Source organism: Caretta caretta, chromosome 3, assembly GCF_965140235.1.
Source record: "Caretta caretta isolate rCarCar2 chromosome 3, rCarCar1.hap1, whole genome shotgun sequence".
Taxonomy (NCBI): domain Eukaryota; kingdom Metazoa; phylum Chordata; order Testudines; family Cheloniidae; genus Caretta; species Caretta caretta.
In genome coordinates this window covers 208,186,125-208,424,214 of record NC_134208.1, presented here as the reverse complement: position 1 = coordinate 208,424,214, position 238,090 = coordinate 208,186,125, and the positions used below count along the sequence as shown (strand labels likewise).

General features: G+C 50.4%; 3 protein-coding genes across 9 annotated transcripts; 2 read left to right on the top strand and 1 right to left on the bottom strand.

Annotated features, from left to right (window-relative positions):
* Positions 1-24,592: 24,592 nt before the first annotated feature.
* TTBK1 (tau tubulin kinase 1) lies at positions 24,593-179,285 on the top strand. 5 transcript variants are annotated; one of them, XM_075127285.1, is made up of 17 exons: positions 44,762-44,834; positions 53,835-54,039; positions 54,174-54,332; positions 77,216-77,363; positions 90,606-90,679; positions 97,489-97,629; positions 99,676-99,780; positions 115,150-115,215; positions 118,404-118,493; positions 119,485-119,610; positions 123,194-123,348; positions 125,306-125,525; positions 130,359-130,534; positions 140,550-141,108; positions 152,920-153,174; positions 173,170-174,752; positions 177,066-179,285. In XM_075127285.1, exons 3-17 carry the CDS (start codon positions 54,225-54,227, stop codon positions 177,451-177,453), a joined length of 4,194 nt encoding a protein of 1,397 aa, XP_074983386.1. In that variant the 5' UTR covers positions 44,762-44,834; positions 53,835-54,039; positions 54,174-54,224; the 3' UTR covers positions 177,454-179,285. The 5 variants fall into 5 exon arrangements, with proteins under 5 accessions (XP_074983385.1, XP_074983386.1, XP_074983384.1 ...); XM_075127283.1 differs by having other exon boundaries at positions 118,401-118,493; XM_075127284.1 differs by lacking the exons at positions 44,762-44,834; positions 53,835-54,039 and adding an exon at positions 24,593-24,682 and having other exon boundaries at positions 118,401-118,493.
* Positions 179,286-192,413: 13,128 nt separating this feature from the next.
* Positions 192,414-224,074, bottom strand: DHX57 (DExH-box helicase 57). 3 transcript variants are annotated; one of them, XM_048842399.2, is made up of 25 exons: positions 223,937-224,012; positions 222,272-222,377; positions 221,459-221,667; positions 219,759-219,911; positions 218,603-218,770; positions 217,014-217,852; positions 215,258-215,439; positions 212,753-212,874; positions 212,269-212,464; positions 210,901-211,025; positions 209,386-209,519; positions 207,235-207,289; positions 206,495-206,700; positions 205,384-205,500; positions 204,845-204,941; positions 203,009-203,182; positions 202,459-202,659; positions 201,083-201,359; positions 199,235-199,330; positions 199,059-199,142; positions 198,291-198,425; positions 196,475-196,549; positions 195,679-195,813; positions 193,351-193,551; positions 192,414-193,212 (listed from the first exon to the last, which is right to left on the bottom strand). In XM_048842399.2, the coding sequence occupies exons 3-25, from the start codon at positions 221,656-221,658 to the stop codon at positions 193,069-193,071; spliced, it is 4,116 nt and encodes a 1,371-aa protein (XP_048698356.2). In that variant the 5' UTR covers positions 221,659-221,667; positions 222,272-222,377; positions 223,937-224,012; the 3' UTR covers positions 192,414-193,068. The 3 variants fall into 3 exon arrangements, with proteins under 3 accessions (XP_048698356.2, XP_048698353.2, XP_048698354.2); XM_048842396.2 differs by lacking the exon at positions 222,272-222,377 and having other exon boundaries at positions 221,459-221,664; positions 223,937-224,074; XM_048842397.2 differs by lacking the exon at positions 222,272-222,377 and having other exon boundaries at positions 223,937-224,062.
* On the top strand, positions 224,009-235,922 carry MORN2 (MORN repeat containing 2). Its single transcript, XM_048842400.2, has 5 exons — positions 224,009-224,067; positions 227,670-227,720; positions 229,819-229,925; positions 230,840-230,976; positions 235,660-235,922. Exons 1-5 carry the CDS (start codon positions 224,061-224,063, stop codon positions 235,760-235,762), a joined length of 405 nt encoding a protein of 134 aa, XP_048698357.1. The 5' UTR covers positions 224,009-224,060; the 3' UTR covers positions 235,763-235,922.
* The last annotated feature ends 2,168 nt before the right edge of the window (positions 235,923-238,090 follow it).

Here is a 238,090-nt window from a genome sequence, read left to right as displayed (position 1 = left end):
GGGCAATGCGGCTGTTGGTACGCAGCTGAGAGAGGTGGCTGCCTGGGAACGAGGCTAGTGTGGATACAGCCTTGTATCCCAACAATGCGCGAGCTTGCGTGCTTCTGACTCCGCCAGCTCGACACGACGCACTTCGGAATAACTACCTCACTCGGGTGTGAAAAATCCACCCCCCGGAGCAACGCAGTTAAACTGGCCTAGCCCCTAGTGTAGACAGTGGTGTGTCGCCGGGCGGGATAGCTGGATTAATTACACCGATGGGAGGAGCTCTCGTTAGTAAGGTCACTGAAGCGCTACGGCAGCTGCAGTGTTTTAGGCACAGGCCTGACCACCCTCGCCTCTGTAAGCAGCACGGGCCTCCATGGGCCACGGCTGGGCTGATTGGGGCAGAAGGCGCCCTGCCCTCGGTCAAGGCCATTGCAATTTCTCTTCCAGGTGGATGTTTGGCGCGCTCTGAGGTGCACGGGCAGAGTCTGGCTGGTTTCAAAAGTGCGGTGCCTGCGGCCGGGGCAGAGCGCGCCGGCCCCGGCAGCAGGTGGGTTGCAAAGGCATTCTGGTTCGCAGGCAGCCAGACGCAAGCTGGCTTTGAAAACTGGGGTGGGTGGACAGACCCAGTCGGCTATGTGAAGGGATGTGCTTTGTCCAGCGCCCCATCCCTTCCCCTGTAAGTGTGCTTGTTGATTTTTCCTGAAGCTCCCGCTCCTTCGCCCTGTGCCTCCATTTGTGACCTGTTGGCACACGCTCCTCTGACACGTCAGGGCCTAAAAAAACCCCAAACTGTCAACAAAAATCTTTGTTCCAGTTAGCTGTGGTGCCTTGTGCCCTTCTGAAACTGACCTGGCCAGCAAGCGGGCGCGCCCTGTAACCGAACACCATAAACCCCGGCAAAGCCCCCACTGCAGAATGGTAGCCCCCTCCCCGATTTTGCCCCCATCACCTTCATGCTCTCCTTGTGCCCTGGCTAGGATCTCACCCTGATTAGACAGAGTTGCGACACCCTTTCCCAACAACACACTAGCAACAGGCAAAATACAAGCACCCGAATTGTCTGGGCTCTGGGATTTTACATAGACCCTAACTGGATGCGACCTAGTTACCGGGCCATTCTCCCGAGCAGACCCAAACTTAGGACCCTTCCCTTCCTGGGCTTTAGCTGAATCCAGAACCAGCTCTGAGACAACTGCACGACCCTCAACCATCACAGGCTGAAAGGCCCCTTCTGTCTGCTCCACAGACAAAGAAGAGCCGGACACACTTTCTCCTTTCCCAGACACACAGGTTGGGATCTCATTCCCCTGGTCCCAGCGCACAAGGCTGGTCACAGACAACTGCTTGGAGATCAGGGTAGCTCCCTCCACAGACAAGTCAATACCCCTGGCAGACACAGGGACGTTTCCTTCCCTGTCGCAATTCTGTCTAATCAGGGTGAGATCCTAGCCAGGGCACAAGGAGAGCATGAAGGTGATGTGATTGTGTTACCTACTGAGGTTGTGGAAACCTGTAGCAAGAAGGAAAAGATTCCTGAACTTGTGTGTGGCAAAGGGAAGGAGAATGCTTCTGACCTTTTATCTAGGAAGTCTGTAAGTTTGCCTGAAAGGGGATTGTGTAGGAATCCATAGGATGGGCCAGAGGTGATTCTGGATGTAAGGGAGACCCAGAAAGAGTCTGTTGTTGCTCAGGAAAGTGTTCCTCTAGAGCAAGCCCTAGGTAAAGAGGGTAAGAGCAGAATTTCTGGGAGGGGTGAATTGTTGCATAGAAAAGCCCTCGGGAAAGGAATCCTCATGGAGTCTTTGCAAGAAGTTTACTGCAACTGAAGGGTGTGAAAGTGATTTAATCAAGAAAGTTTCAGTTCCTAACAGCCAGAAATTTTCTGTTGTGAATGGATCTACTGACTGTCCTGTTGAAAGATCCAGTGAGGATAGCTTTGAGAAGGTCTCAGATGAAGTGAAAGCTGTTAAGAAAGTTAAACAGTCCCACTTCGTCACACCCCCGTGTGACGCTAACCCTAAGACATCCCTCCCTAGGCTGTAGTGAGCGGCAGGGCAGGTGAAGCAGAGCCCCGGTAAGGAACTTGTGAATGGGGCCGGGGGCTGGGTCTGAGCAGGGCAGGGATTGCTGATATGAAAGGAAAAGAACTAGTTATTTCTGAGCTAGATTTGGAGTGTTTAATGGATGGGCTGGGAAGACACAGCTGAGTACGGGCAGGTTGTCTAACCTTTCCCTCCCGGTTCCCCAGCACAGCCCCACTCTCTCCTGTTGGATTGAGCTTAAGAGCCAACACGTGAAAGGCGTGTGAAGTGTTTTCACTGTCCACCATTAAAACAGAGCCGAGGTGGGTGAGGGAATATGAACGAAGACGTTCAGAGAAGGGCTCTGCAGGTCTCCCCACCACAAGTTAGTGCAATAAACCCTCCCTCACCGTCTTGCTCTGAGATCCTGGGACCAACACGGCTTCGTTGACACCACAGACAACGTTAAAACTGTCATACAAAAGGGGGTGGGGGTTCTACAGAACCCCCAGCTTACTTGGTTTCTTGGCAAACACCCAAAAACATTCGTTCTGAGGTTGCAAGTTTATTGAGCAAACACAAGGAAGAACAAGAAATCATTCTAAATAGCCCTGGGCTGGGTTGAGAGGGAAGGGCTGGCCTTGCAGTCTGTGGTGGAGCAGGCTGAGCCCCCTGGAAAAGCTAGGGGGTTAATGGGGGCGGGACGGGGGGGAGAGACAGGAAGTCTGGTATGACACCACCACCCGTACTAGGTCACATGGGACTGGGGGGCATGGGCTGGGATGTATTCCTCTAGGCCAGGATAAGCTCTGAGTTGCTGGGCATGGCCCTGAGGCTTTTAGGCCCTCCGAGTGAGGGACCCCGTCACTCCAGATGTCCCAGGCATTGGCGTAGCCATGATGGGAGAATCTGCAGCTGATGGTGTCCAGCCAGTTGGGAGGGACTGGGAGCCTCCAGCCTGGTGCTATCGTAGAGCAGGGGGGGACATGGGAAACTGCACTTCACTCAGGTGAACCCCTGAGCAGCCCTGTAGGCACATGGGACCGTTCTCTCCAGGGAGCCTGGCCCTGCACCGCTGGGCGAGTGGGGGTCACTCACCTGGGCTGCTCCCCTTCCCAGGGATGGTGGCGCTGGACCTCCGCTAGGAAGCTGAAGCCATGCTGTCTTTGGGAATGATCAGCCACTGTGCAGTGCAGGCTGGTCCCCAAACCCAACGGCCCCATTAGCTCTGCATGGGAGAGAGGCAGCTCTGTGCCCCCTAGAAACCCCAGGCCTCCTGCAGATGGAGGGCTGGACCCACCTCCTCGTCACTGTGGGCTCCTGCACTTGGCCTACCTGCGTGTTCACCACCGCCAGGAGCCAGCCTGCATTTCCTGTCCCCCTGGGGGGGCTCGGCCCAGGGCTGAGCGCGTTCTCCCGGGCCTGCCTCGTGGACGCGGTTGCCCCTTGCGCCAGGCTGACCGAGAGCAGAGACGCGGCCGGGGAGGGGTTAGTTTGGCAGCTGTGGGTAAAGGTGAGGGTGGAAGTATCTGGCCAGTGGCCTTGCTGCCCCGCTTGGTTGCCACTTTCCCTCCTCATTCCCCACCTCTCTTCCATGAGACTTCTGGTCCGAACCCACCCCTGCAGGGGGTTGGATTAAATGGCCTCCTGAGGTCCCTTCCCCCCCCCTAATCTTCTCTGGTTCTATGAATGGAGGCGGCGGAGGGGACCTTGGAGTTGGCTCTGACAGTCTTCAGCGCGGAGAGCTCAGAAGCATTAATGTGGAGTCCTGCTCTCCCGGCAGGCAGCGTGGGCTGCTGCTGGGAGCATGGAGACACTGCTCCAGCTGCCATCTGAACGTAAAGGGACAGCATGCTGATACACTCCCCACTCCCCCCCCCCGTTTCTGTGTCTCCCCCACCACACACACTCCCGTACCCCCCACCACATTTCAGGTGAAAAGCAGCTGGCAATCATAGAATATCAGGGTTGGAAGGGACCTCAGGAGGTCATCTAGTCCAACCCCCTGCTCAAAGCAGGACCAATCCCCAACTAAATCATCCCAGCCAGGGCTTTGTCAAGCCTGGTCTTAAAAACCTCTAAGGATGGAGATTCCACCACCTCCCCAGAACCCATTCCAGTGCTTCACCACCCTCCTTGTGAAATAGTGTTTCCTAATATCCAACCTAAACCTCCCCCACTGCAACTTGAGACCATTGCTCCTTGTTCTGTCATCTGCCACCACTGAGAACAGTTGAGCTCCATCCTCTTTGGAACCCCCCTTCAGGTAGTTGAAGGCTGCTATCAAATCCCCCCTCACTCTTCTCTTCTGCAGACTAAACAATCCCAGTTCCTTCAGCTTCTCCTCTTCAGCCATGAGCCCCAGCCCCCTAATAATTTTTGTTGCCCTCCACTGGATTCTGTAGTGGGGGGCCCAAAAGTGGATGCAATACTCCAGGTCTGGCCTCACCACTGCTGAATAGAGGGGAATAATCACTTCCCTCGTTCTGCTGTCAATGCTCCTACTAATACAGCCCAAAATGCCGTTGGCCTTCTTGGCAACAAGGGCACGCTGCTGACTCAGATCCAGCTTCTCGTCCACTGTATTCCCCAGGTCCTTTTCTGCAGAACTGCCGCTTAGCCAGTCAGTCCCCAGCCTGTAGCAGCGCATGGGATTCTTTCGTCCTAAGTGCAGGACTCTGCACTTGTCCTTGTTGAACCTCATCAGATTTCTTTTAGCTCAATCCTCTCATTTGTCTAGATCACTCTGGACCCTATCCCTACCCTCCAGCCTATCTCCCTCTCCCCTGAGCTTAGTGTCATCCACAAACTTGCTGAGGGTGCAATCTGTCCCATCATCCAGATCATTAATGAAGATGTTGAACAAAACTGGCCCCAGGACAGACCTCTGGGGCACTCTGCTTGCTATCAGCTGCCAACTAGACATCGAGCCGTTGATCACTACACATTGAGCCCGATGATCTAGCCAGTTTTCTATCCACCTCATAGTCCATTCATCTAATCCATACTTTTTTAACTTGCTGGCAAGAATACTATGGGAGACTGTATCAAAATCTTTGCTAAAGTCAAGGTATATCATGTCCACTGTTTTCCCCATATCCACAGAGCCAGTTATCTCATCAGAGAAGGCAATCAGGTTGGTCAGGCACGACTAATCTAATAGGATTCCCATGGAACAATGCGATTGAGAAACCTGCATCATGTGACGCTGTACCTGCCCCATGAGGCATTGCAAACCCTTCCGAAAGCACCCTGTGGCCAGTTGCACAGTGGGATAGTTACCCACTATGCACTGCTCTCTGGGTCGATGCAAGAGCTGCTCGTGTGGATGTGCTCTGCCGACACAAGGAGCGTAGTGTGGACACGCAACAGCAGTTTAATGAGACCAGCTTAACTTTTGTCGACAAAAATCTGTAGTGTAGACATAGCCTTGGTCATCAGCTCTGAAGTCATTAGCTGGCAAACAATGACCTATTAACACGTCACTGTAATTGAAAGCAACAGTCAACACCGTGCACTGGAGTTGATGAAACACTAGGGACGCCATATGAACTGCTGGAAGAGCGGCATGGTGGTGTTGCTATTAAGGAGAAGCTTTCTAGGAGAAGTGGTTGTGAACACTTCCCAGTGCTAAAGAGCATAGTACTGGCTTTTCAGGTGACCCAGCCAGGGCAGGCAAACGCATAGCACAGCCTGTCCCTGTTTCGGAAATGCAGTGCTAGGCCTACGCTATTGAGTGCTCCTAAGGGTGAGCTGGAATTGGGTTCCTTCGTACGTGTGGTAGATTCAGGAGGTGAGGAGGTGCTCTCAAGCCGAGGAGCTGGATGCCGGCCCTACCTGACCTCTTTGGGTTTGTTGGCTTTTTATTCCATTCTTTATGTGAGAACGAGATTCAGTCAGTCACTTGTAAAGTTGTTGGTTTTTGTTAAAGGAAATAAGTCCCTGCGCGTTTCTCCTGATCTTTGGGGCTTGCATAACGTGGGCTCAGTTTTAACATACAATTAAAATCCATGCGGGGCTGTGTCATGAGCTTCCCTCTTTTTCCCTTGCTCCTTCTCTCTCTTTCCTTCACCCGCCGTCGCCAACAGAGGGTGAAACGGATTGCAGAGCCCATGGGGGTCTGAACTCCTTCCGCCCTGTAGAGGGCAGCGCCTGCAAGTTCGAACAGGCAAAGCTGCTAACAGTAGCTGTTACTGGTGTGTAAACTGCAGGGCTGGCTGAAAAACGACAAGTCATGATGTTGGCAACATATTTGTGAAACCCGTATCCTCTTTGACGAATTCTAATGAGCGAGTGTGTATACACACGGCATCTAGTGTGTCACGCCGCTTCAAAAATCTTCAGTGCCTGCTGTGAAGCTGAATCATGGGCATGTGCTAAATATCAGAACCAACCTGTTTAGTCATGACAGACGCTAGGGGGGCGCTTGGGAAAAGAGGAGTTTCCTGTCTGGGGAGGAGAATGGCAGGCCCCATTTCTCTCCAACTGCGTGGCTATGCCGTTACCCCCCGAATGAGCCTGGTTTTCTTGAGGACAGAGCTGAGGTTCTCCCTGAGGAACGTGTTCGCGATGTCCCCAGGAAATAGTATCCCCAGTCAAATGTCGCTTGTCTTAAAAGCAGATGGTTTATGGTAAAAACAAGGAAACGATGAAATGACAGGAAATGCAAAAAAGGCTGTGAAATGTGTCCAGTGACCAGATCATGGGCCCTCCATCAATCTCTTCTTTGAGGACAGGACCAAAAAACGGCCATCAATATTATTCTATTTGATATAGGCTCTTATACTGTGCTCATCTCTGGAGTATCTGAACACCTTCCAGCAGTGCATGAGGCAACATCCATCACTGGTTGTCTGTTCTCCCCTCCCCTGTCCAGGGGTAGAAGCAAGTGCAGTGGAGTGACTTGTTTTGGTAGTGTGTGGATATTTTGTTATATGAATACACCGGCTCTGCACTTACATTAGAGAAGGCAGGTCACATAAACGTGCCTTGCACTTGGAGCAGGCAGTGGTGGGGTTTGTGCTGGCCCTTTGTTCTTGGGGGTGTTCATTCCACAGTCTCAGACCGCCCCGGAGAAGGGTCCGTACCCTGCACAGACGAACTTTGCTCCTCTTGCTGAGAGTTCCGTTGTGCCAGACGGGCAGAGCTGTCGACCATGGTCTTCGTCCCTGAGTATTCAATCGTCTTCTAGGTACCCTGGGCCCACGCCAGGGAGTGCTTTGGAAGATAAAGACGGAGACCTTGTATTTGACTTGCTATTCTCTGGGAAGCCAGTGTCGAGAGCAGAGGAGAGGTGAGATGTGTTCACAGCAGTCTGTAGCTGGGGTGATGGGCTGCAGCATTCTGCGCCCATTGGAGTTGCCTGAGGGCTGAAGGCTTCATGCCCAGGTATGTCATGTGGCTGTAGCCCAGCTGAGAGGTGATGATGGCATGAATAATTGAGGCCAGGTCTTTGTCCACCAGGACGGGGGAGAGTCTTCTAGCCAACCAGAGGTAGTAGAAAAAGTTACTCGCAGCTGCATGGGAGCTCAGCCTTGGCAAGGAATCCAAAAGTGCTCCTAGCTACAGACTGAATTGACCAATTGCGGATGTGTATCTTCAACCAGTGGAGACAGGCAGTTCTTCAAAATACCTCTCCCCACCATCATTGCCTCTGACTTGCTTAGCATCAGCTTCAGCCAGCTGTCCTTCATCCTTGAACTTAACACCTCCAAGGTCTGGGCCATCTTGGTGGTAGTGGTGTGGTTGTATGTGGTGAAAGACAGGTAGAGCCATGTGTCATCTGCATACAGCTGCATGTTGATGTTGAAAAGGATGGGAGAGAGAATTGAACCTTGTGGTGGAGGTGCAGTTTCCCATCAGTACTCATTGGGTGTGTCCCTCCAGGAAGGACTCAAGCCATTTTAGAAAATTAACCTGGACTCCTACCACCTCTCTCAGGCATGACAGCAGTATCGACAACATTGTTGAGTGTCGCAGACAAGTCCAGGAGAATAAGAATGGAGGCTATCATCCATCACCGCCACTAAGGTGGTTTCGATTCCATGCCCTGGCCTGAATCCAGGTTGTGCTGTGTCTAGAATGTTGGCTTCAGTTCGATGAGCTCATAGGTGGCCTTTGGCTAGCTTCTGTCTGAGCTTGCTCAGGAATGGGAGGTTTGACGCTGGGCAGCAGTTGGCAAGGACTGAAATGTCTAGGGTGGCTTTCTTCAGTGTTGCTTGAACTACTGTGTAGGAAAATGTTAAACTCACATGGAGAATTGGCGAAGCCAAAGGGCAGCTGGTTCCAAGTGTATTGTCTTCTCCTAAGGAGAAGACCAGCTTGTCCTGCTCCTGGGGTACCACTTCTAGGGTCCACAAGCCATTGGATACATCTAGGACTGTGAAGTACTTGGTTCTGGATATTGTGGCTAATCTTTGGTCTATGCAGACTATCAGCCACCTAGATGGGGTACTATTTTGTTCAACTTTCTGTAATTGATAAGGAGTCTCCATTTTCCTGTAGGCTTCAGGCCAGACCAGACAGGGGAGCTCTAAGTAGAGTTATATTCCCGGATAATGCTTCTTTTTAAGACAGAGTCTAGTATCTCTTGGATAGATTTATGGGCAGCTAAGGGTATGCAGTATTGTCTAACATGGACTGATGGCCAACCCTGGCGTGTGAGAACCTCTACAATGTGCAGCATAGTGCAGCCACACTCAAGGCTGTCTTTTGAGAAAAGATTGTGAAATTCTTGGAATATCTGGGCTAGATCTGACATTTCCTTGGGTAGGCGTGTACTCCACTTGGAGTTGGGTTTGTTCTTGGAATTCAGGATATGGTTCTTTCCTATCAACTCTAACCCTATCTCCTTAAGCGAGTATTAGTTCTGGTTGTCTCAGGGAGGGTGCACCAAGTGTTTTCCCCAGGTGTCATCCCTTCTGAGGGGATCAGGTGCCTTTCTCCCCAGTGTGGGGGTGTGTAGTGAGTGTGAATCTGGATCGGACAGGAAGGGAGAGAGACATACTCTGTATACTCATTCCCTTCTAGTGAGATCTCTAAGTAACCTCTCCAAGGAAAGGAATGTGGGTGTAGCATCTGTCAGGGTTATCCTCATGCTTGTAGCTCTGGAGAGCCTGGAGGTTCAGCGCTGCTATTGCTCTCAATGGAGTGTGTAGTTCCTATCTGGCTTTGAGGGAAGGAGGATGCTGTTTTCTCTGTCAAGAGGCGATTTTCTGGTGGTACGATGCTGGAGTCAATGGTCCTGTCAGTCTTGGCCTTGTTCTCTTCCTGAGGAATATCTGTTAGAACAGGCTCCTCCATCTCTCATCATCCTTACTTAACTGGTTTGTGTCAAGCAGTCTCATCCTGTGAGAAGAATGACTCTCCGTGGGCCCTGGATTTGTTTCTTGAGCAGATAGCTCAGCATTGAGAAAGGTTGCTGATGTTGTCCCAGAACATCTTTCAAAAGGCTGGATTCTGATTTCGCTTTCCCTGCTTTGGAGAATGTAATGCAATTCCAGCATAAGGAAGAGGATCTGAAACATATGACCAGAGGGTTGCTTGGCAGCTATGGCTCCACCAGATCTAAGGATTAAATCCATGCCAATAATCCTTTGCTTTGTTTTTCATAGATATATAGCGGATGTTTGCTCTTAGTTCCCACAAAGTCTAGGGTAAGGCAGGCCTATCCCAAAAGTCTAATAACACTATTATCACAGTTAGACATTCCCTCCCAACTCAATCGCACAGGGATAGCCAGTTTGGCTAAGTTCTTGGAAGAGTCCATTAGTCATGAGGCAAACCTCAGTCCCGGAGTCTAGTAATGCCCATGCTGGGACCTTACCTCTTAAGATTATCTGCACATATTGTCAAACATTCTTCTGCAGTTGGAAGAGTCTTCCCAAAGAAACCTTGTCCGAGTTGGAGTAAGTGACCCGTCTCTCCTTTGTTTTCACTGCACCAAGGGAGAATAGAGGACCAGCTGCATTCCTGAACGGTGTTGGGTATCGCTCTCGGGAAGACCCACTGCTCCAGTCCTTGGTTTGGACTCTGGGCAGGAGCGGAGGGTGCCCCGTTCAGTGTCCCATTCGTTCGTATTGCAGCTCCGGGAAGTGGGGAAGGGAGGTGCAGAGGGAATGCAGGGCGATGCAAGAGGCAGTGGCCGTTTGGAGGGCAGGAGAACAGGGGAGCTGGGGGATGCACTTGGGGTATGTCTCCTCTGCATTTAAGCCCCCACGGCTGGCCTAGCTCAGCTGACTTAGGCTGCGGGGCTGTAAAATTGCTGTGTAGATGTTCAGGCTCGAGCTGGAGCCTGAGCTTTGGGAAACCTCCACCCCAGGAGGTCCCAGAGCTTGGGCTTCAGCCAGAGGTACTGGAAGAGGGAGGGCCAGGGGGCCAAGGCTCCCCCACTTTTTACTGGCCTTAAGGGCAAGCGATGGGGGGAAGGGGTGGAGGGGGGCAGGGTCTTGGGGGGAAGAGGCAGCGTAGCCACTGACTTTCCAATGTGCCAAGGGGTGCTCGCCCCCTGGCTCTGCCCCAGGCCCCGCCCCCACTCCACCCCTTCCCCCAAGGCTCCACCCCTGCCCCGCCTCTTCCTGCCCTGTTCTGCCCCCCTCCCCCTGAGTGCATCGCATCCTCGCTCCTCCCTTCTCTCCCCCAGAGCCTCCTGCATGCCGCGAAACAGCTGATTGGGGTGGGCGGGAGACCGGAGTGGGAGGCGCTGATCGGCAGGGCCAGCTGGTGGGCAGGAGGTGCTGGGGGGAGGTTCTGATGGGGGGGCTCCAGCCCCAGAGCACCCACGGTGTCAGCACCTGTGAGAGGTGGTGCGGGACTAGGGCCTGGGGGAAGAAGCGGGGCGGGGTCTTGGGTGGAAGGGATGGCGCAGGAATGGTGCCGGGCCACGGTCTGGGTGCCTGTGGCCGTCCATTTTTAGGGTACTTCCACCACTCCTGTCTTCAGCCGGAGCCCGAATGTCCACACTGCAATTGTTAGCCGCCCAGCCCAAGCCCTGCGAGCCCAAGTCAGCTGAGCTGGGCCAGCCACAGCCGTGCCGTGGATCTCTCTTATTCCAGTGTATTTTGTGTGGCGGCTGCAAACCTTGTTCCATTGGCCGAGTCGCTCTGTCTGCTTTGTGCTGCTTCACAGTAGGGCAAAGCAGCAGGAATGTACCAGTGACTCTAGGAAGAAAGGCTAAAAATATACGTTTCATATCATGGCTTCGGGTCATTAGAAATATCGCCTGGTAAGATTCTCTTTGCGATACTTGCGTACAGTTCAGGGATGAAATACTGATTTGAAAAAAACAAACCGATGAAATGCCCAAAGCAAAGGGACGTTAAGATGTGGCTAAAGTTGAGAGAACCTGTCAGTAACTTAGAGCAAAGGACAGGACAGGAATGTTGCCATTTTCCAAACACAAAGCCTGTCCCCACTTCCCCTGAGAATCTCCTTCCATTTCCTTTTCCTCAGTACACCCATTATTCCCTGTTGTCATAATGACTCAGCCCCATCCCAGGAAATTCCTCTCCAACCCTGGGGAGAACATCTTCCTCCACAAAAGCCTCTGGCAGGGGCACAATCCCTATCACTTCCGTACAGCACACACAGACAAGGGGGAAGACATCTACGTACCAGTAAGCCTCACAAAGTCAGGGGGCTGCGACTCAGCACACTAAGTTACTCACGAAAGATCGTGGTGTTTCTCAGACTAACCCACGCCACAGCCACCCCTTTCCCGTGCAGCCCATGTCAGGAGGCGCAGGATCTGAGGGACCCCCGCCCAGGAGGGAGGTGACGCAGCAGTGGGAAAGGGAAGCGTCACATCCATTACAGACCGGTTATTTCTACTTCTTTTCCCATTTCTTCCATCCCCCTGGCCCATCTACGAGGACGCGTTCACATCACGGGGCCCATGCGGAGGCCAGCTCGGATTCCAAGAGCGTTATCTGCGTCCCAGCAGGGCAGGGCTTTGGTGTGAGCTTAGTGATATAGTGCAGCAGCAAACGGTCCGCGGCAGAGTGACTAATAGCAGACGCCTTTGCTCTGCCGAGCAGCTTGTGAGCTAGCCAGGCACGTTTTCTCATGGCAATACAGGAGAACATCCGAACGGCCATGCTGGGTCAGACCAAAGATCCATCTAGCCCGGTGTCCTGTCTTCCAATAGTGGCCAATGCCAGATGCTTCAGAGGGAATGAACAGAACAGGGCAATTATCGAGTGATCCATCCCATCATCCAGTCTCAGCTTCTGGCAGTCAGAGGTTGAGGGATACACAGAGCATGGGGTTGCATCCCTGACCACCTTGAGTAATAGCCACTGATGGACCTATCCTCCAGGAATGTGTCTAATTCTTGTATTTGTTTTAAACCTGCTGCCTATTAGGGTCATTGGGTGACCCCTTGTTCGTGTGTTACGTGAAGGGATAAATAGCACTTCCCCATTCACTTTCTCCACTCCCTTCCTGATTTTATAGACCTCTCTCCTATCCCCCTCTCTAGCTCTTTTCTAAAATGAACGACCCCACTCTTTTTAATCTCTCCTCATACAGAAGCTGTTCCATCCCCCTCATCATTTTTAATTGCCCTTCTCTGTAACTTTTCCAATTCTAATATTATTTTCTGAGATGGGATGACCAGAACTGCACATAATATTCAAGGTGCGGGCATAATATTCTGGGATGACCAGAACTGCACATAATATTTAAACTACGGCCCGGGGTCACATCCAGCCCTTCAGACGTTTTAATCCAGCCCTCGAGCTCCTGCTGGGAAGCAGGGTCCGGGGCTTGCCCAGCTCTGCGCGTGCTGTGGCTCTGTGTGGCTCCCGCAAGCAACAGCATGTTCCCCCTCCAGCTCCTATGCATAGGGGCAGCCAAGGGGCTCCGCAGCTCCCATTGGCCAGGAGCCATGACCAATGGGAGCTACAGGGGTGGCACCTGTGGACAGGGCAGCACGCAGAGCTACCTGGCCACGCCACTGTATAGGAGCCGTAGGGGGGACATGCCGCTGCTTCTGGGAGCTGCTTGAGGTAAGCGCCATCTGGTGCCTGCACCCCTGACACTCTCCCATGACCCAAGCCCCTACCCCTGCCCTGATCCCCCTCCCACCCTCCAAAGCAACCTCCTGCACCCCCAACCCCTCATCCCTAGCCCCACCCCCAGAGCCTGTACCCCCATCCAGAGCCCTCACCCCCCTCCGCACTCCAACCCCCTACCCCGGCCCAGAGCCCCCTCCCGCACCTTGAACTCCTCATTTCTGGCCCCACCCCAGAGCCTGCATCTCCAGCCAGAGCCCTCAGCCCCTCCCGCACCCCAACCCCCAATTCCATGAGCATTCATGGCCCGCCATGCAATTTCCATACCCAGATGTGACCCTCGGTCCAAAAAGTTTGCCGACCCCTGTCCTAGACCATAGGGAAGTGGCATCCCTTCAATTAAGCCTCACAAACGCAAGGGGCTGCAACTCCATGGAAACCGCAAAGAAAGCTAATCAGAAATGAGTTACCAATGAAACACTGGGTTGTGTCTCAAACTAACCAGCTGCTGCAGCCGCTCCTTTCCCAGCAAGACCACCCTCAGGAGCTCCAGGGGACCCCTCCCAGGGGGGAGGTGATGCAGCAGTGGGAAAGGGAAGCATCAAAAGCTGTTACAGAAAGGCAATTTCTACTTCTTCCCCCATTTCTTCCGTTAAGAACAATGGCCCCTGTCTGTTGTCACTTGCCTGTTATGACGTTCCCTTGCATACAAGCTGAATTGATCCTGCTTGCCCGGAGGCTGTTTTCAGCATTTCAGATTAGGGACGGGCCTCTGTCCAAATCCCCAACCCAAATACCCCCAAACCTTGGATGTGGCATTGCGTATTTCTAACAATACTTGAGGTACATTTTTGGGGCCATAAAGTTTGCCTAGGTCCTTTTTTCACAGCTAAACTGTCTTCCTAATGGCTTTAAAATCTCACATCTCCTTCGCCAATCGGATTTGCAGAGAACAAAGCACTGCAACAAATATTGTACTTTTAAAGTCATTATATTGATACAGTTAGCGGTAACTTGGTTCTCATCTCCCTTATTTAAAGCATCTGGATGTTAGGTGATGAACCCTAGCAGAGTGTTTTGTTAGTCCAGTCTTGTTTTTTATCTGAAAAATTAAAGCATTACTAATGCCATTTTTAATACATATGGTTCTCTACATAAACTAGCTGAACTGGTCTGTCTCTAAAGTAACGTTTACCGTGCCCAGTGCTTTGGCTTCTGGTTGTTCCACACTCCCAAGGTTAAGGGAGGTTGTGACACAGCATTTTAAGGGCTCTTTACTTGCCTTGAAACACTGCTAACTTTGGAACCGGGCAGTCTTTTATCAGGTCCAGGTGTTCATTAGCCAATTAGCTGCTAACCAACCACATACGCAGCTAGGTACTTCCAGGTGGGCCAAGATGAGCTCATTCTCCTTCAGGGAACCTGTCACAGGTAGAATGGACCCTCCCTCCCCTTACAGGGGCCAGCGCTCCTGGTGACAGTGTTTAAGGTTGCCAACTTTCTACTTGCACAAAACTGAACACCCTTGCCCCACCCCCTGCTCCACCCCTCCTCTGAGGCCCTGTCCCTCCTCCGAGTTCCTGCCCCCCACTCACTCCATCCCCCCTCCCTCTGTTGCTCACTCTCCCCACCCTCACTCACTCGCTCATTTTCACTGGGCTGGCTCAGGGGGTTGGGGTGCTGGAGGGGGTGTGGGCCCTGGGGATGAGGGGTTTGGGATGTAGGAGGGTGCTCTGGGCTGGGATCAAAGGGTTCAGAGGGTGGGAGGGGGACAAGACTGGGGCAGGGGTTTGGGGCACAGGAAGAGGTGCAGGCTCCGGGTGGCGCTTACCTCAGGCAGCTTCCGGAAGCAGCGGCATGTCCCCCCTACGGTTCCTATGCAGAGGCACGGCCAGGTAGCTCTGCGTGCTGCCCTGTCCACAGGTGCTGCCCCTGCAGCTCCCATTGGCCACGGTTCCTGGCCAATGGGAGCTGCGGAGCTGGTGCTTGGGGCGGGGGCAGCGTGCAAAGCCTCCTGGCTGCCCCTGTTCCTAGAAGCCAGAGGGGGGACATGCTGCCCTGACCGGAGCTGCCAGGGTCCCTTTTCGACCGGGTACCTGGGAACCCTTAGTGTCATACTGACCGTAAAACTGTACATTGTTAACCACTCTTGACTTTTCAGGATGGGTTCCTCAGATGTGCCAGAGCAGCGCGAAGGAGCCAGAGCATCCCAGCTAGCACAGCTGGATTTACAGCTGCTTTGAATTGCCAGAGTAGCAGGAAGCAGCCAGAGCGCACGGGAGAGTCTGGCCGCTTTACTCTGCAAGTGGCCGGCTGGTTTTTAGGGGGCTGTGCTAGGGAGACTGGAGCTATGTGCAAGCAGGAGTCGGGGGAGCCCAGGGCCTGGGTCCCAACGTCTCTGTGCTCATCCATGCTCCTGCCTCAGTTCCCCTGCCTGCGTGCCCTGGACCCAAGGCAGTAGTGCCAGGGGGAGGGCGGGGGAGCCACGGAAGAGTGAACGAGCACTGACAATTGGACCCCACGATCCACCAGTGGGAACTCTCGCAACCTGTGTCCACCCAGTCTCCCTTCCGCCCACTGATTCATGACAACCAATAGAATTGTTGCATACAAATTAGCTGTGGAGGAAGAGTGGTGATTGGCTGATTTTTTCCCGCTGAGGTCACAATGGTTCCTGAGCTGTTGATCTGATGCTCTTCGTCTCTGTAGCCTACATGTCCACAGTGATTAGACACAATTGTTAATAACTTAGGCTTTGTAGAAATTATTTTGTAAAAGCTATGTACACGACTGCAGTTAATTTTGACTACAGTATATGGAAAGTTGGACACGTCTGTCACTCCACTTTTAAGATTCTTTGAGACAGACTGATACAGAAGCTGCATTTCTTAATGGACCCAGTCTTTAATTAATTTTAATTCTAACTAACTGATTGACTTGTAAAGGCTCAGAAAATCCATTCTTTACCCAAAGAGTAAGTGCCGTAATTTTGGGGAGTACATGCTTGAATTTGTATAGAAAAACAGAGAGGTTGAATCCCAGCTTTCAATGCAAAACAAAACAGTCTAATCATATCAATTATTTTACTGTTTCTATGTTGTAATTTTTTTAGTAAAATGACCCCATTATGACATTGGGTAAGATATTTGCACAATGCTTTATTTATATAAGTGTAATGATGAACTTAATATTCAAGCAGAATTCTGTTTCATGACTTACATAATGTATTTATTTACTTATTTATACAAAATTACATTAATTTGTTTCCTTCTGTTAACTTGTCTAGATATTCCCAGTTGGGGTTTCTGATTCACAACCTTTCCCCTACGTAAAGGGCGAAGGGGCTGAAAATAAGACACATTTACAAAGCTGAAGAGGAAGTTCTGAGGAAGCTTGCAGGCAGGATTGTAAAGGCTTACACTGAGTGTCTTGACTGGGCAGGAGACAGGAAATCCCATGCAATGAAAGAGATGGGGAAAACTGGAGCCGTAGTTAGAGGCAGGATGAGATTAAGGGTTATTTTTTCCAGAGTAACAGCCGTGTTAGTCTGTATCCGCAAAAAGAACAGGAGGACTTGTGGCACCTTAGAGACTAACCAATTGATTTGAGCATGAGCTTTCGTGGGCTACAGCTCACTTCATGTGTGTGTGTGCACAAGGGCCACATGCACCTCTGCAGATGTATGAGGGTGCAAGGAGGTTGGTGTGGGGGAGCAGGGGCTGGGACTAGATGACCTCCAGAGGTCCCCTCCAACCCTGATATTTTATGATTCTATGACTGCACACACTCTGCAGGTGCATGGGAGTGTGGGGGCTGTGTACACAGCTGGGGGGGTGTATGGGGCAGGTGCACATCAGCTGCAGGTGGATGGAGTTGCTGGGGCTGTGTGCACAACTGTAGGTGCCTGGGGGATGTGCAAATCTGCAGTAGCAGGGGCTGTGCTAATCTGTAGGTGTCTGGAGTGTGTGTGTGTGGGGGCGGTGTACACATCTGCAGGTTCATGGTGGGGCTGCGGGGCTGAGTGCACATTTGGAGGTGTGGGGGGGGGACGGTGCAGCGCTGCAGGTGCGCGGGGGGGCTGCGGGGCTGGGTGCACATTAGGAGGTGTGTGGGGGGGATGGTGCAGCGCTGCAGGTGCGTGGGGGGGCTGCGGGGCTGGGTGCACATTTGGAGGTGGGGGTGGTGGCGGGGGGGGACGGTGCAGCGCTGCAGGTGCGTGGGGGGACTGCGGGGCTGAGTGCACATTAGGAGGTGTGGGGGGGGACGGTGCAGCGCTGCAGGTGCGTGGAGGGGCTGAGTGCACATTAGGAGGTGGGGGGTGGCGGTGGGGGGGGGACGGTGCAGCGCTGCAGGTGCGTGGGGGGACTGCGGGGCTGAGTGCACATTTGGAGGTGTGGGGGGGGGACGGTGCAGCGCTGCAGGTGCGTGGGGGGGCTGCGGGGCTGAGTGCACATTTGGAGGTGTGGGGGGGGACGGTGCAGCACTGCAGGTGCGCGGGGGGGCTGCGGGGCTGAGTGCACATTAGGAGGTGTGGGGGGGACGGTGCAGCGCTGCAGGTGCGTGGGGGGACTGCGGGGCTGAGTGCACATTTGGAGGTGTGGGGGGGGACGGTGCAGCGCTGCAGGTGCATGGGGGGGCTGCGGGGCTGAGTGCACATTTGGAGGTGCGGGGGGGACGGTGCAGCGCTGCAGGTGTGTGGGGGGGCTGCGGGGCTGGGTGCACATTTGGAGGTGGGGGTGGCGGCGGGGGGGGACGGTGCAGCGCTGCAGGTGCGTGGGGGGGCTGCGGGGCTGAGTGCACATTAGGAGGTGGGGGGGACGGTGCAGCGCTGCAGGTGCGTGGGGGGTCTGCGGGGCTGAGTGCACATTAGGAGGTGTGGGGGGGACGGTGCAGCGCTGCAGGTGCGTGGGGAGGCTGCAGGGGCTCAGTGCACATTAGGAGGTGTGGGGGGGACATGGTGCAGCGCTGCAGGTGCGTGGGGGGGCTGCGGGTTTGAGTGTACATTTGGAGGTGTGTGTGGGGGGGATGGTGCAGCGCTGGAGGTGCGTGGGGGGCCGCGGGGCTGAGTGCACATTAGGAGGTGTGGGGGGGGACATGGTGCAGCGCTGCAGGTGCGTGGGGGGGCTGCGGGGCTGAGTGCACATTAGGAGGTGTGGGGGGGGACGGTGCAGCGCTGCAGATGCGTGGGGGGGCTGCGGGGCTGAGTGCACATTAGGAGGTGTGGGGGGGGACGGTGCAGCGCTGCAGGTGCGTGGGGGGACTGCGGGGCTGAGTGCACATTAGGAGGTGTGGGGGGGACGGTGCAGCGCTGCAGGTGCGTGGGGGGACTGCGGGGCTGAGTGCACATTAGGAGGTGTGGGGGGGGACGGTGCAGCGCTGCAGGTGCGCGGGGGGGCTGCGGGGCTGGGTGCACATTAGGAGGTGTGGGGGGGATGGTGCAGCGCTGCAGGTGCGCGGGGGGGCTGCGGGGCTGAGTGCACATTAGGAGGTGTGGGGGGGGGACGGTGCAGCGCTGCAGGTGCGCGGGGGGGCTGCGGGGCTGGGTGCACATTTGGAGGTGTGGGGGGGGACGGTGCAGCGCTGCAGGTGCGTGGGGGGCTGCGGGGCTGGGTGCACATTAGGAGGTGTGGGGGGGGACGGTGCAGCGCTGCAGGTGGGTGGGGGGCTGCGGGGCTGGGTGCACATTAGGAGGTGTGGGGGGGGACGGTGCAGCGCTGCAGGTGCGTGGGGGGGCTGCGGGGCTGAGTGCACATTAGGAGGTGTGGGGGGGACGGTGCAGCGCTGCAGGTGCGTGGGGGGGCTGCGGGGCTGAGTGCACATTTGGAGGTGTGGGGGGGAACGGTGCAGCACTGCAGGTGCGCGGGGGGGGCTGCGGGGCTGGGTGCACATTTGGAGGTGGGGGTGGCGGCGGGGGGGGACGGTGCAGCGCTGCACGTGCGCGGGGAGGCTGCAGGGGCTGAGTGCACATTAGGAGGTGTGGGGGGGACATGGTGCAGCGCTGCAGGTGCGTGGGGGGGCTGCGGGGCTGAGTGCACATTAGGAGGTGTGGGGGGGGATGGTGCAGCGCTGCAGGTGCGTGGGGGGCTGCGGGGCTGAGTGCACATTTGGAGGTGTGGGGGGGGACATGGTGCAGCGCTGCAGGTGCGTGGGGGGGCTGCGGGGCTGAGTGCACATTAGGAGGTGTGGGGGGGGACGGTGCAGCGCTGCAGGTGCGTGGGGGGACTGCGGGGCTGAGTGCACATTAGGAGGTGTGGGGGGGACGGTGCAGCGCTGCAGGTGCGTGGGGGGACTGCGGGGCTGAGTGCACATTAGGAGGTGTGGGGGGGACGGTGCAGCGCTGCAGGTGCGTGGGGGGACTGCGGGGCTGAGTGCACATTAGGAGGTGTGGGGGGGGACGGTGCAGCGCTGCAGGTGCGCGGGGGGGCTGCGGGGCTGGGTGCACATTAGGAGGTGTGGGGGGGATGGTGCAGCGCTGCAGGTGCGCGGGGGGGCTGCGGGGCTGAGTGCACATTAGGAGGTGTGGGGGGGGGACGGTGCAGCGCTGCAGGTGCGTGGGGGGCTGCGGGGCTGAGTGCACATTAGGAGGTGTGGGGGGGGACGGTGCAGCGCTGCAGGTGCGCGGGGGGGCTGCGGGGCTGGGTGCACATTTGGAGGTGTGGGGGGGGACGGTGCAGCGCTGCAGGTGCGTGGGGGGCTGCGGGGCTGGGTGCACATTAGGAGGTGTGGGGGGGGACGGTGCAGCGCTGCAGGTGCGTGGGGGGGCTGCGGGGCTGGGTGCACATTAGGAGGTGTGGGGGGGACGGTGCAGTGCTGCAGGTGCGTGGTGGGGCTGCGGGGCTGGGTGCACATTAGGAGGTGTGGGGGGGACGGTGCAGCGCTGCAGGTGCGTGGGGGGCTGCGGGGCTGAGTGCACATTAGGAGGTGTGGGGGGGGACGGTGCAGCGCTGCAGGTGCGTGGGGGGGCTGCGGGGCTGAGTGCACATTAGGAGGTGTGGGGGGGACGGTGCAGCGCTGCAGGTGTGTGGGGGGGCTGCGGGGCTGAGTGCACATTTGGAGGTGTGGGGGGGGACGGTGCAGCACTGCAGGTGCGTGGGGGGGGCTGCGGGGCTGGGTGCACATTAGGAGGTGTGGGGGGGACATGGTGCAGCGCTGCAGGTGCGTGCGGGGGCTGCGGGGCTGAGTGCACATTAGGAGGTGTGGGGGGGGACATGGTGCAGCGCTGCAGGTGCGTGGGGGGCTGCGGGGCTGAGTGCACATTTGGAGGTGTGGGGGGGGATGGTGCAGCGCTTCATGTGCGTGGGGGGCTGTGGGGCTGAGTGCACATTAGGAGGTGGGGGGACATGGTGCAGCGCTGCAGGTGCGTGGGGGGGCTGCGGGGCTGAGTGCACATTAGGAGGTGTGGGGGGGACATGGTGCAGCGCTGCAGGTGCGTGGGGGGGCTGCGGGGCTGAGTGCACATTAGGAGGTGTGGGGGGGGACATGGTGCAGCGCTGCAGGTGCGTGGGGGGCTGCCGGGCTGAGTGCACATTTGGAGGTGTGGGGGGGGATGGTGCAGCGCTGCAGGTGCGTGGGGGGGCTGCGGGGCTGAGTGCACATTAGGAGGTGTGGGGGGGGGACGGTGCAGCGCTGCAGGTGCGTGGGGGGACTGCGGGGCTGAGTGCACATTTGGAGATGTGGGGGGGGATGGTGCAGCGCTGCAGGTGCATGGGGGGGCTGCGGGGCTGAGTGCACATTAGGAGGTGTGGGGGGGGACATGGTGCAGCGCTGCAGGTGCGTGGGGGGGCTGCGGGGCTGAGTGCACATTAGGAGGTGTGTGGGGGGGGATGGTGCAGCGCTGCAGATGCGTGGGGGGCTGCGGGGCTGAGTGCACATTAGGAGGTGTGGGGGGGACATGGTGCAGCACTGCAGGTGCGCGGGGGGGCTGCGGGGCTGGGTGCACATTTGGAGGTGTGGGGGGGGACGGTGCAGCGCTGTAGGTGCGCGGGGGGGCTGCGGGGCTGAGTGCACATTAGGAGGTGTGGGGGGGACGGTGCAGCGCTGCAGGTGCGCGGGGGGGCTGCGGGGCTGAGTGCACATTAGGAGGTGGGGGGGGACGGTGCAGCGCTGCAGGTGCGTGGGGAGGCTGCAGGGGCTCAGTGCACATTAGGAGGTGTGGGGGGGACATGGTGCAGCGCTGCAGGTGCGTGGGGGGGCTGCGGGTTTGAGTGCACATTTGGAGGTGTGTGTGGGGGGGATGGTGCAGCGCTGCAGGTGCGTGGGGGGGCTGCGGGGCTGAGTGCACATTAGGAGGTGTGGGGGGGGACGGTGCAGCGCTGCAGGTGCGTGGGGGGACTGCGGGGCTGAGTGCACATTTGGAGATGTGGGGGGGGGATGGTGCAGCGCTGCAGGTGCATGGGGGGGCTGCGGGGCTGAGTGCACATTAGGAGGTGTGGGGGGGGGACATGGTGCAGCGCTGCAGGTGCGTGGGGGGGCTGCGGGGCTGAGTGCACATTAGGAGGTGTGGGGGGGACATGGTGCAGCACTGCAGGTGCGCGGGGGGGCTGCGGGGCTGAGTGCACATTTGGAGGTGTGGGGGGGGACGGTGCAGCGCTGTAGGTGCGCGGGGGGGCTGCGGGGCTGAGTGCACATTAGGAGGTGTGGGGGGGGAATGGTGCAGCGCTGCAGGTGCGTGGGGGCGCTGCGGGGCTGAGTGCACATTAGGAGGTGTGGGGGGGACATGGTGCAGCGCTGCAGGTGCGCGGGGGGGCTGTGGGGCTGAGTGCACATTAGGAGGTGTGGGGGGGGGACATGGTGCAGCGCTGCAGGTGCGTGGGGGGCTGCGGGGCTGAGTGCACATTTGGAGGTGTGTGTGGGGGGGATGGTGCAGCGCTGCAGGTGCGCGGGGGGGGCTGCGGGGCTGAGTGCACATTAGGAGGTGTGGGGGGGGACGGTGCAGCGCTGCAGGTGCGCGGGGGGCTGCGGGGCTGGGTGCACATTAGGAGGTGTGTGGGGGGATGGTGCAGCGCTGCAGGTGCGCGGGGGGGCTGCGGGGCTGAGTGCACATTAGGAGGTGTGGGGGGGGGACGGTGCAGCGCTGCAGGTGCGTGGGGGGCTGCGGGGCTGGGTGCACATTAGGAGGTGTGGGGGGGGACGGTGCAGCGCTGCAGGTGCGCGGGGGGGCTGCGGGGCTGGGTGCACATTAGGAGGTGTGGGGGGGGATGGTGCAGCGCTGCAGGTGCGCGGGGGGGCTGCGGGGCTGAGTGCACATTAGGAGGTGTGGGGGGGGATGGTGCAGCGCTGCAGGTGCGTGCGGGGGCTGCGGGGCTGAGTGCACATTAGGAGGTGTGGGGGGGGACATGGTGCAGCGCTGCAGGTGCGTGGGGGGGCTGCGGGGCTGAGTGCACATTAGGAGGTGTGGGGGGGGGGGACATGGTGCAGCGCTGCAGGTGCGCGGGGGGGCTGCGGGGCTGAGTGCACATTAGGAGGTGTGTGGGGGGGGACGGTGCAGCGCTGCAGGTGCGTGGGGGGGCTGCGGGGCTGAGTGCACATTAGGAGGTGTGGGGGGGGCCGGTGCAGCGCTGCAGGTGCGCGGGGGGGCTGCGGTGCTGAGTGCACATTAGGAGGTGTGGGGGGGGGGGATGGTGCAGCGCTGCAGGTGCGCGGGGGGGCTGCGGGGCTGGGTGCACATTAGGAGGTGTGGGGGGGGGATGGTGCAGCGCTGCAGGTGCGCGGGGGGGCTGCGGGGGCTGGGTGCACATTAGGAGGTGTGGGGGGGGACGGTGCAGCGCTGCAGGTGCGCCGGGGGGCTGCGGGGCTGAGTGCACATTAGGAGGTGTGGGGGGGGGGACGGTGCAGCGCTGCAGGTGCGCGGGGGGGGCTGCGGGGCTGAGTGCACATTAGGAGGTGTGGGGGGGGGACGGTGCAGCGCTGCAGGTGCGCGGGGGGGCTGCGGGGCTGAGTGCACATTAGGAGGTGTGGGGGGGGACGGTGCAGCGCTGCCGGTGCGCGGGGGGGCTGCGGGGCTGAGTGCACATTAGGAGGTGTGGGGGGGGGACGGTGCAGCGCTGCAGGTGCGCGGGGGGGGCTGCGGGGCTGGGTGCACATTAGGAGGTGTGGGGGGGGGGATGGTGCAGCGCTGCAGGTGCGTGGGGGGGCTGCGGGGCTGGGTGCACATTAGGAGGTGTGGGGGGGGCCGGTGCAGCGCTGCAGGTGCGTGGGGGGGCTGCGGGGCTGGGTGCACATTAGGAGGTGTGGGGGGGACGGTGCAGCGCTGCAGGTGCGTGGGGGGGCTGCGGGGCTGGGTGCACATTAGGAGGTGTGGGGGGGACGGTGCAGCGCTGCAGGTGCGCGGGGGGGCTGCGGGGCTGAGTGCACATTAGGAGGTGTGGGGGGGGGACGGTGCAGCGCTGCAGGTGCGCGGGGGGGCTGCGGGGCTGGGTGCACATTAGGAGGTGTGGGGGGGGACGGTGCAGCGCTGCAGGTGCGTGGGGGGGCTGCGGGGCTGAGTGCACATTAGGAGGTGTGGGGGGGGACGGTGCAGCGCTGCAGGTGCGCGGGGGGGCTGCGGGGCTGGGTGCACATTAGGAGGTGTGGGGGGGGGGATGGTGCAGCGCTGCAGGTGCGTGGGGGGGCTGCGGGGCTGGGTACACATTAGGAGGTGTGGGGGGGGACATGGTGCAGCGCTGCAGGTGCGCGGGGGGGCTGCGGGGCTGAGTGCACATTAGGAGGTGTGGGGGGGGACATGGTGCAGCGCTGCAGGTGCGCGGGGGGGCTGCGGGGCTGGGTGCACATTAGGAGGTGTGGGGGGGGACGGTGCAGCGCTGCAGGTGCGTGGGGGGGCTGCGGGGCTGGGTGCACATTAGGAGGTGTGGGGGGGACATGGTGCAGCGCTGCAGGTGCGCGGGGGGGGCTGCGGGGCTGGGTGCACATTAGGAGGTGTGGGGGGGGGATGGTGCAGCGCTGCAGGTGCGTGGGGGGGCTGCGGGGCTGGGTGCACATTAGGAGGTGTGGGGGGGACATGGTGCAGCGCTGCAGGTGCGCGGGGGGGCTGCGGGGCTGGGTGCACATTAGGAGGTGTGGGGGGGGACGGTGCAGCGCTGCAGGGTGCGCGGGGGGGGCTGCGGGGCTGGGTGCACATTAGGAGGTGTGGGGGGGGACGGTGCAGCGCTGCAGGTGCGTGGGGGGGCTGCGGGGCTGGGTGCACATTAGGAGGTGTGGGGGGGACATGGTGCAGCGCTGCAGGTGCGCGGGGGGGCTGCGGGGCTGGGTGCACATTAGGAGGTGTGGGGGGGGGATGGTGCAGCGCTGCAGGTGCGTGGGGGGGCTGCGGGGCTGGGTGCACATTAGGAGGTGTGGGGGGGACATGGTGCAGCGCTGCAGGTGCGTGGGGGGGGGGGGAGCGGGCGGGGGCGGGGCCGGGCGGGGCGCGCGCGCGGGGGGCGGCGCCGCGGGTGATGTCAGGCCGATGCTGCTGGAGCCGCGCGCGGTGCATTGTGGGCGAATCCCGCTGCCTGCGCCGCCTCCTGCCGCCGCGGATCCCCAGGCCGGCGCGGGAGGATGCTCCCGGGGGGGGCCCCGCAGCAGCAGCGCCCGGGGCAGGCGGCGGCGCGGAGCCCGGCGGGGCCGCAGTGAGGGCCGCGGGGGGATGCGCCGGCCGGAGAGCGGGGCGGCGGCGGGGAGCAGGTGAGAGCCGGGGCCGGGCCGAGGCGGGGGAAGGGGGCGCGGCGAGCCTGAGGACCGGGGGGGGGGGGGCGCACTGCGGGCCGAGGCGCCTCAGCGCGGGGCGCCCGGGGCACGGCGGGAGTTGTAGTTTCGCCCTGCTCCCAGGCTGCACTCTGGGCGGGGCCGGCCCGGCGCGGGGACTCGCCCTCCCAGCAGGCCCCGGGGCAGGGCGGGACAAGGCGGAGTGAGGGGCGGCGCAGCCAATCAGGAGCGGGGACGGGACGACCGCTTGCTGGGCCCCTTCGGGAGCCTGAACGTGCCTGAAGCTGTTGGAGGGGGCGGGGCCAGCCGCGGAGGGGCGGGGCCTAGGGAGGCGGGACTCGGGCTTCGCACCTCGCCTGGCTGTCAGCACGAGGGGAGAGAACGTGGGGAGACGGGTCCCCGAGGCGGCAGCTGGGAGGGGGAGCAGGGACTCTTCAGGCTGCAGCAGGGAGGGGGTGCCCCCTTGGGGGAGCGGGGTTCCCTGGGGTGATGGTGGGAGGGGGTAACTGCAGGAGCGGGGTTCCCTGGGGGCGAAGCTGGGAGGGGGTAACCGCAGGAGCGGGGTTCCCTGGGGTGATGCTGGGAGGGGGTAACCGCAGGAGTAGGGTTCCCGGGGGGCAAAGCTGGGAGGGGGTAACCCCTGCACAGGAGCAAGGTTCCCTGGGGTGATGCTGGGAGGGGGCAACCCCTGCACAGGAGTGGTTCCCTGGGGTGATGCTGGGAGGGGGTAACCGCAGGAGCGGGGTTCCCTGGGGTGATGGTGGGAGGGGGTAACTGCAGGAGCGGGGTTCCCGGGGGGTGAGGCTGGGAAAGGGGAAACCGCAGGAGCGGGGTTCCTGGGGTGATGCTGGGAGGGGGTAACCGCAGGAGTAGGGTTCCCGGGGGGCGAAGCTGGGAGGGGGTAACCCCTGCACAGGAGCAAGGTTCCCTGGGGTGATGCTGGGAGGGGGCAACCCCTGCACAGGAGTGGTTCCCTGGGGTGATGCTGGGAGGGGGTAACCGCAGGAGCGGGGTTCCCTAGGGGTGAAGCTGAGAGGGGGCAACCCCTGCGCAGGAGCGGGGTTCCCGGGGGGCGAAGCTGGGAGGGGGCAACCCCTGCGCAGGAGTGGGGTTCCCTGGGGGGCAAAGCTGGGAGGGGGCAACCCCAGCGCAGGAGCGGGGTTCCCGGGGGGCGAAGCTGGGAGGGGGTAACCCCTGCGCATGAGCGGGGTTCCCGTGGGGCGAAGCTGGCAGGGGGTAACCCCTGCGCAGGAGCAGGGTTCCCTGGAGGTGAAGCTGGAATGGCATATTCTGGGGCAGGAGCCAGTTCCCCTGGTGGTGAAGCTGGGAGGGGGTGTCCCTTGTGCTGTAGCAAGGTTCCCTGGGAGGTTAAGGCTGGGAAGGGGTATCCCCGGTGGGTTCCTCTGGGCTCATAGCTGTAGGGCATATCCTGAGGCAGGAGCCAGTTTCCTTAGTGTTGTAGCTGTGCGGGGCAGTGGATTACACTGGGACATAGCTGGTTGTATCTGGGGGAGCATCACTGGGGTGGGACTCACAGGAGTGGGTTCCGTTGGAGCGTGTATCTCTAGGGAGGTGAACAGGTTCCCCAGGGCTTTAGGGAGAGGGGTATTTGTGGGGGAGGGAAGCTGGTCAGCATGCGATGTAGCTGGAAGAGAATATCCCCATGGGGTGGGGAGAGGGTTCCCATGGCGCATAGCTGGGAGGGGGGTATTCCCAAGAGTGGTAGTGGGTTCCTTTGGGCAGTAGCTGGAAGGGAGTCCCTGGGGAAAGTTGAGTGGGTTCCCTGGGTACTGTAACTGGGAGGGAATATTTATGGGAGAGGGCACCTTCCTGTGGAGACATAACTGAGAGGTTTTTCTCTTGGGGAGGAGAATGAGTTCCCCTGGAGTGGTAGATAGGGGTATTCTATGATGGTGGTAGGGAGGAGATCCAGGGGGAGTAGCTGGGATGGGGTATCCCAGGAAGGAGGAGGAGCAGATTTCTCTGGGATGTAGCTGAGCAGGGAATGGTTCGCTTATGGTATAGCTGGGAACCAGCTTCCTCTCTCTCTCTCTCCCCCACCAGCAGATTCCTGTAGGGTTAGCTGGAAGGGGTGTATCCCTGGGAGAGGTGGGGCGGCTTCTCCTAGGGTAGTAGCTGGTCGTGGGTATATCCCAGGGGGTGGTACGGCTGGTTCCCTTAGGGTAGTAGTTGGAAGGGGGTTAATTTGCTAGGTGAGGTGGGCGAGTTTAATGTCAGTTTGGGGTAGGGCGGTGTGTCCCACTTATGGTGAATATGGGAGGAGTTATCCCTGGAGGCAGGGGAGGAGGTGGTTCCCTTCAGGATGGCATCTGTGTGGATGGTAACCTTGAGGGCCCTATTGGGCGTGTGTTTGGGAGGGAGGAGTTCCCGCCACCAAGGAAGCTGCTGCTTCTTGGGGACCCCTAGGCTGGTGTCTCTCGTTGCGGGAGCACAGTGTCCTCTTTATAGACTTGCGCTTGACGCCCTTTCAGTGCGTGTTGACTGAGCCCAGTGCTGGCCTTTGAGCCTGTGTATGGCAGTATGGAAGGCTTGAGGTGTGTGGGACTCCACAGGTGAAGGCTGTCAATGTGGAGAAGCAGCTACTCTGTTCCCTCATCTTGGACTAGGCCCCGTGGGTCCTGCTGCGTTGTGCACGCAGGGGTTGGCGCTGTGACTGGCAGCACATGGATCACAGTAGGGAGCCTGGAAGCCTCGTCACTGAGCATAGCTATGAGGAGATCATCACCAGTCCAGCACGGCAGCCTCTGCCCTGTTGCTTGAGGCCCAGGACTCTGGGGGAAGTTGGATTCTGCTGGAGAAGGGTTGCCACTCCCTTCTCGGTGACCAGGAACAGTGTGAGAGGCTGGGTGTTTGCTAGGCAGGTGAGTGGAATGCCCTCAGTGTGTTTGTGGCATTTGGTCGGGCTCTGGCATGCTTCAGAGCCCAGGCATCATGGAGGGGCTTGCCCAGAGTTTTCAGCTAGCTTTTACCAGCTGGCAAGATCCCTCAGTCCTTTCAGAGGTTCCTTCTGTGTCATCAGTCTGATGCTAGATGGGGTGGCATGGGGCTTTGCGCTGTGCTGGTGAGGCCTCTTGGGGTTTTCTTTTCTCAGGGAAGTATAATTAGAGCGCTGCACAGCTTATGATGCTTGGGTCTGATGCTGGCAGTCTGGGTTAGCTAGCATTCTGAGGAGTGGGATTTTTTTCTTTTCTATGCTGTAATAGGCTTTCTGGTTCCTTTTCAGAGGTTTTGCATAGGTTTTTATGAATTATGTACATGAGCTCAGCTATCGAAGAAGGTCTTAGTCAAACAGAAAGAGAGGTGGTCTTTCACGTAACCTAGTTCAGCGAGAGCTCTGTTGATTAGCGCCATGACCTTGAATTGGACCAGTACTTAATGGGGAGCCAGTGTACTGATGGAAGCCTTGGGGCGATATGCTCCTGTCTGCCAATGTTTCTGAACAACTGTAAACCAGTTGAATTTTTTTCAGGGTTTGCTTACTCATTCCCAGTACAGTGTTTTGCAGTGATCCAGCCTGGCTGTAATTTATATGCTCCTTATTTATTAATTTCCTCAGGCATGAAATGGGAAGTATAGGCAATTTGGTAAATAGAAGGAAAGGTCATCTAGTTTCACTGCAGCACATGTGAGTACCTTTGCATTCTCTGTTAAAGTGCTACCTTTCTGTGTCTGGCTACAAACTCCTCATTGGATCACAATGGAGATTCTTGAGCCTCCTACAATAACACTGCATTAGGGAACTTGGTGTCTTTCCCCCCCTGCTTGAAACATGACAATGGGACGTGTTACACCTGGGGTAGGATGCACTGTCTTGTACTGTCGTCACGCTAACAGCTGTAGGTCCTGCACATAAAGAGCAGACCTACAATGTGCATTACTGCTGTCTTTGGTAGACTTCTTTAGATAAAAAAAAAGATAAATTCTAATCTCTTTTAGAGTGTCTATGTTAGGGTTGTTCTTTGAGTTTTATGTCCCCGTGGATCTCTTCCTTGGTGCACCGGTCCAATGCATGAGAGACCGGAATTTTTTGGGCAAAAGTGTCTGTTGGGACCGACTGTGCCCTGCATGTCCCTGTGCAACACCCCTCACCCCCAACTCAAGAGCATGAAGGGCCGAGTGGCTGCAGCTGTCCATCAGCTGCAGCTGGCCATAGCAATGAGATGGAGTGTGGTGGTACACACCTGCTCCCCAGTACTGTCTCTCTTTAGTGAGGTAGCAGTTTGGGGCTTCCATTCAATTAGCAGACCCCCTTTAGTTCTTAAATTTTCTTTAATAAAATAAAATCCTTCTTTTATCCTTTTTTTTCCCCCTTGTTAGGCACCTAGTGCCATTATTCTTTCCTCAGCCTGGTGGTGGAATCAACCTCTTCAGGTTTTAAGTCATGTCCGTTGTGTGATGGTTTCATTCTTCTTATGGATGGGCATAGTTGGTGTCTCTTCTGCTTGGGTGAGAGCCGTCTCTGAGTGATGTTTGGTTTGTCGGTCGTTTCCCACCAGGTGTTGTCCCAGGGACACTTGGCTAAATTCTTCCTCTTGGAACACTCCGTGAGAGGAGCACTGGATCCCATAGGATGGCTTTCTGACTCATAATTGACTCTCTTGCCAGAGGTCCCATTCAGTTAGTGCCCCTGGCAGTAGGGACCGTTCTCCTAAACTCCCATGAGTGATGAAGGGCGCATAGCCCTCCCTGCTGACCAGCCTCAGTCCCCTAAACCAAGTTTGGCACCAGCCAGGAGCTTGGCACTAAAGCATGGTATCACCTCTGCACTGAGGAGGGCAGACTGGACCTCCACTGCAAGGGAGACTCGGTGCCAACTGACCTTCCCGGAACGGGAGAGGCCAGAGCAACCCAAGAAGAGCCATAGTTCTTCTGTCTCTTTCAGGTATTCAGCCCTTGGGCCAAGCCACGCCAAGCAGGCTAAAGAGGCTGAAACCTTGAGTTACCCAGCTCTGTTAGGAACCAGGTTTACCCTAGCTCTGAAGCCTGGTACTGAGGAACTCTCCCTGGTGCTGAAGCTGCTGGTACCAGAGTTGGCTCAGGTAAAGGAATCCTTCACAGTCCCAGGAGAGTTGCTGCTGTGTGCTGCTGCATCAGATTATCGCACAGAGCCCTTGGCACTGACTCCAGCACAAATGCTGAAGGTGCTGCAGGCCCCTGCACTGGTCCTGACAACTTCCCACCCTCCCTTAAAGAGCTCAGTTCCAGCTTTAGAGCATGAGTACTCCTCCTCCTTGTCCCCTGCCCATCCTTGTTCGCTTGAACGAAACCCTCTCCAGTTCCTCTGGACTCTCTTCTCCTCGACCTAGGTCAACCTCCTGATCTCCAACCCCTGACAGAGGCCCCCCCACACTACCTGTTACATAGAGCACTACTCCACGGCAGTCCTCTCTGTGGGTCCACCTCCTCATGTTGTCGAATCTTATTGTTAACCTCCCCAAGGGCTTCTATTACTTTGTATGGCTCTTGCCATCTGGCTCAGAGCTTGCTTTCTGCTGTAGGCACCTGCACCATTGCTTGATCCCCTGCCTGGAATTTCCAAACCTTTGCTCGACAATTGCAATAGGTCTGATGGCTCTCTTGTGCTTTTTCCATGTGTTCTTGCTCTAGGGGGGTAATTTGGGCTACTCTGTCCCGCATCCGCATTGCGTATTCAATGATCTTACTTCCCTGAGTAGGCTGTTCTTCTCAGCCCTCCTTGGCAGTGTCTAATATGCCATGGGGGTGATGACCATATAGCAGCTCGAAGGGGGGAAACCTGGTGGAAGCCTGGGGAACCTCCCTTATAGCAAATATCAGGTAGGTTAGCAAAGTATCCAGATTTCTACTGTCTTTGACTCACTACTTTCCATATCATCCTCTTCAGTGTTCTGTTAAAGCGTCTGATGAGCCTATCAGTCTGTGGATGGTTACTGAGGTTTGTAGGGCCTGTGTTTAGAGCATTGCACATGAAGGGGATCCTGTGATCTGTCAGAATCTCCTTGGGTATTATTCCTACCTCGAAAAAAATGGGATGAACTCCTTTGCTATCGTCTTGGACACTGTGTGTCAGAGAGTGTGGCCTCCAGGTACCATGTAGCGTAGTCCGGAACCACAAACGCACATTGAGCTCAGGCCCACTTCTCCAGTGGGCCTCTCAGGTCCATCACTATCCTCTCAAATGGACTTCAGTAATCAGTAGGGGTACTGAAGGGGTCCTTACGTGAGGTTTGGGCCATGCAGTTGGCATTTCGGGCAGGAGGCCAAATAGCATCAGACCTCCAGATAGACTCCTGGCCTAAAGAACCTCCATAGGACTCTATCTAGAGTTTTATCCATCCCTCAGTGTCCCCCGAACAAATGATTACGGGCTAGGTCTAATATTGCCCTTTGGTGTCCTGTCTGGCTTTCAAGATATCAAGAGAGGGAGATTCCACCACTTCCCTTGGGAGTTTGTTCCAGTGATTAATTACTTTCACTGTTAAAATTTGTTCCTACTTTCTAATGTGTTTTGTCTGGCTTCATCTTTCAGCCATTGGTTCATTACACCTTCCTCTGTTTAGATTAAATACCCATTTAGTACCTAGTATTTTCTCCCCATGAAGGTATTAATACACTGTAATTAAGTCACTCTTTGATCTTTTTGATGAACTTAACAGACTGAACTCTTTAAGCCTGTCACTTCAGCCCTGGAATAATTTTTGTGGCTCTTTGCTGCACCCTCTCCAGTTGTTCAACATCCTTTTCAAAATGTGGTACCAGAACTATGCTCAGTATTCCAGTATCAATCTCACCAATGCCATATACAGAGGTTAAATCTCTTACTCACTCCAATCTCCAATCTCTTGCTCACTATTCCCCTGTTTATTTTGCCTCAGCATCACACTGGGAGCTAATAGTGAGTTGCTTATTCATAATGACCCCTAAATCCTTTTCAGAAACACTGCTTTCCAGGATACAGTTCCCTATTCTGAATGTATGCCACACATTCCTTGTTCCTAGATGTATGACTTTGCATTTGGCTGTGTTAAAACACAGTTTGTTTGAACGGTCCTTTGTCTCTTCTGTATCTGAAAAGAAGCAGGCTGATGTACTTATATCATATGTGGAGAATTTTACAGTCTGTTAGGACCCCAGGAGGATGTCAACATCTACTAGGGATGAACATTTTTAAATTGGCAGGTCTGGTGAACTTGCATTGAGGAGTCCTAAAAGAGCTGGCTGAGGAGATTTGATGCCCACTAATGTTAATTTTAATAAATCTTGGAATACTGGGCATATTCCAGAAGACTCGAAGAGTGCTAATGTTGTCCCAATATTCAAAAGGGGCAAGTGGGATGACCCAGGTAACTATAGGCTGGTTAGTCTGATGTCAGTCCCAGGCAAAATAATGGGAACGCTGATATGGAATTAATTCAACGAAGAATTAAAGGATGGGAATATAAATAGTGCCAGTCAATATGGTTTTATGGAAAATAGGTCTTGTCAAACGAACTTGATTTAATTCGATGATGAGATTATAAGGTTGGTTGATAAAGGTAACTCCACAGTGGTAATATATTGAGACTTTTGTAAGGCGTTTGACTTAGTTCTGCGTGACATTCTGACTAAACTCGTAGTGCCATAATACCAATAAAGCACACGATAAATGGATTGAGAACTGGCTAGCTGACAGGTTTCAAAAAGTGGGGATCGTCACTGAATGGGGGCGGTGACACCCCCACCTGTGTTCTTGTTACGCACGATGCATACCATTGGCAGGGGCACCAACTCATCAGCACTGCGCCCTCCCAGTGGCCGTGGTGAGGAGGAGCAGCAAGGGCCACGCCACAGCTCACTTAGGCGTGGCTCTGCAGCCCCTCTGTCATGATGGGGGGTGGCGGGGCCAAAATTGAGTGAGTGGTGTTGCAACGCGGTGCATGGAGGTCTCAATAGCATTTTAGGTTTGGTCTTGTCACCCTCCCCATAATGCAGGAAAGGCGGTGGGGTTATGCCTTGAGCCATCTGTGTTATCTGCACACTCTAGGGCACCCCACCATGGGGCCCATGCTGAGTGGCCTGTGGGGTGGCCGTCACTGCTCCTCCTCACTGCTGCTGCATGGTAGCTCCTGTGGCAGAGCTGTCCCTGGCAGCCTGCCCGGCATCACCCTTACCAGCAGCTCACTGTCATGGCCAGGATGTGGGCAGACTGACCTAATGGTCTGAGTATGACTCGGGAGCCAGGAGCCAGGCCAGGTTGGATACAAGGTGGACAGAGTCTGAGACGAGCCAGAGAGCAGACCGAGAGTGAGATGTCAGGAGACAGGAAGGGTTGGATACCAGGAGATCAGAGTCAGGCAGCAGTAGCAGGTAGCACAGTAGAGGCCAGACTAAGCAGGGGAAACTCAGCTACATTGAAAATTTCCTGTTCCTTTGATTGGCTTAAATAAAAGCAGGGAATCAGTCTGGATCCTGGAGCTCTGCCAGTCAGAGTCCAGCACTGGCAGCTGTCAGCAGGTCATTGGGTGGCAGGTTGCAACTTACTAGTGCCGAAGACCCCTGTAGACCAGGGTTTGAGACCTGTGGTTCCTGAGATCCACGTTCCTTCTGCACTGCCCACAGGACTCACTCAGCACTAGCCTCAAGAGCTGCAGTGAGTGCCTGCCCTGCATAATGGAGTGGGCTGGTGGGGAGGCCTGGGGCATACCATGTGAAAAATCTCTTGCGGGGGGGACACACACACCCTGAATTGGATGTTTCTAGTGGGGTTTTGCAGGGATCAGTTCTAGTGCTGATGCTATTCCACATTTTCCTCAGTGATCTGGCAGTAAACACACTGCTGAGAAAGTCTGCGGGTGACCCAAAGATGGGCAGAGTGGTGAATAATGCTGAGAATAGGGCAGTCATACCGAGCGGCCTGGATCAGCTGGTAAGGTGGGCCTATTCCAACCCAATGTGTTTTAACACAGCCACGGGGAAAGTCGCCCATCTAGGGACATGGAATGCAGGTCGTCCCTACAGCATGGGGGACGGTGTTCTCGAGAGCAGCGACTCTGAAAAGAATGTAGTGGTCAGAGCAGAGAGACAATTGAACGTGAGCTCCCAGTGCAATCATATGGCCAAAAGGGCTAATGTGATCCTTGGGCATACCAACATGGGAGTAGTGAGAAAGCTAACGAGCCCCATCAGTACAAAGGAGACTGAAAGGCGACGTGATTCAGCATATAAATATCTTCCCAGGGAGAAACAACAGCGATAGTGTGGATTCTAGTATCCCGCAGGTGAGAGCCGCTGGAGAGGAACTTCTGGAGCCATGGTAGTGCTGGGCCATCTACAGCCGTGATGTAGCCAGTCCAGCAGCACGGAGAGCTTACCTGTGCCTGTGGCCCCGAAGAGGCCTCTTTTAGTGCCTCTAGCGCTGACTCCGTGCTGTGCCGTGATTGTGGGGCAAGCTTGATGCTGGCTGATTTCATAGGTTGTTGGAACTTGGTGGTTACTCGGGTGAGTTGAAAGCCCAAGGAGTCTTCAAGGGCAGGCCAGCTTTGGTTGCATGCTGCCCTGGTGGGTTGGTGGGATGACTCTAACCTCTGCTTGGACGAGGTGGCGATCATACCAGGAGAGTGGCGGGTTGGTAACCTCTCCAGTGTCCATGTGTAGGCTGAAGATCCGATCCAGCAGAGGTGCCGACTTTCTAATGTGCTGGGTGGTGCTTGACCTTTGCTCTGTCCCAGGCCCCGGCCCCACTGCACCCCTTCCCCCAAGGCCCCGCCCCACCTCTTCCTGCCCTGTTCTGTCCCCTCCCCCAAGTGCCCCTGCCCTCTCTCCTCCCCCCCACCCAGCGCTTCCTGCACATTGCTGAACTGCTGATCCGTGGCGCGCAGGAGGTAGTGGGAGGGAGGGGGAGGATCTGATCTGGAGGGCTGCTGATGGGTGCTTAGCACCCACCATTTTTTTCCTGTGGGTGCTCCAACCCCGGAGAACCCATGGAGTCGGTACCTATGGTATCCAGCATGTGCCTGGCTGCATGTGTGGGTCCAGGAACTGTCTGGAGAATCCAGTGGTTTCTGTGTGGACTGTGAGAACGTGTGTGCTGCTATACCGTTTGTATTCTCTGTGTGGGGCTGAGCTCATCGAGGGCCAGAAACCTGGGGGATTCTAGGACCATCGTGGGCAGCAGCTCCGTCACTTCCGCCAGGAAGTTGACAGAATTTCCATCTGGACGTCTCTTCACCACAAAGAGTCCTAGATTTCACCTGTCCTTCGACTCACAGATCATATATGGATGCACTTGAATGTTTTACTTTCTGGGGTTGTCTTCTGCCTCAGAGGCTGGAAGGGAACAGTGTGGCTACTCAGCTGCCTCTTTGATTTTTCTGGTTCATTCCAAGGTCTGTCTGGGCTTGTGGCATACAGAGCATCCTGTGGGGCTAGAGGTACTAGGGAGGTGGCATTGGACCACATTTCAGGGATGCAAGCAAGAAGTGAGGACAGGTGCTTCATCCAAAATGAAATTGTGGAAGGTGCAGGCTTGGTGAGGACTGGTCTTGCATTCGGCAGCAGAAGCTTCAGTCTGTTGTCATCTTCTTGATTTTGCTGATCAAGGGACTAGCTTTGAGTGTGTTTAAATTTATCCTAGTGTGCAGTGCTCTTGGAGGATGTCTCTTCAACCCAGTGATAGTCAGGAGTTGGGAGAGTGGGAGGTATTTGGGTCACAGGCCTTGTGGTTAATCTCTCTGTTGCTGTACTATCTGCTGTCTATCTACGTTCTTTCAAGTTAGTCGCCAGCCAGTTTTCACCTATAAGGCCCCATTTGAGGTCTTTCTAAGGGTAACTGAAGATTTGTTAAATTTCAGGAAGTCAAAGCTGATCTGGAATCTGGATTTCTTCTCTGCAGCTTGAAGCTTTTAGGGAGCTGTCTGGTGATTGATTTCTGATTTCTTTCAGAGTATTGACATTTTAGGTGGAAGCACAGCTATTCAGCAGAGTGAGAGTGTCTTTTTGGTTCTGACAGGTTTCAGAGGAACAGCCGTGTTAGTCTGTATTCGCAAAAAGAAAAGGAGTACTTGTGGCACCTTAAGGCACCTTAAGGTGCCACAAGTACTCCTTTTCTTTTTGCGAATACAGACTAACACGGCTGTTCCTCTGAAACCTGTCATTATGCAAGGCACTGCATTTAGCCGTATGGAGTGGATAAATTGGTTAGTCTCTAAGGTGCCACAAGTATTCCTTTTCTTTTTAGTTCTGCTGTTTATTTTTATGAACGAGATGAGAAGATTATTTCTCCATTGGGTAAACTAGGCTGGACCTGAGGAAGCAATTCTGCTTGCAGAAAGATATTCAAAATGCTATTGTGTAACAAACTTACTCTGGCACTATTAGACAGAATGAGGCTATGCTCTGGATAATTAGTGAAGTTTGGGTTAAATCATCTTGCAAAATTATCGTGAACATTTGCTAACCCGGGTACAAAATCTCTTTTTTATTACTTTACTACAATTACGATTAAAATGAAAAACCTTAAATCCTATTTCTCTGGCAAATAAAAATCTGTAGAGAGATAGTAACATGACACGCTTTATTGGAGGCTTTTCCACCCAGTTGAATTTTGTGCATCTCTGCTCTTTAATAGGGGGACTTTGAGGGTTGTGTCACCCACTAGAGCTGCCACAGATAAAGTGCCAAAATACATCTGCAAGATGAAACAGTGAATCGCCCCTCAGCAGCAAACTGCATGAAAACTAAATGAAGTGAAATTATATTCAAGGGGCTTTTCTGTCAGCGGAGGGGTAAATGAAAAGGTCCTGTGTGGTGCTTTGAAAGATTTGATGGCATAATTAGAAGATACATGCTTGAGTCATAGAGCCTTCTGAACTTCTTTTAATGTGTTTTTGTGTCTGGTGAGTTTTTCATAGATTTAGGGATGAAAAATAGACTTACCTAAGTACGGTCTTATATCATACTTATTGCAATCTGCCAAGTTTTCGGTTGTACTCAGATCTGTTTTGTATCAGCTACAGACTGGATGTCCAAACTTTGCAACACAGGGATCTGCACATAATTTGATAATGCATATAGGTATTTACTATTAACAAATGTACGCAAACAGCTATAATGTTTACTCCTACTTCTAGATCAGTGGTTCCCAAACTTTACAACCTGTGAACCCTTTTCACTAAAATGTCAAGTCTCGCAAACCCCCTCCTAAAAATGAATATTTCCAGGGATTTTCTCCTTTACCTGAGTATAAATTATAAAAGCAGTGATCTTGGAAACATAAAATTTGTTTTTATGACATGCTTATTACACACTATTTATTATTATTATTTATCATTACAGTATTTTTATTACATTATGAAAATGGCAACACTCTTCCAAGATCTCACTTTTGTAGCTTGTATCACTTTGAATAAGCCTGTTATAAGACAAAGCTCCTACGTTTCATCAAGGAGTATCCGATGTGAAACAGCATGAAAGTATTTAAGAAGCCACTCAAAGAGTTCCTCCTACACAAACACTCAGGTCTTGAGCAGTCCAGTACAACAAAGCTTAAACTTGTTCTTCATAATAATTTTAAAAACAATACTAACTGCCAATTTAATTTTAAAAACAGCAAAAAATATCCACCTCCCTTTCCATTTCTTATAAGGAGTCTTGAAGATTAAGTCTCCTCAGTGTGATAGATATGATTGCTTTGATCTGCTAAGCTCTTGGAAGTCCAGGGGCTCCATGCTGCTGGCCCCATGCTGCCTGGGGTCCCTACAGACAGCTCTGTCCGCCATTAGGGAATTTTTCCCTGAGAACCCCCTATAACATTTCGTGAACCCCCAGGGGTTCACGAACCCCGTTTGGGAACCACTGTTCTAGATTAATAGAAGTTGTTTGTAGCTGACGTGTGAGGATACGTGTGCACAGCAAAAGGTGGATTTAAGCTAGCGTAGGCAAGCTAGCTTGAATCCACCTAGCAGAAGTAACTGTAGCAGGGAAAGCGGCAAAGAGTCCTGTGGCACCTTATAGACTAACATTCGTCGGATGCCGACGAAGTGGGTATTCACCCACGAAAGCTCATGCTCCCATATGTCTGTTAGTCTTTAAGGTGCCACAGGACTCTTTGCCGCTTTTACAGATCCAGACTAACACGGCCGCCCCTCTGATACTATAGCAGGGAAGACACCACAGTGTGGGTTTCAGTGCAGGTAGGGACCCTGGGTACATACTCAGCTCCCTAGCACACGCACACCCTGAAGCCCACACTGGGCTGTCTTCACTGCGGTTGTTACCTACAGTAACAGCCCTTTCTGGGTAGAGACACCCTGAAAAAGAAGTAGATCTCCTGAGGCCTGATTCTGATCTCTCTTACTCTGGTGGAAATCAGGAGTAACTCTGACGAAGCCATTCAGCCTGGTCTTCCCTGGGTTTTCCCCCTGAAATTCCCCATCCTTTTTGCTATGGATTCAGTTCCGCTTCTGGTGGCAGCAATGGGAGGAGAGGGGGCAGTGGTTCAGACAAGGTGCCATCAATACTCGCATTTTAAGCACTGTATTGTTCAGATCTGCTCCGAGCATGGTTAGACAAGGTGGTGGTTAAAACGCCAGTGGGTGCCTGACACCCATCTACAGCAGTGCTCCTTCCATTGCTTCAACTGATGGAGCTGCACTGGTGATAGCAATGGTAGGAGAATAAGGCTACAGCAGCCACAGCTGTCTAGGCTCACTTGACTTGTGTCTCCATTGCTTGTACCTTCTAGGGTCATCTCCAGCTGTGCCAGGGGTGTCCAGGGCCACTGCCTGTGTAAGCCAATGGAGAATTCTGCTTTGCTGGTGTTTACACCACTCCCTTTGCACAGGTGTAAAGCACCCTCAGACTGCACCTGGAACATCAGTTAACTCTTGGATCTACTCTCAGTTTTGAACTAAACCGTTTGGGTTTCTGCTCATACCAATGCTTTTCAGAAAAAGTAAATTGCAGATAATTCCCCAAGTGTGGATCTGCTTTGGGGTCTTGCCACAAGCTAACTTCTGGTTAACAAATGGTACAAGACTCAATCCATAAAGAACTAAAGGATGGTAGATGCCAATCAATATGGCTGTGTGGAAAATAGGTCTAGTCCCGCAAACTTGATATTGTTTTTTTGATGAGATCACAAGTTTGGTTGATACAGATAGCTGTATTGATGTAATATAGGTAGAATTCTATAAGGTGATTGGCTTAGTACCTCACAGAATTCCGATTAAAAAATTAGCACTAGACAAAATCAATGTAGCACATATTAAATAGATTAAAAACTGTAACTAATTGATCTCAAAACATCAGTGTTGGTGAGGAATCATTTAGTAGGATGTTTCTGGTGGGGTCTGGGAGAGATCAATTCCCAGGTGTAATAGGGCGGCCTGCCCCTTTAAAGGTCAAGAGGTCTTTCAGTTAGCCGGTGATGGGGTGTACTGACCCCACACTGGGCCTGAAGGGGTTAAAGAGCAGTACTGGGCCCAGGTATCCCCACCCCTCCAGCCCTGCAGGGCATGCTCCAACTGAAGAAGGGGTTGAAAAGGGAGCAACCCAACTCAGAAGGGGGAAGGCTGGGGAGGAGGTCAGACCTACCCTGAAGGCTTCTGAAGTGGAGAAGCCTCCTTGAGGGGAGAAGGCTGCATGCTGAGTGTGGTTGGTGTTGCTGGTTTGGTTGCTGTTTCTTTTTGCCTTATATCAGACTGGAAGCTGGTGGAGAAAGGCAGACGATAGGAAGTGACCTGGGGAGGGTAACTTGGAAGGCACTTTTGGGGGCCAGACACTGTTGCCCCTCCTAGGGCCCTGAGTTGGAGCCAGTGGAGTACATGGGCCCGGGCTCCCCTGCCAACTGCCCTACTAGAAGAGGGACATAGGCCTGCCTGCCTGCCCCGCCACACCTCTGATTAAGAGAGAAACTGGTCTGCAAACCCTACTCACAGGGAGCTGGCATCAAGGACACTAAGCAGTTAGGCCACGTGACTCACTGAGGACTCTGGTACATAGCCCCAGCCCACAACATCTGCACTGGGTGTGGAAGTGGGACTTAAAAGGAGCTCATGTGGGATCCAGTAAAGGCTTCAGTTAGGTAGGGCTGGGACTGCCAGGAAGGACAGAGATGAGGGAAGCTGCAGCAGGCTTGAGGGAGCAGCTACAGGTGAGCGCTAAAGGGAGAAAAACCGGCTGCCGCAGGGCATAAAGAAACTGAATCCAGCTCCAGGAAGATGGCTGGGGACCCCTGACTCAAGGGGTTTGTCTACATGGGAGCTGAAAGGGGTAAATTCCTGCTCAAGGAGATGCACCTGCACTAAACACGCTAAAAATAGCAGCGTAGCCACCGCGGTGCGAGCAGTGGGAGGGGCTAGCTGCACTGAGTATGTATCTAGTGTCTTGGACTTGTGCATGCTAGCTCCTGTCACCACTCACGTCGCTGTGGCTACACTCCATTTTTAGCACACTATCTCTCTCAGGGCTGTGGATATGTCTCCTCAAGCTGGAATGTACACCTTCCAGCATCAGGACAGACGTAGCCAAGGAGAGAGAGAGAGACTGAATTGAACCCAGCTCCAGGAAGGAGGGCTGGGGATTCCTGACTCAAGGGGAGAGAGACAATGAACTGGGGTTGGGATCTGGAGGGTCAGTGTGTGTAAGGACTAAATAAGCTGGACTCCAGAGGGGAGTGTTTTAATGACTGTTGGACTGTGATGCTGAGTTATTGAGAAGCCCAGGGAGGAAAGGGAAACTGAAGCAAAGCACCACAGAGCCACTCCTGGCCACCTGGAGCCTCCCAGGAGGCGGCTGGCCCTGTTACACTGGTTCAGTATTCAATATCTTTATCAGTGATCTGGAAGAAAATATAAAATCAGTGCTGAAAGTTGGCAAACGACACAAAGCCTGGTAATAACTAGAGACGGGGCCAGGATTATGCAGAATGCTTGGAAAGCTGGGAGTGAACAAACATGAGGTTTAATACAGCCTAATGCAAGGTCATACATCTAGGAACAAATAATGCAGGTCACACGTGCAGGATGCAGGACTGTATCCTAGAAAATAGCAGTTTTAGAGGTGATTCTAGTCTATTCTATTCTGTTTTATTCTATTCTATATAGGTTCTTATGCCACCCTCATGACCGCAGTATTGGAGCACTTTCCAGTGGTGCATCAGCAACATGACTGAGCACTGTCGTATGTGGCTAACTAGTAGAAGATGGGCTCCCAATGTGATCTTTGGACGTATAAATGGGGATATTGAGTAGGAGTAAGGAAATGGTATTTCCTCCATGTGTAGCACTGGTGGGACCATTGCTAGATATTGTGTTCAGTTCAGGCATCCACACTCTGAAAAGGATGTTGAAAAATAGGAGTGAGTCCAGAGAAGAGCCATAGCAACGTTTCAGGAATTGGAGAGCCTCCCTTACTGCAGAATGCTGAGCTCAGTCTATTTAGTTTATCCATGAGATGATGACTTGATCAAGTCTGTAAGTACCTACACGGGAAGGAGAATTCTGATAGCACAGGGCTGTTTAATCTAGCACACAGTGGTGTAATGGTGCAGGTCTAGAACCCAAGGGTACAGGTCTAGAACCTGGGGCTGTGAGGGCCCTGGATTGCTGACACTCCTTTGTCACTACCCAGGGAGATGGGTGAAGCAGCCTCTCATTAAACCTGAATGGTCAGGCCCCACAGGAAGTTTTGTCAGAGTACCCAAGACCTGTGGCCGCCTGATTGTCTCACACCTGCTACTTAAGCCAGGCAGTGAGCTGAGTGGCTGTCTGAGCAATTGTGCAGACTTCCTACTGCTGCCACACTGGCCTTTGCTCTTGACTGGCACCTGCAATCCAGATCCAACCCTGTCCTGATTCCCGACCTGTTCCTCTTTCCTAGCTCCTGCCCTGTGCCTGATCCTTGCTACTCTTTGGTTCCTGCCCTTTCATCTTGCTCCTGACCATCAGCTACCAGTTGTGGCTCTGACGTCTGATTCTGGCTCAACCCTTGGCCCTGGCACATAGTACCTGACCCTGGCTCCGATCCTCAGCTTTGGTTCCTGGTCCTGACTCTGGTGTGACTCCCTGGCTCTGGTTGTTGGCCATTGACTCTGGCTCTGATCCCTGCTTCTGTTCCCTGGCCTAGATGCCTGCTCTGCTCACTAGACCTGAGGCTTGCTCTGGCCCTATGCCAGACCACCTACATCCCAGTTCCTAACACATAACGTGATCTAACAGCTGCAAGCTGGAGCTTAACAAATTCAAACAAGAAAGAAATGTACATTTTTAACAGCGAGGGCGATTAGCCACTGGAACAATTTCGTAAAGGTTCATGGTGGATTCTCCATCCCTGGCAATTTTGAAATCAAGATTGGATGTATTTCTGAAAGATCTAGTCTAGCACAACAAGAAGTTACTGGGCTCAATGCGGGAATCACTGCATGAAATTCTCTGGCCTGTGCTGTGCAGGATGTCAGACAGGTTATCATCATGGTCCCTTCCAGCCTTGGAATCTGTGGTTCCATGAAAATCTGACCGTGGAAGCTGTGCAGCCCTGGTTTACATGCTGATGTAGGTGGTGCTGTAAAGTGTAACAAAAGAGAGGTTCTTTCTCAAGACGGGCTTTTTGCAATCTGGTGACTTGCTCCTGGCTTCTCTCTGCTCTGGCCAGGGAAACTATATTAGGATCTCGTGAGTGCACTTGCTTAAAGCGTACTACAGAGGCACTAACATTATTTTCCTGGCCTAAGTGAAATGTAACTGCTTTACAAAACCAAGTCTTGTCTACACTGGGAATGTTACAAACATTTCCCACTGGTGTTAAGTGTGGTCCAGTGGAGCAGTTGAGAGTTCCTGTGGGTATTGTTTTGTAGAGTTCTTAGTGTACAGCTGGCCGAGCTTGGTTCACTGAAGGAAACTTCTTGGCAGAGAGACTGGACACAACATTTCTACAGCCTATAGGTGCTGGTTGCTGTCTGGCAGGGAGAGTGATACTTGGCCCTCCTGCCACTGGTAAGCTGCATATGCAACCGCTGTTGTTTTTTGAACTCTGCAAGCCATTCTGAGGGACTTTAGCTTTGAGAACTGAGTTGGACCTCCCATATGGTCATGTCAGTCACAAGACAGGCCCAAGAATGTTTCTATTAAAGGAAAAGGACTAACACTGATATCTTTTGGTGATATTTTTGCCAGGATAACTTTTCCTCTTGTTCTTTCTTTCTCTTTTTTAGCTTGCTGTCCATCCTTATTGCTTCCTCCTTCTCCTCCTCCTCGTTAGTTCTGGTTTAGTTTGTTACCAGTATTTCTGTGGCACGATCGCTCAGTCTCTGAGTGCCTGATGTTGTTAATACAGTCTCTGGCTGTATGAAGTTGGGGTGTTTAGCTGTAGGGGATGCCTCTCTCCAAATCACCATAGGGATTTTGCTTATTTGTGAATGATGGTTTGCAGAGCAAACCCTGCAGAGATGCAAACCAACTTCCCATCAGGTTGGCACATGCTCTGTTTGGATCAGTGGGCCATACCCTGGCCTGTCTATGGCCCCTTTATGCTGCTCTGCCAGCGCAAAGGGGCCATAAAGCTGTCTTGACCAGCCCTGTGAGGATTTCTTCCCCAAAGGGGGAATCCCTTGGGGAGTTGGAGCTGTGGTGCCCCTCCTGACTCCTGCTGTATGAGATGTGGCTGGAGAAAGAGGCATGCTCACAGCACCATGGCACTCTGGCTATCCTCAGAACAGCCTCTTAGGAGCCATCTGGAGCTTAGGGCAACCAGCATTAGTCTTTTCTCAGTTGTGCTGGGGGCCAAACTGGGTCCAGCTGACTCCCGAATTGGGGAGCCACAAAGTGGTGTAAAGCCACCGTTGCCATGCCTTGCTTCCAGCTATGTTCTTGTGCCGAGCACAGGCCAATCTTCGCAGAGGAGAGGTCCCTGCATCTCCAGGTCGCAAGGGTTGCTTTTGTTATGGTCACACCGTTATGAATTCTTAATGACTCAGGAAGTTCAGACCTTCCAGATATTCCCCCAGATCTGTCAGCTTGACCTTTTGATGTTCCAGAAAGTGTCGGAATGCTGTGTATCATTGGTGCAGAGTGTCTAAGCCAGTGGTCCCCCAACTTTTTTATCTATGCCCCCCCTCCCCTGTATCTGGTCTGCACTCCCGCGGGAGCCAAGGGTGGGAGTGGGGCCATGGTTGGGGTGGGTCCGGAGCAGAGCTGGGGCAGAGCAGGGCTGGGTGGCACTCCCTCCCCGCCCCCCTCCGTAGCAGCTGGTCCATGCCCTGCTATGCCCCCCTGAATGTTTCTCCACGCCCCCCTAGGGAGGTGTGCCCCCCAGTTTGGGGACCACTGTTCTAAGGCATGGAAAATGACTTCCCCACAGGCCAATGAGACGAGTGCATTCCAGAGCAGGGGAGTCCAAGGCACAGGTAGCAGCTGGGCCTGCTGCCTAAACAGCATCCACCAGAGCACAAACAAAGTAATACAGAAATATTTGTGGCTAAAAGCCGCCATTCGTCACCTTTCAGACTCCTGCTGTCATATGCCTTAATAGCACGACTGGTTATTTTGTAATTGCTGTGTCCAATTGTGCAGAAAGGACGCTATATGGTTGAAACACATTAGGTCAGTGCAGTGTACTTTATTGATCACCTCGTTTCCTGCACTATCATACCATGCTCATTACATGCTCTTCACATTTTTCCTGTGATATTCTTGGGCTGTTGGGCAGCTGTGGGATTTTTTTTATGCAGAGACTTTAGCATGTTTTTAATACTTTTAAAACTGATTTTGTTGAACGTTAAAAGTAGAAACATCTCCTTGGAAGTGCATGAGGGGCTTAGTCCTGAGAGATACTGAGCATTGTCAGTTCCCATTGACGTTTGTAGATCCCAATAGATGCTGGTTGGTCACCTATGGGTTCTTGATTTCTGACTGCCCACAAACCTTTTTGTTGTTTTTTCCTATTTTGCCCTTGTCCTTTCAGTTTCTGTGCAGCCCTGTCCCAGTGCAGCTGGCTTCACAGTGTATTTTAGGTGGATTTACATAGGGAAAGGCTTTGAGTCATGCTTTAATTCTCTTTACAACTCTCTTCTCTTCCTCTCCTTCAAGTTTTAAGGGGGAGACTGCATTCCAGAAATCCACTCATCTTGCTCATCTCGCTTCTGTAGATACACAACCAGGTTTGTGCTTTTTGTCTTGCCTGTTGTAAAAGTTGTAGTTCTTGTGGGTTTTTTAAAACACTACTAGGACCTAATATTAAGATGGATCCTTCCTTTATTGGGGAAACTTTGGTAAAGTTGAACGGATCCTGGAGTCCAACAGCCTAAATAAACATTGCCTGTTCTAACTTTTCTAATTTATAGGCTTCCAGGGGTGAGGATGTGCCCTGAAATAAAAAGGGATATTGCAATTCTTCAGCAGTGAGCTTAACACACTTAAGTGTTTCCAGGACCTTTGGTAAAATGGTGAGAGACAGACTTCCCTAGCTTCGTTCTGCTGTATGAAGACAAAAGTGCATTTGATGAGATTTCAGACTGTTACTGTTTACTTTTTGCCTGTGTCTGAGCAAATGCTGCTGCAGCGAACCTGAACGGAATGATACTTAATATAGGAGAGCGGTCTGTTGTACAACACAGAGATTTCAACAAGGAAAATTGTGTATTTAAAGTTTTTATTTTGACAGCATTGAGATCCCATAACATTTGTTTAAGTGGTTTTAGGGGGAAAAACAATCCGAAAATGTTACTTCAAATGAAGGGCTCATTTGAAGTGTCCAGTGCATATAATCAGACTGCCTATACATTACTTCCCAACTGGCTGTGCATTAATTGGTCTAAATCACTACAGAGTGCAGGGATTCCTGCTAGTTATTTATTGATGAGGGTATATGCGCTATACCTCTTAGCATGCCCACCTATACAAAAACTGCCACATCATCTGATTGCCATAGTACTCCTATTGGAAAATCATTCTCTCCAAGGCTTTTTATCTGAGCTTGTTTCCTGCTGCCTATCCCAGACTGCCTGCCTGTTGGAGCCACGTCTCTGTGTGTGTAGATTTCCAAATCCATACACAGAGAGTCATCAGCTGCTGCTGGTTTACAGTAATTGTCTTAGTTTTCTTGAAAGTCGAACTGAAAAATAGGTCCACAGCATTAGCACTTGAGTGCTGTTACCTAGTGCGGGATGGATGTAATGTAAGAGGAGCAGCTAGACAGAACGGTTCTTCAGATCTAATTGAGCCCATAATGCCAAGGGCAGCAGGAGAAGCACTGTCGCTTGACTGAGTATAAGTAAAATAAAGCAAAGTTTCTGCACCGTGAGGTTCTGCAATACATGCTGGAGGAGGCATGGTGAGGTTGGAGCTGGGTGGATTCTACCCTTCTTCAGGCTGGAGTTGCTCAAGGACAGGGTTTACCCTCTCATGCTCTCGTTTCTTTCTCTCCATCCGACTCTCCATTCTGGTCACCAGGAAAATGATCACACAATAGCCTAACACTGGATTTGAATGCAGCATCTCTCCCAACCTTGGCATCTCTTTGTGGGAGTAAACCAGTCACTTCCTGTCAAGGTGGTCCTTTCTCAGGGGGACCCTTCCTGCTTGTAACAGGGAGGCAGGAAGTTCTGTCTTTTTTGTGTGGACAACATGCAATACAATATCGTGATTTTATGTAGTGTCCTCATGTCTTTCATATACACTCCAAATGCCCCCAAGTGCTTGAGCGAGCTCATACCTCAGTCACTGTTCAAACCCTGCATTTCTCTGAGGGTGAAATTCACCCTGGGTGGAGGCCCAGCACAAGGCTTATGTACTGTTCACGTCTTACTTTAGCCACGTTTTAAAGAGATGCATAGGCCGTGCATGGATCCTCAGCCCAGGGTAAATTTCACTCATGTCCACCATCTCCCCAGGGCAGTATGGAGACTTTTGTTGTGACTACGTAATGGCATAGGTGTGCATGACACGTCCGACATACTGCTCCAAGGAGCCTTCATTCCATGGCTCTGACCCTGCTCCTGCAGTAATAAGTGCGTATGGGCCAAATTCTCTAGCACACCAGGGTGATACGAAGTGATACGTAGTGTGCTTCCAGTGATACGAAACAGCCATAAACTTGGCTCAGCTGGTGGCTAAACTGGGCTTACAGTGGCTCAGCGTCCCCATACAGTAATACAAGGCAGCCAGAGTATATGGGCGATTCTTGCCCGACGTTTTCCCATCACCATAGAAAGATTAATTAATTCATTGACATTAGCGATTCATTGTAATACCCCATGAGGTAGGCAGTTATCATTAGCCTCATTTTACAGATGGGAAGCAGGACTCAGATTCTCCCCACCCTGGAGGTTTTGTTCTGTTTCAAAGCATATGACTTATAAAACTTTCCAGTGTTTTTAATTTTCAGTGACAGTTCAGGAAACAGACAAATATGCTCTGCACCATTTGCAACTCAGCACGACAACACTGAGAACTGTGAGTGAAAGGAATACTACTCAGGCAGTTTACTTCACTTAAGGGGTTTGTCCAGCCCAGCTTTTAAAGGCCACATCATTGTTATGCTACCTCTCTTCTCCAGATTCACTTCTTTTGGTCAGTTTATCACTACTAATTTCTGCCCTAAAGCCTGCCATTTAAAAATCCCACCCGGTCCAAACCAAACATTGAAAAAGTAACAAACAAGATGCATACGAGAGAAAATGTATATGATCTACGGTCCTTGTAAACAGCTGGGGGAGGGCGGGGGGGAAATCCAAAATGGTACTTAGGCGCTTCATTGTTCAGCATTGCAGCACCTAACTTCTAGGTGCCTAAAAGATCACAGGGACAACACTGTGATCCACAGAACCTGAGTTAAGCACCGAGACTCTATACAATGAAGGGGGAGAGAGAAGCGCTTTAGACTGCAGTCCACAAAAGCCAGCATGGTAGGTGGGGAGTTGCCTAAACTAATTGATGGGAGGTGCGTAGGAGAGGGAGGTTCTAAGCACTGCCCCTCACTTGATGATTGGTGCCTCCCTGCAATCTGGCTTTAGGTGCCTATCTCTGCTTAGTGATCTACGAATGGGAATCTGCCTCCTTAGGCGCCTAAATTGTTTCTTGTGAGATGAGTGGATGATGGAGGGAAGGAGAGAGGAGGCTGAAGGGAAACCTCAAGACTTGCAGATGCAAGTTGGACAAGAGTACTGTGAGAGTAGACTTATGGATCAAGGAAGTGGCCCATAGAAGCAGGTGACTATGAGAATCAGGCAGAGGAAAAGTCTGGCTAGCGATGGAGAAATACAGCTGAGGAACAAGTTCACTGAGCTGGAAACTGAAAGGAAGAGGCAGGCAGTAACAGAAGATGGGAGAACAAAAAAGAAAAGAATAGCTGGCCCTACAAGGATAGGGGAAGAGTCAATGGACATAGCCAGAGTTTGGAGTCTGGGATGACTCACAGATTGCAAGGGAGAACAAAACACAAGAGGACTTGTAGCCAGAAAGAACAGAAGGAGGAAGGCCAGAGAATTGCACCAACACCAGGAAGAGGTAGGTCTGCTTGAATGAGGACTCACTACTAACAAGAACAGACAAGCCTGTCACCAGAGCTGATCTGGAGAACAGAAAGGTGTGTTGTCTGCCAGGAGTGGATGGGACTGAGGCGGAATAGGATCCTCATGGGAGTGGGAAAGAATCTACTGTTTGTCCTTCTCATGGGAACAAATGATACAGCTGAATTCTCACTGAAACATATCAAAGGAGACTACGCCAGGCTGGGGAAGATGTTTGAAGAAATGGAGGCTCAGGTGACCTTCATTGGGATTCTACCTGTCCCTAGACTAGAGGAGCAGGGCAAAGGTGAGATGAGATTGTGATGATCAACAGATGGCTCACGCAGTGGTGCTATAAGGAAGGCTTTGGGATGACTACTGGGAGGCATTCATGGGCTGAGGGCTGTTCCCGTGGGATGGGCTCCACCTGAGCAGGGAGGGAAATAGATTTCTGGGATGGAGGCTGGCACAACTGATTAAAAGAGCTTTAAACTAGGAAATCAGAGGAGGCGGTTGGGAGGTCTGAGATAGTCTCCACACCTGATTCGAATAATGAGTGGGAGGAAAATCAAGTGAAAGAGGATACATCGGTGGAGAAAGGAACACGGGTAGGAGAATGGACAACAAGAGGACGGGTGCCAATACCAATGACACTAAGTCAGGTAGTTGATGCTGGCAGCGGAATGACTGCACATCATTGGGTGAGGACTGTGGGCGAAGCTGAGCAGAAACAACTAAGATGTCTGTCCACCAATGCAAAGAGCCTGACACACAAGCCTAACAAATGGAGGAACTAAAACCACTGGTGCAGGAGGCGAAGCCAGATGCTGTAGGGGTAATGGAAACATGGTGGAATAATAATCATGACAGGAGCACCGGAAGGACAGAAATAAAGGTAAAGAGGGTGGAGTAGCATTGTATATTAATGACGTGCTAGACTGTAAAGAAATTAGAAGTGATGGAATGGATCAAACAGAACCTCTTTGTGCCAAAATCACATTGGAGAAGAAAGGTAACAGAGGCTCCAATGGGACAGTGCTGGAGTCTGCGAGACCCCCCTTCCCAGGATCCAATCGGGATATGGAGAGAGACCTCTTTAACATTTTAATGAAATAAATGCTACTGGGAATTGTGTGATTATGGGAGACTTTAATTTCCCAGATGTTGATTGGAGGACAAACGCTACTAATAAAGGCAGGGCCCAGACATTCCTGGATGTGATGGCTAAGAGATTTCTTCACCAAATAGTCCCCGAACCAACAAGAGGCAATGTCATTTTAGATTTAGTATCAGTAAATAGCAATGACTTCATAGAAGAACTTGTTAAATGTAGAGGACAGCCTTGATTCGAGTGATCATGAATTTAAACTAAATGGAAGGATAAACAAAAATAGGGCTGCAACTAGAATCCTTGATTTCAGAAGGGCAAACTTAAAAAAAAATTAAGGGATTTAATTAGGGAAGTGGGCTGGAGTGAAGAACTCAAGGATCTGAATGTGGAGGAGGCTTGGAACTGCTTTAAGTCAAAGTTGCAGAAACTATATGGAGCCTGCATCTCAAGCAAGGGGAAAAAAATCATAGGGAAGGGTTGGAGGCCAAACTGGATGAACAGGCATCTCAAACAGGTGATTAAGAGAAATCAGAAAGCCTACAAGGAATGGAAGAAGGGATGGATCAGCAAGGAAAGCTACCTCTTGGAGGTCAGAAAGTGCAGGGATAAAGTGAGAACTGCCAAAAGCCGAGCAGAGCTGGACCTTGCAAAGGAAATTAAAAACCCATAGTAAAAGGTTCTTTCGCCATATAAATAAAAAGAAAAAAAGGAAAGAAGAAGTGGGACCACTAAGCATTGAGTACGCCAAAGAGTAATTGGGATAAAAACACTGTTTTACTAATGGTAGATCGTGCCAGACTAACTTGATCACTCTTTGAGGAGATAACTGATTATCTAGATAAAGGAAATGCAGGAGATATGATCTACCTGTAAGCATTTGAGACAGTTCCACATGGGAAATTATTAGTTTTCACTGGAGAAGATGTGGTGTAATACAAGAATTGAAAGATGCTTAAGGAACTGGATGAAGTGGAGACAACAATGGGTCATGCTGAAAAGTGAACTGTCAGGCTGTAGGGAGATTACTCGTGGAATTTCTCAAGACTTGGTCTTGGGACCAATCCTATTTGACATTTTCATTAGTGAGGTTGGCACAAAGAGTGGGAGTGTGCTAAAGAGTGGGAGTGTGCTAAAGAACTCACATGCTAATGAAATTTGTGGATGACACCAAGTTGGGAGGTACTGCCAATACAGAGGAGGACCGGAATATCATACAAGAAGATTCGGACAATCTTGGAAACTGGAGTAAATAGAAATGGGATGAAATTTAATAGTGCAAAGTGCAAGGTCAAGCACTTAGGGACTAACAACAAGAATATTTGCTAGAAGCTGGGGACGTATCAGTTAGAAGCAACAGAGGAGGAGAAAGACATAGGTGTATTGGACCATCACTGGATGACTATGAGCCCCTAATGTAATGTGGCTGTGAAAAAGACTAATGTAATCCTAGGATGGATCAGGTGATGTATTTCCAGTAGAGACAGGGAAGTGTTAGTACCACTAGATAAGGCATCTGGAATACTCTGTGCAATTCTGGTCTCCCAGGTTTAAGAAAGATGAATCCAAACTGGAACAGGTGCAGGGAAGGGCTACTGGGATGATCAGAGGAATGGAAAACTAACCTTATGAGAGGAGACATAAGGAGCTTGGCTTGTTTACTGTAACCAAACGAAGGCTTAGGGGAGATATGATTGCTCTCTGTAAATACATCAGAGGGATAATCCTGAGGAAGGGGAGGAGTTATTTAAGTTAAGGGCCAATATTAGCACAAAACCAAAGGGCTATAAACTGGCCATCAATAAGTTAAGGCTTGAGATTAGGCGAAGGTTTCTAACTATAAGAGGAATCAAGTTCTGGAACAGCCTCCCCAGGGGAGTAATGAGGTCAAAAATCCTAACTTGTGTCAAAACTGAGCTGATAAATTTATGGAAGTGTTGGTATGATGAGACAGCCTATAACAGTATATGGCCCACCTGTGACTGCTATTAGCAAATATCTCCAATGGACAGAGATGCAAAACTAGATGGAGAGAGCTCTGAGTTATTACAGATAATTATTTCCTGGGTGTCTGGCTGGTGGGTATTGCCCACATGCTCAGGGTCTAACTGATCACCATATTTGGGGTCTGGAAGGAATCCTCCCGGGTCAGATTGGTAGAGACCCTGGGGGGTTTCACCTTCCTCTGCAGTGTGGGCCATGAGTCACTTGCTGGTTTGAACTAGAGTAAATGGTGGATTCTCTGTAACTTGAAGTTTTTAAATCAAGATTTGAGGACTTCAGTAACTCAAGTTATAGGCCTATTACAGCAGTGGGCGGGTGAGGGTCTGTGGCCTGCAATGTGCAGGATGTCAAACTAGATGATTATGATGGTTTCTTCTGGCCTTAAACTTAGTGAGCCTGAGACTACAGAGTTACTCTCTGTCTCTCGGCCCAATGACTATTGAAATGTTTATCCACCTCCTCCAGCTGGATTTTGAATGGGAACTGATCTGGTAGGCAGCCTCTGAGCATGCCTACTGGATCAGGCCCCACATGCAACTTCAGCGGACAAATGCCTACCTTCCCCAGAGTTCATGAATCTCTCTGGGGCTTAGGTGGGAGATAGGTATCTGGCAGTCCAGAGTGACCCAGCAGTGCACATGCCCAGAGGCAGAGGGAACTTTTACCCTGAACTTAGGCCCCAAGTGAGTTTAGGCACCCACAGGTTTTAGCAGGAGTTTTGTGGATCACAGTGGAGCCGAAACTGGGATTCAGGCATCTAAACCCCAGACTTAGGTGCCTATGTCTGGGGTTTAGGCACCTAAGTAGCTTTGTGAATCCCACCTCTACTCCCTTCCCATTGCTCTGTGTTGCTGCCACCCTTCCAAGGCCGAGATCCTCGGCTCCCTTTGCACTTCCCGGATACAGGGCCTGCAGTGTAGTGTGCCTGTCCCCTGTAAGTTGTGCTGCTGCCCAATCATGCACCTTATAAGGGCTGCAGGAGGGATCCTCTCTCTTGTGCCACTCTAAGAGATGTGCAGCGAATAAGGGAAGGGTGCAACAGGCATCACTCAGCCCCTGGGGTGCACACTGGGCCACGTTCATACCTGGAGTAACTTCATTCGGTCCAGTTGAGGTACATCAACTCCTCATTAGGTTCTCACACTGCAGCGCTCCTGGACATGCTGGCTGGGGAGAAGGAGCCTGGGATGGAGCCCAGACTGCCTCCAGCAATGCAGAGTCCAGTCCACGAAGCAGACCTCTCGCTGGTTCTCACTGAACAGAACTGAAACTTGGCCTGATGTCCACTGCCCTTTCCTGGATGTCAGAAGAGCTGCTGTCCCATAGTCCACTCTTCACGTGTCCCTGCATCTATGAGAAACTCCAGACCCCTTTGGCAGCACGTTCTTCTGCTACACTTCTAAAATATTTGTTTTGCCTCTCTCCTCTGTTTAATGATTGGTTTGTATTCTAGCTTATATCATTGGGGGGAGTGGTTTGCAGTCTCCTTTCCCAGTGGCATACAGTTGCTCTCTTTTTCTCCTAATCCTTTCCTGCATTCCTTGCATGTATTGTCTCTTTGTTTTAGAGCACGACTCTCTCTCCTTTGAGATGCTAGTTGCATTTTTATTTGATGATCTTCACGTGACATCTTCACATCCTGCCCACTTTGTGGCACTAACTTCCTCTGCGGAACTCACACATGCATGTCAGACCACAGGTCTGAGCCTTCCAGCTGCCCTTAGGGAACGACCACCTCTTCTCTCTGATACACAGCTCGCTATTTTCTGATTATTATTTCAGCCTGAAGAAGTCTAATGGTCGAATGACCAACTCTAACCTTACTTTCTTATTCAGCATGTACGTGGTTAGCTGTGTTTGATCTCTGCAGAAGAACTTGTTTTATATCCAGAAAGGGCATACGGGCTATATACCAGGGAAAAGGGGGCAGAGCTACCAAGAAACCTGTGAATCAAAGGACTGTGGGCTCTGAGGCCAGAAAATAGCCTATAGCAGCAGGCGAGATAACCACTAAGGTTCCTTTAAATGAATAAGATTAGCACTGATATGAAGCTGAGAGTCACCTTTATGGAGGGATTCTAACCAAAAATTCAAGAACAAAACTGGCTATAGAATCAGGTAATCTGGATCTCATGGATGAGTGAGAGCACCTCGCCCTGGAGACAGGGAGAGAAAGGAGGGGGAAAGGAAAGTTGATATTCTATCTGTCTCTGTGCTTGAATTTAACATTTTTAGCAAGGCTTGTGTCTTACAAGGACTAATCTATATGTGGCTGAAACCCTTTCTAACTGTGCACTTCTTCTCTGCCTGGCTGTTAGCAATGTTTGTGACCCTGGCGCTCCAGAGGCCGCCCTAGCCCCCTTTGGCTTCCAGAGCATAGTACCTGGCAAGTCTTGGGGATGGGAGTGTTGCATACAGTCAGCTAGAAACCAAAATAACAGAAAATGAATCAGCTGCTCTGTTAAAGCAAGATTTATTTATTTATTTATTTTGCCTGGTACAATTACGGCTTTCTTCGTTGTTCCCACCCTGATACTCAGGCTGTATGCAAGGATTTGGCATTGGCCCATCTTTGAGTTGCTGGCTATGAGGCCCAAGAGCACTAGGACCCTGCATGGTGTAGCCAGTAACTTGTCATCTCTTCAGTTGGTGCTGTGGACTTGGGGCCTGGTTGCTTCTGCCAGGTTTGTGCATGGAGAGAGCTGAGGAATTTGTAAAGCAGGCTGTTGCTTGCTGTGCTCCGAGGTGAGTTTGCCCTTCTTCCCAGAGATGCTGTTTCTGATTGGCTCTAAACCAGAGCTGTTGAGATGTAGTTTCAACAGCATCAATGCAATGACCTGCACTAACCCTCCTTTTCTCCCTTTTGTTTTTCTTCTCAGATAAATGGCTCATTTAAATTGGGAGCTACTAAAATACTTTCTGGCTGGCAAATGCAGTGCCTAGTAGCAGCTATCAGGGAGGAACCAAACATGAGTGGGGGAGGGGAACAGGTCGACATTCTGCCGGCCAACTACGTGGTCAAGGACCGTTGGAAAGTGGTGAGTAGCTCTGACTCTGAATTTCCACTACTGGCCCAAAAGGCTCTTCTCTGTGATGCTGTAAAAGTGCTTCTTGCTGGTCCCAGGATTGATCAGACGGCACTGACTGGGGGAATCTGGGTCAGGGCATGAAAGAAAGTGATAAATATTACACCAGTTTTTTGAGACATCTGATGTTTTAGAACAGCAAACCTGCCAGGGATTTCTGGGTAGGATGAACTGCTGCTAGTGACCTGATTAGCAAAGCTCTCAGACTCTGCGATACTACATTGCCAGTTTTCAAGTCCTTGCTCTAGAACCCAGCGGTGCTGGAATGTTTCAATCAAATGTTTGTAATCATGTTTTAACGCTGGCAAACACAATGTATTTTACCTTAACCCCATCCTCAGAAACAGCAGATCCAATATAGGTGAAATCAGTTTCCAAAATCAGTCAGCTGAAGGTAGACGTTCGGCAAGAAAAATATTGGCTTGAACAGTTTGTTTGACAAAGTTATAAGCAGCTGAACACAGGGTCTCAAAATGGAAAGTGTCATTCAGCCTTAACTATGGACGTTGCTACCAGCTCTGCCTATAATAAATTAATGAGCTGAGGAAGTTGCTCTGTCCCTGTCAGCAATAATTGACTCTGGTTGTTGTAGAAATAATAATACTCAGCATTTAAAATGCTTTACTCACACTAATCCTCACAACAATCCTTTGAGGTTAGTAAATATTACCTCCAGTTTACCATTCAGGAAACTGAAGCCAAAGGAAGTGACGTGCCTTCCTCAAAGCCATAGAAAGAGGTGATGGGAACTTTGGAGGTTCTGATTCCCAGCTGTAGGCTCAAAGTGCTGGACCACACACAATCTGAGTTGTGCACTGAGGGCCCAGAGTTTGGAGTAGCAAGCAGATTTATTTTGGCAGTCCTGGGTTCACACAGGACACAAGCTTTACCAACGCTAGTAAATCTCATAGATGCGCTCTCACGCATTTATCTGTATGAAACCCCTTAGCAGCCTTAGCTTGTCCCTACTAGATGTAATGGATGAATATTGCTTACAATTAATCTGAAAGCTTTGTTGAGCTCACTGGGAATGTTCAACAGCTGGCTAAGTGTGGGCATAGAATTAATCATGTACCTTTCTTGTGTTGTGGAAGGTGCCTTGTTGCAGAAAGACCTATTTAAATGAAGAATAAATTAACTGAATTTCTTTCAGGAAGGGAGGCTAGCCTACTCCGGTGCTGTGTTAATTATGTCCCCTCTCACCCTTTGCCTGTCTTGTCTATTTAGATTGTAAACTCTTACGGGCAAGGATTGTCTCTTACCAGTGTTTGTGTTTGTACAGTGCCTAGCACAATGGGGCTCTGATCTCACTTGGGACCTCTGGGCACTACCATAATATGAAATATAAATACAAAAAAGAGAAATTAAATGAGCTGGAGTCTGTGTTGTAGATGTGGCTTTATTTTGAGGTTCTGGTCGTATACTTTTCTAGTTTGCTGGAAGAAGTGTAATTAGTAGCTGTCCTTACTTTTCCTCTGCATTGTTTAATACTGCTTCAGCACATCCCATCTACAGATTAGGGCACTGGTAGTTGATGATCTCCATGTGTACTGTGTCCCAAGGCAGCTGGTAGGCAGATGGCATGTGTCACAAGGATTCACTATGCCTAGTCACTGGCAAGTGCTTGCACTGGGTTAATTTCTTTTGTAAAGCTTTTCTGTCTGCATTAGTTGTGGCCAGACCATGACACCATGATACATTGTGTGGCAGAATCTTGCAGCTTTTTATGATTACGGTTTGGATGGGAGGAAAGAATACTTTAAAAAGAATGCAAAGGACAGCATGGCATTCCTGTTAGTCAAAGGAATGCATTCAAAGTTATCTTGCTGTGGGGTGTGTTGGGGTACTAGCTTCTCTAAGTACTTAGCACTTATCATTTCCAAGGTTTAGTGCACCCAAATATTGCACTGGTTTAGCTAAAATCAGTTTTTAATCTGATTTAATTAAGATGGTGCAGCCCCTTTCATGGATGAACTTAAATCAGTTTACAACTGGTTTATAGCTAGGCTTTCAAGGATTAGATTTGTATCATTAAAATGTAGATAAACGTCAATTTCACTGTATAGCCACAAACTGACAAAATATTTCCATTGATAATTGAAATTTACAGATAGGCAAAAAAAGAGAAAAATGCTGCTTAAGAACTTAGTTTGATTTAAGGATATTGACAGTACGTTTTGACGTGATGTTGACAATTTGTGTTTTAATGGTTATAAAGCTTTAACTTTTGAATATCAACAACTACTGTCTCTAAATAATTGTCTGACCTCCCCTCTATAATTTCCTGCAACTGTGAAAACTTAAATTGATAAGAATAGGGGGGAAATGTTTAAACCACATAATTTTGGGCGAATTTGAAAATTTGAATAGATAAAAATTGAAAAAAATGCTTAAAAATAAATTTATATTGTCCATCAAAACTATTAAAAAAAACAGATTCTGCCAAACCTTCCTATAGTGATTTGGTGCTACATTAATATAGATCAGTTGTAAACCAAGTGAAGACTGAGTAAATGTCACCTTGGAGTGTGATGCAGAGATAAAATTTCTACACACCATCAATGACTGCTTCTTGGAACAGCTAGCCCTGGAACCCACAAGAGGAGAGGCAATTCTTGTATTAGTCCTAAATGGAGCACAAGATCTGGTCCAAGAGGTGAATATAGCTGAACCACGCAGTAATAGTGACCGTAATGTGGGGGGGATAATACCAAACCCCTCCCAAAAAACCCCAACTGCAGTAATATTTACCTTCAAAAGGGAAACTACACAAAATGAGGGGCTATTTAAAAACACCATAATGGAGGCTCAGAGTAAATGTGTACCCCACATCAGAAAAAAACAATAAGAGGACTAAAAGAATGCCACCATGGCTAAACAGCAGAGTAATGGAGGCTGTTAGAGGCAAAAAGACATCCTTTAAAATTTGGAAGATGCATCCTAATCAGGATAGTAGGAAGGTGCCTCACCAAAGACTTCAAGGAAACTAGGTGACCCTAGGATCAGAGGGAAGTTTCTCTCATGTAACTGGTTAAAAGATTAGAAACAAAGGGTAGGGATAAATGGTCAGTTTTCACAATTAAATGGAGAGAGGCAAACAGAGGGGTCCCCTAAAGATCCGTACCGGGACCTGTGCTGTGCAACATATTCATTATCTGGAACAGGGAGTGAACGGAGAAGTGGCAAAATTGGAGATGATACAAAATTATTCAAGATAGTTAAGTCCAAAGCTGACTGTGAAGAGTTAAAAAGGGATCTCACAAAACTGGGTGACTGGGCAACAAAACAGCAGATGGAAATTCAACCTGGATAAGTGTGGTGTAAGGCATGTTGGAAAAAATAATTCCAACTACACATCTATAATGATAGATTTTAAATTAGCTGTTACCACCCAAGAACAAGATCCTGGATTCTCTGTGGATAGTTCTGTGAAAACTTCAACTCAGTACACCACAGCAGTCAAAGAGACAAATAGGATTTTAGGAACTATTAGGAAAGGGGTAGCAAACATCATAATGCCAGTATATAAATCCATGGTGTGCCCACACCCTGAATACTATATCCAGTTCTGGTCACCCATCTGAGACAAGATAAAGTAAAACTGGAAAAGACAGCGGGGAGACAGCAGGAGCTGGTGAAAAAGTGCTCAGCACTAGGACAGCATGGCAAGGAACATGGCAAGTTTGACCATTTTAGCAATGTGTGCAAGAGCAGAGCAGAATCCCAGAAAGATTCAGTCAGACTTGTACAAGAGGAGAGGGAGATGGCACGTCAAACAGCAGAAGGTGACATACACTGGATATCTACTCACAGCAGAGGGACTGAAAGCAGATCCCAGCAGAGACAGGCCAGCTCCGGTGGATGTGAAAGGGGCACAGCACTTCACAGGAAGGATACATTTTCTGTCTGTGTTCTGTCACTCCTGGCTGCGGAACCGGAACCCAGACGTCTGCTCGCAAGGCAGGCTGTGTTGTAGGACTGGGCAGATCCCCAACAGCAAGCACTGACACACACAAACAAATTATAATGGATGCTCCTGTCCTGATGTACTACTGTGGTAAGCCTCACCCTGGTACTCGCACCTGCTGCAGCACAGAATGCTGCCCTGGGGAGAGAGACGGCCAGTGGGAGGGCAGCGTGAGCTGGGGTGGGCTTAGAATCCACCCGAAGGGGCAACTGGGGAAGGAGAAGGAGAAGAAGTGAGATGCTGAGCTAGCGGATGAACCAGACCCTGGGTAGGAGGTGAGGTGATAGAATAAAAGTGGGGAACTGAGAAGGAGAAAAAGAAGGAAAATAGGAAAGGTTTCAGATAGAAGAAGCAGAAAAAAAGTAGACCTAGGTATGTGAGCAGACGCTATTAGAGAAGGGGAGTAGAGGGAAATAAAATCTACAGATGTATTGGAGAGAGGGTATCAAAGACAAAAAATGAAAGGAAATCAAATTGGTGAAAAAGGGAGCTGATCAGAAAGCTGTGTTAGATGAAAACAGATCCTGAAAATAGTAAACAAGAAGCCCACCCACAAAGGACCTAAATATAGAGAATGACTGTTTGGACATCTATCGATGGAAGACAGTTCAAAGGTGCCTAATGGACAAGTGAGGGCCCACTTGATGAGGAACCCACTTGTGGATAAACTCAGTGAAAAGAGATACAGCCACAGAAACATTGAATCAAAGGAGACCTTCAGGATGAAGAGAAGCAAAGGACAGGACAGCAAGAGTGGCGCTAGACTTCCAGCCAAGGAGGGGAAAAGTTGATTCTTCTCTGAAGTGGCACTGTATGTTGTAGCGTAATCTCTCTTGTTCTTGTTAATAACAATGCATTTGATACTAATTGCACAGCGTGTACAAGTTCACAAAAGTTAATGTGTTGGTATCCTGTAGTTTTATTATTATAAGTAGTAAGTGTTTGGTAATGTTCTATATTATTTATGCTCCTGGTACAGTGTTGGACTTTTTCCTTATAAAGTTCTAAAGATTTTAAATCATCCCTTTTTTGCTTTGGTTTTCCTCTGCCTTTCCTCACAGTTAGCCTAGCCTAGCTGGGTCCCCATGCTGCCAGCCAGCAGGCCACTGACACTCCAGTGTGATGCATCGGAGAAAGGATTGGGTCTAGGTCTTTGACAGGAGCAGCCGGTTGCTTTATGTCACTATCCCATAACAAATAGTACACTGTTAATTCCATTGTAAATAACTGACTCCTGTGATGCATCCAGGTAATTAACAAATTTTGCTTGTTCTCCTTTGGGTGCTCTGGGCTCCAACCCTAAACACGGGCCTCAAGATGTGATCAATTTGATTTTCTTTCATTTTTTGTCTTTGATACCCTCTCTCCAGTACATCTGTAGATTTATTTCCCTCTACTCCCCTTCTCTAATAGTGTCTGCTCACATACCTAGGTCAACTTTTTTTCTGCTTCTTCTGATCTGACACCTTTCCTATTTTCCTTCTTTTTCTCCTTCTCAGTTCCCCACTTTTATTCTATCACCTCACCTCCTACCCAGGGTCTGGTTCATCCGCTAGCTCAGCATCTCACTTCTTCTCCTTCTCCTTCCTCAGTTGCCCCTTCGGGTGGATTCAAGTTGCATCTGATGAAGTGGGCTGTAGCTTACGAAAGCTTATGCTCAAATAAATGTGTTAGTCTCTAAGGTGCCACAAGTCCTCCTTTTCTTTTTGCGGATACAGATTAACACGGCTGCTACTCTGAAAGATGTGACCTGACTCCTGGTGGACTACAAAGCTCATTGGCAACAAGGGCAATGATTGCTGAGGGCCTCTAGGTGTCCTTGGCAGGATATGGGGAATGTTGCTGCTGATGCGGGGTGGATAGGTGAAGGCATGCCAGAGAGAAAAGCATTCCAGAAGAGATGGCAATGAATTAGGGGGAAAGAGCTGGAGGGATTATGTACAGGATGGGTGAGGCCATTGCTCAGAGCTTTATGTATAAAAACGAACTCCAGATTTAGGGAACAAATCTAGAAATTATTTAATCTTCCAGGATCCCTTTGATAGCGCCTGAATCCTCCAGGCAGCATCCAAACCCGCCTCTTTGGTTAACTTGGAGCATTAATCGCTTCTTTTAAACATTGTACTTTTCTGTATAATAAGATTCCAGGAGAGTCACTCTGAAGCCACGAATGTCAGTGTGAAGTGATGGAAATTGCTACGCGCATGGCTGAAAGCTCTTTTTGTTCAGAATATCACCAGATTCAATCACCAGTGGGATTTGTGGTTTGTTACTGGCCAGTTTTTAAGATCTCAGCCATTTTGACTTTATGAATTGCACACATGCTGAATACAGCTAGAGTAAGGCATGTATCGAGGCCATGCCAAGAGTCCTAGATAGCTGAGGTAACTGAGTCAATCGTCATCTTTATTGTACAGATAATTTGCATGCAACAGTTTCATTGGTTGTATGAGGGAGACTGCACAGATGGGGGATTACTTGGCCCAACTGCGACATCCAGGTGACTGCGCAGGCTTTCAGCTACTAGTTATTCTTTGTATTACTCTATTGCCTGGGGCCTAGTCGGAGACCAGGAGCCCATTGTGCCATTTATCTCAGTAGTTAAACCCTTCATGTCTCACCACACACCTCTGCTCTGTTGCACTGGTCTCCTGGTTTTCATTTCTGTGCTTCATTGTAGCTGCCATCTATTATCCTTCAGATTTAACTCTCATATGGTGTGTGTATGTGTGTGTGTGTGTGTATATATACAAGTTAATATACTAAAGGTAGGAGTTAATAAAACCCACGGCATGAAGGTCTTTACACACTTTGTCTGTGGATATGCAGAAAGCCCTTCTCCTGATCTTAGGAACGTAGGAATGGCCAGACAGGACCAGGCCAGGAGTTCACGTTGGCTAGGGTCTCATCTTTGTCAGTGGCCAGCACCAACTGCTTCAGGGGAAGGTGGAAGAACTATTCAATAGGCTCTGTGATGGGGTGTCCACCTCACACAAGCCCTGAGCAGGTTATTGTGGGCCAGAAGCAGCCAGTTAACATAAGATTCTGCACCTGGAGTGGAAGCAGGGATAGACAGGGCCTAATGGCAGATTCATCCCAGCTGGAGGAGAAACTGGGCTAGGAGTATAGAACAGGACATGAGCACAGGAAGGGGCTTCGGGGGCAGCTCTTCAGTCACTCTCCAGAGAGAAAGAGAGTTGGCTAGGGACAAGGAGAAGTTCTGGAGAGGAGAGTAAATCCTGGGATTTAGCCCTGGACTAGAAGCTGAGAGGGGGGAGTAGCCACTGAGAGCAGATGAATCTCGGGCTCGTAATCCCAGAGGTGGGCCAGGAGCTAGAGAAGCAAGGTAGGAAGGAGCCCAGGGAAAACAGTAACAGGATCTGAGATTGAGCATATTGTGGTTGCTAGACACAAGATCCCTGGGCTGGAACATGGAGTTGGGGTTGGGCCCAGGTTCCCTTCCAGCCCTGTGGCACTGGACCGGAAGACTGGCTGATGGCATATGACCAGCCTGTCCAGTGGGACTCTGACACCCTGGAAGGGGAGGACTAAATAGGATGAAGAAAGGAGCATGCATGTCCCAGAGTAAGAGAGGGGCTGCTATGCAAGCAACAGACAGAAAGGGGCGCTAGATGGGCTGAGAGCTAATCCTCAGACCCAGCCACAAGGAGGTGGCCCAGCAGTGAGTGTACCCCATTACAGGCAGTTATGAGACAACCTGCCCCCGGGAAAGCTCCTGCTAACCCTCAATTGTTAGAAGTTGACTTGTGCCCTGAAATGTAAAGGTTTTTAAAAACCTTTTCTTCCTGTTAATTTTCTAATGGTGTTTACTATGAGAATGCTGGAGTTTCTTGATATCCATACCAATGTCCAATCTCCTTTTGAATCCTGCTAGGCCTCTTGGCCTCAGCAGCATCCTGTGGCAGTGAGTTCCAAAAACTTGTTACACATTGCGTGAAAAAGTATTTCCTTTCATCAGTTTTGAATTTGCTACTTTCCTTTTCACCAAAGTTCCCTTTTTCCTGTTCTATGAGACAGCAAGCTTTGTCTAGCTCCCTTTCCTCAGCCAGTCATTTCTTTACATACTGTTCATCTCTTTTCTATGGTGAACTGTCCCAATGTTTCTAGGCCTGAGAGCATTCTTGTTGCCCTTCTCTGGACCCCCTCTGATGCTGCTACATACTTGCATTTCAGCAGTGAATCAAGATATCCACTGAAAACTTGTACAGTTTTCATATTCTGAGTGATATGGTTACAGTGAATCCTCCTTACGATTTCCTTTACTGGCAAGGAATTCACATAAGAAATTAAGCAGAGGAGAGGGGAAGATCTGAAACAGTGTGTGCTTGAGAATTTTGTTTTTATTAAGTGTAATTAAAAGTTTGTCCTCATACCCTGATAATTCAAAGTTAGCCGACTTCAACAGACTTTGTTACATAAGCAAACCTGCTAATACGGTGAGCTAATTGCTGGGGGAAGCTCATGAAATCTCTGGGGACATGATGTGAGTGAGAGGAAGAGCCTTTGCAGCCTCTCTGTTTGGTGCTAATTATAGAGACAAGGTGGATAAGGTAATATCTTTTATTGGACTAACTTCTGTTGGTGAGAGAGGCAAGCTTTGGGCATGGCTACACTTGCAGATGTAGAGCGCTTTGAGTTAAACCAGCCTTTGTAGAGCGCAGTAGGGAAAGCGCTGCCGTCTGTCCACACTGACAGATACAAGTGCACTGGTGTGGCCACATTAGCAGCTCTTGCAAGGGCCATAGAGAGCAGTGCATTGTGGCAGCTATCCCAGCATGCAAGTGGCTGCAACGTGCTTTTCAAATGGGGGTGGGTGGGGTGGAGTGTGACAGGGAGTGTGTTGTGTGTATGTGGGGGGAGAGAGAGTGGTTTTGGGGGGGGGGGGCTGGGAGCATGTCAGTATGCTGTCTTGTAAGTTCAGACAGCAGCAGACCTCCCCTCCCTCCCGCCCGCCTCTCTCTCTCTCACACAGCATCCCACAGTAATGGTTGCTTTTGTCTTGGAGCAGATAAGCATGCCGGCTGTCAGAAACGGAGCTTTCAAAGGGCATATCCGCATTCCTGCAGCCATTCCAAAACAATGAGAAGAGTAGCCGCTTGTCTTAAGGGGATTATGGGACCTTTCCGGAGGCTGATCAGAGCGCAGTAATACAACACCTCGTTCACACCGACACCCGGGTGTTTCAGCCAAGGCGCAACAAGCGTTAATCTTCTCGCCGAGGTGGAGTACCAGGAGCGGTCTAGCCGTGGAGTCAGAGCGCTCTACGTGCCTTGCCAGTGTGGACGGGTAGTGAGCTAAGGCACCCGGGGCTGCTTTAAATGCTCTCTAACTCGCAAGTGTAGCCAAGCCCTTTCTTTCTAGCCACATGGAGTTCTTTTTTAGGTCTGGGAAAGGTTCTCCCAGCATCACACCTAAATGTAAGATGGAACAGATTTAGTATAAGTAGTTAGCACATATTGTAAGGGAACATTCAAGATAGAATGGCCTGTTAACACCTCTGCAGTGATAGGTCAAAAACAGGGGATTAGTGGGTTACAGATTGTTACAATAAACCATAAAGCCAGTGTCTCTGTTCAGTCCACGATTTTTAGTGTCTAGCAGAGTTATGAGTTACGGCCGTGTCTACACTGTGTACCATACAGCAGCACAGCTGTGCTGCTACAGAAGTCAGCTGGAAGGTACACTCTCAGGTTGGGTGCAGCACGTCAGATACGCTTCGTTATCTCAAGCAATTGCACAGAGAGAGAGAGTGCACTCGGACACAGGGTTTCCCCCACCTAGGCAGGTCTCTCAAAGATAAACAATTAGAGCAAGTATTTATACCTTTCTTACAGACAATAATAAGCAACAAGGGCATATTGTTTATACATATTCCTTCATGATATCTTATTTTTCTTACCATTTCTCTTATAGTCGGCATTCTATTCTTATCTAATGCAAGGTCACAACAGCCTCTTTCACAGTTGTTTTCCACTCGCTTCACACTATCCCTGCTTCTACAAATCTCACGTTATTAAAGCTAGAGTTAGCCTGACTCCTGCTCAATATAGAGGCCTGCATCAAATTCCCTTTATCTATGTCCATACCGTTTTTCTGCATGAGTTCATCTGAGAGCATCGTGATTGTCTGGTCCAGTAGAAGAACTTACCTCACCCGCCTTGTCTCTCTAATATCCTGGGACCGACATGGCTACAGCTGCACTGGTGCTAATCATGTCACACTCCATGTCTGATGTTCTTCCTCTACAACTCTCTCTGCCCCTTTACCCACGTTTCCCCCTATCCATGGAACACACCCTGTCCTCATCACATCCCTCTCTGAGACTCAGCTGAAGTGAGTCAGTAAAGATGTTCACCTATTTTTTGGTTTATTTAACAAGCCCAAACCTGCTGCGCATGTGCCTGGCTCGGTGCCTGTGTAAATCCGGCCTTCTTGCCCACTGGTTGATTCTGCCTTCCCTGCCGTTGAGCCGGAAATGAGGCTGTCAGCGTGGGGCAGGGAGCGTGCGTTTATCTGCACGGTGGTGCTTCCAGCACACTTTGGGAACTGTGAAAGAAAGAAATAACAAGTAATTTGCAAACTGGACACCATTAAATTAGGCTTGAATAAAGACTGGGAGTGGATGTGTCATTACTCAAAGTAAAACTATTTTCCCGTGGTTATTCCCCTCCCCGCCCCCTCAACTGTTCCTCACACGTTCTTGTCAGCTGCTGGAAATGGCCCACCTTGGTTATCAGTACAAAAGGTTTTTTTTCTCTCCTGCTGGTAATAGCTCACCTTACCTGGTCATTCTCATTACAGTGTGTGTGGTAACACCCATTGTTTCATGTTCTCTTTGTGTATAAAATCCCCCTACTGTATTTTCCACTGCATGCATCCGATGAAGTGAGCTGTAGCTCACGAAAGCTTATGCTCAAATAAATGTGTTAGTCTCTAAGGTGCCACAAGTCCTCCTTTTCTTTTTGCAGATACAGACTAACACGGCTGCTACTCTGAAACCTGTAACAATGATTATGTGGCTGCAGCCTGCAGCATTGTGCTGGTAGCTGATGCCTGACTTCTGCTTCAGCGGATGGTCAGGACGGTGCTTCTCTCTTTATCCTCAGTAAACTTGCTGACTGCAGCCAGAAGCCCTTTTTTGCCTACCAGTCAACTTCTCCCTCAGACACCCTCACCTGTTCACCCATGCTGTAAGGTCTACATGGGAAAAACTCCCAAACAAAACGGAAACAGCCACTGCTCTCCTTCTTCAGATCCCTCTGTGAACCTGACCTAGGCTGGTCTGCCTGCAGAGCATCCCCAGGCAGGGGGTGAGCTGTCACTACTGTTCACTATGAGTAACAGGCTGGTTTCACTGTTTCCTCCTCTTTCCCCACCCATCCGCTTGTTGTATTCATCAACCTTGTTAGCTTTCTGGACACCACCCAAATACAAATAATAACTTCACACAGAAAACTGATCAAAGAGCGTGAAGGTCATAAAGCCAAGCACTTAAATGTTAGGAAATGCCAGTATTAAGGTTGCCTGTGCAACCGAATTTGCCTGACTTGGGCATATGTGTCATGACATGGTCTTTAATCATCACTTTAGTATCTGTGGACTTCACAAAGATTAATTGATTTATCCTCTCAACACTGGGGAGATGAACAGGTGGTGTTATTGAATAGGAAACTGACACATAGAGACATTAAAGTCAAAAGTGTCCACTAATTTTTGGTGCCCAATTTGAGACCCATAGGATCTGATTTTTCAGAGTACTTAACATTATATAGCACTCGATGTGTTCAAAGCATAGTTCTTAGTGAATTCAGGGCAGCTGTGAGTGCTCAGTGTTTCTGCAAATCAAACCCCAGGGTTTTAAGTCAGACACCCAGAGAATGAGGGACACACAACTAGTGGCCACGTGTGAAACGCCAAAGTGACTTTCCCGGCATCACACAGGAACTCTGTGGCATTGGCAAGGATAGACTCCAGTTCTCAAGGGCAGCATTCAATTGCCTTAACCATGAGGCCATTCTTTCACTTCCTGCGATCCCCTCCCTCATTGCATATTTTCCAGCTTCTTCAACAAATGAGACTGGGGCCTTAAAGACAACAGCCCTGAATCATCCCCAGAGCAGATCTGTTCTGTGCACTGAATGAGGCAGGGGTCTTGTGGAAAATATAGTATGCAATCACATAACTACAAATGGTATATAACGCATACGTACAAGGAGACCAAATTAAGGTTACCCAGGCTGACTTAATTCTGACATTTCCTAACTTTTGAGTGCTTGACTTTGCAACCTTAATTTTCTTTCAGTATAGTTTTCTGTATGTAATTTCCTAGGTTTTAAAAAAGCAAATTCCATTATGTGGAATCATATTGCTATCCATGTGGTTCATCAGCAAGGTTGTAACCTTTAGATCCAGCATACAGACTTCCGCCACTTGAGCTAATGATGTAACTGGAACAATGGTAGGTTGTCATCCTCTGCGCATACCAGCCATTAGAAAGGGATGGGATACATGCTTTGCCCGTGGGTTTCACAGATATTTGCTGACAGCAGAGGAATGCTGAGAATTAGGAATCCTGGGTTCCATTCCAGGCTCTGTAAGGGAGTGTGCTCTACTGGTCACAGACTCTTCTACCAGTTTGCCCCCAAAGCCTGTGCCAGTCCTATCTTTTTACCCATGGCTTCTCGTGTGAGACTCTCCATCCCTAGCTCTTGATCCCCATCTCCTTGCCCAGACAGTCCCAGTCTTCCTGCACCAGCTCCCCATCCCCTCCTGCTCTAGCTTACAGTCCCCATCTCCCCCCTGCTCCTTGTCTAAACCTACTCCCTCTGCCTCCCCCTCCCTGGTCCAGCTTATTTTGGGAAGTCTCAGCCCAAATAGTTAAAGTTATAAGCAAATGAACATGGTCTTACAGTGGATAGCATTGCCTTCATAATAGCCACCATTGCAACCTGCTCCACTTAGAACCATAACAAACATTCAGCTATAGTCAGACCATGGTCTCTAACATGATCTTGTCGGTTTCCAGCTTTGTCTTTCTTAGTAATTCCAGTTAAAATCTTCTTCTTTTACAAGTCATTTGTCTGTCAGCCCCAGCCGAGGGTGCAGATTTCAAATATGGCAGACCCACATCTTAGCCACTCAGCCAGGCTGCTCTTCAGATCGAATGTGCCCAAACCATGTGCTGTAGCTATTGCGCCGTACTGGGGCTTACCCAGACCAGTGAGGGGTCCTGTCACCACCTGCCTGATAACTTTGCGGGCCTTAATGCTCTGCTGCTGCGGCTCAGAGCCCTGACACCAGGAGCCAGCCCACAAGCACAAAGGTTTCACTGGGTTGCCATCAGGCCAGTTACTCCTTGCAGGATGACCTCAGCAATGTCCTCCAGTCTCAAATCCCCCCGAATCTGTCTCCCCACGTTCTTAACTACCAGACACTTGGAATTTTCCCTTCTGGTTCAGCACCCCTGAAGGAGTGAAACCTGCCCCAATTATCAGCTCACTCTGGGGAACACAGTTTGCACACCAGAGACCTACTTGGGGTAAAAATAAATGAAGGTTTTTTTAATAGAAAAAAATCACAGAGTGGAAGATGAACTTGTCACAGGAAGCAAACATTTACAAGTTACACAGAAAATAAACACAGAGACGCAATCTCAGGCTTTCACACATCTGTGTTTGCTCAATTCCCTTTTCTGTGAGTTATCGCAGGACTCTGACCAGTTTCCCAGCATGCCCTTTGTCTTGGAGGGGATCTCGCATTCCAGCATAGCTGGTGTCCTCAGTTTCTGGATAACAATTCTCAAACCCAAGCCTGTTTTTAATTTTTTTCTCTCTTTTTTCCCCTCTCTCCCCCTCCTTTCTCCTGGCATAAAGACTCATGGTTATTGGAGGGGGGAAAACTCCCTTCTTTCTTTGTTTTCCAAGACTTGGGTTTGCTTTTCTTATCAATGTCTTTCCATGTTGAACTTTGATGGTTCAATATTCTGTTTTTCTGGCTGGACAAGGGATGGGTATTGTGTAAACAACTAGCCTGGGAGGTGCCTCCCCCCCCCGGCCTGATTACTTCACCCCCTTCTGTGAGGCAATGCTGTAGTCGCACCGCAGTTACAATTACAAATCTCTAGACATGCAGATATTCATAGCCATAACCTGTATGCATATTTCTTACTGAACATCAAGTTTGGAGCATGACAAGCTTTCATAAAACACCAGACTTGACATATTTATACACAATCACATGGTATAAGCCTGTTGATTCAATTGCTTGTTCTTTGGGGTTCAGAACCCCTCTTTTCCCCTTAGGGTGTCTGGACTCTGGTTGTCACATTTATCCTGTCTCTAGCCACTAGACAGACTCCCTCCTCAGACCCAAGGATTCATAGATTCACATTTAAAGCCAGAAGGGACCATCAAGTGTGATTTCTTGTACAGCATAAGCCAGAAAACCTCATCCAATGAATCCAGCAATCCAGCCCATCAGTAAGAGACAGAGCTCAGAATTCCTAATCTCCAACATCCTACATAGATATATAGAGAGAGGTTGTAAACCGCCCAGCAAAGTCCTCTAGACTCATAGGCTAGTACCTAGGTAGTAGTGGGGATGTGAAGCTTCAAGCCCTGCTGATGACCCATCTTAGGGGGTTCCTCAGCTGTACACAATAGAATTGGTTCTCCAATTTTCTTTCTTTTTTTTTAAAATGGTTTATTTAATGCTCTCAGTGCCGTTCCTACTGCTAAAATGAACAGGACAGTGGTGTAAGGAGACTCCCAAAAGGAGGAACTGCAGGCACTGAACCCAGTTGAACCAGCTGGGTAAGCATGTTTGAGCCACGGGGTGCTGGAGCCCAGGGCTCAGCTGAGATTGGGAGAGTTGCATAATTCCACCCAGGAAGGTACTGGCCTGATGCCTGAGGGCCCCCCCAACTGAGGCCAGGGAGAGGAGCAGTGAGCCGTGAGCACCATCCTTTCACCTCCAACTCCTAACCCATCCTGGCTGCAGGGATAGTCAGTGCATACTGCTGATGTCGGTACAGTGTTCAGGGTTGCTTTGCAATTCACCTCCTGCTGGTAACTACTGGTTCCAGCCTGGTGGCCTCCTAAGAGTGCAGCGTGCTGAATTCACGCCCTGAACCAGTAGAGCAGTGTCAGGAAGAAGTTCTCCAGTCCTGTCCTCTGTCCCTCTCCCCATCCCTGGCTCATTCAGGGAGCAAGGCTGACCAGCTCTGGGGACTAGTAGGGAGCTAAAGAGAAAAGATCTTGAGGGGCTTTCTCCCCAAGCTAGAACATAATAAGAAGCTGGTGGTTTGCAGGCTGTTCCTGTAACTGATGCATGTTGAAGCTTAGACTTCTTTAGCACTGTGTTTAACTCCGCCAGAATTGCTTCAGATCTGCTGCTCCTGATGTGATTAATGGTGCTCTTGTTTTCTGTCCAAAGACCTTGAAACCTTCATTTAGTCAAAGATACCGGCTGCAGGTAATGCTTGGACACTGCTGCACCTTTGATGGAGAGTGGCTGAGAGCTTTCTGAAATCTGAAGCTGAAATGGATCTTTTAAAAGACCTCCCCAGACAGCTTTGCATCTTGTAGAATACAGCCCTGGTTGGAGTGGGTATTCGGTTCCTTTTATACTTGGGATCGGCTGAGTGAGATGCAGATGTCAGTGGTTTAGGCTGCTGGAGACTTTAATCCCAGGCACTTTCCTAGCATTTCTGTGCAGAGACAGGAAAGAAAATGAAGCTGTTACTCTGCCACACGTTAGATACATAGAAACAGGTCGGGGCCAATACCTCATTCCCTTGAATGATCTTTGCCTTGAATTTTAAGCACAAATGGATTTCCCTTGTGCTGCTGCTGCTGTTACCTTGTCTCACAATAATCGTAACAGGCCATGAAGTGCAAGAATGATTTTGGCGTCTCTCGCAGGGACCTTGCTGACCTAAAGGACGTTGTCAGTTGCTTTTTAATGTATGTATCTTTTTAACCATCTGTTGTTTGTGAAACCCTCCCTTCCTTTCTTCTGCTCCAGATTATTTTTCCTTCTTTGTCTTCGGGTCTTGCTCTGGTTCTGGCCAATTTGCTTGTCTCTCTCTATGCCAGGGGTGTCAAACTCATGCGGTGAATAGGGCTCAATTCCCTGTTAACTTACGGTCTGTAGGGGTGCCAACTGTCAAATCGCACAAACCCAAACACCATTGCCCCGCCCCTTCCCCAAGGCCACACCCCTTCCCACCCCTTCACCAAGGCCCCACCCGCACTCACTCTCCCCCACCCTCACTCACTTTCACCGGGCTGCGGCAGGGGTTTGGGGTGTAGGAGGGGGTGCCAGCTCTGGGCTTGGGGGCTGGGGCTGAGGGGTTCGGAGTGTGGGAGGTGGCTCTGGGCTGAGCCTGGGGCAGGGGGTTGGGGTGCAGGAGGGCGAGAGGGCTCTGGAGGGAGTTTGGGTGCAGGAGGGTACTCAGGGCTGGGGCAAGGGGTTGGGGTTGGGGTGCAGGAGAGGGTGCTGGCTCTGGGAGGGAGTTTGGGTGCGGGAGGGAGCGAGGGGGGCGGCGCTTACCTTGGGTGGCTCCAGAAAGAGACCAGCATGTCCCTCCAGCAGCAGCCCATAGGCGGAGGGGCCAGGGGTCTCTGCATGCTGCCCCTGCCTGCAGGCCCCACCCCCCACAGCTCCCATTGGCTGCAGTTCCTGGCCAATGGGAGACATAGAGTCGACACTCAAGGCGAGGGTAGTATGCGCGGACCCCCCTGGTCCCTGCCCAGAGACAGCAGATATGTGCTGGCTGCTTCTCCGAGTGGCGCAGGGCCAGGGCAGGGAGGAAGCCTGCCTTAGCCCCACTGTGCTGCCGGACTTTTAGCACCTAAAGTCTCCCGGTTTGGCGTCAGTAGCCTCCAGAAGATAGGACTTGATTCCGGGAGACTCCCAGCGAAACCGGGAGGGTTGGCAACCCTAATAGTCTGTGAGGCACAGTATGAAATCAGGATTGCACCCCCATTCCACAGAGGACATGTCCTCATTCCACAGAGGACACCCCCAAGTCCCTTCTCACCCAGTTCCAACATGTGATTTGCACAAAGATCCGGGGAGAATACAGTCTCTGAAGTAAACTTCATTATTTATTATTCCGCATTTTATTGTCCTACTCAGCATCGCTCAGTGCGGGAGTATCCTGCCCGTTTGGTCCTCTCTGTCTTAGGTGTTTGCTCTTCCTTTGCCATCCTCCTCTCTGTTTGTCTCCCCCTTTCCTGGCTGTGTCTCCTCTGCGTCCACTTCCCTTCTACAACTCCTAATCCCCCCCGTCCCTCCACACCAGGGGCTTCCCCCCTCCTCCCTTCCCCAGGGCCTCACTAAAATGATCAGCACTTAGTGAAGGCTGATCATCAAATGTCGTCATTAGGCTCTAGCATTAATGCTCCAGTGAGATTAATGGAAGGGCCGAAGAGTTCATGCCCCTTAGAGTTCTTGTTCCAGGTTTTCCACAGGCTCAGTCAGACATCACTGTACTGGGGACTCTCAGGTCACATGTGGAAGGTTTGCTTTGCAGGAGGACTAGAAGTACATGCAGACCTGATGCTTTACGGCCTTGGCCTACACATTAGGACCATGACATGCTGGTATTTGCTCAGGGAACCTACTTCTGTGCTAGTGAGCAGCTGTCTCTCCTGGGTGCATCTCCTCTGTCTAGAAAGACCCAGGGTTAGCTACTTATAGGGGCATATGCATCTTTGACACCTTTGGATTTATTTGATACTGTCTGTTTTTTTTATATCCTGTTAAAATCTTGAAAATAAAACTTTCCCCCCTCACTGACTGTCTTTTTCCGGTTCTGACCAGCCCTGGTTTTGATATCATGTGTTGAATGGGGCAGAAATGGACGTACCTGTTTACCTGTTTACTTTGTGTACCTCCATTTATTCTGTATATTGTTTTGGCACCAGCACTGCATGTTGTGGGTCACTGCAAACTGCTGCTCTGCAGGTATTCAGTGGAGGACACAGCCGTGGCATTGGGATGTTTTGTTTTAGTGCTTTGTCAGAAAGGACTTTAAATAAATACCTTCGGTGCAACAAAATTGGTGATGTAACAATAAGGTTGAGATGTTATGTGTGCTCAAGTTAGAAAATTTAAAATTACGTTTCCTTTAGCAGGCATAAACTGGCCCCTTGTGCATTGTACGAAATGCTTTGTATTACTGCATCGGGTGAGACTTAAAGGTGACCTACAGTGGGGAAGGAATTATTGTTGTCCTTTTATCCTTCTGTCTGCTTTTTTCTGCAACTTTTTTACATAGTAAATGTAGGTCTTGACTAACTTGCTTTTGCCAGAAGAGTGGGGATAATTGGAGAACTAGCATGGTTGTGACATCACAGAGAGCGAGGAAGTAAAATCTGAGCAATCGGAGGGAAAGATTTTCAGTTAAATTTCAAATGCTTTTTATTTATTTAGCCGCTATCTAATAGAATAATATAAGTAAACCATGGGGAAGAGTGATGTCTTTGTTAAAGATCCAGCAGCCTTGGCCTGTCAGCTCAGAGCAAGGTCTCTGTCCAGTTGTCTGGTCCTACAAGAAGATGTCCAGCACAGACAGGGAGGGCAAGACTTGAGAGTCCTGATATTTCCAAAGCAGATACAAACTGAAAAAAACCCTAACCCCATCAAACCCCAATTCCCTTTCAGGGCTTCTCTACTCATTGTGAAGAAGCAAAAGGGGCCTGAATCCAAATTGTGTTCTCCTTTGCAGATAACCCGCCAAAGAGAACAAAATAAGGGGTGTTTTCAAAAATCCTTTTTCTTCTCTGCCAGTTCTATGGGGCTCAATTATGCAATTTTTACTTATCACCCCTTTGAATGGGAGCCCTGTCTGAGTAAGGATGGCAGGATTGGGCCCGTAGGGAGGAAGAACCAAAAGGAAAAGGAAGTGCAATATATTTCAATTTCATTTTGCTTATGGTCTTTCCTACAAAACTGTCTTTCCAGGTGCTCTGCCAGCTACAACATTAAATAGAAAGGCCAGGTGGGGAGCAATTCAAAGGGGCTGTCGTTAGAGAGTAAGTGCGTTTTCAGCACAGCTTTGAAATGAGGCGGAGAGGCAGTTCCAGCCCTCCCGTGGATGCTGACACAGGATCCACACTGCACGCCTGGTGTCGGCATTGCTGGCAGGGATGGGACCAGCTGGGTAGAGGGCTGCGCGTGGAAGTGGAACCAGAGAACAGGAGACTGAGTGGATAACAGAGCTCAAAAAAGGAGGGCTGGGAGCTGGCAGCAGTTTGTGTACGTTTGCAGGGGTGATAATGAATGCACTGGTGCGTACGTTTCTTTAGCACCCAGGGCACCGGAGTGGTTTTTTTCCTGCTTATTGGCATTCTGCTGGGAACAGCAGAATCCCTTAATGGTGCAAGGAAATGACTTAAGTGACTGAGGTAGTGTAAGCTTCCCTGTGCCCATGTGCCATGCCTCACTGTGGCTCTGGAGGGAGCACCTTTAGGGTGCAGCCAGTTCTGTCCCTATCATAGTCAGTATTTTGAGCTCTTTCTGGGCTGGGTTGTCTCAACTATTTTTATGTCCATGGGGAATTCTCCATAAAAATAGATAGAGAGATATCGCCCTTGGGAAGGCCAACAGCTTATTATGATGGCCTTAGTTTTAATAAAAAAAAAAGACAACCCAAAGGTAATATTGGGACTCAGTTGAGAGTCTCAGCTTCTTCCTTCAGTACCGAAAATGAGGTTAAAGTTATTCTTTGCTACAGCATGTGGATAAAAGTGAAATCTGCCTGTAGTAGCCATCAGAGCAAGGAGATCAAACACATGGCCACAGGCTGTGTCCCGTTGGCTTGATGTGTTTGTGACCCATTGTCACCATCCCAGGTTTCTCTCCAGTCTCAAAGCATGCACTGCCTCGCCCGGTCCTTTTCCAGGAGGTGTATTTTCTTAACAGAGGTTAGCAAACAAACAGAAAAAAACAGACTTTTAACTCATTCCTTAGCCCTGGGCTTCAGGACCTCTTCTCCCTGGGGTCTCTGGCATGCCTGCTCCTGGCAGATTCTCAGTTTCAGTCAGCTCTTCTCCCTTCCTGGAGCAGCTCAGGGCTGCTTCTCTGAGGCCCTGGCCCCTTGTTCCACTCTGGTGTGGCTTCCCCTTCCCAGGGCACAATCTGTCTCAGTCCATCTCCCACTCTGACTGCCCACTAGCAGCTCTTTATAGGTGTAGCTCAGCCCTCTTAAATTGGCTGGATTGGATTCACCTGCTCTGGTCCAGGGGCACTGGGCTTAGTCTATCCACAGAGACTGGCTACCCTGAGAGATCCACATGACACATTCAGAGTGTACAGAATCTAAGCTTTTACTTCTTAAAAATCAGTGTCTAGCCCTCGTGGTTGCAAAGAAAAACCTTCCACGTATGAACCAAATGTAATCAATGCAGAGAGGTTTTACTGCATGTGCAGATATGTTGAAATAATGACTGAGATGTGGACACCTCCCCCAACCCCTCTAATGTTGTTGGCGTGTCCACAATGACACTTCAGTGTTGACACGAACTATTTCATTCCTGATCGTTTTCATGGATGGAATGCCAGAGGGAGTGCAAATTAAGCCTGGTAGCCATCAGAGGAGTGAGACTCTGGAACAGCCTCCCCCTAGGAGGAGTGGGGGCAAACCACCTAACCAGCCTTAAGATGGATCTTGATAAGTTACGGGTTGGGTTATCTGACAGGGCTGCCTACGAGAGCAGGGACTGGACTGGTGATTGCTGGCAGGATAGTATTGTGACTTTTTTACGCTTGGCATCCAGGGCAGAGCTCTAAGCATTGGGTGTGATTGTGAGGGTGTCCAGCAGCAGAATGGGTTGGTTCTTGTTGCAGGCTGAAATACAAACTCTATCCAGACAGCAGCAAGGTTGCTCGTGTTTTATTCTTGTGACTGGCAATGCTAATGATCGCTCGGAATGAACAGCCTCAGGATTTAAAGAGCCTGTTTCAAAGGAGCCCAGGGGAGTATTTTTCAAGGGTTGTGTGTTACCAGGCCTTGTTTCTACAGAGGTGCTTTCCTCTCCCAATACTGTCTGTGAAACAAGGAAGCAGCATTGATGGCTAGGCCTGTTAGCTCTACAGTCTTCTCCCCTTAGTGATGTCTAACAAGACTAGGCTAGCTAGAGAGGGAAAAGATTCTCCTGTCTAGGATCTCATCCATTTATTCTGCTAGGAGAGAGGTGGCCTAAGTGCAGGACACAAACTTGAGCTATGGAGTCTATGCCTTCCCTTATTCTACAAGGTACAGAAGAATGAGAATAACATGAGGAATCATGATATCTTGAGTGCTGTTCCCCATTGTGCCACTGACTTACTAGATAGTCTCGGGCAAGTCATTTAGCCCCTGAAAGCCTGCCTTAGTTTCCCCATCTGTAAAATGAGGATACCATGAACCTTCCTCCCAAGGCATTGGTGAGGTTTAATCAGATAGTCTTGGGAAGTGTGATATATGTGTTAAGTATTATTAATATGGGATGTGGCCTAGAAAGGCTGATCCCAGCATGCCCTGCTCACTCTTGATCCTCACACTTTCAGTGATGGTATTGGAGAGCTAGGGAAGCTCCCGTGTGAACAGCTATTTCCTTTCCATTGAATAGAGTGGAGCTGAAAGGAACTGGCAGTCCCAGGCCAGATGGTTCTCACTGGAGTCTGTGTCCTGTCTGCTAGTAATGTTGGTGTTATGTATTGCTCCAGTATATGGCCTGCAAATTGCCTTCTCTTCACCATGTCCAGGGAAAATGGGGTACCCCCAGATGTTGAATGGATGGGGCCATGGGCAGCTCGCATAAGTTAGAACAGACTTAAGTCTGTTCTTACTTGTGCTAGGTCTGGCCTGACACAAATCAGCCCAAGACTGAGGGAACACAAAGATGGCTAAAAGCCACCTTTTCCTTCTCCACTCTTGCTCATAACAGACAGACTGGGAAGCTGGGCAAATACTTTCCTGTGCTTTGATGGGGTGGTCACATTGCAGAGAGGCTGGGAAGCTGGGCTGTTACCTCCCTGGGCAGAGAACGCGTGGTATCAGGGACCATGGGTCTTGGACCCATATCCACAGGACTCTTAGGAGCAATACGCTCCAATCTGCTACCTGCTAACAGCTGCTAAGACAGCAGCTGAACCTAGACAGAGGACTCCAGTCCTGGCACCAGATTGGCAGAATGCTGGGGGTCCTGATTGGTCCACAGCTTCCATATAAGCGCAGGAACAGGAAGTTGTCCATACAGCTGGGATCTGCTTTGCTCTGGGAGAACTGTGTTGCTTGTGCTCCTCCTCCCGTGACTCGACTCCCTTGTATCCCAACCCGGCCTGACTCTGGTTGTCATTAAGAACATAAGAGCGGCCACACTGTGTCAGACCAAAGATCCATCTAGCCCAGTATCTTGTCTTCCGAGAGTGGCCAATGCCAGGTGCCCCAGAGGGAATGAACGGAACAGGGAATCATCAAATGATCCATCCTCTGTGACCCATTCCCAGCTTCTGGCAAACGGAAACCACAGTTCTGTGGTTCAGCTCTCAAGTTTGTGTCCTGGTTCTGATCTCCTGGTAGCCTGCCTCCAGGCACTCAATTCTCCTCGGTTTGTCCTCTGGTCTCCTGGTATCCGACCCGGCCTGACTCTCCTAACTCCTGCTTTAACCACTAGCTCAGACCACCCATGTCCTGATTGTGACACGTGGTCACGTCGCAGGCAGCCTGGGGAGCGGGCCCAGTACCTCCTTGCACAGTGAAGGGGCTGGTGCCCTGCTCCTTCCTGCTGTGAGATGGTAAATGGACAGACGTGGTCTTGCCTATTTGTGCTAAGCCCTGCTTTTGTGTTCTGTTTAGCTGAAGAAGATTGGTGGTGGTGGTTTTGGTGAGATTTATGAGGCAATGGATCTCCTGACCCGTGAGAACGTGGCCCTGAAAGTGGAGTCAGCCCAGCAGCCCAAACAGGTCCTCAAGATGGAGGTGGCTGTCCTGAAGAAGCTGCAAGGTAAGATGGAAATGAGTTGGTAATCAACTGCTCTTTTCTCCAGCAGCTGTGTGTGATCTTACACTTGCCCTGCCATGGCCAGGGTTGGAGGCCAAGTTTGCTCATACTCTCTCTAACCTTCTCCTTCAGCCTAGCTTAGAGTGTGTTTGTGACATTCAACTTTTCAGCACAGAGCTCTGTTAATGCTCTGCATAGCCTTGGGCTTCCAAAGTCTGAGATCTCTTCCATTCGGCTTATCCAGAGCACCTTGTCCAGTTCTGGGAGAACATTTCTTCCAGTTCTCTGAAATCCAGACTTGTCACTGAGGTTTCTTTATGGGCATTTCATGAAGCTATACCTGAGGTGAGCAGGCTCAGGTGTGGCAGGGTGGGTTAGGGTGAACCACAAGTACAAACCAAAGTACATAATTATAAATCCAATTATATACCTAGTCTAAAACAGACTAACACATGAGCATTACATTCTACATTGTATCACGTGCTTTATGATTGGCTTACTGATTTTATGAACCAATCCCTGTATAGATCATGAGCTGTCCATACGCTACAAGATGTGCTAGTTAGCAAAGCTGCAAGCTGGTCACACATGACTCTTCTGCTTACTTTTTATTTACTAGCTACAGATTATTTATAAGGCCACTTGTGAATTCATGCTTTGTGCATTGTTAAGCGCTGTTTCCTTCCTTCTGTTTTCTTTCATTGTTCACACAAGGCCTGCATTTCCACTCCTTTTTTTTTTCTTTTTTAGTACAGCAGTGTTGGTTACTAATTGTACAGCCATTAAAAGTAAACTGACTATCTGAATTACATACAGGGTGGAGGCTTCCTACTCTTCATAGCCAACAAAGGGTTAACTGCTCCCACAATGATGGTGCCTATCTCATTATTTTGGTTGGTTATGAGCTGGGTGGTGGGTACCAACTGTTCCAAAGTGTGTTTTACTAACTCCTTGTTTTAGTTCTTCTCTTCCCTAAGCCAGATGAATTACAAGTTCATTACTGAATGTATCACGTTCAGTAGCCTTGACTACCTAGCTATTACAAATAGGGATTTTAAGATCCAGGCTTAAGGGAGGAATACTACTTTTAAATAGGGTGACCAGATGTCCCGTTTTAAAAGGGACAGTCCCGTATTTAAGCCCTCCTGCAGGTGTCCCAAGTGTTTCTTAGAAACAGGCCAATTGTCCAGTATTTTCTGTCTCCCCTCCATCAGTACTGGCGGGTCCTGCTGCTGACCGGATCCCTGCTCGCCAGCCGCCCACCCGCCAGCAGTGAGTGGCGGGGCTCCAGTGGTCGATGATGAGGGTGGGTGTGTAAGGCTGGTGATGGGGTGAAGATGCAGCACGTGGGGACAGCCACTCCCCCTGCTGGTGCATCAGCGCAGCCCCTGCTGCATGCTGGCTCTTGGCCAGCTGGGCCCTGCCTCCCTTCCCATTTCTGGCTGGTGATGGCTGATGAGTGTGGGTAGGTGCCACACAGCGGCCATTTATGTGCTCCCCCTCTCACTGTCCTCTCCCTGCTTTGCCCCTTCACCCCCCCTAGCCCCGCTGCTCCTCCATATCCCGCCCGGCAGGGCGTGTCCCTCTCCCAGCGCTGTGCAGAGAACCAGCTCCTGGTCTGAGCGCTCAGCTAACCAGCAGCCTGGCCGGCAGGCTCTTTCCTTCCCCCACTGCCTCTGGCTGGGCAGGCACCCCGGGAAAGCCCAAGACCCTCTGGCCCGGGGCACTGGCCAGAAGGAGCCACGCCCTGCAGGTGCCAAAGCCCCGCATGGTACTGGGACGGGGAAACCTCTCCACCCCTCAGCTAACCTCTGGAATGGCGGGAAGCGATTTCCAACCTGGCCATGCTCCGAACCTGCAGCTTCACAGCAGCTCCCCAGACAGGGGTTTAGCACCCTCTTCACCCCACACCCCTTGGGTCCTGGCCCCACAGAGCATGGGGCTGCTCCGTCCCCTAGGCACCCTCCCCTGCCGAGCCACGTCTCCAGCTGGGCTCACTGAAGTCCCTGAAGTCAGGTTCCCTGGGCCCTGGTGCACAATGCATCCTTAGGGCTTAACCCCTTCTTGCCCACGCGATAGCCGAGGGGGACAGGAGGTGGCTGGGTTATGTCAGTGGCCAGCAGGAGCCTGGAGGTGTTAGCTACCTTTTGACACTGTGTGGGCAGGAAAGGACAAGCTGCTTCCAGCCACGGGGGAGTGAGGGGGAAGAGATGAGCTCTGCAAAGACTCAGGCCAGGTCATCCCACCCCCTTCCCTGTGTGTGTGTGGGGAGGTGGGGCGTGCATGTCACCTCTCCCTGTGTGAACCCTAAAGCCTTAAAGATAAGAAGGCAAATAAAAACAATCCAACTATGCAGTATTTCTTTTTAACGGGGGCTCAATCAACTTGATATTAATTTGAACGTTTGTACTGCATAGTTCTGATGGATTGCCGTTGGACTCGCTTGAATACGAGTAATCTTACCAGGTGTCCCGTATTCAGTGTAGGGAAATATGGCCACCCTACTTTTAAAGCATCCTTCTACAGTTTTAACTTTCCCTATATTTTAGTTACTTTATCCCCTAACAGTGTGTATATTGTGTTTTTATCTATCACCACAGCAAATTCAGCACATTCCCTGGGTCCATACCGGAAGTGTTCCCCATCAGCCACCATACAACACTTGCCATTCCCAGCATAGGTAGTTTTTACTCCACCAGCTTCCCAGCATCTCAACCATACTGTGCAATTTGTAGACTGTGCCCGGCAGCATGAACCCACATGCTGGCGACTCTGTCTCTAAGGCATGATACCTGTTAGTGTCTCTCAGGTTCAAACAGCAGAACAAGTCTTGGGCTTTCCAGACCTAGTCATTAGTTTGCAACAATATTTGAGGAGGCAAAACAAACTCCTTCTGCACCATACAGGTTGCAATGACTTAAGTTTTAACTTCATGGTATTGGACCCTTGTTAATTTCCTTATCCCGAACCGACTGGTGTCATCTCTCTTGTTCTACATTTTTAACTTTTCTGTGGAAATAAAAGAGGGCAAGTTTTCTTGCTCCATATTACTTCAGGCTGGTTTTACTTTGTATAGCATGTATCCCCCATGCTGCATGTTATTATTGGAGCACAGTGATTTAATCCCGTACTTCCTTAAAATAAATTACAATATCATGTATATTATATACAGATAACAAAGCTTAATGAATTCTTGGTTTTGCTCATTCAGTGGATGCGAGATGTTTGCTGCTATCTTCTGTTGAAATGCTTGGCCACATTCCCACAGCATCTTTGTGTCAGCTTGGTTTCAGAGTGACATGTCAATTGGAAACAGTCCAGTTCTTGTGACAGTCTTATTAAGTTTCTTTTGTTGTAATTGCTGCTCCCCCTTGAAAGTTTTACACCATTCTAAAGTAGACATTTGTATTCAGAAAGTCCTTTCAACGGTTCTTAATTATATTGTCCCAGTGAGTGAGTGAGTGAGCACAATCAGTGAGCACAATCACGTCAGTGAGCACATCAGTGAGCCAGCACGTCAGTGAGCACAGTCCTTTAGGTAACTGCTAATTGGTAAAATTGAATAACACTGACACATAATGAAATTGAACATTTCTGTACAATATTTCCCCCGGTAGATTTTAACCCTAAACTATGGACCTGTTTGCAGTCTAAAACACTTTAATCTTTTTTGTTTTCTTTCGTTTGTTCTGACTTACAAAACTCTACCATATAATTCTTGTGTTTATTCCCTTAGTGGCATTTATTTTACACCACAGTTAAACAAAACTTTTGAATAGAATTTTCAAAAGGAAATGTTGCCATGTTTGTGAATGGGAAGGGCATTATTCAAAGTTGCTCCATCATCCATAATTAATAACCTATTAAAAGAAAACAGAATTTGGGTGGCACTTTCCAATGGTGATTGGGCTTCACTGCTTATATTGACTGATTTTCCTTGGCGCTGGGTTGGTTTCTCCTTTCAAAGCACACAGCTATCTGAAAAAGAAAATACAACCTATCGGAAGTAACACATTCACATTTCTTTTACCCCTTTCACTGTGTACACTGCATGTTCCATAGGAATGCACACTGCTTTCATAAGTAATTTCCATTTTTCACTTGCCATAACATTATATTAGTGATGTCAATTTACTTATATATACATATAATACATTATTAATATTTTTTCTGCAACTGTTTCAGCTGTTGCTTTGTTACTGAAAAAGGGATCCAGCGTCTATCCTTGTTCTGGCCACCCTTTGAGTCCCTATTTTCATTTACTAATTTCCAGTTAACATTTATAACCTAATTTTTTTTAAATGTTTAACCATTGTAAAAGCATTGAGGTGCCCAACGTGTTAACAAACAAAGTTAAGGCTGCCAGGAGATGTTGGCTGCTGCCCCAACAGAGTTTGGGTCAGCATTGCAACTCTGAATGAAAGATTTGGCTAGATTTGTAGTGGAATCTTTTAAAAGCCAATGTATTTCATGCTTACGTTTTACATTTTCTTTTTAACAGTTTAAAAAAAAATCTGCAGTCCCTTGCTGTGCTGCAAACAGTTTGAGACCAAATAAATATTTTACATTTGCTTGGCTTAGCCTAGCCAACTGAGCCTCTGAACCTCCTTCTTTCCTAAAATGGTTTTACACTCCTGATGTCTTCCCTTTGTAAATGGCAGATGCCACATTTAAGTTGCTCACATTTCTAACCGGCAGTTTTATTTTTATATTTAAGACTTTGCACAGGCGAACTCTTTTGGCCTGGGCTCTGATAATTGCTGTACCCTAGCCATGTTTTATTTTGTGGGGTTTTATTCCCTTATTTTTCTTCCCTGGCTCAGCTATCCGAGACTTTAGTGAGCTATTTGTAACACTTTCCATTTTTCTTTTTCTGACTGGCAGTATTACTACGTGTTTTCCCCCCTTTTTTCCCTTACAATCTGTTCTTTGAGCTGATCAACTCCCCTTGTGTTGCTCTGAATTATTTTTCTACACAACCGTACCCAGGTTACATCCATTCTAGTACACTCAGAAGCAGTGAAGCCGTATAGAAATCCCTATTTCATTTTTGGTGATTTTGACTAAATCGTCCATAGTCAGATGAGCTTGTCTGTCTGCCTGCAGCAGTCATTTATACTTTATTATTTACAGACCATTACTTTGAGAAAAGGGTTCATTTTCCTTCAGAGTGGCTGTTAAAGGCTCCTGGAGACAAAAACCTAGCAGTAATCACCACCTGACCCCCTTGTATCATTTGACTGAGGGTTCCACCAGTCGTGACTATCCAGAGTTGTATGGATATAATGGGGTTTTATTATTAAACCAAGCTTTTAACACTTCTACTTCCTCTTTGTAACACCTCCACAACCCCACCGGTTTAGTTCCCTCTGAGCTATGCAGTGTTAAATGGTGCAACCCTTCCTTTATAACTGCCCATACCTTTTCCTTAAATCACTTACCTATCTCCCAAAGTGACATGTTTCTCAGCGATTTTTCTTGCTGGCTTTGAGCTTATCTTTGTGGGGTTTTTGCACATATTCTTTAGCTACAATTACTGTTCCTCCAGGGTTGTCCATGGGTCTTATTCTTTAAAGCTCCAGTGACATTCAAGAGACCTTTTCTGTGTCCTGCCAATAATTCTTTTCCATAGATATCCAAATTACCCCCCCATTTCTCTTACGTTACGGAATTTTTCTTAGGAGAGAACATGTTTTTTTCCTTCTTATTTTTTTAAAATGTTGCTCCACTTACTGGAGTTCCTTTTTTCCACCCAGTCCCAGTTTCCTGTCACTTTTCTGGGGAGTCCAAAGGGTCTGCCGTTGGATTTAATCCAACCCTCCAGCGGGGTACTGGCTTCCTCATACTTTTAACGCTTTCAGTTCCACTTCCCTTATTGTGAGGGTTTCTGCCTAACATTAAGGGGTGTATTACCAGACGCGGAGATCCCAGTGATACTCATCACTGAAGGTATTTTACCTGCTTTAGACAAGAGGGTCCTGGGTTCTGGCACCAAAATGTTGGGATTCCCTCACACCTTTTCCACTCAGCTTATCCAGAGTGCCTTGTCCAGTTCTGGGAGAACATTTTCTGCAGTTCTCTGGAATCCAAAAACTCGGTTGGAATCGAGACTCGTCACTGAGGTTTCTTTATTGAATTTCATGAAGCTACATGGGATGTGATCAGGCTCAGGTGGGGCATGGTGAATTAGGGTGCATCACAACTCCAAAGTACATCACTGTAAATCAGAGGATAGGTCTATTCTAAACAGACTAACACATGCGCATCACATTCTACATTGTATCGCACGCTTGATGAGTGGCTTGTTGATTTTGTGACCCAATCCCTGTATAGATCATGAACTATCCCTATGCTACAGTATGTACTGGTAAGCAAAGGTGCATCTGGGAGTTTATCACACATGACCTTGTTTATCATTTATCTACTAGCTACGTATTAGTTACAAGGCCACTTGTGAATTCATGCTTTGTGCACTGTTAATCTCTGTTTTCTTACTTCTGTTTTCTTTCGTTGTTCATGAAAGGCCTACAGATAGGATATGTCTACGCAGCAAAAAAACCACACAGCTGGCCCATGCCAGCTGGTTTGGGCTGCTGGACTATTTTCATTGCTGGGTAGACTTCTGAGCTCAGGCTGGAGCCTGGGCTCTGGGACCCTCCCACCTCTCAAGGTCCTGGGTTCCAGCTCGTGCTTCTGAGGGTGACCCCCCTTATACATTAAAAAGGGGGGTGTTAATTTAATTTAATGGGGCTCAGGGCTATCAGCTCTAACCACGGGGCTACGGGATAGTCCGATGGGGGGCTCCTCATAAAGTGTTTCACTTTGGATAAATAATTAGCGAGACACTGGAGCAGGGAGACTGGGCCCTGGGGCTCCCACCTCACAGGTGCCTGGCCTAGCCCTACCAGCCTAAAGAGTAATTCCCTCACTCGCGCTCTCCCCTCACACACTCAGCCCAGCCCAGCCTAGCCCATCCTCTGTGTGCTCAGAGATTATGTTTTCTGCTACAAAGGCATGATTTGCAAACTGAAAACAAACCACTGTTCAGGAGCTTTGGGAGACAGCACCCCAGTCTTCTCTCTCTACCTTGGTCACACATATTAGGCCTCATTCCTCACAGTGTAATCAGGGTCACCCGCCTCCTCCACCTTTCAGGTTCACCCCTTTCCCTGCTGTTCTCACAGCCTGTTGGGGCACATTAACCCTCAGTGTCTAAAATCAGCTCATCTACGTGTCAGAAAGCTCCCAGGGGTGCATGTTCAGTGAGCAAGATAGTGGCCACTGTGGTTATGCCTATACAGCAACTAGACATCACAGCTGGCCCGTGGCAACTGACCCGAGCTCGTAGGGCTCGGGCTGTAGGGCTGTTTCATTGCTGTGTAGACTTCTGGGCATGAGATGGAGCTGAAAGCTTGCAACCCCAAAGTAAGCACTTTGCGACCCCCTGAGGGGTCAGACCCCCCAGTTTGAGAATCCCTGCGTGAGTGTGTCTGCAGCAACGTTGTATGTGAAGTTATAAGATTCCCCTGCATGGTGTTATAAATTCATGTTCCAGCCCTGCCCAAAGAGAGGTTGGCATACAGGTCTGTCCTAAACAAAGGAAGGTGTGTTCTGCTTAATTGGCATTTAAGCAGTAAACAGAGTCTCAAGCAGGAAGTAAAGACAAAGGAAGTTCCAACAGGTGACAAGAACCCAGCAGGGAACATCCTTCCACATAGACTCTTTTCCTGGTTCTCAGGAAATGTTTTTCAGGAGAAGGACTGAAACTATAAAAAGGAGAGACAAACAACCCAAGACACCCCTCTCTCTCTCCCTGCCCATCGCATTCACAGCACTTGAAGAGACAAAGGAAGCAGCCATTGGACTCAGGGAGGGGTCTGGCCTAAAGAATCTAATGTAATTTGTCAAGTTAGGGATCAGTAAACGTTTTATCTTTATTTTTGGCCTTTATGCCTCATTACTTGTGCTCATTTCATATCTCTCTCTTTGTAGCTAATAAATTTGTTTCCTTGTTTTATCTAATCCAGTGTGTTCAAGTTAAAGTGTCTGGGTAACTCTGTTTGGGGTAGCAAGTTGTTACCATATTATTCCTTTAAAGGAAAAACAGATTTAGTCCATACTGTCCTGGAGAGGGCTGGGCAGAACAGGACATATGCTCCTGAGGGGAAATCTGGGACTGGGAGTGTTTGGGGTCATTTTTAAGGCTAGTAAGAGCCAAGGTGTGGCTGGCTGGCTGCAGCACACAGAGACCTAGCTGGGAGTGACTTACAGGTTGGAGGCTATTTGTGTGCAGCGAGGCATTGTAAAGGGTACCCCAGGTCACAGGGCAGGGTTGACACAGCTACTCATTAGTCTAGATCGTACCTCAGTATGGCACAGGCATGCATATTGCTTTACAGGACCAGGCTTCTGCCCGGCGAATATTAGTCGGTGTCAGACACAGATGGCAATTAGCCATGCGTAGGGAAGGGCATGGAGAAGTCCAGAGTCACCTCTTGTGCTCCCCTTGCTAGTTCCTTTCCCCCCATGTGCACAGAGCCTAGCTCTGGGGAGTGGGTCAGGGTGAGTTCCCTGCCCTGGATCAGGGAATGGTCACAGTGATGCTGCCCTCCAGAGTTTGCAGTGGGCACGTATAATGAAGGAAAGGAGGGAGCAGAGTTTTCTTTTTCTCATTTGGCAGGAAGGCCCCTGTGATTACGAGAGAAGTTGTCTTTTCTCATTTCCTGAGCCTTTGCACCTGCTTTGGAATGCTGGCAGAGGGAGACATGGCTGCTCGGTGTCATGAGTCTTGGGTGTCACTTTCCAGAGCAGATGGGACACTTATAAAATAGCAGCATTTGTTATGGAAGGTTACAATACTGAGTCCCTTGGAGCGTTCCTGCAGGGGCAGAGTTAAGGTTGTTTGAGGGGTGTTGTGTGAGAAGCATTACCCTTAACTCTGTTTCCTGACTTTTTTAAGTGTCTGGGGTTTGTTGTTGTAACGTTAATGCTCTGTTTAGGGTTTGCACATGGCTCGAGGAACTGGGACTCTCGTCCACGTGTCTTGAGTACCTGTGGCTTAATCTGACCCTGGTGGCAGCAATCTTCACTTCACTTTAGCTATGTGCCATGTGTAAACCCAATGGATTTATCCCCTTTGCCCTTCTCTATGCTCCTGCGGGGAGGAGCTGCTGCAAACTGTTGGATCAAGCACTATGCTGTACGCTGAGCCGTTGCTGGGTGGGGCCCTGCTGCAGTGGAGACAGTCACTTTAAGAAGATCCCTTTGTAAAATGTTGCTCTGTCATCCTTTGTGCAGTGATAAGGAAAGCATCTGACCCTCCCTGGGACTGCGGCTCAGGGATTCTGAGGGGTGTGTTGCTCAGGGCTCCGGGCTTGCTCTGTAGGAAGAGGTGGGATGGCTGTGCAGCGAGAGCCGGGGGCAGGAGCCTACATGTCTGTGCATGCCATGTGCTGCGTTCCCTGTCTGCTAGTTCTACCGCAGAGCTGCTGTTCTGCCGCAGACTGCAGCTGTGTGAAGCTGGGAGCCATGTGCGCGCCTCCTCGACCTCACTCTGCAGGACGCCTGCTCCCATATTTACAAGCTCCTGGAGTTCACTGTGGCATTTCCCCATCCATTCCTTTGGCTCAGTTTAACAATCTCATTACGTAGGCCTCCGATCAGTTTTACTCTGCAGTGCAGGGATCTGCTGAATATTGAACAGTTGTGTGAGGTGCCGACTGTCTGTCATAGCCATGCTGTGGTCTGATTGCATCATGATCGAATCACAGCAGGCACCGCGTGGTGGTGCATTGCCTGTTTCCTGCTCACTGCAGGGGGAGGCAGAGGTGGGGATGTCCTGACACAGGAGGGCCCTTCCACGGTTTGCCCATTTGTTCCCAGATAGCTGTCCCGTAGCTATTCACAATGCCGTGCCCTGGCATACCTGTGTTGCTTTCATTAGTGGAGACTGCTGCAGCCTTGGCTCCATGTAATTCCGGTCTCATCTCCTTGCAGAGGCTTTTCGTGTGGCCGAATAAATCTGTGTCCTCGTCAAGCGTGTGCTGTATGTCCCTGGTGTCGAAGCGGGTGGGCGAGGGATGGAAGGAAGGGGATTCAGAATGAGCCGCACTGACTCGCTCCATTTACCGCTGTCTGCCATGGTCTGCGGGGGAGTTAGCAGGTACCTCCTCTACCAGGAAAATGGCTCAGGGGCAGCCCCGTGGCAGACGCTCTCTGACAAAACAAAGGCACCTGCTAACTTTCTGGGGCCTTCTTCGCTTCTGCTCTAAAATGTGTTTGGCTCCTCTCCTGCTCTGATCTCCAGGGTGGGGTCTTTCTCCCCAGCCTCAGAGGAGAGCATGACAGTCTCCCTGGGTGGACATCATCTTCCTGGCCATGGAGAGAGAAGATCCTGCGGTCCCCAACTAAGTTCCCTCTAAGCTGTGCGGCTGTGCAGCAGGCTATTAAGGGCCATGCAGATGGGGAGAGGTGCCCCTCCCCCAGCCTCGGAGCCGCCGCGGCCAGGATGAGGCGCTTCTCCCCGGGCTGCTGCAGCAAGAGAGAGCTGAGGGGAGTCCTTTCTCCCTGCCGCAGCCCCGGGGCAGCCTGCACCCCAAACCCCTCAGCCCCAGCCCCACCCCAGAGCCTGCACCCCCAGCCAGAGCCCTCATCGCCCCACACCCCAACCCTCTGCCCCATCCCTGAACTCCAAACCCCTCATACCTTGCCCCACCCCAGAGCCCACACCCCCAGCCGGAGCCCGCACCCCCCCACACCCCAATCCTCTGCACCACCGCTGAACCTCCTCTGCACCACAAACCCCTCATCCCTGGCCCCACCCCAGAACCTGCACCCCCAGCCAGAGCCCTCACCCCCCCACCCTCTGGCCCTGAGACCCCTCCCCCACCCCAAACCCCTCATCCCTGGCCCCACCCCAGAGCCTGCACCCCCAGCCAGAGCCCTCACCCCCCCCACCCTCTGGCCCTGAGCCCCCTCCCCCACCCCAAACCCCTCATCCCTGGCCCCACCCCAGAGCCTGCACCCCCAGCCAGAGCCCTCACCCGCACCCCAATCCTCTGCCCCAGCCCTGAACCTCCTGATGCACCCCAAACCCCTTGGCCCCACCCCCACCACACATCAGCTCCATATTGATGCACATAACAAAATTCATTCCACATATGGATCTAAAAAATTAGAGGGAGCGTTGGTCCCCACCAGGGTTGTATTCGTGCTGCTCTGGAATTCTGATAGTCTGAGGGGCAGCGTAGTTGCCCACGTCCCAAGCCATGCCTCCTGTAGCCCTTGCTCCCACCAAGCACACAGCACGCTGTCTGGCGCCATGCCTTTCCTAGGGGCTTCTCCTTTACAGAAACCATTCTGTCTATCTGGTGCCTGCTGGAGTTGAAAAGTGAGAAGATAATAAGATAGAAAATATCATATTGCCTCTATATAAATCCATAGTACGCCTACACCTGGAACATTGCGTGCAAATGTGGTTGCCCCATCTCAAAAAAGATCTATTGAAATTGGAAAAGGTTCAGGAAAGGGCAACAAAAATTATTAGGGGTATGGAACGGCTGCCGTAGGAGGAGAGATTAATAAGACTGGGACTTTTCAGCTTGGAAAAGAGACAGCTAAGGGGGGGGTAGGATAGAGGTCTATAAAATCATGACTGGTGTGGAGAAAGTAAATGAGGAAGTGTTATTTACTCCTTCTCATAATACAAGAACAAGGGGTCACCAAATGACATTAATAGGCAGCAGGTTTAAAACAAACAAAAGGAAGTATTTCTGCACACAATGTACAGTCAGTCTGTGGAACTTTTTGCCAGAGGATGTTGTGAAGGCCAAGACTATAACAGGGTTCAAAAAAGAACTAGATAAATTCATGGAGGATAGGTCCATCAATGGCTATTAGCCAGGATGGGCAGGGATGGTGTCCCTAGCCTTTGTTTGCCAGACACTGGGATTGGACAACAGGGATGGATCACTCGATGATTCCCTGTTCTGTTCATTCCCTCTGGAGCACCTGCCATTGGCCTCTGTTGGAATACAGGATACTGGGCTAGATGGACCTTTGTTCTGACCCAGTATGGCCAGTCTTATGTTCTTATAAGAACGCATGGGAAAAAAACCTAAGGGTATGTCTACACTGTAATTAAAAACCCGCAGCTGCCCTATACTAGCTGTCTCGGGCTTGAGGGGCTCTGGCTAAGGGGCTGTTTAGCTGCAGTGTAGACCTTCAGGCTTGGCCTGAGCTCTGGGACCCTCCTTTCTCACAGGAAATTATAGACCAATCAGCCTAACTTCAGTACCTGGAATGATACTGGAACACATTATTAAGCAGTTTGTAAGCACCTGGAGGATAATAGGGCTATAAGGAATAGCCAGCATAGATTTATAAAAAACAAATCATGCCAAACCAATCGGATTTCCTTCTTTGACAGGGTTAGTGGATGGGGGGAAGCACTATCTTGATTTTAATAAGGCTTTTGACAAGCCCCACTTGACATTCTCATAAGCAAACTAGGGAAATCTGGTCTAGACGAAATTACTATTAGGTGGATGCACAACTGGTTGAACTTGAAAGACCATACTCAACAAGTGGTTATCAATGGTTCGCTGTCAAACTAGAAGGGTGTATGTGGTGGGTCCCGCAGAAGTCAGGAGTCAGCTGGGAGGGTGTGATGGGGTAATCTCCCCTTAAGGGTAATAGAGCCTAATGGTCAGCCCACCCCATCAGGTGGCCTGGCCCTTTAAAAGTTTGAAAAGTCCAGTAGTTGGACTGAGCCCAAGATGACAGATGTCCCTGGGTGTATCTGAGTAAGCGCCTCCTTATGGTTATGGGACAAAGGGCCGTGGGGTTGGGTGTGTGGCTAGCAGCTTTGGCCTTGAAGATTTAATTTGGAGTATTTACTATTCTAATTCTAGCTATCGTCGTTGTTAGACCAATGTCCTGTTCCTATATGACTCCTGCTGAGCTCTTGGCTTCAGTGGTATCCAGTGGCTGTGAGTTCCAGAGGCTAAGTACATGGGGTGGGAAATTTGAGACTCTTCAGTTTCATTGATAGGCCCTATCAACCTTCCCTAATATCATTCCTTCTTCTTACTATGTAAACCTCTATTGGGTTTACATTTATTCCTCTTGTAAGATAAACGGTCCAGTCTTTTCAGGCTGACTAGATGTTGGCTGTGAAGCTCTTTCTCTGCAGAAGCTGGGTCTGGTTTCTTATATTATATTCTGTGTGTTTGTATTTCCCTGCAGGGAAAGACCATGTTTGCAGATTTATTGGCTGTGGAAGGAATGAGAAATTTAATTACGTGGTCATGCAGCTTCAGGTGAGTTCTTCTGTTCCTTGTCTCAGAGACACCTGGGCTTTGCCGTTGTTCCCAGTCAGCAGGAGAGTGAGGATGAGAGTTGGGGTGGAGGTTGGCTGGATGGGGGAGGGGGATCTTTTGTTGCCTTTCAGATCCCTGCGTGGCTCAGCATGAGACTCTCCCCTTCTGTATAGTCAGCACCTCCAAGAGCCTACATAGCTATTGGGGCTCTGTGTAGGGCCCATAACAAAAGCAGCTGTCCCCACAACAGGCCTTTGCAGGTGAAGAGATGAAATCACTGGCTGGGATTGCTGCAAGGGGAGAGACAGCTGATGGAAGGCCTCCTGGGGGAGGGGAATAACCTCTAGTGAATGGAGATTTAAAGCAACACCTTCATCTTGGTAGTGAGCCTGTTTCAAACAAACAGTGAGTTAAAAGCAGATTTATATTTGATGCCTGCCCCAGAGTGTCTCTTGGCCAGTGTTGGGGGTTTTACTATCACATTTGCCTGTCGATTATTATTTATTGTTTTGTTTGTGTGACAGTAGCACCCAGAAGCGCTGACTGTCCTCAGGGCTCCATTGCGCCTGGCGCTGTATAGCCATAAAATAAAAGACCCTCTCTGCTCAAGAGAGTTTACAACCGAACCAGGCATGATGTGACAGATGGGTGCAGAACACTGTGAACGGAAGGTGAGGGTGACGGTAACAAGTAATAGGAAGTCAAAGTCTCATAGAATCATAGAATATCAGGGTTGGAAGGGACCTCAGGAGGTCATCTAGTTCAACCCCCTGCTCAAAAGCAGGACCAATCCCCAATTAAATCATCCCAGCCAGGGCTTTGTCAAGCCTGACCTTAAAAACTTCTAAGGAAGGAGATTCCACCACCTCCCTTGGCAACGCATTCCAGTGTTTCACCACCCTCCTAGTGAAAAAGTTTTTCCTAATATCCAACCTAAACCTCCCCCACTGCAACTTGAGACCATTACTCCTTGTCCTGTCCTCCTCTACCACTGAGAATAGTCTAGAACCATCCTCTCTGGAACCACCTCTCAGGTAGTTGAAAGCAGCTATCAAATCCCCCCTCATTCTTCTCTTCTGCAGACTAAACAATCCCAGTTCCCTCAGCCTCTCCTCATAAGTCATGTGTTCCAGACCCCTAATCATTTTTGTTGCCCTTCGCTGGACTCTTTCCAATTTATCCACATCCTTCTTGTAGTGTGGGGCCCAAAACTGGACACAGTACTCCAGATGAGGCCTCACCAATGTCGAATAGAGGGGAACGATCACATCCCTCGATCTGTTCGCTATGCCCCTACTTATACTTATCTACTAGCCAAGGGTACAGTTTCTCTCATTCACTCATATTATTTAATTTAAATTAAATGATCTTTATATTATCTTTAAATTAAATAATAAAAGTGAATGAGAGAAACGGGTAGATCACTAACCAAGCACTGCCTAGCCAGTAACGTTTGACAGCTTTTCAGTGGGCATTGCAGCAGAGGTGGGTGAAGAAGGGAACTGAAGGGTTAGAGGAAGAGGCTGTGTGAATTAATTAGGGGAGGGTGTTCCATGCATAGGGGGCAGCATGGAAGAGGTGCCAAGGTACTTGGGGGTGGGGAAGCAGAGAAGCAAGTGATGGTGGCTGCCCTGGTTTATGGAGCAAAGAGGCTGCTGAGATGTGCCATATACCAAGTACTGTCAAATACCCAGAGCAAGCAAGTTTTGGCAGATAGAAAAGTAGCGTTTCCACCAGGGATCTTATGTGGCATAGGTAAAGATAATAGGTAAATGCTATTCAGAGAGAATTTGTGACTTTTTTGTTATCTTGACCATGCCCCTTCAAAATAAACTTCTCATTCTTTTAAAGTGTACTTCTTACCTGAGGGCTTGTCCCCTGTGTCTTCCTCTTGGTGCTGGATGCAGTCGGCACCTCTTCTGTCTAGGGGAATCTTGCATCACTCAGAATGCAGTGGGTGCAAGGCCTTTTCTAAAGGACAGTGAAATCCATGGAGGCCAGGCTGAAAATGTACCTCCTTGGCTGCTCCATGGGCCCCATTGGACCCTCCTGGAACAGCCGTCAACAGGTTCTGAAGAGTGGGCCTAAAAAACCAGCACCTTCTAACTTCCCTTGTCTGTTCCTGCGGACCTCCAAAGTCGTTCCTGCTGCTTTTAGTAGTAGCAATTTTAACCTTCTAACCCATGCTAGCCCTGCAGTGCCAACACAGCTGTACAAGAGTAACTGCGGCCTGAGAGCCTCTACAGAATTCTCTTAAGATGTAATTGCAAGACCCAATTCTGCCCCACTTCCACCTGTACAAGCCCCCAAAGACAATGGGACATGGAATAACTTTTAGTCCCAGAAGTTTCTCCATTGCTTGTCAAAATCAACTCTCATGGGGCTGCTCCAGAGCTGCCGTCTCACTGCCTCTCCTGGGACGCTCTGCAGGACCCCCAATTCCCTGGCACTGCAGGGGACTTTCTCGTTAGACCAGCAATACTCAGGCTCTCCTTCTGACTGTTGCTACTTTGGAGCGATGCTCCTTGCAGCTGCTTCTCGACCAGTTCGGTGTTGCTGATATAATCAGGGCACTTCAGTTTCACTGCTGCCTCCCAGACTTTTGCAGAGCTGCTCCTGTTTCGTAGCTTCCTTTGAGGCCATCCTGGACCACCATGGCTTTCCATGCCCCTGGGTAGCTTTATTGACGAGAGACCATGCGTTTGTCTCCCTCACCTGCCATGGGAAGATTGTGGGTCAACAAGGCAGCCTTCGAAGTGTGCAGTTTTTTTGGCTTTTTCTTAAAAAGATCCCCCATGATTCCAGTAGTATAAAATGAGGACACGAGAGGCCCCAGAAACAACATCCTGGTAACAGGACAGCTCTGGCTGCACTCCACAAAGCCAGAACGTTTGGAGTGGATAAAAAAGCTGTGCTCCCTGTTCTTAACTCACACAGACCGAGAAAAAGAAAAGGCTAGAGAGCCAGGTGCAGCCAAACCCTTAGTGCTTCCTTAGTGACTTGGTTCTGGGAGGGGCATGGATGGAGACCCAGGTTGTTTCATTGGGTTTGGGTGTGATCTGTAGGGAGCCTGTAGGCACAAGTCCCCAGGAAGCACCTGCAATCCTTTCTAGCCCCATTCCTTCATGAACTTGGCTTGACTCATCCTTTCTATGTCCGTGACATTTCATATGTTTCTGAGGGGTAGAGATAACAGGGTTCTATAATACAGTGTTATCAGCACACCGCAAATAATTCCTGTGTTTATCGTAGGTCCTCTGAACGTTTTCAATAACACAGTTCGGCCTTCTGCCAAAGGAATTCTTTTCCTAGGTGCTTTTGATTAGTTGATAGCCTTCCCTGATGCTGAAGATTACCTGGAGAGTGCTTTATCAAAAGGATTACACATCTCAAAATCCACTTTTTGTTGGACCATCAAAAAAGGCATAGGCAGAGTTCAGAAGACAAGGATAAATAGAACACTGTGATTTGGATACATAGTCCATCCTTAGCTTTCATTAAATTGTCTTTAAAGCTATTCATGAGGATTAGAACAGGGCCCCTGAATGACCTGTGGTTTTATATCTGTAAAAAAGCTCACATAATGACAGTATGTAACAGGAGAGGAAGCAGCTACAAAAGGTTCTGAGAGGGAAATTTCATACTTAAGGTAGCATTCCCAGAGAAAAAATACATGTTGAAGGTGATATGTATGCCCCTAAACTCTATCTTAGCCAGCAAGTGAGAGGATGTAACTTTCCAGATAGCAATTGTATCTGCCCCAAATCAAAACAGCAACAAGTAGTCAGTTGCACCTAGTATATTTCAACTCCTAAAAACAGGGTTTACTTTATTAGGCAGTTTACCTTGCAATCTTTAGTCTCCTTCGGTCTTTTTCAAGTACAGCGTCTACTCCCAATCCACTCCTGGTCTAGCACTTGCAGAGAACTCTATCTATGTCGGCGCTGACTCAGGTAGTGTAAAGAGAAAAAGGAATGAGACAACATCAGCCATTAGGGCTCAAATGGAAAGGTAAAAGAGAGCAGGTGGCCCAAAGGAGCGTGGCTGCAGTTCAGATCCGCACCCCTTCCTGGCTCCTAGAGCCTGGAGGAGGTTTTGGCTGGGGAGCTGTGCTCCTGTAGAGCCCCTGCCTTGTGGTGCACTCATTGCTATTTGAATTTTTGCTGTGGGAGCCCTGAGAAAGAAAGAAGCTGTGTGTTTGCTAGGGGGCACTCGTGGACTGCCAGGACTGCCACAGTGAGGAGACGCAATCAGCCGACAGAGTTGCCAGCTCTTGGGATTTGATCAAGTCACACAGTAGCTGCTCTTCTTTTAAAGCTGCCCCTGATTTTTTCCCGCTGACTTCTTGTGAATCGCTGCCCCTGTTAAAAACGGACACTGGTCTCATTACGGCCCGTGGGACTGAAGTTAGGGCATGCTCTGAGTCAAAATAGCTGCCACAGCCCTGTGCAGTTTGCAGGTGGAAGTGATGCAGCCCCTAGTAAAGATGGCCACTATTTCCCATAGATTCAGTGGGATTGAAGCCAGCCTTCCCTTTGGGAAGATGGCCAACTCCTGAATTCTGTGGTTAGGAAATGGTGAAGAGACAGGAGAATATGGCATGCAGGAGGGAGACTTCGGGGGTGGAAGGGATCTTGGGAGGAGACAGAAGGCTGTGTGGAGGTTAGAGGGAGAGTAGGGCCATAAAGAGGAAGATTGGGTGTAAGTGGGGGAATGATAAAGGTGCAGAGGAGTGTGGGGCAGAGCAGGAGAATGTAAGGGGTAGAAGCTATAGGGGCAGGTAAATGAAGAGGGTTGGGGGGGGAATAGGATGTTGTGGGGGAGGATATGAGTGAGGCAGGACACTGGATGGAGCAGGGAAGGTGGCTGGGTGGGGGATAGGATGGCAGCTCCCTTAACCCAGGGGATATGAGAATAGAAGGGCAGTCATTTTTGTGTGCAGTGAGGGTGAATTGTGAACCTGAAATGATCACGCACAAACTGGGAATGGTGGCCTGTCCCGACAGCACTGAGAGCATGGTGTGCTTCCTTCTTGTTTGAAAACCTCATGACTTTTAAGCCCATCTTATGGTTTTTATATTTTATTTTTTTTTATCCTTTGGGGTCTGACTCGTGATTTTTAACCACTCAGGGCTGGATTTGCTTGTTTTTGTTTTTTTTTTTAAATCAAGGCAAAGGTTAGAAATGTGGGTGATAAATGCTGAGATATAGCCAGGAATCGTACACCTAATCTCTGAGGGAAAACGATCCAGAACGCAGGTAACAGGCAAAGCTGCGAAGCTGGTGGGTGGGCGCTTGCATTGCATTATGGCAGGGAAAGGGTACTGGTGAGTTTAGGTTCCATGTGCAAAGGACCAGGTCACAGAACAGAAAGAGGCAAAACCAAACACCAATCATGCAGCCTGGCAGCACATTCCTGAAACTGGGGCCTGGGGCAATGCCAACAAGCTCGGCTGCAATGCCTGCTCCACACGGCAGCACCAGCAGGGTTAACACCAGTTAGTCCTCCATGTGGGGGAATGTCCCCTGTGTGGACAGGCATGCTGAGGGGTGACTAGACTGTGGGGTGGAATTTCTGGCCAGAAGGGACCATTCTGGTCAGCTAGTCTGGACACGGGCAGGGGCCATAGTTTGCGGCAAAGAGTGGTATGGAGGCAGATCTGCAGCTTGCCATGTCTGTGCTGGGATTTTACAGTGCATTAGTGATTCCATCTGAAAACAGCTGTTTCTCCTAGTTTGGACGTGGTCATGGAGTGAAGGTGGGGGAAGCAGTTCAGGGGACGCGACTGTGGTGGAGTGGGGAAGTGAGGGATGTGGATGAGGAGATGGGACGGCAGTGGAGTGGACATAGATGGGTGGACATGACTTTGGTGGAGTGAAGGCAACTGTTGCTGGGTGCGGAGTGAAGCGGGAGGTGAGTCTATAAGAGAAAAGGCGAGGGAATGCATGAATGAAGGCAGGGCAGAGGGAGAAGGGGCGGAGTGGGAAAGCCTGTGCGTGTGGTTTCTGGCACACAAGAAGAAAGCTCATCATTTCTGGGGGCTCATTGAGGCCTGTGACCTGGTTCTCACATGTATGCTTACATGAATTTAATGTAGTGGTCGTAGTTCAGTATTCTGCTGAACTGATAGCCTTTACTTAGACTCTGAAATGAACGGAGGAAGAGGTTAAATTACCACTTACTCATGAGGAAAAAAATAATCTCGCCAGGAAAAATTGCACTCTAGCAACTCTGTATCTGGCCTGCTTCTTAATACAAGAGCATTGCTATGCCTGGACTTGCATGAAAATACTTACATGAAGCTCACACCCAGAGGAGCGGGTGTCTTGCGGGGGGCTCCTAATGGAATTGGTTCCAAAAGGCGTTAACAGCCAATGGGCGCTTAGCTCATTGACCACCCTTGTGACTGGCTGACTCTCTGGCCTTTCTGTTGAGCTTCCAGCCCAGGGCTGAATAGGTTGGGACACTGAAATGGGAACCATCTGTATTCAGCACTGTATCTCGGTCTCTGTGAAGTCTGCTCTGCTACTGTCCTTCCCAGGCCTGGTGTGAAGACAGGTAAATGGGGTTCTTCAGCTTCCAGAGCTGTCAGTCTGGCACCTTTTTATCAGCAAGTAATTCACTGGAAAATGAAATCCAAGAAATAACTCAGACTTAGGTGTACGCACATCTCTGATTGGGTGGGGATAGGGAGGGGAGTGTGTGTGTTAAGCCTTGGTGCTGTAAAGCATTCTCTGTCTGGGTGTGGATTAAATGTAGCAAATGGTGTGTGGAGGTGTTGGGGTACACGCCGTATTAATTGTTTCAGGGCCGGAACCTTGCAGACCTCAGAAGAAGCCAGCCTCGGGGGACTTTTACGCTGAGCACAACCCTGCGATTGGGCAAGCAGATTCTAGAATCCATAGAAGCCATTCACTCTGTGGGATTCCTGCACCGGGATATCAAGCCGGTAGGTAGTTTTCAAAGAATTTGTCAACTTTAAGATTGAGTCAACAGTCATCCCGATGGCTGGGTCAGTGGGAAGTCTTGGCTGGCAGAGACAACTGTGTAGCCCCAGTCGTCATGCAAGAGAGGAGTAGAGTGACGTACTCCCCAGCCACCCCTCTCTAGAAGAGGCCACTCCACAGTGGGTCTGTGGCTCTGGTGTCATGCTGCCCCCCAGTCAGGTCAGATTCTGGGGGCAGGCTGCCTCCAAGTATTATTCTGGAATCCAGCCCATCACTGCTAAGCAGCTGTTACATAGGTTCAGAAAGGTCACGTCATGCATTTGTCTTTCCTAAAGTAAACCCCCTTTCCGGAGCCATTATTTCACAAGCAGGGGTATCTGCATGTCCTGGCAAACAGACCAGAGGTGCAGGGGACCCTGTGTTGGCTTCTGGGGAGCTCTCTGTGCTGAGTGCAAGCAGAAGGCGAAAAGACAATAGCCTGGCTCCTCCGCCTAGGGAGGAGTGACGCCCCACCCAGAGTCAGGGTCAGCCCTCTTCTTAGGACTTCAGCGGGTAACACACATTCCATATCCACACTCCCTTCCCCTAACCTGAGGCCTTCTGCAGGGGCTGTCTGTTCCCTACAAGTTTCTGCTCTATAGACCACTTGCCTGAGAGTCAGAGCCTACTCCAGAACCTCCTGTAGGAGCCAAGCTGTTTCCTGTAGCTCTCCCCACCTTGACCTTGGGACTTCCTGCCAGGGCCTCTTTGCTCCTGGCAGCTTTCTCCCTAGCCAATCCATCTCAGCTGGGAGGTGTGACAGGGCCGAATTCTCAGCTGGTGTAGGTCAGTGTCCTGCCATTGACTTGCTGTGCCTGTTTACTCCAGCTGAGAATCAGACCCAGCATGGCAGAGTTATGTGCAGCATAGTGTGCTCTCGTAACTATAACATGAAGAAGAATGGCAAGCACTTTCTGCCCATAGTAACCCCAGGCTGAATGGGGATGCTCCTGGTTCACTACAGAGCTCAGGATGTGGAGTATATATATTTCCCATAGCTGCCAAAGTTTTGCTGAGATAACACGCACTCTGGTTTTATGGTTATTATCTGGATAATCCGTAGCCACTGTGACAGGGTCAGGCCAGATGGCTACAGGAGAGTGATAGAAGGCAGTTATATTAGCCCCAGATTAAGTAGGTCCCTTTTCCCTGGGTAAGGTAACAGGGAAGGTTCCAGAGCAATCAGGAACCTTCTGGAGACAATTAAGACAGACAGGCTGATTAGAACACCTGCAGCCAATCAAGAAGCTGCTAGAATCAATTAAGGCAGGCTAATCAGGGCACCTGGGTTTTAAAAAGGAGCTCAATTCAGTTTGTGGTGTGCGGGTAAGGAGCTGGGAGCAAGAGGCACTAGGAGCTGAGAGAGAACACAGACTGTTGGACTGAGGAGTACAAGCATTATCAGACACCAGGAGGAAGGTCCTATGGTGAGGATAAAGAAGGTGTTGGGAGGAGGCCGTGGGGAAGTAGCCCAGGGAGTTGTAGCTGTCACACAGCTATTCCAGGAGGCACTCTAGACAGCTGCATTTCACAGGGCCCTGGGCTGGAACCCAGAGTAGAGGGTGAGCCCGGATTCCCCTGAAACCTCCCAGCTCCTGGTCAGACACAGGAGGAGTTGACCTGGACTGGGGGTTCACAAAAACGGCCAAACTGAGGGCTACCGTGAAGCTCCAAGGCGAGCAAATCCGCCAATAAGCGCAAGACCCACCAAGGTAGAGGTGTCACACCACCTGTCTTCAAACTGAATTTTAGGTGGGGGAGCCTTGACCCCCGTTCACTGCAGGGTTGCTTCTCTACTCCTTGGGACTCACTTTGAGCCTCTGACTTTCTCTGCCTGGGGGAACCAAACATGTTAGCAAATAAACTGGGAACTCATGGTGCTGCCTTGACATGCACTGTGTTCCTGCCTGAGGCATCTCTCGGTGGGGTGGTCGGGAGAGTACCGAGTTTTGTGTGATAATGGCTGCTGCTATCCAAACTGATTATTTTATTCTTTTCCTTTTGGCCAGTCCAACTTTGCCATGGGTCGCCTGCCTTCAACCTACAGGAAATGCTACATGTTAGACTTTGGTCTGGCCCGGCAGTACACCAACACCAACGGCGAAGTCCGGCCAGTAAGTGACACCTTTTCCAACTCTGCTTCCACTCAGGCAAGGAAAGGGGTTTTGTTGTTTTGTTTTGCTATGACATATATTGGGACTGCTTCTCAGGCTGGGTGGGGGTGGGGATGGATTGTGTTTGAGCAGGAAATGGAGGCATCTTGCTATTGTCTGAGAAATGTGGGTTTTTTCCATGCTAACGGTTTTCCACGATGTGCTTGGGCCAAGCAGGTGGGAGGCTAGAGCTGTCTGAGCTGGTGGCCTCCCTCCCCGCCCAGTAGAACAATTCCATTCATGTCTTTGTCTGGCCTAGTCTGGGGAATAGAGCTGAGCATATTCTTTAGAGTTGTTTGTTCGCACGGCAGCGGGTGTCTGAAGAGGACATTGTTCTCCCAATACACTGAGTGTGATGTGGTTCACCAAGACGCTGGGCTGTCACCCCTGCCAGGAGCGTTGTTCCTTCCCCTGTCTGGCTTTGTCTCTGTGCATATTGTCCCTTTCATATTTCTGAGTAGGGGGCTGAGGGTGGTTGCTCAGAGTCAGGGAGAGGGGAAGTAACTTGCTCTCCTCGATGTGTGTGGCATATCCAGCCCTCTTGCTTAGTAATGCATTGTTTGGGCTCAGCCATGAGTGCAGAGCAAGCTCCAGAGATGTACGTTCCACCTAGATCCCATTAAGCTTCCGGCTGAGCACTCCTGGCTTTGCCATTGAATAGGTTGCTCGTTCTCCCAGGACCAGGCCTTGGCGAGCTCCAATAATCTGTTTGGCTGGCAGCCCAGTGTCGCACCTTTTGGCTTCAGAGCCTCTTATATCCATACACGCTGGCAGCCACGCTGCCTCTCCACAGAACCCCATCCTAACTCATCCTGAAAGTCCCAGGCTTTGGCCCAAAGTGCTTCTACCCTGAAGGTGGGGTGGAGCCTGCTGGGCTCAGGGCCTGAAAGCCTGAGAGCCCAAGCTGTGGTTCAGTGAGTGGCTTCCCACTGCTTTGGGCGAGTCTGGCTAAGCAGACTATGGGTAGCAGCTAGGTCCCACCGGTCACTACTGCAGAGAAGGCAGAACTGGGGCAGTTGTGGGGATGCTCCTCCCTTATCTGATATGCCCCCCCCGGCTCCATATCTGATATGCCTCCCCCCGGCTCCAACCATGTCCTGCCTGGAGGGGGGCTCCAGCAGCCCCTATGGACTCTGCATTCAGGAGTTTCTATTAGGTGTGTGTGTCAGGTGGTGGGGAATTACCAAGTGTAGAAATCTACACAGAGACTTCCCTCATGGTATTCATTGTTATAGCCTGTACCAGTGCTGGTGTCGTCAGTAAAGTGTGTTAGAAAATCAAACCAAAGCAGCACAGAATAAAATCCTGTTTAGCGTAAGGGCACAGTTATGTCTGAGCCACGTCAAATTGCCAGGGAGTCACCCTTGGTATGAACACTCTGCGCTTATGCCAGCTATTAGACTGGAGCATGTTTATCATGGGTCTCTGCACCATGGGGGCTGGACTGATATTTGAGCAGGGCTGGACATTCCCTTGGTAACAAGACTATCCAGAGTTAGCACAGCGAATGTTACCAGTATTTCTGGGAAGGAGATTGATCGTCCTGCTTCAGGGCTTAAACCAATTTCTAACCATTAGAGACAAGGATGAGACCTTCCTGGGATGAGATTATCCAGCTGTTCCTGTGGGGCTTCTTGCACCTTCCAGTTGGGTTTAAGATATCACACTGCCGCCCATCTCCATAGTATCTGGTCATCTTCCATGTAAAACCAATAGCAACAGTGAAGTCCCCAGGGGCCTCCATGGAGACTCTGGCCCTCCCCCTTTTTTGGGGTCAAAGCTGTGCTTGGATAGGGGGTTTGAGCTGGTTGGCTGATTGACTTGTTATTGTGGGGCAGTTTGGGTTGATTGCTGAGGGTGGCCAATGCCCGAGACAGAAGAGTGACTTCATGGAGCTCAGGTCTGATCCGATCTGACAACTCCTGTTCTGTTTCACTGACAACCACCATTTTTCAGATTTTTCTGACCCCCTCCCCCTCAGATCACAGCACTTCAAGGGCCCCATGAGGTGGAGAAGTGTCATCTCACCCCACATGGTCTTTTCCGGCCAACCACTTGATGAGACTGACATCTGTCTGTGTGTTCCGTCCCCCTACAAAAACTTTGGCTGTCTTCTCAAGCCAGTCATTCTACTTTGGTCCTACTCTCACCACGCACACCTCCCGTCACACCAACTCATCCAAACAGCCCTTGACCCCCACTCTCTAACTGCCCAAGTTGGCCACCGGGAAGGAAATTTGTCTTGTGAACCGAACAGCAGCAACACCACACTGGCTCTGTGGAGAGGATGTGCCAGCAAGATGCTCTGAGCTGGAATATGACTTTAAGGCATGTCCATTCTGGGGCCTGCCTGCCTTCACTGAGACCCCATTAATCACCACAAGCAGCCCCTAACACATTCAGACAAACTGATAAGAGTTTGCATTATTCTATTATAATCCCATTGAATTCAACTGATTTTCCCCTAATCCCCCTCTGTCCAAGCTTCTTGACTGAGAGTGAGTTGGTGGTCTAGTTTCCAGGAAGGCTTCACCCTTCAGCCCCTCTCCTTTGAAGTTACGGGGTTCCTGTCTCCTTGGGGGTGCCTGCAGGGAGTTACCCAGACAGCAGCAAACACAACAAACACAGGATTGAATGGCTAAAAACATGGAGATGGAATGAAAACAAAAGACAGGGTTTGCCTAACCACGGTAGACTGACACTTCTCCTATGTGAATCAGAGATGGCGTTTTCTGCTTCAAGGAAAACAAGCAAAGGGAATATGTGCCTTGACAACTGTCCCATCTCAGGCCATTAGTGCAATAATTGGGTGTCAAAGCCAATTCCTCAGAGTAAATTTCATAGTCTAGTGCTTGAAAGTAGACTGTGCCAAACAGGATGCAGGAGGAAGTATCAGAGAGTCTGGTGCTGAAAGGAAATGGAGACCAATATTTATTTAGTTTTTAGTATTTTATGTTCATTATATGCCCCCACCCCCCCAGCATCATGGTGGGCTGTGGAAGGGGAGTTAAATGGAAGTTTACTACGCTATTCTTTCTTTCTGTGAACGGATAGAGTCCTCAGAATGCTCACGCTGGTTAGATTGCAAACCTCCTGGGGTTCCCCTTTATCCTGAACAAAACCAAACCTTATCTAAGCTTTCCCCAGAGCTGCCTGTTTCCAGAGTCTTCCTGCAAGACATCCAATCCCTCTCCTGCTTTGGAGACTCTCCACCTTTCAGCCACCAGAGCTGGAGCTAGTGAGACCCAGCTGCTATGACTATCTGACTGCCAGGGTGAGTCAGCAGAATAGCCCTGCATTTTCCTGCCGAGTCCTAGAACCTGCCATCCTGTCACATGCCCCTTAAATAACATCAGCACAGGTAGCTATTTTCTGCAAAATGCGTACACACTAAAGACGTACCTGAAGGGCCTTTTGCTCTTAGAGCTGGCAAAACTGATTGTAGCTCAGCTTCCAAAGGTGTGGGCCAGGAGTACAACACTCAACTTAATTTCTCAAAATGCTGGAAAGGTTGTTTTAAAGTGAGATGATTGAGAGGTAAAGAGAGAGAACCCACAGCAAGAACTACCTGGCAAAATGGCCTTTACGTTACTAAAAAAAAAAAGAGACTATGACCGGTTCGGTCACAGAGAACCCCTTGGGACTGTCATCTGATGTGCTGAAATTACCTCTGAGCCTGTTTCTGGGCCTCAATTTCCTTGTCTTAATTCCGTCTGCCTTTTGTGTTCATTTTCCCTCTCAGCAATCTGTGCACTTCTAGCTTCTTCTGAGCTTCACTCTCACTCATTTTGCTTACTTTTCTGTCCCTATTTCCCTTACCCAAAATAAGCAAACAGAAAATAACAAATCAGTAACCACTTTGTCTGTTCTCCAGCCACCACACTTAAAACTCACTTAAAATCACTACCAGCGTCTCGGAGCAATCAGCTATGCACATATCCTGCCGACTACGCCACTGTGACAGGTTTGGTCACAGAGATCCCTTGGGACTGTCACCTGACGTGCTGAGAAATTACCTCTGACCCAGTTTTTCCTGCCAGCTTGGGACTCCAGAACCCTGCTTTGTTGAGCCAGATATGCTAGCCTGCTGTAGCACAGACCCAGGGTCTGCGCCACACCCCCAAAGCTGCAGGCTTTAACTAAAAACAGCTCAGCAGTCACCTAACTCCAGCACCCAGACACCCAGTTCCCAATGGGATCCAAACCCCAAATCGTTTTACGCTGTATAAAGCTTATACAGAATAAATTAATAAATTGTCCTCCCTCTATACCACTAATAGAGAGATAAGCACAGCTGTTTGCTCTCCCAGGTATTAATCACTTACTCTGGGTTTATCAATAAACAAAAGTGATTTTATTAAGTATAAAAAGTAGGATTTAAGTGGTTTCAAGTAATAACAGACAGAACAAAGTAAGTCACCAAGCAAAATAAAGCAAAAACACGCAAGTGTAAGCCTAATACATTAAAAAACTGATTACAGGTAATATCTCACCCTCAGAGATGTTCCAATAAGCTTCTTTCACAGACTAGACTCCTTCCTGGTCTGGGCCCAATCCTTTGCCCTGGTACAGTCCTTGTTAGTTCCAGCAGACATCTCAGGTGGCAAGCAGGGGTTTTCTCATGACTGGCTGCCTCCTTTGTCCTGCTCCACCCCCTTTTTTAGCTTTGGCACAAGGCAGGAATCTTTTGTCTCTCCTGGTCCCCACCCCTCCTGCTAAATGGAAAAGTACCAGATTTAAGATGGATTTTAGTATCATGTGACATGGTCACATGTCACTGTAAGACCCCCTAGTCTCCATTCCCCATGGGCTGGCCCACAGGTACACAGGAAGGTTGTAGGTCAATAAACCATTTACAACCAATTGTCCTAGTCAATGGGAGCCATCACGATTCTATTAATGACCATTAATGGCCCACACTTTGCATAATTACAATAGGACCTCAGAGTTATACTTCATATTTCTAGCTTCAGATACATGAATGATACGTGCATACAAGTAGGAGGAATATATTCAGTAGGTTATAACCTTTGTTATGATACCTTACAAGAGATCTTTTGCATAAAGCATATTCCAGTTCCATCATATTCACACTCATAAGCATATTTCACATGGCGTGCAACGTCACAGAGACTATTGTTGAGCGAATGGGAAACAAATGATGGACAGAAGAATACAGTGTGTTCAGTGTGGGCCACAACTCTGATTTCATGAAGGAAGTTCCAGGCATGGGTTTGAGGCCTGGGTGCATGCAGAATTCTGGCCAGGGCCCAGTGAAACAGTGGAGGGATTACACGGCCTCACAGTGAGAGACCAACCGTGGTAGCTTGTACACGCTACCACTTATGTCGGTATAACTTATGTCACTCAGGGGTGGGCGTAAACCACCCCCCTGAATGACGTAAGGGAGACCGACCCAAGTGCTGGGGTGGACAGCATTATGTTGGCGGGAGAGCCCAAAGCAGAGGGTGAACATTATAGCATGAACTGAATCATACAGACAAGAGGCATAACAGAAGGGAGAACATAGGCTCACTTGTGTAAAGGAGCCAGCCTGTCCTCCTTATTAGGCTTTTGTGTCTTTCATGTCAGGGCCCGCAGAGTGTTCTCGGTTTGTGGATAATAATGCATTAGCCCTTGATGACGCCTTCAGTTCTGCTGTGCGTTGTCACAACAGCGTGTCTGCCAAGTGCTCCCCCTCCTCAGGAAGCTGGGCTTCATATAGCGTGCATCTCCTGTAGCCGCTTTTGAAGCCAGAGCGCTCCTGTCGTTTCAGGTGCTTTTCTCCAGGATGCATCCCTGCCCTCCCAGGCCGCCAAGTCCAGATTTCGATTTGCAGGCCTGTAGTCCTAAAATGGCCAGGCGGAATTAATTTCAGTGTGAGAAAGATTCCTTCTGCCCTCAGCTCTTCAGGGTCACAGTTCAGCCTGGAGTAAACAGTGACATCCTAGATAAAATCCTCTAAAAAGAGGAAGACCTACAGGAGAGGCTAATGCCAGCTAAATGGGGATGGTGTAACACGTGGGCAGCCTAGTGTGCCATCATTACCGTACCCTGACAGGATTTGTAAGTAAACTCTGGGAGAGGAGCGTTGCAGTTATTTAGCATGCTGAACTGCAGGTTTTCAAGGCTGCATTCGCACCCTGTGTGCTCTCTATAGAAACCTGGCTCAGTACTGTCGGTAATTGTGTTAATTTGCGCCAGGTGCCTACGTCCTTTTTAATATAATCGCAACAAGCTGTGGATTCTTTGCATTTTCAAAAATATATTCACTGAAAATTTTCCAAATGAGCTGTTATTTCACCAGTTCAGTGCAGTCATTTATTGGCCACCGAGGGAAAGGTGGCCTTCTTTCTGGGGTGCAGCTCTCCTGTTTGTCTGAACTGGCAGTGTGCTATTGGGCTCTGCAAGCTACTCTTTTTTTTTTTTTTTCTTTTTTTTGCTTAGTCAGCTGCAGTCCATTGATTAGATCTGTCTCCTTGTGATTCAGACTGCACTGCAGTAGTTTCCAGTGCCTTGCTGAAGATACTATATACATGTGCGAGTGATGGTCTGTCTATTGCAGAAGGAAAGCATTTTAGGCAGAATGGTACTTAGCCTCTTTAGATGAACATGGTCAGTATTGCAGGACAGGGTAACAAAGAAGATTTTAATTTTCTGACATTAGTTTTCCATCTAAATCTATGCTTGCACTTTGGTGCAAACTGTTAAGAGCCTTTTGTTACTGCAGTGAAAAGCAGACTAGAAATGCACCTAGGTAAAGAAGAAATGGTATTTCCTACAACTGGAGCAGATTTTCTTTCACTTGGAAAGAATGAACTGTAGAGAAAGACTGTGCATAGAATAGATTGTATCCTCCCTGAGACCTGAAATACTTAAATCCAAGCCCAGTGGGTTTGTGCTGCCCACCTTTCACCTGAGACCTATCATATGTAAAAGAGTTAGGTCAGACATCAGTATTAGTGATTGTATTGTAGTAGCGTCAGTCAGACTCAGGGGGGACCCTAGTTTTTGCTAGGTACTGCCCATGACACTCATAAAAGACACTGTCCATGCCCTGAGAACTTCACAGTCTAAAGAAATGAAAACAGACAAAGGTCACAGGAAAGGGATGCAAAATCCAGGCACAATGCAGGGAGCGATGGGCACGGGATTTGGTAGTTTCAGAACTTTTTCAAAAAAAGTTTGTATTCATACTATAAAAGCATAGGATTTTGTGGGGGAGTGGGTTGGTACTAGAAATGACGTGGAGGAGAAGAGGAGATTATTATTGTCTCATCTGTAACAAAGGTGAATAACTGGACACCTGGCAATTATAAAACTCTACCTCGGAGGGGACAAGTTAAAGCACATGAGTAAAGCAGTGTGGGGGAGTTGAATAGTGCACATACAGCTACAGCAGTAAGCCTAAACCGATGTAAATAAACATTGTATTCTCACAAAGGTTACGTTCATAACAAGATGCGTTTGGTTTGTACCCTGCTGCTGTCGGATACATCGCAGCTTCCATGTCACCATGAGTTTAAATGGTAGAATTGTGAATCATGCTGGAGAACTTGGAGGGTAAGCTAAATTGGGGCAGGAGTTGTCTTTTTGTTCTGTGTTTGTACAATTCCTAGAACAGTGGGGTCCTGGATGCTACTGCACCACACTACAACAACCTAAGTAGATTCATGACATTCACTTCCAGGTGATTTTATTGAATCAAATGCAATAATACCTCCCTGTGTCAAATTTGTCACAGAGCTTATTGAATTGTTTATTAGTGCTGATTTATAATGTAAGCCCATATCTGCAATCTTACACGCTTTTAAAACAGACAACACAATAATTCACAGTCTATGTACCATATAATGGACAGTGCAAACGAGCTGTCATGTTTGTCCTCGTTATGGTGAACCCTTACCAATCCCTTCTACGGCCACACTCTGACCTTCAACATACTCCCGTCCCAACCCCGGTGCAGAGCCCCGAGGCCACAAGTGTATGGCACTAGCCAGCCTGTAGTCACAAGGAGGGAGGAGATAGGGCCTGTGGCCCAGCGAGATGGTGGGGCCTGGAAGTGGCTCATGTGACCTGGTGAGGGGCAAGGCAGCAGCTGGCAGTGTGGAGGGGTTTTCAGCAGCGGGGGAGCAGAGCTGGGGTTTGGGTCGGGTGGGGAAGGGAGAGTAGATTTGTCTGTGGGAGCGGGAGGAGCCCCAGAGGGTTGATTTGGTCAATTTATTTTATTTCATTTGAGTGGGAGAATCAGAAACAGTTGCCTCAGGGAGGGCAGGACTGAAGCTCCCACCACAGCACTTTGGGCATCAGCCACCGCTGCTCTGCGTTTTATGCCTTGTGTTAGAAACGGCGAGTGAGGAGAAGCTGGTCTCGGGAGAGACCCCAGTCCCTCTGGCAGAGAGCTCATGGTGCTTGACAGGCAGTTCACAAATTATGGGTCCTTGTCCCAAAGGGCTGGCTCTGTCAGTGAGCCCCCGCACAGCCAGGGGAGACACTCCTGTCAGTGCTGGGGAGTGAGCATGGGGGCTGACAGCAGCAGCTGAGGAGGAGATGTGTGCATTGGGAGGGACGCAATATTGCTTTGATTTTTAATTCATTTCTATTTAATTTTTCTCCATTTTGTGTTTTTTTTTTATCATGGTTTTCTTTGGGTTTCTCTCTGTTTTACAGTTCTTTTGGGCTCTTCTTTTGAGGCTGTGTTTGATGCGTTGGCTTCCCATCCGCTGCTCGTAACCATCTCTGCCATGAGTTGTGAGTGAGCCATCACCATGCTTCTGGATTTCATTTTGTTTTATGCTTTCGTTCTTGATGGAGTTCAGAATTAAGTCTGTTTTTGTTTTCCCTTCATGATATGTTTCTGTTTTTCAGCAGGATTGTGAGATCCACCTAATCTGATGCAGAAGCCCAAAGCTCTTGGGGTTTTGGCCCCAGGAGTGCTTGGGCACTCTGGGGGTTCCAGTCTCAGGGACCTGGTTGTCACTCTTGGGGGTCTGGTGTCAGGGGCAGGGCTTTTCCTCCTGGTTATTGTTGCATTTTGAGTCTGGTTTTCCGTATTCATTCCTTCCCAACTCCACATGAGGATAAAAGATGCTGCTGTCATCAAGGGTTGTACAAAACACTGCCGTTTAAAAGGGACATTGCTAAATCTCACGGGACAGAGAGTTTGTCTCTGATGGGGCCTTCAGCACAACCGCAGCGGAGACTAGGAGATCAGTGCCCCTCACCCCAGGTCACCAGGGCAGCCTGCCTGTCGCACGGATCGAAATTGGAAGTTCCGACTATTGAGTTTAAGTTGCTTTGTTTAGTTGAGCTTCACTTCCTGTCCCACCTTTTGCGGTAAGCCCTTACAACCAGGACCTATTGCCAACCACTGCCGGAGAGCTGTGGGACTCCTCGGTTCTCCAGGGGCTCTGTTCATGTTTCCCTGGAAATCCCTTCTGGGTTTCCATCCCGTGTACACACTTTGGAGGAGAAAGGTTCTCCTTGTTTAGTCTGAAGTGTAAATATCAGAATTTAGTAACATCTGCAAAAAGCTCCTGTCACAAGTGAAGAGAAGTCACCATTTCATAGAGGTCATTGGATAATCTGAGATCCCACTTCCAAGTCCTGTTAATTATTTTTCTCTAAAATAAAACTGTGCCCTGCCTTTTCCAGCAGATGACACCCCCACCTTGTATTCGCTACATTAAAACCTTATTTCCCTGCCTTGAGATTGGCTTTACAGATCTCTGCTCCTGGAGTTCCTTGTTGAATTGTAGCTGACCAGTACCTAAAGAAGTCAGATGTGAGGAGTGTCCATCACAGACCACCATAGCTTGGGGCATTTGTCTGGGATTGTAGCTTACATCCCTGTTCAATCCCTGGGGCCTTTATCAGTAAGAACCTCTCTCCAGGTGCTTCCCCTTGAATGTACTTTGGCAGAGGGTGTTGGGTGCACGCCATCTCCCCACCATGCAGCTTCAGTTTTGACTTCATTGACCCCAGATTTGGCTCAGGTAGGAACATCTTCCTCAGTGCCATCAGAGGAGCTGGAAAAGAGTTTCCTGGCATGGTCTGGCATTGCGAAAGGGCTGGAGATGCTCTACCAGGCCTGTGGACTTTGAGGCGGCTTCTCACCTCTACTAGAAGCAATACAGCTCAAGGGCTTAGCACGGTGTCAGTGAATTCTGCGTGTACCTCGTCCACCTGGCTATTCTCAATGCACAGAGATGAACACCTATCCAATAGACTAGGATCATTCCCCTGTAGGGTGCGAATCTAATACAGTCCCCTAAAATAAAGCTCCTTATAAACAAAGCATACTTCACATGCTGTACATTTCCTCTGGGTGCTTTTTATTTTTATTGTTAAGGCTGCGAGTTTATCATGGAGGTCACAGATTCTGTGACTTTCCAGGACCTCCGTGACTTCTGCAACGGCCGGTTTGGCTGGTTCCAGGGCTGCCCGAGCAGCTCAGGTACCCTCTGGGCCAGCCACATCAGCCACTGCTGGGGCAGTCTTGGGCCACCGTGCCTCCCCTCCCCCAGCAGCAGTAGGAGTTTGGGTGGGGGAGCTCTGGGCTGGGGGTTGGGGCTCAGGAGGGGGTGAGGGCTCTGGTCTGTGCTTGCCTAGGAGGGGCTCCCTTGAAGTGGCGACATGTCCCTCCCTCAGCTCCTAGGCAGAAGCTGCGTGCTGCCTCTGTCCACAGGCACTGCCCCTACAGCTCCCATTGGCCACAGTTCCCGGCCAATGGGAGCTGGGGAGCCGGCGCTCGGGGCAGAGGCAGCGCGCGGGGCCATCTGGCCACGCCTCCACCTAGAATCTGAGGGAGGGACACATATTGATGCTTCTGGGGAGCCATGCGGAGCCAGGTTAGGGTAGGGAGCCTGCCAGCCCCGCCAAACTCCCCCAGCACCTGTGGGGGTCCCGGGCCGCCCGCCGCCACGTGCACCTCCTCAGCACAAATGGGTGTCCCGGGCTGCTCCCCCTAGAGCAGGGATTCTCAAACTGGGGGCTGGGACCCCTGAGGGAGTTGTGAGGTTATTACATGGGGGGTCGCGAGCTGTCAGCCTCCACCCCAAAGCCCGCTTGCCTCCAGCATTTATAATGGTCTTAAATATATTAAACAGTGTGTTTAATTTATTAGGGGGGTCACACTCGGAGACTTGCTGTGTGAAAGGGGTTGCCAGGAAAAAATTTTGAGACCCACTGCCCTAGAGCACCCGAGGCACCCCTGGGCTGCCCCTCCCCCAAGATTTAGTCAGGCTTGTATAATACAAGTCATGAACAGGTTATGGGCCGTGAATTTTTGTTTACTGCCCATGACCTGTCCATGACTTTTACTAAAAATACCCGTGACTAAAATCTAGTCTTATTTATTGTCTGTACTCTGGCAGTTGTCCCCAATGTGCTAGGCATGTCTACACAAGGAGAAAGACACATCCTTTGACCTGAACAACAGAATGTATAGAAATCCTAAAGTTTACAAAATGAATCAAATATTTATAATTTAAATCAGATTTTTATTTACCATTTGCTAGTTCTTTACTGTCTTCTCATTTGATAGTTTTAAATGGCTGAAGTGGATATTTTGTGCTTTTGTCTTCAATTAGAATTTCCTAATTGTTTGTAGCATTTCAGATTTTACATGGAATTTTTTTCTACTAAGAAATTTCACACTTAAAAAAATGCACACTTAAAAAAAGTGACGCCCTAGGGCTTTTTTAACATCTTTCGTATCTGAAACACAAAATTGATAAGCAAATGGCCTGTGGTATTTTTGCAAGCACCACCTTCTGATCCCTCGAATATCCACAAGTCAAAAAAAACAAAAGGCTTTGACTAGACCATATTCTTCATTCAGGAAATGTCCATCAGTTGCAAACCCTGAAGGAAGTGTTTCAAGAGGAGAAAACCATGTGTTTTCATAACCTGTCTGGAGAGCACATGTATCCTGAGTACAGATGGGAGGTGTGACATTCATAGCAAACCTATTGTATATGGGACAGCAACTACTGAGGGAGGGACTTTTTGTGTGTGACAAGCTAGACATCTCCAGTTACTCCTTTTCTTCCAGACATCTGACCACAATTGCTAGTGATACAATCAAAATATGTGAGAGAACACTAAGTGCCAGGTCACTGATTTTGTGATAGACAATGCAGCCAATGAGGCTAAGAGGAGAAGGGGAGCCTTGCAAGAAAAAGATGACCTTGGTGAGTAAAGTCTGGCTGTTCTGCACATACTGTACAATTCCTGCTAGAAGACTTGGAAGGAAAGACTGGCAAGGACTATGGTATTGAAGGCCAGTCTGATCCTGCGATGTGATGCGTGAGTCTGGATCCCTGTACCAGTGTGGAGCTCCATTGACTTCTGTAGGGCTCAGGGGGTTAGCCATGTGGATTCAGTTGCAGGAGCAGGGGCTGTGTGATGAGTTCTTGCCCAATAACCACTTTGCACAGACAAGCATGGAGATCGCCATGTATTTGTGATGCCTCGAGAAGAAAAGTGGAATCTGCATTTGCAGATTGCCTAGAAGCTTGTTTCAGAATGGCCCAAATTAATGAAAATCTGTGAAGAGCAGAGACATGATATAGACTCTGTTTCCCAGAAAGTAACAAATATTGGCCTGAAGAGGTTTGCTGAGAAATTGCTCCAGATATTGAAGGCAGCATTGTTGGGACTTGATTCTGAACAGATTCAACAAATTCAGCTATAGCTGATGAAGTGTGAAAGAAGACAGAAAAATATCTTGTGCTGAACTGCAATGAGATAACTGCAGAATGCATATTCGGAAAGCATTATGACTTGTAAAGCATGAAAGCACAGGTTTAACGCCATATCACTTTCCAGCTTATGAAATATTCCCGTGTGTGCCAGCTTCCACTCACAATTTAGGAATCAACACTTGCTCTTGAATACGTAGAAGAGGCTTATGCTGGTAGTTGAGTTCCAGCTACAGTAATTCAACCGCAGGCCAAATCTACATTTCAGAAAGTCATGTTCTCCAATGAAGTTCTGAAAAATGTAACAGCCGCTCACTGGTGGAGGTCTCAAGTAAATTCTCTGGGAGGAACAAGGCTGGATCACGAAAGCAGCATCACAGCTGTTAATTGCTACAGCTTCTTTTGTTGGTGCGGAATGAGTATTTTCATCACTCGGGCTGGTGTGCTCCAGGATTACAAACCTCAGGGAACAGGTGATGCATCCATGTTGGTTTTCCTTCTCAAGCATTTTAATTCTGAAAGCCTTGAAATCACCCTCAGTGAATTGGAATAATGGGACTCAGGTGCATAATAGACTTGTGACTTTTGATCATGGATTTTAGTTATGGTTTCAAATGCCGCATTATACGTTCAGTCTGGATAAATCAATAACACAGAATCTGCGAGAATAGATGTATAAAAAAATTCACCGTTTTGAACTTTGATTATGTATTGAAAAGCTAGGCAGATATTCAGTGTTAACACTGAAGTAAATTTGTGGTGAGAAAAATACAAATAGGCATTAAGAGAACATTTTAATATAAAAATAGAATCTTAGGTCCTGATCCTGCAAGTACTTATACATATGCGTAACTTTAAACATAGGAGCAAAGAGTCCTGTGGCACCTTATAGACTAACAGACGTATTAGAGCATAAGCTTTCGTGGGTGAATACCCACTTTGTCGGATGCATGTAGTGGAAATTTCCAGAGGCAGATATAAATATGCAAGCTTTCATGTATGAACTCCACTGAACTGCCCGTCAGCCAGTCCATCCCTGAGCCTTGAGGACTCACACGTTCTTCCCCTGCTTCAGGCCCAACTCTCACAGCTCTGCAATTCTAGCCCCTCTCCAGGCTGGCCAGGAGGACTGAATAGAATCCTCTTCAGACCAGTCAGCACTGAAGGGAAGTTCGTATCGAGGTATGCAACTGAGTCCTCAGGGCCGACTGCTGCCTCCCAAGTGATGAGAGAATTGAACTGGCATCTCCTTGCACTGCGCTGCTAAGTGCTCCGACCTCTAAGCACCTGGGCCTGTCTGGAGTTTTTAGGGAGGGATTTTCAAAAGTGCTTGCCTTGGGCTGAACTCTGAGCCCATTTGGGCCATTGCCAACATCCCCCGGTCTAACTCGGCCTCTTGAAAATCCCACCCGTACCCATTATCTTTTTTACATCTGTGAAGCTCCCCATAATCACTTGCCATGTTTCATTATTCTACATAGAATTAGTTCAGAATGATCACGTCTTCCACAGGTGAAATTGTGCAGACATAAGAGATCTCTGGAAGCAGCACTCTCAGCCCCGTCAGCAGTGGGAATAACCTCCTGTGATGGATGCAAGGAGCAGTGCTGACTTGGTCTCAAGACCACTGTATCCATCTTCTGGGGTGGGGAAGGGTACTTGAGGGGTGAGAGTAAAGAAAGGGAGAACAAAGGCTCCAAGGGGGACTCAGAGGAGCCTTGGAAAATAGGTGAACACTAGAAGGTTTTCCACTTGTTAACTCTTAGCATGTAGCTTCCATGTTGGTGCCTGTTCAGAGGTAGGGGAGAGGTTTTGACAGCACCTGCCTTGGGAACTGGGAAGTTCTCAGACACCATGGAGAAGGGAACTATACAAATCCCTGGAGGGCTGAAATGAGCAGTTTGAGCACTGGAAGCAGGGCAGGACTGAGATATTAGAGATGAGTGTGACCTCGTGGGTCTAGTGCAGTCCATCGTGTGGGGGCCAGAGCAGGATGCTCTCGTGCGTGACCCCATCACGTGTTCTAGTGGGGCCTGCTTGTCTTCAGGAGATGGAGAAATCGGGCAGCTGGCAGGTAGCATTGGGTGGGGTCTAAGAGGGGTTTGCAGGAGGGTTGTGCATGGGAGGGGGGATTGGAGGGGATCCTGCAGGGAGGTAACATGCCGGATCAGCACCTGCATCTATCCAGCGGCAGTATCAGAATAGCAAACCACTGGGCTGGCCCTCAGGCGCTGCCTTGGATTTAGCTTACCCACACTGCCCCATTATCAGTTTGTACTCAAAGGAAGGATTGCTTTTGGGCTCCTGCACTTGCTTTCTGCTCAAACTAAAATTTGGTTATGAAGGTACAAACCTGGGTGATGCTGACAGCTTTGCTGCCCGGAGCGACTTTACTGATCACTGTCCCCTTAGCGCAGAAGGAGTTTTTCAGGGAAATGTAGGACTAAGGCACATGTTATCTGTTTATATGGCCACTTGATCACAGGGAAGGGCATTAAGAAGAGATCTGCAGCTTTCAGGTTTGTATGGCCCCAGGGTAGAGCTGGGAAGTCTTTAGGAATTTGCTGCACTCTGGCTTCTCCAACGCCCTGCTTTGTTTCTGAGATTATTTATTGTCTCCCATCAGCCTCGCAATGTTGCTGGGTTTCGGGGAACAGTCCGCTATGCTTCCGTGAATGCACACAAAAACCGAGTGAGTATCTCCATTTCTTAGGGGTTAAAAGAGAAGGGTTTTTTCCACCCCTGCAGCCACGAAGGGTATGTCTACACTACAATAAAAGATCAGTGGCATGGTCATGGCTGGCTCGAGGCAGCTGACTCTGGTTGTGGGGCTCAAAATTGCAGTGCAGACATTTGGCTCAGGCTGGAGTACAGCCTTTGAAACCCCACGAGGGGGGTGTATGGCAGAGCTCGGACTCCAGCTCGAGCCCGACTGTCTACACAGCAATTTTTAGCCCTGCATCACGAACCTGAGTCAACTGGCCTGGGCTCTGAGACTCGATGCTGTGGGCTTTTTATTGCCATGTAGACACAGAGTAGCTCTGTAGCTGCGGGAGGGGTCCGCTGATGTGAGTTGCTTGTTGCCTACAGCAAGCTGATGTGTCAAATAACTCCAGTGGAGGTGGAAGGCTATTGATTGTATGTGTAAAAATATGAGCTAGTCATTGGCTTTTCTCTCATCGCCTGTCTAATATTTGGCAGTTACCATATTTGCTGCTGCTATTAAGAAAAAATAAAATACAAGAGAAACAGAAAGCCATGTCCCTGTGTGGCTCCTTGCCGTGGGCCCACCACCCCAAGGCCCTAGCAGCATGCTGGCCGTGGGAAGGCTGTGGCTCATGGCAGCCTAGCCCTGGTGACATGGGTAACTCAGAACAAATCCTAGATTTTTTTCCTCCGAAGAGGGATGTTACTTCTGCAAAATATTTGGCCTGTTTTGCCCCAGTCTCCCCAGATGTCTGGCCTTCCCCCTCTCATCTAATATTTGTAAATATGTAAGCAGTATTTCCTGTCTGTATGGTAAAGTTCTTCTGATGCTTAGATTATGGAACTAAAGTTCCTGCCAGAAGAAAAGGTTTTATGAGCTCTGACCCTTCACTCCCCTCTGCCCAATCTCATCCTTCCCTCCAGCCTTTTTGCATCCCAAGTGATGTGGCTTTTAGGAGGTGATTTGGAAATGCATATGTGTAGTTACTGTAAGTGGTAAAACATTGATAGTCACTTTTAATCTTCACTGGGCTTCCCAGACAGCTAATTAGCCCCTACTGGTCGCCCTAAAAATAGGCAGATCAGTGTTATCCTCTCTTACAAATGAGGATGCTGACACCCGAGAGGCTAAGTGGCTAGCTCAAGGTCACATAAAGAGTCAGTGTCAGAAATGGAATTAATAATCAGGCTTCTAGGCCGGGAGGTGTTTTGCAGATCCCCAGCAAATGGCCTGCAGACGGCTGATGGTCGAGAGGCCCCAGTTTGGGAACTCCTGCACTAGAGCACGCTTCCCTCCAGACCTTTATTTCTAGATCCACTGCTAGTTTATATTGTGCGTGATGAGTAAGGCTAAGATTCAGTCATGGGTATTTTTAGTAAAAGTCATGGACAGGTCACGGGCAATAAACAAAAATTCACGGCCCGTGACCTGTTCATGACTTTTACTATAAATACCCATGACTGAATCTTAGCTGCTCCGGGGGCCCTCCGGGAGCCAAACGGTGATCCCTGCTCTAGCGGTGGGGGCTGACTACCCCCGGTCACCAGCTGCTCCAAGGTCCCCTGAGCCACTGCTCCGATGGCCTCCAGAATGGCCCCCGGGACTGCTGCTCCGGGGCTGCCCCTGGAATCGCTGCTGCTCTGGCGGCCCCCAGGGCCAGCCACATTGGCCACTGCTTGGGCGGTCCCAGGGCCAGCTGCCTGGTGCCACCCAAGCAATTGCCGGTGCAGCTGGCTCTGGGCCCACCCCAGTGGCTGGCTCTGGGGCCACCCCAGCAACAGCCAATGCCAGCTTCTGGGGCGGCCCTTGGGTCAGCCGCACCGGCCACTGTAGACTTGCAGCCATAATGATGAGAAGTGCTTCTAATGGTGGCCATTTTCAGCCCCCGGTGCTGAAAGCAGTGGGTAGGGACTTCTTTAGACAGTGAAATCTCCTTAGTGGTTAACATTTGAGTTCCCATCAAACACGGTATATTGATCCCCCTGGATTATAGTTATCCTCTAGGGAATTCTCCTCTCAATGCTTATTACAGCTGGCACTGGCTGTGCTGGCTGTAGCTAAGTTTGCCTGACACATTCTATTACAAGATCCTGGTTCCAGTTATTTGTGCCTTTGCCAGACTAACTGTTTGGGCTGAAATTTTCCATGGCTGCCTCAGTTTGAGCTTTGGAGCAGGGACTTGAAATTTGGCAGAGCGGGCCTCCTGGGTGTAAGAAATGTGCCCTTTGCCATCCCTGTGCCAATCTGTCTAAATCTGGGCTCGTTCAGGATTACTTGGTCCCAGGATGGCTGGTGCTCTGGGGGTGGATTAGGCTGTGTCTGTCAGACCACTGTCCCATGTGTTGCAGAAGTTTGAAAGTGTGTGGTAAGTGGAGCAGTTGAATGCCACGCTGGACTTTCTCCCTGTTTTCTGGGTACACGCCTAGGGTCAGATTTACACGAGCGCTGAGCACTCTCAGCTGAACTCATTGGGAGCAGTGCTTGAATATATAAAGTACTGTGCAATGCAAAATACTCAGACCAATCAGCCCTAGGCATCTCATACTGGGCACTCAAAATTAATGGGCACATTTGACAATTTTGGCTTTAAACCCCATGCCTCAGTTCCCCCTCTGTAAAATGAGTATAACCCTGCCTCACCTTCAGGGAGATGTGAGGATAAATTCATTAACCATTTGGGAAGCGCTTAGTTACTGTAGTAATGAGTGTCGCAGACAAGCCCCTGAGAGAATTAATTCTGCATTCAGAGCAAGGTTTGAATAGTGTGGGGTGAACAAGGGTGGGATCCACACACTGAAGAATGGGGGAAAAAGAAGTATTGAACAGCTCCCCATGCAGTGAGCATCATCCATTCTGTGCACTGCCTGATGCAGGGTCCTGTGGAAAAAATAGTCTATGATTGTGTAATTACATGCATACGCATAAGGGGTACACAAGTTAAGCTTGCATGGACAACCTTATTCCCTGAGGTCTGGGCGCTTGACTGTACAACCTGAATAATAGTTACCCTAGTTTCTGGAAGTGTCCTGAGAATGGAAGTGACACGTTCCCAGGGTGGTGTTCACTCCGCTTGACAGGCCGTGGTGTCTCCCACACAGCAGAAAAGATGCTGTTTGGCTGTTAGGGCTTGGAGCCTCGTATTTGCTTTACTTTGTCTTCCTTTTCTCCAGGAGATGGGTCGACATGATGACCTGTGGTCCCTCTTTTACATGTTAGTGGAGTTTGCAGTTGGTCAGCTGCCATGGCGCAAGATCAAAGATAAGGTAGGAAACATGGTGACTAAGGTGTAGTGGGTGACTGGGGTAAACTCTGTCCAGCAGCTGTTCCACTCCCCTTTCCTGCACCTCAGCACAGATCAGAGGCTGTTTTCCAGGGCTTTTCAGAAAGCAGTAGGCAGAGTCAAGCCCCTGGGCTGTTGCACTGAAACCTTGGGTCTAGGTGTCAGGAAGAACTTTCCGCCTGTCTCCAAGAGAGCGCACCCCCCACAGCTGCTGAGTAAACGAACATTTACATTGAATGCACACTCCACCTCACTGCAGCAATGTTTGGAATACTCTTAAATCCTGTTCAAACCTAGGCTGCTAACTAGTAAATCTACTAGTGTATTCCCACAGCGCCTCTTGCCGCTTCCCTAGCTACGTGCGTGGGATGAAAGCTGCCTTGTAACATCAGCATCGCCAGTTCGGCTGTACTTTAGCGCACACAAAAATACTTCCTTCCCCCCCTCTGATCTCCTGTCAGAGATGATTTTCTCAGTCTGTAACGTGGCCTAAAATGCAGTGTGTGTCACCTGGATTGCTTCCGCACTGGAAATGAATGGTGCTGTCTCAGCTTGTCTGCCTTCACCGACCACCTCAGCCCTGTCTGCTGGCCCATTGTGTCTGTCCTGTGCTGATGAACTGACTGGTTCCTTCCTGCCAGCCAGCTTCCCAGGAAGCTCTAAATGGGAGCGTTGGTCAGCAAGTCAGATTGAGTCCACGGGAGTAAAACAGACCATCCAGGTGTTCCTGAAAGATCCCCCTGGGGGAGGGAAGAGCCAGAGAGCAGCCGCCCCTACTTCCAGGAGTCTCCACTGAAGGGGCAGCTCCCAAGAGGTGTCCAAGCTTCCCTGCATCAGCAGATCAGCCTCACTTTGCTAGGGAGTATGTGTAAGCCAGACCCTGAGGGCCCCCTGCAGATGGGCTACTGCTGAGGGGTTAGGAGGGTGCAGCCAGGAGAGTGATGGTGGGATCTGGTGTATTTCCCTTTCTACAGGAGCAAGTTGGCATGATCAAAGAGAAGTATGAACATCGAATGCTGCTAAAACACATGCCATCTGAATTCCACCTCTTCCTGGATCACATTGCGAACCTGGACTACTTCACCAAGCCCGATTATCAGGTAAGAGACTGGCCTTGTGGAGGGCCTGGTGCATGTCATTGAAGAGGGATGCTTTGATTTCACAGGTGGAGAGGCCATTCCTGCGAAGCCAGAGAGAGGCCGGGCCATAGGGTGGTTTGTCAGTTCCAAGTTCTTTCCTCTCTCCCCCTCACCCCACCCCATCAAACAAAAAGCCCCGACCTCTGATGCAGACAGACCCATCGCTATGAACCTTGGTGGCGTGAGAGTTGTTTGAACTTTCTCAGCAGTCTTTTAAAGGCAATTAAAACATCCCTTCTACATGGCATAGTTAGAGTCGGGCCCATAGGGTGCATAATCACCCTGGAAATTACCCTCTTGGAAAATCCAGGTTATGTTCCTCAAGCAGCTGTGTCTGAGCTAAGCATGTTCACATGTCTTCTGCCAGTAGCTGGCTACTCTGCATATGCGTGTCTTCCTTCCGAGTCCCATGGGCCCGGCCTGCAGAATGAGCCCCACTGCACAATCCTGCCAGGCAGTTATGCACACATCTGGTCTGCAGGAGAGCTGAACTCCAGGTTCTAGGGATGCAGCAGCAAACCAGTTGCATGGTTTAATTTAAAACATGCACCCTTTCTTTTCGTAGCTTTTAAGACGTTTTAGGCAGCCGGTGGGGACAGGGACAGCTTTGGGAAGCAATGTCTGATGCTCTCTCTGTAACATTTATTTCCTGTTCTTGGCACCATTCTTAGAAAGTAAGGGAAAACTAATCTGTCATTTAGGCCTTGGCTACATTGGAAAGTTGTACCAGTTTAACTTAAATCATTTTTGAAGCTTATTTAATTAAACCAAAGCAAACCCCTCGGTTTAGCTTAATCCTGTTCCCAACCAGCTTAACCTAAACCAGAAAAGGCCACTCGTTATGGAAATGAGTGCAGCCACACAGGGGATTGCACCAATTTAACTAAATTGGTTTAAATTCAGGTTAAATTGGTGCAACTTGCCCATGTGGACAGGGCCTTGTTGAAGTTTCCCAGATAGTGGCAGAGTGCAGGAGGCACCCTCTGTTAAGAGACTTGTCCGTCAGAAGTAATTTAGCAATGAGAAGTCCTGGTAACCTGAAATGGTTTGCAGATTTCCACAGAGCTTGTGATTATAGCTGCTTGAAAACCAAGAGTGGTTTCGTGGCACAGCTAGTCCTAAACCTCCAATTATATGAGTTCAGCGCAGCTATGCTTCTATCAGAAAAAAGAGAGGAAAGAAAGTGAGGAGAAGCTGTAGCCTGCTAGCATGGTGGAACAGGAGCCATAGAAAAGTCACATGCTGCATCAATAACACATACTGATGACAGCATTATGGCACAGCTCAGGAGTCCAGCTGTGAGAGAGGTGGTTAGAGTCTCCGTAGCAAAGCTACGCAGAACTGGTGGAGATGCCCCAGGATGTGAAGGTTTCCTAAGTGATCGATGCAAGGGCATGGACTGGTGGACTGCAGAGATCCTTTCTAACGCCGCTCTCCGTGACCTGGCACTTGTCCAGCTCCTCAGTCTGGCCGTTTTTAATGTTTCCTACGTACAGCCCCTTCCATGTTCCGTCTTCATCAGAACTTTGTTCTGTCGATATTTACAAAGCACCTACCACCGACGTGCTGAGTGAGCTACCAGACTCCCGTCTGTGCTGCCTGCTTGCACGCTGCTTTCAGTCACGAAGAGTGCTCCGTTCTGTGGCAGAAGCTGCAGAGAAATATTGCTAACGTGGCACTTCACCCCCATGTCCTCTTGGACCTACTGGCTTGTGTCAAGAAGGTCCCAGTAGGAGCTCCTCTCTGGTTAAGGTGAATTCTCATGCAATAAGCAATATGTATTCAGCTCTGCCCTCCCCTCCAGAGGTGGGGATGCTAAATCCCTGAACTCCAACGGTGCAAAACCTCACCAACTTGACCCTGCCTCTCTGGTCCCTACCCTCAGGTGTCCCCTGGGGGACTGGCAGGACCTTAGCCCTCCCTCAGCCTCGCTGCTTCTCACAGAACACCCAGGGCAACAACAAGCCCTGCATAGAGCACAGCAAGGGGTCGGTGGGCTGTGTGGACGGAGTGCAGAGCTGAGCTGTGCTGGGCACAGAGAGGGTGGGAGGTCTGTTTAGGGGTACTGTGATGTCCCCAGTTGCTATTTCCATCCCCACAGGGGCAGAGTTAAGCGGGTGTGGTTGGTGCTGGCAGACCCAGGGATTGAACCAAGTCCTCATCCAGAGTGTTAATCGCAGTCCATCCTGGTGCTCTGGCAGCGGGTGGGCTCCCCACACTGACCACAGACTGCTGAGCGCCCCCAGCCCCTGTAGTGTAATTGACTCACCCAGCACCAGGTGAGCAGGCTTCGGCAGAGCCCAGACCAAACCCCAGGTGTCCAGGCCTCCATCCATTGCCTTACAGAGACCATCCTTCCCCCTCCTGCAGCTACTGTCTCACTCCCTGCACTGAGCTGCCATCATGGGTGACTTCTTGCTCGGGCAATTCAGCATTGTGTCTCACCTGCTGTGGGCAGCAGAGTCAGCGACGTGCATCAGGCCCCTTACTTCCATAGGCAGGGCAGCTGAGTGACTGCGCCTTGGGCTGCTGTATGGGAGACCTGGGGTCTCGGCCCAGCTCTGCCAGCAAGCACGTTTTCTTTTCGATGAGCTGAAAATGAGGGATTTTCCCCCTTGGAGGGTAGGGCTGAAGGTCTTGGTTAATATTAAAGCGTACAGCAGTACTAACACCAGTCAGCGGAAGAGAAGACTTGCACTCATATCTGTCTAGCTCCTAGGCCAGGTCACTTTCCCCTAGGTGACTGGATAGGTTGTATGGCAGGGCTCTCTCTCAAGAGTCTGTACTCCGTGCTGGTGTTCCATGCATTGCTCCTCCGCAGCCCGCCATACCACTCCAGAGAATCACCTACAAAGTCCAGGAACTTTGGAATGATCAAGTTCTGGAGCTGGTTCTTGCTGCTAGGCACTAGATCTCAGCTGGGGCATGCCCACGATATTAGTTTTATGTGGGTCTTACCCATTATTTTCCCCTATCTCCACTCAAAAAAGCATTATAAAAAGTTACAATTTGTAAAAAGGTCATGTTTGTCAGAGCTGTGTCTCATGAGATACTTTACCAAATGACCCCATATGTGCCCCATAAACTCCACCTGGGGCCCTAACTGGGCATTCCCATTTCCAGGCTGATCTGAGAGGGGACGTGGCTTTTAGAACAGGCTGAAAGTACAGCTTTCACGAGATAGGCTGATAGAACCTTAGCTACGGTGCAGCTATGCGAAGCCCTGTGATACGGGAGAAAGAGGTATCCACTGGAGCTGGTCAGAAGATTTTCATCAACAGTTTTCTGGCAGAAAATGTTTGACAAATGCAGAATTTTTAATAAAATCATTTCCTCTGTGTGTGGGGGAGGGAAGGTGGGCGAGAGAAATAAAAAAAGTAGTTTCCAAAAGACAATTCCAAAACACATTTCAAAATGTCAGAAATCCCCATGAAATGGAAATTGTGAGTTTGGACAAGCTCCGTGCTTCAGGCATTCTTTAAGGCAGCTGTCAGCTGTTACAGATCCTCTACCTCCCTCCTTGTTGCTACGTTTATTCTTCTAGCTGATCATGTCGGTGTTTGAGAACAGCATGAAGGAACGAGGCATTACTGAGAATGAGGCCTTCGACTGGGAAAAAGCTGGAACGGACATTTTATTGTCTACAAGCACCTCCACACCACCACAGCAGAACACCAGGCAGACAGCAGCCATGTTTGGGTGAGTGTTATCATAGAATCATAGAATATCAGGGTTGGAAGGGACCCCAGAAGGTCATCTAGTCCAACCCCCTGCTTGAAGCAGGACCAATTCCCAGTTAAATCATCCCAGCCAGGGCTTTGTCAAGCCTGACCTTAAAAACCTCTAAGGAAGGAGATTCTACCACCTCCCTAGGTAACGCATTCCAGTGTTTCACCACCCTCTTAGTGAAAAAGTTTTTCCTAATATCCAATCTAAACCTCCCCCACTGCAACTTGAGACCATTACTCCTCGTTCTGTCATCTGCTACAATTGAGAACAGTCTAGAGCCATCCTCTTTGGAACCCCCTTTCAGGTAGTTGAAAGCAGCTATCAAATCCCCCCTCATTCTTCTCTTCTGCAGGCTAAACAATCCCAGCTCCCTCAGCCTCTCCTCATAAGTCATGTGTTCCAGACCCCTAATCATTTTTGTTGCCCTTCGCTGGACTCTCTCCAATTTATCCACATGGTCACACCTGTCACGCTGTCAGCAGGTGCTGGGCCAAGGGAGAGTCACTGGAAGGAACACTGGCCGTGATTGCCCTGGACAATAGGATTAGGTACAGAAGTATTGTTCATTTCGCTGTAGAGATGAAGTGTGTGTAATACGGTGTGCCTAAGTCACCGGATCGCACCTGGATCCTGAGCATTTGTCTTCTTGTTGTCACCTTGTATGTTCTACTGGGAACGTTCCCCTGCTTACGCTTTTACATCAGGAGGGTGCTGCACATGACGTGGTGCACGGTCCCTGGTGCTCGCCGGCGGGGTCCACGCGCCAGTGCGCGTTACACGGTCCCTGGTGCTCGCCGGTGGGGTCCGTGACCCTGGGACAAAGAGCTATTTAGATATTTAAAAATGGCCTGGGAAAAACTCCTCTGACAGGAGATTGAAAAGATTGGGATTGCCTGTTTTAGCGAGGTGGTGAATCAGAGGGGCTGTGACAACAGTCGACAGAGCAACGAAGGGCTCAGAAAAGGGAGAGTGTGACGTTCTCTTCTCCCTGCCTCACAGCGTTAGGATAGGGGACAGTCAGTGAAATTGAAAGGTGGCAAATTCATGATGGATAAAAGGAAATGGTTTTTCACAGGGTGTGTGATTAACCTCGAACTCCTCCTCACAGGAAGTCGCAGAGGCTGGAAGATTGTCAGATGATGAAAGAGAATCCAATCTCTTTCATCATCTGGGTGGCAAGAGTATCTAGCGTTCTAACAGTGAGTGCTAACACGTTCTGGCAGGGATATTAAATCTTGTATTCCAGGGTTTAAACCAATCTCTACCTGTTAGAGATCAGGATAAAACCTAATGTGGGGGTAGATTAACCCACATCTGCCTCCTCAGGATTCCTTCGCCTTCTGCTGGATCATCGGTAGCGACCCACGTCCAAGATAGGAGACTGGAGTAGGGGACCCTGAGTCGGTCCTGTCTTACACTTGCGTGGAATAGACACATGCGGGTGGGATGTTTAGAATCTTCTGAGTGGTTTAGCAGCACAATCCAAGGGGAGGCAACTGGAATTTTCTCTGAAGTCGCCTAGGTGCTTGTGAGAGTCCTGGCATAAATGGATGATGAGCACATGCTCTTTCCCACTGGGTAGGACAACATGGGTAAAGTTTATGGAGCCCTGTCGGCTTAGGGCTAGGTGGACTCTTCCCCTACAGCCGGCTGTTCCTAATTGTCCAGCACCTTCTCTGAAGCAGGGGTTGTCAGCCTGGAGGTCTGTGAGACGCCCTTCCTTTGTTTGTGGCTAGAGGGGAAGAGGTTTGTGAACTTGTTGGGGCATGGGCTGCTGGCCTGGGAAAGGTTGCGACCCCTGATGCAGTTAGCCTAGCAGCTCCTACATATGGTGGGGGTGCTGAGGCAGGTCCAGGGTGCAGGATATATAAGGGTCCTGGTTCTCTATGTGATCAGTATTGTTGTCCTGTCTTGATGTCCCCCTTAGGGTGGTTAACGTCACTCCAGTTCCTGGGGATTTGCTGCGTGAGAACACTGAAGATGTCCTGCAGGGTGAACACTTGAGCGACCAAGAGAATGCTCCTCCGATCCTGCCAGGCCGGCCAGTGGAAGGGCTGGGCCAGCCTCCTAACATTGCCTTCAACGAGACCGAGGTTTGGGAAGAGACAGACGTGAACCGCAACAAACTCAGGATCAGCATCAGCAAAGTAAGGAACCTTCCTCTTGTCTGGCAGTGAGGTGTGCGTGCCCAACTCAGGCCGTAGATTTAAAACCAGAAGGGACCATTGTGACCATCTAGTCTGACCTCCTGTATAACACAGGCCAGAGAACCTCACCCAGTGTCTGCTGCGCTGAGGGAATTCTTTCTCCTTGCTACAGGAGTGATGCTGTCCAGCTCAAAAACTTGTGGTTGAGCTAATGTGTGTCTTTGAGCCATCCCAGCTCAATATAAGGACTCTACGCTTTGGAAAATTTGCCCCATCCCTTGGGAAGCTGCTTTAGTATGAGACATCTTCTTCATATGTAGGTACTTATAAACCAAGATCAAATCACCTCTTTATCTTCTCTTGGATAAGGTACAAGGCTTGGGCTCCATAAGTTTCTCACTGCTAGGCAGGTTTCAGAGGAACAGCCGTGTTAGTCTGTATTCGCAAAAAGAAAAGGAGTACTTGTGGCACCTTAGAGACTAACCAATTTATTTGAGCATGAGCTTTCGTGAGCTACAGCTCACGAAAGCTCATGCTCAAATAAATTGGTTAGTCTCTAAGGTGCCACAAGTACTCCTTTTCTTACTGCTAGGCAGGTTTTCCACACCTCAAATCTTCCTTGTAGCTTCTCTCTGAATTGCACTTCGAATTTTTCAGCATCCCTTTTGATATGTAGAAACCGGAAATGGGCACCGTTTCTGGCAATGGTCTCACCAGTGACTACTTATACAGAGGTAATATCGCCTCCCTACTTGCACCCAATATTTCTTCATGTTAGCCTTATGCCACAGCATTGCACTGGGAAGTCATGTCCACTTGGTTTTCCCCAGGATCCCAAAGACCTTTAATCACTGCTTCCCCAGACAGAGCCCCTATCCAGTACATGTGACCTGCATTCACTGCTTCTAGATGAATGACCTCAAATTTGGTTGTTTAAAAACACTTATTACTTGATAGCTGCCATCTCATAGATTCATAGATATTAAGGTCAGAAGGGACCATTATGATCATCTAGTCCAACCTCCTGCACCATGCAGGTCACAGAATCTCACCCACCCACTCCTGCGATAAACCTCTCACCTATGTCTGAGCTATTGAAGTCCTCAAATCATGGTTTAAAGACTTCAAGGAGCAGAGAATCCTCCAGCAAGTGATCCGTGCCCCATGCACAGAGGAAGGTGAAAAACCTCCATGGCCTTTTCCCATCTGCCCTGGAGGAAAATTCCTTCCCAATCCCAAATATGGCGATCAGCTAAACCTTGAGCATATGGGCAAGATTCACCAGCCAGATACCCAGGAAAGAATTCTCTGTAGTAACTCAGATCCCACCCCATCTCATCAAGTGGTCCAGATCACTTTGTGTCAGTGACCTGTTCCCATCATGATTTACCAACCCACCAATCTTTCGTCATCTGTTCATCACCAAGGTTTTTATATTTTCTTCCAGATCATTAATAAAAATGCCAAATATTTTTGGATCAAGGACCAAGAACTGCAGGACCCCACTAGAAACACTCTCATTGGATGATGATTCCACATTAAGAGTTAGGTTTGAGACCTGTCAGCCAGTTTGAAACCCATTTCACATGTGCCACACTGATTTTTAGTGCTAATTTTTTAATCGGAGCGTCATGTGGTACTAAGTCCAAGTGTATAACATCAAAATGGTTATCTTTATCAACTGGACTTGTGATCTTGTCAAAGAATGATATCAAGTTCATTTGACAAGTCCTATTTTCCATGAAGGCCTGTTGATTGACATGGACTATATTCCCATCCTTTAGGTCTTTGTGGATTGAGACTTATATCAACCTTTTCATGGCTCTGACTGGAATCTGTGGCAGGCTAACCACCCTGTCGCTACCCGGGTCATTCCGTGCATGCCTTTTATATATTGGCATGGCATTAGCATTCTTCCAGGCCTCTGGAGCTACTTAGTATTCCAGGATTTATTAAAAATTAACATCACTAGTCTGGAGAGCGTCACAGCCAACTCATTTTAAACTCTTGGATGCAAGTATTGTGGGCTGGCATGTTTCCTTTAGAGACTGGTGTGTAGCAGAGACAGGATCATACACTAGAATGGGGAAGCTTTGTTTCCATCTTGTCTTACCTTCTTACTTCCATATTGTGGAAACCATATTCCACAAAAATCGGTAACTCCTGGTTCTAAAAGTCACCTCAGCTTTTTCTGTTCTTGAGAGCCACCAAATATACTGCAGCTTTTCCTTCAGGCCTGAGATACCCCTTAGAGACCCTGGCACAGAAAATCCACTTGTGGTTTTCCTTGCGGGTGCTCATTTTGGCTCATGCAGGAGTTATGTCATATTGTTAGTGTTGGAGCAAGTGCTGCCAGTCTCATTTCCCTCTCTGGTCTGCTCCAGTTGGCAGCCATAGGCATTCCTTCCCAATGGTTTCTTTTACTCGCCATTCTCTGCATTCCCCCTGGATGGTACATACAAGGTACTGGGCCTGGGAAACTCGGCTTCCCCGTCATGCCAGTCTGGTTTCCTTCAGAGATAGATGTGAGTTACACCAGGAGCCTTCATGTCAGAGAGGGCATTCAGGCCTCCTTTCTGCACAGTATTGGTCCATCTTGACAGTGCTGAATGCCAGGGCACTGGTGAGCTATGCCATAAGGTCACCCACAGATAAGAGAGGTCTCTTCAGGAGCCAAAGTCTGACCAGGGTGACCCTCCCTCTGTCTGAGAGAGCTGTTGCTTCTTGCCAGTTTCCAGGAGAAGCAGCTGAGGGCCTCCTGCAGGTGCTGAGCATCTGGCGCTCCCAGGGACTTCAACAAAAATTGTGGTTGCTTGGCACCAAGCCGGGCTGGGGGCTTAGCATCCTGCCCCAGGAAACTCCAGCCTCTCCTTTTTTTTCTGTCCGAGAACTTAAGAGCGGCCACACTGGGTCAGGCCAAAGTCCGGTAGCCCATCGAGCCCAGTCTCCTGTCTTCCGACAGTGGCCAAGGCCAGGTGCCCCAGAGGGAATGAAGAGAACAGGGAATCACCAAGTGATCCATCCCATTCCAGAGGCTGTAGCTATATGCTGCATGTTTTCAGATAAAAGGACACCGCAGCAGAGCTGCAGCGAATCCCGCTTGGCAGATGAGTCCCGGTCAGCCCCTGGGCCGGAGGAGCTGCTGTCGCTCCATATAAGGAAGCTCCCCGCTCTGTGTACCTGCTTCCAGCCTCAGTCCCAGCCTCCTGTGCTGCTTCAGCACCAGACTGACCGCTGAAAGCTCTCCTTTCTCCGTCGCTGGCCTGCATCACTGCTGACCCCACCACCGTGCTCCTGGGCACCCTGTCCTGCAGCCCTGGGGCTGCTCGGACTCCCCACTCTTGTCCCCGCCCAGTTCAGGCAGCAGCCAGACCGTGCCACTGTTCTCCACATCTCTCAGATCCAACCCTTTCTCTCTCTCCCAGCCAGGCCCGCTGCAGCTCCCCGCTTCACTACTGCAACCACCTGCCTCTGGCCTACCTGCTCCCTTCCAGTCTGTGCAAAACCCTGGGCTGAGATCTGCTTCCTGGCTGGCCGTTACTCTGACCAAAGCCTCCCATTGGCCTCCCTTTCTCTGCTGCATCAGGCTCACTGGCCTACAGCCCTTCAGTACTCTGCCCCTCTCTAATTATCTGCTCTTGTGTCCACTTCCCTGCACCAGCCAAGGATGCCAGGGCTCTGCTTCTCTCACAAACACCTTCACACGTTCTACCTTGCCGCCCCTTGTGGAGAGAGCTGCTTCATGGGCTAGCCCACGAAATCACTGCCCTCTCCTCCAGACCTACTTCTCCTGTGATCGCTGCAGGAAATTGCCAGCTGATCCTGGGCAGATGCTCAGCAGGGATGGCGGGTTCGTTATTTGGCTATTCGTTTCACACACCGTCTAAATGATTTCTATCCCATGGCATATGCCCAGGGTCAGGCCTGGCTCTGCACACAGAGTTTGTACCACTATGTCTCTTAGAGGGCTGATTTGTCACTGATGGGGTATACCAGTCCCACCTCAACTGTGGATGCAGTTATGCCGCTAAAAAGGTGCTTTATCCTGATCTGGCTTGTTCCCATGCCTCTACAGAAATAGCGATACCATGTATAAAACGTCATTACCCAGGGTAGCTGCATCCACTCTAGGCGGGGCATTATCTGCTGCACAGTTACAGTAGTAACTCTTGTCCTCCCTCCCCATTTCCCGCCTGCTTGTTACACTCACGTCTTGTGTCGATGGTAAATTCTGTGGGGCAGGGACCATCTCCTGCTGCCAGCACAACAGGGCCCAGGTCAGGCCTGGGCCCCTGAGCATGGCCAGAAGACCAGGGACTACATAACACCCAGCCCCTGCCAGGAAAGCAGCCCTGGCACAGGAACAGGCTCTGGGCAGCCACACCAGGGTCCAGAGCAGGCTGTGTGACAGAGAGGATTCTCCCTTGCCCACCTCCACTCCCTTAGCTGCTGCAAGAGGTTTTTTTAAAAGCAAGTTCACCCCAAACACACACATAGATTAGGTTGAGGAGGTACATGAAGCTCAGCCAGAAAAGACCCTCTTCTTCTGAAGTAAGAGGGTCCACACACGGTGTTATTCCAGTACAGCTGTTCTGCTTTAGACTCACACCCTTCCTTCATGTGGAATAGCTTCCATGTGTGGACAAGCCCCTACGTTCCTCTGAGCACCGCTAGCACAAGCCATGAGAGGACAGCTGGGACTGTATTGTTCTGGAAGGAAGAGACAGGAGAGATTCAAACCCAGAGCGAGCGTCCCAGCTGGTGGGCCGTGCTGGGTTCTCCTCCGTGTCTGCCATCAGCTCCTTGACGTTCTCTGTGTTTTCCCCCATACAGACCCAGTGCATGGTGGAAGAGGAACAAAGAAGTGGTGTCTGCCCTACCTCCCCTATACGGGCGCCTCCAGACTCCCCTACCACTCAAGTGCGCTCTCCGAGATACCGTCGTGTGAACAGCCCTGAGTCGGAGCGCCTTTCCACTGCCGATGGCAAAGCAGATCTCCACGAGAGAAGGTTTGCTCACACACCACAGCATCCCTTTCTGCTTTGCCCTGGGAAATGAAGGGCAAGCGAGCCCAGTGACCTCCTGCCCTGCAAGGGGTGTGGCTGGATTTGTTACACATTGTAAAGTATTTTTCTTCAGCCTCAGTTTGTCTCTCGCTTTTGGTACAGTTATTGGTATGACAGGCTCTGCCGGGGCTGCCGTCGTAGGCTCCTCCTCTTCTTCGCCCCTCTATAAAACCGCCAAGTCTTTCTTGTGAAGCCTGGAGATGTTTGTGCGGAGGACGCCTGGCTGGTTTGCTAGCTGGTATCTTGCCGTCATTGAGAAACATGCCCTGGGTGATGTCAGCTCTTTTACTCTCAGCACGCTGCTGCTCTCCCAGCTGGAAACTCAGCGGGTCCGAAGGCTGGCAATCTAGGGCCATGCCATTCTTGAGAGTCACAGTAGGAAGATGGCTTCGGGGGGAGAGGTTAGAAGCTCTGGGATGGCAGGACAGGTGTGCAGAGGGGTTGCTGGGAGTTTAGGAACAGGAAGTGGGGATCGGGGTCAGTTGCTGGTGTGGGCAGGGAGTCACAGCTGGAAGGGAAGGAGGTTTGTTTGAAGGAGGCAAAGGTGAGTCCAGCAACTGGAGAGTGTTCACAGCACGTGGATGGCAGCAGGAGGGAGGTGGGAGTGGACCACTATCCACACAAATATGCCCCACCACTCTGAGAGTTAAATGGGACGCACCTAGACTGGGGTTTACCTTGCTGTCCCTGAACGTGCTCGTTTCACCAGTTCACCTCCTGGCTGTGGGACCACAGAGAAGCGTGCTTGTGTGTACGCACAGCGCACCGGCAATCTGGAGAGCAAGCCCTGACTTCAAGTGGCAAAGGCCACAGGAAAACCTTGTCTGAGATCCGTCGGGGCTCACAGGAAATGAACCGTACAGGCCACAATGAGGAAGGGGAGCAGTTTAGGGTAGAGAGGAGTAGGAAATGAGCATTCCACAAAGCTCAGCACTGGGGCCGTTCTGGTGTGGCTTGGATAGAAATCTGAACCCACTGATGATGCAGGGAGGTGTCAGACACAGGGCAGAGCCAGCAGGCTCCAACACTGGCAAATTCACAACTCCCTGGTCTGCAATAGTGGAGGCTGCAGCCTGGACAGGGCCCTGGGGTGGGGATCTGACTGCTGTGCTAACCAGGCCCACAAAGCTCCAGGAGCCCCTGAGACTCAGTGTCCTGGCATCCCCTGTGCAAACCTGGGATTGCATTGCAGCCCAGTTGCCTTCTCTCAGCAGCTCTGCTTCATGGAGGGAGCTAGGCTGCAGGCCTTGGTGGTGGCATGCCCTTCCTCCTCCCTCTGCTCTTCCTCTTCTCCACTGGTGCTCTGGGCCCAGATTGTGACTTCATGGTCAGTGGTGTGGCCAAGCCCCAAACGCTGGGCCCAATCAGGTTCACCCCCAAGTGGCAGGGACTTGCCATGCTCATCGGAGGTCCACATGGATTGGGGAGACAGCTCATGTAGCTGCACGGAAAGACTGAAGCCGGCTCCTCACCGTGCCCCATGCAGCCAATCTTTCCAATACCTCCTCCTTGGTCAGAAAGGGCGCTGCGGTGTTCATATTCCTAGCTGGGGCTATGAAACCGCCTCCATGAAGCTGTCATGACCGGTGCCTACTCTTCTGAAGGTGCCCTGGCCAGGCTCAGTGCCGTGAACTAGGCTTGCAAGGGGGATTCTGAGGAAGATGAGCTCATCTGGCTATCCACATTTTCCTTCCTCTAGGCTTCCCTGCTGCCCCCGTCACATCCTGCCAGCCTAGAGCAAGTGGTTCTAATGACTCTGCTTTTTAATCCCTTGTGGACCAGCTGCACTCTGCTGGTGCGGGGTCAGTGAGGTTAGTGTGTCTCAGCCTGTGCAGTATGTCTGGGATGGAGCGTCCCCTTTGGGACCACCTCCTGCTAGAGCCTGCTCTTCGAAGGAAGCTTGGCTCAGCCTATGCTGCTCCTGGAGCAGCCATTGTCTCTCATCCCCTCTGGCTTGTGTGTAAAGGACTAAAGCCCTGAACCTGTCCCATAAAGGGGAATTTGGGCTGTCTGGCACTCTCAGTTGAGAGTGTCCTCGTTCACAGGTACTAAAGATTTAGGCCCACATAATCCACCTCAGCAAGAGAAAGTGGCGTGAAGGAGAACAGCTCCGTCAGTCCTGGTGCTGGTTCCGACGTGCACACCTAAAGACAGACATCCACCGCTGTTCCCTTCGGCATCCAGATCAGATGATGATATCGTCACTGCCCCAGAGGGATCCATCTTCTACAGTGACCAGGGAAGCACCAGGTCCAAGAGTCCCACCAACTGAGCCACTCCGCATACCAGGGCAGTGTGAGACCCACATCTCTCCAGAGGACATTTTTGCTCTCCCTTATCCCCACTCCCCCATCCTTTCGGGTACGTCTTTATTCAGAGACATCATTACTCCAGAGGAGGAAGCTATACAGAGCATCCAGAGTCTCTCTCCTCTCCCACCCACGAGCCTGGGCACACAACCATCAGTACCATCAGTTCCGCTGGTGGTTCAGGATCCAGCTCTTTCACCCAATGCGTTGGAGGCTCCAGAAGAGGCCCTACCCTACCACACAGGAACAGGCCGAGATAGAAGCCCTACGAGGTCAGGGTTCTGTCCTCTGACCAGATATGACTTTCCAAGAGACAGGTGGTACCCTGTGCCCTGGGGTCCTCCTCAGCTGGCTGATCCTTCACACTAGCATTACTGGGGCTCTTGGGATCCCTATTCTAGGCCTGGAATCAGTACATGAGCCTCATTTGCAATCTCCTGGCCAACACTAACTGGCTCCATCAGCATATACAGAAGACAAAGTTGAACCAGATCCAAAGGTCTGGCAGCAGTTTTGTCCTCTTCCCCAGATGAGTTGGTTACCCCATCTTCACATGTCTGCCTGATGACTACAGGCAATATCAAGAACTCCTACAAAAGGTGACATTTTAGCTCCAGATACAGCATGAATAGGTTCAGGACCCTCAATATAGATTGCTGGACATCCTGCAACCCTCGGGTCCCAGTCAAGTGGCACTCCTGATCAATGTGACCATCATGGATCCAGCTACAACAGTGTGGCACCACTCCTGCTTCTTGTGCTCCCACCCTGACGAGGGCTGGTAAGCACTACTTGGTTTCATCTAAGGGGGCTGAGTTTCTATTCTTTCATCTGCTGCCTGTCTCTCTGATGCTACAGGCAGCCACCAAAAGATCCAGGCTGCAAGGCCTCAAAACTACACCCTGGTACAAGGTGCCAGACAACTTGGCCTCCTAGGGAGAAAGGTCTCCTGACTCTTTCCAGTTTAGAATTTCAAAGTATCAGGCCCCTACCTACATATGACTTCACTAATTATGCAGAGTTATTGGGTTTTAAGGACAAGATCCCTCAGGAAGATAGAGCTCAGTTGATGAAGGCAAATGATTGTCCAAAACCACTCTGCAGGCTGCAGTAGATACTGCAGATGCTGCATCCAGAGGTTTCAGAGTAGCAGCCGTGTTAGTCTGTATTTGCAAAAAGAAAAGGAGTACTAGTGGCACCTTAGAGACTAACCAGAGGGATATGTATGGCCATTGTCATGAGGAGAGATTCCTTGTTGCAATCCTCAGGTTTCCCTAGAGAGATGCAGAGTACCATTCAAAATCTGCCTTTGATACAGCTAACACATTCAACGAAGATGGATAAATCTCTCCATTCTCTCAAGGACAATGCTTTGTTCTCTGGGTATCTGTACCCCTGCCCCTACGAGGAAGCATCACAACTGGGGAATAGCGTAAGACCACCTCCTCAATCATTTTACCACGCTCCCAAGTACCAACGCTCCCAAGTACTCAGCTCCCGTGACATCCACTGCCACACCTCACTCTAACCCACAGCCAAAGAATTAGTTATGATGGGACCCTCAGGGCCTGTATCCCTTTACTGATGCCACATCATCCTTCCACTTAGTTTTTTGGAGGCTGCCTTACCCAATTTGCCCTCAGCTGGAGGGCTTTAATAGTAGACAAATAAGTGCTGGAAATGATTCACTATTCACTAACTGACCAAGTTTCTGTCCACTTTCACCCACAAAATCCCTTCCTGGGCCCTTTTCAGGGATCAGCCTCCTGTGGAAATGTTGCATCGAGAAGTGGACTCCCTTCTCCACCAGGGAGCCATAGAAAGAATTCCACCTCAACATCAAGGGAAAGCATTCTATCCCCTTTACTTCTAGTTCCCAAAAAGAATGGGGGATGGAGACAGATTCTCGACGTACACAGACTAAATATATTCATCCAAAAATTAAAATTCTGCATAGTCACATTGGCATCAATATTTCCCTCTCTGGAAGAGGGCACATGGTTTGTGACTCTCAGTGTGGAAGGTGCTCAAATGCACATTCACCCAGGCCACAGAAGATTCCTCAGGTTCTTCATTGGTCATGACCATTACCAATTCAGAGTCCTTCCATTCGGGCTAGCTATGGCACCCAGGTTCTTTACAAGGGTCTTTTCAGTGGTGGCAGTGGGTTGACTGTCTTCCCATACCTCGATGACTGGCTTCTGACAGGCAGATCATACAAGGAAGTCCAATTGGCAACCCGATTACTCCTCAATCTACTACCTCCCCGGGAATTGAGTCAGCCACAAAAAGTCCACTTTAACCCCCCACACTAGGTCCATAAATTTCATAGGAGTGACCTTGGACTTGACTGCAGCAAGAGCCTATGTATCTAACAAAAGATTCCATGCCAAGGAAACCCTATAAACCAGGTCACCCTCAGACCGTGAACTCCAGTCAAAGCTTGCCTCTCCTTCCTTGGCCACAAGGTCTCATGCACACACATGACGTCATTTGCCAGGCTCCATCCTATTGTTGGCAAACCTGGCTTCAGTCCGTCTGTGACGAAGTGGGACTGTTCTTAATGTTTCCTCTGAATAGTGTGGGGGTGCCTCAGTTTCCCCTAGGCAGTTCTTAAGTATCTAGGTGGTGGGGTAAGGGTGTATGATCATTGCAGTGCCCTAGAGGGCATGTGTGTGCAGGAGTCTGGACACAGAGAATGGCCGACACCCTGTTTCCTGGCAACTGATGGCCTGGGCCCTTCCCCCCCTGCAAGGTGAGAGCTGAAGGGTTGGAGAACAAAGGAATCAGGTGACCTCCTGGCCCGGGAAAGGAACAAAGCCCAGAGGAGGAGGGGCTGGAGGGGTTTTTCAGTTTGGGGCTGGCTGGGACATGGAGTGAAGTGCAGACGTGGTTGTCTGGCTCACTGCCCCCCAGAATGGACCCAGCTGAGGGGTCCCGTTCTCTGCACCTGCAAGCTCTGTTTTAGACCATGTTCCTGTCGTCTAATAAACCTTCTGTTTTACTGGCTGGCTGAGAGTCACGTCTGACTGCGAAGTTGGGGTGCAGGACCCTCTGGCTTCCCCAGGAGCACCGCCTGAGCGGACTCGCTGTGGGAAGCGCACGGAGAGGCAGAGGATGCTGAATGCTCCGAGGTCAGACCCAGGAAGGTGGAAGCTGTGTGAGCTGTGTGTCCTGAAGACAGGCTGCTCACAGAAAGGCAACTACCCCAGAGTCCTGACTGACTTCATGGGGAGCAGTTCCAGAGCATCGCCCAGGAACTCCGTGACAACTGGTGGCAGCGGTGGGATCTACTGCACCCCGTGGATGGCGCTTCCTGCAGTAAGTGACTGGGGAGCAGTAACACGAAGGGGGATTGCCGAGGACCAGGCCTGCTGAAGGCTCAGAGAGGAGCGGTTTCGGGGGGCGGTTAACCCCTGGGAGTGTGTGACCAGCGAGAAGTACTGTGCAGTAATGGGGTCCCCCTGGGGACTGCAGTGAGCAGTCTCAGGGGCGGAGGAGTCTGCAGCTCGACCCTGGCAAAGAGGTGGTGACCTTGAGAAGGGCTGGCACACTAGGGGTTCTCCCTGGAAACCGTGGGGAGCTGAGAACACACGGGCCTGTGAGTCCACAACAACTTGGGAGGAGCGGAGTGATGGCCTGTCACCGTCTCCTTAAGAAGGACATTGTAACCCTGTGCAGAAAGAGAGGGTTGAGCATTGGAAAGTTCACCAAAGCAGAGTTAATCGTGCAGCTGGAGGAGGATGACCGCTCTAAGGAACAGATTCCTGACCCCAACTGGGGCTATAGCAGGATCTGGGAGCAGCTGAAGCGGGAGCCAGGCATCGCCAAGACTCCTGTCCCCGACCAGACGAGGGTCTTCATGATCGGGTTCCCCATCGGGGGATCAAGACGGACGGGATTGCAGCTGAGTCTGAGAGAGCAAGAGGACCGTGGGAGACAGCGAGAGCCCGAGAAAGAGCTGCAGAAGCAGCAGCAGCATGAACTGGCGGTGGTGGGGCGGAGAGGCCTAGGGGACCTCCCCGGGGTGAGTGGGGATAGATCCCGGGGGGCCAGTTCCGCAGGGAACCTCGAGTCTAAATTGCTGCCCCTGGTTAAGGAGGGGGGGGGTGTGGATGCCCACCTCACTGCCTTTGAGCAGGCTGGCGATTTGAACCAAGGGGACCCTGCGGAAAAGCCCCGGTGTCTAGCTCCCTTGCTGGGTCCCAAGGCCATAGACTCCGTCAGCCAGGTGGTTGGGGATGTGGACAGGCTCCCACTCCTGACCCCAACCTATATGTCTGTGTGGAGTTTCCTGGGGCCAGGCCCCCCGGACCTCCAGTGGGAGTAGAAGGTGATGGTCAATGGGGAGACATTCTTGGGGTGGCCAAAGGGCATGGGCTGCATAAACCTTCCCACATGCGGCCTGCGAGTGCTATCGACCAACCCTGATCTAAGGGAGGGCGTGAAACTGGAAGGGCCTGGTGTAACTCCTACCAAGGAATGGGAGAGATGCTGGGGCATCCATGGGAACGTTGGTGGCTTCGAACTTCCCCAGGTCACCGGCTAAAGTGACCCCGCTCAGTTCGATCTCGAAGGGGGGAGAGATGTGACGAAGTGGGACTGTTCTTAATGTTTCCTCTGAATAGTGTGGGGGTGCCTCAGTTTCCCCTAGGCAGTTCTTAAGTATCTAGGTGGTGGGGTAAGGGTGTATGATCATTGCAGTGCCCTAGAGGGCATGTGTGTGCAGGAGTCTGGACACAGAGAATGGCCGACACCCTGTTTCCTGGCAACTGATGGCCTGGGCCCTTCCCCCCCTGCAAGGTGAGAGCTGAAGGGTTGGAGAACAAAGGAATCAGGTGACCTCCTGGCCCGGGAAAGGAACAAAGCCCAGAGGAGGAGGGGCTGGAGGGGTTTTTCAGTTTGGGGCTGGCTGGGACATGGAGTGAAGTGCAGACGTGGTTGTCTGGCTCACTGCCCCCCAGAATGGACCCAGCTGAGGGGTCCCGTTCTCTGCACCTGCAAGCTCTGTTTTAGACCATGTTCCTGTCGTCTAATAAACCTTCTGTTTTACTGGCTGGCTGAGAGTCACGTCTGACTGCGAAGTTGGGGTGCAGGACCCTCTGGCTTCCCCAGGAGCACCGCCTGAGCGGACTCGCTGTGGGAAGCGCACGGAGAGGCAGAGGATGCTGAATGCTCCGAGGTCAGACCCAGGAAGGTGGAAGCTGTGTGAGCTGTGTGTCCTGAAGACAGGCTGCTCACAGAAAGGCGACTACCCCAGAGTCCTGACTGACTTCATGGGGAGCAGTTCCAGAGCATCGCCCAGGAACTCCGTGACACCGTCTACTCACCAGAAAAAGTCAGCATCGTTGCCTAAGTAATAATTCTGTCAGTTCTAGCCTCTCTTGTCTGGCGGACAAAGCCCGTAGAAAGTTTGAGTGTGGACTCCTGTCCTCACACCTACATCCTGAAGGGACTTCTTAGATCCTTCCCACCATTGGTGAAGCCAACCCCTCAATGGGACCTCAACCTCGTTCATTCATCTCTCACCAGACCTCCCATTGAACCTTTAGCCACATGCTCTTATGTCCCACCTCTCAGTGAAAGTTGCCTTCCTAGTTGCCATCACATCAGCCAGAAGAATCAGTGAACTAGGAGCACTCATGGCAGACGTACCATATATACCTTTCATAAAGGAAAGACATCTCTTCACCCCCACCTGGAATTCATCCCTAACGTAATTTCAGAGTTGCACATGAGAGAAAGAACCCACTTACCAATTTTTTTTCCCCAAAACTGCATGAGTCTGATAAGGAAAGGCCAATTCATTCTCTAGATGTCTGAAGAGTGCTGGCCTTTTATGTACAAAGAACAAAAGCACTTAGAAAGACGCCTACACTTTGTTTGTCAATAGCAGAGAAATCAAGGGGTCAAGCTCTATTTGCACAGAGACTTTCTAAATGGATCTCTGGCTGCATTATCCTTTGCTACCAACTAGCTCACATCCCTGGAGGGAGAGAGGTCCCATTCCTTCAGAGCACAAGCAACCTCTGCTGCATGTCTGAGAGAGGTACCTCTGCTGGAGGTATGTTGGGTAGCTACCTGGAGCCCCTTGCTCATCACGCTTTGGTCCAGTCTTCTACTACAGACACAGCTGTGGGGATGGCAGTATTACAGTCAGCTGTCACGTCTGCGCCCTCGCACCCACCTTACGTTTGACCATTGCTCGCAAATCTCCCATGTGTGAACTCGACATAGGGACCAACGGACACTGCTACTAAAAATCTCCAGACTCAGGCTCGTGGTGCGCATGCGGACTCGCATGTGAAAGATGGATAGGGAGCACACATCTTGAAGAACCTCCAGTTACAGATAAGTAACCTCCATTTACTTACCCTGCACAGTACCTGGAGTTCTTTGAGATGTGTGCCCCTGTGGGTGCTCCACTCCCCACCCTCCTTTCCCTTTGCTTTAGAGTTTCCTCTGAGGGACTTTGCGGTGGAGAAAGAACTGAGGGCAATTCACCCATGCATATAGCCTCGGTGTAGGGCATGAGGATGCGTAGGGTGAATATGAGGGCCAAATGAGCACTGCTCCTGAAAATCTCTGATCAAAGGTGCATGGGCACATGTGCACCTTAAGTCAAACCCTCATAGACTTTAAGATCAGAAGGGACCATTGTGATCATCTAGTCTGACCTCCTGCACATTGCAGGCCACAGAACCTTGCCCACCCACTGCTGTAATAGACCATAACCTCTGGCTGAGTTACTGAAGTCCTCAAATCATGGTTTAAAGACTTCAAGGTTCAGAGAATTCTCCATTTACACTAGTTTAAACCTGCAAGTGACCCATGCCCCATAGTGCAGAGAAAGGCAAAAAAAAAAAACCCGCCAGGATTTCTGCTAATCTGACCCAGGGGAAAATTCCTTCCTGACCCCAAATATGGCAATCAGTTAGACCCTGAGCATGTGGGCAAGACCTGCCAGGCAGATATCTGGAAAAGAATTCTCTGTAGTAACTCTGAGCCCTGCCTATCCAGTGTCCTGTCTTCAGTTGGTGGAGATTTTTGCTACTGGCAGTTGCAGATGGGCCACATGCCATTGTAGACAGTCCCATCAGGTCATCCCCTCCATAAACTTATAAAGCTCAGTCTTGAAGCCAGTTAGGTTTTTTTTTTCCCCACTGCTCCTCTGGGAAGGCTGTAAAAAAACCCTGATATGAAATGAGCATCCAGTATTCCCTCTGTCTTCAAGGCACTTTTGTAGCCTGGGTTAGAGGACTGTCATCAGGTTACGGGAAGCCTGGTGCCAGGGAAACTACAGTGCTACTGTAAACAGGCTGACCAGAAGGAGAGCGGCCTGAAGGGGTGTTTCCCAGTGGTGTGAAACTCCCATATTCTCCTTGTAGTCATTTAAAAGGAAAAGACATGAAGTTGGCCCTAAGCCTGAAGCAGTTCGGAAGGGATTTCTTTTTATCATTGAAGGTTCTAGTTACATATTTTCGGTTAAGCTGGGTGATATATTACTTGGGTGTATGGCAGAGGATTGGGAAGGGATCACATGGGTTTTCTGAGAGACCATGTGGGTTTTGTGTTGGCTCCTAATGTCCTTGTGATCCTAAATCTTGGCTCAGATCTTGGTTTCTAAGGGTTCTTTGTCTTGTTTTCAGATCTCGTGTAGATTTACCTTGTTCCCCTTCGCGGCTGGTGTGTTCCTCCCAACCAGCACAGATGCTGTCCATCGACACTGGCCAAGTAGACCGTCAGGCGAGCGGCAGGATGGATGTGTCTGCTTCTGTGGAGCACGAGGCCCTCAGCAATGCTTTCCGCTCCGTGCCGCTGGCGGAGGAGGAGGACTTTGATAGCAAGGAGTGGGTTATCATTGATAAAGAGACGGAGCTGAAGGACTTTCATCCAGGTGCTGAGCCGAGCACTTCTGGAACTACAGACGAAGAGCCCGAGGAGCTTAGGCCGATTGACGAGGGCGAGGAGAGGAGGCGATTGGGAGCAGAAGCTGCAGTCCGGCCAAAGATCCACGATGGGAGAACATGGGGGATGCAGCCTGTGACTGAGGAGGACAGTTCACACAGGCATGAAGGACACTGTCAAACGGTATCTGACAGCAAACCTGAACAGCAGCCAGGAAGCCCGGCCCAGTCACCGTTACACTCAGCACCAGTTCTCCGACAGCGCAGACGGGAATCCGAACCAATCGGTCCTCAGAGACAGGTAAGACATGCAAATGAACCGCAGCTCACCCACTGCACTGGTCTCCTTCTCTGCTCTGTACCCTCTTGGTCTAGCTTAGGAAAGGCGCCATCTGGGCAAGCCCCTGCTACACTCGGGAATTTTGCTGATCCCAGCACTGGTGCCTTTGTAAACCCGCCCTGTTCAGGCTACATGTCAGAGGTGCTCCCCGTACTGGTCAGATCACACCAGTGCTTGGCATGTCTTGTGACCATCTCCACCTGCTCTAGGTCTGTTTGAGCAGTGTCAGGGCAAGGGTGGGCGGAGGGCAAGGCGCTCGTCATGGCACCTGGGTGCGTCAGAGAGAGCAGGCAGGGTCATCTCTCAGTCCTCCGCCCTGGATCTAGGCAGGCCAGAGGACAGCAGCGGTGGTGCTCAGAGGGTCTCGGATCTGACCCAGTGCCATCTTGGGGCAGGCCCTGGCTGGTGCAGGTCACAAAGCAGCTCTTTGAAAATGAAACTTGGTTAAGAACACGGAAGTGTGTACATGTCAGTCAGGAACTCTCCTCCCCCCGGTAATCATCATCTGAACAAACACACGCATCCACATACACACCGCAAAGTGGACGCTCAGACCCATTGTTGTTAGGGGTGGGTTGTTTGCAGGAGTGCTCGGTAAGTGCTCTGTCTCCCGAAGACATTCAGGAAACGACTATCCTCATGCCAGGGAGAGTACAATGTTAGGGATGGATGTGCGCTTCTGCCAGGGGCTGGCATTTGCATGGCCGTGAGGCTCCCCAAGCAACAAACTGACCCAGGGATGGTCCCAAAGACATGCACAGGACATAGTAAGGCCACGCCTTGCCCCATGGGACCCTCCCTCGGGCCAGTGAGCAGTCCCAGGTGGCCCATCTCCTCCCAACACCTCTGCAGAAATGTGTGCCGCAGTGTGGGGCTGTAGCCACTGTGGGCAGGCTGGAACCACTGGAAACAATCACTGGACAAACCGCATCAGGGTGACAAGGCCAGGCACCCCCCTGGGTTCTGTTCCCGTAGAACCTGCGTCAGCTGTAAGGCCCCACAAGGGCTTAGAGACATGCAGCCAATACACAGAACCCTGGCAACATCCTGTCTGCTGTGCATCCGGTCCCGGGAGCTGGGCCTACAGTTATGGGCGAGGGGTCGCTGGGGATAGATATAGCAGTAGCAGGAGACCTGGAGACAATGGGCTTGTGGGTGACTTGCTTCTAATGTGCCAAGCGGCCCCAGTCTCCAGCAGGCTGTCAGATGCAGGCTTCTCCCATGTTTCTTGTGCACCAAATTGCCCCTTCCTAGCTGCTCCTTGAGTGCCCGGGCTTGGATCCAGGTGCGTGGCTGCTCAGCGCTGCCGGCCAGTGCCAGGTTTGGTTGAATGGTTGGTTTTCCCTCTAACTTACAGCCATGCTTAGATCGTACAACTGCCTCTCAGTGCACAGCACAGCTCTGAGGGGAGGAGTGTGCACTGGGCAGTCACGCAGCCATCTGTGGACTCCTGTGTGAGACGTGAATGGGTGGGGAGGAGGAAGGCAGCTGGGAGGAAAGCTCTCCGAGCCAGCCCGCTGGTGGAGGAAAGGAGCTGTGGAGAGCCAGAGTAAAGCTAAGGGCCCTGACCCCCACATGCTTTTATCCAGCCCTCACTCATAAACATCTGGTGGGACTTGGCTTGTGCCAGCCTGGCAGCTGACTGTTCTAACAGTCCCAGCAGCACTTGGTGAGTGGAGGGGCTCCATCAACCCAGTATGGCCTGCGTACCATGAGCTAACTCAGAGGAGAACTCCAGGAATCCTGTGAATCTGTTAAAGCTCTGACCAGACATTGTGCATGCGAGTGAATCGTGCTGAGCCATGCAGGGTGTTTGAGGAGGTGCAGCTCACTGCAGTACCAGCTGGCAATAGCCACAGGTGGTGGTGTGTAGATACAGGACCCACTCCTGGTCCCGCTGAACTCCCTTGGACCTCTGTGAGCCTGGCCTCCAGTTCTATTTGGTATTTACATGTGAGATTAGCTGCAATCCTGTCTCCTTACAGCAGTACCTTCCTGGAGTTATCCATTCATCTATCGCGCTACCGTCCTGTCCCAGCATCTCCCAGGTGCTGGCAGTCTCTCACTCCTCCTCACCAAGAGGATTAGACTGCCCTTATGGATGACTGAATTTATCAGAATGCGGTTGCTGCTAGTGTGTGTGCGTGTGTGAGTGTGTGTGCGTGCACACAAGTGCTACTTTGTGTGTTCGTGTGCCTGGCTTTCTGTTACTGAAGCAGGAAGGAGCCTTTATCCAAACCCAGATAACAGACTCCAAAAGTAAAAATGTCTCAAAGCAGCAGGTTAAGTGACTACAGCCTTCCAGTTGCTGCCCAGGATAGAAACACAAATTTATGTGCGCTCCAGGATTTTGGCTACCGGTCCCCTCTGCACACTTTGGCATTTCTTGTAGCATGTTCCTCATTCTTGCCAGCATGCCAGGAGCTGTACATGAAGCGGATAAAAACAGTCCCTGTCTGAGGAACTGACACAGAGAGGAGAAGACACTCTGCATAGCCCATGGTGCTGTTAGCTATTCTTCTTCTTCATCTTCATCTTTCCCAGATACACGTCACTGAGTTGGAGAGGGATTTTTCATGACCTGTGTCTCTGGGTTTCATGGAAGAATTGATTCTTTAGGACAGGTTTGAATGAGCAAGAGGCCTGGTGCAGTAGAACTGGGAGTTTGGTCCATGCACAAGGAGCATGATGAAAGGAGGCACAAAGCCATGGGTAGGAGAAGGAAGAAGGGGGATAAAATCATTGACACCCCAAAGAGTACAAGGTAGGAGGTGACAGTAGATGCAGGCAGAGCTGTGCATTGCCTAGGGGGAGAGGATGAGCCGCTGAGCTTGATGCTCAAGCCAAGGGGGAGTCATAGGAGGGATTCAAAGAGAGTGATGAGGGAATTGGGATGGGGAAGGAAGCTGCAGTAATCACAGTGGGATATGTCCAGGGCAGGGACATGCCTGAGCTGCTGAGATGGAAGGGAAGGGTCCTGGAGGGAGAAACAGCAAAGCTAATAATAGCTAGGGTGTGAGGGAGGAGCTGAAAATGCTCTGAAGCTCCTGGCCCTGCGAGATTTCGAGGAGAGTGGTGGTGATATGGCCGAGGAGAGGGGCAGAAGTGGGGAGTAGGTTGTGGAGGATAAGGAGCCCTGTTTTGGCCGTGTTGAGTGTAGCCTGGCCGTGAGCTACTCAGGTGTTGTCAGAGAGACGGGCACAGGGCTGGGCAGAGGCAAAAACGTGGGTGATTGAATCCTCAGCACCGATATGGTACCATGACTGAATCCATGCAAGCAGATGAAGCCACTCCGGAGTAAGATGTGCAGCTAGAAGATCAGGGGACCAAGGACAAAGCCGACAGGGAGCAGAGACAGGACCTACTAAGGGATGCTGGAAGTGCAGTCGAAGAGGTGAGAGGAGAACCAAGATCCAGCAGAGCCATGAAAGCACTATGCAGTGTTGTGTGCACTGTTAACAGCAGCCAACCTTCCCCCTAGAGGTGGCCGCAGTCAAGCATTTGACAGGTGGGAAGTGCCAGGTTTATGGTGGTTTGTGCAACCTTAATTCTGCCCCTTTGTGTGCCTGTGCTGTGCACTGAGTGAGGCATGGTCCTGGGGGAAAATAGTGGGTGCTTATGTAATTAAAGGCCGTCTCCTAGCGCGTGCACACAAGGGGCCAGAACTGAAACCGCACAGGCAGCTCTATATCTGGCATGTCATGAGTTTCAACTGCTCGGCTCTGCAGCCTGGCTATCATTCTTTTGACACCCCCTTTTTCTGGAATGTCCTGGGTTATCTGTAAATGGTAAAAATAAACCCCATTGTATGCAAGTGAAACAGGGCAGGGTTTGAGCCCCAGTCCTTGAGGCCCCAGCACAGGCCGCTGTCCGTGGAGCTACAGGGCTAGCGGCATGAGACGGCTGCTTTTCCAGGAGGAGGATGGGCCTCTGGTGCCCTGTGGTGTGTCTGGGGCGTAGCCAAGAGGATCCCAGTGCAGCAGTGAGAGACTCTTGCCCCACATGATAGCACCAGAGTGAGGTATGGACTGTTGGGGCCATGTGCTGGCTCCAGAGGGATGGCTGGAGGGAGCCCCGCTCAGCTCTCTCTTCCCTCTGCCCCTGGGATTGGAGGACTTCCTGCCCCTTGTGGTGCTCTCAGAATGGGGCATGGGCTGCTGGGGCCATGGACCAAGTCCAGTGAGGTCAGGTGCAGGGGAACATGGTACAGGTCTCTCCGTCCCACCCCTGCCACTGCAATAGTTGTGACAGCTCCCAGGCATTCCCAGTGTGTGCTAGGCATCCTAAATACTGGAACCCCGGCTGGCTCCCCATATGTCCATGCATATCTATATAGACAGACTGCACACACCCATGAATCATGACACTGCTGAAGTGCAGTCACAGCCAGGGCAGTGAAACAGGAAAGCTGTTCAACATGCCTGGAAACAACAGGCATCGGTTTAGGACAGGAAGTGAAGGGATACCAGGGGCAGCTAGAACCGCAGGGGGAAGTGAGGATGGGAGAATATAATTACCCTATTTGGAGCTTTGTCAGGACCGTGGGGTGCCACCCAACTCTTGTGAAATGTGTCGCAAGACCCTGTAACGACCACACTGAGAAAAGAGAGGAACGAAGGAAATGGTGGGTAATGCCATGCGAGCAGGAAGAGACTTGGGTAGGGGCTTCTCTTGTGAGAAGGACTCTGCGCATTCCCCGGCTTTCCTCTGAAGTGCATTTGGGTGGATTTTCCTTGGTGAATTATTTTCAGATGTTCATCAACACATTCAACATACCTAGTCAGCCAGCCCCTCCGCCTGCTGTCTCTGCCCAGACCCCAAGAGATTCACCTTCTTTCTATTCACTTGCACCGAGCTGAGCTAGCCAGATAGTCTTCACTGTAAACCGTGGCCATGGGGCAGAGGCAAGACAGGCCCCACCAGGGCTGCAGGGGCCACTGCGGCGCCTCTTCCCCCTCCTGTCCCTCTGGCCCCCATTCAAAATAAGTGTCCACTGCCTCTGACATGGGCCACTCTTTGCTTGTCTGCCTCAGTAGGTCTGATAAAGATTTTTCCTATAGAGCCTCTGCTGCAACTGTCCTGTTTCTTTGCTAGTCCTGCAGCCGTTTGTTTGCCTGTGGCTGTCGGGCTGGGGACGTCATGCCTGGTGCATCATTGAGAACTGTAAGCCAGGGCTAAACAATGTAGAAAAAGCAACTTTTTAACAACATGCCTGGTGAACAGTGCTGAGGAGCCGATGTGTGGCTGGCGTAGGGGGAAAGGGGCCTCGTGCCTCCTAGCCCCAGGGCTGCTGGGCCCAGCTCAGCCCAGCCCACACTGCAGGCTACATGGAGTTTCTATACAGCCCTGAGGGATGCCCAAACTTGTGCCTTTGGGTGATCGCAGCAGCTCAGAGCAGCCAGGGCACAGGAATGTGCTGACTGCCCCCACCCCCTGCCTCTGGGGGTGCCCACCCAAAGGGCTTCCTGCTCCTAAGAAGGTGCAGAGCCCGCTCTCTACTCCCACAATGGACCTCCCGCAGCAGGGCTGTTCCCTGAGAGGGAGGGGACTCATGTACTTTGGCACACTGCTTGGGCTGGCACAAAGGAGCCGTGGCACAGAGGTGTTTCCCGGGCTTCCTTGGTGGGTAGCAAAGGTACCAACGAGATGGGTTGCGGCTGTGAGTTGGGGTCTGGGAGTGAATTCCCATTTCTAGACACGGATGTGTGAGTCTCCTGGCACTTACATGCTTTAAACCCACCGGAGTCACAGCTTGGAAAGCAGGGGGGCCCCAGCCCAAGTGCACGGGGAACCCCAGTGCTCACAGCCAGCCCCAGCTCTCTGACAGTGCTTCACAGTTGCTCTCTACAGGTCTCCTCCTCACCAGAGTAAGCTCCCATCTGCTCCCTGACACCAATCCCCAGAGACAGCCTGGGAGAACGGACGACTAACAGTTTGCCCTAAAGCTCCCCAAATCCAGGCTCTGCCAAACCACAGCTAAGAAACCCTCCTGCAGATAACCCTGCCTACTGAGATCTTTCCACTGAGAGATCATTGCTGAGAGATCACTGGGGGCTGTTCGCTCCCAAACTGTGATGACCATAACCACCGTGGCATCACGTAGGGAAGGGGGTGTCTCTCAGGTAGCCAGGATCTCAGTCATTTAGGGCTTTATTGATCACAACCAGCACCTTAAACGTCACCAAGAAATCATCTGGTATCCAGACAAATTGTGGTCTGCCCTGGAGTCCCCGCTGCAGAACCTGGACACCACGTTCTGCATTAGCTGCAACAGCAGCAATCAGAGCTTGCTGGGACTAAGAGGTGGATAAAGGGCCACGCTTCCAGAAAAGGCACGCTGCTCCCTTATTAGACACAGCTGAGAAGCTTGTGACACTGAAAGTACTGAAGGGCAGGCGCAATCCATCCGTTGGGGGTGCTGAGATAACTTTGTCCTGTTCCGCTTACTTCTCCCCTCCTATAGGCATTAAAACTGTCCTGGTTAGCTTGGGCTCCTTTGGGCACCGAGTTATTCCACCAGCAGGATCAGGCATCAGCTCGGACTGTGTGCCACCAGCATACAGAAGACCTCACATTCACCTTCTTGACAACCCCATCCGCATGTTAACCAGAGGGGGGGAAGACAGAACCGTCTGGTGCTTTGCTAGGGTCTGCGAGCATGGCAACACACCTCACGCACAGTGGCAGTGAAGACAGCTGGTAGTCTGGAAAGAACTGGCATGGACATATTTATCTTTATCTGCCACTGGCAGGAAGTTATCAGCTAATTCCCTAGCAGAGTTCCTGTACGATACCCACCGCTACCACCCAGCTCTATGCGTAGGTATATGGGTGTTGGAGTATGGAGTATGTTGAGGGGATTACAAACTGGGGTTAGCTCAGGGGCTCTCTCTGCGGCCTCTGCCTATGGATGCTGGTGGAACAGGGCTGGTGCATAAATAATGATGCCCACAACTTGAACACTGCGTGCACTGCGTGGTCGTCCCATCTCAAAAAAGCTCTATTGGAATTGGAAAAGGTTCAGAAAAGGGCAACAAAAATGATTATGGGTATGGAATGGCTTCTATGTGAGGAGAGATTAATAAGACTGGGACTCTTCAGCTTGGAAGAGAGACAACTAAGGGGGGGATAGGATAAAGGTCTATAAAATCATGACTGGTGTGGAGAAGTAAATAAGGAAGTGTTATTTACTCCTTCTCATAACATAAGAACTAGGCATCACCAAATGAAACTAATAGGCAGCAAGTTTAAAACAAACAAAAGGAAGTATTTCTTCACACAACACACAGTCAACCTGTGGAACTCCTTGCCAGAGGATGTTATGAAGGCCAGGACTATAACGGTTCAAAAAAGAACTAGATAAGTTCATGGAGGATAGGTCCATCAATGGCTATTAGCCAGGATGGGCAGGGATGGTGTCCCTAGCCTCTGTTTGCCAGAAGCTGGGAATGGGTGACAAGGGTGGATCACTTGAGGATTCCCTGTTCTGTTCATTCCCTCTGGGGCAGCTGGCATTGGCCACTGTCAGAAGACAGGACACTGGGCTAGATGGACATTGGTCTGACCCAGTATGTCCGTTCTTATGTTGTTTTTCTTTTTCAAGTTTGTTTTCTGGAGCGTTTGTTCTTCTGGGTGTGGTTGAGAGCTGAACGTGGTGTGTGTTGTACCTGCAGAGCAGGGGCAGTGCCTCTTTGCCCCACCCCCCACACTCCCCTTGCCCTCGTGGTTCCTAAAAGTCCCCTGACCCTACCTCATGCTCTCACTACTTTGCATCCTCTCTGTAACTCTTGTGTCATGCAGCAGGTGCCTGGGAAGTGGGGTGTATGAAGCAGGCGTGTGGGGGTGCTGACTTTCTGTCTGAGTTGCCGCGCAGACACGTCTGCAACTGGTTCTGCCCTGTCGAGTGCAGGTTTGAGCACCTTGTAGTGCAGGCTGTGAACACACGCTGGCTGGTGGGTTTTTTGTTTTTAGCTGCCTGGGTTGGTTCACTGGAATCTCGGACCCCGCTCTGGAACAACATTCCTGAGAGACTAAAGTTGAGTCACCAAAGAAAAACACCCAGGCCTGACTCTGAGCCCGAGTGCTGCCCAGTCTGGAACCGCAGTGTGGCTTCCCTGGAAAGGCTGGGTGGTGCTGGTACCATATCTGTGATCCACCACATCTGGCCGTGCACAGCTATGAACGCCGAATCTAGCCAGAGCAAACCACCTTTACTGCTAATGCTCCAAAGCTCCCCAGCCCTTTCCCGCCAACAGAGCTCTCGACAGGTACTGCGGGTAGCGTGGGTGAGAGACCCAGGTGCGAGCTTTCCCTGCTTCTGCTTTCTGCATGGCCTGGCCTGATTGACTTGTGGGGTACCTGGTGTGGCGCTGCCTGCCGGGGGCTGCAGCCCAAAGCGACTCTGTCCACCATGCATGGAGAGGTGCAGGGGCTGAGAAGGACTTTCCCTGCATTGCTTGGCCCCGTGTCAGGGGGCCTCTGTGGCTGCAGGCACCAGAACTGTGAGCAGGGAGACTGACAAAGCTCCCACTGCCGGCAGCCCGGCTGTATGGAGGAGGGAGCTGTCCTCCTGGGACAGAGGGGGGAGAGAGGCTAAGGGTGACAGGGGCAGGTAGGGTGGGGGTCTGGGCAGGGGTCAGGGCCTGGCCGAGGATGACGGGCTGCAGGGGGCAGGGACAGAAGAGGGCAGGTTGGAAGGGGGCTGAGCAGTACTAAGGGAACAGAGCAGAAGAAGGGAGTATAGGATGCAGGGGCAAAATGGAGGAGGCTGCCTCAGACTCTCCTGCCCCTGCCCCCCTTCCCCGCTCCAAAAGACCCTGGGTGCTCTGTCCCCCACCACCTGCCCCTCTGGTCCCTAATATCTTCCTCTGGGTCCCCAGTCACCCCAGGTCCCCCACATTCCCCTGCTGCTACTGGCTCTGACGGAGGGGCTGGTGCCTTCACCCAGGCCTGCCCCGCCCCACTGCCCAGGGGCACACCATGGGGGCCTAGGAAACCATTCCCCACTGGTGAGAGACGGGCCATGCTGTGCAGCAGGCAGGCTGCGTGGATCCTGTTCAGTAGATGGGAAGCGGGATGTACCCACGTTGCCCCAACCTGTGTAAGTGCCATCAAGCTGGAGGGAAGTCATGGAGTGGAGAGACTGAAAGCTGTGTCTGGGTGTGTGCCAGCCTACACAGAGAGAGAGAGAGAGAGAATATTTCTTCCAAGAGATCATGCCTGTAGAGTATCATAGAATATCAGGGTTGGAAGGGACCTCAGGAGGTCATCTAGTCCAACCCCTGCTCAAAGCAGGACTAATCCCCCATAGTTGCCCCAGATCCCTAAATGGCCCCCTCAAGGATTGAACTCACAACCCTGGGTTTAGCAGGCCAATGCTCAAACCACTGAGCTTTCCTTCCCTCCACACCCCCCGCCCCCCCCCCACACACACACCCCGTGAGAAGAAGCTCTTTGGATTCTGGGCTCTATACGTGGAACCAAATGGCCTTTGCAGTCAGAGGGTCAGGGAAGAAAGACAGGAATTTATATAAAGTATAGCTCATTTACATGTATTAACTAGAGCTCCGGCTCATGGCAATCCAGACTGACAGTTCAGTAGTAGTTACCCAGCTACTGGATTCTGCCTCCTCCCTGCCCCTCCGTGAGCGGTATACTGCACACAGGTCTGCCCAGAACAGAATTATATGACAAGTCCTAGTACCAAGTGACAGGCAATGAGTGGCCATGCCGAACAGATATCAATGAGACGAGGTAGGAGCGCCTTCCCATCCATTAACACCGGCATAAATTCCATAAACATATTGAGTCCTTGGTTCCTCAGTGCTTTGGCAGTAGAGTTCAGGCATCCAATTAAAGGAGACACTGTTGTACTCCCCAGACAGTCCCAGCCCACCCCAAAAGGCAGCCATACCTCACCATGCTTGATGGGTATAGAAGGGTACCTCAGACACCTTTTAGGGGCTGGAGGAAGGAGTCCCTGGGTGAGGGTCCAGTCTGTGTTATGCAGGAGCTCAGACTGGATGATCTAATGGTGCCCCGAGAAGCACTTATAAGCCTAAACACACTCCATCGCTGACAGGGAAGGGACTCCGAGTCTGCCAAGTGCAGAAAGCAGGAGTCGCAGCACTAGGGTCAGCTGAACCAAATGAAGGACACGCACAGTCATCTGAACTTTTACAGCAAGTACCCAAATGGGAGGTTGGTGCCTGGGTGAGACAAGTGCGTGTGCTGGCTGGGATTTGTCGGTCTTGGCATAGAGATAAGGTCCCGTCCTCAAGAACTGACCATGTACCTACCAAAGGGATGTGGGAGGGGATACTGGAAGGCCATGTGATCAGGTGAGGGGGCTCAGCCGCTGTCTACGTGTGCTTGTTTGCGCCAGGAGGACAGGCTTGGCGTGGGACAAGATGCAGCTGAACTTCCCCACCAAGTCACGGTACCCTCCCACACCCCTTTGCTCGGATTGTACTGTCAGCTCTCCAGGGGAGCGCCGAGTCCTTCTCCGAGACGTGTCTGTCCAGGAGGGGCATGAAGGAGGAGAGGATAGAGCCTTTACTGGGAAGGATGCTGCTTTGGGGGAAAGGTGCCTCCTGCCCGCTGGAGACCTGACGGCTCTGTGAGTGGACTTGAGAGACAAGCATGCTCCTCGGGGCTCAGGCAGACAGCTGTGGAAAGGGGAGGAGCAGGTTAGCATTCCCAAGTCCCCTGAAGCTAAAGAACCAGAGAATGTGGCTGGAAAGCCTCCATTTCCCTCAGCACCTAGGGAAGGCTGGGCGCTGTTCCTGAAGGGGTGTGTCGGTTTCCATAGCAGTCAGTGGTGTGCTGAGGTCCTGCCCATATAAAGCAACATATTGTCATGGGTGAGTGGGGGCATGGGTGCAGGAAGAGGCCTGTTGGGGGTGGACTGGGGCAGGGTGGAGTGATGGCAAACCCGAGCGTATCTTAGAGCCCCCAGGCTCCTGGCCTGTCCAGGGTCAGAGAAGGGGCTTACAGCTCCCTCCTCCCTGGGCTCCACTCTGGACAGGCCCTTTAACGTCCTTTGAGAAATGGCTGCAGTGGTCACTCCGCACTGACTGCCTTCAGGCAGCCCCTGATTCTCCACGTGCCCAGGGTCGGTGCCCCAAGCCTGCGCCTGTTGGGGTGAAGGGCAGAGGCGGCGCACCGTGATTTCAGTGGCACAGGCAAGAGAAAGGACTGATCAGTCCACTCGCAGGAGGGTTCACTGGCGAATCCCAGGGCGAGCCGTCAAGCCCCAGAAAGGAGCCTGCCACCAGACCTGGCTAGTCAGGGAATGTGATGGTATCGGCTGTGAGGGTTTCCTCTGTCCTAGCAGAGAGTTTCCGCCAGTGCCCAGCTGCTGGCTGTTACCTGTACGTAAGGTGTCTGAATGGCCCAGCTGCAGTGCCAAGATGAAAGGTGCAGAGAAGCAGGTGATGGAGGTGGCTTGAGGATCCAGGGCCTGCCAGCGGGGGCAGGGGGCTGGGGTGCAGGAGTCCTACACCCCCTCTCTCCGTCACGCTGCCACGTCACTGGGGAAGGCAGGACGGCCCCGCTCCCCTGATGCAATCTGAGTGCAGGTGGAAGTTGCCCCGTAGGGTCTCCAGGCAGCCTGACCCAGGTTACAAAGGCAGAGCAGTCAGTGAGGTCAGCCAAGAGCGGAAGCACTTGCCACCCGCCAGCGAAGATGTCTGCAGCATGCGCAGCACAAACCAGGAGCGAGTCAAGTCTTTGCCTGACACCTTTCCCTCCACTCTTCTTGGTCTTTTTCAGTTGGAGGAGGACAGGCATTCTCAGCACTCCCTCCCGAGGTACAGCCCCCTCAGAAGACTGGCGTCCTCCGTTTTCTCCTCCTCAGCCCTGGAGACAGAACACTACCCTCAGCTCGGTGGCACTTTCATACAGCGCAGCCGGTCAGCGGAGAGCAGCCCCGTGCGCATGCCCCACCGCAGGCACATGCCCCTCACGGCAGGAAACCACAGACTCATGCCTTCTGTCCTCCGCATTTCCAGGTCCCAGCTCCAGCAGGTGTGGGCCCGCTTCACCCATAAAACATAGCCCGTACGGAGGAGCAGCAGCCTCCGTAATGCAATAATAATGCCCACCTCCCCACAGTGCGTCACCACTTAATGCAATACTGAATCCCAGACAACATGGCCTAAGGTACTGTAACTTCCAACGCCCCCTCAGCCAGACCCAGGCAAGAGCAAACCCAGACTGAGAACACCTGCCTCTCCAGCCATCCAACACGCCGGGCGAGGCTGCATCCCGGCTGAAGATGGATGGGAATAGCCCCGGTGAAGGTCATGTATTAGAGGGCTGGCTCCGGAGCTTCTCTGCTGGGCTCCGTGGTGGTATCGTGCAACCACGGGGTCGTGAGTTCCCGGCTGCCTCACGGAACACGGGCACACGCCAAACACGTCTTCAGGTTAGGCCCGGAGCGGAGAGGCAGTGCAGGTTCAGAGAGCGCCCACTCCAGTAAAATCCAGGTCAGGTTTGTCATCATTAGTCTGTTACACTGGGCCAAATCTGGGGGCCATCTGACTCAGCCTGGATTCAGGTAGAGGCCCCCTGGATGTTTGGCTGAGTTAGTCCCTCAGGATTTGTCTCTCTGTGTGGAGTCCTGGTCACCGTTGCTCTGAAATCCCAGAACGTTTGTTGCAGTCTGTTTTTCACACGGTGACCACACCTTTCTGTCCCCTGTGACTGTGTCTCTGGTGTGTGACAGTGAGCCTGTTTGCTCTCCCCTCCTACAGCTGCTCCAAACCTACCTGCCTTGCCCCAGGAATGCTGCCAAGTGTAGTGGGCTAGTAAGGGTTTTCCTTACCAGCCCAGCTGTAGATCGCTGTATTGAAAAATCCCTGAAGCTTTAGGCACCTCTGGCTTTTCATAGGTGAACCAGCACACCCACCTTGCCGTGTCCATTCTTGTGATAGCTCTGATTTTGCTTTGGTGTGTTTTGGCAATGAGCTGGTGAGCATACTGAGTCCCAGGATAGCTGTTCTCAGCTGTCACATGAGGAAAAGAGGGAAGTAACTTCCAGGAATTCTAAGTACTATTTTGCTGCTTCTCTAGAGACCCTGCTGCCTGGCACACGCTCCTGGTGCCCCAGGAGAGCCAATATCCCAAGGCATGCCAGTTTTCTTTCTCTTACTAGTTAGATCAGGTTTCTTGTGGGACTTGGACCTCACCACCCGCTGCACAGAGCCCCAGGACACCCTGTCCGAAACAGTGCCTGGAGTCGGGGGGGCTCGGGAACGTCAGGGGTGATTGAAATTGTCACCAGAACCCTGGTGTCATCTGTCAAAGTTCTCTGCGGAATATTGCGCCTCCCAGTGTAGCTGCAGTGTGAGGACAGGCTTGGATTACAGCCCATGGTAGCTAAGTGAATGCAGTATTTCTCTTCTCTTGAACTGAGCCTTTGGTCTGTTCTTCTGAGAGAAGATGGGTTGTGACGATGCAAGTGAGTGCTGGTCTATAAAAGGAGAGGGGCACTGGTGAGGCTTAGGGGTTTAGAGGGATGTGAGCCCAGAGGAGAGGATTCTGGAGAAGGAACTGAGCCCAGGGTGCTGACGACAAAGTTATGGGGAGCTCAGCCAGCAGAGAATGTGCTGGTGTGACCAGGCAGGACAGAGCTGGGTGTTAAGAGAGAGATACTGAATTCTAATACTGACCTTGTACGGCATCAGAGGGCTGTTTCAGACTGAATCACCAGGAATGCTTCCTTCTCAGTTGTGGTCCATGCATGTCCCCATGGGAGTCCTCCATTCATCTCTTTGGATTTGTGATGTGTGCAGCCTTTTTGTGTTAGTTCAAAAACTTCAACTGCAGTTTGGGGTTTAGTCCTATCATCAGAAAGGCATTGGTCACTGCCAGAGGGGGAAAACCAGACTAGATGGACCAATGTTCTAATTCAATTTGGCAGCTCCTGTTAGGTGTAGAAACCAGGGGAGAACAAGCTTTCGCTCCCCTCGAGAATAATGTTCTGGGAGATGGTTTCTGAAGGACTGATCGGCTCTGATTTTTTTTCTTTGTATGTTCATAACATTTGCTTTTACTGGACAGCATGTTCTTGAGCCTACAGCGTTACTAAAGCTACACATGTGAAAATCAGCCACATTGGAGAACTCGCACCCAAGAGTGTTAAAGGAGTTGGCCAAAGACCTGTCCAGACAGCTGATGTGAATTTTTAAAAGTCATGGAAAATTAGAGTAGTTCCAGAGGATTGGAAGAACCCAATGTTCTGCCAGTTAATAAATGAGATGGCTAGCATAATTACAGGCCTTTAATTATCAGGGCCAGATTAAACTTTTCTGGGCCTGGCGCCAAACATATTTGTGGGCCCCCATGGGGGCAAAGGATCATGGTGTGGGGAGGTCGGTCCCCAGAGCAAGGGGCCAGCCAGGGGCATTGGGGCATAGCATGGAGGGGTCAGCTCCGCTCCACCCTGCCCACTGCAAGGGCACTGTGTACAAACTGACGGTTGCCAGACACACACTGGCCCGCCCAGCCCTGTGCTGCCAGCATGCCCCTTCCCTTCAGGGTGGGCCCGTGCCGTGCCACACAGCCCCCGACTCCATATGCCCAGCGTTCCCCGGAACTGCTATGCCCAGCATTCCCCCGCCCGCCCCACAGACCCTCCACACAAATGCACAGCGGCCTGCACACTACCACCCCTGCCCAGCACGCCCCCACAGCCCACCACCACAACTACACAGCACCCCCCCGACCCCCCCACTGCCCAGCATCCCAACACACAGACCTCCCCCACCGCCCCCCAAGAGACCTCCCACTGGCCAGCAGGCCCCCCACACCTCCAGAGACCTCCCTCACACCCTGCCCCCTGACACACTCGCCGGCCCTGCTGGAAGGTGATGGTGTCTGCCAGGCTGGGCTGGCAGTGCGGCCGGGGCCGGTTCAGTGCCAGGGCGGGGAATCGCTCCGGCCTCTTGAGAGTGGCGGGATTAGCCAGGCCAGGGTCTGCCCCTGCCCCAGGCGGGCTCTCTCAGGACCCACTTGCCTGGTGAGAGGGTGACAATACGTCCCCGTTTGGCCGGGACAGTTCCCTTATTAAGCTCTGTCCCGGCCGTTCTGACTTTTTTGACAAAAACAGGCATTTATCCTGTTTGCTCTTGACAACTGATCAGCTGGCAAGAGCAAACAAACAAATGCCCAGTTTACCAAGGAAGTCTGGTGCGCCCTCCTGGCGGGGCATGGAGGAACGTGTGTGTGGGGCGGGTGGCAACGCGAGGTGTCAGGCAGTGGGGTTTGGGGGGATCAGCCCCAGTCCCAGGTAGAATAGAACTTGGGGGGAGGGGGGGTTAGGGGCTAGCCACAGCCCCTGGCAGTGTTGCGGGGAGCTGGGGATGAGGAGGGGTCAGCCCTAGTCCTGGTGGTGGCATGCAGAGCTCAGGGGCGGCGGGGGGGTCAGCCCCTGGCTGCAGTGTGGGAAGCTGTGGGGGAGGGGTCAGCCCCTGGCCATGGCACGGGGAGCTCAGGGAGGGGAGGAGGGGTCAGCCCCTGGCAGCGCGGAGCCTGGGGGGATCAGCAGCCCCTGCCAGGCGGCACAGGGCTCCAGCTCTCTCAGCCCCAGCTGCCGCCAGGGGGCAGAGAGGAGCCCTCAACTGGCCTGCGATCCAACAGGAGAGGGCAGGGGGCAGAGGCGGGGGGGCAGAGAAGAGCTGGCGGGGCCTTGGAGTGCAGCCCAAGCAGAGCGGGCCGGGCCGGGGCCCCTTTGGAGCCTGGGCCTGGTGCCATGGTGAACCCGGTACTGTTAATTATCAGTCCCAGGCAAAATAATGGGATGGCTGACATATGACTCGTCCAGAAAGATTACAGAACTGTAATATAACTAATGCCAGTCACTGTGGTTTCATGTAAAACAGGTCTTGTCAAAGAACCTTGGTACTGTTCTTTGACAGGATCACCAGGCTGGATGATAAAAGTAGCTGCCCTGACATGATATACTTAGACTTCTCTAAGGCATTTGACCTAATACTGCAAGAGTCTGATTAAAAAATTAATTAATAGATTGAAAACTGGCTAATGCAGCTCTCAAATGTATTTGTAAATGGGAATCATCGACAAATGGGCATGGTTCTCGTTGGGACCCCCAGGATCTGATTGTGGCCAATGCCATTCAGTATTTTACCAGTGATCTGGAAAAAAGTATAAAATCTTTGTGGGTAAAGTTTGCAGGTGACACAGATTGGTGGGATGGTAAATAATGATAAGGACCAGGCTGTCATACTGAGCGGTCAGGATCACTTGGTAAGCTGAGTGAAGTCAAACAAACATGCACTTTAGAACAGCCAAAGGCAAGGCCAGGCATCAAGGTGCAAAGAGTGTAGGTCACACCGATAGGATGGGGATGCGTATCCAGGAAAGCAGGGACTTGACAAGGATTTGGGAATTGTGGTAGTTAACCAAGTGAATGTGAGCTCCCAGTGGGAAGCTGGGGCAGAAAGAGTGCAATGCGATTCTGGGGCATATAAGCAGAGGGATGCTGAGAAGGAGCCAGGAGGCGGTGTTACCTTTGCGTACGGTACCAGGGAGACCATTACTGGATACTGTGTCCAGTTCTGGTGTCTATACTTTTAAAATGGTGTTGGAAAATTGGAAGAGGATCAGAAAAGAGTTATAAGCATTATTTCAGGTCTGGAAAACCTGCCTTGTATGAGACTGAAGGCACTCAGTCGATTTAGCTCATCAAAGACAAGGTTAAGAGGCGACAGATCACAGTCTCTGAGTACCTCCCTGGAGGGCTTGTTAATTCAGCAGATGGGCAGAAGGAGATCCAATGGCTGGACATTGAAGTCAGCCAAGTTCAAACTGGAAATAAGATGCACATTGTTAATGTTTTTAATTTGTCAGCTGTAGATAACCATTGGGCCGGCTTACCAAGGGATGCCGGGAAAGTGCCAGCATTTACATTGGGATTGGATTGGGGCAGAAAAAGGTCTACGAAAGTGGGGGGAAGCAACCAAAACAAGCCATATCTGAGTGGTTCAGCACCCAGTCCATCAGGTCCCAGCGTCACCCACTCCAATTTGGTCCAGCCACCCCTTGGTCACACCAGCAGGGGAAAGGCCTCTGCTGTTATGCCCCACACACTTGGTCAGGGGCTATGGAGGGGCTGCCCCCCATTCAGCCCCTTCTGAGTTCAGGTTCTCAAAAATGAGTGAGCATAGCCCGCCTGTTTAAAGAGTTGTGAGGAGGGGAGTGGTCCTTTGCCCACCCCACCCGATCGCCGGCACCTATGGATTGGATGTCTTTGTAAGGGACAGGCTATTGGCTGGCTGCAGGAGTGGGTGAGGGTCTCTGGCCTGTGCTGTACAGGAGGTCAGACGGTTGGGGAGAATGGTCCCTTCTGGTCCTGAAAACGTAGAGACTGACCAGGCAGGTGCTAACTGGGGGGCTCTTGCTGTTACAGGGACATGGGGTGCGGTTTTGGGTTTGTTTGGTCAGATTATTATTTATTCACAGACTCAACAAAGCACAGGGAGCAGCACTGGGGGGTCCCCAGTTGTAGGGAGAGGGGGTGGCAGAGATGGTGGCGGCCAAGAATTTTCAAGTAGCAACTTTTTCATTACAGGATTCTAAAAAAAAACCTTACCCGCCGTGTGAGAGGGCAGGCCCCTAACGCCTCCCAGGTTCGTGCATTGCAGCAGTTCTCAGACCGAGGGCTGGGACCCCAAAGTGGGTCAGGACCCATTTTAATAGGGTCACCACGGCTGGCTTAGACTTGCGGGAGCCCGGGGCTCAAGCCCAAGTCCCACTGCCCGGGGCCAAAGCTGAAACCCAAGGGCTTCAGACCTGGGCAGCGAGGCTCAGATTACAGGCCCCCCGGCCCAGGGCTGAAGCCCTTGGGCTTGGGTTTTGGACCCCTGCCTGGGGTGGTGGGGCTCAGGCTTCGGTCCCCCTCCTGGGGTCATGTTGTAATTTTTGTTGTCAGAAGGGGGTCGCGGTGCATTGAAGTTTGAGAAGCCTGGTGTATTGTAATCACAGGTGCAAATGTTTAAATGAGCAATTGACAAATATTAAACTTCAAACCTCAGAAAAAAGTGAGTTGCAGCCAGGGTGTGTGTAAGGAGTTTGTTGTCTGAGTCAGATTTTCCCAGGTGCCTGCTACCTCTCAGAATTAACTTGCCGGCTGCAGCCAGTGGAAGAAAACTCGCTCTTCATGAAGTCAGACTCTGGTGCCTTCTATCCGTGTGCGTTAGCCAGGGGTGCTTGTTTCCTGAATGAGCAGCGTTCTGTTGTTGTTGGCCTGTGCCCCGTTCTGCACAGCACGTGTTCCCTGTCGGTATTTACCAGTCTTATTCAAAATAAGCCCCACTAACCTTGCGAGGACACAGTGGGGTAGGATCCAGTGCAGATCAAATTGTACGTATCTGCAGAAACCCATCTATCTTATAACCTGGTTTCCATGTGTGGGCTGGGCCCCCTCAGTTCCTTCTTTTCTATGCCCAACACCCATAGTCTTCCATCCCTTCATCCCATAGCAAAGAGCTGATGAGACCTTGCCTTTTAATCCCGCTCTGTGAAAATGGTTCTATAAATGCTTGAGTGAAGCTAATTTAGGACGCTCTAGGCAAAGGCCTCCAATCTCCCTCCTCCATTGTCTGGATCACACCATCCTTGGTGAGTCATTAGCCCTCGTTTGAGTTGGTGCATTAGTCTCCTTCAAAGACCTTATAGAGCGCAGGGGAAGGCTCTGAGCGCTGTCACGGGAAGCTCTCTCCCAGCCCTTCCCTGCTGCAGTTAGACCCACACGGACTCTGCTGCTGGGGAAGTTAATCTTTGGTGGCCTGCGTCTGAAGCAGGTAAACAAAAGCCAGCAGCCAAAGAGGCTTGGCAAGGAAGAGAATATCAGCCCTTCTTCTGCAAATGTGACCCGTTTGGGGTGCTTCCCACCACAGTTGTAGTCACCTTCTGCCCAGGCTGCGTGGTGTATAAGCAGGGGGCTGTGCTGCTGGCCTGCTGCTTTCATCCCTTTTAGCGGCACGGCTGCTAGGGTGCAGGAGAGGAGCCCGTGGTGGTAGTGTGGTGAACGGCACTCCTCCCCCACACACACACACAATGAGTGTCTCTCACTCTGTCACCCTTCTCTGCCCACGGGGTAGGACCAAACGACAAGGTGTTGCCCGAGGCTGCTGCCAGGGGTGTTCTGAAAGGGGCAGGCCTCGTCAGTTTTCCTATGTGGGGCAGGGGAGGGCCGGGCCCCCTGGATATGGTGAGTTCCAGACGCAGCTGCAGCCTTCCTCCCAGCATCCCCTTAAAGCTGTCTCTCCTGGCAGGGGGGCACCAGGCCAGAGGCATCTGCCTAGCCTAGCCCTGCTGCCAGCCTAGCTAAGTCACCACCAGTGCATTGCCTTGCCCGTGACCAGAGGGATGGGCAAGGCATTTTCCTGCCAAGCTGACACTAGTCCAAAGATTCAGACAGATCCCTCTGGCTATAGCTATGGATCCAGGCATAGACTAGAGAGTTATTTGCCTTCTGGTTTGTGAACTTGGTGTCCAGGGTGGGTGTGAGTAATTCAGGGTCAAAATTCAATCCGAAATGCACATGCAAAAATGCGGCTTCCACGCTGGCTACAGGGCAGGGCTCCCTGCGCTCCATCCCTCTCCCTTATCACTGGCCTGTCTTCCTCCCTAGCCCGCTCAGTCACCTCCCCAGATGACATTCCCTCCTTGGTGCTCCCTGGTTTCCTGTCCTCACCCCACAGATTCACCTGGCCCTGCACAATTCTTATCTGCTATCCCCACACCCCCCTGCATCCCCCTATTCTGCCCCTGTCCCCCACAGCCTGCCCCCCTACCCCCATATTCCCCTACACTCCCTCAGCCTGTCTCCTGCCCCCCACATTCCCCTGCACACCTCAGAGTCTGAGTTCGGGGGTGGGGGGGTCTAGGAGACTGGCTTTATGCTTTTGCAAACTTGCTCCCTTCCCTTGCTGAAGTGGAGAAGCTCTGTTTAAATGGCATTTTCGCAGCTGGCATCTCGCTGGGGAGGAATGTCTCTTAACACTGGCGGGGTGTGGGGAGAAGCACAGCTCCTCCGAGCCACTTCACTGCTTTGCTGACACCGCCCACGACGCTGCAGCTGCAGGGTGATGGGGTTCCTGCCGCTGAGCTGATTCAAAGGCCTGTTAATAATCCTCATTTCAAAGGGTTGTGGCTGACAGCTGCGATACGGGGAACCAAAACTAAAGCTCCAGGCGGTGTTTGCTCTGTGCCTCAAACTAACCAAACCACTTCATCCAAAAGGGCGCTGCCCGACTCCGTTCCCCTGCACTGCCATGTGCTGGTGGCCTTGAGGATTTGACCTGTCCATTGTCTTTGGTTGCACAGAGCAGTTGTCTGGCAGGACATGGCAGTGGCAGTCACCTGCTCTGAGAGCCGGGGGCCTTTGTTTCAGAGCTGAGGCTTTCTAGTTAGACTAGGGGCAAGAAGTGACCCTCGGCACTTTAGCCTTTTCTCCATTGCACAGGTTTCCTCAGGGAATTGGGGTGCAGGGACTGGGGCACTGCACTTTTCAGACAGTTTGTAACAGAGCAAAGCCATTTAGAGACGGGGAACTGGAGAGCTCTTCCTGTCTGATTGACAGGTGGTTCTCAGAGCTCCAGAGAAAAATTGGAAGTCTTTCCATTGTCTGAGCTTTAAAAAACCCATTTCAGAGTTTATTCAGTAATAGTAGAGTGTTTTACCTTTCAGTAGCACACCCCATCCCAAATGATCCCAAAGCACTTTACAAAGTGTATAGATATGTGATAGGAATCACTTCTCCTCCCATTTAAATGCCCGCATCCCAGGAGATCCTGACCGAAGAAAGAATTTGACACTTCAGGGAGAATTTCAGGAGGCAGAGTGTAATTACCCATGTTGGAAGAAACTAGGCTGGGACTCGGGGGCTAATATCTGGACTATCCCAAAAAGCATCCCTGGGTTTCACTGTTCGCAAGTGGTCAGGATCGCCGGTGTGTGTGTCTCATACAGAAATGTACTACCCTGAATCCAGAGCCATGATCTTGGGGAAAGGAATGAGTGAAAGAAGAAATCATTTATATTTTAGATTCTTTGATGTTGAACAGCTGAATAATAAACAGGCTACCCGCCAGCATCTCTGAAACTAGCACTGAAATCAATGCCCGGTCTTTTCCCTCCTGCATCGTCATTTTCTGACATGCTTCCTCTGCATGTTATTAGCACTTAGTTCACTTTGACCTGTGTGTTCTGCATTTAAGTGCTCACTGGTGGCACAAGAGTACTCTAGCAAGGCTAGGGTAGGGTTTCTATTGCTCATGAGCATGGCCTGGGGAGGAGATCCATCACGTAAAGTAATTCGGCCCAGTGAAACTGGCATCTCTTCAGTGGGATAGAGGGAATCTCTCCACTCCCCGGCCACATGAGCTGTACTGTGTTAGGGCTGTATCGTTAACCCGTAACGCTTTCTCTGCTAGATAATAGGAGGTGTAGCGGAGAGCCTTGACCTGCCCCAATCAGATCTTTACCTTGAGCTGAGGCACTTTCTAAGTAGCTTGCACTGCATAGTTGGAAGCCCTCTTATCCTAGTGTGTTCAAGGTGGAAATCTCTTTGGTGATCAATGATGTGGAGATAATTGCTGGCCAAATTCTAGCATTGCTCAGGGCTAAGGGACAGAGCTGCCTGCCAGGGTATGTCCAGGTGGCAGCAGCAAGCCTTGGCGCCTGAGTCAGCTGACCCAGGTTTGTGCAGTGGGGCTGAAAATGGCTGTGTAGTTGTTCCCGCTCGGGCTGGAGCCCAGGCTCGGGGCCCAGGCAGGAATCTCTACTCTGCTATGTTTAGCCCTGTAGCAGGAGCCCAGGAGCCCCTGTCAGTTGCCCTGATAGGTTCTGAGACTCGCTGCAGCGGGAGTGGGTTTTTGTGGTGTAGACGTGCCTTGAGAGGCTTGCTGATAAAAGCGGGATTGTGTTTTCTGCCGGACAAGGTCTGAAGCCCTGAAAATCCCTAAACGCCTCTTTCTGCTTCTAGTAAACAAACAACCCCAAATACTTCTCAACTTGAAAACGTGGGGTGCCTTTCTTCCTAGCTTGGCTGCCCTCCATCTGCCCTCCCTCCACGCACGCATAGGTGGGTACGTCCGGGTCACTGGAGAGGCTGGCCAATATAAGCCAAATATGCTCCCCCCCTTCCCCCCCTTGCCCCCATGGTGATGGTGGGTTTTTTTGCTGGAGCTTCCATTGCTGATTGTGTGGCAGTACGGCCCGTGTCTACGAGCCCTGCGTGGAGTGCGATGGGCCAGGTCTATCACAGCGGCGTAACACAGGCTTTCTTCTCTGGCAGTGCCAGTGGCCTGTGCACATCAATGCAAGTACCCCAAGGGCTATTGCAAAGGAAGAACCTCAGTGAAACAAAGGGCCATACCCTTGTCATGTCTGGTTTTGAGTGGATTATCCGGCCCTATGTGTGTATGCAGATTAGAGCAAAGGGCCTGGAGCCTAGTCAATCCCTTGTTTAGTACAGTGTCTCATAGCACGTTGATGTCTCCAGTGACAGAATGCTGTGAAGGGGAGGGGGTGCTGTCACTTGGGACCAGCTGGGGTTGAGTCCATGAGAATGTTTGTTTTTTTGTGCACTGTTCAATTATTATATACAAAGAGTAAAGGCTGATCGGTATGCCAGTTCCTTCCCTTGCTGCATTCTCGTGTCATGTGCTCTTTGTCTGGGTCACTGTAACGTAGAGATCTGCATGGGCAGTTCCACACCACAGCACAAAAGATTCATTTATAGGAAATGTTTCTAACTCTCACTTGATGTATTGAAATTCCTTCTTTGTACCACAAAAACCATTGTGGGAAATGATCTTGCAATGAATGTACGTTTTTTAACAAGCTGCTAAACCACATAAGGTGGGGGTGAAACTAACCTCCATGCTACAGTCACCTGCATGCATCTGAACATTCAGAGAGAAACTTGCTGTGTGTCGGGAGGCTTTACTTTTTTAGTATGCAAGGCATTTCATGTTAGCTCCTGTCACCCAGCGAACCTGGCTTATATCTTCCTTACAAGAACTCCTAGAGCTTCCTCATCATCAGCTTCATCACAAGCACAGGCGGGTGATAGGCCGACATGAAACACGCTAATTGCAAAATCTGTTCCATGCTCCCAGGTGAATAAAGGGGCTGCTCATGGGATGCCTGCCCCTTCAGCTTGGTCCTTCCTGAGAAAACCACGGCAGGCTCCTGTCCAGCCCTGCTAATTTACATGGGCTGTTACTGCTTGGGGAAGGGATTGGCCTTGCAGGCTTTTTCCTTCTTCCTCTTTCTTGCTGCTATCAAGTTGCTTTTGCAGTTGGGGACTAGAACACGTTTTGCATTGTTTTCCTTCCACTTTGCTCAGTGGATAGTGAAAACAGTCCTTCTGCATTGGTGCGTGTTCTCAAGCAGAGACCGGAGGCAGACTCTCCCAGGGACGGGAGAAGTAGGGAGTTCTGTGGCAGGGGGATTAGCTTCACAGGTCTAGCACGTCTTGCCAAGATGTTGAGGAAAGGGTGTGAAGCAAAGAGCGCACACAGTGAGAAGCAGGGCACGCAGCTAGCATAGCGATGGGTGTGGCATATGCACCTCTGAAGATCAATAGAAGGACAGTGTAGCTTCCGGTGGTAAGACACTGGGAAAGGAGATCATCTCCATGAGATTGGTGCTGCCAAATCTTGGAATAGCAGGCTTCTGCAGACTAGTGTCATAGTTCTACGGGATTGTATTCAGTGAGGGCACCTGCTCCCTGTTATCCCCTGGGGCAGCTGGCTTGGAAGGAATCAGGCACTCAGATTTTGGCTTTCCCCCTCACTGTAGTAAATTCTGCCAAGTCTCCCAGTCCCCAGTGAGCTCAGTTGCTGCTGGCAGAGCATAATGTCACTTCCAGGATATGCTGAGGCCCCGACAGGATCCAGTTGGAAGCTGTTACAGGGAAGACTGGACTAAAACTCTTGCTGTCTATTTGCTATCTGCATTTCTCAGGATTAAGGCCTCTTCCCGTTCCCAGTGCAGTGCTCTGAGTGGCGTTGGGAACTTGCTTTCTGTTCTTGGACCTTCCAGCTCCCATGAAAAGACGCAGGGACCAGCATATCCTTCCTTTGCATTATCTCCCACAGCCAGTGGCTCACTGCTGTGCTTCTGTCACGGCGAAGCCAGCTTGAGTCCAAATCAAACATTCGCTGCAAGACGGCTAAGGTGCAGGGTGTGTCTGTAGCTGTCGCTTCTGTTTCAAGCAGACAGAGTTCGATGATGCTGATGTACTTACGGCATGCAATTAGCCTGGACACAGGTGTGCAGCGTGTGGATGAGCTTCCTGGTTTGCTGTGGAGAGTTCATCTTGGGGGTCTTGTGTTTGCACAAGGAGCTGGTTCTTGAGAAAGTCCCCTTTATGCAACCCTCCAGGCTAGTGTCATCTCGGAAGCACATTAGACAGACTCATGTGGGTCTGACAGCAGGTCTCATCTGTTGTTGCATTCAGAGAAGTTTTGGAAGCCCATTTCAGTGGGGGAACTGTCTGCTGTAGCTTAAAAGGTAATGAGGGATTGGTTTGGAAGGACCAAGTTGTCTGAAGGAGTCCAAAGCTTTTTTTTCCCTGAGCCTTTTTATTCTTCCTGTGTCTAATCCCTTTAGAGCCTAAGGTAAACCCCTCGGCCTTTTTGTACTGCAATAACACTGTATTATATGCTTGCACTATTCTGGGCAGACCAAGCATGCAAGAAATAATTTAAAGCTTTTTTTCAGAAGAAAAGCACTGTATTATTGTGTATATAGAGATCCTGAGAGAGAATTTGAATTCTAACTCTTGTATAAAAGCATGCACTGAATACCTGTATGTAGAACACGCTGTAAATGCTGCCGAGTACTGTAAGATCCTACACTTGAAACCACAACAAATGAGCAACTTCATCTAAAAAACAAAACAGAAGCTGTGCAATGGATTCTGTGCCTTTTTTAAATCCATGTATGTTAATCCAGACAATCGGAAAAAGCTTGTATACTACCAAAACCTTATTAAAGAATCAAAGGCACAACCCTGGTGATGGTGTTTTCTTTCACCCCTTCTCCTTTAAATCTGTTGGAAGATCCTTCTGTGATGTGTCATGCTGACCCTGAGCAACAAGTGGAAGAGCTCAGTTGTTAGACAGACAGGGCTTACCCCTTTTCAAGAGCTTCTCTGTGAACCGCAGGCAAGCTGGGCTGGACTGCCCCCCAGCTGAATTCACTCTGTTTTCCCAGTAGACCCAAATGATCAGACCTCTTTGGGTCCCAGGGATGCAGTGCTGACAGCTGTTTGTGTCACTGGTGCCGCAGCGTTGTCAGCGCAGCTCGTGCAGCTGTTCTCGGCGCTCCGGCGTCAGCTGAATGAGCAGAGAGCGCGGCCAGCTGATTCAGCAGACCTCGAGTTACTCATCAGGAAAGCCCACAGGCTCAGTTCAGTGGCCAAGGTGCTCGGCCAGGTTCATTGTTGCCAAAGCACCATGCTGGTGCCCCATAGGAGCTACAGATACACTAACCTGTATGCCTGTGAGAAGGTACCAGTTCTGACCCCTAGATCAGTACAAAGATACCCCTCCTTCCGCTCTCCTTTTATGCATCGATACAAACAAGTTAACGTAGTACATTCCATATGCTTTTCGTTGTCAGCCTGTACCTTGTATCTGCGAGTTCAAACCAAACATTCTCATCCATTATCCTGCCATCCCCTGCTTCTCTTACGAGGGGTCAGTGCATCCCTGTACCATCTCTTGGGAGTTAGTTTATGTAGTCACTCTGGGTGTTCTTGGTCCATCCTCGCAGGTCAGGAATGTGCTTATTTGGCTAGATAATACCTAGTGTGTTACTGTTCTGCCAAGGCCAGGCCTGCTTTGGTTCACCCGTCAGCTGTGCCTGGGGCTCCAGCAAGGCCTAGGCCAGCTTTAGGTTCATGTTTAACTAGTGAGCTAGGGCTGTGAGCATCTCCCCACTCCAGGAGCTCACTGAGGTGTCCGAGACAGCCAGTGTTTCATTCAGATTTGCGATCAATTTTCAGCAGGCCCAAAGGGATCAGGGTTGTTGACTTTCAGCTGATAACCTCAGGCAGTCTTGCCATGACGTGAAGAGTTTGGAGAAGACAAGACAAGAAAGCTTCTGCTCCCAGTACTGTGGGGAAGGTGTGCTTACCTACCAGACCAGAGGCTGATTTCTAATACCACTCTTCCCCTGATGGCTGCAAATACCTCCTCTACTTCATAACCTGTATTGTGAGCCAAGGTGTCACTGCTGCCTTGGCGAGGTAAAGGTCACTCACCAGTATGACATGTGAGAATTTGCACCAAGTCACCGCAGGCAGAGCTGGGCGTAGATCCAAGGTCTCTACTCTGACAGTGCATCCCATGGCTCCTGGTTTACCGCTCCGGGTACCTTCCCCTCATGCATGGTAGGGAAGATATCTCTCACACATAATGAATATTTTACCAGCGGGGCAGGAATCTGTGACTAACCTGCACAAAGCATGCGTTCCATGCTGGAAGAGTGACGCTTGGCAGGTCTGTTGGACACTGTGTTGTTATCTCCCTTGTATGGGCTGGTCTACATAGAGGATAAGAGCGTTCTTTTCCTCTGGCTAGCGGCTCCTATCCTATAGCTGAAGTGAATGCAGTCTGCCCCATAAAGCTGCAGGCTGTGGGTTCATAACCTGGGGGGGAAGGTTGATACAAAGCTCCATTGTGTTTTCATGGGTTAAACAAGTTCCTAACTTGGCATGTTTTTCTGAAGGACAATGTGTATGAGACTTGGCTGCTCTATTAGAGAACCAAGTTCTGTCCCAGCTCTGTATAAAGTGACCTCTTGTAAGCTCTGTTACCTGTGAAAGGGGTGAATGCTAAACTGTCCCCAAGGTGATAAGGCAGTGATAAGCCGTGGGGGACAGATCTGGGTCTGGAACGTGTGGTCTCTGGGCTTGCAGTGCAATGTGGGAGTCGATCCCTCTGATTTTGCCTCCCCGGGATTGCTCGAAGGCTGGAAGTTTTCGGACCATTGTGAGATTGCCTGCAGCAGGGGCTGTGTCACTCGTGGTGACTTGGTTGTGTGCAGTGTGTGTCTGGGCAGTGCGGGGGAGGAGTTTATGCAGATCTATGGCTTCACACTGTATTTCCTAGGTTTGTCTGGCTTTGAGTCTCTTAGCAGCCTGATCTGTCCCTCACAAAGTGTTTCCTAAAGATTGAATTCCCTGTGGTTTCCAACGGTTTAAATCAAAGAGATTGAAAGGAGGGTACAGCCTGCGGCCCCAGGGAGACTCAGCCAGGCTTCTGGCATGGAGCATCTCCCCCACACCGGGGAATCCTCCCCGCACAGAATCTCCCAGCATGGGGCACTTTCTGGAGCTGAGCAGAGGCAGGAGGAGGCATAACAAAGACAGCCCTGCACCCTGGTAATTCTTTATTGCTGTACTGCCCAGAGGGACTGTGGCAGCAGGGTGCGCAAGCTAGGGCAGCCTTCAGGCTGCTCTAATCTATGTCTGGGGCTGATCCATCCTCCTTCGGCCCCAGCAGTGAGAAGGTGCAAAGCCTCCCCTCCCAGTCCCAATCCTGAGCCCTCTCTTCCCCCCAGCATACTGTAGAAAATCCGACCCTTTCAGTTCCATCACACTTCTTTGCCAAGGAGACCTGGGCTCCCCGGTTCAGGTGCCCCCGGGCTGCAGTATGTTTCACAGAGCAGCGGAGATGCTGTGCCGTGCATGGGCTCTGAGGAGTCTGCCTTTTGACCAAAGTGGGTTCTGATGAAAGGTGAGACTCCCCAGCCTGAAAATCTGGAAGAAGGGATTTCTGGAAGCGCTGTAACTCAACAGCTACTGTTGGAATCAAAGGTGTCTTTGAAAATTCAAACAAGCTCAGATTTCTCGTTCCAAGTACTTTTTCTCAAAACAATAGAACTCAAAGAATGCAATGGTCCCCTTGAAACAGAGTTAAAAAATTGCAGTGGTCCTGTTGAAAGGAATCTTTGGTGCAATCTCTGGCCTGGTCTGCACTAAAGGGTGAGCTTGACATAGCTACATTGATGAGGAGTGTGAAAACCCGTCTCTGGCAACAAACCCTGCCAGTGTAGACACAGCTGTGTGGATGGAAGAATGCTTCCCTCAACGTAGCTACGGTCACTTGGGGAGGGGCTGCAGACTATGTCTAACCTACAGGGCTATGCCAGCATAGCTACGCTGGTATAGTCATGGTAGTGTAGACATACCCTGAATGACAGAGCTGCCATCAGCTCCTCCTGCACGGAGCAGTCTCCCTTCCTAGAACTCAAAGGGCTTTGCAAAGGCGGGTCAGTATCATTAGCCCTGCTTTCTAGACGGGCAGAGTGAGGAGAAATGAACCACCCAGGGCGCCAGAGGCTGCTGCAGGTTTGGAAGCCAGGTCTTGGTCCTGTGCCGTGTCAGGGCTTGCCGTCACAGCCGGACTAACTCACGTGGTTACTAACGCCCCTTTCAGCTGAGTTACATGGTGCGTTCAGCCCAGGCAGTGGAGCTGGAACACTCTGAATAGTGGGGATGCTGAAAGCCAGCTCCCTTCCCCAACCACCCCCAGCCAGAGCTGGGGCCGGGAGCAGGGCCGTGTCTCCGCGAGGCAGTGGAGACCCAGACAGGGGTAAGGGGGCCAAGGCTGGGGCCACAGCTGGGAGCGGGTGCGGGGCTGGCAGCCGGGACCCCAGGCAGTGGGACAGCAGCCAGGACCCGGGGGGTGGGGGGCAGTGGATCCCCACGTAAAACCTGGCAGTGCTGCAGCACCCCACTGTACCCCTAGTTCCTATGAGCCCAGGCTGGCTGGGGGTGGGTGGGTTAGAACTTGAGTGCTGCTTTCATGCAGTCTGGAACCCCCCTGCTTTGCAGTGAGGATGCAGGCTAACTCACTCTAATGCCTGTAATCTTCCGGCGCCTTCCCACCATCCCCCGTGTGCCCAGGCAGACAGAGGAGTTTTCCAACAATTCAGTGGGAGAGAATTGCGGAGGAGCTCAGCTGTCTGCAGCGCTAAGAGCCGTGGGATTGCTCCAAAAGTCCCAGCACCACACCCAGGGAACACAGCACTAGTGCAGACATGGTAACTCGGGTGGGGCTTTGCAGTGTGGGTGCTCTGCCCTGGACTAGGCTAACCTGGCTGCTCAGAGCTGGGGGCCGAACACCCAAGTTAACCCTGCAGTGAAGAGACACCCTCACGATTCCTTTGGGATGTCTTTCTTTTAACAAGTCCAGGGAGTGTGAGTAACACAGGTAAGGAGATGGGTGTGCTAAAAGGATGTCTCACCACACTGTCACTGCAACCAATTCTCTTTGGGCCAGGTTTGCTGGCAGCTGATGCTGAGCACCGTTTCTTTTGGCCCAGTTCTTTCGCTGTCAGATATCTGTACTTCTTGGGGTTCTCTGCAGCAGGCATTTGAAAGGGGAAGCCAGGAAAGCACACAGGCCGCCCAGAATGGTGAGGAACACAACATAACCGTGAGCTGGACGTAGAAGGTTTCATAACCCACCCTAGCAGTCAGTTCTTGCAGGGGAAGCCATCTCCCGACTGCAGTCAGGGTGGAAAGTCAGGGAAGGGGCATGAGCTGAATGTGCAGGGTAAGAGGAAGGTCCCAGTCTGGAGAGGACACCACCCATACTTTGTGGTGTGATTGTCGGCCACGCATGCAGCCAGACCCACAAGAAAGCAGAGGTTAAACGAAAGGGCTGAGGCATGTCTCGGCAACAGCAAGGCCGAAACTTAGAAGAGAGGGAAGGAATTGTTATTTTTCATGCTACCGTAGCACCTTGAGATCCAAATCTGGGTCGGTACCCCACTGGGCTAGGGGCTGTCCACGCAGCCCCGAGGGCTGCTTGGCTAATTCCAGAGAGGGCTGTAATGAACAGCAGGAAGGAGCTGATGGGGAGCATGGATCAGTGGGAATGTGTGCTGATCCAGGCTGGAGCATGCGCGGCTAGATGGGGTGGAGTTGTTTTTAAGTACAAAGGTGATGAGATATCAGGTACTAGCAGAGAATGAGAGAAATACCAGAGGTCTCTAGAATCGGGACCTGCGGCTGAGGAGAGAAGCTAATGCTGCCCAGCAAAAGAGTGAGCTAGAGCATTAATATCCAGCCCCATCCCTGGCCCCACTGCAGCAGGGCAGTGTGCGCAGGCCCCATGGGAGGTAGAGTGTTGGGGCACTGCAATAATCCCTCTGGCCCATATAGGAGCAGCTCCAGAGAGGTGCACCCAGCTCTCTTCGACAGAAGGCTGGTGGCCATGATGCAGGCCTTTGAGGGCAGAGGTTTAAAGAGGGAACTGGGGGATCGTCCAGCCAACAAAAGGGAAGTGGATGATCGTCCACCACTACAACCACCCACCCCCAGATCAGAGGAAATGGAACGGGGCTGGAGCAGGTGGACGTCCACAGAAATGTTTCTGGGAACAGCGTCTCTTCTCTGTGGGGAACCCAACGCCCTGGGCAGGCTGCCAGGGCTCCTGCACTGAGGGCCTGATGCACAGCCCTGCAAAGTCACTTGAAAGACCCCTGGTGAATGCTGTTTGCACTGCAGGCCCTGTGCTCGGGAGAGCCCGCTTCAGCAAGCGAATGGAACACAGCCCTGGGCCGCAGAGCCGGCCTGGACACACATCTGCGAGGCGGTCCTCGGGCAGAAGAGCTGTCTGGGTGCATCGCCCTGTGCAGTGCCTTCAGTTCAGCAGCCGAGGCTGAGTTGACTAAGCGGTGATGGGACAGGAAGAGGGAGACGGGTCCACAAGCAAAGGCATCCGCTAGAGTCACGCTACAATTGGACCGACCTGCAGAGCCTGGGGCCTGGGAAATAACGCAGAAGAAGTGAAGCAGAGAGTCCAGAGGGCACAGAAAAGCGGGTAGACCAGGCCAGCCGCAGGGGAGGTAGATGGGGAAAAAAGGAGGAGGCCAAGTCAAAAAAAAAAAAAAAAAGATACCAAAGCTTTTCCTGGGTAACAAAAATGGATAGATGAGAGGCAAACACTCCAGACACACTGGAGAAGGAGCTCCCCATGGCTGTGCTGGGAGTGGCTTCCCTGCAGTCTGGAACCAACGCAGAGTCTGCTTCAGATGTCTCAGGTGCACAAAAGGGCGAAGGGTGTTTCCATTCAAGGCACATTTAGTTATTCTGTGCAGAGCCGCTGCCTGTTTGCCGGTTGGGAAGGAATTTGAGACTGTATTGTTCACGTCAACAGCTATTTGGACACTTGTCCCCGTAAAACAACCAGGAGAGATCCTTGACTCTAGCTTGATGAATGCAACTGGGTATTGCAGGCTCTTTCCAATGATTTAAACTGGGGTGTGTCAAAACAAATCAAAGCTTAAATCAAAGCAAAGCCCTCAGGGAGTGTTAACGGGAAAACCTAACAAAGACACTCGATGGGTCAGCCTTCACTAATTGCTGGTCATTTTAGCGAGGGACTGGGGAAGGGAGAAGGGGAAGCCCATGTGGCGGGAACTGGGAGTCACTGATGGGAAGGGGACACAGATAAGACAGCCAGGGAAGGGGGAGAGGAGGATGGGGATGGAAAAGCAAAAGGCCATGACAGCAGGGCCCTAACTGAGCAGTGTTGAGTGTGATAATAAGGTGCTGAACACAAATAATAGCTAAGTTTACTCCAGAGAGGCCATATTCACTCTTTGCTGTTTGTGCAAACCTCACGTTGGAACCGGGGTTGGGGTGGCGAGGGGGAGTCCTCGATGGAATGAAGGATGGGTGCAGTCCTAAATTTATACCGGGCTGTCATTCAGGCTGGAGAACAAGTTTGATGCCCTAGGTGACACTGATGAGCAGGCGTACAGGAGACTGCCCGATGACAAGGAAATGGTTTTGGAGGGTTGCTTTGCCTCTCACCTGTACCCTGTTCTAGGGAAGGCTGGTTCATGGGCATGAAGAGAGATATGTGCCACGTGACCCTTCCCGCCGTGATTGGTGTTGTGAGATTGATGCCCATGCTCTCCTGGATACTAAGTATTTTCTTTTTCACGTCTATCTTGTTCCAGGTGTTTACACTGAACCCTTTTGAAATGAATGGTCTGCCCAAGGCGGTGCCTTTAAATTTGCCTTATCAAGACTTTAAAAGGGATGTGTCAGACTCTAGGGAAAAGCCTAGGATCATCCAGCGGATAAAAAAGGTCGACTTCTCAAACATTGTCTTGACCGCTCCTTGCAAACCACCGGAGCCCCATCTGGAACTGAATGGGGAGTGTGAGGAGGAAGAGGAGGAGGAGGAGGAGGAGGAAGAAGACGAGGAAGAAGACGAGGAAGCTGGTTATTTGGGAGAAGAGATTGACATGCACAGTAGCTCCAGCAGCGATGTGAGCCAGAAAAGCACAGAGCGCAGTCAGGAAGGGGCGCCATCCACTCTGCTGGCCGATGATCAGAAAGAGTCCAAGGGCCGAGCTTCCATGGCCGATGGCGATTTAGAACTGGAGGAAGGCTCCAAAACACTGGTGTTGTTTTCACCGGGTGACATGAAGAAGTCTCCACTCACCACCGACTTGGCGCCAGATGTCGATCTGGGGACACTTGCTGCTTTAACGCCTCAGAGCGAGAGGCCGCAGCCCCTGGGCAGCCAGCTGGATGTGTCGGAGCCCGGGACCCTGTCCTCCGTCCTTAAGTCAGAACCAAAGCCTCCAGCAGCAGTTTCCACGACGTCCTCCCCCTTTACCAAAGTCGAGCGCACGTTTGTTCATATTGCTGAGAAGACCCATCTGAACATCATGTCTTCCGGCGGCCAGCTGGTGAGGCATGAGGAGTACTGCCCTCCGGGCCAACTGGAAGAGATCATCCTTGAGGAGGAGCTGGAGGAGAACCTGGGGTTGGTAGAAAATGGGAGTGTGAATTCTGGTTTAGAAGGGGGAGAGATGGAAAGCTGCATGCTCTCGGTCAATCACATCGAAACCTCCTCGGAGACGGCGGGGGAGCCGCCGACGCTTCCCAATGGTGTGGCCCAGTCCCCGCAGGAGAGGCTGGAGCTTAAAGGCAAAGCCGCGCTGGCATTGGATTTGGAAGAAACTGACCGGCTGGTTTCAGGAGAGCCTAGCTTAGAAAAGACCATTCTGGCGACCGAACGCCTTACGCAAACCGAGGCTCTCCTGGGAAAGGCAAAGCAGGGCCCTAGGAAACCTCTGAGTGCCAGATACAGAAGCCGGATTCCCATTTTGTTCTCCGAGGAGGACACCGGCTCAGACCAGTCGGCCTCACTCTCGGCCAAAGAGAGGCTTCACAAGAGGGCCAAGCAGCCCGACTTGGTTCGCCTAGTGATGGAGAGAAGGCAAAGCCGCTTCCTTAGACTGGCCTCTGGGGCCTCCTCCTCAGCCTCCTCCAGCGACGAGCGGAGACGTGCCTCAGAGACCCTCTCGGCCACCGGCTCAGAGGAGGACACCCATGACTCTGACGACTCTGTCCCAAGGAGGACGGGGGAGGGGAAGGCGTCCCACCCAGGAAGAGAAGGGAAAACTTTAAGCACAAAGAGCAAAATCCCTCGGCCCATTGTGCCTGCAAGGACGTCGCCAGCAGCAGTGAAGTTCGGGAGCCCAGCAGCACCAGGCAGCTCACCGCTTGATGCAGCTCTCACCGCCAGGTCAGTCACCGGCACGGCCTTCGCTCCTCGCCGTGCAGGTCTCCCATCCCCCATTCCCTCGGCCTGGCCGTGGGGTTCCCCCCTGTCCCCTGTTCTCTCAGCCTGGCCATGGAGGGAACCAACCCCATGTTCTCTTGGCTTGGCCGTGAGGTTCCCTCCACCAAACCTCCTTTCTCTTGGCCTGGCGATGGGGTCCCCCCCATCAATCCCCTGTTCCCTCGGCCTGGCCACGGGTGCCCCCTACCAGCCCCCCGTTCCCTCGGCCTGACCGTGGGGTTCCCGGCTCCACTTGTCTCCCTTCACATGCTCCATTTCTCTTTAGGGCAAACCCAGCTGTGTTTAGCTCTCAGTTCCCAGCAGCCTGGGCCTGGCCCTGGAGCCCTGTGGGGCAGGGTGGCCTGGCCTGCCTACGTAGAGTTGCCAGGTGTCCGGTTTTCGACTGGAACGCCCGGTCGAAAAGGGACCCTGGCGGCTCTGCTTGGCACCACCGACTGGGCCATTAAAAATCCGGTCGGCAGCGCAACAGGGGCCCGGGCCACCCACCCTAGCGCTACACGGCTCCCGGAAGTGGCCTCCAGGTCCCTGCAGCCGCTAGGCGCACGGGCGGCCAGGGAGGCTCCGTGTGCTGCCCCCGTCCCGAGGGCCGGCTCTGCAGCTCCCATTGGCTGGGAGCTGCAGGGGCAGCGCCTGTGGGTGCAAGGGCAGCGTGTGGAGCCTCCCTGGCCGCTCAGGCACCTAGGGGCTGCAGGGACCTGACGGCCGTTTCCGGGAGCCACAGTAAGCGCCACCAGGACCCTGCACCCCAAACCCCCTCCCACACCCCAACCCCCTGTCCTAGCCCAGAGTCCCCTCCCACACCCAATCTCCCTCACAGAGCCTGCACCCCGCCCAAAAACCCCAACCCCCTCCCCAGCCTTCTCCTGCACCCCAAACCCCACATCCCCAGCCCCACCTCAGAGCCCACCCTCCCAGCTGGAGCCCTCACACCCCCACCCCGCACCCCAACCCCCTGCCCCAGCCCGGAGCCCTTTCCTTCACCCCAAACCCCTCATTCCCAGCCCCACCCCAGAGTCCACACCCCGAGCCAGAGCCTGCACCCCCCCACACGCTCCGAACCCCTCGGCCTCAGCCTGTAGCTCCCTCCTGCACACCCCTCATCCCTGGCCCCACTCCAGAGCTTGTTCCCCCAGCCCAGAGCCCCCCCCCACACCCCTGACCCAGCCTGGAGCCCTCTCCTGCACCCCCAACCAGAGCCCTCACCCCACCCCCACCCCCCGCACCGCAACCCCCTGCCCCAGCCCAGTGAGTGATGGTGGGGGAGAGAGAGTGACAGAGGGAGGGGGGATGGAGCCTCTGAGGAGGGGCGGGGCAGGGGCGGGGCCTCAGGCAGGGGGCGGGACAGAGGTGTTCGGTTTTGTGGGATTAGAAAGTTGGCAACCCAATGCCTATAGTTACCAGAGGGCCACATCCGCGAGGGCCAGCACTCCCCTTGGAGCTACGTTCACAGAGCACTCCCTGTGCAGGGGGCCTGGAGCCGGGCCCGGAGCCCCGCACCCTGTGCTGGGCGCAGCCGAGGGGTAGAGGCCAGACAGGGCAGATGGGGCGGCGCCCTCTTCTCTGATCAGCACTGGGCTGGTGCCCAAAGCGCCGTGGGGCTGGGCCCTGTTGTGCTGGCTGCCACCTGAGGGAGGCCGGGTCTCTGCCCAGAGAGCTGGCAGCCTTAGGTGACGTGACCTGGGAAGGGCTGTGGAGAGCAGACACCAAGCGCAGTGGCATGGAGGCAGAGGGCTCTTGTCATCACACGAGCGAGGATTGGCTTTGCTGCCTGCCCATCCCGCTACCGGCCCATTTCTCCCACCCCTCCATGGCCTGGCTTCCCCACCTGCCCTCCCACCCCATGGCCTAGTTTCCCCACCTGCCCCTTAGTCCATTTTCCCACCCACCTACCCCACGGTCCATCTCCCCGTCTGCCCCTGGGCCTGGCCATGAGATGCTTGCGGGTTTCCTGCAGGGCTCAGCTCCGGCACAGGGTTTTCCTGCGCCCAGCCCTGGCTCTTAACCCCAGCCTGGCCCCTCCCCGGGCCAAGCCGGGAGCCCCGCAGCCAGCCCGGCCCCGAGAGCGGCTCGGCGTTAAGTCTGAGGCAGTTCAAGAGAGAAATGCCAGCGTACGGCTCGGGCCCCTGAGACACGGCAGCCAGCTCCAGGCAGAGGCTATGCGTGCCAACGAGAGCGCCAGGCTGCCAGGGGATTGCCTAGCACCAAAGAGCCCAGAGCCTTGGGTTTACCCCCCTCATCTCCTCTCTCTCCCTGCAGGCTTCAGAGGACAGCTGGGACTGCGCCCAGTGACTCCCCACTGAAACAGATCCAGAGCCGGCTCCCTTCCTCCCCGAGTCCGGCTCCTCCTCCTCCCCCGTGGAGCTCTGCTCCCCCCTGGAGCCCCAGCCTGCCCCCACGCAACCTCAGTGCTTCCCCCAGACGGGAGAGTCCTTCGCCCTCCTGGCAGCATAGGCCAGGGTCTGCCCTGCAGCGAGTGCAACCGTCTCCCCGCCCTCAACCCCGCGTCCTGGCACGGGGGCTGCTGGGAGATCCCCCAGCCTCCCCAGGCCTGGCCAGAAAAGGACAAAGAGGGAAAACCCAGACTCAGAGCCCAGCAACCAAAGGAAGGCAAGTGGCCGCGGAAGGCAAGGCTACGGCCAGATAATGATCTTCTGCCGCCCACCCGTCAGGCTGGCTAACTCCGGCGTCTAGTGTAGACCGAGCTGCCGCCGCCCAGCCCTCCACGCCGGACCCACGAGCGGCGAGCAGCACGTCAGCGCTTCCCTCCCCCCCACGCCCGCGCTCGCGCCCACGCCGTCCAGAACCAGCTGCCCCAGGGCGGAGCGCCTCTGCCCCGCCGAGGGCTCAGCCGCAGCGCACGCTTGCTATTGCAAACCACCCAGCAGAGCCTCAGGCAGCCTGCCTAGGGCCTGCCCCCCGCCCCCCCCGGGCCCCTGCCCACGCCCCTTCTCCTGCTGCGTGAGCAACACCAGAGGCTCCAGTCCAGCACGCTGACATGGGCGCTGCAGAGCGCAGCAGTCGAAGCCGGGGGAGAGGTGATGACCATGGGTGCTGCGCCCACGGGAGGAGAGGGCTCTGGGACTGGAGGGAGCTGACCCCCCTCCCCCCACACACAGTGTGTTGCTCCAGGGAGCCCCCCCCCACCCCCGGGCCTCGCCTGCTCTGCTTGCACTGACAGTGGTTACACCCAGCGAGCCAGGGAGCAGCCCCTTGCAGTGCTCAGCCACCTCCATCTTGACTGGCAAACTGCCCCACGGAGGCTGTCGGGCCCAGCGTGCAGCTGAGGGGTGGGGGCGGGGGCCCAGCCAGCCTTTCCTACTGTTGCCAGCTACAGCGCCACACTAAAGAGGCGGGGGGTCACCGAATGCCTTTCGTGTGGGGGCCCTTGCACCGAAACGCCTTGCGCTTTGCGGTCATGGTGCCAGGGGGCGGTGGTGGGGCTGCACAGTGGCGTTAACACTGTGGGGCGGCGGGGGCGGGAGAGACTGCTGTATCCAACAGACAGGCAGTGCTGCTCTGCAGCCAGAGACGGGCTGGCCTGTTACTGCTACAGGAGCGTATAACTAGCTGATTTGGGCAGGTGGGGTTTCCGGCTTCCTCCTCTTGCACTCTCAGCTCACTGACGCGCTGCGGGAGCACAGACCAGGTGAATGTAGTGGCAGGGTCAGATTAAGGCCCCGGCTCCGGATGGCATGTGATCCCTGCCGACCCCCAGCTCCCTTTAAAACCCTTTTAGCCTTCATGGCTGGGAAGCAACGCTTGAAAAACATGAGCCACGTGTGACCGATGCCGCAATGTCTGCCTGAGTCTGCAGAGAGCCTGAGACAATCGCTCTGAGAAGGACAAAATGCTCTATGCATCTCAATGGGGGCAACGCCAGGCCCCACTGCTCTGGGGAGCCCTCCCTGCACCATGCCAGCACTGGGGGCTGAGAGTGGCAGAAGAATACAACACACACTGCCCACCCAGGCCTGCAGATGCACCTGGCTGCCCACATAAGTACTTGCAGATGACACAAAGTTTGGTGGGGTGGTAAAGAACGATAAGGACTGGGCTGGCCTACAGCGCGCTCTGGCTCGCAGGGTACGTGAGCTCACTGCGAGAATAGGCATTAAAAAGAGCCAAATGCAAGGTCATTTTCCTGCCAAGCAAGAACGTAGCTCACGGGGGGGTCATGTAGGGTTAAGCAGGGGAATAGCAAGTAGACACAGGGGTACAGCAGTAGCAGGGCTGCCAACACTTGCACTTTGTGTGTCTCTCCCACTAGTCGGTCTTTCCCTTGAAGTCTCCGTTGCTGGAGTCGTGCAAATCCCACCAGCCAGATTATTTTTTAAGACGCTCTCGAGCCTGCCTGGTTTCAGACACTTTAACCCAACTGCTGCCTCCAGGACAGGACCAGCAGCCGCAGGGAAAACCCCACACTGAATTTTTTTTTTTTTTTTTGGTCATAAATTGTAACCAATGCCGGGGGGGGGGGGGGGGGGGCGCTCCTGCTTTTAGGCTTTGTGACACAACATCAGTGAGCCCATAACTGGCTGCTTGGGGGCGGGGGCCCATGGCCAGGAGATGTTACACATTGGAAAGGGGTCTGACAGGAGCCACAAGCATGTTTACATGGCTGGAAAACCCCCCCTGCCAGCAGCAGGCTGGCACCTTGCTCCTACCATAAACCCTGGCTGCCCAGGAGCGTCTACTGCCTCCGGGCCGGGAGAGCCACTGCGGGCCTAGGCAGGGGGCCAGAAGCTGGGACGTGGAAGGCTGTGTGGGGAGGGGAAAAGCTCTGGTGAGCGGCAGAGACAGCACCAAGGCTAGGCGAGCCGAGGCAGCGCGAGGGCAGAAGGGCCTTACACCCCAGAGCCGGAGCTGATGTCTCCAGCTGCGCGGGCAGGCAGGGGAGGGCGCATTTGGCTGGCTGCTTTGCAGACCCAAGGGCAAAGGTGTTTCTACTGCAGTCACAGCGTGGGTTGGTGGCAGAGCAGAGAGCCAGCTGCAGCCTGGAGTGGGGAAGCCCCAGCTCTTCATCAAGCCTGTGACCTAACAACGGTCAGCAAACAGGCCTGCTGCAGGCAGGCCTACTGCTTGCCCCACGCTTGCTCCAGCAAAAGCGGGGGGCCGGGGGTGAAGGGTCTTACTCATGCAGCATTGCCTGGTGACGTGCGTGTGAACGGCAAAAAGCCTACTTGTGTACCCACGCGTGTGAGCGGCCCTGGGGCAGCAAGGGAGTGGTACTGTGGGTGACGGGCAGCAGCAGCTGGGCATTTTAAGGGTCAGGAGCTTGGTACCAGCCTCCCCAACTGGGGCCTGAAGCCTGCAGCTCTTCGGGTCAGGGCAAAGCTGGTGGTGGTTGGGGGTCAGGAGCATTTTGATCGCACGTCCCCAGAGCAGGCAGTGTGCGACTATGACTCCTCCATAAACGGGGGCAAACTAGCTGCCTCATGGGCTGCGACACCTCACATGGACACCAAGGGCAGCTGGCCGGGGCCCTGAGCCTGCTTCCTTCTCCCACTGCTTTCTACCCCTTGTAGCTTATCAAGAACATGCCATGCCCCTGGCACCAGGCTGGGCACACCCACCCAGGTAGGCAGCCTTGTCTACACACATACTTGCACTGGTTTGACTGCACCAGATTAACTAAACCAGTGCACACCCCGGCATGGAAACCCTTGGTTTAAGACCAGCTTTCCGTGGAGTAACATAAACCTGTTCCCAAGCAACTTTAGCTAAACTGCAATCAGCCCCTTTTACAGTGGGTGGTCCCCCAGGGGCTTGCACGGTTTTAACTAAATGGGGTTACAGTTACATTGACACCTTTAGCCCAGTGCAGCGTCTCTATGGAGACACACCCCGGCGGGCGCAAACCCAACCCAGAGCAAAGGCAGGTTTGAACCACGAGCTGAGTGTCTGCCCCCCCTGCCTGACTCCCAACTTTGCGAGCAGGCCGAGTGTCTTCCCCTGCAGAGGAGTGACCAGCCAAAAGCTACAGGCCCGCCTGCAATACAGCCAGAGCTGGGCCCTCTCTGCAGGCCTGTCCCTGGTTGGGACCTAGCCTCAATACACCCCGCACTGGCCAGCCGCGGCTAGCCCTGCCCCAATGCAATCGGAAGCGGAAGCGGCTGCTCGTACTGGTGAAGCCCAGCCTGCATGGCAGTGGGGCTTGCTCTGCTACAGGCTGACCGCAGGACACTAGCTGTCCTGGCCTGGGGTCATTGCCCCCGGGGCATGAGGAACCCCACAACCCGCGCTGCGATCCCTAGTGCCCACAGCTGGCGAGCGGTGTAGGGGCTGGCTGTGTACACACAGCGCTAGGTGGATGCTGCTTTTCATCTGCACCGTGTCACACCCTCCACCAGTGCAAAGCTGCTAAAATGGGGTAGGGCTCCCCTGTGTGTGGCCAGAAGCCTGCCTTGGGGCCCCCACGGCGTGTGCGCTATTCCCTGCATCTTTCCCGACCTGCTTTCCTCCTGGAGGGGGCTGCCCATTTAGTCCCTCTTGCCTGCTGTGGGGTTTAAGGGAGGTCAGACCCCTGCAGATCTTTAGTCCCTCTCTAGCCAGCCCCTGGGGCCAGCACTGCCTTAGGCAGGGTGGGGGGGCTTGCAGAAAAAACAAGGATTTTTCCTCCCTTTTGTTCACACAGCTGTAAATAAAACAGTCACACGCTGTACATTTAATGCACCCTCAGCCCACGGTCCAGAGCCAGGAGAGAGGCTGCTGCTGCTGAATTCATGGCTCGATTCTGCCCTTTGGAAATCAAACCTTTCCCCTGAGGAATGAAGGTTAAGGGCTGCCCCCCGAGCTGCGAGCTCAGCACCTGCGCCAGCTGGGTCGCGAGGGGGGTAGCTGCAGGGGGACAGCGGGGTGCTCGCTGGCAGATATGGGGGTCTTGCCCCCCAGGTTGTGCTGCCACTTACACCATGCAAAATGAAACCCTCTCCTCCCCCTTACACCCCCTTTCCACTGGAGCGCGCGGCTGCAGGAAGAGGCAGGCCGCGGCCCGGCAGGCCCTGTCTTCCTATAGTGCAGGCAGGGAGCATACACGGGGCTCAGGGGGACTGTGAGGCAAAGCCAGGGAAACAGTATCTTTGGAAACAGGCATCACTACCCCAGTGCTGTATTACGTGCCCTGGGCCGGTCTGTGCCGAAATGCTGGCAGCTTTGCAGAGCGCTGTCTGAAGCGACGGCCCGGGGCTCTTAACTGTGGCCGCTACACCGGGAGCAACTCCGTTCATTTCCTTCTTCTCTGACTCAGCCAAGCAAAGGTCCTGACCTGGAGCCAGGACTCTGCTGCCCGGCCCTGCTCCCGGGGCCCCCGGCACCCCCTCCACCCGTTCTGCGCATTCTTTAGGAAAGCCACTCGAGAATGTTTACACGTCGCAATCGAATGTACAACTACCACCAGGGACGGCGACGCTGGCCTAGCTGCATGGCAAATGTCTCAGCCATCACGCCTGGCATGCGTCACAGAGACCCTGGCTGAGTACAAATCCACCTGCCACCCGCCAGATCATGGCCTGGACCATCTGATGATGCATCAGACGCAGCTGTCATTATTAGATTTGTTCTGAAAAGGGGATTGTCAATCATGCCATTAAAAGCCTGCCTATCTTTTCATTGGTGTCTTCTGCCGTTTTATTTGGTTTCATCCAGGTGATGTGCTGTCAGTGAACGGAGCCCAGCTCTTCTCGTGACAGCAGAAAATCCTGTTCCATAAAGTTAGAGCTCTTTCAAACTGAGCCCTGAGCGGTTTCCCATTCCTCTAGACAGGGCCACCTCATGGCAACCTGGTCCCACTGCGTCATCCCTAAGTTCCCCAGAAAGCTCAAAGTTTTCTGATTCCTCTCAGCTCAGCGAGGTCTCCACAACATGCTGTTCTCCCCTCCACATTGTACACCCCCCCCCCGTCTTTCCGCTGTAGCAGCCAGAGCTTTCCCCCAGTCCCATGCTTTGCTCAGTGGCCCCACCCCTACCTATGGTGACTCTCCTTAGCCCCTGCAGGCCCAGCCTTGGGTGAGATAAGGGCTCTCAGGCCCTGGCTGCTCCCTGCTGGGTCTACTCTAACCTACGCTTCATGACTTTCCCTCCTCAGAATGCCCCAACATCCATTGCTCCTCTGCAGACCATGTTCCTTATGGGGAGCAAGGCAGACAGACCAACAAGGGAGGAGAGGAGGTTTGAGAGCCAGAATGATTCTGAGATGTCTGGGGGAAGGAGAGTGGCAGCTGTTTGGAGAGCCTTTTAGCCAGCAGGAGCACATCTGTCTGCGATGCATTCAGGTGGAGGAACCAAGGGCTGGCAGAAGGTGTCAACAGGGATATGAACAAGGATAAGCCCATTGACACAGTGGACTTCAGACAGCCTTAGACCGGGTTCCTTCACCGAAGGCTTGTAGGCAAAGTGAGCAGTCCTGGGATAAGAGGGAAAGGCCTGTCACAGATCAGTATCTGGTTAAAAAATAGAAACAAAGACTAGAAGTAAATGGTCAGTTTTCAACTGAGGTAAATAATTTGCCAGAGGATGTTGTGAAGGCCAAGACTATAACAGGGGTCAAAAAAGAACTAGATACTAAATTCATGGAGGATAGGTCCATCAATGGCTATTAGCCAGGATGGGCAGGGAGGGTGTCCCTAGCCTCTGTTTGCCAGATGCTGGGAGTGGATGACGGGATGGATGGCTTGAGGATTCCCTGTTCTGTTCATTCCCTCTGGGGCACCTGGCATTTGGGCACTGTCGGCAGACAGGACACTGGGCTAGACAGGCCTTTGGGCTGACCCAGTGTGGCCGTTCTTATGTCACTCCAAGGGGGGGGCGGGATTAGAGCAATGAGTCCTGGGGGCAGCATAGAAGGAGGCAGGGAGTGAGACACCCCACAAAGAGACGGGTCAAGCTCTGAGCTGGGGGGGGAGGAGGGTGCGTTTCCATGTGGTGAATGGGAACTGGTTAGAAAAGCAGGATTCAAGGCAGGCAGGCAAGAGACGCCTAGCAGCCTCCTGCTGCAGGGCAGCAGCCCACTCCCCTCTCTGCCCCCCAGAAGGGCCTCGAACAGCTCCCGCCTTCTGCCCCACATCCTGCCTCACCTCCCAGAAGCATACATCAGCCTCCTGGCTCACACTCCCCCACCTTGGAGCGGAGTCCGATGGCACCGCACAGCGGCAGGCATCGCACAAAGCTGCCTAGGACCCTGTGCTGAACCTCCCCCGGCTCAGAGACCAAAAGGCCAGGAATTCCCCTTCGCCCGAGCTGTCTGCACCTGCGCTGAGCCTGGCAAGGCTCCTGTGGGACAGTGGAAGAGGGAGATATGGGGAGAGATGAGAGGAGGGGACCGGCTCCTGTCCCAGGCTCAAGCCACCCAGTGGGGAAGCTGGGGCCCTGAGGCCGGGCTCCAGCCAGCAGGTTCCAGCCCAGACAAGGTGCCAAGCTGGACCCCAGGCTTGAGACTTGCTCTGTGTACGGAGCAGGGGGACAAAGGCGCTGCAAAGCGGGGGGGGGGGGGGGGCCTGGTTTATTTGCCAGTGGTGGTGATGTGGGACGGGGCAAGGAAACAGCCCACGCCCGCCACCACGCCCACACCAACCAATGGGGCTGCCCCATGCACATCAGCCTGCAAAGGTGACGGGGCAGGGGTGAAGCCCTGGGGGACAGAGGCTGGACACGCCCCATGAAAGGGACCCAACAGAGCCGTGACACTGGGACCCTTTCCTGGGAAAGGTTAATGGGGGTGCTCTGGGGTGCAACGACCTCATCAAAAGAGCAACTTGATGAAAAGAAATGGACATGAAATTTAGGCTAGAAACCCCCCCCCCCCCCCCCACATTAACGGTCCTGGCAGAGCACAGGCCGGCCTGGGATGAGCTTTCCACCCAGAGCTGTGCCAGGGCCCCTCACTCCTGACCCACCTACCCCACTGCTAGCCCAGCCCTGGGCTCCACTCCCTCCCCACAGCTCTGCCAATGCCTCTTGGGCCTGACTTGATGACCCCTGGCCCTGGAGACGTCCCCCTACCCCAGCTCTGCTGGTGCCCCTCAAGCCGGACCCGCTCCCCTTCTGGCGTTGCAATTTTCCTTATTACATGGTGTTTACCAGCCTCCTGGATTACTAACGGCCTAGGAAGTGTGGCAGCAGCCTCATGCACTCGAACCTCACCCTGCTTCTGTCCACATACAGAACAGAACTATGCCTTGAACGCCTCTGTCGGGCCTGCAGCGTTGTCAGCACCATGGCGAGCCCCATCTAGCAGTGGGCCCATACCAGAGCTAGGATGTTTTGTTCCCAATAGACTTTACTGATTGTCCCTCGCCCTGTGCCATGGGGGCTCCACTCACCACTGGACGGCGCCACCTCCCGGCGGTTCTGGGGATTAGCCCTGCCAGGCCGACACCCCCGCCGGCAGTCGCACCTCAACACTGTCTCTTCTGCTCGCTGTGGCCCCTTTCTCCTTCCAGGAACTGCAGCCTCCTTGTTGTCATTCGGCCCTCCAGCCAGGTCACTACGTGGTTTCCCCTTCCAGGAACGGTCTCCGGCACTGCCCTGATGGTGCCACTTCCCCAGTGGGCGGTAGGGGAACCCAGGGACCTTTACCCCAGGTTCCAGTCCAGGGACCTTATACCTGGCAACTGAGCCAGACCCTGTCGCTCCTTCCTACAGCTTCTGGTCCTGTTCTACTGCCCCCAGCTCTGGGTGTCCCAGCTCACACTCCCTCCTTCCAGGGAGTAACTACAGATGACCTGCCTCTGTTGCCTCAACCTTCTTTCAGGGAGTGACTGCAGCCTACGTCCCTGCAGCCCCCTTCTGGTCCCAGCTTCCTGGCTTCCTAAACCAGATCCAACCTGCACTTTTGCTCGGCTGTTCAAACCTCAATGCATGACATCACTCCCCAGCCTGTGGTGGCTCTGAAGACTGTCACCTGTCATTGCACAGACTGGACTGGAGCACAGTCAGGGTTGCTCCACATCTCAAATACCTGAGAAGCTGCATTAGCAAAGAAAGAGCGTTCAGCCACCTACCAGCACACACATGCCCCCCCGGGGCAAACCTCAGCAACGCCACTTTACGTCACAGCTCATGCCCCCACCTCTGCCCCGAGGGATGGCAGCCTTCTGAACTGAGAAACCTCAACTCCAGAGCCCTTGGAAGGTAGGGTTACCAAATGGCCAAGCTCTCTGCTTCTCACGTGATCTCAGCACGCTCTTCTGAGCTGGGAGAGGCCAGTTCTGCTCACATAAGAGCTCTGCGTTCAGAGGATCCCCTTCATGTTACGACCTCATTTCAAGCCAAGACTGAGGCCTGGAGTAAAATTCTCCAGTTAATTCTTGGTAACCAGGCGCTGCTGACATGCACCTACCAGGACCCCTTATGCTCTCGCTTTGGAAGGCAGCTACCGACTCTCAGCACTCGGCCACAGGCCGGCACAAAGGTTCAGAATCTTCCTCTTTGCCAAGGCGCATTGGGTTCATCCAGTTATTGGAGCCTCTCTTGCTAGCCCGGCCCTTCTTCACAGCGGTGGGAGGCTACAGTCACATACACGCTGGAAAGAGAGGACGAGCTCCGGAAAGCGAGAGACGTGTCTGTGGCCAGAACTGGGTTACGTTTCTCCTTCCAACAACTATGAGCGGACGCCCAAGGAATCCAGCTGCAAATGGCCCCATGGGCCCCTAAGTGTGCAGGATGTCGCTGCTTGGAACTGCAAGGTACCAATCCCAGCTCGAGGGGACAGCCCCACGCTAGCTCTGATCCACAGAGCTCACTAGACAGAAGGGGCGCTGCAGCAGTGCATGTCGTGGGAGGGGCTGGAAGTACCTCGGGTCTCGGGTGGGATGGGACTCAGGGCAGCTAGCCCCTCCTGCTACCCATACCTCTGCAGGGACACGTCTGTTTTTCATGAGTTCGCTCACTCAGAGCTACCTGGGGTATGGCTCCTTGTGCCGCGAATCACAGCCCTGCTCCAGGTGCGGACACACCCTAGTCAGTAGGGCCACTGGCCTTGAATGACCCAAGCAAAACTTTGTGCTAATCCCATTACAGGCAGGAGACCAGCATGAAAAGGGACAGAGCAATAATCCTTTAGCCTTTCCTGCAAGAACACAAACCGGGGCACCAGCTGTGACAGCAGCATCTCCATCACTTGCAGCTGAATCCGACACGGGGCATCAGCTTTCCTGTCTCAGATCCAGCTGCGGGACACTAGTGCTGGTGCAGGTGAAAGCTGCTTCTCGTGAGCTAGCGGCTGGTAAATCTGGGAGAGGCATTTCCCACAGGCCTGAAAAGGATTCTTTTCTAGCTCCCCAGCTGCTTCTACATGAGCGCACGCGGCAAATGAGCAAACTCTTCTCGGAGACAGAGCACATCAGTCTTTTCGTCTTCAGCTATTCCGGACCGTGCACAAGGGCTGACCGGTTCATATGGCGTCCCTAGTGTTTCATCAACTCCAGTGCACAGTGTTAGGGTGACCGAATTTCCCAAAGGGAAAAACCAGGACACTGGCCCGTTCCCCGCCCCCCTCATGGGGCTGGCACGAGCAGCTGGTCCGAACCCTGCCTGCGCCCCGTGCGCTCAAACCCTGCCTTCCCTCTCCCCCTTGGAGCCCAGCTTCCCACACTGCAAGGCTGGCTTCGCTGCTTGTCCCCTGGCACGTTCCTCTGCACCGCACCCCACTTTCCTGACAAAAGTGGGCATCAGTCCCCTTTGCTCTGGCCAACTGATCAAGTCAGCAAGAGCAAACAGGAGAAATGCCCACTTTGGCCAAAAGAGTCAGGACTCAGGGCAGGAACAGGACTTAAAAAAGGGACTGTCCTGACCAAAATGGGACATATGGGCATCTTACACGGTGTTGACAGTTGCTTTCAATTACAGTGATGTGTTAATAGGTCATTGTTTGCCAGCTAATGACTTCAGAGCTGATGCCCCAATGCCTGCCAGTAACAGTTTTAGTGCTAAAGGAAAAGGAGGACTTGTGGCACCTTAGAGACTAACCAATTTATTTGCGCATAAGCTTTTGTGATGCATCTGATGAAGTGGGCTGTAGCTCACGAAAGCTTATGCTCAAATAAATTGGTTAGTCTCTAAGGTGCCACAAGTACTCCTTTTCTTTTTGCGAATACAGACTGACACGGCTGCTCCTCTGACACCAGTTTTAGTGCTGGAAGTCAAAGGGTGATAGGTAGTTGACAAACATCAGTTAGCGTTTCCCTGCCAGCCAGCCAGCCGTCTGCGGCACTCAATCAGTCTGTGTGCATCTGTGTCTTTGGCATTGCTATTTTGTCGTGGTAATGAATCAGCATTTTACACTTGCAATGCGATTTCTTCTGGATTTGAGAAATCGACTCCTTGGATGACATGATTTGGGATTTAATGTCTGCACAACTGTTCTGCTCCCAGATCTAGCCCAAGGGGGACTGTCCGTTCGCTCCCGTCTGCACTGCTGTGCCCTCGATAGTTATCCCTCCATCAAAACCAGCACTAGAACCTTTCTTGGTATAACTCACGTCGCCCAGGGGTGTGAAAAAGCCCCCCCGTGAGCGACACAAGTTACACCGACAGACACGCCCGTGTGGACAGCGCTGTGTCGGTGGGAGACGCCTGCTCTATCTAGTGAGAGCAGGCGGTGCACGCGGAGGAAGGAATGAAGCCCGAAGAGTGCACTGTTTGGCTCGCTCGCTCTCTGCTTACACGCTGATCTTCAAGGAGCTGCTCTTGCAGCTTTGCCCTCACCCTGGTCAATCCTCGTTTGTGTCCATGGTACACACAGGGAGTTAGAAAGGAAACACTCTTGCTGGAAGGTTGCCAAGTCACACGACTTTATTTCTTAGACTCCAGGAATCGAACACAACCGAATGAAGAGAGAGAGAAAGCAGGCTGCTCCCTGAGGCACAGCTCACCCTGCTCCAGATTAGCTCTTTCGCAGGCTGACTGCTGAGGACCCTGGTCACACACTTCTCAGAGCCCCCTAGCCCCCCCCCGCCCAAAGTGACAGCCTGTAACGGAACACAGGTTTCAGTCCCCGAATACAGCCTACATCAGGCGCCTGGGTTGGCATTGTGGCTGCACTGCTCGACTAGAGCAAGGCAGCTCAGTCATGCTTGCACCAAGCTCTGAGCCTTTGATTTTTAAACAATGGCCCAAACTCGGCCCCCTGTTAAACTCCTGCCAACCCACCAACAGCAACGAGAGCAGGGGCTGGTGCAGTTCATTTCAGGGTTACCTGGCAGAAATGTGCATCATGACAAGACGACAAGTGACACCACTCTGTGGTTTGTGATCTCCACCTAGCACCTTACTGGATCTGGGTTCACTAGGTCTTCACCTCGGTGCTGGTGTTCTCCTGGTGTGGGTCCAGACTTGGGCTCACCAAGACTTCTCAGAAGCCAAGTATGGCATATAGGGGTTCTTGAACACCACCCAGGGGGCCACTTCCAGCAGCACTGACGAGCCATACTTCTTTGCTATATTATTCTGTATACGGCATTCGCGCCTGAGGGCTACAGTCAGAATTAGAGCTCCGTTGTGCTTGGTGCTGTACAAATGTATAGGAAGACAGAGCCTTTGCCCCAAGGAGTGTATGATCTCCCCTGTAGAAACCTAACCAAGAAATGTGTAAGATCCTATGTCATGAACTCAGCATCACTTCTTTACCACAGTTTCCACAGTAGTTTTGAAGTGCTCGGTCAGGTATTATTATACATGCTAGCAAAGCAAACCACCTGAGCAACTTCTGGTAAATAATCTTCTGGAGACCAGGACAGTGATAACAGGATAATCCCTGAGTCAGCAACGAGTATGTGTGAGAGCGCTCACGCTAGGAGCTGCATGTCCCACTCCCTTCTGGGAGCGCATCCTCTCAGCACTCTATCCCTTGTTGAAGCATTGGGACAGCAGTCCAGATCTTCCCAGAATGCATTGGTACAACCACAGGTGGGCAGATTGGTAGGTATGGACACACAACATAGTTGACACACTGTTCTGGTGAGGAAAAACCAGTTATAAAACAGTTGTATTTATAGGGTAAACACTTGACCCTATTGAAGTCATTCATTGCCTGAGAAATGTTTCAGTTATGGAGATTTGTAAGGCTGCCACATGGAGTTCTGTTCATCTAAAAATACAAAGCTCCACCAGGGATTGGGACCGTTGCCTCTTTGAGCAGCGTAGCACATCAGGAAACATTCCACCCTGATTCTTAGCTCTGCTTCATGCCGAGCCAGGGCACAGAGGGAAGGGGGATGTTTGGCAGAAGCATTTTCTGGAGAGAGAGAGAGAAAGCTCTTAGGCTCTGCTAGAGCACTGTAACTTAGGGCTCTAAGCATCAGGTTTGACACACTGAGCGGGCCTGGTGCTACAGGTTGAGTTCTGGGCAGGGCTGGCATAGCCCTTGCTCCTCGATGCAGTTCCATACATTTTACTTTGTGATTTTTTTCAGTCAAGAATGAACGATGGGGACTGTCCACTCTGTGTGAGCCCTCAGAGCCCAGAATGTGTTTGGAAGGGCAAGGTGCTGCTTCATTGGCATTGACAAACACTGCCCGCTGTGTGTTTCCTGTGCCCGCTGGTGACCGCTCTCCCCCTCCAGGGGCCTGCAATGCCGTGGTCTTGTATCTGTAGCATATGTAAAGCACTTTGGTATGAAAGGGGCTGTGGAAATGTAAGCTGCCGCAGTAACCTTAATGGGGCCAGGCTAAATCAGGCATCTTCTTTAGTGGGACATCTCCCAGGAAACTGACTTAGTCAAATAATAGCAAAGGGTAATGACTGCAGCTTAACTGCAACAGTGCTCGCACAGGGTTCTGAAAGGTGACCTGCAAAGGGGATAAAATGGTTGGTGCCCTTTTCCCCGACGTAGAAAAAGGCCAAAAACCCTCTCTCCTCCCTAACCCAAAAAGCTTCTCAGCCACTAACTGAAGGGCCAGAGGCCTGAATATATCTGTCATGACTGGGGTGGAGAAAATAAATGAGGAAGTGTTATTTACTCCACAGAACACAAGAACTAGGGGTCACCCAATGACATTAATAGGCAGCAGGTTTAAAACAAACAAACCCTCTCCTGTGACTGCTCTGACTGGTGCGGGCTCCCTCCCTTTGCCCAGGTGCCCCCTTCCTTTTGCGGAGCATGGTTTTCTGCCCCTTCTGACAGATCCCTTCGCAGTGGGACGTGTGTGCTTTCCGAAGCCGGCTGTGGTCCTCCTCCTGCCTCCAGGGCTGACTGATTCACTGCTTTAAACAGAGGCAATTTGCACAATTCCCTTGTCAAGGAATCAGGCCAGTTTAGCGAACACGTGGAGGGCTGCTAGCAGTAGCCAGCACCCATCAGGAATGTGCCCCGGCTAATTGTGACCGGCATCTCCCCTGGGAAGCAACTAGCCACTGCGCCAAACCATGCAGTCACAGTGCTTCCGTCCAAATGATCCTCAAGCAGCAGGCGAAGGCCACGATGCTTTCACTTGTAATCGCACAAAGGATCCTTCCGCTAGGTATTTCCCACGGGGCACCGAACAGCCATTTCTGGAAACATCTTTGTTCGACTGAAAGTAAGCACTGCAGAGGGGAAGGCTCCATATTTCATGATCAATCCCAAGTGCTCCAGGTCCCTGGCTCCATTGCCTGGTCCCTCCGCACGAGGGTTTGGCTAGAAAGCTTCTATGACTTTGAAACATGTGACTTCTTTTCAGTTGGTCTCCAGTGCACATGAGCAGGGCGATTTCCTGTTAAGTAGCAGAGTTTCACATTCACGTTGATTACCACCCAGAGGTGGATCAATGTCAGTGAAACCCATGGAGGAAATACTCCAGCCCTTCTGGGAAGAGAAGGGTGTAAATGTATTTGAGCAGCTTTGCCCTTAGAAAGCTGGTGTATTTTGGGCGGCCAGCCAAGCAGCTGTTCAGGAGGAAGAGCCCGCCGCCTTTAGAGATTTAATAAGGGATGATAGCAGGAAACAGTCTTTAACACAACAGTCATTTACTGAAATCAATTTAAGATATAAAGGTCCCATCTCTCTCCTGGCTGGATGGGGAATTGTGGGCTTGGTCCAAAGCCCACTGACGTGAACAGAAAGGCTCCTCTGACTTCAGCGGGCTTTGGATGCAGCCATGTGTGTGCAAGTCCCAGCTCCTTGAGAAGACACCCTAGAACAGTGGTCCCCAAACTGTGGGGCACGCCCAGCTACAGAGGTGCGGAGGAATGTTCAGGGGGGTGCGCAGCGGGGCCCAGGCCAGCCCCCATGGGTGGGGAGGGAGAACCACCTAGCCCCGCTCTGCCCCCAGCCGCAGCCCAGCTCCGCCTCCAGCCACAGCTCCACTCCGCCCCCTGCTCCAGCCCCAGCCTGGCTCCACCCTCATTCCCTCTCTGCCCCCAGGCCAAGCTTCTCAGCTGAGGAAGCCTTGGCTGCACAGTAATTGTGGGGTTGGGGGGGGGGCAAATTCCATGACTGGTATGGGCCGGGGGGGGGGGGGAACGGGACGGACAACATGACAGGAAAAGTTTGGGCACCACTACTCCAGTGAAAGATACGAAATCGCAGTGGGATTGGTCAGAGCCAGGTTCAAACACACACAAACGTTCCGATCAGTGAATAACTAGGGGCAGACCAGCTTTTGCACACTGATGAGGGACCAACACACTTAGTTTTAAAGACAATCAACTAGTTTAATGACCAACTCACGTACTAGTCCTTAAACTGAGCTCTTAACAGCTGCTGTACCCTAAAATGATTGATAAGTGCCGATGTTAGACTGAACAGCTGCTGAAGGTGGGATTCTTGGCCATCTAGTTTATACTGATTGTAGAAAAGTTCTGGGCAGCCTGACCAGGTAATGTGCGCTGTCTCTCTCTCTTGATAATTATATTGCTCCAAGGGCAAGCTGCATAGCACGTGATTCCTTGATCTTCCTAACAAAAGTCAGTTAAAAGTGCTGTACCAGAAAACAGAACACTGACAAAAACAGACCACAGAAAACATACTCCAGCACGGAACAGAATTTTTTTTTTTTTTTTAAACAAATTCTACGCTTTCCTTCTCTGATTTGGAGTTTTCAATCACTATCACGAGAATTGCCAGCTTTCCATTCCTTAGTTTGTTCCGTGAGCCCTTTCATTTTCAGCAGAAGCCATTTTGCTCAGGTTTATTTCTTTGACTATTTTCTGAAAGCTAAAACGGCCCATTTACCAATTTAGCACTACCAGGATCAGTGCCACACTCTGACAATACAAAAACATTGCGGGACCAGAATCCATTTCCGAGCACAGTTAGAAGTGGGTCTTTATAAAAGTGCTTCTCAGATTACTGGGTGGTCACAAGCTTTACAATCATGCTAATGATACGGGATCCTCGCGGGCACGTGCATAAATCCATGCTGGGATTCTTGATCTTATCCTGGAGTAACTGGTCTAGTTCACAGCGGAGTTCTTTCACCAACTCTGCCACCTGAAGCAAACAAGGAAACACCCCCCACAAAGATCATGAAATAGCTTCTCCCCTGTACTCTACATCTGCATGTTCTGTGTGGTGCAGAAGCAGAGCAAGGTTTGAAGCACTCACAATCTTACTCGCTGGTTTCATTACCTGGTGGGAGGCTGCTGCGAATCGAATCCATCCATCATCAAGCGAAATGACAAACTCCCCCCGTTGCAGCTGCACGTGGACCTGCCCTCCTCCAAACAAGACCAGCGGGTACACCGACACCATACTGCAGTCCCGGATGAACACACGGCTGGTTTTGATCTTCTCGTGATACACCAAGTAGGGGCTGTCAAAGTGCCTGGTCTGGAACATTCAATGCCAGAGGGTTGTAGTCAGTTAGGAGTAAGAATGGTGATTACATTAGTGTCACTGAGCGCACGTTTTCAGACAGTTAAGGAATAAATCTGATCCCCATTCCCTTGCAAATTACTGGCTTGCTCGCTGCCCTGTGCGTATAAAACAGCATATACGATTTATTTTTATTATTCAAAACAACCTTAAAGGTTTTAGACACACAAACTTCTCTTATCGAAACATATTTCACACTTAAAACTAGAGGATTTATTAAATTGAGGGATTAACTGCAGTTACTGAATTGAACTGATTATTTCACATCAGCCTGGGAACATTTTCAATATGCCTAAGTAAAAGTGACCAGCACTTCAGTTCTTACTTGCTTAACTCTCTTGAAAAAGATCCAGTCTCCTAAGTTACTCAGGCTGACCTATTGTGCCACACTGACGAAGCTTGGCCCCAAACGTTACATGTTTTTCCTGATTCTTTCTTTACACAGAAAAGCAGCCTTTAACTCTGCGTTTGCGACAGAAGCTCATAGAGTCAGTATATTTATTTTGTTATTTCAATGTTCTAAGAGATAAGTTTAGGCTTTAACATATTTTGTTTTAATTCAGATTTCATTTTAAACAGATGCATTTTAAAAAGAAAAACTTATAATTTAAACAACAAAATAAAAAAAAATCCAATTTAAATAAAAAAATCTGACTATTTTTTCAAAACCATCATTGATTTTTATGCACCCTGGGTGGTGGGAAAGCCCAGTGGCTCTGCTTGTTCTCCCCCCAGGTCTCATTCTACCTAGACAGGTGCCTTTAGTCATTCCTGTAATATCTGTGTCCCTTTTGAGCACCACAGACTCTGACAGCAAGGATGGGGAGAAGCTGCTGGATGCATGGCACGCTCTCCTCCGGGGTTTGCTCGTCAGAATCTGCCTGGGAGTCACTGCCCGCTTCCTCCGCACAGCTGCCCTTCCCGTGAGTGCAAGAGGGCTTTGCTGCAGCTGCTCGCAGGGACCACGTGGCATTGATTTGTTTGTATTTCTGAAACGTGCCATTGCAGAGCTCACAATGTCACGTATAACATAATCCTGTCTCCTCCGCCTGTCTCCTGTGCTCTCTTTCTTTTGCCCTTCATCAGAATCTCACACAAATGTCTACGCCTCTTCCATACTGCCCCGCTCACAGCATGGCCTCCCTGAACTAATCCTCTAGGACACTACTCTCTTGTCTTTCAAATCTCTCCTCAGGACCCACTTCAGCAACAAGGCCTATAGGAAATCAGCCAATTACTGACAGTGCCTTGAGTTCCCTGCTGCCCATGTAGGATAGCAAGGAGAGTTTGACGTGTAAGAGGTTCATTCTCATGTTAGTTTAGACTTGGGCTGATTCACCAGGATAGATTTATAAACAATTAAGTTTTACAATACTCCAATGGGTTATTATACTTAACAATGTAATATGGATTTTTAGCAGCTAATTTGTATCCTCAAAAAGGAGGATCAGCGTTACCATGTATCACTTTCATAAAAAAAACCCCAAAAACAAGCACCTGTTCAATGGTAAGTTTCCCTCGTGATCTTTATTAATGGGATACCATCAAATTCAAAGAAAATTATTGCATTTGATCTCATAGGAAGAAGTGATACTGTGCATTTCAACAGTGAATTATTTACAAATAAAGTATTTCAGTGGTAGAAATATGAGCCCTCCTGTCAGTCAGTTTTCCCCTGTAAAGATGCTACATGCATAAACACTTGCCATCTCCTGCACAATTCCTGAGATTGCATGGACAGGACAATTACGGTGATCCCTACAGGCACAATCCCCTGCCATTGCGGTAACTCCGCATGAACGTGCGTTCTTGCAATTCTGAAAATCAGGGCCATGAAATTGCTGGATCCTACAAACTTAACTTCCAAATTTGAGTCTCTGTCATCTATTGTAATGGAGGCTCTTACCTGTGATCTGTGCCGCTCTTTGAAACCCATCACCGAGAGGATTTCAAGCACACCGTTGCTGTGTGTTTGAGGCTGCTCAGTGCTCTAGTTCATAATCCAAGCAGCACGTAGCTGAAGTAATGTCTTTTTTAAAAACGTAGAGAATGTATGTTACTGAGTTGGAAAAAAATCCTTACTTGATAATTCACTGAGGAAGGATGAATGTGAACATAACCGTCATTTTTTGTAACAAACTTCAACTCCTCTGCCTTTGGGTGTAATTTAACTGCTCCTGCACTGGTATACTGGTATTTCCCCTCTGGGGTTTTCACCTAAATGTGAAGATAATAAACAGTAATAAAATAACTCTCTTACACCTCCTGCCCCAAGTAAACCGTCTTTCCCCACATCTATTACTATGTCAACAACAACAGGAAGTATTACCCTAGACGTCAAGAAAGGTACTGTGTTGCATTCCAGCTTGCATCTAACCCAATATTTTCAGTTGCTCATAACTCTCAAACAAATTCCTTTTAGGATATGTTTTTGCTTGGTCTCGGCCCAGAGGTGACTTTGGAAGTATCCAGACCCCATTACCAGAGTTCTGTCAGCACTCTGCAAAACTAGTCGATACAGTTTGGGGGGTTGGTTTTATAATGCTCCGGCTTTCACCCCAGAATTCATTTCCTGCTGCTCATGTTCAGACTGTGGCCTGTGGTGGTTACAGATGCATGCTCCTGGCATCTTAAGATCACACTAAAAATAAAAGTCTGTTGGAATAACAGCAGTAGCCAGCTACATGAGTTTGTAAATGGGAGTTCAGTTGCCAAGGCCTAAAGCAATAGGGGCAGCATGCTCTGTGGAGATACCGTACCCTTAAACAAGAGGCAGTCTGCCAGAGTAACCCCGAATCAAAGCATTCAGTACAGATCTGCCACTCAAAAGGGAGTGGGATGCAAACGAAGATGGAAAAGGAAAAAAGCACCCTCTTACCTGGACAACATTGGGATACAGAGCAGCACATAATATTGCTGATATCAACTTGATGTTCTCTGCATTAGAGTTTGCCTGTGAAATAAATACATACAATAAGTACTACAATTCCAGGTTACTACCTACAGGCCTTGTCCCAGTGACCCTTCAGTGAAAACCAGGGATTTCTTGATTCACTGTAGAACATGACTTCATATTAAAACTAAATTACTGACACTGTTGGTACTCTCTTTTTGAGCCAACTATGTAACTTCATATTAGGAGCAGTTCCTGGATTCTGCACTCTCAGGTTATGTCTTGCCTACATTCTTTTTAACCTTTAATTAAACTAATTGCCAATTAATTTGCAATAGTTAATATGTTTGTCAAAGCTAATCTGGACACTCCCCAAACATTTATTCCATGCTACTATGTAGTTGATCCCTAGGATAAATCACAAACCTCGCCAGGTCTGCATGATGGTGTAGTCTCGCCATTGTGCGCTTGTTGTCCCGCTCCAGAACTACCAGTTGGCATAAGGAGATTCTTCAGCTATTAAAACCTACATCAGCTGTCTCGACTGCTCCGTGCGGCCTGCGTGATCTCCTTAGCAAAGCACACTACTGCTTTCATAGGGCTGAAATGCCCTCAACCACATCTAATACCCAATATCTATCTCCTGTTCCCAAAACGAGAGTTGCACTAATTGCAACATTTGGTATCACTGCACAGATAATATGGCCATGAGTGTGGTATAGGAACATATCTAGAATAGGTCATCGTTCCAGGTTGGATCCATGCCTTCACACTGTTTGGAATGTAGGCCACAGACAGCAATCTAGTGTGCACCAACCTGGAAGTGGGTTACTTTACTGACTTGGTGGGCTAAGATCACATCTGCACATGTGCCCAGGAAGAACAGATAAGTTATCGTACAATACATTGTGAAAGAATTCACAAGACAGCTCTGATTAGAGCATGGATATGAACCATGAGCTGCTAAGAACCATGGGATATGCCCCCAGAAAGCCCAGCACCTCACCTGACTGAGTGCAGCACCAGTGTGGATCCAGCAACTCGAGTGTGATTGCTCTCACCTCTCACTTGGGCCAGGCCAGTTTGAGTGGTCACACCGGTGTGCCGGTTGCTCGAGTGAACTGTACAGTGTGGACAAGGCCTTAACTACTCCAGTGTGTTAATTACTTCAATTGACAATTAACTAGAGGTTAAAAAAAAAGTCTGATGGTGCATACCAGATATTCAGTTTCCTTGGATCTATTTCTCTCCCTAGATTCACTCATAGCGCCTTCCACCCTACAGAGTTGGACAGGAGAGCGCAGCCATCCTTTCCAACATGGACCTCGCAACAGTCATCTACACCTCTGTCCCGTTGCGATTACAGCTCTCATTAGGGCTATACTGGAAACCTACTGGAAAGCAGTACTAGGAGGGTGCAGAAAAGTGACTCACCTCCAAATGCACTGTCTGTGCAGATCCATGCTGTGGGAATTGCATGTCCTGCCACAGGGCCATTGCAGAGTGGTTATTCATTAGGCAGTGAGCATGCACCTCAGATTTGTTGCTGTAGAACCAAGAGTATAAACGCCCTCAGTGGCTAACTCCCTCAGTCTCTGACCCCAGACCTATGTTATAATACATGTCTCCAAAGTAGAAGGGAGGAGGGATGGTAGATTGACAAAGAAGAAAATGGTGATCACTAATCACATTGGATAGCAAGACAAGCCTGCCCCAGCAAGCACACCAAATCAGTGAACGTTTGCTACAAAGGCTGATTAGAGACTAAAGCAGCAGTTTAAAGCACTAAAGATCCAGTTACCTCTTCTCCAGTAGCATCCAAAACACCATCTCCTCGAGACCACCTCTTCTCCATGTCCCTGGCTCTTAACCCCTCCTTCACAAATCCAATATCAGACAGCAGTTCTGTGAATTGCCTTTTTAGGCTCGCCATTTCCTATAAGTCAACAGAAAGCCTTGAACATAAGAACATAAAAATGGCCATACTGGGTCAAACCAAAGGTCCATCCAGCCCAGTATCCTGTCTGCCAACAGCATGCATGTGAGGTTAATTCACACCAGACTCCCCATTTTAAACACCAATTGCAAGGACTATCCTTCAGCATATCCAACAATCACCTATGATCACTTTGGTTGCTTGCAGTAAGACAACCAGTGGATATGTGAAAGGCATGGATCCGTATGCCCTCTTCATTTGAAGACATTATCCAATCCAACAGAGTAGGAGGAGCTTGCAGTTAAGGTTGACAGGTTTCCAACCCAGCTTTTGCTGCTGTTCAGAACTCTCTCAAGCCAATTCCTTCTGAGCTGAAATATTCCAACATTGGTCTGAGCCTCGGGTTGATTTTTAAATTAAACATGTCTGGTTACACTAGGATTACAGGCTCAGACAGCTGGCTAAAGTTACAGTCAGTAATATTTCCCAGCTCTTAGCTGAACTTGGAAGAAGATCAAAAGGATGGGGCAGGAAGAGGAGGTGAAATAAAGACGGACATGACTGACAACATGATGGCAATTACTGACTTTTTAAAAATTAATCCGGAAAAATACTGAATCAAAACGGACTTACTTGAAGAACTCTTCCTGATAAGAAGTTCTCCCTGCAATAGCTGTAGCTTGCACGAGAACTCTCTTTGGTACTTAAGTGCCAGCCCTAAATAATGGAGAAACCAAACTTTATTGATGATGCCTTAAATTTCAGAACATGTACACACTTTTGATCTGCGTCACTGATTTTTAGCTCACCTTATAAGCCTGGAGAAGAGCCAGGTAATCACTGTTTCCTATTGCAAATTCCAGCTTTTTTTTGTTCGCTTCCTCCCTTTTATCCCATGGAGACACCTAAATAAATAGATTGACACATTTCATCTCTGCTTCTCCCATCGTTGCTCAAGACAGGTGCTTTATCACTGGTGATGCACGTTGTCTTTCTTACATGACCAGTAAGCTACTGATCAGTTGCAGTCCTCATATCCATGACAAAAAAAGTTTACTAAGCAGTAACTGAAATTCTCTGGGTATATTGCCTATGCAGACTCCTGCTGTCGGAGTTACATGCTGTGACTCACTGGTCCCAGAACCGTCCCAAAGCAACGTATTCATTAGGGGAGGTCTGCATACTAACCACAGATTTGATATTATAAAAAGCTTCACTTCCAGAACAGTCCTAAGCAACTCTGTTTCCCCTACCCTCAGTAATGTAACTGTGAAGAATCGGAAGGAGGGAGGATCAGGCTGCATCTGCAGAAGCAACATACTGGGGAACAACCTTCCTTTCTCTTTCAGAGAACTGCCGCGGCAGACCTCACTGGAGGAGATTAGGAAGCATTAGAAAGGCCTTGTCTACACTAGAGAAAACCCTGAGCCTAGCACCTCCCCACTTCTGACTGGGAATGAATGTCTCACAGCCGTAACACTTGGTGGCTCAGGAAAGAAATAATTAAAAGCAGAGCCCTGCTCTGGATCTGCACAAGGCCAAAACCTATCAAAAACACATCTTTAAACCCCCTAACAATTTCATACAGTTAAAGCTAAAAGGAGAAATGTGCAATGGAGAAGGAAAGAAGAGGGAAGAGAAAGTCTGAAAGGCACCTATCTTCTATGGAAAGAGAATGGCTATTGGATGGGGCATTTCAGAACCATGATTTAACAAAACAGATCTGCAGTGGATGTATGGGCCCCAAACACAGTTACACCACTCTATAATACATTCCAGACTTACAGAACTCCAACCGCAAGGGATTTGCAGAGGCAATTTCATGATTGTATTGTCCACAATAGAGGACTGTTTGTACCATTAACTATAGGTGGCAAAACCATACACTGAGATGGAACACTCAGTCCTGATCTTTGATATGAGGTCGTACATTGCTTTAGACAGAGATCGAACAACTACACCCACTGGACGTACAGAACAGCACCGGATTTTACAAGCTAAGCTGACGTGTGCGCACACAGCCTGAGTTCAGGAATGAACACTATACTCAGAGCTCAGAACTGTCAGCTCCATAACCACCACGAGCAAGACCACGACTGCTTCCAAACACAGGTGGGCGTAGGAGATGTAAAGCAGACACCTATAATTTCACCAGAACTATTCCTTGCACACACATTTATAGATTGCATTTCTGGACTCAGCAAGAATTAAAAATTGAAGCTTTATGTACTAGTGAATATTTATAATCACTTCAGTCTTTGATCAATTTCACACTCTTGAAGAGGACTGCTGTTCTCTTGGTGCTATTTTGGCCTCTTCTTACATTCACAGCATGCCCAATACCACTGTGTCATTTGAAAACAAGGATTAGTTATTTGGCTCAAAAGAATTCCATCCTCCAGTAAAGTATTATGTTCTTTTTATTAGGGATCAAACTGTTCTTGATACTTCTGTCTCTGTGCATGTACTTACGATATGACTATTTCCAGTCCAGACACAAACATTTTATACGAACACAAAGATGCGCTGTGCCGTAAGTGGGACTGGTAAGAAATTTAAGAGTAGCATGTTGCAGTACACTACACTGTTCACTGATGAATATAACACAGAGCTTTCAGATCTTGGCGCGCAGGCGGAGTTGAGGGCGGCATACTTACAAAAGGGGACTTGAAGGCCAGACTTGCTGCTATAGTTAGGGCAGGATCCAGGCAACGGAAAATGGTGCCGAACAGCATTAGTTTTCCAATCCGCACATCTACAGGCAAGGAGGCCAAGTGATACCCCAAGGGGGTGAGTTTTTCATCTGGAGTTAAAGCGCCCAAGTCCTGCAGTCGCAGTTTCGATGCACGCAGAGATTCAATTCTTGGCGGCTCAATCAGGCGGGATAAGACAGATTGAAGGCCGTGTGCAGAAAACATATCCAAAATCTTAATTCTTAAGGAAAAAGATGACAATTCAGTCTGCTGACATAGGACAAAGCAGCAAACTTCTTCCAAATCACTGAGAGTGCCCTTCCCATGGCCTGCTTTCTAGATAGGCCATGCCAATGGGAGCACAGCCAACTAGTCCTCCAGGGTCTACACTGGCTCCCTGCTGACTTTCTGATCCACTTCAAGATGCTGATCCTTATCTTTAAAGCCCTTAACAGGCACAGGCTACACAATCCCAGACGGCCTCTTCTCCACCCTTTGCCACTGCAGCTGCAGGGGCAGTGAGCTAACCAATAACTAAGGAATCTGCTACTACTGCAGATCAGGACAAGCTCAGATCTGATGACTGTCACAACATGGTGCAAGACCCATCTTTTTATACAGGCCTTCCACACCATAAAGCAAACGAGTTGTCATTCCTCCTGGCCAAGAGCCAATAAGGCATAATTCAACTTGGGAAGTGGTCCAAAACAATTAGGGATGAGTTTTGATCCCACAGACTTGATTCAAAGCCCATTCAAGTCAATGCAAAGACTCCCATTTACATCACTGGGCTTTGGCTTTGCAAACGTACCTTCTAATCCTAAATTACCGGCATGAGCGTCAAAGGCCTCCCTCTTTAATATTTATATTGCAGTAGTGCCTAATTGGGATCGAACGAGGCTGTGTGCAAACACGTAAGACGACACAGTAGTCCCTCTACCTCCAAAAGAATTTGTAATTTAAAAAGACAACAAATATGGGGCTGCAAGAAAGGAATGCAACATACCAGAAAAGTGCTCAGAGGATTATCTTGTTAGCACTGCCTTTGTTTATAGGGACGGGGCCGGGCCAAGGAAATGGTGAGTGGAGGATGGGTTTGAGGCAGTAACATGGTGGGTGGGAAGACCAAAAGTCCTGAAGCAGAGGTAGACTGGTAGTCAGTGAGAGACGAGAGCACTCAACAGCCAATCAACAAAACAAAAGTGAGAAGAGGGGGGCTTGCTGGTTCCTATGATGTCAGGAGCCTGGTGGGGGTGTGATAACTCTGCTGCTCCCGCCTGGAGAGAGAGGCTGTCCTGGGGGATGGCCCTTTAAGACCGATTACGTTGATAATGGTTTACCTGAGACAGAACTGTTCCAAAGGCACTCTTTGTATTTCGGGTAACTGCTGCTTTATAAGCTGGTGATTGTAGTGATGGCTACTGAAAAGATGAAAGCAGACTCCAGAGGCTACGCGCCCTGCCCGCCCTTTCCTTTGCAACGCATTAGCTTTGGACACAAATGTGTCTTCCAGACTTTCCATTCCTTTGCTGGGGTCGTATCTACAAGAGGAAACAAGTCAAAATGGATGAGGATGGGAGTTTCACTTCAAGCAAGCGAAGAGCACCAACACCGAAGCTCAAGCTGAGAGGTACTATGAACTTTTGGAGGGCCATAACTACCAACACTATGGATGCACGTCTGTAATGGATGCCATGCATGGAACTCCCACTGAGTCAATGGGAGCTTTGTGCACACAGTAAGTTGCAGAATGAAGCCCTTTCAGATTTTCTCCAGCTCTTTAACAGATGTGAATTCATACTCTAATGTGCTGGACAGTTTTTTTAAACAGATACCATGCAGAACACATCATCTTCCGAGATCACAGTTCCACCAGAATAATCTCAATACCTTTTCTCTTTCATTTTCCCAGAATCAATCACAAAGACCACATCGTCAATGGTGATGGATGTTTCTGCAATGTTCGTAGATATGATGATCTTGGTAACTCCTACAGGAGGCTTCAGGAACACAGACTGCTGGTCTTCACTGGACAGTGAGGAATGGAGTGGATAAACAACACAGCTAGAAGAGAAAGATGAGCGCATGCTTATCTTTGCCAACCTTTCTTCCTCCCAACATCTGCCCATTCATACAACTTTAGCCCAGAGTATTGTAGGTTGTACCTTCCCATTCTCAGAATGGAGCCCATGTGCAGCCCATGTCCCCTGTCCCAACATTGGAATGTCCTGCCACAACTTCAGAATGGGGACTCCAAGGGCCATGGATTGTGGGATAGACATGTTCCTCGCTACGTTTCACTGTTAGCTCTTCTGGTGGATATAATCACCAGGCAGACTGCAGCGCACAGAGTTTACTTGCAAATATCCAGTAACTGGATTTGGCTGCTGACATAGAAGTGAGTCTGGAGCTCGAAGGAGCAAAGAAAATGAGACCCACTCCTTAAGAGTCTAACAGCAAGCTTGGTTTTCTTGATTCTCTCCATAGTTCCATCAGCCCTTAGACTGAACAGATCCAGTCTCTTAAGTGGCACTGTGATAGGGTTCCATACCCCACCTTGCACTGGCCATGGGGAGCAGGCCTTTAAAATATTCTCGGGGGGAAAGGACATTCTCGGTGGGGGACTGGGTTTCAGAGCTGGAGCTGGGTTGAGGTCTCTGCTGAAGGGTCCTGAGAGCAGAGCTCTTCTGAGCAGCTAAGTGGGAGCCCACCGTCTTTCCCCAAAGCCGGTGAGGGATTCTGCCAAGATTTGTGCCTTGTAGGGTTCTGCTGTCTTTCTATCCCCATAAGCCCCTTCCTTATTTACTCACCAGAAAACTTAAGGAGCCTGGTAGTGATAGGGTCTGCATGCCTAAGGCAACACATGTGTCTATGATTCGCTATCACTGGCCAAGGGCTTAGCTAGGTGCTTTTTGAAAGATTGAAATTAAAACAGTATGTACAACCAGGGCTGCCACCAGATTTACACAAGTCATTCTGTAGGTGTCACTCTATTCCACTGAGAAATTTGGTCACCACAACACATCAGGCTAAGGTCACTCAACCTAACCAGGAGAATTACTTCTTATTTAAATGCAATGTTTAGATCGTGATCTAAATATGCATGGGACAGCTTCCCTCCAAGTATTAGCTTATTTTTCCTAACTCTTGATTTTCTTCCTCATCATTCGCACAAAATTTAGAATGTTTTACCTTAGAAATACCCAATACTTCACAGTGTTAAAAACTCAGATGTTTTTAAGTGCAAAACAGGGTAAAAGATAAAGTTAGACTCTACGTTTTTCAGCCTTCCATTGGATCGCCTTAGCTAGTGCATGAAGACCCACTGCAAACAGCACATAAAGACTATCTAGGTTCTTATCCAACAATTACCGTGGTATCTGACTGCCTCCCAAAATTCTAAAGTTATATTTACCTTGGTCACCAAAACTGCAACTTTCCCTTCCCCAGTTTGAGGAAACGGGACTAGAACTTACATCGCAAATATGCTAAGTGCGTGATGGTTGAGCCACTGTGCTAACTCAAAGGACCTTTCCAAATGGAACAGAAATGGAGATTATGGCATGTAAGCCTTCTCCATCACCAGCTGTCTCAAACAGTAAGTAATCTGCACTTGTAACTGGAGACAGATATCAGAGTTTGAGTAGAAGGTAATTTTTTTTTAATTGGTTTCTTTACCCTTAATTTAACTTCAACACACTAACCGTTTTGGGACACTAGACTTACCGTTTACTGTGTCTATTATTGAAAAGGGCATTAGACTGTAGCTGTTCATAAAGCATCTTAATTTCTGCAAGACCAGGCAAAAATATCAGTACAGCACCTGTATATATAAGGGGAAAGAAAAGAGTCAATAGAAGAGTTCAGCTAAAATGCACTATTACACTTCGATATTACTGCAGTGCACAAAGGCCCCAGTCAAAACTGGAGCTCCATTTTGCTACGCGCCATATAAACTCACAAGCAGCAATGACCCCGTCCCAAAAAATTTACAATCTAACCAGACAAGACAGATAAAGACGTCAGCATACTGTCAAAGGTACATCTCTTTGTTATAGCTTTTGAGCTGGCCCAGTGTACCCATCTGCCCATCCCCATAGAAATTAGGGGCCTCCCCACTCCGATAGACTCAATGTCCTCGGATAAAATTGGAAGTTATGGAAATTATGTTTTGGATGAAAGCGTCAGCTTGGCACAATCTACACAAGCACATAACTGTTACACGTATTCCCTGTTATACAACCCACAATGGACAGTCAGGTTACCTGGTGGGTATGAGTGTTTCCCACTGACTATCCACTCCAGCAGGGACTCTATTAATTCCAGATTAACTTTGTCTAAGTCCATGGCAGCCATCGTTTTTAGCACTGATTTACTAATCCCTGAAAGAGAAATCGGTGAGTTGGTGTCTCATAAAAGAGCATACACTACACAGTTAACTGAGAAAATGGCCACACAGAGGATCAGCAACCTTTCACCAAGCAGGATCCTGCATCCCTGTAGATATGGCTGAAGGGTACAGTAAGTGTAATACCTCTGAGTGCAGTCTGCCCCGCCCTCCCCCATTCAGTCTCTCTCTTCATTCATTCCTCCCCTTGACTCCTCCTTATTAACTCTACCACTCCTCCCGCTCTCCTCTCCCTCACCCCCTATTGGGTCTCATATACTCCCAATGCACCACACTTCCTGTGTGCCACATCCCATGAATAAACACATTGGTGCCAGCCCAGCACTGCTCACTCCCACTGGTACCAGGCAGGAGTTGGGAATGCCATGGGGGCAGCCCAGGACTGACACCAGAGGTCTCCTGGACCCCGCACACAAACTCTGTCCTGCCTCCTCCCAGTATTTCATTTCTTAAATACAACAGACCCCAAAAGCCCCTTACTCTTTTGGGCTACTACAATCTGCCCCACCCCCACCAGAAGATGCAACCCCAGAGCTGTACATGAAGGATTACAATGAAAAGAAGGAGGAGTGGATAACACAGTGCAGCCTTATTGGGTCACTATTTTGCAAGTCAATATACACCCCAGTGGAGTCCATCTATCGAACCTAAATCTCCCTTGCTGCAGATGAAGACAATTACCTCTTATCCTGCCGTCAGTGGACATGGAGAACAGTTGATCACCGTCGTCTTTAACAACAGCCCTTCATATATTTGAATATTTTTATAGAGTCGCCCACAAGCCTTCTTCTCTCAAGACTAAACATGCCCCGTTTTTTTTTTTTTTAAACCTTTCTTCATAGGTCAGGTTTTCTGAACCATGAAGCCTCAAATTATGAAAATGCGTGTAGTACACTTTACAACACATTCAAGAGTACCAGCTGGGTGTGTAAATATGCTTTTAGGGATGAGAGAGAGACCGAGATTACCTTTGTATCGTATCAGGAGTTGTTTAAAAGTTAATTGCTGGTCTGGGACTGAATCCTTGACAGTAGTGTCATCCTCTAGGAGGTGAGAACATCTTAGATCTTCCTCTACTTCTTCTAATGCAGTTCTCTTGCGTCTTGCTTTAAGTTTTTCTTCTGGACCTCGCTTCGTGTTGTTCATGTACGGACTACCATCCTCTAAGACATACCTGAACATGACCAGAGAGAATTCAGTCATAGGGAAAGCTGTTTGTACAGCCTACCCTTTAAATTAAGCTTTCAAGGTATTATGCCTTGCCCATTACCATGGTACCTGCATGCCTTACAAATTTGTATAAAGAATATGAGTGGCTAATCATAGCCCTGACTTCTCTTTTCTGTCACTCCTACTAGGAGCAGGTAGGAGTGCTGGGAATGTTACATCACTCTTAGCATAAGTAGTTAGCACATATTGTAAAGCTTGAATGGTTCTTTAGAATATGTACTAACTACTTATGCTAAACAATCTGTTCCACCTTGCATGAAGCTGTGATGTTTGGGATACCTTTCCCAGGCCTGGAGAAGAGCTCTGTGGGGCATGAAAACGCTCTCACCAAGAGAAGTTGGCCCAATAAAAGATACTGTCTCACCCACCCAGTCTCTCTAATATCCTGGGACCGACACAGCAACAACTATGTTGCATACAACAATGGAACTATTCCAAAGGGCAGTTACTTGTGAGAATGCGGTCAATGATTTCATACCTTGTGACTGCAATTACATCTTCCAGAAAAAACTGATCCACAGGGAATGTCCGACCTAAAGAAAAAAATTAGAATGTTAAAGCAAAATGCGAGCTACAATTTCAGGAGTGGAGGTCAGGGGAGGGCTAGCGTTTACAATTTCTCACACTGTGTTTCACCACTTCACCCCTTGTCCCACCTTCGTGAACTTGACAGCACTATGGAGATTCTTTTAGAACTATACTGCAATTGGGAACACAACTCAGTCCAGAACAAATGGCTGACGTTTTTCAAGAACATTGCTGGCATTCACTCAGTTTACACAAAGAGGATTCCTGTAGCAAGGTAATTTGGTGCAGTTTTAGAATTATAGGAAGCAATGTATTTCCATCTAGTTAGGTATTTATATCACGCTCAGTGTGATATCTGAGCATTGTATAAATATGCATACATCCAAATGGGGGCCTACACGTACACCTGGATACTCGATCCTCTCCCCATTTACCAGAACAGAAGGGATTGTTTTTTCCTGTTTTGCGGAAGCTATGTCAAAGAGCTGGGTCTTGCAGATAAAGTTTCTTGCCATTCTTGGCTCTTGTAGGAGTTCCAGAGCTGTAGGCCAACTGTCAAGAAGGCTGTCTCCAGGTCTCCTTGTCATAGAAAATTCCATCATTTGGAGGACTGCAGCAAGGTCAGGCTGTCTCTGAAATTTCTGAGGATCATGACCAGCACCTTTAACTCGATCGGATATTTGATGGATAGCCAATGACCTGTGTTAGTCAGCAGGTGGGTTGCTGCGTGTTGCACCAGCTGGAGTTTTAGTAGTTATGGTTTCATTCTCATGTATAAATATGTCGCAATACTGAAGGTCAAATCTGTGACTGAGTCCGCATCTGGCAGAATGGGACAATATCTCCTGGCCAGCCGAAGGGGATAAAAGGCATTTTGTGCTGCTATTGCTAACTGACTATCCAGTCTCAATGGGGAGCCCAAGAGGACAACTGGACGTAAATCATGGACAATTGGGCAGACACGCACTACTGAGAGTGGCAATGTGGCATAACGTAACTCTTCGAAACGTGTCCAATACTATCACCTCTGCTTTATCTGGGTTTAGCTACAAACACCTGCTCTTCATCCAGGCCCTGTGCTTATGGGGGAATATCATTTGCTAAAGGAGCAAGTCACCTTCAAAAAAGGCTCCAACTAAAAAGATGAATTGCTTGTTTACCAAATTCAGTTTAAAAAAAAAATTGCAGCAAAGCATTTTAATCGTTACTATTCTCTATATTTTAAATGAATTTAGTGAACGCTGCAACTAAATCCCCATCTTCGTATTTGATCTACTGAGAACGCAGGGGCTGAGGGTATGGGTGTGTATGCAGCATACTGTTCCTAAGAAAGGAAGGTACTCTTGGTGTTGCGCTAAGCAGCAATGCCTGCTGTCCATAAAGCAGCAGGGTTAATAGGACTTTGGCGGAAATGAGATCTAACCAAGAAAGAGGGACATTTTTAGAGACAAAATAAGGCTTCTTGAATGCACATAGGTACGACAGCAGCCTAGGACCAGTGTTATATGTCCTGAATTCCTCTTGCCTGCAAGAGCTCTACTGCGGCTTCTGGAAGAGAGCCAAATGGAAATTCCCTGGTGTGGGCAATGTGTGCCTCATGCTAGAGATGCATGGCTAAAAGATAGAAAATGAACAAAAAATAGCACTGAGCTCATGTCAATAGAAGACAATGACATTTCTCAAACATCATAAAATATATTGATGTTACATATTTGTAAGTGGGTCTTATGCCAAACTATATGTAATGGTACATTATTTGATGGACAGATTCTTGTAGGCAAACAGACTTGCAGTTTTATAAAGTAAAAATAAACAAATGGTACATTTATTCTTTAGGTTCATGCCTAGGCTGCCCTTTATAGCCTGCGGTATGATCACTGCCAGGGGCTGGGAAATCCTCAGCCTGACACCCTTACCCCTAAACCAGACATTGTTTGCAACCTCTATCCCTAAGCTAAACAGTGCTATTATTCATAAGTAACATTGTAACATACACTAACAGAGAAACACGCCCCACTCCATTGTAAAATTTCTCAAATAAGCTGAAACCAAGCCAGTAAAATAACTTGTAATGTATAATAAAAAAATAACCGTTCTTCACCTGGTATGTTAATAACTGGACAGGAGTTAAAGTACTGAGAGAAAAGCTCTGCATTCAAGGTGGCACTCATTAGTATAATACGCAGGTCTGGCCTCTGAAACATAATATCCTTCAAAACCAGCAGCAAGAAGTCACTGAAGAAAACAAGCAAAAGACATCTGAATTTCTTCAGTGTTAATTTCCAAATCTCTTCTCTCTCTAGTCTGCTCCCTTTCCTGGGGTCTCCACCAGCATGGCAATACCACCATGTCAAGCTGTACTCACAATAGTGCCTCTCTGGTAATGGCCTTTAGCTAGGAATTTGGTAATTTACTGTAAGTGACCTTGGGTTACAATTACCTACTTTTTTGCTGTCCCTTTCCAGAGTGTCTGGATTCCTTGGTATATTTACTTAGATTTAAGCAATACAAGCTCTTGGTGCCCTAACAGCTAATTAAGCTGATAACAACATAGTAACCGCCACCCAACAATATTAAATAACCCACACACATAAATTAACTCAGCCAGCCAGTAAATCAAAGCAGCAGACAACCCTTTTCTGCCCCTCTCCCCATAGAAGCATTCCCACCATCTTCACCAAAAAACATGTCAAGTACATAGCTTTTGCAGGAGGCCTAGGTGGTCATCAAGTGCAGCTGGTTTGTGAACTGGGGGAAAGCGAGGTGGAGGGGAGGGGTATCCAGTCCTGTGGACCCTCCCAAGGAACGCTCTTGCCAGCAGCCCCCTCTCTTTTATAATGAAGAGGCTCGAGCATCTCCAATGACTACAGCAGTGTCAGTATATTGTAGGGAGAGCGGTGGTTGCAGGCAGGCAGGATCCAGGACGTACAGAGCTTTCCAGGGGATGACCAATGCTTTTAAACTTACCCAGTGACCGTCCACATAGCTGTAGCTGGCCAGGTAGTACTAAAAGCATCTCGCGTGGAGGATCTTAAGGAGTGCCCCCCATCCCTTCTTCTCTGGTTTTAGAGCTACCAACAGGCCTAGCCCCTTACCAGCTGGTAAGAGGGGTGTGTTTGGGAGAGGTTGGATTAGGATAGGGGGAAGAATTAGGAAATTCTGGTCTGGGAAAGCCCAGAAGTGTGGGCGAGCCCCATTTGGGGTGTTCTACTTGGGAGGGGTCTTTAGGACTTCCAGAGGCAGCATGTGGAGAATTAGGGTAGTTGGGGGACAGCAAGCTGAAATAGGGAAGAGATAGTGACCTAAAGAACCCACCTCTGTTGTCCCTCCTGTCCCATCCTAAAACTTTCCTTAAAATGTGACTGAAAGCGTGAGGGTTGACCGATGTGCCTTCTCCTCAAGGAGCTGCCACAGCACAAACAAATCCCTTAGTCTCCAGGGAGAGAAAGACCAGGAGCAGTAACCACACTCTCCCATATGGCCGTGCATGCAGAGTACTGCCAGAAGCCCATCACACTGGCTGGAGGCCCTTTGACTTTCGTAGTTTGTTAGTCAGTCATCTCAGTGCTCACCTTCATGTATTTCCTTTTCAGGTATGGAAAAAGGAACTACTTACCTCTCTTCTGTTCTTTCATGAACTTCATCAACAACAACGTGGGTGATTCCCTGTAAAGTCATGTCTCCTTCTAGTCTTCTCAGCAGCACTCCAGTCGTGCAGTACAACAATCTGGTAGCCAGTGACTGGAACAGTAAGCAAGGACACACAACGTTCAGTAGAATTTTAAAAGTTTAACAGCTTTCCTAATACAAAGTCTAGAGAGAGCAGGTTGCCATATGGCTCGCATGTCCAACCTGAACATTTCTTGCTTCAAGCAGGAGCAAGCAATTTTTCCTCTCACCTTACCCTTAATTCAACTTAAATGCAGTTATCTGGTCCTTATCACGGAGATGTTTTGCAAGAGGACAATGACATATCTATGCTATCTCATCTAAATCTTTCCTGCTTCCGTAGCTGCATGTTAAACACTTGACCATTTGTCTCCATCAGTGAAGGTGAGAGCTATTGTAAGGGAGATGGGACTGGCTCTGGAGGAAGAGGGCTGGCTATCTGTGTTTCTGGTCTCTATTCGATTGACTAATGAAGGATTACAGAATCGTTCATGAGTGATGCATATTTTGCCCTATGGGACAGAATGAAAAGGTGTTGCAATTATGGTCAACAGCAGGGACAGAAAAAAAGAGCAAGGTTAAAATTGCAAGGCTCAAGTTAAGAAGGGATGGACAAAACAAACTAAAAATCAAACCCTTTGCAAAACAGTTGTAAACTGATCTGTTTTGTTTTTCACTCAAAACTTACTTTAGATTTTGTTCAATCAACTTTTTAGCTTCAGATCTTTGACAGTCTTTATTTTAGATTTGACTTTACTTCTGCAATTTGTATTGATGCAAAATTTGTCAAAAGTGGATGACAGGAGAAATCAAATGGCAGATATAGCTTTAAAATACTAAGTCTGCTTTATCCAAGAAAAATGTTAGAAAAGGGGGAATGGATGTCCGACAGAATGTCACTAGTAGGAAGTTAGCTCAAATTCTGCCCACATCACTAAGGACTGAAGTGCTAGGCTTTGATTCCGGCTTAGTGACTAATGAAAGTGATTTCAGTCCAGTTTCCAGAGGACAAGTGTTCAGGTCACAAAACCCACTATCAGTGCTGATTTCATTGTCGGCCACCTCTGCAGGGAGGCTACCCAATGAACATACACTAAGACTATTGCTACCACTGTCTCATCCTAGAAGGCGTGCCTGACAATGTGGCTCGAGGCAAAATGGCAAGGTAGCATGGGGAAGCTCACACTGCTCTGGTCATACTGTATGAATCTTGTGGATAAAGGACTACATCTCTAGGACAGCCAGTCTGCACCTTTTACAGCTAATACACACAGTTTAAAAGAACTAAATGAAAAAACAGGCAAAGCATACAAACCTTTACACTTTCTAAGCGGATCTGGTATCCCACAGTAATCCCAACTCTTTCTGTTCTCTCCTTGGATACGCGTTCAGCTACAGAAATGGCAGAGATCCTGCGAGGCTGGGTGCATACGATATTGGCTACCCTATTTGGAGGACCCCTCAGTGAAGCATCCAAAATAAACTGAGGAATCTGAGTGGTTTTCCCACAGCTGCATGACAAAAAAAATAATTAAAATGTTTAAAAAAATGTCTTGTCAGAATGAGTTAGGAGGTTGGATTCGAATGTGTATTTCCTTGCTTTTATTAGTTTGGGTCACACTTCATGTAAAATTCCTTAATAATTCAAAATTCATCTACGATTGAAGTAATTTAACATCAATGAATTATGTACCCGAGCACCTGATCATTGCAGAACACAGACTGTACAATTAAACTTTAGATATGCCTTCCCATGTATCGTTTGAGACTAGAAGGGTGTGTGTAAATCGCATCCTTACCCAGTCATGCCACTCACAACAAGCACCTGATGCTTAGTCAGCAAATCAAGAATGGTTTCTCTTTCTTCCCACGCAGGGAGATTCTGTCTTTCTTGCAACATGGATTGGAAGTGCCTAGAAGACTGACAAACATAATTAAGAGAAATTGATCTCTTTGGTTACGCGCCTCAAATCCTGCCCTAGATTCACAGATTCAGATGAGAATTATGATCTACTCTGACCTCCTGCATAGCACACGCCATAGAATTTTACCCAGTAATTCCTGCATTAAATCCATATTTTGTGGCTGAGCAGGAGCATACCTTTTAGCAAGTCATCCAATTTTGATTTAAAGACTTCAAGTGATAGAGCATCACCCACTTCCCTTAGTCAGTTGTTCCAAAAGTTAATTACCTGTTAAAAATGTGCACCTTATTTTTAGCCTGAATTTATCTAGCAACAGTTGCTATGTAAGGCAATCTTTCCTTAAGCTGCACGAAGTAAAAGGAGGGTTTAAAAAAGTTTACTCTCTCATAGTAAGTGGAAAGCTTCCTGTGGCGAGCATGGGGGCCCAAATCATCAATTCCTGCAGCATTTAAGATTTCTTTTATAAAAATATTAAGGTCAAAATTTTGCAACTTTCAAAGCTGTGAGCAGAGAGACAAAACTGCATTTGTTTATATTCAGTTTGCATCGGGAAGATTTATCTTTACAAATAAAAGCTAGAAACTTAGGCCAATATTTTCAACCTGGGGGGCCCAAAGTACCCCGTAGGCACTTTTGAAAATTGCACCCTTAAGCTATATTTAAGTTCTTAATCAAACTGGCATGTTTTTCAAATGTGCCAAATACCTCCAGCTTCCATTAACTCCAAATATATAGTGTTTCCTTCCTGTTCTCTCATATGCGCTCTGCCATAGTACATGGTCTTATCTTCTAATGCCGATGATTCATTTTCTATCGGGGAAGTTTACAGATTTGTTAACTTTGCCTAACAGGAATTGTAAGTTGTAAGGATTTCCAAAAGAAAAACTCTCACATGCAGTGTATTGGCCACAGTAGCATTTCTGCAACTGCATGAGTTACAATTCTGGCCAACACCTATTGCTAAAGCAGTAAAATATACTAGAATACTGGTCGCCATATTACCTCGATTTCAAAGAAAATCACCCTCTTCTTTAAATAATGCAAAATTAGAAACAAATCCATGAAAATTCAAGCGCTCTTACTGCCTGCAATGGTGTTACAAATGTCTAAAATGGTCGTTCCCAAATTGTGGTCTGAGGATCACCTGCTGCAGGCAGAACCTTCAGGTGATCCACAGAATGGAGCATTTTGAGAGGCAAGCAGTGTAGGCCTGGGATAATAGGAAGGAGAGGATCACGAGGAGAGCTCTACTGTAAGTATACGGAATTAAAGAGCTGGAGAACCACTGGCCTAACAAAAACGTGATCTACACAGCATCTGATAATAGATAAGTTATGGCTTCCTAAACAGTTCAGGTCATAAGGAGCCACTGTCATTCAGACAGCTGGGAAGAATCAATTTAAGCAAATTTTCCTTTTCTGAAAGACAAGGACAGAACTGTTGCAAAACAAAGCTTCTACACTCCGAAGTCCCATTATGAAGTCCTGTGGAGCAGTATAACTCAACAAGTCACCCCTTATTAAAATTCAAAAGGAAATGATTATACTTCAGTATAATATACTGAAGTATATTATATATATATATATAATATATTATACTTCAGTATACTTCTCAAGCTATTTAAGATTCTGAGCTCTCTAAGGCATGGACCAGCTCTTCATACCATTTAAGTCTGCATAGCACAACGCAGCCTAAACCAGTTGGGGCCACTGGACTCTATTCTACTACAAATGTTAACTAATAACAGTGTAAAATTCCAGTGTAATTAACTGTGCACACACAGTACAGCAGGAAATGTTATTCTTGTTTATGCTCTCAAGTATAAGGACTGATTCCTTATAAACCTAGCTGTAGAACTGCGTCTGCAGTTATCCAACAAAGAAGTCTAATCTGTTTTCTAACAATATAGTAGAACCTCAGAGTTATGAACACCAGAGTTACGCACTGACCAGTCAGTCAATCACCACACACCTCATTTGGAACCGGAAGTACACAATCAGGCAGCAGTATAGAAAGAAAAATAAAAAAAGATGCAAATACAGTACAGTACTGTGTTAAACGTAAACTATTCAAAAAATTAAGGGAAAGCAGCATTTTTCTTCTGCATAGTAAAGTTTCAAAGTCAATGTTCAGTTGTAAACTTTTGAAAGAACACCCATAACGTTTTGTTCAGATTTACAAACAACCTCCAATCCCGAGGTGTTCAGAATTCTGAGGTTCTACTGTAGATGAAAGTGTTCTAAACAATCTGTTATTTTATCTCCTAGCAAAATAACTAATTTTGCACTTAGCTGAATAGCTTGAGAGGCAGTTTGTCATTTAAAATAAATATCACAAAGTCAGAATACAAATGGATTTTTTTTTTTTTTTGCACTGTACCTGCTTTATTCGGAATTGCTTGCAGATTTTAACATTTTCATTATACACAGACTTTGCCTGCATGTCATACTTTCTGGAAAGCTTCTTCTTGAGGTTCACATAACTCTCATTCTCCACAATAACCATTTCAGGCTCCTCTTCCTCCTCATCGTCATCATTCTCAGGTTCAGACTCTTCTGTGACTTGAGACAGAAAAAAGCATCTTAACATTCAACTCTCTGCAGAGATTGAGACGCACACTGGTTTGAGGCCTGGGACTTCCTATATTCAGTCCTGGACCACTGTCCAAAAAAAGCAGTACTACACCAAGTGACCAGTTGGCCCTAAGTTTTAAGATCCAACATTACCAGAGCTAGAAGCAAATGTTTTATAACATAAAAAAACTGATTTGAAAACCAGACTAAGATTCAGTTTCCGAAACCCAGCCACATCTACATCTGAGCTGTTGAAAAGAGTAACCTTGTTTTTAGATGTTTTTAAAATGTAATGGGAAGGTCACATTGCCACTGTCCATGCGCTCAAAAAGAATGGTGTAGGAGTTTTTTTCCCACGAAAGTTCACCGTAGAGAAGAGACCAGCTCTGGAACATTCCATCTCAACAACTGAGTTTTGGAAAGTTATGAGTAGTTCCAGACAGGGGACTGGAATAGAGTCTTTATTTGTAGGTAAGGCCCTGTGCACATCGCAATTTCACAGACTGTGCAGAAATCAACACTGCAATTTTTCCAACAGCAGGGACGCAGAAAGGTGCATCCGCACAAGCTGGTCTTGTGCTCAGGGCAGCTTGCTGCATGCAGCAGCAGCAGAACGGGGGCGGGGGTGAGGACGGACAGCAGGCTGGATGGGGACTTGGTTTTATCCGGTTTTATGCAAGGCACAGCAGCCAGCGCTGCCGCCACGTGGAACACACAGCCACACTGAGCACAAGACCAGTGCATGAAGATGCCCGTTTCCACTTATCTGCTGCCTGAAAAAAAAATGGATGCAGTTTGTGGAGGGGAGGAGAGAGGAACAGATTCAGTGGCCTGTTTTATGTGAGGCACAGCACCCAGCGCTGCCACTGCTTGGCACGTGAATCACCATTGCCTCGGGAGGAGGACACGGGGAGGCAGAAGCGGCCATCCGTGCCCGCCAGCCTTGTGCTCGGTGCGGCTTGTAGCACACACTCCAAGCAGCAGCACTGCTGGCTAGTGTGCCTAGCAGACAACAGGCTGCTCCGCTCGCCCCCAGAGTGCTGCTCCACTATGCGCCTGAGACCAGGGCTTCTGCCTCCCTGCTGCTGGAAGAGTCCAGGCAGTTTGAGAAGGACTCAGCAGCCACGCGTATTCTGTGGAAAAAAAGCGACACTTTCCCGTGACACTGCCGTGAATCTTCAAAAGATTATCCAGGATGTCCATGAGGCCTTACGTATACAGGGCGACTGCCACTCCTGTGACCAATAATGTGGTCCGACGACTCTCTCTGCTTATAGTTACTGCCTGTGTAATCCATCCAGCAGTATGGAGCAATTTTACAAATGAGAGATATCATTAGGAATGTTATAAAACTGGGTGAAACACCTGCTCAGCCTTAACTCCAGCTTTATGAAGTCTTTCTATTTTTTGCCTAGGAATTTTTAAAGTTTTTAAATGTTTCAAAATCGGTCAGTAACAGAAGCACTGGGACAAGCAGTCTGACCTTCACTCCCAACCTTGGCTTTAGCCTCTAGACCGTACTCCCACCATCAAAAGAAAAGCTTTTATGACACTGTCCTTACCTTCTGACATGCAATTTGAAACAGGTGAACTATCTGGAAACGCTTGTTTATGACAGTCTGTACGGGTTCTTGTTGAGGGCATGTCCAGCAGGGACATAGGAGGGACACTATACTTGTGGTAAGTATTAGTAAGTAACTCAGTTATTTCCGATTCATCCTCTAAACAGGTTATTAAAGAATACACAACTGGTTCACTAGCCTCTGCAGACATCAAGGCCTTTCCATAGAGGAATTCAGCAATGTGTAAACGATAAGCCAGAGGTAGATTCTCATTGGTGGAATAAAATGCCACAATGGGTGCCTGATATGGGTATTTGTTATCCTCAGGAAATCTGATTTCAAGTTCGTACAAAGGAGAGGTATCGCCATTAGATCTGAGGTGAGCGTCATCCACAGAATTCTGTAATGTTCTTGGCAGGTGCTTTGGAGGAGTCTCATGTTGGAATTTGCATCTTGAGCCAAACTTGCAGCCCCCTTGAAGGTAAAATTTACAGACTTTATTTAAAGTCTGTTTTTCCACATCTTTGGCAGCACTATCCCTTTGTTTGGATTTGCTGACTTTATTTGTTAGGTGCTCCAGTTCCAATCCAAATATCCAAACTCTGTTTTTAATTCTTTCTACAAAGTTTTCTCCATAGATTGAATGGAGAGCAAAAGCCTCTTCTTGCCTTTGTTCCAAGCATTCTTCTATACTGGCCTGAACAGCTGCTTCTGAGATTTGCATCCTCTCTCCGTATTTTTCTGAAAAGCACTGCAACAGCAAGTGTTCCAAGGATGCCCCAATGTTACCATTGCAGGATCTTAGAATTGTCCGACAGCGCTCATTATCAAAGCCATACCTACAGCAGAATGGAGGAAAAAATTGCAAAAGGCAATGACAAAAAAGCAGTGAAATATGAAGTAACTGCAGAGCTATTCAATTAAACTAATTTAATATAAGCTTATACAGAATAAGACATCATTACTATTTTGTTTGAAATATTTTGAGAGAATTTTAGTGCTCATGGGAGGTGCCAGACTGGCAACTATGAAAACAGAAGTCCACTGTTTAGCCAGTCCATGATGGATTCACCCATTCAGTGAACCTTCCACAATTCAGAAAGTAGCTCATGACAGCTACAGGATTATTAAACCATACAGTGCAAAGTCAACCCTTCAGAAAAAGTTTAGTTACTTAGAGATAGAAAGCTTCCACATACAAAAAAATAGCTGATGACTGCTTACAAGGTACCCTGTGTGAACTATAATGACAAAGGAATTCTACGTTGTATAGAAATATTTGCTCTTTGCCCATTGGAACTGCCAAAATTGAATACAAATACTTTCCATTTCCATTGACTATCCTGAATATTAGATTTTACAGTATCTATTTCTGTTTCTTGGAGAGACAACTGAAACCACCAAACGTAGCTACTGCTGCAAGACTGGAGTGATTTAAGTGTTATTTTAAGCGCATTCACAAAAGGGCTGATTCTGTTAGTCCTCTGCATGCAGAATTTCCACCGAAGTCAACGAGAGTACCAAGCACTGAGGGCTTAAAGTACAGTTTCCAGGAGTGCAAGCGTATTATTTATTGTGAACGGAATCACCTGGAAAGTTTATGCACAGCAAATGAAGACACCTCACTTTCCACCATTTTGTGTTCATCTGGTTCAGAAACCACCCTTGTAGTTACTTCAGAAATCTCTTCGTCTGCTGACCAGCAAGGCACGTCATCAAAATAATCAGGTTCATCATCACCATCTGATGCAGCCATTCTGATAAAGAGAGATCAAATCAATAATAGCATTATACATTTTAATTAGGGGTGTGTGTGTGTGTGATTCAAAATTATGGTGTTTCAAATAAAGGGAAAATTTAATAACATGCTGCTTTTATTTAGAATAGCTTGTCTGCTAAAATGTTATACATTACACATAACTGAGTTATGGCCACCACTAATTGGCAGAATGCAATTTCAAGAGCAAAAATATTGTACACAGCAAACATTTGAAATGATGATTTTTTAAAATAATTCTTGTCCACAACTTAGGAATCCTGGCTACATTTCCTAGAGAAGTCAAGAATTTCTATGGATCTGTTACAGGAGTGCAAAGAAATCAAAAACCTTCAAGAATGACCATCAGCAAAACAGGGAAGATCAAATTTGATACTCCTGATCATTCTGAAGTTAATAAAAAATAAGGACTTCTTTATACTTCATAAAGCACAACAACAACAAAAAAGAAAAAGGAACAAAGCCATTTTCTGCTTTTCAAGTCAACTCTAAAGAAAAAAGGAACAAGCAATTACTTTTGGAAGTGGTGGTAAATCAGAGTGCTTAAAAGCATTAGAATGGTGCACATTTTCTAACAATTTACATTTGGATAGTTCCTTTCATCTAAAGAAATCCCAAAGCACTTCAGACACCACACAATGCCACCGTGAGGTAATGATCTCTGGTGTGGAACACAGTAGCCATTTCATAGCAACAGTAATATTACACACCAGTTTGCCAAAAGGAAAGAAAGAAATTTTTTTAGGAAACCTATTCCAACATAGCAACTATGGAAATATATAGTACAGATGAGTTGTGGGGTTTTTTGGCTCCCGACTTTAAGGCACATCATTACATATTACAACAGTGCCCAGTGAATGATGGAAAAGGTTAGAGGCTTTCACATGCAAAATATTTCTCCTCTAAGCAAAGGTACACACGTAAAAAAACTGATCTAGCCAGGAATGGTTTTGTTTGTTTAAACTAACTCGGAACCAGCAGTCAGCTCTTGTCCCTGCAGTTCTCGGAGGAGTTCTTTCACCCTTTGCTGATTCTCAGATGTCATATGTATGGTCTGCAGAGGCATCCTCGTTTCAGGTCTCTGTTTGCTTTGCTCTCCTCTTCTGATAACGCAGCTTGTTCTAAAAATTAAAAAAAACACCCACACACAAATTCCACGTTTATTTATGTAACTGAAATTATACAGACTAATCAGATTCCAACATCAAGAATCCAACAGAAGGATTAAAGTGAGGGCTCCTTCAACACACAGGCACAATGGGACACTTGATTCTGTTTATGTGTTGGAGGGTCTTTAACAACAAATACACTTTTTTTGGTCTTATGTCAGATCCTAAGTGTTTTCAAGTCATTTGGCTAGATAAAATCATCAGTGGTTACAATACAGCCAAGCATGTTTAAGTATAGATTGGCTAGAATACATTTTGTGTAAAAAAAATCTGACAATAATGCACGCACACTAAGATTATATGATAAAAAGACTTTCTGGCAGACCAAAAGCTATCATACATTTGCATTAAAACATGCTTTAAACTTGGAAGCGTAAAACTTGAGGAGGAGAAGTTAGCTTTAAAGGACTGGTAATTCAATATGCAAAGCAGAACTCTTTGCCTGTAAGTTTAGATTTTTATTTTAACATGAAAATTCACTTTTTCAACATTTACATTTTAAATGGAAGCTGATTATAAGGCCTGTCCACTCTTCTTTCTAGAATTTGTACCATCTATTGTTATTTGCCAGTAAGAAGACTGCTCCAGACTAGTGTTATATAGTTGCTGTGGTGAAAATAAGTTGTACCAGAGAGAAAGAGTGCCACTAAGCCACTGCCAAAAGCAGCAGGAAGAGTGTGTGTAAATCCCAGGGAACTGAGCACAGAGTTTGGAGCCAGAGATCCTGAATCCTATTGTGCTTTTCCAACTCCTCCCTCAATTAGCCTTAAGACTTTAAAATTTACAAACATTTGCTGAGACATCCCACTACTCTATGCTGAGATTTATTTGATGGCTCACTAATTTCTGTAAACCTCACTTACCCCCATGTGTGAAATCAGGTTAACTTGCTCCGCCCTCACCTGAAGGTCAGACCAGAACTAGCGTCTGGGACTTGAAAGCTAGCAATTACAGGCAAAGTTCAGCACCAATCTGGTCATTTTAAAAGCTCCATTTAGGCACTATAATTTCACTGTGCATAACAACTACTCAGGGGTTTCCACCTTACTCTCTTCTGAAACATTATCTTCAGTGGTTAACTGCAGTGAAAACTACACCAACAATTACTCAGGTAACAATGGTCTAAAAAATGCAGCAAGAACTATCCAAACCTGCTTAACTGTGGCAAAATCCCTTGTTTAATTGCAAGGGATACAGGCCCTGATTTACAGGTTAAGGGAGGCTTTTACATTGGCACTAACTTGAAAGAGAATAAATACACACACAAGAAGTATTTGAAGAGCATTTGTCTGTATTTCTTTTTAAGTTATTCTATGTGTATGTGCTTTAATCTAAGCTGTTTACCCAGGTTTCTTATTATGTAAAATAAGTTAACTGGAAACTTTCCCAAGTATAAGAATGCCTATTCTCTTTACATTTCCAAACATTCAAAGGTTTTCAAAAAGTGGATTTGAAGTGTCCCACAAATCTTAGTCACACAGAAAATGAATAATAATGACCTGGATGCAACTGGCAGTTCCTCAAAGCAGCAAAAGTCATCCCCATCATCCCAAGTTTTGCTTGACCCTTTCTTATTTCCACCAGCATGAGATTTGTTACATTGTCCTCTGCCTCTTCCTCCTCCTCCTCCTCCGCTTCTGCCTCGTCCTCTTCCTCCGCCTCTATTCGGCCTTCCTCTTCTCTTCCCCGCTGAACTCATTTTCTCCTACTAAGGGAAAAAAAAAAGGTTAAACAAATATTCTTATAATTATGCAATACAGTCCATGTTTCTTGGTGCACATCATACTCTTATTTATATGGTACAATAAAGGGTATTGTTAACAAATGGTCTGTTAGAAACTATGCCTTGTCTAATTCATAGGTCTGAGCACCAAGCATACTCTTCTACAACAGTTGTTGTAAAATACAGCTATGGCCTCATGGAAACTTAGAATTCACATCCATTCAGCCAGAGTCCATCGGTGCCGACCCTTAAGCATTCATGAGTGCAAGCTGGGGTTTGCACCAACTGAGCTCACCAGGAATTACCCCTGCTTGAAATACACAGACCCAATGGATCTGCATTCATCTTAGAGGGATCAGTGAGAGGCCACAGTGTTCTGCGAGGAGTCTCCTGCCTCCTTGGAAGCTTTGGCCCCACTTTTTCGTACTGCAATTCTAATGGGGACACAACGATGGAACTTTCTAAGGCACAGATGACCCAAGGACAACCCTTAAAGGGGATCTCCACTGTGGAGAGGTGTCCAGTCTTTATTACTTTTCCACCCTAAAGTTTGCAGGGCTGGGAAGGATGAGGATGCATGTTCCCCTACCTCAGCTCTTCTTTAGCCTGCTCACTGCCCTAAGTAGATATCCATATTGCTGAGTGCCTTCTGGAATCTGGGAGGATGTTGCCACAGACATGGTTGTGGACCTCTTCTGTATGGGAGGGAAAGATCTGTGGGTAGAGTCCTCTCCTCTGGGAGCATACCTGGACTCTCTAAACTGAGATCTAAAGCAATCTGCATGAGGCACTGTAGTCTAGTGGAGAAGACATGAGTCTAACCATACCACTCAACCTTCAATCCTGCCATTTCATGACACAAGCCATTAAAAACCTATGACAGAAGACCAAAATGTGGAACATCTGTATTTTGTTGCATATCCCAACATAATTAACACCCTATAATAATAGCTGTTCACTGTAACACTGATTTTACAGGATGTTTTCTCATTGCGGAATTCAATAAGCCAGTTTTTAAAAAAGAAAACGGCAAAGACAACTGCCATAATATGCGATCACAAAGACTGTTTACTTGGCAATTATCCAAACCAATGTTATACTTTACCGATGCAGCACATCTGGGGAAGACGCTCTATGTCGACAGGAGAGAGCTCTCCCATCGGCATAATAAAACCACCTCAGCAAACAGCAGAAGCTATGTCGGTGAGAGCAGCTCTTCTGCCGACATAGCGCTATGCACTCGAGCGCTCATGTCAGCGTAACTTATGTTGCTCAGGGGAGTGGTTTGTTTGCACCGAGTGGCATAAGTTTTGCCAACATAAGCTGCAGTGCAGACACAGCCTTACTCTACAACAGAGTCTTATAATGGAAACGAGTCGCTATCTCAGCTAAAGAGAGGCCGTTGCCCCTCCAGAGTGGAGCAAGTAGGTGGGCAGCATTGCTGCAAGGCCGCGCTAGAGAGGTACGAAGCCTGAGCAGGGCCCCCAGCAGGAGCACTGGGTACAAGCAAAGGTGCACGGTCACTGTTGGGGCTGACATATCAGTGGGTTAAGACACCTTCCAGGTGGTGGGGGGGGGGTACGGGGGGGGGAAATTCACATCCAGTACAAGACATAAAACCAACTTAATCACTCCCAGTGACAGCACAGCCCCATATGGGACCCCCACCCGCCACCGCGACCCCACCCATAACACCCCCCACCCGCCGCGAGAGCCCCCCCACCCCGCCCCGCGACCCCACCCATAACGCCCCCCACCGCCCCGGGACCCCACCAGCCCCGTACCACGAGCCCACCCATAACGCCCCCCGCGGGACACCCCCAGCCCCGCACCACGACCCCACCCATAACGCCCCCCACCGCCCCGGGACCCCACCAGCCCCGTACCACGAGCCCACCCATAACGCCCCCCGCGGGACCCCCTCATTCCCGCACCACGACCCCCCCCCGTAACGCCCCCCACCCCCGCGGAATCCCCCCTCCCCGCCCCGCGACCCCACCCATAACGCCCCCCACCGCCCCGGGACCCCACCAGCCCCGCCCCGCGACCCCCCCCCGTAACGCCCCCCGCGGGACCCCCTCATTCCCGTAGGGCACCTGCACATAACCCCCCCACGCGGGACAGACCCTCACCCCACAGCACGCCCATGGGATCAGTCCACCCCCCACGTAACACGAGCATGGGGGAGCCCCCCCCCAACAAAAACGCCCGTGGGGGACACGCTGCCCGGCGGGGGACCCCCCGCTACACCCACCTGCCACAACTGACTCCGCAGCCGGCCCAGCGCAGGCACCGCCGACCCGGAAGCGAAATGCCTTCTGCTTCCGGTGCAAGAGTCAATCTGTCCCCATAGCAACCGCAGACACCGCGTCCCAGGCATGGCCGGTGAGAGCCCCCCGCCCCCTGCCACAGCCCGCCCCCCCCGGACCCCCACCACAGCCCGTTCCCCCAAACCTCCCCACCCCAGCCCGTTCCCCCCGGACCCCCCCACCACAGCCCGCCCCCCCCGGACCCCCCACCACAGCCCGTTCCCCCAGACCTCCCCACCCCAGCCCGTTCCCCCCGGACCCCCCCACCCCAGCCCGCCCCCTCCGGACCCCCCGCCACAGCCCGTTCCCCCAGACCCCCCACCCCCGCCAGAGCCCGCCCCCCCCGGACCCCCCCGCCCCAGCCCGTTCCCCCCGGACCCCCCCGCCACAGCCCGTTCCCCCAGACCCCCCACCCCCGCCCGCCCCCCCCGGACCCCCCCGCCACAGCCCGTTCCCCCAGACCCCCCACCCCCGCCAGAGCCCGCCCCCCCCGGACCCCCCCGCCCCAGCCCGTTCCCCCCGGACCCCCCCGCCCCAGCCCGTTCCCCCAGACCCCCCGCCCCAGCCCGCCCCCCCCGGACCCCCCCGCCCCAGCCCGCCCCCCCCGGACCCCCCCGCCACAGCCCGTTCCCCCAGACCCCCCACCCCCGCCAGAGCCCGCCCCCCCCGGACCCCCCCGCCCCAGCCCGTTCCCCCCGGACCCCCCCGCCCCAGCCCGTTCCCCCAGACCCCCCGCCCCAGCCCGCCCCCCCCGGACCCCCCCGCCCCAGCCCGTTCCCCCCGGACCCCCCCGCCACAGCCCGTTCCCCCAGACCCCCCACCCCAGCCCGTTCCCCCCGGACCCCCCACCCCAGCCCGTTCCCCCAGACCTCCCCGCCAGAGCCCGCCCCCCCCGGACCCCCACCACAGCCCGTTCCCCCGGACCCCCCCGCCACAGCCCGTTCCCCCAGACCCCCCACCCCCGCCAGAGCCCGCCCCCCCCGGACCCCCCCGCCCCAGCCCGTTCCCCCCGGACCCCCCCGCCCCAGCCCGTTCCCCCAGACCCCCCGCCCCAGCCCGCCCCCCCCGGACCCCCCCGCCACAGCCCGTTCCCCCAGACCCCCCACCCCAGCCCGTTCCCCCCGGACCCCCCACCCCAGCCCGTTCCCCCAGACCTCCCCGCCAGAGCCCGCCCCCCCCGGACCCCCACCACAGCCCGTTCCCCCGGACCCCCCCGCCACAGCCCGTTCCCCCAGACCTCCCCGCCAGAGCCCGCCCCCCCCGGACCCCCACCACAGCCCGTTCCCCCGGACCCCCCCGCCACAGCCCGTTCCCCCAGACCCCCCACCCCAGCCCGTTCCCCCAGACCTCCCCGCCAGAGCCCGCCCCCCCCCGGACCCCCCACCACAGCCCGTTCCCCCAGACCTCCCCGCCAGAGCCCGCCCCCCCCGGACCCCCCACCCCAGCCCGTTCCCCCGGACCTCCCCGCCAGAGCCCGCCCCCCCCCGGACCCCCCACCCCAGCCCGTTCCCCCGGACCTCCCCGCCAGAGCCCGCCCCCCCCCGGACCCCCCACCACAGCCCGTTCCCCCAGACCTCCCCGCCAGAGCCCGCCCCCCCCCGGACCCCCCACCACAGCCCGTTCCCCCAGACCTCCCCGCCAGAGCCCGCCCCCCCCGGACCCCCCACCACAGCCCGTTCCACCGGAACCTCCCCGCCAGAGCCTGCCCCCCCCGGACCCCCCACCACAGCCCGTTCCCCCAGACCTCCCCGCCAGAGCCCGCCCCCCCCGGACCCCCCACCACAGCCCGTTCCCCCAGACCTCCCCGCCAGAGCCCGCCCCCCCCGGACCCCCCACCCCAGCCCGTTCCCCCAGACCTCCCCGCCAGAGCCCGCCCCCCCCGGACCCCCCACCCCAGCCCGTTCCCCCAGACCTCCCCGCCAGAGCCCGCCCCCCCCGGACCCCCCACCCCAGCCCGTTCCCCCAGACCTCCCCGCCAGAGCCCGCCCCCCCCGGACCCCCCACCCCAGCCCGTTCCCCCGGAACCTCCCCGCCAGAGCCCGCCCCTCCAGACCCCCCCACCCCAGCCCGCCCCCCCCGGATCCCCCACCCCCGCCAGAGCCCGCCCCCCCCGGACCCCCACCACAGCCCGTTCCACCGGAACCTCCCCGCCAGAGCCCGCCCCTCCAGACCCCCCCACCCCAGCCCGCCCCCCCCGGACCCCCCACCCCCGCCAGAGCCCGACCCCCCCGGACCTCCCTCCACAGCCCGCCCCCCCGCCCCCCAACCCCCGTCAGAGCCCGACCCCCTGCCACAGCCCGCCCCCCCCGGACCCCCCACCTTCGCCAGAGCCCGAACCCCCCGGAACCCCACCACAGCCCGTTCCCCCAGACCTCCCCGCCAGAGCCCGCCCCCCTGGACCCCCCACCCCCTCCACAGCCCGCCCCCCCCGGACCCCCCACCCCCGTCAGAGCCCGACCCCCCGCCACAGCCCGCCCCCCCCGGAAACCCCGCCAGAGCCTGACCCCCCCCGGCCCCCCTCCACAGCCCGTTCCCCCCGGACCCCCCCCGGGCCCGCTTGGCAATTCACACAGGCTGAGGCCGTTCAGAACCGCGGCGCCCTGCAGCCAGATGTGCCCCCTGCAGGCCGGGCCATCACGGATCCCGGGCAGGGGTGCCACCCTCCAGGATTGTCCGGGAGTCTCCCGGAATGGAAGATGAGTCTTCAATTAAGGATTCTGTCCTGTGATGAAACCTCCAGGAATCCCTCCAACCAACATGGGTAACCCTAATCCCATGGCAAGGTGACAATAGCAACACCTGACCTTATGAACACAGGATCAGATTCCTGCTCCTTCCCGCTGCTGCAGGGGTTAGCGCAGACATCGCAGTGCAGCTTGTTCAGCAGGTAGCATCGGGTTTGCTCAGGGGCCTCTGCAGTTCTGAGCAGAGTACCCCCATACTGGTCTGTGTGTATGGGCTGCCTAGACAAAGTGGTCAATTGCCCTTACACTATTACTGGCTTTATAAAGTTTTACACCATCATGTAGGCTCTGGCTAGAATTCCTATCTTGCGTGTGAACCTCATTCTGATGAGTACCTGGATTCCAGAGTTGCCAGTTTTGCTTGGAAGCTTCATCACAGGACATAATGTTTAATTAAAGATTAATCTTCAATTCCTGAACACTCCAGGACAACCCTGGAGCATTGGCAACCCTCCATGAAGCCCACCTTTTAACCATCTCACAGCTGCATCTGATAGCTGCAGAAGGCTGTGCCTTTGTTGCGGTGGGTCCTAAAGTGTGGAACTCACTGTCTGAAACATCTGTCATTATTCATCTCTCCCCACATTTCAGAAAGAAAAAAACCCTCAACTTATTTATTTCAAAGGGTTTTTTTATTGTGACTACTGTTGATCCTATGTTTATTACATTTCCCCAACTATCAGTTTTTTCCCTTCTTTTTGTACAGGACGCTAACATTTGTGTCTGTCCTGAAGGTTGAGTGTTTCTTTTCGTTATGTTTTTCTTGTATTTGACTTTGTTCTCATTAATTTGTATCACGCAGTACCCTGAGTGCCTTGGAGGAGGAATATGGACATTTTATAAATACAATTATATTATTGATTGATTCTAGTTTGTTTAAAGACTTGGATTCCAAAATGAAAGTAAAATAATGACACACCTTTTCTTTTAACAGGTCCTGAAGTTTATAGAATATCTTTTGTATTTCCAAATAATGACAAATATGGTAAGAAATTCTTGAGGGTTAATGCTTACTTATTCTTGTTGACTGTAATTTAAAAAATTGATAAAATATGTCAGAACTAGGGTGACCGTATAGCAAGTGTGAAAAATGGGGACACTTTTTTGGCAAGGGAGGTGGTATAGTTGGTTATATAAGACAAAGCCCCTAATACTGGGACATCTAGTCATCCTCATTAAAACTGAGTTTATGGTATCAAAAATGTTCTATATACCAACTTCATTGCCTTGACAGAGGTCAGTTTTTTAAACCAAAATGCTTTCTTTAAAAGGGAAAAGAGAAACTGTTTCAACAACACGTCTTGCTTACTGCTAAAACTAAAATCCCTAAAGATTTGTGGAAACTAATATAAGTGAATTTGTTTTCTTAGCATTCCCTCCAGTTATTCCAAACCTTAAGACTTTGGTTACCTAAAACACCATTGCTTTGGTTGAGAAAACTGGATTGAACTACTTTCAGGGCAAAAAATCTGGCTCCATTGAAGTCAATGGCAAAACTCCAATTGACCTCAGTGCGGCCAGGTTTTGATTCTGAGAGTTTACCATTTCAAACCCCAGTCCTGCAATCAGCGCTGCACTGGGAGACTCCTGCACCTGTACGAAGGTCCTTTGACATTAGTAGGGTTTGCACTGATGCGGCACTCCGCTGACACTGATCTGATTCTCGCATTAGGACCACAGTCAGCCAGTGGAGTCAATACTACGTGATGCAAAGCAATTCTCTGATAAGACCTAATTCTGCTTCCATTGAAGTCAGCAATGAAAATCCCATTGACCTCAATGGTGCAAGGTTAGGCTCATAGACTCAGGTGTGACTCCTTTGTTAGTCCATATTGGTCAAGGGAGTGGAAGAACATATCTGAGAATTCAATCTGAATTTCCTGTATGGCAGCATAGAACTTTATTATTGTAGGCCACCAGATTGTCCTATATTTGAGTGGCACTGATAACTGCGAATATAGAGACATAAGAACAGCCATACTGGGTCAGACCAAAGGTCCATCTAGCCCAGTGTCCTGTCTTCTGACAGTGGCCAATGCCAGGTGCCCCAGAGGAAATGAACAGAACAGGGAATCATCAAGTGCTCCATCCCCTGTTGCCCAGTCATAAAATGTAAGGCCAAAAGGGACCATTCTGATCATCTAGGCCAGGGGTGGGCAAACTTTTTGGCCCGAGGGCCACATCAGGGAATAGAAATTCTATGATGGGCCATGAATGCTCACAAAATTGGGGTTGGGGTGCAGGAGGGGGTGAGGGCTCTGGTTGAGGGTGTGGGCTTGGCTGGGGCTGGGGATAAGGAGTTTGAGGTGTAGGAGGGTGCTCTGGGCTGGGACCGAGGGGTTTGGAGGGCGGGAGGGGGATCAGGCCTGGGGCAGGATTGTGGGAAGGGATGCAGGTTCTGGCTGGGAGTGCAGGCTCTGGGGTGGGGCTGGGGATGAGAGGTTTGGGGTGCAGGAGGGTGCTCCGGGCTGGGATTGAGGTGTTTGGAGAGTGGGAGAGGGTTGGGGCAGGGGGTTGGGGTTTGGGGAAAGGCTCAGGGGTGGAGGCTCCGAGCAGCACTTACTTCAAGCAACTCCCGGAAGCAGTGGCATGTCCCTTCTCCGGCTCCTACCCAGAGGCGCAGCCAGCCAGCTCTGCACACTGCTCCATCAGCAGGCACCGCCCCTGTAGCTCCCATTGGCGTGCTTAGGAGCCGGAGTGGGTCCATGCTGCGGCTTCCAGGAGCTGCGTAGAGTGGTCCCAGACCCTGCGCCCCAGCCAGAGCAGGGCCCAGTCACGTGGTGCGGCTGCCGACCCTGCACCCCAGCTGGAGCTGACCTTCTGCATGATATGCATGATCCCCTACAAATCCTGTAGGAAACAATCCTGCACAGGGAGTGAAATGGATTAAATAATAATAATAATTAATAATTGCTCTCTCTGACCTAATAGGTCTTTTGCATCTTTAACTTCTAGAGATTTATTCTAAGATTTAAGTTTTTTAGTTAAATACTGCCTGGTTCAAATGGAAATGACTGTTTGAATTTCAATATATTGAAAGTAACAGGGTTTCTCGGACTACTCTTTTGATTCACTCGTTTTAGATGGTGAGTGTATAAGAACACCTGATGGTGCTCTTGAGAGGCATGGAGGTGGAGTTCATACCACCCCTAATGGAATTACTTACACAGGAAACTGGAAAAACGATAAGGTAATTTAAAAGTTCTCTATTTTAAACTTCTGTGGAGCTTCCAGTTACCATTAATGAATAGTCTATTGTTTCCCACTGGTTATCTAGTTTTAAAGAATAAGCCTTGGGTTGTCTTTCTGAATTACTGAGACAAAATGAGTAAATATCGGAAAAGTTGGTTTTTGTTGCTGTTGAGAAAAAAATTGGTGCTACAGAGTGTGTAGCCCCTGTAATTAGACAAATAACAATGCAATTAGAAAGGAGCCTCTCCTGGCAACACTTGGTTTGGCATGGCATTCTTTTTAGTCTGTTGGGCTTTTTTTTTTAAAGATAATTCAGTAAAAAAGCTACATTAAAAGAATTTTAAACAAAGGGAAACTGACTTATCCATTTTGATTGTCCAAGCTGAGAGAAATGCAAGAGTAAACAGAGCATCAACAGCAACAAGTAAACTGTTAAGGTTTTGTAGTAGATGCAAGTTTGATGAAGCTGAGGTATGTATGGCCTATGGGGTGTGTATTGTATTGCTTTTGGGGTATGCATTGCTTGGAGTGCATTGTTGACACCATTATAGGCATTATGAAGTTAGAAAGAAATGCACACGCCTTTTCTCTTAACTTCTTATTTCCATTCTATTAAGGTTTGGGATGAGAGTTTAAAAGCTGAGACTCTCTGCTGAATGGACACAAAAGATCCCATGACACTTTTCGTAAGAGAAGGGTTTACTGTATAGATACCTTGGCCAAAAACTTCTGAGACCCATCTGAAAACCTTGCACAACTGAGCCTGGGTAATCCCTAAAGAGTATTAGGTGCCCTGCCTGTTTTTATTTAATAATGGAGTACATTCAAAGAAAATTATCTGAAGACATAGGTATACATCAATATTTTAAGAATAAGTATTAATCCTCTTCCTCAACTCCTTGTTAAACATAGATGAATGGCATTGGAAGGCTTGAACATCCTTCAGGGGCAGTTTATGAAGGCGAGTTCAAGGACAACATGTTTCATGGACTAGGAACCTATTCATTTCCAAATGGAGCAAAGTACATTGGAAATTTCAGTGAAAACAAGTAAGCTTAACGCCAAAGACACAAGAGTTGTTTAGGCTGCTCCCTCCAAACATGTGGGTTTTAATACTGCAAGATACTACATCTCCACACAAAGTTGACTGAATGTGGGAGTAGCTTTCTCTAGCCAGTGAAGGATGATACGCTGGAGGGGAGGGATAGGATACAGAAGGACCTAGACAAATTGGAGGATTGGGCCAAAAGAAATCTGATGAGGTTCAATAAGGATAAGTGCAGGGTCCTGCACTTAGGACGGAAGAACCCAATGCACAGCTACAGACTAGGGACCGAATGGCTAGGCAGCAGTTCTGCGGAAAAGGACCTAGGGGTGACAGTGGACGAGAAGCTGGATATGAGTCAGCAGTGTGCCCTTGTTGCCAAGAAGGCCAATGGCATTTTGGGATGTATAAGTAGGGGCATAGCGAGCAGATCGAGGGACGTGATCGTTCCCCTCTATTCGACATTGGTGAGGCCTCATCTGGAGTACTGTGTCCAGTTTTGGGCCCCACACTTCAAGAAGGATGTGGATAAATTGGAGAGAGTCCAGCGAAGGGCAACAAAAATGATTAGGGGTCTGGAACACATGAGTTATGAGGAGAGGCTGAGGGAGCTGGGATTGTTTAGCCTGCAGAAGAGAAGAATGAGGGGGGATTTGATAGCTGCTTTCAGCTACCTGAAAGGGGGTTCCAAAGAGGATGGCTCTAGACTGTTCTCAATGGTAGCAGATGACAGAACGAGGAGTAATGGTCTCAAGTTGCAGTGGGGGAGGTTTAGATTGGATATTAGGAAAAACTTTTTCACTAAGAGGGTGGTGAAACACTGGAATGCGTTACCTAGGGAGGTGGTAGAATCTCCTTCCTTAGAGGTTTTTAAGGTCAGGCTTGACAAAGCCCTGGCTGGGATGATTTAACTGGGATTTGGTCCTGCTTCGAGCAGGGGGTTGGACTAGATGACCTTCTGGGGTCCCTTCCAACCCTTATATTCTATGATTCTATGATGAGGCCATCTTGAAATTTTTCATTTTGTAGGGCGTTTTAATGAGCATTGGCAAGTTGGGGTGTAAATCTGCATCGCTGCAGGACACTGTGCACTAACAGTCCATGTGGACCCTGTTTCTGTGCACTAAAAGTTCCTTCGTGTGCATTGATGTGCAGCAGTTTGAAGCTGCGGTATTAGGAAACTTGTAATATGCAGGAGCAGGGTCTACACGAACAATTAGTGCAGGCCCCGCTGAAGCATTGCAGATTGACACCCCCTATCTGCTCTTTTAGACAAACTATTCGTACAGACATGGCCATAGATTCATAGTGTTTAAGGTCAGAAGGGATTAATGTGCTAGATTAAAAAGACCTTTAGCACTCAGTATTTTCTCCCTGTCAAGGTACTTTTACACTGTAATTAAGTCACCTCTCAGTTTTCTTTTTGATAAGATAAACAGATTGAGTTCTTTAATTGTCTCACCGTAAGGCCTTTTCCCCATCTCAGAAATCATTTTTGTGGTTCTTTTGTCCACCGTCTTCAATTTTTCAGCATTCTTTTGAAAATGCAGACAGCAGAACTGGACGCTGTATTCCTGTATCGGTCTCACCAATGCTGTGTATAGAGATTAAGTCATCTCACTACTCCTCCTCCTCACCACTCCCTTGTTTACACATCCAAGGATAGCATTAGCCCTGTTTGCCAGAGCATCACACTAGGAATTGGTATTGAGTTACTTCTCTGCTATGATCCTTTTCAAAGTCACTGCTTTACAGGATCCAATCCCCCAGCCAGTGCTTCATGTGTGCCAGCACTTGCCAGCACCTCTAGCCTTGAAAGTTCATAGCCCTGGCACCCCTGGGCTTGCTGCATCAGTTATGAATGTAAAAAAATTGCTTGAGCTCTTTCATAACAAATTAAGCACTGCCCCCAGTCTGTAGGTATGGCCTGCATTCCTTATTCCTCTATGTTTTAAGACAGAAGTTTAGATTCCAAAGTGATGAGGAAATGCTGCATCTGGAGGTATATTTTTTTTATCATTCAGATTAATGGAAAAGCTGTAGTGCTGACCTTATAAAACAACAGCTGAGGCTGTTGATGCAGGGCTGTGAATGAGGGATTTTGTATGAGGAAGAGATTGTATGTCCCTGAAACAGAAAGTGGATCTTGATTTCATAATAAGTGGATCTAATCAAAAAAGTTGACTTTAAAACTGATGTCAACAGTGTTCATATTCATTCTCCTTAAATGAGTCTCAGCAAATTTGCTCAGGTTTGAAGTTAATACAAGATTTTTTTTTTTTTAACTACCATCTCAGTGTAGCGTCTGAAAAGCTAGCTGCATTTTTTCTGTATTGTTAACAAACAATGAAGAATCTTGAATCAGAATACAGTTTTGCTGGTGATGCACAGAGTGAACTGAATACACTAGTGCTAGTAATGTGACCAGTGATTATGGTATTTTTAAGGCACCAGTCCCTGCTGTCAGAATCCAATCAGATACCAAATACAAATCTGTATCCTAAAAACAAACCAGTATTTTTTTGGAAAAGTAATATCACATTTATTTTAGCGCTTTACCAGGAAAATCCATTTAAAATTACACCGCCCAGCATATGTAGTTGCTGGTTCAGAGTTTGTAATTTTAAACTTTATTTTAGGGATTTTGTATGCACTATGATATGAAACGCAAGATGTAAGCTTTCTGTGAGAACAAAGAGTGAGTACCTACCATTTTGGCAAGGACATTTGGAAATACATCAAGATGGTGGCTCCCGGGTGTGTGTTAGGCCAGAACAATGCCCATACACGTCCTTAAGTGAGATGTAAGTGATGCATAAGTCTCCTGTTGGCCCTTTGCACAGGGATGAATATCATCAGTTGTGAATATGTGGTCAATCCAGTATGCTCTTAGCTGCAGGAAGGATTGTGTGGTGTTGCTCTGGGTCCACATATTAGCAATATTCCTTATTATTAGCAATATTCCTTGCTAGTGAACTTGTTCAGACATATCAGAGATTACTGTGTGAGCAAAAAATTTGTGAAGGGGAGTTGGTAACAAAGCTCCTGGAATATGATCAGTTGACCGGTGGTTGGCTACTCCACAACAGAAGTTAGCTGGTTATCTACCACCATCGTCTGACCCAACATACTATGAATCTTCCTGGCATTCAAAGAATCTGTTTTCTTTGCCACCGTCTTTATAGTTCTCTGTAATGTCTGAGGCTAGCTTGCAATTCTAAATACCCTGTGGTCCCTGACAACCCTTTCTAGGTTATCTTGCTAACTCTCAGGATTCCTTGAGAAAACTGAGATACCACCATGCCAGTTTGCAGCCACCACTATTCCTCTTGAGAAGTGAATGAGAAACTGGTCCCCCAGGACTGTTTTTAAAGTTTAATTTTCCATTGCCAAGGCATATTGGAGCATAGACATTGCTTCACTGAGGGAGTATTCAGATGTTTTGACCTTGAACAGAGCTTTAAAATATCCACAGAGACATGCTTTTTTGAGGAGAGAGTCCAAAATGGCTGTCACAGGAGTCTAGAAAACACTGCGCTTTGCCTTGGCGCACCATAACAATGAGAATTGGTAGGGATGGGGAAAGGAAAAGGAACGTTACGTTTACAGCATTAAGATCACACAGTAACTTGCTTTATGTATATGTGCATCTTGCGGATACCACTAATAAAAATCAGGGTAAGTTCCATGGAGCTGAGTCCAGCTAACCTCAGATCCTGGCTGGGCACTGATGGTGTGCCTTCACAGGCCACCTACTGGGAGGAAGTTGTAGGGCACCCACTAGGCTATTGGGAAGGGAGGTGTAGCCTGACTGGCCCACTTCTTTTGCCCTATATATTGCCCCTGTTGAAGTCTTTCCGGCTCCTAGGTCAGAGCTTTTATAGCTTAGTCATCGAGTTTGAGGCCAGAAGGGACCATCCAATCATCTAGACTGACCTCTTTTATTTCACAGACCACCGACACCACCCAGCGTCCAAAGACTAAACCCAACAAACGAAATAGACCAAAGCACTCCAGCCCACAGGAGACTAAGCTATTATGCACCATAGGCAGAGAATAGGAGAGACCCAGGTGCACCAATGCCCAGGGCCCTTGCAATGGCAGGGAGTTAGTTAAGTGAGATCTATCCAGATAATCCAGCAAGTGACCCACTCGTGTGCTGCTGAAGGCGAAAACACCCCAAGGTCACTGTCAGTCTGACCTGGGGGGAAATTCCTTCCCAACCCCACATGGCGATCAGTCAGACCCTGAGCATGTGAACAAGAACAAGCCAGCCCAGCACCTGAGAAAGAGAACACTTGTTGGTGCCACCTCAGTGCCCTGGCCCACCCCAGCCAATGTCCCATTTCCAGCCTTGGCCATCCCACATGCTTCAGATGAAGGAGACAAAAAAAAAATCCTGAATATATTGGGCAGAAAAGATCCCTTTCTGGCTCCCGGAGCATGAGTTTTAGGAACATCAGACAAACTGGAAGGGCTCCTGAGGCTATTGAGGAGATAATTACCACATGAAAAAGTTAAGGGACCTGCTTGCTCTGTAAGGTGGGGTGGCGGTGAGTGTTGGATTCTGGTGCCCCAACTCTTGCTGGTCTGTTGATCTATCTAGGTATTTCTAGAGCTCTCACCATTGTATTCACAGCACGTTGATTGCATTCTCCATTAACAGATTGGTTTTATACTGTTACAGGCTGGAAGGTGAAGGAGAATTTATAGATACACAAGGCCTGGAATGGAGTGGCACATTTCATTACACAGCAGCACCAGGACTGAAGCTTAAGCTGGAAATGTAACTATTTTGCACTGAAGGTAACATGTATTAAATACTGTTCTTGTGCTGCATTTTGACTTAATAGTTGTAACCAAGGTTCACAATAGCAACTGATGTCTTAACATATTTATTAGAAATAATTTCCCAGGCTACAGACTGTAAATAAAATTAACCAAACTAAACATTCTATTGTTTTTCTTTTCATTATGAAGTTCCATTTTATGGATGTCTAACAAATGATGTGGAACAATGGGTTGAATTTAAAACCAGAGCCGTTAATGACTGTAATTAGTCTTGAAAATAATTTAGTTATTAAATCTATGGGAGACTGTAACAGGAATTTTAGCAAGTTTGAGTTTCAAAAGACAACAGGACTCTGAAGACACCATTCATCAATGAGAGAGACCCTTTTGTGCTTAATATGTGCAAGTTTCAGAGAAAAAACCAGCAACTGTCCCACACAGCTGCGCTCACAACCGTGCACACACACAGCATGATTGCACTTGCACAAAGTGCCACTAGCGCACCACTGCGGTGCCACCATATGCAAGAGTAGCACTACAGTTAGTCCCCCCGGTACAATCCCATAATGCTCCTGGCCACACTTCAGAAACAGCTCTGACAGCTCAGCGCTTTGGTTCCGTCACCTGCCAAGCGACTCACCTGGCTGCATACAGGCCTTGGAACAGGTGAGGCAGTATGTAGCTGATCTTAGTGCCACCCTGATCCCTCAGAGTTCTAGGACAATGACAATTGTATTTTACATTTTTATTTGGCTTTGATCAGCACCGAGTTCTGTCCAGAACCGTACACATTTTGGTTTTACGCTTTAAAAAATAGAACTTTGTTTTACAGTTTGAAAAAGAAATTGTTGAACTTTTTTTAGGCGGGGGAGGGGGAGAGAGTGAAAAGTGGGACCAATGACTCTTCAACACCTGAAAAATGAGAGAGCTTAATAAGCTCAGGCGCTACCTCCTCCTGCAGATGCAATACACTGCAGTGCATCAATGCTCTGATTTTATGGGGGCTGGGAGTGGCACCTCAGCGAGGCAGCTGCATCTCCTACCCTGAGGTCTGGCAGACAGGGAGCAGAAAAAGGCACATTGAGTAACAACAGATACCAGACAAACCCCCAGCCCAAGTACATCCGAGTGTTCTCCATACCTCTCCACAACCCCTTTGTCCCTAATGATCTGGGGTTTCCACTGCATGAGGTGGGGCAGAGGACGTGAGGGTAGAGATAGAAACAGACACAAATGGACCCAGTTTGATCTCCTGCGGGAGCCAGGTCCAGACCAAACTGCCAAATGAGCTGAACAACCATACAGACTAATCCACCAATGAAAGAAATCAACAATGGCGAACAAGTGTGCACCACAGTGCCCGAGCATAAAAAGAACAACAATAAGTAACTGATGAGGACAGAAAGAGGCAGATCCAGGAAAATATCAGATCAAAATGTATCAGAATGCTGTTCCTTGCTAAAAATCAAGTTTTGGAGCAAATTCAGACCTAACCTGTTTTGAAAAGCCCAAGCTCTTTGTCAGCTGTTTGCAAACAGGACATGCTGATCTGGGATAAAACACAGAGGGATGCTTCACTTTTGAAAATTAAAAAACTCTATTGACTCATCCCCAGTCCTGGTATTTGATAGTATTTCCCAAACTGTAGCCATATCAATAGATGTCAGAAGCGGCAGTCTCAATGAACTGCTACTCCAGGCCTATGGCCCTGATTGGTGACCCATAGCATATTGTTCCAGATGGCTTTCAAGACTCCAAAGCCAGATTTGCTCAAAAAAAGAACATCTGCTAAGTTTATAGGCCTTCAAGAGAGTCACCAGGTATTGGCAGGGATTTGATAATGTCCAGCTAGTGACAGACCCCAAGCTGCTCATTATGTTCACATACACCTCAGACCTAGACAATGTTCCCCTTAGATGCCAAGGATTGCTCATGTGCCAGATGTGATATAAACCTAGTGCAGAATATGCAGCAGAGGAGCCCTGGTGGTGGCTCATATCTTACTGAGGAGCCTTGCTGGCCACCTAGATTTTCCAGGAATTGGAATGATACAGAGAGACACATGGGGCCTGCTTGCTTCACCACAGAAATTAGAATTGATTCAAATAGCCTCTACTGCTGATTCACAATTGCAAACTGTATTCAAGTGTGACATAAGAAATGGCTGGCCCAGTTACTTACCAGGCGTCGCACATACAGTCCATGACCTTCTCTGTAACCAGAGAGGCACTCACTGCAGCTGAAGGCCAGATTACCTATGCCGTCTGATAAAGAACCATTTTTAGGTGACAGCTATTTGTTCAGAAAGGTCTCCAGAAAAGGCTTCT

Bases quoted from the DNA above. Each gene is read 5' to 3' on its own strand.
- DHX57 (XM_048842396.2), bottom strand. From the start codon at position 224,062: ATGCCTGGGACGCGGTGTCTGCGGTTGCTATGGGGACAGATTGACTCT. The intron at 212,875-215,257 runs GTACAGTGCAAA...TATGTTTGTCAG, and splicing joins AGCAATTCCGAATAAAGCAG to TCTTCTAGGCACTTCCAATC. The intron at 204,942-205,383 runs GTAACCTGACTG...TTATATATACAG, and splicing joins GAAACACTCATACCCACCAG to GTGCTGTACTGATATTTTTG.
- MORN2 (XM_048842400.2), top strand. The intron at 227,721-229,818 runs GTAAGAAATTCT...CACTCGTTTTAG, and splicing joins TCCAAATAATGACAAATATG to ATGGTGAGTGTATAAGAACA. The intron at 230,977-235,659 runs GTAAGCTTAACG...ATACTGTTACAG, and splicing joins GGAAATTTCAGTGAAAACAA to GCTGGAAGGTGAAGGAGAAT.
- TTBK1 (XM_075127284.1), top strand. From the start codon at position 54,225: ATGCAGTGCCTAGTAGCAGCTATCAGGGAGGAACCAAACATGAGTGGG. The intron at 130,535-140,549 runs GTTTGCTCACAC...TCTTGTTTTCAG, and splicing joins GCAGATCTCCACGAGAGAAG to ATCTCGTGTAGATTTACCTT. The intron at 141,109-152,919 runs GTAAGACATGCA...GGTCTTTTTCAG, and splicing joins CAATCGGTCCTCAGAGACAG to TTGGAGGAGGACAGGCATTC.